This window comes from Chanos chanos, chromosome 5 (assembly GCF_902362185.1).
Source record: "Chanos chanos chromosome 5, fChaCha1.1, whole genome shotgun sequence".
NCBI classification, from domain to species: domain Eukaryota; kingdom Metazoa; phylum Chordata; class Actinopteri; order Gonorynchiformes; family Chanidae; genus Chanos; species Chanos chanos.
The window spans coordinates 45,076,781-45,362,368 of record NC_044499.1 but is presented as its reverse complement, the minus strand read 5'-3'; the positions used below and the strand labels follow the sequence as shown (position 1 = coordinate 45,362,368).

The following is a 285,588-nucleotide window of genomic DNA, read 5'->3' as shown; positions in this document are numbered from 1 at the left end:
AAAGTGGGTAGAAGAGGGCAAGAACGTTTTGAACATTTGTTGAATAGATCAAGAGTTCTGACTGAGCGGGGAGTAGTGAACTCAGCTGGCAGTGTGAAGGAAGGAAAGAGGAAAAGCCCTGGGTAAAGCCTGCCTAATGCACTCCCAACGGAGAACAGCTGTCAAAGGACTCAAACACCAAATGAGTGCCGGCTGGGACCAGATGTTGTGAATGAAGACTGGAACTATCACACACCCACACACACACGCAAACACACACACACACACACACTCAAACACACACACACACATCCAAACACACACACACATTAAAACACACACACACACACATACATATACACATGTACACACATACACACACGCGCGCGCACACATACACGTGTACACGCTACACACACACACATACGTGCAAGCTGTTTAACACACCAGGAAGAAAAAGGCCCACATCCACACACCACCTGTGCACATTAAGAACTTAAAGACCAATTTAATGGCATTCTCCTATGTGCTGGTTCACACAGGACAACCTTTGCAAGACACCTCTGCCCCACATGGGCCCTTTTACTGAGCCCTTTGCACCATTAAAACTGCACTGACGTTTGGACATCAGTGTTATGTTACTCTTGGAGCACAGTTCACAGCAGGTGCACCCCTAATAGTGTGCACTGACATACACTTTTTACTGGAGTATTGTCCTATCATTCCTTAGAGACAAACGTTTGATTTAAAACAGACACCACATTTCAGCACAGATAATTAATGAAATACTTTAACTATTACTGTAATCAATTTTATCTCTTGAATGAAAGGTAAAAGAAGTAAATATCTGGAACACAAATATAAATCATTCCACAGGGTTGTTAGAAATACATGAAAAGGAAATATATGCATTCGGAATTATACAGAAATTGGTCTTGACATTAACTCAATGAACTACTGTTTGGTATATATTGGTGAAACTGTTTTTTTAATCACCGCCAAAATAAAAAACCTCAGTTTTTATCAGTGTTTGTCTGTGGGCACAATGTCATCGAGAATTAAAATCTCATGTAAGAGCTTGTAAGGTTCCAACTGTTTCAGTCTAAACAAGGAGTCAGCCTAATTCTTAGCATAGATCCTGTTTGGTAAGAATAAGGTCTCTTATGTCCTCACTGAATTTTTTTCATGGACAGCACTTTTCTGCTTGACTTGACTTTTCATTCCTTTTTCTACCAGTCTGGCTCTCAATGCTGGAATCTCAGGGAACGTCACTGTTTTAGCCGCTGTTGGTGAGAGGAATGACTCGGAAGCAGCTGAATCATCCATGGCAACCGGAATGTGAGCTGAAGGAATGCATTAATTTAGTTAGAGATCCACTTATTTTTGAAGTGTGGATAGCAAAAAAGAGGAGGAGGATAGAAGTAGTTTGTGGGGGAGGAACTATGGAGTGGAAGAGAGCTCATTTCTTTTTTATGTACTCCTGCCATTGTCTTCAACCTCATCTAATTCACCGCTGCTTCTCTCACTGCATTTAAATTGCCAAATGAAGCTCCACACGGTTTTAGCACAGCATTTTTTTTGGAGGGGGGGGGGGGTTGTAATGTGCTCACCTAGTTTTAATAGGTTTCACAAAAATCACTCAACGGAACCCATTGCACCAAGCCCGTTAGACCTCTATCCAGACAGCACTGAACAGAGGCGCAAAGATGCATCACTATGATGAAGCAAAACAAGTCAGGGACCTGCACACTCCTGAAGCGTTTTGGTTCAACAGGCTAATTGGAAAATTACGCTTTTCAGTATGAGCATGTTTCTGACTCAGCTCAAGGGAGTGTAGCATCCTGAGGTAACCACATATGTTGCCTGTGGTCAAGATAGCCAGGAAAACCCCAGGTGTCCAAACGACACCTGGGGTTTTTCTCTCTTTCTCTTCTTTTCCTCTCTTTTATATTAATTTTTGAAGGATACGTGTCAGCACTGACTCTATATTTAATTAAAGTAAAGAACCTGGGACAGAGCTAGACTCTTATCTGGCCATAAAAAGACAAAATGAAAACATTTGTTCCGCTTTCTTGTTCAAGGCCAGAGGATTGCTTCAAGGATAAATTAGAAGATGAAAGCGGCTCTAAAATATGCCAATGACATCAACTCTTCATCTTCATTTATATATATATATGCATATTCGTAAAGAATATCTATGTATAGGCCTATTTATAAAGTGCTGAATTTTATTTTTCAGTATGTTTCAGGCACACTATGGACGTGTAGCATATTTCCCAGTAGTAAAATTCTAATTCACTAACCTACCTCATGAATATAACCCAGCAACGTTAAATGACTCCCACTGACCTGATATTAACTGTGCAAGGATCCAGCCATTTACGTCACTGGCAGTGAGAACACATATGTTCCTGAAGCACGCTGCATGTTAATCATGACAATGTTTTCTGTCTGTTTTTTAACCTTAGCAGTTGTGTGTAAATGATCCTTAAATTGAATATAGCTTTGGAATATAGCTTTGCACAACTAAGGCTAATATGACATGAGATAAGAGCCCCAGGGAACTTTGTGCTAAATTCACAATCAGCTGGGCATGTATCAAAACCTTGTGAAAAGTGACTGAAATGAAATGAGAATTTTGCAAAAACCTTTTCACCGTCTTTGGTGAGCAGATGTGTCATTTAGCTCACATGTCCTGGCTTGACTAAGACATACTGAGTTACCACAGTGTCATTTGGAAAAAGAGAGAGAGTGAGAGAGAGAGAGAGAGAGAGAGAGTGGAATTATCCCACTCAGAATGAGAGAGAGAGACAAGGAGGATCCTTGTGAAGGGAAAAAGCAGGCAAGAACAGACAGGTTTGTCAGGAGATTGTTGGTTGTGAACGTTTAATAATAAGAATTCATTTCTATGCTTTGCGGTGAGAACAACCTGTTTTTCACATATGTTACCCCTTAGGCTTGGTCTCTCACACTAACAACACATACCAGCATGTAAAAAAAAAGCCATTAGACTGTTGAAAATTCATTTTTATTTTCTGCTCCAAATCCAGGGCAATTCATATTCACCAAAAGTAGCCTTTTTTTTTCTCAGGAAACTGATGTTTGTCCCATTAACACTGCTGTGTATGAATTGTCCTGTATCATGTTATCTTGGAAATTCCATTATGTATTCATCACTTTTGTCTGATACATTTCTAATTTCACCGGCTGCATGACGAGGTGTTGCGCATAGCCGAGTGAGAGCCACAACAAAGGCTTCTCTCTTCTCAACGTCAAGCAGAACTATTGCTTTCTAATGTAAAGACCAGTAACAAAGACAAGGCTATTCTTGTTTTCTCAGGGCAAGGCTCATTACTGATTCCTTCACAGAAAAACCTCTAAATGTGCTTTTGAAGAGAGTAGGGTGGTCTGGATAAACTATTACATATTTGGATCAAGCAAATCTCTCCCCCATCCCACGCGCTTACGAGCAAGTACATGTTGTATGATTACGGGGCTATCCATTATCCATTTCATCGTGAAGGACTGAACAGAAAACTCTATTTGTCCATTTGTAAAAATGGTAGCTGTCGTTTGCAATGTGATTTGTGATACAAATTATACTACCACCACCGCCCCCCTCCCCCTCCCACCACCCCCAACCCCCCACCTTCCCTAGCTGGCCCCCTCATTTTGGCAAGCCAAGCCTCTACCTCTTCCCCCTCACACCCCCCGCCCCCCGCACTAATGAATGGTCATTTAATGATCTGAAAGAGACGTTCAATTGAGTAGAAAACATGCAGGACAGTGGAGCGCTGCTCCTCTTGTCCAAAGGAACAATGAAGTACTCTCCACTGCACTCTTTTCCCCTTCTCTCTCTCTCTCTCTCTCTCTCACTCTCTCTCTCCCTCTCGCTCTCTCTCTCTCTATCCCTCTCTCTCTCTCTCTCTCTCTCTCTCTCTCTCTCTCTCTCTCCCTCTCTCTCTCTCTCCCTCTCTCTCTCCCCCCCTCTCTCTCTCTCTCTCTCTCTCTCACTCTCTCTCTCCCTCTCTCTCTCTCTCTCTCTCTCTCCCTCTCTCTTTCTCTCCCCCCCCCTCTCTCTCTCTCTCTCTCGCTCTCTTTTTCTCTCTCTCCCCCTCTCCCCCCCCCCCCCTCTCTCTCTCTCTCTCTCTCTTCCTCTCTATTCCTTCCTCTCCCACAGTCTCTCTAGCATTTGTGCACACACAAAGTTCTGGAATCTTCTATGTAGTAGTTGTTGGATCATAATGCATTGGTTTATAAAGTCATGTGGTTTGATGTTTTGAAAACCAAAATTTCCAGTTAATGTTATTAGTACAATTTCCATGCATTATGTGGGAGCTATATCATCTGCATATACAAAACTGAATCATCCAGCAAGTATATTCCCGATAAACACAGACAGGGTAACGAAATGCCAAACATTTTTTCAGTTTTACAGTCTTCAAAAGTATGCAGCGTTTGTTTGTTTACTGCAGTTTTATTTGCAGGTCATACAAAGCCAGGTCATGAGCAATTACTTACCAGGCCCCATGAAGTCTATAGGGGGCCTTCTGAGACAATTTTATTAATCAAACAGGAAGGAAGGAGACTGGGCCTTTTAGTGTTCATCCCACTGACAGAGATGACAATACACACATCCAGAAACATCCATCCAACCTCCAGCTGACGCCTTGTAGTCAGCACACAGAAAACAGAGCTTAGGGAAGGTCCAGTAAATCAAACCAATTCGCCGTCAGCGTGACCGCCAGCCTTGTAGTAATGGCATGAAGGGGAGGACAGATGTTAGTTGCGGTGCCAAATACAGTAGGTTTATTTTCCCAAGCCAGGTACACCAGAAGAAAAGCGCCAATACAGGGGAAAACATTACTGAAATATACAGTCACTAAAGTGTGATGCCGAAAGTTACTAAATTTTGGCTAAATGAACATGGCAAGAAAGATAAACCTCAAATCAGACACCTAAATAACACTGACCAGTACTGGTGCACTGGTTTCAGCAGATGCTCCTGGCAGCTTACCTGGGGAAAAGGAAAAGAAAAAGAAAAGAAACTCGAGTGACCTGGGGGTTTTTAATACCCAAGGCAGAAAACATTTCTAACTGGCAAATATAAATCCTCTACAAAATATAATAATACAATAATTTACACATTAATAGACAGTACATATTTCACACATAATTTACAATCATAGATACGCACCATAATACTTATCTCAGTTGCACGTTTAACTATTATGTTAGAATATTGTTTGGTAAAGTTATGTGGTAACATCATAAAAATTCGCCATGCTCAGTTGGCCACCACAGAGTGCAAGAAAATTCATCAATCAGTTCATTTCTGCTTTATTTACAAACGCTGCCCTGGCGAGTCTGGGTTCGTCTCGGCCAGCCTCAGTTTGGCCACCTGTCCCTACGCAGCACAAATGATTTTTTTTTTTTTTTACTCTAACAAAACAGTGAGTCCATGATTCATTACAATTGAGAGCGGACGGTAGCTCTGTTACAGTTATTGAAGATGGGACTGGACATCTCAGAGCACTGCTGCTGTGTAATAAGGGACCAGAGAGAGAGAGCAACCTCCCCCTTTCCCCATCTAATAGCATCATTATTCTCTGGCCTATCTGCAGAATTACATTTACCCCTCATCACTGTGATGATACATCACCCTTACTGTCACAGTGGCCATCAGGCAAGTGACAAATAAGGGCGCTCGCTCTCTTTCTCTCCCCCTTCTCTCTGTGAAGATGATGTTATATAAAGATGTTGTTATACACGCCTGTCGATATACATGTAGAATTTTCCATGACACCTGAACCTCACCAAAACCGCACGGTTGAGGGAAATGTAGAGGTGACGGTGTCCAGAGATGGAGGAAATGTCAGTAATATGTTAAAAAGATCTGATGGAAGTATCAGGGGGAACGTAGTTCTGACAGGGGGCTCATCTTTCTCTTACTGAAGCGAGCATTATGAAAACATTATGAATAATTATGATTGTTTCTTTTATATCATTAGTGAAATGGTGTCATACGCTACGTTGTAATATTTAGTTGCCCACATCTGTTCACATGACCAACTTAAATGACAACAAGAGTCAACATCTCACAGAATTCTTTTTTTTTTATAATTAAGGAACAGATCAAGTTCATTTGTACCATTAAATTAAAATGAATGGAGTCATCACTAATATTCCCCAAGGTATAGAGCACTTAGATTCTATTGAATTATCCCAGCAAACATTTAATAATTTATTGATTAATGTTCATGTCCATGTTTGTGTTCAGTTCAAAGGTAATTAGTGGAGGCTATGAGAAATGTAAGAGAAACCTTAAAAGAAATCCATCAGACTTTAAAAAAAAAAAAAAACTTCCCTGCTGAGTACAAAAGATAGTTTCTTCGTCTTTTCTTTACCTTGAAAATTTACACACTGTAAAGTTTCTCATGTTTCTTTTTTTTTTTTTAGATGTTGCTTTGGAACAAAGATGCACAATCTTATCTGACAGGGTTTTCTTTTCTCACACGTTGTTATATTCTTCTACATTTGAAGGTCAAACATATCCACTGTTTTCATTAATACAAAAATGCTGTTTGAGGCTTGCATCTGGGACCTTGCAGTTCAGTTCACTCTCTGAACCCTGCTACGAGAAAACCAGGCTTCGGGCCAATTCTGACTCCTCCGGATGAACTTTTTAATGCGCAAGTTATCTATACGTTCCCTCTTCTAACTGAAACTGTGCCAAAATACCAAAGCAAGACAAATAAAAACAGAAAGTTAAACCAAACTACAGGGTACACAGGAAATGTCATTAATTAAAATAATACAGACGCTGATTTTTATTGAGTTTGAGGTAAGTCCTACTCTTTTAACAATATTATTCAGAAGAATCCTCACAACAAATCTTATACATATAAGCTCAACTCCAGCTTACTAGTCCTTCCCACAGATGTTAGAGATGATGGAGAAGCATGGGAACCATATTAAACCTGTATGATGTAATTTCCTCTCAGTGTCCTCATAATGCATATCACATTACAGGACCCTATGTCCGTCTCATGATATCTTAAACATACGTAGCGTGTATCGTGGGTTATGATATCGGCGGGAAGTCTTAGCAGTTGCAATGCAGTTGGGAATCCGTGGTCTGTGCCTTGTAAAATCATTCATAGTTCCTTAAAAGCACATAATAAAACCACCATCTGGGACATCTCATCTACGCTCAGCTCACATTATTTTAATTCATTAGAGAGTCTTTTTTATTTTATACCATCATTGATGCAATTTATGTTTTTTTAATAAAACAGGCTACTTCTGATCCAGAAAGATCCAGACAGACTTAACCTAAAGACAAAGGCTATTTATAACAATAACAAAAGTTATTGTCTAAACAGAGCATTATCTTATCTATGCCAAGCACTATGAGATATTAAGCTTTTTCGTTGCTTTGAACACCGTGTCATATGCAAGGTTGAAATATTCAGTTGTTCATATGTGTGCACACGTGCAGCTGAAATTACTCAGTTCTCAGAAAATGCTGTGAATCAGTGTTGAATGTGGTACAAGGTTAATAACAGACATGTTTAACCCTGTTCATATCTGTGCAATGACATGTCTAAATGTCTGCTGTGTAAATGAGACACTCCTATATTTCCCAATTCAGTTTCAGTGTTCAGTGTGCGTGTGCGTGTGCGTGTGTGTGTGTGTGTGTGTGTGTGTGTTTATTTGTGTGCATGTTACTGTATATATTTTAAAAAAAAGCTGTCCACATCAGTTTTTAAAAATGAGATATCTCTAATTTGCCAAAATGGTCACAAATAGTTAAACAGTAACCAGCATTTATTCACTGTAGCTTAATTTGTGCAGTAAGTCATTAGTTTTGAACTAAAGCAGCTGTTAGTAGCTTTAGCTGCAATATATGGATTTCTGACAGCTCCTAAAATAGCAGATAGAGACACAAAAGGTCATATCAGAGCTGGCAGCCATGTCAGGGTTTTAAAAGACCTCAGTGTCTTCCTCAGCAACAGCCATTTGGAAAGCACTGCACACATAGCAACTGTGATCTCCATGACAACAGCAGGCTTTGCCATCTAGGTGCAGAGTTACTGTCTGGGTGAATAGCTGGCAATGTACTCCTCTTTGGTTTTTAGACAGCATGAGTTTAGTCACCCCGGTGTAATCCCATGTTCATGGTTTGATTTGAATCTCATCCACTGACAGTCACTTTAGCTAACAAAATTATACAAACTAATGAAGTAGGAACATTCATTTAACCAAATGAATGTTAAGAAAAAAGTTTGTTGTTGGACAAATTTAATTTTATTTTTGCTTAACATGTTTCTATACGTTGATTTTTAAGTGGCCGCTAAATGTTGCTTTCCTTTTACAGCACCATTTCTCTGATGTTTACTTAGGGGTTCGTCCTTTCATTACCGCTGTCTGAGTGCACTTGTGAAGATTAAAAGTGTTTTGTTTGGGCAGTGGGTCCACAATGTGTTTACACCAACCGACAAGCTTAAAATGGATCTGTAACAGATAACCCTCAATGGCCTGGGGACAAGAGGATGGACCAGAAAGATCACCCATGAGGGGCAAAGGGCAGCTAAGCTATGGAGAACACTGTGCAGTCAGACAGCCCTTTACAATTCCATGGAAAACATGACCTCGAGTGCTTACTGAGTAACAATCACATCTCAGGTATTAGAGACTGCACAGGTGCAGACAAGACCTGCCCTTTGGGACATGGTTAGAGAGAAACCATGAAACCTCTAGTCTTTCAGTCTTCAGTCATGTCTGGGTGATGGGCATAGTCTTTACCGACATTTAGTCCATTCCAAAGATCTCTGTTTCTGATATTCCCATAACTGTTAATGCAGACTCGCAGTGTAACAAACTAATAGATACTGACTAAATATTAAAATATTCATTTTGCATACGTAAAATGTGGAATGAACGTCTGCTCAAGATGTGAAATGGATTCCAAAAGGTCAAAGGGAACACATTTTGAAGGGGGAAGGAAAGAGGGAGAGAGAGAGACAGAGAGAGAGACAGAGAGAGAGAGAGAAACTGAAGGTACAGTGCTGATTACATTTCAAGAGTAGGTTGTGGTTGAGGCTAGGGGTCTCTGGGGTGGAGTCAGTGGCGTTGGGGGCTTTTGTTCTTTATTGTACTGAGACTGGTGTACATTTACAGAGGGTCCGGGGAGCCCATGAAGGAGAGCTGGCCTATTGTTATCAGACTGTGCCTGACATAAATGGCACGAACAGACCAACAAAAGGGGAGCTAGAGAGCCATCATAATAAACTGTGTTAACAACATGAATGCATTCTAATAAGCTTGTTAAGTCTTAATCCCAGATGTGCACACAAGTAATACACATAATCTAGAGTAGAGATCTTACTTTGCTGAATTATGTTCATACACACTCTTCCACGATCTAAATGTATATACGCTGAAGTGCGCTTTGATAATTTTGGTAATCTATGAAAAAGATTGATGCTTGCTTTTCATATAGAAGGTAGACAGCAGAGCAGAATGTATCAGTTATCATATTGAAAAGATTCAATGGAGACTAGTGGTTGACGGTTCCGGGTGAAATATTTGATGTCACGTGATATCTGGCATTCATATGATGCAAAGTATCAGAAGCTTTAAAAGTGGAGATTGTTTTTTAGAACCCATATTTCGTGGAAAAGTAAAAAAAATTCAACGTCAGTATAGTCTGATTTTGCTAGTAGTTATCAATACTTAATAAAAAGAAAGCACAGCTTCATTTGTTCCTACTCGAAATTTAAAAATACGCGCGCGCACAGATAAATTAGAGTTATGCTGAGACTCAAACTGATTAGATCATCATTATCATAAACTCAAATCAAAATACTCTGATTAATTCTAAAATGTAGCTTTCCCATGAGCTGGGAACTCTCCTCATATTTCACCAAACGGAAGCTGCGACAGTGGGCTATTTGTCTGTGGAATGTGGGCTGTGATCTGCTATCTACAAAGCCATTATTTCATCTGAGAGTGGGGTGGATGTGGTCTGAAAAAAAGAAGCCCAGGACCCCTGAGATCTAAACCGAGTCAGAGCGGGAGTTTAAGGGAGTGTGAGGTGTCACTGACATAAGAGAGGAACCAGGGCTTTTTTCCTCTATCAGATTTATCAGAGGTATCAGATTTGAGACAGAAAGCATCCAGTTCGCGCGGAGATGGAGTTAGATCAGGTTTGGTGAGTTGGGTGCACCTTAGATGCAAAGCGACTGGTTTTATGTGCGTGTTTGCTTGTGTGTGTGTGTGTGTGTGTGTGTGTGTATGAGTGAGAGAGAAAGAAAGAGAGAGAGAGAGAAAGAGAGAGAGAGAGAGAGAGAGAGAGATGTATATTGAATGTCCCAAAAAGGCTGATGCTGAAAAAGTAAGGACCTTCATTCATTCCTGTCTACCCTCCCTTCTACGCCTCCCCTCCCACAGCATGCTGTAAGGGGCTTAAGAGTTTAATGAGCTGACTGTTGCGGGTCAGTACTTGATGGACTGACTGTGTGTGTGTGTGTGTGTGTGTGCATATGTGTGGAAGAGTAGGTGGTGGTTCTTATCAGGGCTCTCATGTGAGGGCAGTCCAGTGCCAATCAGTATGACTGTGGGAGTCAGGAGGCTATGTTCTCACGAAGCCCAAACAAATGTTTGTTATGAACAGTCCTGCAGCCTTTTGTATCACACAAAACATCAATCTCCTCCTCGACTCCACAAAATAATCATATCATTGGTCTGATTATCCAGTGTACTTGCTTGCATGGCGCCGATGCACTGTTGTTATTACTACATCGTCATTCACACTGTTATTCACACACAAAAAACACATGCTATATATATGTGTGTGAGTGTGTGTGTGTGTGTGTGTGTGTTTCACTCACATACACACAAACACACACACACAGATAAACACAATTGTTTATTTGCTGAAATCTCACAGGTATTTATTTTCTTAATGTTTTTCAAATGTTGTGAGGACAAAACAGGAGACAGCAGACAGCAGACAGCAGAAATCCAACAGGTGAGAGAAAGAGAGAGAGAGAAAGAAAGAGAGAGAGAGCGAGAGGCAGAGAGAGAGAGACAGAGAGAGAGAGAGTGCAGTGATGATTACATTACAACTGGACGTTGTAATTACGCTCGTCTCAGATTAACATTTGTATTAAATTTGTGTTAAAGTGCCATGTTCACCAGCCTGTTTTAGGAACAGTGAGTATTTCTCTGACACATAGCTTTCTCCCGCCCCGGAAGGACTGGGAAAACAATCGAGGGTCAGCAGGTTTAGGTTAGTAAACGCTGAACAGGGTGTGTAGAGCAAGAGAAGAAAACGAGCGAACACCTAGCACTCACCATGCTATAGCGAAGCGACTCTTTTCTATGGAGTACGTGTAATTTCAGCGTGTTTGCTTCGTTGGCTTTGATCGTGTAGCTGCTTGACTATTATTGAGATAGACAGAATGAACATGGCTCTTAATACACAGTGCTGCTGTATTTTGACGTTTTATTTAATTTATACGTGCTGCGGATTTAATATAGATGTGCGTTTCCCTGTCATAAAAGAAGGAAAGACCAAAGGAAGTTTCTTTGGATTTTCCGTTGCCATGCACCACCAGACCGAAGGGACGAAAAGATACCTGTAAGTAGCCTGCGTTACTTCTCGGATGCATTACAGACGGTAAAATAGTTTCTGTGAGTGGACCTGAACGCAACATATTATTTTCTCACTGTCAAGTGTTTTGTTTTACGAAAATTGTACAACATGATAAACAATTAAGGGAAAAAATACGCTATTCCTCTCTCTCGACCCATTCGCATTTTCCCAGGTTTGACACCATTATTTGTCAAGTGGTCTTAATGGGGTACGTAAATAAAGTTCCCGGCCAATGTTGTACAATATTCAGTTCGGCACCTGCTGTTGCAGGACTTTGTCACATTATCCTGTGTACTCAGTGTATAAGAGCCAAATGGGTCTGTGCCGAACGGGAGAAAAGCATTTGCCCTAAATTTGAATGACTATTCATTTTCAGTTCCGAGCTTTGAGATACTCTGAATTTACTCTCAGCACTGTTCTGTTGATGACTGTATTTCCGTTTACTGCATTGTTCAGGAGAGCAGCTGCGAATAAGTTAACTCTCTCCTGAAGTCAAATTTGCTATGCCAGTGATAAGCAATGTCAACACTGCTCTAAAAATATGACTTTTCATTTGCCTGTGAATAGTCACTTCCCCACGGAGATATGGGATCGCTCTTGAAGTGTGCTACCTCTTTATAGATCTCTTCCCTAAGTTATCCATGAAATCATACGCTGCTGGATAAGAAATGAGCGCTTCACCGCCCCTCCAAACACTTTGATCCACTGATACGGCGATGCTGCTAGTTATGCTATTACGGGTTTACGCATTTATCTTTTAAAAAGTTTTTCTGAAATCTCTTTCAAAAAGTGTGCGAGAAGCCGTGTAGTCGAGAGCTGAATGGAAACTGCTTACTAAACCTAGTTGTCTCAGAACGTAGTATACGAGCCGACCAAATCAAAATGGTTCTCAAAGTCTTTTGAAGGTTTCGTCAGTGCCAGTAGCTCCAGGTGTTACAGGTGGGCCTAGTTGAGTAGGTATAAGGTCATTAAATTTGCCTGTGATGTTCACTGTATAACATCCTCTTGAGAAAAAAAACGTTGCCTAAGGGTAAGAATTCACGTATAGATGTGGCCTTTCTCTTAAAACATGCACCTAATTTACCAACCAGTTGCTGCATGCGATAAGACTTATCAACTCAGGCAAATTTAGGCCTATATTATTTTAAAGAAACCAAGCCATCCTTACTGTTGAGTAACCTTTAGAAAATCTGCAAGTGAACATCAGAGGGACAAAACAGAGCTACAGATTTGTTGAAGAGTGAGGAAAGCCCTGAAAACTGTGATTATGTCAGAGGGAAATCTGAGCAACTTCATATGTGGTTTTTTTTCATCTTTTGAATCATATATTTACTACCATGGCTTCTGTTTTGTTGAGAAATATACACCAAATTTTATGTATTTAAACCTTTCACCTAAACATGTTTTATGTGTAAACATATTTTTTTTTAAAAAGCATGTAAAAATGTACAAAAAAGGTTAAATGTAAAAAGCATGTTTGAAACTGAGGACCATACTTGTCTTGACTGTTGGGTAGTTAGGATTCCCCCTTCCTCTCTCTCCTTATTAGGGATTTCCTGTTCAATTAAGACCAGCCTATCATCATGCTGCATCTGAGGCCACGGAGGGCAGTTTAGACGGATGTGCAATCCACTCTGACTGATGTTGTGTTCTTGTCTTTTCCTTAGAAGTAAATTCCATTGAGCTAATTACTGCATTAGGATCAGAAATGCTGAGGAAACAACAAACTTTGTCCGCTGTGGACGATGCGGAATTAATCAGAGAGCGAGCAATGAATACTCTGCTTTAAAGGGCCAGTATGTAAGATGCTTTGATTGCTGTTTAGGGGTCATCTAAAAATTGTAATTGCTTCATAAGAGCAGTTCAACTGCGCTCTCGTATAAGATCCCAAAATCTAAAGTTTCATTTCTACGTTTTAGTTTTTCGGCACATTACTTTTTAGTCTCTATCAAATGGCTTTGATGATGTGATACTTGTACTTCACCCCTGCTTTAATTTCCCTTCTTCATCTCTCTGGCTTTGTCCCTCTGTCTGGTACCACAAAGTGACAGTTCTGACCCATTTATATATAGCTCTTTTAAGAAGGAATGTGTTTTTAATAGGAACAAGTCTTCCGTACACTTTGGCTTTTCCAGCGCTAGTGTCTTTGAACTCTCTAATTGATGGGAAGCCGTTCAGGTTCTGGCCAGCGTTGTATGGATGGGCGCTTGAGACTTTGGATCAATGCACCATCCATGTGTAGAATCCAAGAGGGAGACTGTTGTTAGACAGACTCTGTAACATTAGAGGGAACCACATGGCCATGATGATGGGCTTTTGGCCTTGGGGACACTGGAATAGATACAACTCAGTCATTAATGAAAACTCATAAGTAGTGGGAGGACGGACAGATCTGGAGGAGGAGAAAAGTGGAGGGAGACCCAGCTGCTCCTTTAATCATTCCATCCAGCAGACAAGAGCTTTCTAAAATGTTTCAGATGATATTAAATTGCATATAGGCACCCGAGAGACACTCAGATGTCAGTGCAATGCAGACATGTATAATAGGCAGTGCACTTCGGGTAATGTGAAGTTTGATATGAAGAGGGCTAAAGCGCCGTTATTTTTACATAAGCTCTAATGAACATATAAATAATATACTACAGAAGTTTGAGAGCTGGATATGTTTTTACTTTGTGTGAAAGAAGTGAGTATAGATTAGATTTCTGTGAGGATCTGACCTTTATAAAAGAATACCTTGTAGGGAATTACAGAGAATCACAGTGACATTTGTCTACAGTGTATTATAGACGATGTTCATTTGCTATCCAGACGTCCTCTCCCCCTCCCTCATATCCTTGGAGACTGTCGAATGTGTAGCCACACTTAAAAAAAAAAAGAAAAAAGAAAGAACAGAGGGTTTGAGCCAAACTTTATGTGTCTCTCCTTGCGTGTGGATTTTATGGTGAATCCCAGTGTCTGCACAGTCTCACCACAGAGCTATGGGGTCTTGTGTGACTACATTTACCCATTATTTGAGTTCAAAAACCATGAGAATTCCAGAAATGTAGGACAGGGGCCATGATCTAGTCACAGCATGTATAAACATTCAGTAGAGAACAAACATAAAATTCGACAGACATGCAAACAAGGCTGTTCCTTGATTAGCTGTAAGATGGGGGAGGAGACTGAATTTAGATGTTTCTTTCAATCCTAACATTCCTAATGATATTGATACAAACCTATAGGTTCCTTATCCTTTCTTATCAAAAATATTTAAAAAAAAGTAGTGCCAGGGCAAGTATATTTCTGAGGTGAAAATGCAAACCTACAGAGCTGTGCACACGACACTTTGATACCCATCCGATATCTTAGCTTCACAACCATAAAAACATTTTTTACCCTGAAGGTCCAAGTAGATCTTTTTGGGGAGGTGCCGACTGTGATCTGGGCACTGATTGGTTCTTCTAGTCCCTTGACCCTTTGGAATTCTAGGAATGCTTCATCCCTCCCTTCACAGAAGACCTGCCAGGTTGCATGTTGGGACAGGAATGGGTGCAGGTGCTCCAAAACCTTTGTTGGGATTACTTGTCTGTTTGTCCCCTCCAAGCTCCCTGGTTGTGAACGGTCTCATTCACTGCTCTCACTTCTGAACACTCACTCTTCCATAGAGTGGGAGTTTATTGAAAGCAGCACTTTGTAGCTGTTGGGAAGCAACAGATCAATGGACTGACTCCTCTGAGTAAAACACATATTTCATTAAGTAGGAGATTCAGTTGCTGAGCCAGCTCTCAGCTGTCTGAAAACAATGTGGCCTGCAGCCACAATATTCAGCTGTTCAATTTGATAGGGCTTTTCTTTCTCTCGCTCTCTCACTTTCTCTCCCTCTCTCTTTCTCTCTCTCTCTCTCTCTCTCTCTCTCTCTCTCTCTCAGAATGGTTTGATGCCTTAGAGTATATTAGCCTCAACAAGTTCAAAACCACGTCACTGTTTTGCTGTATCTTTAATGGCCATGACTAAGTTCCATCAAAAATTATAAATATTCAAAGCTTTGCCGATGTTCACAACTACCTTCCACTGTAGGAAGAGTAAGCTTAAATCTTATGCAACTTATTGCTTTACTTCTTTGTGTTTCTGTAAACTTAAGGTTGTAAAGGTCCTTAATCCCCCCAAAATCATTGAGTATTCTTACACTAAAGTTATTTTGATTGGATTGGATTGGGCCAACAATCTAAAATGTTCTCTTTTTTAATGTTGGTAATAGCATAGTTGTGTTTGACTTAGGTAAACAGATGAATGAAATTAGTGCTGAGATAATGATTTGTGCCCCTGAATCTGTCCTTATTTAACAAGAGTATTTTATTTGAATGCAGCAGGCATGATATCATGGAGTGACTAGGATATCAGTACCAGCATAACGAGACAGACATAACAAAGTGTCGCAATCAGTCATCATGAAACTGTCATAGGAGGTATAAGCTAGTACCTAAATAGTGTCAAGCTATTATACAGTACACATGACTTATCACACAGCACACATGACTTGAGATGTCCCAGATGTCCCTTGAGTTGTCTTGTATGACCCAGTATTGTAATAAAACACAACACAAAGTCATTCACATCTTAAACTATCGTAAGTTGCTGACACCTGCTGTGGCATCTTTGATGCACTAGTATCTGAGATTTACGTATAATTTCTCTGGAGTGGAAACTAATCTTATCGTCGACATGAAGTCGTATTGATTTGTTCGATTGTTTTAGCTCAATGATTTCTGAGTCCATTATGAGAATATGAACAGATAGTTGTTGGCTGTACTTTTGCAAATTAAGTGTAGCTTAGTTACAATGACCTGATTTATCTTAACACTTTTCAAAATGCTGCAGTTCCCATAGCCGTTGTACGTGTAGGTTATTTGTTGATCCCTGTTTTTTGGTTTTTTGTTTTCTTTAAACAGCGTAATGCACTGTGCACTTCATTGTTTTTCCGTGTTTCTTTTCCTGTTCGTTGGGTCATGTCGGCTGAGTTCAGTGCTCTAGCTATGTCTTGATTGACTAAGGGGAGGCATAAACCAAATGTAAAGCTCGTAAATCCAGTAACAACAATTGAATCAACCATGTTTCCGCTCTCTGCAGAGTCACGGTCATCCTGACTGAGTGCAGAACCTATAACAGAACTCCAACACATTTTGTTTTCAGTATTTAACAGGTGTCCCAAACGTACCCCGTTGGGTTAGGTTACAGGCCATTTCTAAAATAATTGATCAGATGTTTGCATTGGATCATAAGTCTTGTGAAGTAGGAGGGACATTGTAATGAGTTACAGGCTATGGTAACATGATGAAATGAGACACAGTTGGTTTCAGAGGCCATTTTATATGTTGGGGTTTTTTTTTTTTTTGAGATGCACAGATCTGAGAGCTTTGACCTTCAAAAGGTACATGCTGAGAGCATTATAATGTCCCAGCTCTACTCAACAGGGATTGGCCTTTTGTGTCAGCGACTTGAACAGATTAACTGAAAACCTTCTGTGGTGCCTCGGGCCTGACAGAATATGACCGCCAGGGGAGAGTATCCCTCATCCTCCACACATCATTTTTCAACACTGAATGTAATGAGATACTAATGAGACGCTGTGATCCATTTTCAGGGAAAGGTAAATATGACCCCCAGAGTCTCCACTGGTGGAAAACACATGAAAGATGAATAGCAAGTGATTGTTCTTGTCTAGGTGCCAGGAATGTGTATGTTTCAGAATATATGTATTTTAAACAGAACAGAAGGAACCAATCAGAGCCAACCACCAGAACAGAATGAACCAGTCACATGTTAGAAATGCTCGTTAGTCAGTCTGTTTGTCTCACTAACATGATACAACTGACAGAGACTGTTGGTGAACCCAACATTAAACTCTTTGGGTCAGCTGTGGTAGGCCTAAAATCTGTTATTTATGACTTCCACAGTGGAAATGACGTGAGTCGTGGGTGCCAGGCCTGGGTTTCCTCAACCTGAGCCGCTTATTTGTGGCCTTGTATAGATTAGAGAGCCAGGGCCAAAGATCATGAGTTTGCACTGAGACACGCGTTCTTCATGAATCTGTCAATCAGAAAGGCCATTACACAGAGTCACGGTGTTAGAGAGCACGACTGCAGGGTTGATGGAGGACACAAATAACGTGCAGTGTCTGTCTTCACTTTAAATTTCCTGGGGGCTAATATAATGGTGTTGATAAAGGTTGAACAACTTGTGTAGTCTGCAGCTTAACAGAAGGTACAATAGATGTTCGAGGCTGTTTCAAGCTGTTGACTGATTTTTTTTTTTTTTTTTTTTGGTCTATTAAATTTCCATTGTTATCCTAGTGAGCAATAATGCGTTGTCTGTGTGTTTTCTCTGTATTGATGATGATCCCGTAGTGGAATACAGTGCAATTAGTATTTGGATGGTACCACATACTTGTTTTAGGATCACAAGACTTTTATTATGAATATGTATGATTTTTAAGACAGTCCTTGTGTAGTAAATGTGTAATTCAGACTTCAGATGGTAAATGTTTCATGCATGCAGAGATGTGGCCAGTTAAGCCTGTCTTTTTGGTTGAGCGAAACATTGGAGAGGTGGTCCTGTTCTCCTCTGGTTCTCTCTTGGTAACTGCAGATGGTACTTTCTTCAGGATTGTTTTCTGATACGGATTTCATTAATAGCTCTGATAAAAAAAAAAATACTCAGTAAAGTTAAGGGAAAATGAGTCAGGTTGTTTCTCCCATAAAGATATGCTAGTTGTTTCCTTTTTGAGAACATGAGGGTAGGAACTATTTTAGGAAGTGGTAAACCTCTATGTGATGTCCAAACCCAAACTGATAGATGCAGATGACTAGTTTCTTTTCCAAGTAAAAGAGTCTACCACAGATGAGCCCTACAGTTTACTTTACATGTACCTTAGCCATGTAGGATTTTTTTTGTCCTTGTCAAAGGTGTGTTACGCTGAGCTGTGCTGAGCAGTGTGTTGTGCTCTGCAGTGTGTATGAAACAAGTGACTAGGGAAGGTGAAAAAGGAGAAGTGTCTGGCAGTGTGAATAAAAGACTGTTTAACTTTGTACACAGTCTCTGTCTCATTTTTCTATACACCATTCTTAGTGGAAATTGTGCAGTTGATAGAGCAGTTTAATATTATTTCTGTGTTCCTGCACCTGACGTTTCTTCACATACATCTGTGAACAAACACATGGTATTTTCCTGAAGATTTTCTTTATTTTAAATTCAGAGCTTTACAGTCTATTTGAGTGCTGACTCAGGTTTGAGTACATTTTTTCTTCCAAGCACGTTTCAGAAGTGAGTACCTGTTATACAAGTAACTTTGGCCCATTTACTTAATCTCAAACATTCATCTTGTGATCACAGAGATACTTACATGAACTAAATTTAACAAGGGAGACTTTTCTTTTTTTCCTTTCTGTGGCCTCAAATGTATTCTTCTGTAGTTATACATATTTGTCCAGTAACTGCTCTAGTATATGATACTGCTTGAGGAAGTGTCTAACTGTGGTTAAAACCGCTATGTTGTATTTGTGTATTCAACCAGATGTCTGCTGAACAACAAATACCAAGAAATATGTTCTTTCGTAAGCAGAGTCCACTCACAAAAAAGAAATTTAAATTTGTGACAGAGGGTATCAGTAACCGAAAAAGAACTTTAAAAAGTTAAAGCTTCCTTTTCACAAAACTGTGTTACCTGGAAGTATTGGTCTACTGTTTGAGGACTTTAATTCAGTTGTACTTTCAGTAATATCCCTTTTACTGAATAGTAATTGAACTATTTACTAAGTGGTAAGTGGATTATAGTCCTTGTACTCTGCTTGTAATGGCAAATCCAATATCCCAAATTAGCTGATGCATTGTGGACGACTAGCCCATTTACTGTACTTACTGTACAGCTGTAATCTAGTCAAAACCATATCCAGTAACCCAAACATTTATATGTTGTATAATCTGCTTACTTGGGAATATCTTCATTGAAGTACTGGTAAAGAGCACGTAAGTGCATTACGTGCTGCAAAATTTGTCTGCTGTCACAAGTAAAGCAGCATGACGTCTTTCTTATCTGTTCAGGTAGAAGCTTTCCTGTCTTCCTAACTCGAACGCTCTTTAGAAGGCCCCCGTGCCACTCCTCACGGGAGGTGCATTCTAAAGATCCAGTCTGAACAAGGTTTGGGGAGAGTCAGAGTCTTTCGAGTATCACAGAGGGAAGGGCAGGATGCGGCAGGGTTTTCACCACACCTGCGCTGCATTTCTTGTCGGTGAAATGTTTAGACTAGACGAGACTGGGGGCTGTGTGGGTCAGATGGACACAGAGATTTTCAGCTGTAAAGACCAAGATCACTGATACTTGAACAGAGGCAGGTCTTATTTCACCCCAAAAGACAAGCTTGCAGAGAAAATGGCAGGCTTAGTTTAATTTGAATCAGGGAAAAGGTTATAGGCTTATTCATGCGTGTGTGTGTGTGTGTGTGTGTGTGTGTGTGTGTGTGTGTGTGTGTGTGCGTGTGTGTGTGTGTGTGTGTGTGTGTGTGTGTGTGTGTGTGTGTGCGTGCGTGTGTGTGCGTGCATGTGTGTGTGTGTGTATGTGCTATGTTCGTGTGGCTATGTGTGAACCAAATGTCTGACATGTATGGAAGAGGACTTAGTATGGAGGAAGTTTGATTCTGATTAAAGTTAATTACCCAAATCCAGTGCTCTAATGATTGAAGAAATACAGTAAACTTGGTGAGCTTTAAGATCAATTAGTGAAAATAATAATCCACAATCTTTTAGTAGAATCAAGAACAGCGGTCTTAAACTTTGAAAACAGCTGTATTCTGCAAATAAATGCATCAATATTTTGCTGCTTGTGCTTCCAAAGAATTCCAAAGGAATCTGCAGGATTTAATTTGCTTTCAAAACCTTCAAGCGTGACAGTCTGTGTGTGTGTGTGTGTGTGTGTGTGTGTGTGTGTGTGTGTGTGTGTGTTATGTGTGTGTGAATGAATGTAAGTGTGATTTTTGATCCCCACTTGAGAGCCCCCCCCCCCCAAAAAAAGAAAAACAAATATTGTTGTTACTATTAAAATTAAAAATGTTTATTTGGTTATAGATGCATGTATGTTATGTCGCTTCAGTGACAGTAAAATGCGGTTTCGTTGGAAGTCCCCACTAATGTCCAAAGGGTAAGATAACTGTTTGTGTGTGTGGGCGTGTTTTGGCCTGAGCTAGTTCACCTTAGGTCTGTTAGAGGTGAGCAGCTCTTGACTCAGCTTCCTCTCACTCCCCCTTCAAATTAATCTGAATTGAGTTCACCATTTGTCATACCAGTGTGGTTTTAAGATTAAGGAAAGTGGCTATTCACATGCCACCAGCCATCTTGACTCTACACCACTCCCTTTCAGAGAAATTCGTTTATAAGCAGGTCATTTATGGGTGTAATGGAGGTTACGATGAGCGGAGGAGTTTGGGCAATGACAAATTGAAATGGAAGGAAGCCTCTGTTGGGGTAGTTTCATTTATGAGAGAGTAGAAAATACCATATGAAATATTGCCAGAGGTTTTCCCAATTATGGTTATGTGGAGGATATCTTTTTTGGCTCAGTTTTGTGTGTGTGTGTGTGTGTGTGTGTGTGTTATGAAATCCCGAGCCTGGCTCAGCACATTGCACAAAAGTGAGTTTAATACAAATCAAACCATATTAATTTCCTCATTTCACCCGTTTTAAGATTCATTTTCTGATAGAGAGCATGTAATTCAAGTTGGCAGAATTTTGGTCTGACTGAAAAGAGAGACATGTTGTTGTTTTGGGGTTTTTTTACCTATCTGCATGTGCGTTTCTGTCCATTTTTCAGTCAACAACAAGTGTCAGGGTGACGTTATTGCCAAAATAAACAGAAATTGCCCTTTGTGAGTTACGCCAGTGAGACACTGGGGGTAATGAGAATTATTAGTAAGTGGGGAACCAGGTCAAACTGAGTCTGCGTTGCTTAGAGATCCTGCCACTGGTCTTCACTAAATTCCCCAGACCCCAGATTAGCACAGTGAGGAATGCCCTAATTTCACATGGTTTGGCAGGGCAATGATTCAGTTTGGTTCTGTGTTTTGTTTTCTGCCTACTTTTTCTCAGAGTACTGAGACAAAGTGTCGTGACTGTTAAGCAAAGTCCAGTTGGTATTGTTCTACTCACCTTTGCAGTGGTTAATAATAAGTCCACAGTGTCAGGCAGTTTGGAATTGATTATAATTACAAAAATAAACTCCCTTTTGTTTCTTACAATCAGAACATAATCAGAATAGAAAAAGTCAACATCGAAGAAAAAGTGGGTGAGACATCTCGTGTTTATTTTTTCAATCTTTATCTCTGCCACTGTGTCTCACAAATGTTTGTCCTGATCATCTTTGACTGCCTGCCCATTTTTTTTTTAATGTTGTTGCTTTCTAATGTCATTTTCTGAGTAGCTGGGACAGACAATGTAAAGAGACAGGAAAGTTCATCATTAATGGAGCTTGTTATGTCTTACGTTACAATAACGTGCAGTAGAAGGACGTTGAATGGGACAATCACTCTCTTTTTGTGAGACGAAGGTCTGCTTTAATCAGTAAGCCGAAAGTCGGTAAAGCTGAACGGTGGTGCGTTTCAGTCTTTTCTACGGGAAACACTGGCTCATCTCATCTCACGTTTTCTTGTTGAAGATTGAAGAGATATCCCTGAACCTGCTGTCTAGAGTACATACATTCACACTCACACACACACACACACACAAGCGCACACACACACTCCTCGGGACAGCCTTGATTCTCCTCATGTCTGTCTACGGCTCTGGTCTTTCCTGCGTCTGTGCAGTCTCAGATAAAGCTGCTACAGCATGATTTTAACAGGACCAAGGCTTCTCCCTCAGTGTGTGTGAAGCAGCATGGAGCATTATCCAGGAGCAAACTGTCCTCAGGGCTCACGGTCATTCTTGGCATTACTGTTAGTCATCACCTAGCTACGTAGGCAAGGCCGTTTGTTAATAATGAATGATAATGGAGAACAGGTAGAATATGGAACAGAGGGTAAATGTGTTCTTTTTTTTTTTTTTGCCTGCTTCATGCTCATGGGAAAACGTCTGTCTACTGCATACGCTGGGAAAGGAAAGAAGGGAAAGAACCGTCCCGCTTCAAAGCGTTGAGCACTATAAAGCAGTAGTTACCCAAATGTGCCTGCAAAATTTCACCTTTATGGTAAATGACTCTGAATAGCCCAGACTATATGCACTTATCTGGCCCTGTTACAGAGAGTCTACATGCCACAGAAGATCCTCCCCAACCCCTCCGTTCCAACAGTAAGGTGTATGTAAACATTAACATCAGCACTATATCACTGGCGCTAGTTAGAGCCTGGCACTCAAAGCTTTTCTTATATCAGGGCTGTATTAGAAAGGCAAACCATTTGTGTAGGTACTGAACTAAAATATCATTCATTACCAATAGCACAGATGGTTTAATGCTCTCACGAGCCAAAATATTCTAGTGTATGCATATGACAACAGAAACATCATTTTAATGAAGCATTTTTTCACTTGAGTTTGACAACCCAGTCTTATCTTCTCTTGCTAGTGTTTATATATTCAGTACTTCTGTCTTCAGACGACACACACACACACCCCTCTGACAGGGCTGGCCAACGCAGTCCAGACCACAATGATCCAGGGTCTGGAATGTAATGTCGGTCTTATCTGTGTCTGTCTCGATGGAACTTCTTAAACAGGGGTCTACTGGATCAGTTCAAACACCTTCACTTACCTGGCACTGGTAAATTCCAGAAAGTTATTTCACACCACTCTGCAATTTAAACAAACCCCCTTCTCAAACTGGTTTGTCAGTTCTTAAGTGGTTTTTTTTTTTTTTCTTAATGTTCATTTTTGTTTGTTTGTTCTTTTTACAGCATATTTTGATAAATGTTTTCTCCAAAAACAAGGGAAAAAAGAAATTCTCTGTGAACTTAGTGACAAATCCTCTGGTTTGTCCTCCTTATCAGTGAGGCGCGACTTTGGGATTTACAAGTCTGCAAGTCTGTGCACTCACTAGATGTCTGTGAAAGAGTGCATGTCCACAGGGCACAAAAAACACCTTGTCTCACTCCAGTGACACCATTCGCACCCTAGCACTGACGTGAACTCTCTGCTCTAAAGGCATGTATTTTGTGGCTAGAACTTAAAATGTAAAACTCTCACTTGTTTCACTTTGAAAATATCGACTTTTTTTTTTTTCCTTTGTTTCTGGACAGACTTTGCCAAGCATTTTTGTGCACTTTTCACTTTTTAGCCTCTGACTCATTTCTCGCACGTACTGTCTATATTAGCCATTACACCCAAAGCATCTGTATGAATGCTTCTCCTGGGTGAAATATTGTCTCTCCTCTGTCTGCCAGAGGTGCTGACTATATGGGGTGGGTATGGAAAAAGACAGATCCTGGCAGCCCCTCCTCGGCCGCGCAAGTCTGGACTCGCTGCTAGTTTCTGTACGCCGCTGCCTTTAATTCCACTGCTGACGCATGCAGACTGAGAGTCTTATGTGCTCTGCTGAATGTTTTAGGGTGTTTTTTTTCTTTTTTGTTTTATAGCTTAAATCAAGCAGCTAAGATCCGCATTGACTGGAACCCAGATTGAACAGAACAAATTAAAAGCCTTTTTTGCTTTTTTCGAATCGAGTTATAAGCCATTTAGAAAAGATGGATAATTATCTGTGAGAGCAATGACATTATTCGCCATAGGTTGACCTGTAACACATGCTTTTAGTTCTTCTCCATTCACTCCATGCGTGTCATCTGTTTTAAGATTAAATATGGGTCGAAAGTCAATACACTTACTTAGACACCTTGGCAAAGCTCTTCAGTTCTCACAAGCACTGTAATACTGTAATTTATACCCATGCAGCCAGCCTGTTGACTCTCTATTGTATTATCTAAGCTAGCAGGAAATGACAGTCACTCAGCCTTTGTTTGTCTGTCTGCAGGCTCCTGGCTGGGGCTCCCAAGGAGACAGCTCCTACTCTCCCCACAGTGAACGAAACAGGCGCTGTTTATGCCTGTCCCATCAGCACTGACCAGAACGACTGCACCAGGATGGACCTCGTCACTTCAAGTAGGTAACGAGGATTACCCACCCCCCCCCCAAAAAAATCAGCTTGTTGCATTAATCAGAGAGACGGGTGATACACTCTGTACAATCTGAGCTCTCGTGTTCAAATCACCATTTGATGTTTTGGGAGAACTGAGGTACAGTACAGTATAGAGAGTGACATAGCTATCACTATGATTATGATTGAGACATTAGTCTTTACCAAAAATGAATACCTTTTAGTTTTAAACATCACACGCTGAGACCCGACGTGCGAATATAACAAACCGGAAATAAAATGTGTCTGACGTGTCCGAAATACCTCACCTCGGGTTAGAAAACATTCAAGATATCAATTCCTCAAGACCTGTACTTGCCTGGAAGGTCCCACTGTCCCCTCCCCTCTGCAGTGTTCAGTGATTGGCTGGCCCTTGGCAGCAGGTATTAGCTGTTAACAGGGAGAGTATGTTCAGAGCAGGAAGAGCCTGAGTGCGAACCACTCTGTGCTGAAGTCGGTTCTCTTCGCATAGAAAACTACACCTTTGCCAAGCTTATTTTCAGGTCAGAAAAAGAATAGTACAACATCAGTTAAAGATGTATTCTCCTTGGTGGGCAACTCACACTAAATCACACAGTGTGATTTAGTCTTACAGTAATAATAATTTGTTGTTTTGGGGGGTTTTCAAAAGCTCAAAATGTAGGAGGAAATGAAGCATAAAATAGAAAATAAAAAAAAAAAAAACATAGGTAGATAGAGAGAGTACCACAACCTAGATAAATCCCCTTAATAATGACGGACAGGAGTGCATGCCAACTACACCTAAGGCAGTGTATAAATAAGGAAGGGATTATCACTTCGACTGAAAGGGTAACACTCGCAAAATTCAAAGCAAGTTTGCAAAATGGAGTTTTGAAAGGGTTTTTAAATGAAGGCCATGACTTAACTGTTCTGCTTTCACTAGGCTAACTGTTTGACCTTTATAAAAAAAGGCTTACAACTCAGTCAAACCCGACGATTTCTGAATTATATGTACGAATGTAGCACTAGGCGTATGTGTTTTTCTTTAACCCAGTGACTATCCATTCATCAGTTTCATCTGATGTTTGGTATTAGATAGATTTTTTTTTTCTCTCATTGGAAAACACAGGAGCAGATACAGAACACTCAACCTCAACACTCATACTCAAATAGCTGATACTGAAACACAAACCAGAGTTGTTGCTATGTCAACAGTTTCTGTTGAGTGAAAAACAGACATATCCACTAAACAGATGCACTGACACAGACATGTGCAGATTGTGTCAGACCACTCAAAGCTTAGCTTTTGTTTCTTAAATAAACATTTACATTCTCTTTATCTGTGGTACGTCCTGTGGTACTGTTGATTTTTGAATCACAAATGGCTGGAATGGTATTTACACCTGCTTAACTTTCCCCCATATCTTTTCATCACAGACTGACTGAATAAGGTACAAAGTAACAGAAGGTCATGGTTATTGTATTACTGTTTGACATGAATACATCATATATAAACAGGAACTGCCAAAGGTCACGTGGCTTTACTTTCTGTCTTTGGGCCCCAAAGCTAATAGTTAAGGATGTTAAAGTGACTCACTGTCAGACACAACAACCTCAAACAAGACTAGGAAAAGTTGTGTAGGACATTGCAGATGAACTGAACATGGCCAGTCAACTTTCACAACCGGAGTAACTGCTCTTTGGAATGCTTCACCTCATTTCATTTTCGACAAGTCACTGATTTTTATACATTTCACAGAGTTAAACACATGACAATCACGTTGCTGTTAGGTTTGTTCTGAGGGCACTGTTTTGCTGCTATGACTGTTTGCTGGATCAGTAGTACAATGCTCTATATTTTTTTAGATTGTGAACCATGCGGCACAAAATGCTCTGTGTATATTTTCACTTGTCTTTGCCTGTTTTTACTCTACAGTTTTATCACTGTTATCACTGGATGACTTTTAACTTAAAGCTAATTCTGAGACACTCAAGAAATTCTCCATTATCTATCCTGACAAAAAAGGAATAAACAAAACATCTTTTAAACTATTTCAAACAGCCGAGATTTTCTAATGTACATTAACCTGGTTCTTATCTTGTAGTGCTTTGTGCACTAACTGATCTCTGTCAAGTTTGCGTTAGTTTGCAGAGATTTGTGCAGTTTGACTCGACGGAAATTGTCACATGCTAACAGTGTTTCCTACCCTTTGCAGCGGACCCATCTGAGATGGTGGAGGGGATGTGGCTTGGTGTGACAGTTGCAAGTCAAAGAGAACAACCAAGCGGGCGAGTACTGGTAAGAGGCTTCTCATGTGTGAGATAAGATTTTGATCTCAGAAGAGAAGCAAACCACCCAAGTTCTGAGGCTTTTCATTTTTCTGGGGGGGGGGGGGGGGGGGGAGGCTAGACAGTGTTTGGTAGGTTTTTTAGTGCGTGAACAGCTGTATGATAGTTAATTCCGTAACACGAGTAAGCTGTCCCTGACTATCGATTACGACTACGATTTTTCGACTTTACAATGGTGCGAAAGCAATATGCATTCAGTAGAGACCATACTTCGAATTGTGAACAACCGGTACTCTACAGTGTACTGTGTTGCCAGCGTTTCTGAGCACATTTAAGGTAGGGCTAAGCAAAGTTATGATGCTGGGTAGGTTAGCTGCACAGTATTAAATGCATTTTCGATTTAAGATATTTTCAACGCACGATGGGTTTATGGGGACGTAACCCCATTGTAAGTCGAGAAGCACCTGGACATAATGCGCTAACTGGCCTAATGTATCGGACAGGCGTGTGGCCATCGCTATGTGAAGGTGATCCCTGGAGGAACTGAAGACCAGCGACGCATGGTGGGCAAATGTTATGTGCGCGGCAATGACCTGACCTTTGACGTCACCGACGACTGGCAGGCCCACACATATGAGGTGTGCAACCCCAATTTCGGCATGGAACTAGAGGGCATGTGTAACATGGGCATCTCAGGAGGCATGACAGAGACCGACGTCTACATTGGGGCGCCTGGCAGCTATGTTTGGCAAGGTGGGTACAAAGACGTCAGAAATAGGGAGGAGAAGCAATGAGGATGGATGAGTGAGAGAAAGTGTGAGAGACAGAACAGAAAGAAAAATGTGTCGTAGAAAGACATCATAGGGTTACCTCTGGGACATTCCTTTGCATTCTTCAGATCAGCGTCCCTCCAAGACATGGAGAACAGAACTGGTTAACCCTGATGCAATACGATAAGGGTGTGATTTTGTTTCACAGGCAACGTCCATGTAACATGGAGAGACCCTACACCAGGAAACTCCTGGGATTCCAACGACAAAGACTTCGGGGAGCTGGAAAAGCGATACAGTTACATGGGTGTGATTCTCTAATTATATATATATATATATATATATATATATTTTTTTTTTTTTATCTGGATTTTGTTTTGATATAAGTTATGAACAAATTGTACTTGATTTTCTTCAGTGCCAAATTTCATTCATTTCATCATAACATTTTTTTTTATTTTTTTTTTTAATTTAAATTTCAGGATACTCAGTATATGAAGACAAGATGATACTAAGCAGAGATGAGTATACAGTGGTGACAGGGTCTCCACGAGATAAAGCCAAAGGCTCGGTTACACTGGCGCAGAAACAGGACAAGAAACTTTTTACCATCCTGACAATCTACGGAGAGCAAGTGGGCTCCTACTTTGGCTGCAGCATTGCAGTGACTGACCTTAACAATGATGAGTATGTTACTAACCTCTTGCCTCTTTATACTTCTGTGTACCACTTGGATCTCTCTAGTCATACTTAATGATACCTTCACTGACACTTGAATGAGTGGGGAGTGGACATTTTAAGTTCATTTGCATGTGCAATATCTGATTGGACAAACCATGTTGTAAATAGATCATTCATCAAATATGTCTTTTCTAGCATTATTTGATTCTGAATAGCTTGCTTGTTACACATATTAGTCATTTACCTCATTATCCAGTTGGGGCAACTCTCTTTAGCACTTCAATGAGTCTGACAATGAACTGAAAAGAGGCTGTCCACAGTGACTCTCCCCACATATCTCACATTACATCACGTTCCAGGCATGCATGCACTTCAAACATGTGCACCCATTCATTCCACATGCATTTATCTACGTACCTCATCAACTCGTCAGCAGCTTGTATACTGAATGCTTCTCTTTCCCTCAGAGTGCATGTTTCTGTGCAAAAAAAAAAAAAAGTGATATATTTATGAAGAAAACGTGAAAACAAACTGAAGTCTAATTTGCACTGTTTGTTTGTGTGTCTTTTTTGTGATTGGATACTGTCATAGCTGGAAAGACCTGATAGTTGGTGCTCCGTTTTACTTTGACCGTCATAAAGACGAAGGCGGGGCAGTGTACATCTTCATGAATGAGAACGGATCTTTCCAGAAAAATGCCAGCATTGTCCTGAAGGGCTCTGGGGGTTCAGCGTTTGGCTTTGCTGTAGCTGCCATTGGAGATGTCAATCAAGATGGATTCCAAGGTAAAAAAAAAAAAAAAAAGAAAGAAAGAAAAGAAAAAGGAGATGAAAATGAACAAAAAGCTCTTTTGTTTGGAGTACTTTTCCTCTACAGTGTGTTGTTTACTAAGGATGTTTACCATGGGCTTTCAGGAGACTATGTTTTCAAATTACAGTGCAAGGAAGCAATGCTAAGACACTGTTCAAGGTCAAAAGCAAAGCACCTTTAGAAAGCTCACAGTGCAAAAGACAACCTTCACGTTTATATTTAAGTTATATTGTATTTAAGTTCAAAATGTAATACTGAAATAAATGTATGCCTACCAAAACATGTATTAGCTTACCAAAGTTTCACCAGGTCATGATATGAGTAGGCACATTTTTGCAATAACATGTACAAAAGTAGTTTTTTTGATGCATTATATCATTAACATATGCTGAATACATTTTTAATGCCTTTGTATTACAGCAATTTCATTTTTGACAAAACAGTTTATGATTTGTTGTGGAACTTTGCCGTGATTCTGCTGCCATCTAGAGGCAAACTAACACCTCACACATTTAAATAACTAAACTAGCAAAAAAAACCCCAAAAAACACGTTAATAGTTTTCAGTGTATTTACATTATTACTGAGAATTCATGATTCTTTGGCTCAGTGATCTCCATATCATTCGATTTTTGTTCATTTGGTCTTGTCAGATTTTGCTGTCGGAGCCCCATTCAGTGACCCCGGGAAGGTCTTCATATGGATGGGAAGCAAGGAGGGAATCATTGGAAATGCCAGTCAGGTATTTCCAGTTTGTCAAAGTTCAAAGAGAGGAATAGACTCACATTCAGTACATTCCTTTCTCTTATCTCAGGAGTCAGTCCTGGTTTTCAGATGTTCCGTTACATTCAGGTGGTGCGGAACTGTGGGACAGCTTTGTAATTGGCTCTCATTTTCCACTGTGATATGAAATTAGCCGAAATTAATTCGTCTTGGTATTAATGAAATGATGTCTTTGGCAGGTGATTGACGGAAAAGAGGTAGGCCCTCTTCCCTTGCGGACATTTGGTTACTCAATCAGCGGAGGCATGGATGTGGATGGGAACAAATACCCTGACATCCTAGTGGGCTCTCTGGATGACCGAATTGCTTTGCTGAGGTCGGTGCTCTAGAGGCAGTATCCCCAGGAAACGATGAAATTATCAGAAAATTGCATAGATTAATTTCATACCATGGTTTTCTGCATGCTGCGTCTGTTTTAAATTCATTGGTTTGGCAAAGGCCTGTAATCAAACTCTCCTCTAATATCTGAACAGATAGTGTTTATTTGCAGCCCAAATGCTGTTTTTACCACCGAGTTTCTAAAGCAAATTGACTGCATTGATGCGTGCGTGTTGTTAATGTTTTATGAAACTGCCATAATGCATCATATTGGTGTTTATTATTTTTTCCAGGAATAAGGAGGGTTTATGATGGTTAGCGGGTGTTCATCTCCCTGTTTCTTGTCTTTTATTCCTTTTCAGATCACGACCAGTAATTCACCTCTCAAAAAATTTCACTGTTGAACCCAAAGTTGTTGACCCTGCTAACTGTGTTGGTGCTTGGTAAGAAGGCCCCCCCCCCATTTCATTTTGTGCATTTGCTTTAACTCTCTTATGAATTCTGCATATTTAACACAATTTGTAACAGTTTCAAATGCAGTTGGGACATCTAACATATAGTTGAACTTACAGCTATGATCAGGAGGCGATTTGGTTTGGTTTCCTAACTGATTATTTTACTGGTCTAATTTGAGTGCAGATAGATTATTATGACTGCATTAACCTTATAAAATCAAATGTTTGTTTTGCAGTGTGAAGGTGAAAGTGTGTTTTGCATTCATCCTCAGCAACGGAAATAAAGACTTCAAAAGGAACATCAGTAAGTGACATTTCTTTTGTTCAAACTTAACTTATTTTAATCACCAAATACAGTTCGTTCACCTGCCTCTTCAAATCCTCTGTTTAGCTATTAAATATTCCATTGAGGCTGACCGCTATCGACGAAGCGCCCGTGTCCGTTTCCGTGGAAACCAGGACACTTATACAAACTCCATATCCTTTTCATCTTCCATATGCCAGGAGCATGAACTGAGTGTAGATGTAAGAGACAACCTGAACAACACACACAGACACGCACCTGCATCCACATACACACGTGTGTTTTCATGTCAGAAAATCGTTTTCCTAAAAGTGTCTTTTTAAGTTTTAACAAAGAAGCCTGTATGTCAGACCAACATTTTGGACCGTAAAAAACACCCTTTTTTATATTCTTGTATAGACACCAGTGCTGGATAAACTTCAACCAGTGGTTTTCGCTCTGAATGTGTCACTGCAAGAGCAGAAAGCAAAAGCCCGACGCTCGCTTCAAAACCTGGATGCTTTCCCTGTACTGAGTGGTGCACAGTACCTCACCGAAAGGGCCGAGGTACAGGAAAAGTTCTGACTGTCTCAACACAACAGCAGTCAGCGTATCTCTCTACACCACACTCACAGCACCTTTAAAGCACAAACGCATCTGAAATGGCTACTGAGGAAACATATCTGAGAACTCAGTAAAATAGAAAAGGTGTACAAAGTGTTTCTTTCTTTTTCTTTTTTTTTTTTAATTCCGTCAGATAAACTTTCAGAAGGAGTGCGGCCCTGACAATAGATGCAGCAGTAACCTGAAGCTGAAAGCATATTATGCCAATGAACAGCTGGACCGATTCCGAAGGTTAGTGCGGCCACAGAAAAGTAGAGATGTTACAGCAAGTATGGAAAGGTTTGGATGATTATTTGATGCAGATTTTTGAAATGGACTGAGATCAAGTGTTTTTCTGATCACAAATTGCTTCATGATGCTTAATGAACCCGTCCACACACACACGCGCGCGTGCGCACACACACCGCCCCACCCCCAGGTATTTATATTGTATTGGAATACACAAGTGACATATTGGTTAGCAGGAAATTTTTGGCTCAAATCCATTTCCATCAAATTGAATTAAAAAAAATTACTCAGTCACGAAAATAAAAATCATCAGTATTCCTCGTCAATGCGAATCCAACCGGATCATCCTTTAGCGGGTGTTGAAACATGTATGATTCGATGGACTCTTTTGTGCACAGGAAAAACAGCAGTCAGACCATGGAGTACAGCTATCACATGAAGAAGCTGGTTCTTAGGGTGGACGTGACCAACTTTTCAGAGCGAGACAGAGGCATAGAGGCGGAGGATGCTCACCAGGCAACACTCAACATCACCATTCCTCCCACTCTCAGTTACTCTGGAGTGCGTTTCCAGGTATGTCCACACGGTGATGCTGTTTCATACCGTTTGCTTTTTCACGGTGGCACTTTTTCAAGCGCCATTAATCTTCTTAAGAGTACCGAGTATTTGGAATTTTAACGTTCTTCATTAGATTGGGGTGACATAAGTTGAACCGTATTGAACTTCGATTCAGAAATTCATATCAACAAAGAGAAATATCTGTTGCTATGTTCTAAGAAATGAGAAATGTTGTGTCTCGGGTTCGATTCCCGGCCAGGCGGCCAGGGTCTTCTCTGTGTGGAGTTTGCATGTTCTCCCCTTGTTTGCATGGGTTCCTCAGGGAGCTCCGGTTTCCTCCCAAAGTCGAAAGACATGCAGGTTAGGCGAATTGGACACACTAAATTGCCACTAGGTATTAATGTGTGTGTGAGTGTGTTTGTCTGTGTGTGTGCCCTGCGATGGGCTGACGACCTGTCCAGGGTGTTTTCCCGCCTTTCGCCCATTGAACGCTGGGATAGGCTCCAGCACCCCCCCCAACTACCCTAATTAGGAGAAGCGGATTTGAAAATGAGTGAGTGAGTGAGAGAAATCTTGTTGGGTTTTTTTTTTTTTTCAGGAGCAGCAACACACAGACATTTCATGCAGCCCTGGGGACACTGTTATGTCTGTCATATGTGAATTGGGGAATCCATTAAAACCCAATACTGAGGTGAGCAGCTCAGCTTTCTGCAAACTTCCTTGACCCTAACAACTATGAATTTTATATTTGAGATCCTGTAATATGAAATTCCTCTTTCAACACCAGTCCTGGAGATGCACAGCATTACACAGTTTATTCAGTCCACATTTCATTTAAACCTGAAGCATTAAGTCAATTTCAGATAATCAGCTGACCACATTAAAACTAAAATGTGCTGTTTAGTTTGTCCCAGAGGTGAAAAGCCTGAATCAGCTGCGTGACTGAGATGTTTGCTGTTGTTTTGACCTCTAGGTAACCTTAAACCTGATCTTTGAAATGTCTGACATCACGCTGTACACAGAGCGGATTGTCACTCAGCTGCAGTTGTCAACGTAAGTGCCTGAAAGGTGAAAGGTCTCCAGGTGAAATCTGTGCAGAAGGTGTTCAGTGATGATATATCATCTGAGAAAAAGGAGCTCATGAAGTGAAATTCACTAAAAACTCATTTAAATGTTTGTGCAATTTTATTTCTGCCTGCAGTTTGAGTGAACAGAGTGATCTGCACCCAGTGCCTGTTATTCTTAACGTAGAGAACACCATCATCACCTCTTTCTTAATGTAAGTGTTTCTGAACCAAAGATTAGCATTTTTAAACATGAAGTCATTTAATAATTAATATTCCGCGACAAACCAACACTGTAATTGCTGCATGTGTGGATTCTCATTATGCTAAAACCATCTGCAACTTTTTTTTTTATCGTTTCCGTATTTGTTTTGTTACCGTGGTTACAGCAGAGCATAGATTTTCATAGTTCCTTAACTGTATGTGTATGTTTTGTTCCGGCCTTTGTCCCCTCACAGAGAGAGGCCTGTGGTGGACACATTCTTTAGTGGCACCGTAATGGGAGAGTCTGCCATGAACAGCACAAGTGATGTTGGCAGCCCAGTGGAATACGTGTTCCAGGCAAGATACCATAGCCTTCTTTATTCACTTATCTAAAAACCTCATAATTTTACACTGCCATTATCTTAACAGTCACTCTTGCTGAAAGATATATCAGTGTTATACATCTATAATATTAATGCAAGTCAATGTTGATTTTACATTTTTTTTGTTGTCGTTCATTTGTATTTTGTTAGTTTACAGTATTAACAAGTTACAAAGTTACACGTGGAACATTCTTTTCGAAGCGTTTTTCCAGCGTTGTAAAAGCGTTCAGAATGCATCGGTGACTGACTGACTGCATAAAAATGTATTATTCCATTTCTAAGCTGTCAGCATTTCTTCTGAGACAGTTCATTAAACATGTCTTATATACCCATGTGAATATCATCGGTCGTTTTGGAAGATTATTTTCATTAGGCAGCACAATGGCACAACTGTGTTCCTCCACCGCCCCTTACAGCACGTCTATTATCAATTCCTTTATTGCCTCTTCACTATTTTGTGCGATATGCAACATTGCTGGCCACCATGAGAAACAATGTGAAATTATTCATAGAGATGATGATGATGATGGTGATGATGTGTTGATGTGTTGATGATGATGGTGACGATGATGTGGTATCGTTTCACAGATTGAGGTGAGGGGGAAGCCCTTGGGTGAGCTTGGAACCCTGGTCGTGGATTTTGAGTGGCCTAATGAGGTGAAAAATGGAAAATGGCTTCTATATCTGACAGAAATCGTCACCAGGGTAGTGCACGGGTCAGAGGTTTATGATTCACCCTGTGTCCCACCAGGACCCCAGGTGGTCAACGAACTCAACCTTACTGTGAGTACAGATTGCTTGTATGACGGTACTTTGCATGCTTTTAATTCACCCTTAAAGTAAAACAGAAATGTGTTTAAATACAGGATTTCTATTGCAGTTTTCCAAAATTAATCAGCCGCGTTTGACTACATACATTTCTCTGTTCATTTATACAGTATGCTGTATAAACAGCTTTTATCTCCTTCAAGCTGATTAGGAACACAGAATAAACTAACTGTCTTCACATATGAATATTCTGCAAAATGTCAGCTTTAAACTCGAAGTATCTTTTTCTGTCTCCGTCTAGCTGTCTGACAGAGTTCCGAGACGACACAAGCGAGAGGTGGAATTTGGCCACACTGAGGCATCTGTCACTCTGCTCACAACGCGGAAAGAGACCCACCGGTTGGTGAGTTTCCGCTCGACTCGTATTCTCGGCCGTTAACCACAGAAAGAACAAAGAGGAATTTAAGGGTATATGTAATGTCACAGGAAAAGTTTCGAGAACTCATGCTGTCTGTCCGTTGTACAGGAATGCTCACTGGACACGGCCCGTTGTATAACTTTCTCGTGTCCCTTGCTTAATATGTCCACCAAAGCTGAACTCATAGTGAGATCAAGAGTTTGGAATAGCACGATGTTGGAGGTATGTTCACCATCCACTGCAGTATTTCCAACAATAATGCAATATCCTAACACTGGAACATGCCAGTCTTTACTTTGTGTATGTGTGGGGGTGTGTTTGTGTTTGTCTCTTAGGATTACCGTAATGCTCTCAGAGTCACGGTACGGGGTCACGCCACATTGAGACTGGAGACTGACAAACCCACCATCAAAATGAAAAGCAGAGACGTAGAGGTTAGAAAAATAACCACTGACTTAAGAGTGTACTGAGATCTACAGATTCTGTTTGAAACCTGAAACTCAAACAGTTTGCGTACTGACGCTAATGTTGGTACTCTCTCTTAAAATGTCTTTTAACGTCTCTTAAACTCTCTTCCGCCTCTCCTTTCCAGTTTACCGTTAACATTGACCCCGCTCTGGGTGAAGAGATTCCTTACCAAGTTCCTCTGTGGATTATCATCGTTGCTGCTGTAGCCGGGATCCTTTTACTTGGACTCATCAGCCTTATCTTGTGGAAGGTACGTTTATATGATGAACACAGGAGGTTCGCTTCCAGAACTTGATTCATTCCAAGTTGTGAAAACCACATTTGAAATGAAGTTGTAAGACCAAGGTCAAACATCCCGGTTGCATGTCACAGTTTAACTTCCTGTTGTGTTACGTTACGTTTCAAATTTTATTTTAATTCGCCGTCAACGAGTTTGTCAGAGAAGTGACGTTGGGCGTTTACCACTGACAGTGCAGACTGATTCTCAGTGTACTTGATCAACTTTGACTGTTTTGTTCGAATGTTAAATGACCGTGCGTTCCGTTCGACCCAACCTTCCTCCCCGCAGTGTGGCTTCTTCAGGCGTGCCAGTAGGAGGGAAATGTACGAGGCCAAGGCCCAAAAGGCAGAGATGAAGATTCAGCCCTCTGAGACAGAGCGGCTGACGGACGACTACTGAGAAACGCGGGCCCCCTGTTGGTCCCCAGTCATGCATTAGGGCTCCTCGGTAATACGGTCCCGTAGTAACAGCCTGCCTCAGTATACTGTGTCCCTCTTTGCTCTCTGAAGAGATTATAGGACGGTTTCAGTCTTTTAGATCCGCTGTTTCTCTCTCTCTCTAGTAATTTGTCTCTTTGTGGTTTTCAGCTTCTTCCTTCCTAAGAGTGGAGCTCTCTGCCCGACTCACGAATCGAACTGCTTTTAACTTCCACTAGTCTTCCTCCTCCCTCTTTTCTTCTTAGTTCTTACAAAAGTCTTTTCCAGCCAAGTTACTTTCTCTTTGAAATGATGCGCAAGGCGCTTGTTTATCCTCCTAATCCCTCTCTCTCTCTCTCTGTTTACCACAGAAATGTCAACTTGAATTTTTGGGGGAAACCTGTGCAATCTGTTTTACGGCTTTGCTTGTAGTAGCTCTTTAAACTGTACCTTTCTTCAATTAGTTGAGCTTTTGTAAATTTAGTAAAATATTTGTTCTTTTTTAACCACCTTGAAATAACAATAACATAAAACCAATTGTAAGTCGCTTTGGTAAAAAGCGTCTGCCAAATAACTAAATTGTAAAAAATTGTAAACTATAGAAATATTTGTCATCTAAATACGATATTATCTGTGCAGAGCTATGACAAGTATTTTGTACAGTGAATTGGTTTATGGTGTATTTATCAGATTTCATTCATTGATCTGTGCATTCATTTTGGCATTCAATCATTCATATTGTTAAGAACATGTAACGTACAACCACGTATTCATTCATTCATATTGTTAACATATAACCATCATAATTTGTTACATAAGATAAGGTAATAACATGTTTTATCCTGTTGACTTTTCTGTTTATATACATAATTTACTTATCTGCTGTGTCCTCTCTGCTTCTCATACAGTGTGGCTTTTTCAAGAGGGCTGTCTACTACAGGATAATGCCAAAGTACCATGGCGTGAGGATCGGAAAGGAGGAGCGCTACCAGTATAACATGGCTTTTCAGCCAGAGGAAATTAACAAGAAACTCTGGATGACTAGCTGGACGGAAATGGAATGTTACTACTACTGAATCCTGAACCTCTATTCACCAGCAAACCCTGAAAAATGTGGTGATTGGAGAACTTGCGTGAATTTCCTTGCTTTCATTAGACGGACAGCGCGCCTCGGCTTTGCGGCTTTGTCTCGCACACAGCATGACAATTCATGAACAGGTTCCATCATTTGCATAACAATAGATCAATGCCAATAAAATATATGTGGTCAAGTGCAATATCAAATCATCTTATCTGTTGCAGGTGTATCACCATATTCTTGTATTTTTATGAGATTAAGAGTGTTGTCAGTTGGAGAAGGTTAGCAAGCTAACCGTTTTTCACTTACTGAGATATCTTGGAATAAACTGTAGTAGCTGTAATAAATTTTTTATTTTTACGATGGCTCAAACTGTAAGTATTGAAACAATGCTTGTACATATTTTCCTGTAGTGGTTTATTTGCAAGTCGCTGCGTTCAAGTGCATTTTTTTTTTCATTTTGTTTTACATATGTTTGTAGGATATTATTTTTGAGGATTCGTGTAACGTTTTTTAAATGGCGTACTCCTCATGTCCTGCGGATACTGTTGGTTCTTTATAATGCAAGCGTCTGAAATTCTTTGCCATGAGATCAGTAGCAAAGACACGCTGTTTGGACCTTGACACCATAAAAGGGCTTAAAGTGAGAGTTTGGGAAATAGTTTTGTTTTTGTTTTGTTTTTTTGGTTGTTGTTGTTTGTTTATTTGTTTGTTTGTTTGTTTTTTCTGTAATCTGTGGGAGCTCAACAGAGATCAGGACTAATGTTAACTCCCAGGGTGAATTGCTCTCACACAATGGTGTGGCCAGTGCCTTAAATTCTATTGCACATCATTAGCACCGCAGAACAGGGTGGAGAATTTGATCTGCATGTCTAGTCAAGCGTGGAATGTTGCGTGATAAACCACAGTAAAGACAGCAAGGCTACGGCCTCTGACGTAGCCACACCTCTCTGTCAGTTGGGCCTCCAAAACATATTTTTTTCTAGTGATGAATATATCCTGTCCTCATCTAGTTGAATTTTGGGGTTTCTGAAAAACTGTTTATTTTGCTGAACTTTTGAGGAAACCAACATGGTGAAAACTCCCTTGTTTTTTCAGCGATTCAGAAGGATGTACCTCATTAAATTGTTATTTATTTCATGTTGTGTGATGTTGCCTGGTGCATTTAACCAGGAGAGTGAAAGAGCTTTTAAAAAGTCAATACACTGGAGGAAATACACATTTATTGTTAAGATTTCCCATCACTCCTGTTGTCCTGTATCTTATTGGACTGTGATCCATCTATTGGTGAACCTGTAACAGTGGATATTGGAGATTTGATGTATTTATGACATTTATGAATCTCATGATCCGCTACCTGGTGAGTGTAAACATCTTGAATTTTTTTTTTACTTCTTTTTTCTGTTACTTTTCCAATGTTTTTGGCACATGCTTCCATTATGCTGTCATTTTCGCATTCAGCTGTGTTGGACTATTGAAACCTAAACAATAGTTTAACCACTAATCTCCATAGCAGGACTTTTCGGTTGTCGTTCCAAAACATGTTTATTCTTCGGCCTCCTTTGCTTTACCTGAACCGGGCTATGGGAGCTTACCCACTTGTAAAAGAGAGATACTGATATTTCCACTGAGGACTGATTTTATACTGCACTGGCATTAAAATGTTTTTGAAACATGTTGGCCAATCCTGTCAATCATTACTAGAGTCTTTATGGACAGGAAATCTTTTATAGCTCATCATGAAGAAGTGAATCATTGCCCTCACATGTACCCTCGCAAGAACTTTTTGTCTTTTCATCACGCACAGAGAAGACAACTATAATGCACTGTACGGTCATTTATCTTTATTCTATAAAGTATTTACCAATAAAATTAATTCAAATTGCATACACAGTTTAGACTTTACAAACAAATAATCGACAGTCCCCACGCATACCCAACATTCGGAATTTTTTTTTACAAATAAATTATAAAACAAATACCTCTCTTTGCATAGTCAAACAAATTATTTAACAAATATACAAGACATTCTTAAAACATACAGGAAAACGTTCTCCGGAGACCGAAACGATGTGGACATGTGAGAAGTTTGGTCGGGGGAAGTTGTGGAAGAATCTTATTTGAGTTCCATCTCAGAGCAGGACTTGTTACGCAAGCGCTTGGATTTCCTATACTTGTAGGCAAGGAAGATGGTGGACAGCAGAAGAACGACGCCTAGTACCAGGAGAACCCACTGACCAGCGGTAGCAGCGGCTTCATCCACACTCATGCCCAGGAAATCTGTCTTCACCGCCTCATTACCTGTGGAGACTGAGTGATGGGGTGCAAAACCACCGGTCAGAGTTTTTTGCAGTATAGCGGCGAGGCCTACCGCTAACATAAATTTCATTGATCACAAAGGGTTTTGACCACAGATCTAATCCTCTTTACCAAAAGGGGTAGTAAAAAAAAAATAAATCTGACCGTGCGTCAAAAGTGAAAGAGCGTTTAATTGTTTGAGTTCGCAAGTCAAAATGTGTTGTTGCCTTGGAAACTTACTTGTTGATGGCGCCCAGTTGTACTCGGGCCATCCAAGCACCTCGTTGTTCTTTTTGTTCTCAGACTCCAGCCAATCAATGAGTGGTTTGAAGTATTCGATCAGAGGCAAGGCCGACATGTTGGGATGCCCAGTGATCATTGCCATTGCTTCAGGCCATGGTTTACTGAAGCCCAGTTTCATCACATCACTAAAGAGACAATCCATATGGAAGAAATAAGATCAACAGCTGTTAAATAGATGCCCCCCCCCCCAACACACACACACACACACACACACACATTACCTATACTTATACTCTTTTTCCTTCAGCATATTCTCGCTTCTGTGACTGGTCACCAAATCTGTATAGTCTGTTTTATGTATGGAAACAACAAAAGGCCTGTTCTGCTTTTTGCTCACCCAAGAAGTTTTCCAGCTTCTTTAGACTGGTAAATATCACAGCTGTGGAGAGGTGCTGGCTGGTTTGCAGCTTCACAAAGAGCCTTGTGGAACTGGAACTGGATGACAAAGCTGACGAAATACCTTGTGGGAAGAAAAACGAAATGCCATTTCAGACTGTGAAATAGCGAATGTGGTACACTAACTGTTTCCAGAGGTATATAAATCACTTCCAGATGCAGCATGAAGAACGATGCAGTCTAATGTAATTCAGCTTGCCATGTTTAAGATTATGTGTGGATGCCCAAAGAAGCCAATGACATTTTAAACATAAGTCAAATATCATGCTCGAGACAAAAAAAACCAAAAAAACCAAAAAACCATGAAAGATTTCATTCTAAGATTCTATTGTCCGATAATGTCTGAAAGAAAGATGGAAGATGTCACTTCCTCTGACAGGTACCTGACATATGGCACATTGGCTGGGATGTGGAATTTTGCGCCTGGGTCAAAGTCTTCCTCAGTGCGTGGCACGGGTGGACACAGTCCCTGGTACTTCAGTCTGAAACAAGCACAATTACAGTTTAGTCTGTGGAGATTTACCACAATCCACATTTTGATCTGATTTTCAGACTTCTTCTTTAATGTGTCAGACCACTAAATTCCTCGAACACTGTAAGTTTTATTGTTGCATTTTACTGCCTTTGCTACTTTGTTCTGCTGATTCTGGACTTTAAGACGGCTGTGAATGAAAACATGTATGATGTTTTTAATTCAGCACAGCTTCGCTCAATACGTGTAGCAATCCTGGAAGTTCACACTTCACTAGAGAGCAAGGTGTTGTGTAGTTGTCGTGTAGCTGAAGAGAGCAAGGAACAAGTAAGGTGGAGAATACCAGTTTGGTTTGTGCTCTTACTCCAGCCGTGTCAAAAGTCAATCACTTAAATCTGTTGTTGCAACGGTATATGTTTGTAAGTGCTCTGAGCAGTGCTTCACCTCAAGTTCCACCACTCCTTGTTGTACTCTGTGTCAGGTATCCGCCCATCAAACACCTTCCACCGCCATTGGTCCATCAGGTAGCCAAAGGGGAGGAAGGCAATTTTATCCAGGGCCATGCTCATCAGAAAGTTTATGGTGCTCTCTGTGGATCAGTGAAGGACAGTTACAGCAATGTTCAAAAAAGTCAGCCAATAGCTTTCAATAAAAATTTTATTTTGATTTGTTTGAAATGTTAACGCTATGAACCTCCACTTGAACATGACAAATGAGTATTTGGGGGGGGGGGGGTTACGATACTTATGTCAGCATAGAGGCATCGTTATATTCAAGAAAAGCATTACCATTAGACAAAATCAGTTACACATGTCTGTGAAAAGTTACTCAGTTTTATAAATATTTTCTCTTAGCTCACCGTAGTTATCTTCTACTTTATCCAGTAGTCCAATGCTTTGGAGATGTTTTGGCGTGGACACAGAGAGAGCTAGCACATCACCAATGGCCTCATGGAAACCAGGGTTAGCTCCATCGCGGAAGGAGACGGGCTGGTCCTTGTATTGTAGGAAATACTGAACGTGGCCCATCTCGTGGTGCACTGTAATAAGGTCATCCATGGTCACGACAGTGCATTGCTTAATCCTGGAAATGAAGGATGAAAGAGAGCAAATTAGCTTGGAGACATGAAAGGGTAAAAACTCATTAGCCTGGATGGAACAGTTGTTTTTTTGTTCCATAAAATTTTCCTGTAGGCAGAACTATGAGTCAAATGCAGAGGCTGAATTTCACTACTCACTGCCCCTAGTGTGTCTGTGACTAATAAAGTACCTCGACGTCTCTTCAACTTGTAACATCAATGGTTTGTCAGGATATTTTTGTCCTTAAATCATGCATTCAGTTTGCTGAGTCAATCAGTGTCGCAACCGTGTTAGAAAGAAACTGGCCTTATGTGCAAGCTTCAACTCTACCTGTCCGCCTGCTTGGGAAATGAGCTTAGTTGACAACTGATGTTTAATTCCAATTCAATTCTTGGAATTTGAGCTGGAGTTGGACTTGACATATCCACAGAAGGGAATTCAATTCAAGTTCAAAGTCCTTTTTTTTTTTTTCAGTTCAATTGTAATCAACGAACTCATTCGCAAATTGACCACAACCACAGAATAAAGCCTGCTCAGTTTGTTCTAAAGAGGTTTGACACCTAACTTTAAATGAGAGTCAGGTCATCAGATCATTATCCAATCAAATAGTTAGGAGGAAGTTACACTCGTGCTTCTTAAATAAATGTTTCATTAAAACCAGAGAAGTCCGGTGCCCTCATCTAACAGATGTTCTCAAGAGCAACCTCATCAGAAGAGTTAGACATTTATTGCATAATTGCTCCCTCTTAAAACAAACACAGCACACAAGAAAGGATTGTAATGGGTGCATGCTCTGCAAGGCATGCATATTTTCATATTTTATGATGCATGTGCTTTTCACAAAACTGAATACTTTTTTTTTTCACTTTAAAATGTGTCATTGTTTGTCGTATCCCGACTCAAACGATAAACACGCAAGAGATGCAGAGCGGTGGTTTCTTCCAGGTTTCTTTTTTTTTTTTTTTTTTTTAATTCTCCCAACCAGCTCTGCACCAACCAAACTGTTATCACTGAGACCAGATCACTTTTTCAACCCAAGCTCTCCAGACCACAAGGAGGACTGACACAGAGGGTGTGACTACATAAGACGGGGGGTGGGGGTAGCTTCCTGTCATACTGAACTTCCATCTGTGTCTCCTTTCTTTGTTACTATTTGTTACATTTAAGGACCAGAAATCAGAATGAGCTCTCTCTTTAAAGTACTGCTTTTTATATTCTCTTATGAATTGCTGCGAGTATTTTCTGGCTTCACCTCTATGATCATCACTGAGCTGTACCTGAAGTCTTTGCGGTTGTAGAAGTCCCAAGCTGAGGCATGGCAAACCACCTCTCGGCCATCTGTAGGTTTCTCTATCATGGACTTTTCCCAGAACTCAGGGGGCATAGGCAGCAGGCCCAGAGAGGTAAAGAACTTATCTGACTCCTCAAACATGCGCTTAGCATTCCAACCCTGAGAGAAACACAAATCAACAGTTATAGAGTATTATAGAGTATACCATCTGTCTTTATTCCACAACCATTCAGATATTCCCAATGTTCGAGGACATTTTCACAAATGGACTGTCAGCCAGCCATATGCACCAAACATAACAAATGGTTAGCTGGTTTGGAGAGTTCGAAAAGTTTTTGTCAAATTTATTTTGGAACAGGACTTCCTCGTGTTGTATATGTTCGATTTTCTTTCTTTCTTTCTTTCTTTCTTTCTTTCTTTCTTTCTTACCTGGGCTACCATGGCTGGTGTGGCATCCACTTGAGTAGCATCAGGATAAGGGATAGCCAGATCCATTATACCCGACCAGGTCTGTGCCCACATGTTTCCTAGGAGAAGAAAAAAATGAATTACTGACTTTGTAATTGGAGCACTACAGAGTGGCTGAAATAGCCTGATCCCCATCTTTTACCATTGACTGTGAGGTTAACCACTGGGATTGGAATTCTAAGCCATGAAATCTCAAGTCATGTGGAACTGCTTTGTGCACACACACACGCACGCGTGCGCACATACACACACACACACACACACGCACGCACACGCACACACTGTCACGCTTGATGGTTTTGAAAGCAAATTAAATCCTGCAGATTCCTTTGGAATATTTTGGAAGCACAACCAGCACAATATCGATGCATTCATTTTGGGAATACAACAATTTTCAAGGTTTAAGATCTCTGTTCTTGATTCTAGTAAAAGAATGTAGATTATTAATTTCATTGACAAACTGATCTTAAAGCTCACCATTGTCTACCGTATTTCTGCAATCAATTTAGCAATGGGTTTGGGTGATTTTATGTTTAAAACCTGCTCAGTTCCTTCTGTCAAAACCTTTCACTCAGGTTGATATTTCAGGCCACCTGCCTGCACATGTGTAGTTGCATGAATACCTGGAAAAGATGTAGTCATTATATAGCTATGGGATTTGTATGACTCATATGCTTTTACCTAACAGATGTGCAGGGATTGGTCCTTTCAGGTTGACGCGTTCGGGTCCATATTTCTCGTAGAGCTTTCTACGGACATAAGCGTGAACATTGAGATAGAGTGGCTCCAGCTCTTTCCACAGCCTCTCAAGATCTTGCTCAAAAGTGGGCGTCTCGTACAGGGAACGCCAGAAAGCCCCATTATCCGTGTGACCTGTTCCAGAGCAAGCAGTCAAATAGTTATGTGTCAGTTTACGGTATCATGTTCTTACTCACACACACACACTCACACACACACACACACGCAAAGACATACATTCACACACCCACACACACACAATACTACATACTGCACTCAAAAAGCAATGCAGCATGCTTTTTGTCCTTCCACTCATCCGTAATTATTGGATGGGATGAAAAATACGGCTCTAAACTTTGAAGAGCTTTTGACTTCCTGGGTTGATTCAGTATTTGCACCCTTGACTTCTCAGACCAGTTTACTAAAAGTTTATCATTTACAAACACAGTAGTACTATTAGCAGACATTTTTCATTGAAGAGGCTGTTATTCCGAAGTGCTCACCATTGATTCTGGCAGCCTCATTGGCAAGCTCCACATATCTCATGTAGTTCTGGCGCAGGGGTTTGCCAGCGGCATCCCGCCAGCCCTTCCAGGCAAACAGAAGCTCATCGTAGTCCCTGGACTCTGCCATGATCTTAGTGAGGTCTGTAAAAAAAAGAAACAGTAAGATCAGTATGCCTGCACGCCCAGCGGCGACTGTAAAGGCGCCCGCTGTCACTGTCACTGATCGTTGCTCTCTGTTCTCCAACATTTGCTTTCGCTTCACAATATAGTGTTGTTCTGATTTACCCTCTCAACCGTGCAACAACATGTTCCAGTTTTGTCGGTCCAAACGCTTGCTGTGTAACGGTTACTGTCTGTTCTTTTGATATAGAAATATGGGTAGACTTAATAAGAAGAACGTGGGAATCATGCTGTAGTGGTAGGAGGTAAGTCGCCAGACTTCGTATGCTGAAACTGCATTGATTTCGCGCATAACCCACCTGGGTCTAGCGGATGACATGTTCCATCCTCCCTGCAGACTTTAGCCACACTGTATATGGTTTCCATCGTTGCCAGAAGGTTGTTGTACTAAAAGAAAGAGGATCGGCGGCGTTATAATCGTTTATAGCCATTTTTATTCATCTTGTCATTTTAGTATTTTGCCATTGCTTGTATTTTTAACAACAACAACAACAACAACAAATACAAATGTTGTTTTTATCCCTGCTCTTCCTTTGCGATTTGTTTCAAAAGCCTGATAACTTACTTTTTTTTTTTTTTTTTTTTTTTAATTTAGTTACTTCATGATGTGTGTTCATGATCAGTGGAGGAAAATGAACAGCCAACTGGTCACCATCAAGAACTAAATGAACAAGTATAGAACTTGCAACTGAAACCTAATAATGCCTGAAGACCCCCCCCCCCATCCCCCCTCCCACGCCCCCTTAAAATAAGTGAGAAAAGAAATTTTTAAAAATTCATAGAACTGTTATTGGTATTGTTTTGTTTCTGTAATCATCCTCACCTCTTTAAGCTTCTCATCAGGCAGCGCTGCTCTCTCAATGTCACTGAGTTTTTTTAGGATCCTCTTCACTTGCTCGTCTTGAAAATCTGTAGTGTCGTACGTCCTGGCCATCTGGCCGTATTTCAGCGTGTGTTCGGCCATTTCCAGGTTCTTTTGCAGCTAAAGATGGAAAAAAAATTGGAATGTTCACAATTAAAAAAAATGTTTTCAGAAAAGTTTTAATGAGGACAAGTCAAACATTAGCTGTAAGGTGTTAGGAAGGTACTACTCTATGACACGCAACTGTAGGAAATAGCTTTTAGATTTTTCCGAGATGTGGATAATTTACTAATGTTAAAATCACCTCCTACAGAATATTTCCTGAGTGAGGGTTGTTTTTTTGTGAAATGTTGTGAGGAGGATGCTTACCATGATCTGTTTGTTTTCCTCATTAATGTTAGTATTGTAGGACCAAGATGCTTCAGTGTAAGCATTCCACACCTCCTCTGCAGTGCTGTTATACTCGGCCAGGAAGTCCTTAGCCTGTGTCTCATCTGCTATTTTGTCTGGGAATGAAGAGAGTGAAGAGGAAACATGAGGCTTCTTCTCAGATGAAATCATTATCCCATTTCTTTTATGCAGTAACAAATCCAGTTAAAAATTCTTTGTTTTGTATTGTTCTTTCTGTGGAGAACCTAATGAACTGGCTGTTATCTCACTCAGGGTTAAAAATCTTCTGATATGGACATTTCGTTTTCTAAATATACTGTTGTCAAAACTGCCTTGTTTCTTATGCTTGCTAATAGCTAGTGAGCCATTTTTGTCACGTTAGCAGTTTTCATAAGTCAACAACAGCATTTCCCCTCTAACAGTGGGCAGGCTAAGAAGAGAACAATGGAGAAATGGTTTTGTATAGTTCTATCTTCTCTCTGTAATCACACAATCTCTCTATCAATAAAAAGGAATGTCTTTGACTTCCCACAGCTACAATTCAGTCTTTCTCCACGCAGAGCAAACACATTCCAGAATAGCACAACATATCAGACCTAATAAAATATATTCCTTTGTTGTATTATATTTATTCGTATCATTAACTTCTTACCGATGTCCTCAGGGTAGCCCTCTGGAACCGGTGGGACCCAGTCAAAGTCAGGCCAGCCCAGGGTCTCGCCTTTGTTTTGCTCCTGCAGCCAAGTGGTAATGGGCTCAAAGTATTTCATCAAGGAGCTGGCGTCCATTTTGTTTGTGCCTATGGCTTCTTGTAACACTTCGGGCCAAGGTCTGGAGGAGCCCGCCTGCAACAGTTTCCTGCCAAAACATTCATAAATAAACTGAGCTATGCTCAATCTTTTACGCCAAAAAAAAAAGAACAAATTTAAAACAAACAGGAGAATGATCTACATTCTGTTTATCAGCCTTTGATAGAGTTTTCATTACTCGAGTTTCACCGTTCTACAGTGTGTTCAGTAGTGTTCCAGAGATATGAAAGAACCCAGGACCTCATTCCTAGCAAATCAGCCTTGAGTTACTGTTATTTGGTACATACGCTAAGATGGCCCCAGCCTCCTTGGATCTGTAAATGTCACACTTGTGCAAGGGTCCAGTATGACCAGCTGCTTGACATAGCCTCTCATGGAACTGGAATTGTAGGACGAAGCTCACAAAATATCTGTGGGGGGGAATCAAACAAAAAAAAAAGCATCACAGCAATGCTACATGTTGTTGGCTTCCTGTTTTATAATACTGGATATGCCGTATAGTCTATGGTTAACTAATGAGACGTGAGGTAAAGCATATAACATATGCAAGGTTTTGGTGTTTAATAATGATGACTTAACATGTGGAGGCAGCTGAAGGTCTCAGCGGAGAGAGATAAGAGTGTTACCTAATGTATGGAGTGTTTCCAGGAATATGGAATTTAGCCCCGGCATCAAAATGTTCTTCTGTGCGTCTGACTGGTGGACAGATTCCTTGGTATTTGGTCCTGTGAAACAAAATTAAAATTCAATAATGGTTATGAAAATAATCAATAGATGAAAACTTCAGTAATGTTTTTTTTTTTTTCTTTTACGATATCTGGATAACTAACCTGAGGTACCACCAGTCTGCATTGTAGCGATCTGTTGGCGTCTTTCCACTGAATACACCCCAGCGCCACTGATCAATCAGATAGCCAAATGGAAGGAAAGCAATCTTCTCCAAGGCCATCTTCAACAGGTAATTAATATCACTCTCTGAAACCAGTCATTGACAGAGAAACCAAACAAAGGTTATACAGCACTATATACACTTATGACTGTGGCAGTTTTATCTGTAGTCCATAATTACTGATTCCCACATTGCAAATACATCGGATACAGCAAAAATGGCAGCTCTATGGTCCGCTTCAGCCAGCAAGATCCACTCTGTATTACTTCATATAGAATACACCTTATGTTTATTTTCACTGTAATGTTATTACAGGAATTGTGCTGTTAAAGAAGAACCCTTCAAGTGTTTCCATGAATCTGTCTTTCATTACCAGGGTCATCAGTCAGCGTCTCAAGGAGGTTGATGGTGTGCAGGTGCTTGGGCGTAGAGACAGAGAGTGACAGCACATCCCCAACCGCCTCATGGAAACCAGGGTTAGCCCCACGGCGGTAGCTGACTGGCTGGTCTTTGTACTGCAGGTAATATTCCACGTGGCCCATCTCATGGTGGACAGTGAAGAGCTGCTCCATAGTCACTGTGGTGCACTGCTTAATCCTATCAGAAACATAACCATATAGAAATATTATTACCGTATATATATATATATACCCTTAGTGCTTGAGGCTCATGCATTGAAAATTGAGTGGTTGATAATGAAAATTAATAGTAGAACTCGTAGTGTCAGTTATACATTCTGTTAGAGGATATGAGCAACCAAACCTGAAGTCCTCTCTGTTGTAGAAGTCCCATGCCGAGGCATGGCACACCACTTCTCTGCCATCTGCAGGTTTCTCTAACATGGACTTTTCCCAGAATTTTGGCGGCATCTCAATCAAACCCAAGGAAGTGAAGAACTCCTCGGCCACCCGGAACATGTGAGTTGCGTTATAGTTCTGCAGAAATGAAATCCACTCGTTATGTTCTACAACACACTGGACACTCTGATCCTGTTTTTTTCACAAAACATTTTTTTTTTTTACTGAACAGCCTACCTGTGCCACCATGGCAGAAGTCACATCCACATTGGGTTTGCCAGGGAACGGGATCATCGTGTCATAGATGTTGTTCCAGGTTTGTGACCACATGTTTCCTAAAGGCATAAAACACACGTGCCACTGCATTAACACCATGCAGTGTGAGCTTGTAAATTAACTGGAATTGCACTAGAAGTGATCTCTTGCCAATTTACTGCCTAAGGGGTGCTACTCAATCTGCTGATTAATCTGTCATTAATCTATCATTTTACATTTTTCAAGACAGCTAAGGCAAGTGCACTGCGGATATATCCGTAGATGAGAGGTGACTGACCGAGCAGGTGAGCGGGAATGGGTCCTTTGAGGTTGATGTATTTAGGGCCATAGAAGTCGTACAGCTTGCGGCGTACGAAGGCGTGCAGGTTGAGGTAGAGGGGCTGCAGCTGTTGGAAGATTGTCTCCAGATCCGTCTCAAAAGTGGGAGACTCATACCAGGAGCGCCAGTACTCGCCAGTGTCCGCGAAACCTGTGCACAGTCAGACACCCTCATTTTAGTGTGTCAATCTCTCTGTCTAACCATGCAACATCTCTTTATTTTGTATCGTTCTCCCTCCTGTTCTCTTTTTCCCTGAGTCCTCCAGAACAACTGTCTTACATTTGCTCTCAACTCAGTTTGACCTTGTACAATACGGAATAGTATTCTAACCGTCCATCTGGGAGGCCTTGTTGCTGAGTTGGACAAACTCAGGGTAAAGTTTTTTGAGGGGCATTCCTGACTGATTGTGCCAGCCTTCCCAAGCATACAGCAACCTCTTGTAGCTCCGTGAATTGGCCATGATGTCTGTGAGTTCTGGAAAATACCAAAAGAGACAAGATAAGACACAGAACGTACAGCAATACATGTACAGCAACGGTAAATGAACATGACTGAGTAATCGCCGCCGTTTAATTTTGCTGAGAGATTCCAGATGCGTAAACATTATTTTGACGCTACTTTATCAGACTCAACAGCGCCCTTTGATTTCCCCACATGAAGAAAAAACAGTTCAATGCAATATATTTACACAGGCCTGAGACAGAAAATTAAGACAAGAGAAACAGAGACTGAACGCTTCTGTCAATATCTGGTTTTAACGTGGAAAGAAGCTATACATCAATAACTGTAGTGCATGTTTGCAGTGAAAGAGAGCTCTGTATTATCAGTGGGCACAGCCATGTAAGCGTGCATGACCTCTGCTCATCAACTTTTTTCTTTGGCCCTGCATGAAACGGAAAAACCAGCCAAGAGGGAAGTGCTCTGACTTTCTGACTGCGGGCAATGATACTGACAGAAACCAAAACAATGAACAGTTACTCAAACGACTAAAACTGTGTTTCCCCGATGTCTACGTTTTTCAAGTTTTAAATAAGGTCATAAAATAATATTTTTAAAGTTTAACATTTAGCTTGTCTGTCATTTAGTCTGTAAGCAGCTCATAGCATAATCTCCAAGCCAAACCAAATCAAAAGTAACATTTGAAATCAGTTAAAACACTGTAAATAGAAACAGCTTCCAATTCATCAGTGCAAAAAAAAAAACAGATAAAGTAAACCAGCTGTAGAAATGCTAACAACGCTGAAAGAGTACAATGAAGGAACGTCAATCTCGTGCTTCAAACTGTTGGTCTAATGCAGCAGAGAAATGGTCCATTTGTACTGTTTATGCCCAGCAGTTCAACATTGTTAAGTGCTGCTTTGGAAATGTAATTTCCCTCCATCCTGTTTCTCTTCCCTCCTAACGATCTTCCTGTCCTCATGGCTCTATTTGTTTTGGCTAGAGAGTCCACTACATGGACTTTCACTCTGTTTTTTCCTCCATAGAATGTATGTTCGTTTAACGTAGTACAAGTTTCACAAGCATTTCGCCGCCCTGTCCTACATTGAAATAACGCGCGTTAGGGTCTTAGAATCACAGAGTGGAAGGAAAAGTTTAGGTGTTTGATAGTGTGCATTTTTTTTTTTTTTTTGCTGCTGAATGTATAGTTATGAAGGATCATGGCTGTGAAATGTCAAGGCTTGGATTCAATAACGGAAGATTCAATTTTTTTTTACCGGGTTCCAGAGACCAGCATTCCTCAGGCTTGGGACACACCTTTGCCGTAGAGTAGATGCTGTCCATTTGGCTGAGAATGGAATTATACTGAAACGGAGAAATCAACAGAATTCAGTAATGAATATTGAATCTTGCGCTTATGAAATTTTATTTACCTAATTAACCCACCATTTTGAATCAATATGTCATATTTATTTATTTATTATCGGTGATATTACAGTCTTAAAACAAAGACTTTTCCTTCTCAACTGAGACACTATTTTGGACACATTAAAGCAACGGATATCATATAATGTGCTGCAAATGGACATCTGTCTTTTGCTAGAGTGTGCTTTGCAGACTGACCCGTTCTCTCTCAGTTTGGTCAAGATTGGCAGCTCCCAAAACATTAATCTTTTTGATGATTTTCTTCAGGTCAGGATCCGTGAAAGAGTCCAGCAGAGCATCAGTGAAAAGCTCCTTAGCCTTCTTTCCCCAAGCCTCTGTGAAGGCCTGCTCCTCCAAAGAGGCTTCGATCTGGACACAGATAGACAAACCCTTACTGTTTTATCCAGTCAAAAACGAAATATAATCTAAAAAAAAAAAAAACGTATGTCTGTCTAAAGGTGTGTTGCTGATGTCTTGGTTTGCAAATTCCTCATATGAGCGAAAACAGCCAAGCCATCACTGGATCATTTAATGGAGAATACCAAAATGGTCACTGACAATTATTCTAAACAGTTTTCATACCACTATAATCAAGGGCCTGATCTGGGCTCTGGCCAAACCATGACATTAAACTGGACACTACAAACCTGGCCTCTCTTAGAGGATGATGTCATCACTTTCATAAGTACTTCGGTGTAGAGTTTCTTTTTATTTTGGAAGAGGTTTCTCCAAACCTCTAATAAAAGCCACCCATTGAAGGTTTTGATTCAGTGTGTGTGTGTGTGTGTGTGTGTGTGTGTGTGTGTGCATGTTATAAAGCAGCCCAGGAACAACCCACCATTATTATTTTTCTTTTATTTGGAAATTCAGAGTTATTTCTAGAAGATCTTAGGGTGATCTTAAATAACCTGTATATTCAGCAAGTTAGTCATACCTCATTAGGGTGTCTCCACAAACTATTGTTTAGAGAATGTGGGCAGACATTTGTTTACGCTGCCCTATTTCTCTACTTGTCTCTCGACACTGCTCTCTAAATTGTTTTCCATTACAAACTTAAATAGATGACCGCATAATCTTTTGGACATAGAGCAAGGAGGGTCAATTTGGCATGCGACTCTATGATCACACATTCTTGATGGGTAACCTCTCCCATTTAAATGGTACAGGACCTCATAGTTTAAAATGAAAACCAGTGTGTGGTCTTAACGTGAGTCCCATCTGTCAGCCCAACGTCCTGCCTTTCCAGTCTGCTGAATGGGGATAAGCTGGTCACGCACCATTTAAGCACAACATTTACAACATTTTCCCATCTTTCCACCTCATACATAGGCAAAAATATAATAAAAGTACATTGCAGTATGCGGCATGTGTACAAATACATCAGTAGGTCTATGTTAAACCTATAGTCTGGGCAGAAGTGTTCCATCCGCCATGGGCCAACTGACATAACCAAACCTGACCACGTTATTGGTTCAGTTAAGGGTCACAAGCTGTACTGAGGGGAAAGAACTATGTCATAAAGAAAAACTATGAATTTCACACAATTGTCTGAGATGATAATGAATTTAGCTCAAGATAAACTTCATTGTCGTTTAGCCTGATAAAGGCCACCGGGACTAGGAAACATCCTGCTGGTACAAGGGAGTTGGACACTGGCTGTAATAAGTTGGAGCTCTGACGTCCTACAGGTCAAGCTTAGACAAACTTGAGTTAATGTAAGGCGGTCTTTTTTTTTTTTTTTCGGTTTTGGTGAGGGGCAGTTTATCTGCTCTGTGGAAACCGCCGCTGATTAACTGGGGCTGCGTGAGGAGATGGAAACAGAGCTTAAGCATAGACTGTGACCCCACTTTATCTCTTTATGCCTCTCTGTCGTATGACTCTTGGATCCACACCCTCAGTTAGAGTCATCTCTGAGACTGGACTGGACTTAAAGCTTTGCTCTCAGCACTATTTTTTTTCTTCACAGCATAACAGTAAAGATAAGGCTGTCAACTTCTTGTTTTTACATCTCCTCTTTCAAGGCCTTCACTGTCCTGTTGGTGTTATGCAAGTCTGGGAGTGGCATTCTTACGAGTCAAATCAGGGTCTAGGGTCGACTTGATCTGTCTTAGTCTCACGTGGAGCGAAAGTTAATCATTTAAAGGAGCAAAAAAAAGAAAAAAAAAAAAAAACGCCCCCGCATGTCCATAATCAGTTAAATGTTCATCCGTTTTCATCAAGCTTTGAGGTAAAACTGAATGTGTTGCCTTCACTCCAAGATCGCTCTCGGTTCAGATTAGCCTCTGATCTCATTTTCATCCTCTTCGCAGAAAGTACCTGTTATAAACAGCTCCTACAGACGTGTTCTCTGCAGACATCATAATGGGGGAAGCCTGTTAAGCTTACATGAAGCTTTTTTAGAAAAGTACGTGCTTCTTTTCTGCCCCATTGTGTCTTTTGAAGGAGAATACACATCGTCAGCATTTTACAAGACCCTGTAACTCACTACCACTGCAGCTCTCTGAAAGCTTTATTTTTAGGATTTAATTAAAAGCCCTCTTGACTGATTCAACCAGCTTCTGCTGTTTGATCTGATGCACTGCCTGACCCAGCCAACACCACTCTGTACAGAGATGAAATTATGGCCTCTGCGATCACTTGAATTCAGAGAGAGAGAGAGAGACAGATAGATAGACAGACAGAGAGACACAGATTGTATATAAGTATATGTTTGTGTGTGCGTGTGCGTGTGCGTGTGTGTGCGCGTGTGTGTGCGTGTGCGTGTGCGTGTGTGTGTGCGTGTGTGTGTGCGTGTGTGTCTGTGTCTGTGTCTGTGTCTGTGTGTGTCTGTGTGTGTGTGCTTGTGTGTGTCTGTGCATGCGAATGTGTTTGTGTGTTGTGCATATACTTGTCTGCCAGTTTTGCAGTTTGTGTTGTGTGACAACTGCACACAGTAAGCATGCACCATTCATGTCTTATGTAGTGTTGAGCCATGGGGAAGAGCCACCTCTTTCATTGTCACTATATACTGCTCCACCTGGCCCATTTAATGTGCACCTGCTAAATGACATATGAGTGCATTTGAGTGCACACACAACAGAGCAAGCCTTCACACCTGCACCACACAGTATGAGCAAATTCTGCAGACGGTTAGTTGCACATTGTGGATTAACACTGGTAACACAAGTACCTTCCGAGATTTAGTTTTTCGCGGATGGGGAATATTTATGCGATCCTTAATCAGCGTATCACTAGAAAATGAATGAGCACAGTGTGTTTAGACTTTGTATAGACGCAGCAGGTGTACGATGGAATGTATGCTAAAATACAGGGCTTTAGGCCAGTGTTAATACAGGCAGGGTACTGGCTGCTCAAAGCACAGTTTCCAGTCCGCCTGCCATCCCAAATCCTGCTGCTAGCCGCTGAGCCTCTTTGATCACATCTTTTGATGTGTCTGGAATAATAGACATCACAGCAGGCAACCTACAGGTTAGACTGTCCTCTCTCTTTCTTTTCTCTCTCTCTCTCTCTCTCTCTCTCTCTCTCTCACTCTCTCTCCCTCTCTCTCATTTACTCTTTCTCCCTCTCTCTCACTTACTCTTTCTGGTATTTTACCCATCTCTTGTACACAGTACTGGAGGGACCAAACGACACTCGTACAGGTTGACCTTCTGGACAACAGGGCAAAGTCAGAATGACAGTAAACTATTTGTGTTAAATATGTGCCTGGGCCTGTGTCCTTCTGCTAAACAGTGTTGAAACAGCTGCCTAAGACAAAATATCAACACAGTCAATTCCTGGTGTGTGTGTGTGTGTGTGTGTGTGTGTACGTGTGTGTGTATTCACTTTCCTAGTATAGCACTGACACTCACTAAGATACTGAAAATCCTTTTCATTTGCCTTTGTGCAGTCTGATTTTGAGGGAGGTCCTTCCTCACATAATCAGAGATAGGATATCATACGGTATTGAATGGCGATGACAGCTACTGACGCTGTTTTACAATGCCGCTGTGAAATGCAAATACAGGTTGCTTCCATGATTGGCACACTGTGGCAGCTTGCAAGGTGGCGTGCTTTTTATGTGTTTGTGCATGTGTGTGTTTGTGCATGTGTATACATGTTGTGTCATACGTGTGCTACTTTCGTAGGTTCTGATGTACGACACATTCACAAAGTCAGACACCGCAAATGCATCATGTGGTTTTTAGCAACGGGCCAGCTCTTTCACTGTATCTCTGTAGTGCCTCATTTGATATGCACCTGCTGGACGTGATAGGAGTGCATTTGAGTATATACATACCAAATTCAACTTCCACGACTGCAACTACACAGTATGAGCTACAAATGCATAGAGTAGCTGGAGCAGTGTGGATTTGCACAGGTACCACAAATTGTTGGTTTTTCTTTTTCCCGGTTAACGCTGGAAAGCCACAACACAAGCAAAAAAAACAAACAAGACAAGCTCACAAATGCAACAGCAACTGTGGAGTCCTCCTCCAGTACATTACAATATTCTTATTAGAGTGAGGTGTCAATACAAAAAACACTTTTTTTTTTCCTCCAACAGCACTAAAACTTATCTAAAGCCCTACAAAAAAAAATCAACTCTTTGGAACTGAAAATGAAGCCTTTAGACATTATATCAACTGACAAGAAATTCTGACTTGCTAGTACAACACGTGGTTTTATTGAAAGATTCTGCAGCATAACGGTTTAGACAAACATTACGGAAACTGGGAAACAAAGCAAAGTACAATATTGCGCAGTAACTGTTCCACGCTGTCCTAACCTGAACCCACAACAATGTTACCAGCCACAGGTGAGGACTTAAATATATATATGCATATATAAAGAGCTGAAATAAAAAACTTTGATGTCCTGTGGACCTTTCACTGTTACACACAGTAAGTAAGTAAGTTGTACCTGCTCCTGGGAGTTGTAGTCTGTCAGGTTGGTGTTGTAGTTCCAGCTGGCAGAGGTGCTGAAGTAGAAGACTTCTTCTGCCGTGGAGTTGTATGCGTTCACAAACTCTACGGCGCCCGCCTCAGTTGAAGGGTACGTTCCTGGCTGCCACTCAGGCTTCAGCGCAGAGATGAATGGCAGCAGTAGCACTGCCCAAAACATCTTGGTCTGTGGCTAATCTACTGCTACACTGACAAAGTGTAAAAAAAAATTCACACCGCAACAGAGTGAAGGGATCTTGGAAAAAAAATAAATAAAAAATGGTATTGCCGTTGCTGTGAGCACTCCTCCGCTGGATGTGATACCCCAAAGAAATGACTCACACTCAAACGTACAAAAGTGAGGCAACACCAGTGGATGCTCCCTTCTGGCGTATTTCACTCCCCTTCTCTCTCTCTCTCTCTCTCCCTCTCTCTTAATCTGCCAGTCTCCCCCTGTCTCTCAGTCTGTTACTCAGGCAGCGAACGGTCACAGTCGGCTCCTTTTAAGTGCCCGTTTAACCCAACCCACACTTTTCTGCAGCCTTCCCCTCTCAAGTCCATGGAGCAGCAACACACTGACACCGTCTCTCCCTCTCAATCTCAACCCTCTTCTATCTCTCTCACACACACGCTCTCTTCATTCCTCAACCCCCCTCTCTCTCTCTCTCTCTCTCTCTCTCTCTCTCTCTCTCTCTCTCTCTCCTTCTCTCTCTCTCTCTCTCTCTCTCTCTCTCTCTCTCTCCTCTCTCTCTCCTTCTCTCTCTCTCTCTCTCTCCTTCTCTCTCTCTCTCTCTCTCTCTCTCACTCCCTCTCTCTCCACTCTCTGTTAAGAGAGCAATGAGTAATTTCTCCGGTTGCTTCATCGAAGGTGGTCACCTATTTTTAATTTTATTTTTGTACTGTTGTTGTTTAAGACAGAAGTCAAGCTTTAAACACCATTGTTGCACTGTGCTTAGTCTTCAACCGCTGTCCTCTGGATTCGTCAAGCATTTCACTGTCTGATTCCCTCTCTCCAGCTCAGAGAAACAAAAGAAAAAAGAGAGAGAGAGAGAGAGAGTGAGAGAGAGAGAGAGAGAGAGAGAGAGAGAGAAGGGGGAATAAATGGAGGATTAAGGCAGATAGAGAGAGGTACAGAGAATGGCGGGGCCGAGATGGTGAAATAGCGATAGACAGGGGACAGATAAAAAAAAACCAAACAAAACTGAGGGCTGAGAGCAAATGAAACACAATGAGTTTATGAGAAAGTGTTGGGAGGGTGTAATGTCATTAAAGGAGAAATTTTCTCCCCTCAAAGTCGCTGCAGAGAGCATCATTATGTCCTCTCTCTCTCCCTCTTTTGTGTTCTGCGCTGAAGACATCAGCAGCCTATCTCCCAAATAAACAAGTCACACAAGGACAACTGTCTATCAGTTCACATTACATTTATCAGAAACTCTAGAGGTAAAAGATTTATTGATGAATTGCATAATCAAAATGCATGACTGGTCTATCTATTTTAATCGTGTATCTTTATATGTCACACTGAGCCATGATTGACCACAGCCTGTCACGCATTACATATTCAGGATAGATGGTGTGACGCTTTCTATTCACACTACTGTGTATTTTACACAAAAAAAAAAAAACCAGAATTGTTCATTTACAACAAAGAGACTTCCTTGAAACTGCTGCAGCAGTCAATGTACCCGTGAACCCCTATGGTGTTCGTACAATGAATGCACAAGCTCATGTTGCGTTCAATGAGATAGGAAAGAATCTGTTTCAACGATATGCTTTTCTTTCACACGGTGTGTTGGTTTAGACTAGTATGGAAACGAATATGGATCATCATGAGAATTACAAGGAGAATCACAGGGATCTAAACTACTCTCAGCTGTTCAGGATTAACTTTGATTGAACTGAAATTCACTGAGAAAGGGTGGACTTCAACTTAATCTTGCTCACATAACAACATTTGGGAAGATATCAGGTTTATGTCAGTTTCTTTACAATGAGGACAATCTTCGGAAAGGGAGAGTCCATCACAGAGCCGGTGGTCCATCAACTCATGTTAGAAAGAACTCTGGGATCCTCTGTATGGTCCATGGAAAGATTTCCACTGTCATGGGAACCCTGGACGTACATGGATTGGTATGGTGTAATTATAGAGCAGGCAGAGCAAATTCAAGAATTTTCTTTTAGTCTTTCAGCTCATAGGTATTGATGCCGTGAAATCTTCGTCTGCTCCTCAGGGCAAAGCTGGGGAAACTCCTCCCGAAAAAACATCCCATTTGTTTCATGTATTGTTTAAACTGAGTCATTTCCTTTTGTTTTCAGAAGAATGGCCCCTATAAAACCGTGGTGAAACAGTATAGACCTCAGGGGACCGAAAATATGTAGACTAAAATGCTGAAGCGTTTCTGACAGCGTGAAAAACAAAAACACAACAGTTAATCGAAAGAGGGTGATCCAAGTGCGTCTTTTTGTATTATGAGATGGACAGCATTCAAGACTCAAGGGAGACAGGAAAATTGCTATATATTCTTAAACAGTTTGGCATTGAGGTGACAGACGGTCCAGAGTAGGCGATATTTTTTTCAGATTACATATGAAATGTCGCTCATGTAACCAGTGGGCTGTATCGAACCAACCAAAGAACAGTCTCTGCTCTCTGCCAATTTAAATCTCTCTCTCTCTCTCTCTCTCTCTCTCTCTCTCTCTCTCTCTCTCTCTCTCTCTATCTCTCTTTCTCTCTCTCTCTGTCTGTCTGTCTGCCTGTCTCTCTCTCTCTCTCTCTTTCTCACACACACACACGCACATGCACACTCTGCACAACATTTCCTTCTTATTCAAATATTTATGATAATGACTGGAAAAAATATATAACAGCATATAGTGGGTTAGATGCTGTAATGGACAGATCACCCGACAGAAAGTTACATTTCCATTAGAGTCAAAGCTAGAATCGCATTCAAGTTTTCACCTGATTCAACTCTTGACCATTCAGGTAAGCAGAACTCTGTCCCTTTCTCCTGACCGATAAGATTAGTATCCAATTAGTGCAATTAAATCACTCTGGAGCTCGAATGATGTACAATAGCTGTTAATATTTGCGCTAATTGTCTGTAAATAGCCTACTAGCTTGATAATGTGACAAATGACATGTCTATATGCAATTAGATTCAAAATATGCCTCAGAACAAACCTTAAGACATTTTATGATTTGACCTGTTTCTGTCACTATGATTCTCCAAAAAATGTACATTTCTGCCACATGTTATGTAGTATGAAGTTGCTTTCAGGAGTGTCAGGTGGGAAAAACAGAGTGTAGCAAATGTGCTGACAAGAACCGCATAATCACTCCCAATGAAGATCATAAAATACTGCAAATCTGCTGACAGAACGAACTTTACTGATCACTGCCCAATCACACATACGCAGCATATTTTATAGACTGTTATCTGTTCCAAAGCATTGGCCGCCTCAGCTGGTGAAACAGTGGATACAAAGGTGAGGTCTCTGACAGTGACAGAGGTGTTAACTCTACTGAAAATAACCATTGACAAAACACAGCTGGACAATCTTGTTGATTGTTAACATCAGCAGGGAAATAAGACTGACTGCATGTGTAGTCAGAATGCTTTACATGGATGGAAACAATATCTATGAACGAGTTTAACACACCCAAAATAAGTATCTTTAATCTCTCCCGCCACTTATACTTTTCAAAACCAGGTTAAAAAATGAATATGCGAGAGGACTAAGAATAAACACAAAGCGTTGGGATATTTTAATTCTTTAATTCCCAACACTTCCTCGGAGTCGATCAAAAGTGGCAGTTCATACATCTGAGGGGGGGGAATACCTAACAGCTGCATTATCTGTGCTTTAGCGAAACCCTCCTACTTTAGTAACACTGTGTTTTCTACTTGCTGTTGTCAGCACAATCTGTGCGGACAGCTGTGCCTACAGGAGTATCTACAGATAGCGCTCACGTTTACCAGCGCATGCCGACACGCAGCCGATGTTAGGAGACACTAACTAATTAATCAGGCAATGCTTTGATAATTGCTGTGCTGGTTCTGTGCTATCCTATCTGGTTTAGCTTGATTATTATCACAGGTTATTGAGAGAGATCGTGTAATGACCGCATCTCAGAGGTACACAAAATGGATCGTGTGCCAGGAAAATTGAGATTGTTTTCTGTATCCCTGGCGATATTCTAACATACAATAACCTCCAGTCTGAACTCAGCCCGAAACGGACGATAGAATAAAATAACGGATTTAATATGACATGGCTGCAAAGCTGGGCTTCATGAATTTTCCCTTGGTATATTTCTGACTTGAAAAATATTCCTTCTCTGATTTTAACAGTGACTTCGATTAAAGTGTTCATACAAAAAGATCGACTGAGATTTTCAGTGTAAGCATTTTACTGCCTTATCCTCTTCTCATAAAATGCTTAGGTCGTCTTATTTCTGTCTCTTTGGCCCATTATATCCTTTGAGACAGTATTATCTAAACCTTATAAAATAAAACATAAGATATACCAGAGTAAGTCTGCAAAAAATGTTTTTGAATGTAACAATTAAAAGTTCAGTAAACCAAAAAATGGAAAAAAAAAAAACGCTGCATTTTTATGTTTAAAGTCAATACAAATACAGTACATGTCAGTCACATGGCTGGGTTACTGATAATGTATTGGACGTGGAACTGAGTAAAAAAATATATATATAACCTGGAATTCTCAGACAGCTAAACCAATGCATTGTAACAACCGCAAATGTAAGTGCATACACACACGTGCACATACACACACACACAAACTTGACTCCCAGTCAAACGGTTCTCAGCTTCATAATTTAATTCACAAGCTGTAATGGAACTCTGTGAAGTGTGGCAGGACTCTGATTGCACAGAGAAACCAATCTCCACTGACAAGGGGAAAGGCGGCTTAGAGCTACCCAACACTGAAAATGGGAAAGGGGAGTAAGAAAGAGGTTGATGGATGTCAAAAGGCATGTAAACTGCTTTGCTCATCATCCTCTATGCTTTGCCAGCCCTGGTATGTCTCAAGGTCTCCTTGATGTATTGCACTTCTTATATTATGCTTATATTATGCTTATAGTAACGTTATATTTCATGAGATTTTGAGGATTTTATATAAATCAATGCACATAAATGTTGCAACCCAATCTCTAACAGTACAACCTCGTGTTCATTGAGTCTTTTTAGCACAATAAGATCTACATGCCGCTTTGCCTGTTTTTGTAAATTATGATTTCCACTTTGGGAGCGAGGGCTGCTATGTGTTTACATCTATGTTTGTCCCCAGTGACATGAGCTATTTATGTGAAGTAATAAAGGAAGCTCAACTTTCTTGCTACTGGACTAACAACTGGTGCTACAGGTCAGGAATGTCATCACATGACCAAGTCTCGGTGGACTGGGCAGTGCTTTAAAAGAACCGGGAACAAAATGGGAACAGCTTGACTGACACCCCCCCCCCCCTTTTTTTTGACCCCACAGTTCTCTTGAGCGAAAACATAAGTGATCAGTTGTTAATTATCATGAATGTGCTATTCAAAGAGTTCTGTGTGCTAGGCGGTGCACACAGTTGCAGTTGTAAGACTGACCTGAGATAATCTTTTTACAGTTTGTGTATTTTCATTAAATGAATTTGTTTGGAAACAGTAGCTCGGGTTATGTCCATGAGGTTTTCAGACACGAAAAAAGAACAGGCCAAAGCCATGAAGCAAGTCCGGAAAATAAGTCAGTACTCCTGACTCTCCATATTCCTTGTCATAATGTAAACCTGGCAATGTGAACTCATCTTTTCTGCTTAGATCAGTTTTTTTTTTTTCAAACACAACACAAGACATATTCAAGGATACCGTGTAATGGAATACTAAAACAACTGGTATTTTTTTTCCTCATGATTATGAATCACCGTGTGAATGAGTGATTATTGAAAGCGATCATGAATCAGCATTGCACATTATGTTTGTAAAAAAAAATTATGTTTGTGGCGTGTGCATTCCAAAGTACATCTCTGGCACTAAAGTTGGCGTAGGAGATTTATGACTTAATGTAATGTACAATAAATAAACTTAAAGATAAAAAGGATGAAAGTTAATGTAAACATACTGCATCTTTTTCCTCTGAAAATCTCAAAGTTTACCCCACTGAGAGATAAGGTAGATGGTTACAAAAGCATTTGAGTAGCAGCATACATGGCCTCCATCCGATGTTGTAAAAACTTCATTACAACACAATTGTAATTCTTCACATTACTGACGTCTGAATGGGAGAAACTACTTTCCTTAATGGAAAGGTACATCACTTTAATATCGTCTTCTTTCCTCAAAACAGCTCGATAGATCAAGGTCTGACACGTTCCACTGACTTTGATAGCTGAGCGTCAAGACGCTAATTTGCTAACCACACAGCGGGCTCATTGGTGGAACCATGCTGCTACCTCATTGCTATAAACAATGCAAGCACATGATGCCAAGAAAGGCCTGAGATTTTAACAAGCCACAAACTGGTCTATTGTATGCTCCCATTGTTTCAGAAATTGGCAACATTTGATGCTTACTAACAACAATGAAGGAAAATTGGGTCTTAGTATTTTGGTTCAATTTAAACCAAAACAATTGGATAAGAGACAAACGGCAGCTGTAATTGTGTTAAAATTAATCCTTATTCACAATGAGATTTGTTCTATGTGGAAAAGGCTTTCCAAACCTGTTTCACCGCCCTGATGTATAGTATTACGTACATGCTGGTTTTCATTTTAAATGATCAATTAAGGTATACATCTTCACCATCAGGCCACAGCAATTTTCCCCAGTTATTAATGTTCTGTTGTAATATCTGTCTTTTGTCTCCATTTTGTTGCTTTTAGATTTTAACATTTCTGTACCACCCATTTCACATACACACCTATCATCTGCAAACCTCATCTGTCCTCAGGTATAGGAGACAAAATAAATACCTTGGAACAAGCAGCGTCCCATATTATATGAGAAGGATCAATCACTGTCAGAACCGAAGGACAGGAGGGCTTTGAGTGATTTATATCAGATTTGAGAAACAGAGGCGTCTAGATGGCTAAAAATAGAGAACAGATGCTGGTGAGCCACCATCCTGAACTAAATCCTTCATTTCTTAGTTCTTTCAGCATGAGGAAAGACAGACAAGTTACAGTTGGGGAGTGTGTGTGTGTGTGTGTGTGTGTGTGTGTGTGTGTGTGTGTTGGCGTGTGTGTGTGTGCATGTGTGTGTTGGGGTGCATGTGTGTGCTGGGGTGTGTGTGTGTCTTGGGGTGCTCACTATCAGAGGTGCTTCACCACAGCTTTTTAAGAAAAAAAATCGACATTATCCTATATTTAATTGATTTTCATCTTCTGAGCTACTTGCCCTGAAACTTAACGGTTAACCAAATTAACACGTACTGACACTGGTAAACTGACAAACTCACTCAAACCCATATTTAGACAGGTAAATGTTATTATTTTGAGTCGTATTTCAATAATGCTTATGAGCATGAAATCTTGACAAGATTCAACAAAAAATCTAAAGGCAGAAAGGGAGATAAATGCCATTCTACCCATCGGTAATAAAAGGAATTTGCCCCGCTAAGATTATATCTCTTAGCACAAGGGGCAAACCAAGGCACCCGTAATGTTTACCCGCATGTTATCATCAGTGAGACTATCACGAGACAAAGCTAATGATGAGGGCACATCAAGAGCAGTACAAGGGTGATGATCATGCCATTTAGTAAATGGCATTTATCTTATCATTACCTATTATTAAGCAGTAAAGATATCAGCTCATCGTCCACAATGGACGTGCACCGTATGCTGAGTTCACTGAAAGAAATTCACTCTCGATAACTGTTCCATGGTAGAACATAAAATATAATGAATATAAACGCAGCGAACAGTGCCCTGCAAAAGTTGATGGTTTCTACATGTAGCACGCAAATATGTCAAGAATTTATTTTCCGGCTCATTCCAGGAGGTCATTTCTACTGACTTTGACACAGAAAATAAAGACCATTAAAGGATGTTTAATCACAAAAGTACCAAATTAGTGAATCAGCTTACCGATGTATTTTGAAACTCCATTTTGTTTTATTTTATTTTGTTTTTCTGCATTTAGTTTTTCAGAAGGAATGAGCCAACTCAAATTAAAGTCCATTTAATGAATGAAGGCTAATGACAGGGAGTGTAGGAGCGGTGAGTGTTTCTGGTTTATGTGAAAGCCTGCCCTCTTGTGGTTAATTGCGAAAATTATAATATGATAAAAATCACAAAATTGGTGTTAACTGCTCAGTTTCATTGTGGCAGATTATGCTTTCATCCTTCAGAAGAATAATAACTACAACAACAACAAAAAATGCCTCTCTTTACAAATGTAGCCAGAAAGAAATAAAACAGCATTATTGCTTAAATTATTTGGGAGAGATTTAGCTACTTCCTAAAAGTCTATCTGGTAGACACAATATGTGAAAATAAGAGGTTTCATATTCCATTTATTCAAATGATGTATCTTAAACCTCATCTGCTTGAACTGACATTACCCTCTTTTATTACCAGAAAGAAGAAGAAGAAGAAGAAGAAGAAAAACAAGAAGAAGAACAAGAAGAAAGAATGACCATTACTATAGCTAAATCAAGCCGTAAGATGCTCTACCCAGTCAAAAGTCATGATTCTTCGACACAATCTGTAGACAGTACCACAGCATAATTGACCTCTTTTCAAATGGCGTAAAAAAAAAAACCCTGTTTTTAAAAAGCCTATAATTCAGTCTATAGGCTGTTTATGGACCTTTACTAACCACACGCTCTGGCCTCGGTCACAGAACAACAGAACATATTTTTCATTCTGTGTGTGACTCAGTTTTTCTTTTCTTTTCTTTTTTTTTGTGCTGAGGCTGAATGTTAATGCTGCTCCACTATTGGGCAGGTATGAGCTCTGTTGTTGACACATACCCCAACCATGTGCAAGTACGAGCAGGCCTTGATACTTCAGTGTCCCTACTATCGGCGTCAGTGCCTAATCTGTGGAGGTCGCGTGTAGTTGGACTTTCACTTTTTTGGTCAAGCAAAAGGCTCTGAAAGATTGCCGATCATGACGGACCAAAACTGTTTGGATATCATTCAGAAGATTTTTCAAGAGGCTCCAAGCGCCAGGAAAGCTCTCCTTGATAACCACAGCAACCTTCAGAAGGTGGCCGAATACTGTGAACACAATTATCTTCAGGTGAGAGTACTCTCGTTTATGCTTAATAACACTTAACGTGGTACTGTTGATAGGCCTTACTGTGTCACCTTATTCCTTGAAAAAAGAAAGAAAAAAAAAGAACTCGTCTTGCGCTAAACACACAAGCGAAGCGGTTTGTGGTCGCAACGGTTTAATACATTTTGAAGTATTCTTTCAGTTCAAAGATGAAACGCGTCAAGAGTCACTTTTTGAAAATGACCTTTTTAGATATTTCTTGGAAAAAAAAGTTGTAAAAAGCATTTTATGGCTCTGGTGACTCCTTGGCTGAATCATTTAATAGCATACTGCCTGCTCATCCAGTACTGCTTTGAATAAGTTCTTATGACTTTAAAATGTGATTTGTTAAGCTTTTGCAACCTTTGTTGTAAGACGCTATGTCTCCGCTCAGAGCTCTTGTGATTTCAGAGTACAAGTTCAAACAGAGCACAGACAAGAGAGAGGCAGTGTCTGCCTGGAGTGTGGTATTTCTCAGAAATTACTGTGGACCTGATCTTAACATGTTTATCTCGCTCTCTCTCTTTACCTTCCCAAAGGCACATTTTAGTGAGAACTACATGTTACGACATGTTACATTAGGATCCTCTCTCTTATAACCGTAAAACAGCATTTTAAAATCATTTTCTGCTAGTCAACTGCAGGAATGCAACTATTGTTAGTCAACTGTCTGGTGCCAAGAAAAGAAAACACTTCCCAAGTTTGTAATATGTGATTTAAGGTTTTGTGTGCTGTATAACTGCCCTGCATTTATTATTATCGCGATTGTGTGCGTGCTCAGTACCACCTTGTGCCAAACATCCAGGAATGTCTGTACTGCCGTCATAGTCGATAGGCTCCATTCAAAAGGCAACTTAGTCAAACTGTGTGTTAAAGCCCACGTCCACACCTCTAGGCAGAGGACCCAGGAAACGCAGTGGAGGAGTCAAAGGCTTTCACTAACCAGGCGCTGGCCAGCGTCACATACCAGATCAACACGCTGGCCACTTATGTACTGAGGCTACTGGATGCTCAGACCAATCAGATAAAAGACATGGAGTCCTCTGTCAACCTGCTGAGCATGGTGGGATTCTTTCTGTTTATTCTCATCACTTTTTAGGATCTGTGAAAATTTACTATTACTTTATATCATGCTTTAAACAAACAGGGCTGATTTAAATCTGGTTTAATGTGGAATTGTATTGGTTAAAATTCATTATGAAACACATATAATTACCAATGACAATCCTCAGCTGTATATAAGCCTTGTCCCATGCAGCCATATCTAAAGTTTATGCTATTGTTACACTCCAGTACTGTGACATTACTGAAAATAAGACCAATCCATGCTACCAAATACATTTCATTCTGCTCCTAACTGTGCGTAATGTATTTTATAGTCTCAACTGATCTTGTTCTCAGTAACATCACACTGTCTTGTGACGTATGAGAAAAGAAGATACAGAAGTTTTTTAACACTATACAGTGAACTGCCCATACACCCATGAAGGTGTAGCTTGACCAACGAATTCAAAAGGACCGGCATTGAATTGCATCTGAAATCTGGGAGGGTTTATGTAATTGTGACCCTTTCGTCCAGGCTGTAGCCATGCATCAGGAGAAAGTCGAAAGGAGACAGATTGGGCTGTTGACCACAGATTCAAAGGTACCGCGTGCTGCCAAAATGGCCCCCCCAGCAAACACCCAGGAGCCCGAGCCAGTGTATGTTCGCAAGCCCATTTCATACACAATCCTCGACACGCTAGGACATGGCTTTTGGGAGAGCAGAAAAACTGTAAGTTCATAGCAATTACATCTGCGTTCCTCTTTTCGATACCTTTATGTGGTGAGCCAAATTCTTAATCATGTATTATTTTTCAAAGGCACAGCGAACCCACCAGTCCAGTAGCTTAAAACATTTTTTCACTGGCATGTTTTAAACACTACATGAACTACTCAAGAATTTAAGTTTAAGCATAGGATCATCCCAAACAGTCCATGAGAAAATGAATATGTCCTTAAGTTTTCTAGATTAAGAACTGCAGTGTAGGGTACAATAGTGTAGGGTGACATGTAGGCTTGGCTTCATCTTATCTTTTTGATGTTTAGGTCGTCGCCGAGAAACAGCCTGAAAACACAGACACCAGCACTGAAAAACAAAGCGCACAAGAGACAGCCAGCTCATTTGGGTAGGTCCTCAAACTGCCACTAATATTATATGCTGACAGAGGGTTTTTTTTTTTTTTCTTTTAAACCTTACGGATTGTAAAATTATGTCTGACATACCGTATTATTCACTGTTCTGCATCATTCATTTTAAACCTTACAGATTGTAAAATTATGCCTGACATACCATATTATTCACTATCTAGCATTTCTTAGTTTAGTCTGACACGTTAAATATTGAACTACGATTAAATCATTTTTACTGCCTCGTTATTATTCTAGCACTCATCCATAACATCAGCTGTTAAATACCTATGCTATTTTATTTTGGGAGAGAGTGAGTAATGAAGTGAAATGTATTTGACTAAAATACAGTCACAGTAGTCACAATTTCCATCACTAATACACATAAGTCAGAATGACCTTTCATCCCATTGCAACTCCAACTCTCTCACCTCAGGTCCAGTACGGGCATTGCGGTACCCCCTCCAACAGTGCCAAACTGGGCTGGTACTAATCTCACAGCCTCTGCCGCTCCTCCGCCTCCAGAGACAATTGATTCTTCATTGCCTCCCCCTTTGGACACTTCAGTTCCACCTCCACCTCCTCTAAGCACCTCTGTGAATGCTGTTCCTCCCCCACCCCCTCCTCCAAATGCCTCTTTGAGTGATCTCTCTCCACCTCCACCTCCACCTCCACCTCCTCCAAATGCCTCCATGAGTGTTGTTCCTCCACCTCCGCTAGACCACTCCATGAGTGTTGCTCCTCCGCCTCCACCTTATGGAGGTGCCTTTCCCCCACCACCCGTACCTACACTAAATACTGGAGGGACTAACCTTTCACCTCCACCCCCACCCCCACCCCCACCTCCACCACCTATGAAATAGGTTTGAGTATGTGAAGTGGCCGTGTTAATCGCTCAGAATGCTAATTTTGTTAGATTTGCATTCAGTGGTGGTACACTGTCACTTAACTAGGTATAGAATGTTGTTTTAAAAGAGAAAATCTATGGGTATTTTTATACATATCTAAACCAGTACATTCAATGTATTCACATATAAATACAAAGGTTGACCTATTTTATTATTTATGCAGTATTCCCAGATGCTTCATATGAGCTAAGTAACATAAACAATAGCTGTATGCATCAAATGCTAAAAAGCTGCCTTCTCTGTTCCATTCTGTGTATCATTTTGCAGGTTTTTTTGTTTGTTTGTTTGTTTGCTTGTTTGTTTTTTGTTTGTTTGTTTTTTTACATTAGGTGAATAAACAGTATTTTCACGTGAGGAAAGAGTGTGATTGCTGATGTGATTTAAAATACATTCAAAGTTGACAGCGATTGTACTATTCCATTATATTATTTTCTGTAAATGTGCGTCGATCCAGATTGTGTTGGAAATCCACGGGGAGACATCCAATAATCAAAGGAAACCAGCAAGGAAAACGAGGGAACAAGGGAAACTAACCCAGCATACTAAAACCTACGCCAATTATCGGATGATTCTTGCTCATAAAAAAGAAAAAAAAAAGTCCTCAAAATACAATTATTGACATAGAGGCTATTTTAGATCACGCTTCTATTATTACTCAGGTATAGGCTAATTCAAGGGCCTTGGCGCTTTGAACACCCTAGATGGCAGCATCACGCTTTTAGGTAGTGTTAGACAGGCTGAGCTCGTTCTTGGCAGAACACGACGAACATCATACCGCGTGAAGGTGGGGCGAGGACAAATGACTGTAGCTAATGCAAATTATTTACAGCAGTAGCCTAAATATGTCACAAATTAATTTTACCGACATGAAACTGTATTTGGGGAGTTCATGCTGCAGAGGACCAGTACGTGTACTGGAATAGATAACAGGTTGAGTTGGTGTTGAGCGCGGACTATGGACTGAAGAGTAGACACTGCCTACCATTGCGTAACGTGAAGCATATTGACAGCTCTGTAGATTAGATAGGGAGACGCAGCGTGATCCATTTGTTTCCTTGATATGGTTGTAATATACAGCAGGTAACTGTGGAGAACTGGAGATCACTGCGGCCTCGATGTGAAAGCTCTGGGATCGTGCACATTCCTTATTATACATTGACAACTATCAGCCTTTTAAGGCGCACGGAGTCAATGTCTTCCCGACGGTTCTCGGGGGTCTCCGGCTTGGGTGGTGGCGCCGTATCCCCTGTAATGGAAACATCCGGGGCTGGAGAACCGAGCAGGGAGCTGTTCGAGGCCTGCAGGAACGGAGACGTAGAGCGGGTGAAGAAGCTCGTTAACGCAGAGAATGTAAACAGCAGGGACACAGCAGGCAGAAAATCGACTCCGCTGCATTTTGCTGCTGGTGAGGCAACTGAACACAAAAGCATAGAGGGTCGCGAAGAACGCCATATAGAGTACCTCCATGAAATATCATGTAGAGTCACTGAATAATTTAAGAGCTATGCGAGACAAAAGCGTCTTACCCTCCATTTATATGTCGGTCAATAATTATGACAGTCTTTGGTTGTATGCTGCTAAATGAACCGAATTCCTATGTATTATTATCTGACTGGTACATAATTATTATTTCAGTCAGAATCATTTAAAATTTATACAAAGTGGTGAGGCAATGATTGTCAATGGGACGAGGTGTCTGACACTTTATTCACTATGTAGTGCACGCCATGAAAAAATGGAGCAAGACGACTGATAAAGATAAGATATTAATTGGCTTTACATTATACAAACAACCTATGGCATTGAAAATCTTCTTCTATCAGCAGACCACAAATTATGTAATAATTCCATAGTTGTAAGTATCATTCTAATTTATTTTAATGCTGGTTGCATTTATCTTGAATGGTGTATGTCTCTTGATAAAAGCATCTATTAGATATAACCATAGTCTATGTGACAATGGTTACCTGCACAGACAACCCTGTAATAATATTATGTCATGTAAAAACACAGACATAAGCATTGGACAGAATTGGTTCGACATCAGTTACCACTGGCCCATCGTGTGAAATGTTCTCTCCTGTTTCTTTCAGGGTTTGGTCGCAGGGATGTTGTGGAGTATCTGCTTCAGCATGGTGCTAACGTACATGCCCGTGATGACGGGGGTCTCATCTCCCTTCATAATGCCTGTTCCTTCGGTCATGCCGAAGTCGTCAGCCTGCTCCTGCACCATGGGGCAGATGCCAATTCCAGAGACAACTGGAACTACACCCCACTTCATGAAGCTGCCATCAAGGGCAAGATTGATGTCTGCATCGGTAAATAATAAATGAGCATCCTCTCTCTCCGACCAAATAACAAACACGCTCATGTATAATATCCCTGAATGTTTACTCAGATGAGTTGGTAACTTGAAAAAAGGACTGTGTAAAATGTATGAAACAATAGAACTGTTAAGAGAACCTTTAGATGAACCTGTTGTATTTCTGGCGGATTTTGTTCTAAAGTGTCATTTCGCTATATATTAAAATGTCATATCGTAGTGCTGCTGCAGCATGGTGCTGAGCCAACTATCCGTAACACAGACGGAAGGACGCCACTGGACCTCGCTGAGCCCTCCACCAAGGCTGTGCTGACTGGTGAATAACCTCACACTTCACCTCCGCCTTGCATAATCCTTTCTATTCTTCCAAAGCAAGCTCCTCATAAAACCCACAGATATCTTCTCATCGGTCTACAGTACACAAAGCATTTCATAGCAAGACATGTCTTTTAGTCGCAAGATTTTTATTCAGAGAGCAAAAAAACGGGGGAACGGCAGATAATATCCAAACAGGAAAATGTTTTATTAAAACTATCATGAATAAAGACATACAGAGTGCAGTACGACTGGTTTGACATTTTTTACTTTGTATGTATTTTCTTTCCTCGATACAGGAGAATATCGGAAGGATGACCTTCTTGAAAGCGCAAGGTACTGCATCATTTAAAATTTTCGCTTTGTTAAGCTGGACGACGTTGTTTGAATTAGTATCACGTTGATGTTGTTTTTGTATTGAAATTGTTGTCTGGTGTCCAGGAGTGGCAATGAAGAAAAGCTGATGACCCTTCTCACTCCGCTAAATGTCAATTGCCATGCAAGTGATGGACGAAAGGTAATATCACGAGGGGTCATTTTAATACAGTGTTACATGTTTGGGGTAGTAATGTGGTTTTGTAAGCATCAGAACAAAAAGACAAAAAAGACAGAAGGTACCCATGTACTTGAAAGAGAAGTAAGAAAGGAATTGAAGAACATAATGTGCTGATACAGAGAGCAAAAAGCCTGGAAGGTTTTTTTTCAGTTACAAAAATAGTTGACAGTCAACCAGCCTGCTGCTCTTGTGATGTGATATCAGGATTAAATGTTTTTGTGTTATTTTGGGCTTTATAATGCTTTCAAATCTTTTTTTTTTTAAGCACATGGATTATATTCAGCATTTCAGTGTTTTAAATGTTATTCCTTTTTCGCCAAGTTACTTTAACTACATAAATGCAAGACTTCTTGTCAATTTCTTTCAAAATGGCTCTCGATGCAGGATAAGCGGCTTAGAGAATGAACAATTGAGTGAATGAATGAACAAATGAATGGCTCTCAATGCTCTGGATGTGCTGCCATAAAAATAAGTCTTTTTACTGTGCTCTAATTAAGTACTCATTTGTAATAATTTATTAATCATTTGTTATTTGTTCCAGTCAACTCCTCTTCATCTGGCTGCAGGCTATAATCGGGTGAAGACAGTACAGCTGTTGTTACAACATGGAGCTGACGTACATGCAAAAGACAAAGGGTAGGGCAGTACCATGTGTGTCTCTCACTTCTCCTTAGCCTTTGCGTCATTGGTATTTAATGCCTCTGTCTCTCTATCTCTGCCATTCTGCTCAACTAACTCTTTTTCCTGACCTTGTTTTTTTTCAGGGACCTAGTACCACTTCATAACGCCTGTTCGTATGGCCATTATGAAGTTACTGAGTTGCTTGTAAAGGTATGTCTATTATAATGAAGGTAAAGTTGATATAATTCATAAGTTTGTACGAGTTGTTTTTCCATAAGTGAAGTTTATTAAGGGCCATTCTTCGTTTCTGCATGGTGTCAGTCAAATGATCAAGTTGTGATTGTGTCTCTAGAGAGCATGTTTTATACTGATCTTGTTTTGGGTTTTTTTCTCCGATTTAGCACGGTGCCTGTGTTAATGCCATGGATCTGTGGCAGTTTACCCCTCTGCACGAAGCAGCCTCTAAAAACCGAGTGGAGGTGTGTTCCCTTCTGCTCAGCTATGGTGCTGATCCCAACTTTCCTGAACTGTCACAACAAGAGTGCTATTGACCTGGCCCCTACCGCCATGCTCAAAGAGCGCCTGGCATGTAAGAACTTTCCGCTGTTATCCGTGTCATACCTTTGACGTCTTTTGTTTACTCCAGATGCAAGGAAATTGTCGTGATTCATATGTAATGCTAACATGAAAAGGTAGACACCTCACATGAAAAAGTAGAAACGTCATAAAAAAAAAAACCCAGAAAGTGGTTCTGTGTGACACTGTGATGGTGGTGTTGTCTCTCGTAGATGAGTTCAGAGGCCACGCTTTGCTGCAGGCAGCACGAGAAGCTGACCTGGCCCGCGTCAAGAAATATCTGTCCCAGGACACCATCAACTTCAAACATCCTCAGACTCACGAAACCGCTCTGGTACAAAAAAAAAAAAAAATATATGAATGAATTCGCTATCCAGAAATACTTCACATATCTCTGTGTCTCATACGTGTTTCATTCAAAACCTGACTAACTCTGAGTTCTCTGCTTTTAACAGCACTGCGCTTCCACCTCACCCTATCCCAAGAGGAAACAAGTCTGTGAGCTCTTGCTCAGGAAAGGAGCCAGTGTGAATGAAAAGACTAAAGAGTGAGCATTTTGTGAAGTCGAGCAGATGTTTCCTGAGAATCCTATTATCTCTTTTAAACTCTTTTAAAATCGGTCGTGTGTTAAAGCCTACTAATGTGTAATTACTCCCATTTCTTTTGTTAAAGTTTCTTGACTCCCCTACACCTGACTGCTGAGAAATCTCATAATGATGTCTTAGAGGTGCTAATAAAGCATGAAGCTAAGGTAAGTACAGCTCTGTACAAACCGTTATACTCTGTGTATAGAACTACCACTGAAATGCTAATTGTCCAGAAATTAATTGCTCATTAAAGATTAATGAGCAATTTAAGTAACTAACACTAAAGAACCAATCAAACAAAGCTCTTGTTCCATCATTAAGGTCAATGCAGTTGATAGCCTAGGCCAGACGGCGCTACATCGTGCGGCCCACTGCGGCCACCTGCAGACCTGCCGCCTGCTCCTGAACGCGGGCTGTGATCCTCTCATCACGTCCCTGCAGGGCTTCTCTCCATCCCAACTGGGAAACGAGAGCGTGCAAGAGATACTGCAGGGTAAGCTCCAGAGACCAAAGTTTTAATTTGAGAAATGTAATCAGACGTTACTGTGATTCATATTTTTTTTTTGGTATCGTAACTTGTAGAACAGATGCTCAGTGACATGGTGTATTTGATATTTCTTTCCACCAGAGGGAGTTTTTATAGGCAACTCAGACACAGACAGGCAGTTACTGGAAGCCTCCAAATCCGGAGACTTGGATCTTGTAAAGGTGAGCAGAGGGACATGTTCCCCATAATTCCTCAGATATAGGGTAACTGAGAGGGGATGCATTGTATGAACAAACAATTGTGCTCTGTTGTTGATGGTAAAATTTAAAAGTGGATCAGTGGTTAAGTTACTCAAAGGTTTTATCACTGATCTGCATCCAGAGTGATTCATTTGTTTATTACGTTCTTAAAAACTGTGATTAACAAATGTCTCTTTGTTTGAGATAACTGGGCAGTTATTTTCATGCACAGATGGGATATGTATTGTTCAAATGAGAACATCCTATCCTCAGAGACTGACATGACTATGTGTTGTTGCCTGTGTGTGTGTGTGTGTGTGTGTGTGTGTGTCTGTGTATAGAAGCTCTGCACACTCCAGAATGTGAACTGCAGGGATGTGGAGGGGCGGCAGTCAACTCCTCTGCATTTTGCAGCTGGGTATAACCGTGTGGCAGTGGTGGAATACCTGCTACAGCACGGTGCAGACGTTCATGCAAAAGACAAGGGGTGAGAACTTAACCCACAAGAGAGCTTCCATACTCTTCTGACTTAACCCACAAGAATCCATACTCTTCTGCAACTTCCGTTTAAGCTCAGTTAAGCTGTCTCTTGATGTTAATTCACTGGTTCCGCCTCACGTTTTCATCTGACAGAAACAAAATCAAACACGTAATTTTGATCATTCCTTACATTTGATCCCTTACGTGAAAGCGACATGATCAGTAAGTGTCCTGTTTTTGTAATAAGTGTGTACCCTGTCACGCAGTGGCCTGGTTCCCTTGCACAATGCCTGCTCTTATGGGCACTATGAGGTTGCTGAGCTGTTGGTCATTCACGGTGCGGTGGTCAATGTGGCTGACCTGTGGAAGTTCACTCCACTGCATGAGGCAGCTGCCAAGGGCAAATACGAGATCTGCAAACTGCTGCTTCAGGTAGTTTATTAATTAATATGGGTACGGTTTTGGCTGCAGGGCGTCCCTGGTATTTGTGTGATTATATGTTTACAACAGTAACAAAGTTTTTTAAGGTTAAATTTCAAGCTTTATTTTTATGAATGAGTAATTACTTCGTACCATTGATACAATGCATGATTGTGTTCCAAAACAGAAATTCAGCTGTGATAAGTACAATGTAAATACTCAAGACAGGCAATTTTAGAGACTTTGTGTGTGTGAGCAAAGAAACCTTTTTTTTTTCTCACAAGTAAACTTAAGACATTCAGCATTCAGTACTAAAGCAGTGTTTCTCTTCAGCACGGTGCGGATCCGACCAAGAAAAACCGGGACGGGAACACTCCGCTGGACCTGGTTAAGGACGGAGACACAGACATCCAGGACCTTCTGAGGGGGGATGCCGCACTGCTGGATGCAGCTAAGAAGGGGTGCCTGGCCCGGGTGAAAAAGCTCTGCAGCCCTGAGAATGTCAACTGTAGAGATACACAGGGGCGTCACTCCACGCCACTACACCTAGCAGGTGAATGCCAAGGATTCTATTCAGCCTTTTTAGTCCATATTGCATTACCTGTAAACGGAACCCTTTTAACTGTGGAAGGTTTCGTGTTAAATTGCTGTGTCACGCCAGATGAATGGTGGAATTTGAAGAGTAGCGCTAAATGTACGTCGATATGTTCCACATTTTTTTCTGCAGTTGCGTTAATCTGTTTTTTTTTTGGTGTGTTGTGCTTGCTAGCTGGCTACAATAACCTGGAGGTGGCCGAATACTTGCTCCAGCATGGTGCTGAAGTTAATTCCCAGGACAAAGGTGGTCTTATCCCCCTCCACAATGCTGCCTCTTATGGAGTGAGTTTCTCTAACTACACCCAGATCAGCATGCTCAGATAGCCATGTGCACACACCTTTTGTGGTAAACACCATCTAACATTGAGTTAAGTTAGCATATTTCAGACAGAATGACATTCAGCTTTCTTATGTTTTCTCTATGATGAACATAAGTATTAATGACAAGTAAAAGAAGGGGTGGAAAAAAGCATTCTTTTTGAACTTGTGGGAAAACATTCACAGTCTTTGTGATAAAACAAGAGTTAAGCATTTTGATTGGATGAAAGAGTAGCACTTGTCTTACATAAGAATGTAAAAGAGTGTTGAGCATAAAGGGGTTTTTAGATTGCTTTGATCAGTATGTCTCCTCTGTGGATCATCCAGATCTGAAGAGCTAATCATACCACAGCACTCTCCCTTCTCTCTCCCCATCTCATGCCCACTTTTACTTAAGAGTAAAGCTTTCTCTCTGAACATGAGTTCTCTTTTGTAGAAGTTGTCATGTCTGTCATCAAATCACAGAGAAGCACAGTGTACCATTCATGCATATTTTAAGTAAAAAAAAAATGTTATATTTATCCAAAATGTTTGGTCTACACGACCCGAACGAATAATATGTGTACAGCAATGTTAGGTCGTCCGAGCTAATTCATTACCAATTCGCTCTAATGTTAGTTTGGTTAGAAATCCTTTCTGTCTTTACTGTAACCTTTTCCCTTTCCAGAAGTCAACATATCCACAAAATGTAACTTCATATCCTTATATTTTTCAGCATTACTTTAGACAGTGGGGCAGTGTTGACCTGGCCCATTTGGACAGCGACATTTTATTCATAGCAAAAGGGAGAGTGAAAGGGTGACATGACTCAAAGCAACCATGCGTGATCATGTTCATTAAAAAAAAAAAAAGAGAGAAATCAGTATCCAAAAGAAAAAGAGAGAGAGGAAACCCAAAAGCAAGCTCGGTCCGTGTGTTTCATTTGCAGCATGTGGATGTGGCAGCTTTGCTCATCAAGTACAACGCATGCGTCAACGCCACAGATAAGTGGGCATTCACCCCTTTGCACGAGGCTGCCCAGAAAGGGAGGACCCAGTTGTGCGCCCTGCTCCTAGCACATGGGGCTGACCCCACACTACGAAACCAGGAAGGCCAGTCGCCGCTGGACCTTGTCACGGTATCCATATGCCCCCTTCTCTGTGTGTTTTTCAACTCACCGGGAACCAGTGGTGAACACAAGGGGTCTATCCTTACCATTGAAGGATCAACCATCCTCTTAAACACTCCTCACTGTCTTTCTTGGTTACATTAAGCTTCACTGCAAATGACAAAGTTTAAAAGCAAATGGCTGTTGAATTGTTACTTTAAATCAACCTTAAATAAACCTTGGGAATGATTAAGATGAACTGCCAAAGTTTATTTTGTACAAGAAGAGGCTTAATGTATCTAGTCTCCATTCACATTCACATTCTGCCTGATGATCACTTTACCTAAGTCAGATTGCCAGAATTAAAAGAAAAGGCTTGCAGACGTTTTGATCAAGATGTGATGAAATGCCCGAAAGAGGTCTTACGTGCCTGGATGGATGCATGTTAGTAATCCATCTGTGTGAAAACATCAGTATTGCACCTATGGTATGCCCAGTGTGACCCCGAGTTGTTGTTCAGTTTGAATCAAAATCCATATTGAATTGCTCATAGTGGCTTGAGATTTCATGTGTGAATCAAACTGTCCCTCACATATGTGTTTTGACAGCTGTGGGAAAGAGGACATACACTTTGAAGTGTGTTGATCTAGAGTCGGAGCATGTTCCCACAGCGATTGCCTTGTTGTGTAAGCGTTGACGTCATCTTCTGCGGTATTTTTTTTTTGTGTTTTGTCGCCGTCTAGGCGGATGACGTCCGTGCCCTGCTCACGGCCGCCATGCCTCCCTCTGCCCTGCCTGCCTGCTATAAGCCGCAGGTTATTAGTGTATCAGCCTCTGTGGGCGTTGTGGCCTCCGCCCTGTCGTCCAACTCCACGCCACTGGCCTCCACCTCCAGTCTGGAGCCAACGTCAGCCACATTCCCAGAGCTGCCTGCCCTGTTGGGATCTTCTGGAGCCGAGGGGGCGGTGGGTGTGGAGAAGAAGGAAGAAGGTGAGTTCAAAGCACATGACATATGCTCTCTCATTTTAAAGAGCAAGCCAAATATTCTGTCCCTAGATTAAGCTGTTTTATATTTTGATGACATCTTCGTCTTGATCATTTTATTCTTAATCTCACGACGTTATAAAAAATGAGCAATGAAGCCAAATTAAAATGATAATGCACTTCATTTAACACTGAATGATGTAAATTGCACATGAAGAAAAAGATGAAGAAGAAACTAGGTCGAATGTAGGGCCCAAAAGTTGAGTTTATTATTGCCAAAAAGTTAAGCCTATTCAAACAACCATATAGTTGTCCTAGTATTCCAAGTTTACATAACTTTTCTTTACAAAATGTAAGTTCTGAAATAAACTTTGAAAAAGCCGTTTTCAGCTAGATAATTACTCTGAATCTGTCAGATCTTATCTGGAGAAGTGGGTGTGAGGAATTTTGCTTTTGAGACTTGAGACCCAGACTGAACACACTATAAGCAAAAATGTCATCTCTGCACTACTGATGGGAATAATGAGAGATTTTACCTGATTTACTGTAATTGTTTTCAGGTCTTGGAGTGGACCTGAGTATCAGTCAGTTTCTCCACAACCTGGGACTAGAGCATCTCCTGGAAATCTTTGAAAGAGAACAAGTAAGCTCAAGCTTGGTTTGAATGCATTGCCTCATTATTACATTCAGTTCAACCAAGTTACATGACAAAGAGATAAACCTTGAATGTGTTACAGATTATAATTTCTTCATCATAATTCAAGATGCTACAGTGATACAGATTACAGAGGTATTGCATCTCTGTAATCTGATCCAAATTGTTGGATTGTGCGACGTGACTGTTGTTTTTTATAGATAACTCTGGACGTTCTGGTGGAAATGGGCCACAAGGAACTGAAGGAGATTGGCATCAATGCCTATGGCCACCGACACAAAATCATCAAAGGAGTGGAGAGGCTTATTAGTGGACCTCAAAGTATGTGTTCACACTACCCAAAAGTCAGTATTGTTCATCAGTCGAAAGTGTTTTAAAGAAAATTTGAAAGTAGTCGGTCAGCGTCCAGGGATTTTTAACCCGCTTTGATCTCAACTGCAGCGTAAATGTTAATTAACCATGGAACCCAATTTTTTTTTTTCATTTGATAGACAGGAATGTGTCTGCACTTTTGAACTCTCTAGCACTGTAATTTGCATTCATTTTATTTAAACTCTTGATGCATTGCAGGCTTGAACCCCTACCTGACCTTGAACACTGCCAACAGCGGAACCATACTAATAGACTTAGCGTCGGATGACAAGGAATTTCAGTCTGTTGAAGAGGAGGTATTGCCTTCACAGATTTCCCACAGTCACTGTTTCACTATGTGCGACCTTCTGTCTTTGTGCTAAGCAGTCTGACTATTGTACCTGCTGAATACTCACCTGCATGCTGTGACCTCCTCATTTAAGTAGGAATAATAGTTTGTTAGCTACTCTTGTAAAGATTCTAATGTAATTTGTTAAAAAAAAAAAAAAACTGTTTTTTTAACCTTCTGCATGGTCAACTTCATCTCATGACATTCACATGTAGAAACAATATATTCTTATCTACTATTAAAATGATAGTGTTACTGTAGTGTTAACAAAAACTAGTGTTAACAAACTTTTTTTTTTTTGCTTTTTGCTTTTTATTTGTGTCGTGTGAAGTGACAGTCATATAGCTAACATTGGCGTGCATAATTATAGAAGCATAAATACATGACCGTAGCCTCTGTTGAACTCGGCGTTCCAGCTGATGCAGCTTCATCAGAGGCACACAGCACTTGTTATTCTGGGCAGAGCACTTCAATAAGTCAGGTTAGAGAAACGATATATAATTAAGAGTGACACTGAAGAAGTTGTTTCTCTTTTTGAACAGATGCAGAGTACCATTAGAGAGCACAGAGACGGCGGCCATGCTGGAGGTATTTTCAACAGATACAACATTGTGAAGGTGAGCTCATTTATTTGAATAAAGATTTATTTTAACAAAGATATATTGTTTGTGAATGTGAATATTTAGGGAGTGTTCGAAACAAATCTAACTTGCAGTTATGAAGCTGAACTTTTGGGTCTACCATGGGAGATTGGTGAAAGAACTAACGAAAAATCATCTCTTTCTGCTAAATACAGATCCAGAAAGTTTGCAACAAGAAATTGTGGGAGAGATACAGCCATCGCAGAAAGGAGGTATCAGAAGAGAACCACAACCATTCAAACGAACGGATGCTATTCCATGGTAAGAGTGTGTGCTCATGCTGAAGCATTTGTGTGATTGTAAACAGCGTTTCTAGCAGCCAGCTTCCAAAAAATCCTATCAAGCACCTCTCTGATAGATCAAAAGTGCCAGTGAGGCAGCACCGATGAATAATTCAGGACATTTTAAGTCGTTGCATTTTTTAGTGGTGGGAAATGCGTGCTTGTATAACAGGTTATAGTGGCCTTTCAATTGCAGAAGACACATATCTTAGTGTGACAATTTTGGTAAAAGAAAAATATATTTATATATGTATCTACATCTATTTATATATATCTTCTGCTTTTCTATTCACTGAAATCTTGTTTGGTAGGGTCGCCATTTGTGAATGCCATCATCCATAAGGGTTTTGACGAGAGGCACGCCTACATAGGCGGCATGTTCGGAGCGGGGATTTATTTCGCCGAGAACTCCTCAAAGAGCAACCAGTACGTGTACGGAATCGGAGGAGGCACCGGATGTCCGGTTCACAAAGACAGGTCATGCTACGTGTGTCAAAGGTGAGCTAAGTTTTCTGGTTTCGCGCAGTTAGCTCATCCCCCCCCCCCCCCCCCCCAAGCTTAAATTGCTTAGAAGACTTTGTGCTTTTGTATCACCGCGGTTCACCGGTAAAATGTACCGCCAGTGTGGATATCTGTGAGAGAGAAAGACAAAAAAAAAAAAAAACATTCCCTACAGATTCACACAACCACCTCCAGTTATCTACAGTTATACAGATATACTCACTAACAAGCACCCCACACACAGATCAGTGTCTTTTGATGTATTAGTGTGGGTGGCCTTGGTTTAATAGCTTTGCTTTTCAATGTTCCTCAGGCATTTGCTGTTCTGTCGGGTGACTCTGGGGAAATCCTTCCTGCAGTTCAGCGCCATGAAAATGGCTCACTCTCCACCAGGCCATCACTCCGTCACTGGCAGGCCCAGTGTGAACGGCCTCGCCCTGGCCGAATATGTCATCTACAGAGGAGAGCAGGTACCGGATGTACCCCAGTCCCTCGTTTATGTATAAATTGTTATTTTTTTAGATTTTTAGAAGGTTTTTGGGGTTTTGTTTTTTTTTTTTTTTTTTTTTTTTTTCTATTTCTAGGTTTCTCTTTTTCTAGAAGTTTTTTTTTTGTTTTTTTGGGGGTTTTTTTTTTTTTTTTGCAGAACACTCAGTTAACACTTTTTTTTTTCGTTAGCGGGCCTCGTGCGGTGGCTATATTTAATTTCCTATTGGAATACACAAAATGCTGTTGTTTTTACATATCTTTTCATGCTGGAGACTAATGATAAAATTTGCCCCTTTTTTTCTCTCCTCTAGGCTTATCCTGAATATTTGATAACGTATCAGATCATTAAACCAGATGGGACGACTGATTAACAGTTAACCCTGAGGAGGGCAAGCACAACCGAGCCCTGCTGTACAGACTCTGTTCCTCCTGTCTCTATGTGAAGGAGTGTGACTACTGTAACTGCTGCATGCTTTCCTTCACTCTGTGGATAAAAGACTTTCCTTTTTTTTTCTGACGACCTGTTCTTGTCTTCATTTGTAGCACTTCACTAACCTTTAAATGGGGCTGTGTACGTGCATTGTTTTGTTAAAACGTCACCTCAAGCCTCGAGTTTTTCCGTTTGTTCTGTCCTGACACTGTAAAATGAAAACTTTCAAGACTTTTATTGTTTTTGCATAACGTGGGAGCCCATCACAAAGCCAACGTATTTATTTTATGAAGGCGATTGTATATATATTTTGTACTGGCATGTTAATTTATTTATGTTTGTATTATAAGAGTTCTATATGTGAAGGTCATGTACCCATGCCATATACTGCATCTCTGAAATGGTGACCTACAGTCACCTTGGCAACAGGAAAAGTCAGACTGTTGGCAACCAACCCACCTATTGTTTGATTTAGAAACAAACCAACCACTACTGTAGCCATAAAACAAGCTCTCTGGTGTTCATTATGATGAAGTAAAAATGGAAAATAAACTGAAGAAGGTATATTGTTGGTATTGTCGGTATTCTTATTATTCCAAGATATTGGGTTTACAGGCTGTTGACTTAAAAAGTTTTAAAACTGGTTGACCTTTTTTTTTTTTTTAAGTTTCAGGCAACTTTCACCATTTCACATATTTTGAATCAAATGCTGGTCATGAAATTGAGAGTTAACCTTTCACTTGTACACAAAAATACATTTGTAAAAAAAAGAAAATTAGAGAGAGCAAAATATTATTTCATGTAACACTTCTTGTGCCCTCAATGTAATGAATGTGCTGTTTTAATTCTGTTTGTCATTAGAAATAATGTGAAGTACATAGACTCTACAATGCTGTTGACTTACAGTGTCTCTGGATCACTTGTCTGTTGTGCATGGTAGTTCTGGTTTACTCTTGTAATGTCATGTTTGGCAAATGTTTGCTTTGTGCTTCTTTAATATCCCAGTACTGCTTAAGGGCAGGCCAGTGTGCCTTAGACCCAAAGCAGCCAAATTGAAATAATAATAATAATCATTTTAAAAATGTCCGTCGCAGTTGTGACTTTATTTGAAACAAAGAAATGAGTGAATTGTGTAAGACCAAAGCAGTTGAAACTCAGTTTTGGTTCACTTATATCATTCGTCGTTTACCTGAGTGTGGCTAAAATAAGCCACAGAGGTGGTCAGGTTTGCGTGACTATTAAAACCAGGCTTAGTATAATCCAGTGGAGGGCACTATTAAGCCTTCCTAAGAGGCACTAATGAAAATAGCATGCGTATTATGTTAGCTATTGACATGAATTATGTCAAAAACAACCACTTGACCGAGGAGTCTGATTATTTTATTCGTGTTTTTTCGGAGCAACCTCAGCTGCATTCTTCAAAGCTCCCAGTGCAAAACAATGTATGATTTAAGTGCTTCATTAAATGGCTTGCTCTTTTTGGCCAAAGGCCAGATGCAGAAAATATATTATTTGAGCATCAAATTACATATCCAGGAGATACACTTTGAATCGAAAGCTCCCTCCAAACGATCAGTTTGCGGCATGCAATTTTTGATGAATTGCAGGAGCCTACTTTTTGATGGAAAATCGAGATTTGATTATGAAGGAATGTTTTCAAGAAAGAATTAGCCATGTATTATTCAATATTATTCAATTCAGTATTCCTCAAGTCATTCACGTCATAGTTAACTATGTTTATGCTCACAGCAACTCCTAACTTTGAAAATAACTGGTATAATTTTGCTAAGGATAACCCTTTACTTTGAATACATAAAACGGACAAGGCAAGCACCCTCTCTCCTTCCCTTGTTTAAAGATTGTCATGCACAGCATGTTACTGTATTGCTAAGCACTCCGGACTTATCAAAGACAAAGCGTGATCTGAATGGCAAATCACCAATAATGTTTCCCAAGCTATAATGGAAGAGTTTCTTTCGTGGACGTCCAGAGACATAAACTTTTATGAAAGATGGGCGTTTTACTTAGAGATAGTAATGAGGTGTTATGTTCAGATTGACTTGACAACCACATGTAGTGGTGTAATTCCAGACTCGCCATGTGTCGGACATATGTGTGCGTGACAAGCTGACAGTTATCACACAGAAAGGGTTGTGTAATGCTTCTGAAGGCGGTATAGCTTGATACCAGTGAATACCAGGCAATGGTATTCGCAGTTATCCATCTAACTGACACAGGCAGTTGATGAATGTTACAAGCCCTTAACAACTCTTGCCAATCAGTCTCCTAAACACATTTTTTTTTTCCTCAATCCTCCATCAAGGCAATGCATACAAGATTGTCTTCAGCTACCCGCCAGTTGCTGCAACACTTTGATAAACTATAGAGTGAATACATATACTAAACAACCGAAATAAGTAAGCAATTTTGAAATAACATAGTTTTGAAAAATGACACACAGCTCTCGGGGAAACAAGGTGTTTCAAACTGACTTTTAAAGATAGCACTAGAATGCATATAAAGCAAACAAGCTGCATTTTACCACATTCTTGACCTGATGTTTTACTTGTGGCTAAAAAGCAAACAAATACCCAGTAAACTGATTTCTTAGACAAAGCGTAACAAAGCAAAGCAGGACTAGGAGATGTTTTACCTTAGACAGCAAACTTGTCGAGTGTGCAAAAACATGTCCCTCCCAGAGTCCATTTAAGAGTGGTAAAATTGCTGTGCATAGCTTTCATACCAAAACCATCTTCAACCATTACTGTTCATTTACCTTTCCTTGCACTATAAATTTGGTAGTGGCTTGGTTGATTTTCTTGAAGACATCCTTGGCTGGAAGGGAGTCTTGAGACGATGATAAAACAATAGTCCTGATGGTTTAGTAATCAAGGACTTTTGCTTCACATCAAAATCATTCCCAATTGACCAACACAGGGTTAAATGACTTTTAAACAGAGGCATGCCGGTTATTGTTAATTTAATGGTCCATGTTAAAATTTAAGCATATGTATTCTTAGATACAATAAGACAAAGGTCATTACCCATTGGCATAATACTAACGTGTGTGTGTGTGTGTGTGTGTGTGTGTGTGTGTGTGTGTGTGTGTGTGTGTGTGTGTGTGTGTGTGTGCTTGTGTGTTTATGTGAGTGTGCACTGAACCAAAAATAATGTATAACTACCTCTTTTAACCATACTTTTTATTAGATGTGAATTAAGCGTATTATAGATGTTTAACGGGTCAACAATGGATTAGTCATCTTAAACAATTTTCAAAACATTTTATGACTACTTTGGAGAGCATCGTTTCAATAGCATGAATAGCAATTCTCATCTCCTACGGTGTAGATCCTGGACATGCTATGAAAATGCAAGCATTTTATAAGTTAAGGGACAGTTTACACTGAAGACACAGGACTCCAGGCTTTTTGTGGTTTGATGACCACCGGCAAGACGCATAATCGCCAACTGATTCACATTCCATATCAAATTGCCTCGCGCAAAACGTTCACGGTCTTATACATATGACAATGAAGGGTATGTCATTTTATTCTGGACTCCCACACATTTCACTGCAGCCAGGTTAAGTTATGTGATTTCAGCTGAGCCAGAGAGCAGAACATTAATGGGGTTTTGTCATCCATCTCTGGAGTTGGAAGATTAAGAGAAAAATATCGTGCTTCAAGGACACCAGTCTTTTTTTTTACGCTGCCAAGTTAGCTGATCTTTGGAGATGTTGAACATTGCTGTCATTTTGCTGTTAAACAATAAAACTGCCGCATCCAGCATATTTCCTCTTAAAAGGACTGTGAAGATGAACCACTTTATGTTAGCCATCTGCAATAATTTCTGCATAAAACTGTGAAAGGTCTGCCCTGCGTATATGCTGTTAACGTTTTTCTTTCTAATATCATATTTTATGATAGCAACGAGAAATGATGAAATTCTTTACATTTTTAGTAGTAAGTGGATTTGACCGTCAATGTGGCATCAGGGCAAGGTTCTTTCCTTAGTTAAGGTAAGTTTAAGAATCGCATGAGTCTGAGAGACATTTCAAGTTCAGTTTTTTTCAAAAAACTGATTGATAGTGTTGCAGTGTACCATCCTGTTTCTCAACTAATTCATTTAGATCCTTTCAGCGCACAGCCTCAGCAGAAAGAGCGGCTAATTAGCGCGGAGTGTATACTGTGACAGTATCGGAGATTGACTCGTCTGTCTGCTCTGATGCCCCACGGGAGACGGCTGTCTGCATGCACATCCTCATCACTGCCGTCTTCCAGTCCTCCCTCAGGAAAGCAGAGGGACACCACAAGGTGAATGTTTGTAGTCATGTTATTGTAATTCAAATGCAGTTTTCGTCGAGAACTGAAACTCATGAATGAGATTCTTTGATTAGTGAGCAGCGGATGAAGTTGTGTCTAGACTTGGTTTTGATGTTTCTAGATCTTTGTCATTATAATACAAAGGTTCACAGATTTTTTTTTGGTTTGTGTGTGTGTGTGCGTATGTGTGTGTGTGTGCGCGCGCGTGTGCGTGCGTGAGTGCGTGCGTGCATGCGTGTGTGTCCACTGCATCTCAAAAACAGACATCAAAACAGTCTACTCATTAACCGTTCAAGCGTACAATGCACATAAAGGGAAAAATCATTCATCATCCACCAAAGTGTTTTAACATAATCAAAGAACAAGGCACTTTGGTGACATTTCAGTATGATCTCATGGGTCTTCAGTAACACAGACACTGATAATGACAGCTATGTTGGTATCCTATACAATCAAGTCAGCTGCAACTTTTTGGAGGGATTTCAAATTGCTCTCCTCGAATCTGTCTGGGTTACTAAATAAACAATACTGTTTACCCTATGAAACCTCTTACACTTGTTATTATTTAAAATATGTAGAGCTTACAGTCCCTCAGGGGTGTTATGTTATATTAATAAAAGACGTGATATTTCCACTGGTCCAGAGCGATTTATATTCATATACTACATGTTTGAAAATGTACTTTCTCTCATTAATCCAGGAGGATTAAAGGATTAAAAGAAAATTACAAAAAAATGGACCCACACAATGCTTTTGAATATTAGTCAAAAGTATCAAACTATAAGAATAAACAGGGAACCTAATGAGGAACACATTTAATAGCATGCAAATCTAACAAGAGCTGAACAGATGGTATTTCGATACCATTTGCACCTTAATGAGTGTGTCCTGACAAATTCTTTATATCTCTGAACATTTTGATAAATTTAACTTTCCACTGATTTGTTTTTGCTATTTCGAATGAATAAGGCCGTTACAGGGACAAAGACTGATTCAGAAGAGTTTCCATTCTAAAACTTGATAATCAGTTCGGATATCAATAATGATCCATTAGATGACATTAGCATGACAAAACACAAAATAACTCACACTTTGTCATTTGCATTTGTTAGAAACAAAAGCTTTTTCAGATCCACATTAATCTCAACAATATCCACATTTGGAGTGAAAATGTCAAGCAGTCCATTGCTGATTTGTGCACTGAAAAGTACACCTGATGCCACTCTGTACAATACAGAGAAAGAGAGAGAGAGAGAGAGAGAGAGAGAGAGAGAGAGAGAGCATGAGAAAGATTACTCTCTGTGCTATCTCTGAGGCTGAATGAAGCAGGCCAAAGTGTTCTGTTGGTGGTTCTTCCTCAGCATCCACAGCAAATTGAAAACTTATACCTCCTATACCTCTGGGTGTCTTGTGGTCATGTCATTTTCACTTTGTAGCACCCCAACCTGCAGGACCCAAAATCCTTTTAATATTAGACTAGCATTTGAAGTAAAAGTGTACAAAGACTGAAGGAAAGAATGTCTGGTGTGCCTCTTTATTCCTAGAGATTTGTTTTCCCCTTGAAACAATGCTTTTCAGCCTTTTCACCCTGAAATATTTTGACAATTATTTAAAAAATGAACTAAAGAAAACTTGCAAATTGGCAGTATAAATGCAGATTCACATGAATCCCAAATTATTCAAAAGAATCTTTCTTGGATACTTGCAAATTTGAATGGTTCTTGCTTTTCTTTGAACAGTATTTGTTATTAAAAAAAGAAAAAGAAAGAAAGAAAGAAAGAAAGAAAGAAAGAAAGAAAGAAAGAAAAATAGACATCTTAACAAGCTCCTGGATTTGAGTGGATGGAACATAATTACAGCACTGGTAGTGAGTCATCTTTTAGACAATACTGATATAATAGCATAGCCTCCACATCCACATGGAAACTCAAAAGTTTATCTCACTGAAAGGAGTGAAGAAGAAATACTGAAGCAAAATAATATCATGATACATTATCTAAAGTGAAATCTATTTACTGGTTAAGAAAAATGCTATTATATTAAACATGTATTTTTGTGTATTTAATGTGTCACTGTAACTTCAGGATATTAATAAGAAGCAGTGACATAAAAGTCACAGAAAAATATAAACTTGGATCGTCCACTTAAAACCCCATTTTGGAAGAAAAAGAAAAATGGTGAATTCTTTTTCAGCCTGACACATGACAGATTGTTCCAAAAGAAGGTCTTTACATGCAATACAACAGAGTGCCTCAGGTAACCTGTGAAAGGGACATGTCTGACTTTCCCCGCTCCACAACACAATTACAGACACTCTTTGTTGAAAAGAAAGAAATCTGAGAGGTAAAAACATAGGTTTCCAGTGTAAAGGTGAGAGCTCCACGTTTTTCAATGGTCACTTTTCACTCGCTCTTGAAAAGAAACAAAAAGCTCCGCCATCCTGCTATTAAAACAAATGCAGGTACATTCACTAAAAGGAAACTCTGCAGAGTACACAACTACAAGAATCTTTCTTACTCCATCCAGTCCAGTCATCTGAGCGTTTTCCTGTAAATTGCTCCCTTTCTCCATTTTGATGTCAATACTTCACAGCCATTTTATCTGATTTACTCTGACCTCTCAGTCATTTCAGCCTCGCTGCAGGCGCACCAACCTAGAAACGCACGTTGGTAATATGAAGCTATTATAATCAGCTAGAAGTCTCAGAATGAGTACTTTCATCCCAAGATCGCTCCCTTTCCGCACTCTCCCGGAGAACGCTCTATAGAAAGAAATTAACCTCTCCTTAAAATGAAAGAGGAAGTGCATGTTAAGAAAGCAGCTAAACGTAAATGCATATGAATCTAAGAGCTTTTTTTTTTTTCTGTGTAAGAGCTTTTTTCTGCTTTTTTTTTTTTTGTTGTTGTTTTTTGGGTTTTTTTTTTTTTTTCGTTTTGCGCAGTAGCTCCAAGGTTCATTTAAGTTAAGTCAAAATATCCTGTGGTGATCCCCATCAGAAAATTCTTCTGTGCATTTAATCCTCCCTGGGTGCTTAGGAAGAGTGGACAGGGTGCTGTATAGTCATTAGAACAAAGTATTTTGATGCTAGGGTGAGAATGTCACTCGTGTAAACGGCATTAACTTAGTGATCTAGTTCCCAGAAACGCACATGGCATTTGAAACCTTTTAGTCATCCCTTCAATTTTCCAAATCACCTGGATTTTGCTTTTTTTTTTTCTACCTAGATTGATGCTGTATTGACCTAAAACATCCTTCCACCAACAAATTCATATAATTTGATCTCCACAATTTTCGTCTGAAAGGTTTCAGTGTATATTTTTTTCATAGGCCAAAAGAAAGCTGTGCTGTGTTTTCTGGGGGTTTCAAAACCTTAGCTCTGGCTCACAAAATGGACACCATTACTTCAATGACTTCAGCTTAATATGCATGTGCTTTTCAGATGAAACAGTAAAAGTGGCAAGATATCAAACATACACTTTTTCTTATACTGGTTTGCAGTTAAAATTCCAAACCTCAAAGCTCAGCTGTCTCTCTGCCCACTGTTTTCCCTGTGGTGAGAGTCGGTTTATGCAAATCCATTTGGTGAGGAGGATAAAACAAGATTGTATTACAATCTAAAAATAAATAACAAGCTTTTACAGTGGACAAAAATCTGGAACCGAACTACAGTTGCTTGCTCTGTGCCTATTTTTACTATGTGTCCACTACTTCTCAAATATTTTTTTCCCACTATTCTCTGAATGGGTGTTATCTTTGCCATGGCAATGTAGCCTTGAACCACTAACTTGTCAATTTGTAGTTTTACATTTAAATTCAAAAGCTTTGTCTCATCCTCGCTAGCAGTTTCATCTGGATTCACCTGTCAGCATTCATCCTCTCCCACCTATTGATTATTAAGATCACAGGACTTATATTAACAAATCATTACCCACTCCTGCCTGTTGTTTCCAGACCACATCATCTCTTGGTATTTATACTAATTGTTTTTTCTGCTCTGTCTTCATGAAATGTCTCACTGCCTTGAGTTTCTGAACTGCATCAAACCTGATCTGTAGTGTTGTGACCTCTGCCTGTTTTCACTTCTTTTTGTCTTGCTACGAAACTCATGTTACCCCTGGTTATTTTTTCACACCTTTCCGTGTGTTTTTGGATTACAACTCCGACTTGCTCACTATGCTCTGTTTATAGTTTTGCTTGGTGTAAAAACAACTGCTCAGCACATGTGTCTAGCCTCTTTGCCAATTCGTGACAAGCTTGCACAAAATCTCATGTGTCTGAACTTTCTATCAAAAGAGAGGGGTCTTTTTTTCTGTAGGTAGTTCATCTGCGTTCATACTGTCACTGTGAGTTTTATTGATTTAATTATCCAGATTTTCACCATCTGCAGTACATACATAAAGGAAACTGCCACCTGCATACCACATATCTTAATTGCTTTTGCAATTAAACCCACAATTATCTTTAATAACCCTACTTAGAATTTGCATTTAAACACAACAAAGACCCACTCTGAGTCCAGGCTGATGTTGATGATCTCCTCTACTCTCATTTTCAAACGCTATTATAAGACGCTGCGTAGTCTTTCATAACAGACAAATAATTCACGATATGCATATATAAAAACATGCTGACAAAATAATTGAAATTGTTTTCAGCCACCTATTGCACTCATACATGCATTCACTCAAACAGACACACACACACACACACACACGCACACACACAGAGGAGGAAAACTGTCTTGTGCATGGCTGTTTTTCAAGGAGAAGCCTGACAGAGAAACGTGTGGTATAGTTTTATTGTTTTGCTAGTATTTTACATCATATCCAATGCATGAGTTGTCAACACCTCCGCTGTCTTGTTTCAAGAACAAAGTGTATGTTACTGTCTAGACCATCTGTGCACCTGTAGAAGTACATCAGCATGCTTGGCAGACACCACAAATAACCTTGATGCATAATAAATAGTTCTTTGATACACGTGGATGTCATATATTTTGTACATAAAATCACAACTTACCATCTTGTATAAGAGCATAACTTAGGATGGCAATTAGAGGAGAAAAGCTAAATCTGTCAGTCAATTGTAGTTGGCAAGGCAGTTTCACCTAAGGTATATAACACCCATCTCATTTAAACAACTACTATACAAGGACAATATGTCCTCTAACTCAAATGGTGACTATACATTTAACCTCAGGTGAAATTAATTTAACAGACCTAACAAGTTTCAAATTTCTGATTCTAAACAGACACTTAATTATGTAGTTATGGCAACAAAGAATTTCTTTCCTAGTGCATATCAACTGGTCTCCTGTGTGAAACACCGAGTACATTAAAACAGTTTTTATGTTTTAAGTCACTGACAACCACAATGAAGTCCACATTTATTTTAGCGAGTATTTCCATCATTGTTGTTACTTCCACTATTATTTGAGGTGCATGTGGTATTAGTGGTGTTATTACTAGTATTATTTACAACAACAACAACAAAAACAACAACCATAATAATAATAATAATAATAATAATAATAATAATATGTAATTTGAATGTCAAAAAGTCACTGTGAACACATTAAATGCACATGATTCAGTGTTTTAAGTTATATGTCATAATAGTATGTTCCTACGGTAATCATTTTCTATCATTCAAATAAGATTGGCATCTGAGATGAGATATCTGAAGCTATTCGCCCACTTGACCTGGAATATCAAAACTTTCACTAAGCCTCGCGGACGTGTACGGCATCATATCCAGTGATATTTCTGCCTCGCACTCAAACTGAACAATTGTAGGCAGAAGGAAGTTTCTTTGGTTGTGCGAAGTAGTTGATATCACAGAAACTTTGTCAAAGGCCGAGTCCATATTCTCTCCATGGCTTGACACCAAGGCAAGACCCTGAGAACCAGCAACGACTTGTGCGTCTTTTTGGAGCGTGGTGTCGTGGTGGTATGAAACCAGCTCGTTGCTGAAATTCACAGTCTCGACCGTAGAACTAGCGCAATATTTGTTGCACCCAAGAATGGTCGTGAAGGCTTTTCTGAAATCAGCATTAAAAGCATAAATTACTGGATTCAGCGATGAGTTCGCCCACCCAAACCACACAAATATATTAAAAGTAGTGTTGCTTACGCATAGAGAATCACCAAGTGTGTCTAGGTTACAAAAAGGTACGATGCAATTAAGTACAAAAAATGGAAGCCAACAAAAAACAAATACTCCCATGATAACAGACAGTGTTTTCAGAACTTTTGTTTCCTTTTTAAATGAAGTTTTCAGAGCGTTCTCATTTGAATAGTCGTTAACATGCTGCTGATTCTGAGCGTGCTCAGCCGCTCTCTCCAGCGATGATATTCTTCTAATTTGAGTTTGCGCAATCCGATAGATTCGAGTGTACATGCCAATCATAATTATTACTGGAATATAAAAACTTATCAGTGATGACGCAATGGCATAAGTCCTATTCAAACTTGCATTGCAATCGTCGTCCTGTTTCGTGTTATTCTCCAGAGCGTAGACCTCATCCGTTTTATGCCAGTTCAGTTGTACGGGGATAAAAGAAATGAGAACCGAGAGAGTCCAGGCTACCCCGATCATTATAAAAGCAACTCTTTGGGTCATTTTACGCTCATAACGGAACGGGCTTGCAATGGCCCAATATCTGTCCACACTTATTATACAGAGGTTAAGAATAGACGCAGTGGAACACATGATATCAAAGGCTATCCACGTTTTGCAAAAGGCTCCAAAGAGCCAGCAACCAGCCACCTCGGAAACCGCTTTCCATGGCATGACCAGAACAGCGACAAAGAGGTCTGACACGGCAAGTGATATCACAAAAAAGTTGGTAACTTTTGATCGTAGATGTCGAAATTTGATAACAGCGGCGCACACCAGTGTGTTCCCCAACAAAGTGGAGACGGTTAAAACGAAAAGAACGCAGCCAGTGAACACACGCACGCTTACCTCGGCGCTGTCCGTTTCAACACCTTCAGCGTTAAAGTGGCTTTCATTAACACCGTTTTCCATTGATGGGGTAGTTTTACGCCCCAGGTGATACCTTCATTTCCGTTAAACGATTTCTTTTGTTACTGTCCCTCAAGTAGTAGTGCTGATCCAGCATTTTTCATCAGAAGTAAAACAATCCCCGTGCCTCTCAGTAGAACCTTTGTGCCCGGTACGTATAACCCACCTTCTCACCACTCTAAAACTGCAGTTTCCCTTAAAATACGTAATAAATATTTTTTAAAAAAATCTCTTTTTTCCCTCAGTGTCCCATCAGTTCAGTAATTTCCAAAATATTCTCGATGTCATCTGCTACATCGGAAAGACGTTTCTATGCAACGAACAGCTCATGTTTGTAGGCACGCGTTTAGTCTCAGATACCTTGGGTAGGCAACCGTTTCATGCGATTGCTTATGGCTAACTCCCCTTTCTGCTACTATGCTCTGAACTATGACTACGACTTACCACGATATTGGTTTTGATCATAGAACAACAACATGACTTCATCTGTGCTACATTATTCACTTCTGTAAGAGATTTTTTTTCAGTGTGGTAATTAGCAACCTTTATCACCGACCTAACGACTATATTATATTATATTATATTATATTATATGATATTATATTATATTATACAATGGTAGCATATTACTGAAAGCATCCATCAACTGTTGTAGTCTAGAAACACCATAAGGTCACAACACAACAATATTCCTTTATTTTTTTTCTCAGTGTTAGACTGTATTGCGCTGACCGGCAGTGGATGATTTTTCAATTTGATGTTTTTAGGCTATGTGACAACATTATCTGCGTCAGGCTACTGGTATGGATTTTCACACAATCAATAGTAAACACTCGGTTTACTAAAGTGCCATTCACTAATGATTGGTAGACACTTCCAGTTAAAAAGGTCACTGCCAAGGAAAACAAACTTCGTTGAAACTGTGGAACTGAGGTTGCCTATTTTATATATGAGCAAATGACCTGGAGTGCGTGTTTAGGACTCATAGTCTTGAAATGCACTGGGATATACATCCTCAAACTCTCTTCTCATCAGTCAAAAGCCTCCTCTCTTCTTTTCAATCTATTTTCATCGGTTTATTATGCAGGTCCAGGACTACAGGAAGAGAGGGATCCAAATGTAAAGGCGAACTTGTAACTCCTAACATTGAACAGCAGGGGTCGCTTTAACTCGTTTTTTTTTATTTGTCTGGCGAGTTCACCGATGACGTCATCAGAATTTCAAAATGGCTGCGGGTGATGGCTTGAGAGGTACAGGCAGCCGGTTTTTATTCCATAAACTGTTGTGTTTTGACTGACATTCCGCTCGTCTTTAGCGATCATATAAACGGCTCATTCAGTTGTGTTTCATGACGATGGAAATGTGTGAAACGATTACTACGATGATAATCAAAGGGCACAAGGGAACGAAGTGCTTGTCAGCGATACTGCTACAGTGGTCCTGTTATGGAAGTGAGCGAGGATTGTGAATGACATGGAAAAAGGAAGAGATGGAACAGTACAACTGGCTTCGTCGAATGATGTAAACGATAACACGGATCCAAACAGGCATTGCAACTTGCTGTCAGACGTAAGACTGAATGCATCGTCAAATGAATTTAACGTAAGCAATAAGCAAATCATTTCTGAAGTCAGTGAATTTAAGGGTTTGACAGAAGCGACCGCTGATAGTGTTAGCGACCGTTCTGCAGTTAAATCTACTGGGGGGAATGCGGTGCCACCTAACGTTGTTCGTGCTGGAAATTCAAATATGATTGATTTCGTTACACGTTGCCCGACTTGTTTATATCAGAATAGCTGTGTTACCTCAAACAACTGCGTGGAATCTAAGCTAAATGATTCTTCCGAGTTGTCGAAAGAGCTAATGGTTGAATCTAGCGGAGGAGACAGGGGTGCTGAGGAGGAGAGACCGCCTTACGGCGCTGATGTTATAGATACACCAGAGAAGATGAATGGGCTACACTCACAGGCAATTTCCCCACGAGACAAGAAAAGAGAATGCAGTCCAGTTAACGACGATGGGGGGCAAAATCATTCGTTCGGCTTGCTTTCTTGTGCAAAGAGTCCTTGTGGAGCGTCACTGGCAGAGTCATATGATGAACTACGGCATCAGCAGAACTGCCCAAGCCTGACAGTTCAGATCGATGCAATGACACTCCAAAACGGAAACGAAGGGGACATCTGCCAAGATTCGCTCGACGTTAAGCTTGACAGCAAGTTACATACAGTTGAATCCCGCACCACTGAAAAGGGGGGGAAATTCACGAATGGTAAACTGTTCAAAGGCCTTACCGAGGCCTCAGTGGACACTGACACAACATCAGCCTCTTTGACGACTGATGTTAACTCCGGTTCTCCCAAGCACCAGGTCCACCCCACCCCAACAGAAACACAGTTAGCTTCTGTCTCACATGACGGAGATGAGCCCAGCAGTGCTGGTTCACATCAGAGCTCTCAGGCTTCAATACTTAGCCCATCAGACAGACAAGCGGAGGATCACAGTCTTGGAGAGCAGGTTGAAACTAAAGGGCATCCCTCAGATAATGAGCGGGCTAGCAGGCCTCATTCCCTCAGGACTATTTCCAATAACAGCACCCACTTTCTCAGCTGTGACTCTACTCCATTAAGCCCAGATGATGAAGTGTCCTTCCCCAGAACAGGTTTGCAACAGGACTTAACATTTATGGATGTAAGCCTAAATTCCAGGAACACCTATGAGATTAGTAGACGCCAAAGTGCCCCAGACAACATCCCAGGAGTTCTGAGTGTTGTAGCCTCAGATCAGGCTTTGAGGCAAAAGAAACATGGGATTTCTGAACTCTTTGGCAGGTATGAATGTCTGATTCTTTTTTCAGTTTTTGTGGATTTTTTTTTTATGAAGTCTATGCAAAGTAATGTGTGGCCATGAATTAGTAACATCTTTACTATTTATAGGTGTCAGTTCAAATTTTTTTTATTTGTGAATAGTGTTCAGTATTTACGACCAACTCCAAGCTATCATAACAGGGAAGAGTTTGTGTTTTTTCAGACTAACATTCACACTTTTTTTTTCTTTTAGACCTAATTGCAGGATTGTGCAAACGTGTATTATAGTCTATCACATAGTCCATAAACAAAATTTCTTTAAAAAATAAAGTATGACCAAAGAATAGTTGTAACCAGATGCTGCAGCTTGATAATATGTATTACACTGTACATAGACCCTAGGCTCAAAACCATTGCACCCATGTTTAACAGATAAAATAACAGAACACTGAGCCTGATTCCTCATTCTCCTTTTTATAAACAGATACTTGTTTCTGTAGACTTTGTGGCTTTCAGCATTTCTTAGAGATTGCCATGTGTTCTCGGTGAATAAATGAATACACTCAGATGACTGAGAGAGTGACACAATCCTTAAATTCAATCATAGGATGCATTAAGTCCTAATCTGTGGTTTAAGATTTAATTTGTTATCTTAGTAGTTAATTACTTCAATGGTTTGGGGTTTTTAAATGTTGTTGTTGTTGTTGTTGTTGTTGTTGTTGTTGTTGTTTTCAGGCTAGTAAAACACTGAAGTATATGTGGCCTCTGACAGACGTACTGTGTCGTTGTGTCTTGTCAGGAGTTTGTTCTCCAGGAAGCAGAAGGACACAAGTATGCTTTCACAGAGTGCTCCAGGGTGGAAACTGTTTGGAAAAGTTCCACTGAGGGAAAATACTCCCAAAGACTCCAGAACAATTCAACAGGTTTGTTCTAGAAACATCTTTTTCATTTTACGAGAGTTAATCTCAGTGAACAGTAACATATTAGGAAGAACTTGTGTGAAGGTGTATTGCTGATATAACAAACGATGCTTTATGGTAAGAAAGGTGAGTGGTATGTTTTGTAGTATGTTGTTTGCGTGTTTAATCATAGTGTTGCAGTCAGTTTTGTATTTTGACTACCATGTTATGAATTCAGTTCTGTGTAGAGGGGTTGAGAGAGACAGACCTTTTTTTGTGATCTCATTGAAACAGACTTCTAACAAACAGACAAACTTCACCCTTGTACCAGAAATGCTCCACTAACCTACAGCTTTCAAGGAGTGAAATATGATGCCTCAACGAAGAACAATCTTGACACTCACCCTTTGTCATCCTTATCTCTTTAACAAGGAAATGAGTAAATAAACAAATAGCCTCTCAGATTCTTGTGAGGTCTTTGTCATGCTATTTTCATTTCCCCTTCTAACAGTGTAACAGGAAAGAGCAACATTAATAGATTGCTTGCCTCTGATAAAGTCACTGTGTCACTATGAACACATACAGTACCTGTTGTAGCCTTTGTGTTTGTCTGTGTATATGTGTAAAACAACAAGGTCAGGTCTTGGACGGCCGTCTGCTGCTGCAGCTGTTACTAGCCGAAGGTCCAGCTGGCGGTGTTCCTGGAATTCTCTGTGTGTATATTTGTGTGTGTTGAGTGTGTTTTCGTAAGAGTGTATTTCATTAGGTTGTGTTTAAGTGTTTTGTCCACCTGCTGAATGGAGAGAGGACTTGCACTGGCTTCCACAGTAGCAGCAGTGCTACATATTTTAGTATTGGACAATATGGCTCTTTCCTCTCTCTTAAATACAGGGCCGCTAGGCAATATAATATCCTATTAAGTTTACCAATGTGTGTTTTTGCTGAGGTGGAAGGATGGAGACATTTTTGCCAATTTAATTACTGTTTTGAAAAAAGGGGTGTGTGTGTGTGTGTGTGTGTGTGTGTGTGTGTGTGTGTGTGTGTTTGTGTATTTGCATTCGCAAAGGGATAGCCAATTAATTAGACAAACCACACAGTCTCCTTAAGGCATTTTGGGGCCAGCTGGTTGCCTACAGGAGACAGTAACTTGGTCCTTGGCTTAAGTGATCTCAGAGGCTTAGGGGATCTTGCTGTGCTTTTATTTAATGTGTTCTAGAAATTCATCTCAGCATGACGTCTTCCCTGCAGTCTCAGCAGAAATATGCCTGACTGCACACACGAGAGTGAATTAGGGCAATAAGTTGAGTTTACAGGAGTCAGCATGAAAGCAAACTACTTACCTTGTTTGATTTTCGTTCTCGTTTAGAAGTTGCTGTTTTGTTTTCAGCATTGTAAAAGCTGGGACTGTGTGTGTGTGTGTATGTGTGTGTGTGTGTGTGTGTGTGTGTGGGGGTTTTTTTTTTCCTTTTCTTTTTTTAACAGACACCGACTAATAATTACAAACTGAGTGCCAACTGTATTTTTTTGTTTTGTTTTGTCGTTGTTCTTTCATCAGGACAGTAACCAAGGCAATCTTACATCTGTATCTACACCCAATCTCTTAAGTACAGGGGTATGACATCTTTCACATTTGCTTCCTGGTTATCTTTTCAGTGTCTTCTGTGCATGAACAGCAGGGAACTCATCTCCATCTGTCATCTCAGCTACTGCATATCACTTCATGTCATTGCTTGCTTCACTGGAATATCCAAAAGCCGTGTACTGACACAGGAGGTTTAAAGGCTTGGAAAGAATAAGGGTTACTGACGGGGGGGGGGGGGGGGGGGGGGGGGGGGGGGAATTGCTTTTCATCTCAGGAAAGAGCATTTATGTATTTGACAGACATATGTAATGTGTCAGTTATGTCTGCTGTCTTACGATTCAGGTTCCGCCTTACGTAAATGTGTGCTACCCAGCGCTTCCGCGGTTTCACAGTAACTGTAGTGTGTTACGAGAACTGGACCGATACGCTATGTACCCGTGCTGGACTGACTGTTCTTTTCATGCGTTGCAGTTGGGCTGTAGACACATTGGCCGTAGCAATGAGTTAATATAGCGCAGCTGCAGGAACATGTTTGAAATATGAGTTAACTTTGTAGAACATGTTTTTTTTTTTTTTTTTAAATGACAAAGTCCACTGAAGTCCTGAAAGTGTTCTTTTACTTTGTGGCCTGTAAGTCATTTTTTTTTACCACCTCAGTGTTAGTTAGAGCTTCAGAAAGCAGGTGTCTGTTGTCGCATGTCACGTACTGTTTCACCCTCCTAGTCTGTATTGCCACACTCATTCTCTTCATTCTTCTTCTTCTTCTTCTTCTTCTTCTTCTTCTTCTCCTTCTTCTGAATCTTTGTCTTTTTCTTCTTTTTTATCATCTTCTTCTTCTTCCTTTCCACCACTGATTGCTCTCTTTGTAATTGCAGCCATATGTCTCGGGGAATCGTAGACAATGTAGCCATTGACTGCCATATTGGTGTACCGGCCTGTCAAATGGTATCTTTGTGCAATTTTGCCTCCAGAAATGATGTGTGGGTTGACAGTTATGCTTTGAATTGCATTTCCCAGAAAGTATTATTATTCAGACAGGTAATACGGAATTCTCAGCTGTTTTGTGTTATATGTGTGTGAGTAAGAGCAGATTCTGAGGACTATGCTAGCTTTTCAATGTATGTCCTGTCCGGCACCAAAAAAAAAAAAAAAAAAACGTACCCGACTTTCCTGCTTCCTCATGACCCCTCCCTCACCCTCCCACTCCCTCCTTCTGTCTTCTCATAGTTTTAAATCACACACAATGCCCTTTACTTTCCATGTCCTGCAGGCCCCAGCCTGAGCGAGCCTTGTGATCTTTACATGCTTGTCAGCTGTTTCGTTTGTTGTCGCTGCACACAAGTATCACGACTTTCTCACTCTATTTTTCTGTTTCCTTTTCTTTTTCTTTTTCTTTTTTTAAAGCGAGCGCTGTCCATTTAACTCAAAGTCAAAACCTTAAAGCCATTCCATGTTGCGCGCGCAGTTGTTTTTCGATTCTGACGGGTGTGATGCGTTTTGACAGGAGTATGAGGCCAAGACGGGAAAAGTTACGCAGCTCCCCTCTCAGTCCACTCAGGGACGGCGAAAAAATCTGGACTTTGAACCGCTGTCCACCACAGCCCTTATTTTGGAGGACCGCCCAGCGTGAGTGTCTCTGTCTTTCACCCTAGCCACTTCACTCACACAACAGGGCTGCAATTAAAAAAAAGACTATTGTATGTCTCTTAATCTGACTCAGGAGCCAACCTTTATTAAATTATATTGTTTTATAGTATTTTGTAGTGTAGCGTAATGTGGTTTAGTGTGGTGCAGCACAGTATAGCTTATTACATGTTGTGTCGTTTATTTATTTGGTCCTTGTTAATGAATGGATGGGAAGCTGGCCTGGATAGTAATGGATAGAAAAAAAAAAAAACTGGCTGGTTTTCAGTGGAGCACACTAGCCTTCAGGCTGTCGAATCAAGGACAGACGCTCATTAAGGAAACTTGGTGTGCTATTGCCAAGCCTCCTCCCAACAAGTGTTTAAGCATGTGATCTTCTCTGCGAATGTGCTTAGGATAGGTGTGTCACACAGTGTGTGCTGGGTCTGTTAAGTTTAGCATACCCTGAGGTGTTTGCTTCATGTCTATGAATAAAGTTTAACAGAACTCAGTGGTGTTGTTTTTCACTTTACGGGTCACTTCGGCTACCTCAGGCTGTCTGTCTCCTCCAAGGCCTGCAAATGCTTATTAAGAATGAATGATCAATGAAATTTGAGCCAGAACAGTGAGACACACACACACACACACACACACACACACAGTCTTGTATGAATTCACAAAAACAAAGTTAAATGTCTCACAGATTTAGTTAGAAACGTTTGTTCATGATGGGCATTACATGACGTGGTTTTTCATATTTAAAAATCAGATCGAGGATAATAGTTGTCATGACTACTAAGAGTGTTTACCTCCTCCTCAGGAACCTTCCTGCCAAGTCAGAGGAGGAGGCCCAGCGCCACCGCCAGGAGTATGACGAAATGGTCGCTGAGGCCAAGAAGAGAGGTACTGTACAGTTTGTCATTGTGTGTCTTATCGGCTTTGACGAAGATACGATTCTTTGGCAGTTCTATTTTCCTTGATTTGTGTCAGGAGGAACTTTTTCTCTGTGGGCTCTGTGCTTTTCTTTTATTTGTTTTTAGTTACTCAGTACCTTGCTGTGGGAATGTGTTCAGCACAAGGAAAAAACTTTTGCACACTGTGATGTAAACCTGGAACAAAAGAAATAGGTTTTCATGGTTAGTGTGGGTTTCGTTGGTGGTACGCGTGTGCTCCAAAAATGGGAATCTCTTGGTCTTCCTCAAAAATGAATCGGACAAGAAAATAAAAGTTTCTTTGGATATCATTGTAGAAACTCATTTTAAAGAAACGGAGCGAGTCTTGTAACAGCCAGAGGCATCGTGGCCATTTGGTTCGTTTAAAAAGTAAAGTGTTTTTCGAGGGAGTTGTTTAAATTTGATTTCCTCTTCCTTGAATGCAGGCCAAGGACGGCTCAAAAAGCTGACGTGCCCCATGTGCGCCCGTCGTCATAGCGACAGTGGGAAAATGTTTGACTTTATAAAGGATGCGTCCATTACGTTAGGCAGGGGGATTTTAACCTGACGTGATTAATGCAAAGAATCTCTCTGGGTACAGAACTGAAAGAGGCTCAGAAGAAGAAGAGGCAGATGAAGGAGAGGTTTAAACAAGAGGAAAGCATCGCAAATGCCATGGTGATCTGGAATAACGAGATCCTTCCAAACTGGGAGAGCATGTGAGTATCCCTGATCCATTAGCAGGATGACATGAAGTGAGTTTAATTAAAACAGCCAGCCCATAAAGATGTAACGATCAAACATTTCTCCTCTTTTTTCTGGGGTTAGGCGTGGCACCCGAAAGGTTCGAGAGCTGTGGTGGCAAGGCCTTCCTCCCAATGTTCGGGGAAAAGTCTGGAGCCTGGCCATCGGAAATGAGCTTAACATTACTCCCGGTAAGGGTTTTTTTCCCCTTTTGAAATGCAATTCAAGGCATCACATTATCTGTCCGAAGACTTTTTTGACACGTAAATTTGAGCAACAAAGTACCAGTGTTTTGGCAGAGTAGACTGCTACTGCTAAAGCAGCTGACTTGCCTTATGACAAGGAAGAACGCTGCACAGTCCAGTGAATTCTGGACGACACCAAAGAGAAATATTTGAGGTTTCCTTTTTAAAAAATACTGGCTTTAAGAAATGTGCTGAGTAGAATGCCTGGGATGACAGGCTAATCTTGCAAGAAGGCAGGAAGTAACTTTGTGGTTTATAGAGAAGAAAAAAAATCTTGGGGGGGAAAAAAAAAAAAGTTGTGAATTGCTGGTTTCCCTCAAAGAAAGACTCTGTGCTTCCACTCTTTCCCTCATCAGAGCTGTACGAGATCTTTCTCTCCAGAGCCAAGGAACGGTGGAGGAGTTTCCGAGATACAGGCTGTGAGACTGAAGCGGAGGGTATGTCAAAACCAGACTGGAGTTCCCCCCTCCTGGGAGACCGACTGGAACTGTTTAAACTGTGAAAACTCTGCTGCAGAGCAAGAAAAAGTATTAGATTTTTTTTTTTTTTCTGAGGCTGTGTTCGTTTTCGGAATAGTTTGAATCCCAAGTTGCCTTTATTCCGTTCATTTCCTCCCCGAGACGCCAGATATTTCCTGTCTGCTTTGCACTTCTGAAGGCCAGGGCTCCAATGGCAGGCTAATTTAACAGCCGTGTTTCCAGTCTTTTCCACAACGCATCCTCACGCGCACTGTTCGATGTTTCAGATCGTTTAGACTCGAGGCATCTGTTGCAGATGTCAGTATATAAAACCGATCATTCATACAGTATTTAGTGCCAGTTATAACAAATGCAGCGTTCTGACATCTGCTGTTTATCAAAATGGAATCATTGTTTTTGCCAACATTAGTCTTTCAAAACACAACGAAGAGAGCCTTTGCGTGCCTTGCAATTCGGTTTTAACACAACATGACACTCTGACCAAATTAACTTATAACCGGAACATTCCATAACAGTGATTACTATTTTACAAGTAAAATATTATTACATTGATATTACAAAAAATGAATGGTGAATCAAACTGTTTCAGAGCGTGAGGGCGCATTGGTTCTAGACATAAAAGTTTAATGCCACAGCGAACTTTTTTTAGGCCTCTGAGTGGGTCTCACATGTAGGGACTTCCTCAAAGTAGCCAGATTGGCATCCGATGCTTAGACTTGACAAGCGGTGAACTGTAACCGACTAGGCCTCTACCTTTCATACTCCGTGTATCATTAAATGTGCGCTTCATCTATACTTTACGCCTTCTACAAAGAACAAGATGGTCGTGCCACATTTACATATTTCTGATGTTTTTGTCTGGATGACCTGTATGCTAATGTTCGTCCTGTCATAGGAAGGAAGTGAACCAGTAAAACCAGCGCCACCCCTAACATGGAATCTGTATAATGATGTCGATGGGGTGTTTTTTTGTTTTGTTCTGTTTTTTTAAACTCGGATCAGTTCTTTGCTCACCATCTACACGTCAATGCTACACAGTTGTCATGTTTGCGTTTTATTTAATAACAGCTGTTTTAATAATTGGAATAATGTTCTTGGACTGATGTCGAAGATCATATTTGAAATTCGCCATGCCTGTAGTATGGTAAATGAGAGTGTTATATCAGTAATTTTGTTTTTATGTTCGTAGCGGACTCTGGGGCATCCTTGGCAGACAGAGAGTCCAGCCTGGACCTGATTAAGCTGGACATATCACGTACTTTCCCCTCTCTCTTCATTTTCCAGAAGGTACGCTCAAGAGCGCCGTCGTGCATCTGTATGTTTCCACTTCATCAGTCTCATTATAAAATTGAAATTCCCTCTGGATCAAAGTGCAGATCCAATATTAATGAGAGAATAAACATCGATTTTTTTTTTATAGCTTGTTTATGGAAATCAGTTCATGACTCTTGAAGCCTTTTTCTGTCAAGCTAAGAGCTTAACTGACAGTTTTGTCTGATGTACGCCTCACGTTGAGGGTTTTTTTTTTTTTTTACCTTTAAACCACTGTTTTCAGTGTACCGATTAAAAGTACTGATTCAATTTCACGAACGTTTTCTGCAGCGCATCTGCCACGACTCTTTTTGATATATATGTATATGTATGCGTATTCATATGGCTGTTTGCTTCATGGATCTCGTCCTGTCCTCCTCTCAGGGTGGGCCATATCATGATGTCCTGCACAGTGTGCTGGGAGCCTACACCTGTTACAGACCGGACGTGGGATATGTGAGTGTCGCCTTCTCAAAAAACTGACTCGTGTGTGTGTGTGTGTGTGTGTGTGTGTTTCAATTCAATTCTACACCACGTTCAGACTGAGATTTAACGAAAGCAGGGGTTAAGGACCTCGTTGTGCTCTAGAAAGAATAGAGATCGGCTGGTTTCTAATCCGGACCTCTACCTGTATCGAATGGCGTATGTTCGGATATGCTGGGATTATCCTCAGGTGAATCATACTCAAAAACAGCATTAATGATATGTGTGCTAAGTGCATCTTGATGTTCTTATTTCAGGTGCAGGGCATGTCTTTCATTGCTGCAGTATTGATCCTGAACCTTGAAGAGGCTGATGCATTCATTGCCTTTGCCAACCTCCTCAACAAACCCTGTCAGATGGCTTTCTTCAGAGTTGACCACGACCTGGTATGCACTGGTTTTTAAGTTTCCCATGGTTTCTAATCTTTATTCCAAAATGACCTCTCTCCCTGTCTTGATTACTCATGAAAAATGCTCCTACGGTTGAATACAGTGCGGCAGAATGCTTAGACAGACAGTATTTTAACTGACAGGATGTGAACACCAGGGTCGTTCTCAGTTCAGAGCGTCGTGTTTGATCCCCGTTCAAGTCATGAGTTTGAATTTGAATTGAATGGAAATGTCCTCATCCCACAGGATGTACAATTTGAATTGGAATTTGAATCGTGGCAGATGAATTTAGTTCAGCGTAAATCAAAGATGTTCCATCTAATCGGTTTGACAGGTCATCCACAGACAGACGATCAGACGGGACTGCGTTCAGTTATGCAGGGAACGTATTTAAAGCTAAAATCCTACTCTGTTGTGTGGTTAAAATTCTCATCTCTCTCCCTAGATGCTGAAGTACTTTGCAGCGTTTGAGGTGTTCTTTGAGGAGAACCTCCCTAGACTGTTTAAACACTTTCAAAGTTACAACCTAACCCCTGATCTTTATCTGATTGACTGGTGAGTAGAGAATACATATCATAGATAAGCTCTATCTTTCTTTTTTTGTTAAAGATGTTTCTGTGGTAACACAGCGTACCACTGTAAAGTACCTTGTATCACACATTCTCAGCCTTAATTAACAACATATTTCTGTGTGTGTGTGTGTGTGTGTAGGATCTTCACACTCTACAGTAAATCTTTGCCGTTGGACGTGGCGTGCCGCGTGTGGGACGTGTTCTGTCGGGACGGTGAAGAGTACCTTTTCCGGACCGGACTGGGAATTCTTCGGCTGTACGAGGAGGTCTTGCTTCAGATGGACTTCATCCACATCGCCCAGTTCCTCAGCCGGCTGCCCGACGACCTGGTCCCAGACCGGCTCTTCAGCAGCATCGCGGCGATACAGATGATCAGCGGTAATAGGAAGTGGTCACAGGTCAGTTCCTCCCTGTCATTCAATCTAACAATACCCTTTATTCTCTCAAGCAGAGAAGTGAGGAGTCATAAAAAGAGAAAGGTTTAACAGACTTGAATAAGTGCTGTAAATAAAACGGTACAGAGAAGCGTGCCAAAATCAAAATAATTCGCTAATTTTGAAGGAAGTCGTCTCATTTGTAGAGTCCTCTTATCCTAACCTATTGCCGAAACATAGCGTTTTCACATCCTGTGCAGATCTCTGCAAGAAGGAGACAGGCTCGTATGTTTTTCGAAGTATTGCCTAAAAGAACCAACTGATGTTTCAGTCTGTATTTATATTTCAGTCTGATGAAGAGCACCACCTGCAGACTCCCTGCATGTCTCATCAGTGTCAGTTATTGAACATGTTATTGCATTAGAATGATTGATTATTTCTGTCTACTTTATTCACTTATTTTTTGCCCGCTATGTTTTGCGTCTGTTCTAGGTGTTTAGCTCGCTAATAAAGGAAAAAGAAATGGACAAGAACAATAGCCCATCACTGAAAAGCTCCTGACTTCTCTCTTACTCTGCTGTGTTGAAGAGCAGTCATTCAGTGTGTGGACTAAGGGGGAAACATGGACCTTACTAAACACGAAAACTTGATTTCTCTTGAACCGATGCCAGTATTACAGAAGTGAAAAAAGACATTGTGGAAGTGTCCGTGAGATATAAACTGTGGTTCTCCTTTATGAAGTCATCCCGATGAAATTGTCAGTGCACATATGTACTCATGTGGGACTCGTAACCTTACGTGTGTACTATTCCACCAGCTTCCAATGTAATGTACTGCACTACAGATAAGACCAGCAAAGAGTACATTTGCAAAACTTTTGGCTTACTTAGCCCTCTCTATTTTCTCTCTTGATTAATAACATAAATCTATGAAACCTGTCATGTCAATAACCTTTGTAAGGTCATGTGTGGACCAATCAGAAAACAGTACATTTAACTGCGTTGTAATGTAATGCTGCTCTTTGATTCTGATGCATTTCATGTTTGTTGACTAACAGCGCACTTGAACCTGTGGTAAAATGGAAGGATCCTTATAGTTCTTTCACAAAACTCAAAAAAAAAAAACAAAAAACAGAGCATTAGAAAGAATTTTAAACTCTTTGTGAGAATGTTTAAGTAAAGAGATCTGTAAAAATTTGTTTTGTCTATAGACTCAATGTGTTAGAAGAATTATGGAGCAAGACTGTGATGAAGTGCAATAGAGATTTTTGGGTTACATGAATTCAGTTGCATTAACAGCTAAGCTTTGTATTTATGAAACAGTGATATATTTAGGCTTTCAAATTCTGTTGAGCTTTCTGGAAGACTGAAACACGTGCATGTTTCTTACATATATGTTCTGATTTGTGTCTTCCTTTAATTGCAGGGGCAACAGCTACATTTTACATGCTCATACAGCCACATGAGAGTTAAGCCACAAAATCAGATGATGAATATAATCAGTTTATGTATGTGTCTGTTCTTGTTGCAATTTGGGAAATTAATTGAAACGCTAAAGCTTATTTGATGAACAACCTTTCTCTATAATGCTACAAATTATTATTGCTTTTTTTTACAGTGTAATATTTTCTCTATATGTTTTACTTTGTTTGACCAAATATATTGTTTTTATCTAGGAATTTAACTATGACATACATTCTTCAGTGTAAAATGTTACAATTTGATCCTATAGTAGATCTCCTTGATGATAAATTATTTTAAATTGTATATTGTATTGGTAGTTATTTGTTTCTTTTCTACTCACTCTTTATTGTACAGTTTTCATACTTAATAATGGTGAAAATTGTAAATAGATTACTTTACTTGATAAAAGACCACTCAGTTCATTAGAGCAATATGTAAATAAATCTGCTCAGCTGAAATGTGGTTTATTTTGTACTTATTGTTTCTCAGAAAGAATATCAGAGTTATGTATGTATGTACCATATACATGTCATAGGACATTTAATTATTTTTCTTAATTTTAGTTTATATTTATACTTGCCCATGTTTTAATTATTAATGGTTGTGATGCTCTCACCAAAACCCGTTTCTTTCTTACGTATATTACGTTATTTCAATGTCACCTCCTAACCGCTAGATGGAGGTAAATGAAGCAAGCCTGGTTTGGTAGCTCTGTTTCTAGTGCTTCCGTTCATAGGAACACATGTGTGTGATAAAACTGAGGCTGAGTGGTGGACACCAACAAATATTGATGGGATACCAATACTTTTCAGTAACTGAGACAACATTTTTAGCATAGATCTTGATCCGTAAACAGTATGGCTCCGGTAAGTAATGACTGTCATTGCTCTACATGTTAACTGTATTATGGAAGCTCACTTTTAACAGCAATACTAGTAAGTAACGTTGCGGGAAACCCGTAACCCGTAATGGTAGCTACACATTGCTTAGGCAGGCATACAGTTCCATATTTTTCTACCTTCAGAATTAAAGTGCGTCTGGAGTTGGGCTGATTTCAGCTGTCGTAATAGCATTAAGTATGTTTATAATCGTTAAAGACTGGCACCTTTCACATTACAAGACGTGGACGGATTTCAGGTCCTACATTAATGCAGTCTTCGATCACTTGCCCAATGTTCTTTCTGATTAAGCGTTTAACTGCTTACATTGATTAACAATACAGGAAACATCTGTTAAAAAAAATTACTTACATTATTCTACAAAAAGTAGAGGAACAGGTGTTTCTTCCTTTTGACAGCCTTCTATAATCTGGTATGCACTGTAGTACTTTTAGTTTGATGTAGAATTGAACAGCAATCTTAAAAACCTTTTCTGCATGACCGGTCAGTTGATTATATTTTCCATAATTGCAGTCGAGGAAGAACAAAAAGAAGAAGCCAAGCTTCCGCAAGTTGCTGAAGACAAGCAACTTAAAACTTGAAAACAAGCTTAAGAATCGGCAATTTAAGCAGCAAAGCACCGCAAAGAAACACCGCAAAGAGCAGCGGAAGCTCCGACAGGCCCTTACCGATGCGTCGCATCCGACTCCAGCTCCTCTGGAGACGTGTAAGAAGAGGCCAGGTACACGAAACTTTATCTCCCTGGTCCTATTTTGAGTCTTATGGATAAAGTGGAGAGGAAGTCTGTTCATCCCTCCAGGCCTTTTTAGCATTTTATTTATTGTGTTATAATGTCTTTTTACAGAGGATGAGGAAGAAGAAGAGTTCATCGAATCTTTACCCATTGACATGATGGATGAAGATGATCTTGAACAGATCAAGGCACTGGCACAGAAAGCATCTTTCCTGACTCGAGACCTTTCCTCCTGGTAAGAGGATCGGTTTTCCTGTTGAAAGCACTTACTGTCTGTATCCTGATGAATATCTGCTGACGTTCTATCGAGCGTTTGGAATCACAACACTGAACTGATGTAGCCCAAGATTAATGAAATTGGAAATACTCTAAATCGATATTGAGCATCTTTCTGTGTTGTTTTGTACCCTTCATTTCAGTGCTCCTGCACATGCTAAGAAACGCAAGTCTGATCAACCAGTTGAGAAATATGAAAAAGTGCCCCGGAAGATGAAACAAGAAGAGGAAAAGGAAGTAATTCACTTGCTGCCAATCAAAGATAAGAGTGGCCTTATCCCTCAAACAATGGAGAAGCCAGGTACATGCAGATCATCTGCCCTTTGGGTCTCGTGTGAGTGACTCGTATTGTGAGAACACAGAGAAATGTCTCTTTGCTATAATCATGTGTGTCTGCGTCGATCGGTTGTGTTTTACAGCGGTACCAAAAGAGGAGGAGGGAGAGGAGCAAGTCGAGGACCAGAACGAGTCTGAAAAAGGTAAATGAGGAACATGCTGTCCGTAAATATTAAACCATATTGTTTATCAGAGAAATTTTGAATCCTTGAGCCCCATTGGTTGTTTGTTGTTTACAAGTGATTATAGTAATGTCATTAACAAATTCCGTGTTTGTCAACAGTTGAGGAACAAGAGATGGGTGTACCTTTGACCCCTCAGGAGCAGTTTGAGCTGCGTGCAGAGAAGCTGATGGAAAAGAGGCAACGCATTGCCAACCTGGCATCTGCTATCCTGGCAGACCCGTCTGCCAACGTGAGTTTAAGTAAATAATGTCATGTGGAAAGCATGACTAGAATTTATCTAGCTTCACCAAGCCACAGATTCTCATGCAGGCTTTATTGGAGTCATTACTGTGTCATAATAATATAAGTCAACTCAAGTTTTCTCCATACGGCTCTTAATGATACAAAGGGGCAGGTCTAGCGCATAAACGGGTTAGGGGAGGTCTAAATTGCTCTAAATGCCAAAAGTAATTTGTTCAGCGCAGTCTAGGCCAAGATGTGTGGAGACAAGTCGCAGACCGTATAAATGAGTAAATTCCATCAAGGATATTGGAAAGTACTTCGTAAATTAAGACCTCTCATAACTTATTAAACCAAAATGTTTTATGCTGAAGTAAACGCAACGAATGGCCAAGATGAGTTACCTCATGAATTACCGTTTCTTAGTAAGTGCACATTGTTATTCTTAAAGGTCTGTTGCTGTTGTGCTGTTGCCTTTTACATTATTACTCATCCTAAAAAAACAACCATACAAGCCTTGTGCACGTGGCCTAAAATGAAATAAAGTTTGGCTCCACATGGGCTATAGTCAGGGTTCTCTTTTTTTTTTTTCAAAAATGTCTAATCATAGTATAACCATAACCTTCCTCTTTAGGCAGTATCATTTTTTGCTCTTTCGACTGCTTATATTCATGTATGACATATTTTCTAAATTAACACACTGGATACACCTTGTTATGCAAAGTGTGCTGTTCTGCAGGATTTTCAAGAAGAGGTGATGGCAGGTTTCCTAAAGTTTGTATTGGTTAAGAGGTCTTACATGAGCCTGGAGAAGTTTGGTTCAGTGTAACCTAATCTGGATAAAGTCAAGCATAGAGTTGTCAGAGCAATATATTAAACCACAGTGACCACAGAGCTACCACAGTAACACAAATAATTCTGAGTTAGAGAATGAGCCACCATGTTAATCCCACTTCATAGTACTGCACTTTTCTTATAATTCCAGTTTTATTAAAGGGTTTATGTAATTATGTCTCTGATGCTCCTCCTCTCTGTTTCATGTTGAGTCTGGTTTTTTTTTTTATGTTATTGTGGGTGACACATACATTTATGATATCACTGTCTGTTGGCTTTACGGTGGAGAATCATGACTCTATTCTGTGTGTTTCAGATCAAGAAACTGAAGGAGCTAAGAACTATGCTGGTGGAGACAGACCCGTACGTGGCAGTTACAGTCAGGAAACTGGTCATGGTCTCTCTCCTGGAAGTCTTCAAGGACATTGTGCCGTCCTACAGAATCAGACCTCTCACTGAAGAAGAAAAGTCTGCAAGGGTATTTTGGCTTGGCCATTAAAAGTCTATTCAAACTAATGTATTCTGGCTAAATCAGTCATAAACTGAACTGGCAGAATGTTGAATTGCCAAAAAAAAAAATGGCCATTTAGCGAAAGCATTTTTCAGGATTTTGAAATATGTCATTTCGGGGGGACAAAAGTATTTTCTGTAGTTACTTGAAAAATTGCAGTTGAAGTAACCTTTTTTATTACGCTTTCTAAGCCTGAATGAGCCGACTCAAAGGAACTGTTTTCTGAATGTGTGACTTAGAGCCTGTGACAGAGTGTTTCAGTTGAACGTAGAATTAGCTGTCCTCTTTGTCCCCCCTTCGTTCTCATATGCATGTTACAGCTTTGAATGATGTTGGGAAACTTAATTTCTCCCATAGAGCGGGGTCAGACCAGTAGTCACATATTACACGAGTAGTATGACAGTGTTACATTGTTCACATTGTAATTGGAAAACGTTTTGTTTACAAATTATTCATCTCACTATTTCTGGTCAGAAATTTCCTTTATATAACTGAACGTTCTTGCTTTAGTTTTTGGAGCTGAAGACATTAGATATTATCATGTGAAAGTTAACTGTCTCCTCTTTTCACCCGTATGTAAATCTCAGCATGTGTCCTGGGGTCATATGTAACTGATTTTCTTTCATGTGTGTCATGACAAATGAGGCATGTAATTGAACTTGTTTCCTCGTTCTCTAAAGGTTAAAAAAGAAACCCAGCAACTACGAGAATTTGAAGAGGGTTTAGTGAGTCAGTATAAATTCTACTTGGAGAACCTGGAACAGACAGTCAAAGGTAACAACTTATTAGTTGTTATCAGCCGGGATGTCAGATTTAATTGGCTTTGTCGCACCAGTAACTCCGCACTCCTACCTTCTGTCTTGTACACTTTTCCTCTTGTTTGTGCGCAAATGGAAATGCTTGTCGCCTGCAGACTGGAAACAGAAGAAACAGAAGGGCAGTCAGGCGGTGTCCCTGCAGTCGTATAAAGGACTTGCTGAGGTCGCCATCAGATGCATCTGTGAACTGCTGGTGGCCCTCCCTCACTTCAACTTCCACAACAACATCGTCGTGGCTGTGGTGCCTTTAATGAACGACCCTTCCAAGAAGGTGAGTCTCACATCTCGGTGTAGTTTTAGTCAACTGGAACGAGTCTAAAATACTTTTTATAATGGAGTGGAATTTTAAAATGTTCAATATTGCCGCTACACGCAGTGTATTGATTTTGTTGTTGTTTTTGGTGATGTACTTTAAATATTTTTTATAATGGAGTGGAATTTTAAAATGTTCAATATTGCCGCTACACGCAGTGTATTGATTTTTTTGTTGTTGTTGTTTTTGGTGACGTACTTTTAATGTTGTCCCCCCCCCAGGTGTCAAACATGTGCTGTGAGGCTGTGGGAAAGATGCTAAAACACGATAAATTTGGCCAGGCCTCATTAGCACTGGCGAAGGTCGTATCTGGACTGGTGAAAAGCAGGAATTATGACGTCAGACCGGAGGTACAATGACAACACGCTTTGCGTCTGACGCAGCCAATCAGCAGAGGGTTACGATGCCATAGATAACATGTGTTTATTCTTCTTTAAATGGAAGGTGCTGAATACCCTGCTGTGTCTGAGGATAAAAGAGGTAGACGTTAAAAAGGACACGGAAGATACGGCCCCGAAGAAGAAGTTCATGACGTTTAAAGAGAAACAGAAGAATCTTTCCAGAATGCAACGGAAGGTAAGAGTGCCATTGAGTGCACTGAGTTGTGGTGATTTTTGTTTTTGTTTTTGTTTTGTAACGAATCAAATCATTTATCTCCCCAGTGGAAAAAAGCTGAAGAAAAACTACAAAAAGAACTAATGGAGGCTGAGGCATCTGAAAGTAAAGACAAGAAGCTCAAATTGGTGAGTGAAGAGAGACCATAATTACTGAAATATCGTGTGCCCAAATAGTCTCGTATATTTTTATTGCTACCAGTCCACACGTTAATTATCTTCCTCTGTTTTTGCACTCTCTTTTTTTTTTTTTTTATTAACAGCACACAGAGACGCTGAACATTGTGTTCCTGATCTACTTCAGAATACTGAAGAAAGCTCAGAAGTCTGTTTTGTTGCCCTCCGTTTTAGAGGGTTTAGCAAAGTAAGGACTTCCCAGAATTTTCATTTCATCTGTTTTGTTTGTTTTTTTTCTGAAATTCTTCAACTAAAATGCACAAAATCCTCTCCCAAGGTTTGCCCATCTGATAAACTTGGAGTTCTTTGATGATTTGTTGACGGTTCTCCATAACCTCATTTTGTCAGGCGTGAGTATCTAAACCTTCCGTATCATGTGTCTACAAAAACGTTGTGCAAAGTTCTAGACATACCAACCTCAGGCTTTTCTCTCTCTGAAGGATCTGACGTATCGCGAGAGTCTCCACTGCATACTGACGTCCTTCCATATCCTCTCAGGACAAGGTCAGAAGCGTTTAATCTCTTTCTCCATTTCATCACAATCCCGTATCAACGTCCTGAAAGTGTTCTCGTTCTGACAGAAATGCCTCATCGTTGTATTCTCTTTACCGTTAGGCGACGTCCTCAATGTCGACCCGCTGAAATTTTATACCCATCTTTACAAAACCCTGCTCACACTGCACGCAGGTAAGTCCAGCATCTGCTGTCCTGGACGCTGACTCACTGACTCAGGATTATTTAATATCCGTGCTTTTGGGCATTGATGCATTGACTGTTATGCCCCCTCCAAGGGAGGTCGAACGAGGACACTGGCATCGTGCTGCAGTGTTTGGACGTCATGCTGACCAAACGCAGGAAACAGGTCACCCTTCATCGGGCGCTGGCCTTCGTCAAGCGACTGAGCACGCTCAGTCTTCATGTGCTGCCAGACTCTAGCGTGGGCATCCTGGCAGCCAACAGATCGCTCATGCATGTAAGGCCGTTAATGTGAATATGAACGCAAACCTTCTCTGAATATTCTCTCGCGAGATCATTCAAAATATATAGATATATAACAGGCTTGGTGCAGTATATAAGCATGTAATAAACCATAACCCAGCAACACGTTGTAAGTACTTACTATTACGTACCCCATACTCATACAGCTTTAAGGATGATTTTCAGAAGAGAGATTAAGTGTAGGACAGGACTAAAATTTCAACAGAGAATAGCCATTAACAGTGAAACTAAGTCCATGACCAGTCTTAATCTGTGTGTGGGAATTTGTCTGTTTGACTGGTGTCTGGTGTAAATAATTAGAATTGTTTTGGCTGTTTCTCTGCAGGCTTTCCCCAAGTGTGACATCCTGTTGGATAATGAGATGCAGGGCAGTGGTGTGTATCTGCCTGAGCTGGATGAGCCAGAATACTGCAACCCCCAGAACACCTCACTCTGGGAGCTGCATGCTCTCAAGGTAACTGTACATGAACATTGCTGTATGTTAGGGTTTTATTTGTTCGTTTTTTGTTTTTTTTTTTGTCAGTGTTGGAAAGGCTTGTTTTCTGTCCTATAATCAACATCTTGTTGAAATTGATGTTTGTGATGGAAATTCCATTAAAAAAAATATGATTTTGTGAATGAATTGTTCAAAAGACAGCGATTTACAGATGTAATCTATACTATGCTGATACACACACACACACACACACACATATATATATAACACCGTACTGACCTGTAAGCACTGACTCTATTTACGATGTAGATCAATCTAGCACTTAATTGTGATACTCGACACGCAGTAGTTTATATAATTTTTAGTCCACTATTATATTCCTTTAACTTCCTTGCGTCTGTATCTAGCCTGATAATGCAACAGTCAATTCCTCAATGGTCATTTGTACTTTGCGTGTATTAGAGGTCGATTTGGATAAAACAGTCTGCAAAATAAGTACATGTAATAATCCCGGGAGAATGCTGTGCTTTTCATTACACGACTTCATTAAACACATTCTCCTCTACACGAAGATTTTAATTCAAAAAGGTGATGTCGCCCTCTGAAAGATTAGTTGTGTTCTGAGTTCAAGAGTTTTCCTCAAGGCTGTCTTGAACAAAAACACGATGACACGTAATTGCATTCTGAGTTTAGAGGCAGATTCTTAATTAGAATGGCAGTGCTCTCAGAATGTGCCGGATGAATGAAAACATCTAATAATATACTTACAGCTAAAATCTCCCCAGTTAGTGTGGTGCATTTCCAATCTACCCAGTAACTGCTGGCTGACATTCAAATCAAAAATATAAGGAGAATGAGGGCAGTGTTCAAGGGGCCTTTCCTTTGCGCATGCAAGTGCTTACATTGATCTGTCTTGTGTGCTGATTGTTATAGAATCACTACCACCCAATTGTGAGAAGACTGGCCACACATCTGATGGTTGGTGCCCCAAGTGAAGGCGCAGGAGCACTGAGCATGGAGCTGAGCAGAAAGTAAGAGTTTTCACAGCACACGTGTGAAATGGTTTTCATTAGTCCTTTGGTTACAAACTACCTCCCGTAAAATTGTTCTTAATCACTTAGAATGGAATTGAACAAGGAGAGTACGAAGGTTAAGTAGAGAAAATCTGATACATGCAGTAGCTTTGTACCTGCTTTGCCAAACTCATTTAAATTATTATCTTGTCTGTGAAGGTCTCCAATTGAGCTGTTTGAAGATTACAGCGTTAAGGAAATGACCTTTAACCCGCCGGTGGCAGCCCCTCCCTCGAAGAAAAAGGTAAATCACAAAGGTTTACTCAGCGACTGCCTCATCTGTTACTTTTTGTTTTAATTATCTTGGAGACTCCCAAGCCTCAACTGCTGTTCAAATCTGGGTTTTTTTGTTTTGTTTTTCAGGAGCAGTTCACCATTGGTCATGCCTTTTTGGACTCTGAATTAAAAGGACAGATTGACATTGCTGTTCAAGCAGAGAATGACCAAAAATCTCTAGACTTTGCTGCAAATCTCACACAGAATCAGAGTTAAATACGATGGTGTGGACAGGGGGTCTGGCTTCTGTTCTTTTTTTTCTGTTCTCTTTTTATTTTTATTTTTTTTTAAAACCTGTAAAATAAACCTCTATCTTGTATGTCGCATTTTTGTTCGGTTTGATTTTTGCTATGGATTCCGGTAGGGTTCCCAGTTTTCCCAAAAAGTTATCAGTCACTATTGTTAGTAGGGGTTTTTTTTAAAAAATACATTGATAGGGGACCAATAAAGTCCCCCAAAGATGCAGTAAATATGAAATCTTGTATCGTATACAAAATAATAATCAAATGTCTCCAGCAATATCAACATCACCACTATCCATAAGGTACGCGGCCTACCTTTCCCTTGCTAGACTTACATTACACCAGTAGAATTCATTGTTGGCACGCGTTGTTTAGATGCCTTTTTGGCCACATGAAGATTCACTTCCTACTGAACTAAGTATTTCCTTACATGTTAGATTAAGAAGCCCCTTTATCACTATGACTGATTTACATTTAAAGATGTTTTACTGAGAGTCAGCATTTTCATAATTACTTTGCATTACTCTGCATTGCAGCTCCATGGGCGCATAGGATAACTGAGATCTAAGGCAGTAATCATTGGCCAGAGGTTGGCCCATATCCTCATGCTGTCTTCCATGTGACCACCATTAGATTAAAAGGAAAATTCACTCATAAGGCTGTCAAATAGGAAATATAGACAGATCTCTACACAGTGGGGTTAAGAATAGGCGATAGGCTCAATTCTGCATAAAATCTATATTTGATAGATATTTGATAGATATTTGATTAACCAAAAAATGAAAATGCATCATTTATGAATTTTAAATGAAATCCAGCATGAGGTCAAAAGGGTGAAGAATGAGGGAGGAACATCATTTGCTCTTAAATTAGTTTTGATAATGTAAATTGAACAACCCACCCCAGAGATGTCAGTCTCCTACATGAAATAATGACTCAGTTTATTTCAGAATATATTTTTTTCAAGATTATACGACACTATTTATTGAACAAATACAGAACATTTGATATGTTTCAAGAAACCTAGGAGTAGTCAAATAACAGTCACAATATGGACATCACAATATTGATAATACATTCATAAAGGTATAAACAAGTGCTACAAACAGTCAGAACACAAAAGTTTGGACTGTCAGTAAGATTTATATTTATTACAAAGTGGCAGCAGTTCTAACTTGTCAGTTAATATACTGAAATGATAGTCATTAACTTGAAACACACAAAATGTTCTTCATTTAAAATTAAGACCAATACAATGGCATTGGCTGATTTCACTAGAAAGCATCTGAGAATGCTTTAGGGTAGAACAGAATTTAAAAACTCACTAACTAGAATTAACTTTTGGGAATCCAATTTTCTGTTGAAATTTTCCTCAAGATCATTTTTTAAGTTCAGCCATTAAAAAAAGTAAAAATTGTATACAGTACACACCAGTTGTGAGAGTATTCATACCCTCGAAAATAAATTAAAAACATATCATTGTCATTGAAAAGATATACACATAAACTGCACAAACACAGCCAACCTGGGCTATGATATTAAATAAATAGTACACAAACTGATTTACATTGCCAAGGGAAACATCACAAAGAAAGAAAGAAAGAAAGAAAGAAAGAAAAACATTGGACCTCTTCAGACACCTCTTTAAAAGTCAGTAGACATTTCAGTTTGGCAGCTGTAGAAAGGCAGGAACAGTAACTATGAACACAGTATAATACAGCTTTATCTATGCTTCATCATGAAAAGTTCCTGAACAAACTTTACACCTTTATAATTTTCCATCCTTTTCCCTTTTACTCAGAATTGTGGTGAATGTTTTTTATAAACACTCCACTGGGGAATCGCAGAGAAGTAGGCCAATTGTTTGGGAAAGAAGCCACATTTGAAGAAACTTCAGCTTTGTTTTAAAAAAAAAAATGTCCACATGATAAATTGGGAACTCAGAGGCAGACTTAGAATTAAAATTTTTCATGCGTTGTGTGCTCCAAATCATTTTTAAGCAGAAAACATAGCGGGTGCTTTTGTGACATAATATATATCATTTATGCAAACATGCCCTGAGCTGCTTCAACTTAAGTCATATTACCAGAATGTCGCAGAAAACACATTTAAGTAGAGATGTGAGCAATAAAGACACATAAAAATGTTAGTGTTTCTGGTCTCTAAAACAAATAAAATAATAAATTGACAATTTTTCAGACCATCAAAAAAAACAAAACGAAAACGTATGAATCAGAATCAGGGTCGAGAACAATGCAGGGGAGAGAAAACACAATAAAAGAGGCAACTCAAAAGATCCACCGGTGACTCATTTTTATGGGCATGAAAAAAAAAAAAAAGAATAAAATTGCACTGGGTATGCAAATATTTCGAAACAAATAAACGCTGAAATTCAGTAAAACGCTTTTTGAAATTTCGCCAAAATTTGAAATCCACTCCATACGTTGCCCAAGTTGGATAACTTGTTTACAGGGTCAGGCTTCTTGAAGTTCAACACTTTTTGAAATCTATTTTATTTGCTTATGTACTTTGAATGTAGCAATTGTCTAAAGTTTCCTTGTTCTCTCTCCTCATGTTGACTTGAGATTTTAATGCAATTGTGTCTGCCATTGAAACCACTCGGGAATACAGTCATGAATGACCACAAAACCATTCCAGTAACTGACTTCCCAGAAATGATTTTTTAGCAGTATCATTGGAATACTATGTCTGATTTAAAGTGTGTTCATTTTCTACATTGGAACTGCTTTAAACTGGCCCAGTAAGAACTGATGCCTGTGTCTTCTGTACTATCTAAATGGTTTCACAGGTAAATGTACTTACGATAAAAGGATTCTTACAGACAATTCCAGGCATCTTTGCTTCATATGTTTTACATGTTGAGTAATTAAGCACTGGATGCAGATGTCATGAGAGATTAACAAGTACTGTATCATGTGGTATTTACAAATGTATTTCAGATTTTGAATTCAGTGGCAGGCACAACTGGTACTAAAAGAGACTCAATTAATAAGGAGTAAAAGAGTTATTTAAAAAAAAAAAAAAACATAACGGGTACTCGATACATTCAGTAGTCAAATTAAATGAGGGTCTTAATAGGAGAGGGTGAAAAATCTACATTTCATGCAAGTTAAACTGGCTATTAAAGAGGTCTAAAACATACTTTTAAAATTCAATATTTTATATCTTCCAAGACACTAAAATATAAATTATGGCACATTTTTACAAAGTCAACAGAGACATTTCCATCGGTAACAGTGGAAATGATACTGGTAAAAGTAAACTGACATCAGTGCAAAAGAAAACAAACTGGCAAAGGACGCGGCCACTGACGGTGACGTTGTGTTGACGCTCAAGCGCTACAACGTGCCGAGACGCGTTAGACCGCCGCTTGTTTAGGCTACAGTGAAGAGAAATGTTAGGCAAGAGCAACAGGAGAAAAACAAAGTGATGTCAAACAGCTTTAAAAAAAAAAAAAAAAAAAAGCCAGACCTGATGCCAAAAGAAAATCGTCTAAACAACAAAGCAACAGTAATGTGCAACCCCCCCCCCCCCCCCAAAAAAATAATTTAATACGTGAAAATGCATATATTTGTCACTTACAGTACTGTGAAAAATAGGGCACGAAGGGGAAACAAACAAACAAACAAACAAGCTTGTTCGTAATTACCTCAATGCCATCTGACTTGCAGTTAGAGAGAGACAAATGAAAAACTGCAGCCAGATTCTTCGTTTTTAAAACTACCGTGTGCCACATTCGCTCATCAACGTATACAATCCTGCTGTTTAGTTGATGAGCGGACTTAGCCCTTTAGACACCTCTCCTCTTAAACAACAATGGCCACCACGGCCCCTTCATGACTCTGTCCCGTTAACACACCTTACGCTTTCCTCACTCGTGAACGTGTGGAAGGCCTAAGCTACGAGCCTACTCCATCTTAGCTGCAAGGCTAGGCTATACTACGGGAAATGCCCGGTCTGTCGTAAGCCAGCAAGCGGGATCCACTACAGCAGATCTGTGCTTCAAATGATTATGTTGTTCACTGGACTCCTGCTTGGGCCCTGGCCTCATTTGTGTAGCTTCCAGTTCCACAGAAGAGGGAAGGACCAGGTGGAGGAAGCCAGAGCGCTAGGACCATCACCACAGTAATGAGAACTGTCATTTCTCCTGAGTCTCTGTGAACCCAACCAGCCTTCCGTCAACCAGGCCCTCAGTCCTGCAGAGAGAAACCCCCCGCAGAGACAGAAAAGAAACAGAAAGGAAGAGAAATTGCGGTATAATGAAAAGCAGAAAAGTTTCCGCTGGAAAAAAAAGGCTATGGTAAAAACTTTGAGGGTTCAAAACATGACATGCATGTGTTGAAAGTTAAGATCATGCCATAAGTCACACCACAGTAAAGCACTTCCAGGGACGGTTAAATAGCATTCCCTCAATAGTCACTTAACCACGCAGCACAGCAAAAACACTCCCCTGTTCTCACTAACTCTAACCTAACTGTTAATAGTGATAGTTTTAGAAGGGATACGTCCAGGTAGCCGCAAGAATGATCAAACATAATGTTAATAAGAATTTATGTAAGAAATAATTTATACACGTTAAAAAACAGAGCGACAAGAGACGGAAAACAATGTTAATCAGTAATAACTTATAATAAGTTTGAATTTTTCAGCCCTAATTTAAAAGCCTGTAGGAACACACTGTGGATTAAAAATGACATGCAATGCACTTGTGACAAGGGTAGGTTTCTAATAATACAGACTACATCATTTTCTCCCTCACAGTGAACTAGGCTCCGAGGTCCCCGCTGTGGGTTTAGTTTGAGTTGGTATGTGAGGGGGGGGGGGGGGGGGGGGGAGGTTAGCAGCTGGTACCTGGCTGGATTCCATGCACTGCACACCAAGCACTGCGACCGCTCACTCTGAGGGCTCGGGCGTGGCCGGGGCGCATGCTGCCCGCTCATCCTTACTGTGGGTGGCGTCCTGGGCCTGAGCCCCGACGGGACTCGTCACGCTGCGGCTGCGAGCCGTCAGCTTCCGCAGCTCGCTGGCGAACGACAGGCCCTTCCGCTTATCCTCACGAGAGATCTGAGAGAGACAACACTCGTTCGGTCACACTCTCGGAGATGAAGAGAAATGTCCACCGGGATTACAATGAAGACTCGCATCTGCTAAACGTGAAATAATCGCTAAAGTATCTTATTTATAGTTCCATTTGGTGGCCACACGGTCGCTGGCTCACTTCAGTGTCCTCGATCTGGTTATCAAAGAGTAAAACAAGGTATGTGTTTTATCCAGTGAATAAAGAATTATAGTCACGTAATGTCATTTGTAAATACCTGCTCTTTGAGTTTGAGGATGAACTTCCCTGCTCCTCTCCAGCGGCTCTGGGCTTGGTAAACGCACTCGTGGTCCAGCAGCACCCGCTGGAAGGGCCTGACCGAGGAGGCCTTCTTACTGCTGGGCTCTTTGGTCATCTCCTCCACGAGGACATAATCGCTGGGGTTGGGGTTATTCAGGATACTCAGAGAGTATTTGGCTTTGCTTAGTGTCTGCGGATAGAACAAAAATGGTCAGGTCAGTGATGTAACATGTACCTGCTCACTGTATCTGATACGGGACCATCAAAATCAGAAAGATAAAAAGCTTCAATTTTAATGACATTTCACCGTCAGTCTGAACCGCAATGAAACTTGTCTCTGAGTCATTTGCGGTCTCCAAACAATTTTATTACAATTACAAACCAGTGCTCTTAAATAAGACACTGTGATGTGGCATTTTGTTACTATTTCCAGAGTCACACTTTCACAGCAAAGGTTCAATCACAGTCTCCTTTTATATATACATCAGCTAGATAAGACAAGCTCCTATATGGTAAAGGTTAAGTTGTGTTGCTGACCTGTTGAATGATGTCTTGAGCAGTGCTATAGCGTGGAGCTTTGATGACCGTGTGCGGTTGCTCTGGAGAAACGTCGTGGACCTGCACAAAAAACGTATCCTCCTCTGTCGTAGTGGTCACCTCCTCCACTCCCTCCATCACTGTGTTCTTCTCATTCAATTTCTGTCAAAAACACAAATTCTATTATGATGAGGACTTTTTCAGTTAGACACATACACTTCATTTACAGGCCACTAGATGGGGCACTGTACAAATAAAAAGCCTGAAAGCATAAAAAACAGTGACAGCCAATATCGCTAAAATGTTCTCCAGCTTAATGTTGAAGACTTTAGAAGAGCGACTAATGCACACTAGTAAAACTAGTAAAGTTTCCAGTACCTCCTCTTTAGTTCTTAGACATATTCTGCCTACATAGCCCTCCTCTGGCTGCCAGCTATGGAGAACTTTGAGGACCTCCTCTTCAGGCGCTAGGGGGCGCTGTTGACACACTCTTTTGTTGTCGCTCTTATCTTTTGATAGAGGCACTTTCTCCTCAGTCAGAAAGTAGTCAGTCGACGATGCAGTGGAGGAAAGTAACTGTTGAATAATAAATAACAAATCTGATGAGTATAATTAATGGCTGATGATCTTGACCTGTCAGTTTAAAGAGAAAATTAAGAGAGTGACAAAATAAACTCCAGTTACAAAGTAAAAGTAACTGCATGGAACATACCTTTTATTCCATCATTCTGTCATTACACGGAGAGCTTAAACCATTTGGCTCTTCCTGTTTTTCAAAGCCTGTCTCCTACCTCCTGCCATATCACTGAGAGAGGCTCAGAGCTCTAACTGAGCATAATCCAGATATATCTAAACCAGTTCAAACCTGTAGGAGCCAGGACTCACCATGTCCAGCAGCTGCTTGGCTGTGGTCTGTTCTGTGACACACACTACAGTGAAGGGTTCAGGGCCTGGGACCCCATGCACAGTCACTTTATGCTCCTGAGCCGCCCGTCTCTCGTCCGAACTGAACAGCTAAAAGAAAAGGCACGCCCGTAACGTAGAGGTAAATTAACCCCGTTTAAGCCGCAAAGACTTCATTACAAACATGTGTGGAATATTAAAGCCATATTATTCTGTGGCTTTGCTGAAATATTTAATTCCGATCGATGGGTTTGCTGTACATTATCCCTAACTTGTTCCATCTGTTGTTTTCTCAACAGAAGTGCATGACACCCAAGCGTTTAAGTGGCAACTTCAGGATGAGATTTGGATGATATAGCAGGCACAAATACACACTGTGACACCACATGGCTAACTGTGTAAATCCTAGTTGACTTCCTGTTTACGCTAAGAATTATACCAGGGTAATGGGGTTTTTTTTTTTGGGGGGGGGGGGGGGGGGAAACCCTGCATTCCTAAGTTCTAACAACACCAGAAATACATCTCGTGTTTTCTTCATCTTACTGCTTACTTCCCTTCCCGCTTCATACCGCACGATTTCTCTCTCGGCAAAGAAAATTATACTTCACTGACGCATAAACAAGACAACAAAACCAGGCCTTACATTAAACACGTTCCTGCACAAGGCTAATCCAGATTAAAAGTCTTCTTGAAATATAAAAGAGTGACCCAATTTTTTTGAAAATAGAAACGTTGTTTACTGATGAGCGATAAGGTTCCTGGCATGTATAAAGCGCTGAATAATGATTTGCGCTGGGTGGGGGTTAGAGGGTGGGAGAGATATCTCACCATAGCAGCAGGCAGAGCAGCTCCATTAGAGCTTTCCTCAGTCCTGCGGCTAAAGATGAACAGACTGCAAACCTCCAGAGGCTCGTTGTGCTGGTTCCTCAGCTGCAAGTGCCTGTACCCTAAGATTAAAAAATAAAAAATACATATGTATATATTAGATTAAATTAAATTTAAAGTAGACCAAATTGGTGACCTACGTCTGTGAAGACAACCTGGGAACTGAAGTAATTTCAAAAACCTATAAATGTCCATGTTATAAATTTCTATAAAATAAATTGCCTCCTTCCAATACCTGTATTTAGAAACATCTGGAATATACAAGTCATTTATCCAAATATGGGGTAAAAAAAAATCTTTTGGAACACTTCAATTACATTCCAAATATTACATTTGACTAACTATCACTGTTAATACTACTATTAGTGATAACGATAGCAATCTTCATTATAATTATAAAAAAAAAAAAATTCTTCATTAAAAAATTAGGCGAACAACACAAGCAAATTTTTCTCCGTGCATGCACTTCTTACCAGGCTTCAAGGCTCTTAGGGGCAGGATGCGGTGGGCCGTGACCTGGGAGCTGTTGTTCTCCACCACAGCAATCCTCAGAAATGCCATGTCCTCAAAGTGCACTGGCAGTAAGAAGTGTTCGTTCCACATGGGATTGAGTGTGTTCCGGTGGATGGGCTTGGTACGGAAGTGACAGTTGTCTACTGGCAGTCCCAGAACTTCCACTTCCACGCAGGGGCTGCCGCTAGTGTTTCCTGGACACACGTTCTGTCCTGACACAATCTGTTTGACAAAAGCCAGCCCAGAATTGTCAGAGACGTCCCTAGCAATGTAAACCTGCATCTGCACATTCAAAACATACGCTGGAATCTGCGGCTGTCTGAACGAGCGAGCTATGCACACTGACTAAATGTTAAGCAGAGCTATAGGACTGTCTCCCCCGGCTTTCAGGAGAGTAGTTCATCAGCTGAGAAACTGCGACACGGACCCATCTTCCCTTTTGTAACACACGACACAATGAAAAACTACATGTCAGTGGCCTCTAGTCATGGCAATGCCATTAGCTTAAGAGCAAACTAAACAAATCTTTATGAAAATATACACTGAATTTTAAACTATGGCTACCACTGATGGCCTTGTTGTCTCTGTTTAACGTTACTATAAGCTAAAGCTTCTTCTGTTTAAATGACTGTCTTGCGTGGCTCCCCTCACATTTCTGTAACTTTAGCATGTACACTTCAAAAGATCCAGTAGATACCTAGTTCTAAGTGTAGATCCCAGGCTGAAACTTGTTTAATTCTCTGCCTTAGTCCTTATTTTGCCTCATAATTCTTTTACTCCTACTACTACACACTAGCAAGCCAGCAAGTAATAACCCCATGGTGAGATTAAGCATTATCATCTCAATCAATGAACAGACATCAGTTTCAAACAGTGGTCATTCATATAAAAGCTTGGTGACGTGGACCAGGCTGTATGGAGTAACGTGTGTGATGGCTCTTACGGTGAGTGAGTACAGCGTGGGACTCATATGCTCCACGTCTCGCTCCAGAGGGCAGAACTGCTGGTACATGGGGCAACTGCGGTCCCAGAGCACGGGGGGCTTCAGAACATATCCACAGTGCCCGTTAGCCTCAAACAGAGCCGAATTCAGCTGCATGGGAAGGTCTGTGGAGGGACAGAACAAATGAACTCGCTAACAAATCTCAAGAACCAATTTCTAGGCCCTCTAATTACTGTATCAGTATTAGGGAAAAAAAAAAACAAGAAAAAGCATGTTTTGGACATTGAGATAAAGTAAAGTGTGATGATGGGAAGCAACTCGATGTATTATAGTCGTTAATTAAAAAAAATTAGTTCTAAAACTAAAAATAAGGGGTATGTCTTCTTTGGCATTATTTTATCCAACTCAACTATATATCCTCGATACTTAACCTACAGCAGAATAAGCATAAACCTCCAAGATTTTTTTAAAGATCTACATCGTCAGTTTCAACTGTTGACTATGCACCTCTTTGGTGATAAAACGTTTCGAATTGTTCCTCTGACTGATTCTTAGACTACACTGAAGCGGCAGGGGGAGGGGGAGGGGGAGGGGGCATTGTTTTACCGTCGGTTTGGTAGTTAAGGGCGACGAGCTGAACGCCGTGCAGCCAGAAGGTGAGGGGGTTAGGGTTGGCCGAGTCGATGCGCGTGGCTGCCGGGTAGGTGCGGAGCAGCTGGCAGGTGGTGTGCTGGATGAGTTTCTGCGAGTAGCGCCGACACAGGCGTTTGGCGGCGTTCTCGTTGACCGAGGAGATGTGGTAACACTTGGGCGTGCGGATAATGGCGCTCAAGGAGGTGCTGGGACTCAGGACAGGAGACGTCTGCTCCTCCCAACTCACGCGCATCCCCTCCAAACCGCCTACAGCAACTTCACAAGTTACAGAGATGAATGTAAAGGAGCTTATTTTTCAAGCGAAACAAGTAATGTATGCCAGATATGTCTAAAAAAACAAAACGCCAAAAAAATTTGTGTTCATGTATGGATCCATATAATATTATATTTAAATACATGGGGTTTTTTTTTAAGATACATTAAACATTAAATTAAATCTAAAATTGTCTCAAACTCCAGCAGCAGTGTAGTCATTAATACTTAATGAAGCTACTTCCGAGATACTGCATTAATCCCTGAGGGTGGTGAAAAGTATGCTTCATCATTAGACATCCTTACATTTGACCTGGGAAGCCCAATAAACGCTATACACGTATGACCTGATTTTTACTAGCATTACCAACATTTCCCTTGCATATTTATAAAGTCACATATTGGAAAAATGCCCTTTTACACGGTATTTTTATATGCTCATAAGCAACTTTTTAAGAATGGAAAAGTTAAGAGTGTGGTTCCCATGTGGGCTCTCTGTGGGTGTTCTGCTTCCTGTGTGCCCTGTGGACAGTTCAGGCGCAGGCCAAACCCCAGACCCAGCCTCGGCATACCTTTCCCTGGGGTTCGGGCGAGCATCACAGATTCCCCAGGGCTCCCGCGACCGGGACCGCTGCCAAATATGGACTTCCTGGTCTTTCTGTCTTTTCCTCTTCCAGACCCCGAAGGGGAGAGTGTGGAGAGGCCTGTTTCCCACACACACACACACACACACACACACACACACACACACACACCACACATACACAAACACACACAAACACACACAAACACACACACACACACACACACACACACACATACATACACACACACACAAACCCAGGAGCATAAGGTCATGGCTGTAGAGCAGAGTTTTCTCTTGCACTGACTTGATATTGCTTGTTTGTTCAGGCTCTTCTCTGGGGACACACATATTCCATTCCGTTCCAGGCACCTGATTTTCATTTACATTTACAGTTGGTCTTGCTTCTCTTGAGCTGTATTACATTAGCACAAAGTGCATACTAACATACTGATATGAAGGCTTTCACTTTTGATACATATCCAGTGTCTCTAAGGGCTGTTTATTAATAACGTAAGACGTGTATGATCTAATGTAATTCTCCAGACACTGTTAAGTCTTTTCGATGTAAATTATACTGAAACAGTATGGGCAGAGTTACTAGGTTTTAAGAGGAGGGGTCTCGAACCTGGGAACTTGACTGCTTGGCAGTAGATGATGAGATCTGAAAGCTCCTGTGCAATCTGTCTGTTCTCCTTTTCATTCTGGGGGAGATAAAATTCCTCCCCAAGTTCCATGTCAAACATCTGGAGACACACATCAGAGCAGTTCAGAGGATTCACATACAACTGCAGGTATATCCAAAGATAGTACAGTCCAAGCGTTTGAGCATAACGTACTGACATAAGAGGAGCAACACACCTTTCCTTTACTTTGAGTGGTACAGTCTGCTTTTTTAAGCCTCTTTGGCATTTCATCATTGGACTCATACTGTAGCTTATCACTTGATGATTTTCCCTCCGGTTTATCATCCAGTATGTTATCTGTGGAGGAAAACATAAAAAAAATATGACAAGACATGTCAGCTATTACTAAGGGTACCCCCCCAACACTGATGACACGGGCTCAAGACAAGCACTTCAAACAGGCAGAATTTGAAAACCGATCGTCAAGCAAAGTGAACAAAGATCATTTTGATTATTCAAAGACTATGGCAAGTCAACAAAAATGAACAAGTGAACGCATTTTCTTAGAAGAGCTCCCAAGCAATGAAGTTCATTGTTTGATTTTCACGACAGCGACAAGTACAATCAAATTCACTGAAAACATCAATGAGTCAGCAAACCAGCTGGGTCGATACAGACATTAAGTCTCCTATTACATATTGCAGCTTCATCCCTAGAGATTTCAGGATAGGAATGGGCAAAGGGAGCGTTTTTGTCATTTGCCTTTCAGCACGACGCATAGAGCCTGAGAAACCAGATGTCTTTGTTTGTTCTTTTTTTCCCTCTCTCCTTTTTTTCCCTTTCTCTAATGAAACAGCGCCACGAGCAAGGTCACCACATTTATCAAAATACTCCGAGAGAGAGAGAGAGAGAGAGAGAGAGAGAGAGAGAGAGAGAGAGAGAGAGAGAGAGGATGGGGCAGGCGGTGGTAACGTGTTTACACTGAGCTGCCCCCCTTTACCTACAACAACACGAATCTAAAACATCTCACCGCTACCAGAGTTCACGCCACCTTCAAGCAACTACGCGTAACACCTCCGCAAGCATCGTTACTGCACCACTGATATTACTCGAGCTGGAGGGGACACACACAAAAGCTTTTACGGTTCTATGCATTCAGCACACGTTCAACAAAGCACAGAAGCAGAGACGTGGGCTTACACACAGATACACACTATTTTTACCTTCCTGACCATAGGAGGCTGTGGATGCTGTGAGGACATCAGCTACGGAAAGAAAGGAGGGGAATGTGGGGGTGAAGATGATGATGATGATGATGATAAGACAGACCATCAGCATGCTTCAGATTAAAGATGATGACATTCAGTAGTCAGTTAGGTCAGAGAAAAGGAAAAAGTTAATAAACAGAGTCCCTGCGTGTAATAAAAGAGCTGCCCCAGCCCCTTTGGCTTTCACACAGAGCCAGACACCTACACGTACTGTTAGAATGGTATTCAGACTTTTGCAGTGGCAACCTCACATTTCAAAAAAACATTTTAAATCGCGCAAGTTTTTTTTATTCAGCTGCTGTTAGTTCAGGGAGACCCGCATCAGTTGAGGCAAATGGCATTTTAATCAAACACTATCTAAACATTTGTACTTTGAAAACTACAGACGCTTTATTTACCATCGGAAAGAGACTCGTAGTCATAGTCATATTCATCTTCCTCCTCTTCTTCTTCTTCGTTGTTGCCAAGGGAACTACTGCCTGGAGCGCCGTTGTTAGCTTGAGCTTGCATGTGTGCTAGTTGGTGCGCCTTTGAGAACACAGCAGGGAGTTAATGGGCAACACTACACCATGTCAGTGTGAAAAGAAAAAAAAAAAAACAGCGCGAAGAGACAGTCAAAAGTGCAAAAAAGTAACAAGTTCCAAAAACCAGTAACAAGACAAGGAAGTTTTTGTACATGCTACCAATTATAAAAGGCCCCTAGAGCTCCAATAAATGTGACCTCGAGGGATAGGCTAAAAACTGTTTGAACTGTAAACAACGATAAGAAAGTCTGTGAGCGATGTTTAGCAAATTCTTCACTGCAGCTCTTGAGAGACTGCTCCGTTGCACGCGCAAGTTTGTGTATCACTCACTTTCTGTTTCAAAATGTCAACAGGGGCTTGGTGAGCCTTTAGTTTCTTATTCTTCAGCAGGATCTTTCCTCTGAGCTGCAGAGGTGAGGGCAGCAGCGGGTCATCGGAGAAATCGCTCTCAAACAGGAACTTAGTCACCAGTTTCTCTCCAAACACCGTCTTCAAAGCAAAACAAGCAAATGATGTCATTTGAGAAGAACTGTGAAAAAAAAAAATCTTTCATCCGACCGGTCGGCAAAACATCAGAGGGTTCTTTACTGATAATAAAAAACATTAAGGAGGAGGAGACAAATCAAAGCTAGGAGATACCTTGAAGATTTCTGCCATTTTACGCTGTTGAGGCAAAGAACAATGGTTCTCAATGGACAGGATTACGGGCATCTCAGAGTTGACGAATGCTGTGCGGTTGATAGCCTCCACCACATCCTGAGTGAATAATAGATGTGTCAGATAAAAACAGCAAAACTGAAGAAAATCGTTTTTTTGTTTTTTGTTTTTTTTTTAAAAAAGGGGGCTTGAGGGGCCTTTCAAGCTCCGGGGCATGAACAGACCTTAAATGGGATCTTGGTCGTCAGGGTGTGTCCGTGGTAAATAATGGGCATGCCATCATCTCCATCCCAGCAATCCAACTCCACGCTCCTACAGCCCTGCAGCAGCACCTGAAGAGCAGTCCCGTCAAAGCCCACGTCGCATTTAAAATAGCAATTCATTTCACAACATTTATACAGAGGAAGGCTAACCAGTCTCAGGAGAGACCGTCCTGGCATGCAACATTACGACTGTTGAGAGAGCAACAATACTGACAGCTTAGCATTGTAGCAGTATGCAGCTTACAGAATCAGAGTCTGAGAGACAGATGCGTGTTCGGGGTCTTTGCTGTTCTCACCTGGCTGTATAGTTCCACTGAGGACTCTCCTTTGAGCTGGTGACCGGTGAGGTATGTGTTGTGTGAGGATTCAATGTAATAGTAAGACAGTGGGTACTGCAGATCTTCGAAGTTTACTTGAGATTCCTCATTCTTAGATGCAAAGTTATCTTTGTCCATCAGAAACCTTAAAGAGTAGGTTATGCTGGGTTTTAGTGTCATGCACATTTTACTTTCTCGATAAAGCCGAGTTATTTTAGCACCAATGCCAGTCAACAAGATCATCTTATTAATTGAATGCGTTGTTTGTCAAGAGTTTATAAGTTTACAAAACATGTTTACTGCAGTCTTGATTTTCATTCATCATGAGTGACTAACCTCGCAAATCCTTCAAAGGACATCCAGCCCATCTGACGCATGCTTACAGACGGTTCAAATTTCTGAAGGGAACATGAGAAATCGTTAAATTAACTTTGGAGACCTCCGTCGGCATATACATAACTGGAGATCACAAACTGATGAAAGAATGCAGTCCTATCTGTCAATCAGGCAGTGATATCACTGATCATAGCAGCATAAAGCGCATCAGGTCACTCACAAAGTGTAAAAAACTAATATCCTAACACTAACATTCCGTGGTCAAGCCTTTAGCAACAGCGCTGTAAATACTTAGGAGGTAAAAGCCAGGTTCTTGCCCAATTATCCATAATTTTCTATGTAAAAGTTTAAGTACCATATTAAACTAAAAGCTCTGGAGAGCAACATGAATGCGATCCTCTGGGAAATGTAGTCCTTTAACTCACTTGTATAATGCTGAGGATCTCATCATAAGTTAGGTGTTCCCGCTGGCAGTTAACCAGGAAATCATTAAGCTGAGGGATGGCTAAGCCCAGCACACCCAGGGAAACGTTCTCCACCCCAGTACCGTTGGTTACAATGCTCGCTGCTGCAATGGCGTCCGAGATCTGCTTTTGGTTGTCGGACATCTGCTGCCGAGTGCGGATGAAGAGACCAAGGTCAGATCCATTGCGCGTCAGTAGATCTGTTGACGAGAAATCATCGTTAAAATTCGACCAGCTGTCTCCAAGCTCATCGCTCTGTCTGCTCGTGCACTCCACAAGCTGCGCTTCGCCTGTCCGAAAACAACGCAAAACGCAACGAAAAGAAAGCACATTCGAAAGAGAGCAGAGAATAGAGCTCACCCAAATCGGGCTGAAGCCCAGTGACTTTATCATCAATTCTTAGGTTGGTGTACAGAGGAGCAGACTCAGGACTAGAGCGAACACAGGGCACAGCGTATGTGTCAAACAGCTCTTTAAGATCTTTACGACTCCGGATGCTGCAAAGCCACAGATAGACAGGGTAACATAAAAGAAAAATTAGTGATCTATGAAGCCATAGTACTCAGTTACATATTTGTTTAATTGTAAAACACCGTCCAAAACCAAAACTAAATATTTACTTCATGCAAATACTTTCGGTTACTTGTTATTAATGGCAATACCCTTAAAGGAATCTTTACTGTCAAGAGAGATTTAGAAGAACTGAATACCTGAAGGACTTAAACAGCTCCACAAACTCAATGAAACTCATGATGCTGTCTGAGATCATGAGGTTCTGAAACCCCTTGAAGCAGCCCTTCCCCCGCCCATGCCAGCTCCTGCTGCTCCACGCACTATGGAGACAGAGCAGAGAGCATAGGTTCTCTTTTTTCAAAGCGCTTACTCAGGCCACTTTGTAAGACATTCATTTCCGTTGGGAAAAAAAATACAGTAAATAAGATCTGACCCTAAAGGCCAAAAAAGCTAGCCATATCACTTGACCATTAAAATCATAATAACATGTGTCTCGTTCTACAGAAAGTAAGATGGACAGGCCTACCCTGACTGGGTTTTGGAGCTGTTTGGAGGAATGGGAGAGGAATGTGGCCGAGCAGGGGTGGAGGTGTTTATACTAGAGGAGGATGAGGAGAAGGAGGAGGTAGAAGAAGAGGTTCCCGGGAACTGATTTTTGGTTGATAGGGAGGAAGATCCAGGAAGGCTACATTCTTCTGCAGGCAACATGTAAACATCACACCAATAGTTTTACAATAAAAAGCAGATGCCGGTAACGACAATTGCATTTTAATATGAAAGAGGATGATTGCATCTGAAATCCGATATGAAAATGAAAATGAATAAAACAAATATAAAGATACTCTTTCATTCTCACTTGTCTCACCGGTTTCCTCCTGGTCCACAGCATCTAAAGGATCGGATTCCCTCCTTCCGAGGCTCTCCTTACAGCTCCTTGTCTTTCGCATGATCATTTCATCATCAGTACCGTCCCCACTGTCTCCCTACACAGAAGACGCAAAGGTCTTTTACTCATACAAATCGGCCACAGTGACGGAGCAGCTGTAAAAATAAAAATGTTTACTGTGCGTTCGAAAAAACCCGAGATGAATGCGTGTCTCCTAACCCTGATGAGGATTTTCTTTTTCTTCTTGGAGGTGGAGCTGATAGCCAGGGGACTGTTCCTCTGGGAACCGGCCTTTTCCGTGCTTCTACCCAGCGTCCCTGTGCTACCCGCACCCATGTTCCAACGTCTGCCCCCGAACAGCTCAATGGCCTGGGCCAACGTCGGACCCTCAAATTTACCATCCTCCTGCAGTACCAGACAATAACTTTAATCAACTTAGATCTTTAACAAGGCAAGGCTACAAATTAGCTTGATAATGCACACAACGTGACAACTAGCGTTCCAAGAGATTACTTGTGACATTAGAGTGCAGTCTCGGCTTACGGAAAACAGGCCAGTTACGAGCTGAGACCAGATCGCTATGTATCTTACGACAGACCATAAACTCAGGATTCAAAAGGCAAGGAGGTAAGCAACTACACTGAATCAAACGTCCTTCAATTTCAAATGCTCTTTATCCACAATGATAAACACATTTACGCTATGTGAATACATACACGTACAATAGTGTGCACGATACAATAGAGTTGCAGAATGTACATCTACCTGGTACAGGCTGACGTATTGCCTGCGAAGCCACTGCAGCCTCTGGTCGGGGAATTTTTTGATTTTCCTGATTGCACTGACCAGCTCTTGTAGGCCCTCATACAGCATGTTCGCCGTATGCTTGGGGGCCACAAAGTGTAGAAGACGGTTATCAGTAGTGTGGAGCCCATAGAGTAGTGTGATGCCATTCTCCTCCACATTCATATTACACAACTTATTTTGCAAACAGACGGAGTGAATGTCCAGTCCGTGGTGACCCATGAACACAGCCTTCACCAAGGTCAGGTCCAGAAGCCCTTCTGTAAGCCCGTTGAAAACAGCCTGGCCCAGGGGAAGGTTCTCTGGCCATGGGTGGCTTCCAACAAAGCCCTTGGCTTTCCAGACCAGGGGGCAGCTGCTCTGAGGTTTGGCCCACGTAAGGGAACAGTTATCGGGCTGCAGACGGAGGAAGCAACGGGCGGTAAGGTGGGTCTCCTGGTCGTAGTGGATTACGGTGGCGCCCTGCTGGAGAAAGTGGTGCACGTCGGGCTGTAAGGAGAGCACGTACCAGGGGATGAGCTCCGTGCCGTGACTGAAAGCTCCTTGCGTCTCCTCAGCTGTCTGGACATCTATATCCTTAGGAGTCAAATCCGCCAAATCTCCCTCAGAGTCCGAGAGCTCCCCCATTAAAAATCTGAGTATGAAAAAGAAAAAAAAAAGGATGGCTTAGATTTCACAAATGGCAACAAACCTGCACGCAAATGTCACCTCTTCACAGCCTCTTGCAGGTGACAAAGATAAATCAGATATGAAAACAGCAAGCTTGTTCAATTTCACCAGAACGTAAACAAAATGGTCAAACAAATGGTTCAACTACAACGCTCAGCATTCCGCTCTGCAGCTGACCATATCAGGGAACACAATTCACCAAGCATTTGTACCTGTGCTTAAGTGCAACTTGTATTAATGCACAGCATAATGTAATGAAGACAAATTTAGTAACAAAAGGTCAAACTCCTCAAACAGAGCAGGCCAGCAACTTACAGGACAGGGGCTGAATCAGGCGCTCTCCTGATAAGAAGTGAGTTAAAGAAAGAGGGACAGACGGGGAGGAGAGAAGAGAAAAGGCAGAGAAGCATTTCAGAGACTGTAAAAGTAAACAGCAATACTTCACTCTTCACCATCTGTCACAATCAGCGAGCAACTGTGTAATTATCAATACCACATTTAGGACACATTTAACAGAACGCGGATCACGTGACCCGCATCAGCAACTGAAGCGGTTCTGAAAAAAAAAACCCAAATTAAGACAAACAAAGAGGTGCCACACAGACCATAGACCGGCAGCACCGGAGCTGTTTCAGTAAGATTAAAACGGAGATTAAAACCATCTCCTACGAGATTAAAAACACTGGGGACAGTGACTCAACACAGGCATTGAGACTATCCAGAGGCGCCTTGTGACACAACATTAATAACCAGTGAGAATGCTTCCCCTCCTCCTGTCACACACTTGTTCAAAATGAGGACAAACAGAACCCACACGGCCGTTCTCTTCCTCCTCAGGAAGCAGGAGCGCACTGATCATCCACCGAGCTCCAGATTTCATCACTACATAACAGTCATAATATCAGCATGTACTGGGTCACTAATACGTTTAACAAATACATTTAATCATGATAGAATAATCTGTCAATAATTTTAAAAATCTGTCTCCACACCTGAAGAATAAACATCGTTCAAATATTCACGATTTACAATTTACTTCAAATTGTCAAGATACAAAAAAAAAAAAAAAGTAATTACCACACACACATTGAGAACCTACAAAACTGAGACAAAATAAACTCCATGTTGCTCTACTCTTTCAAGTAATTCATCCTTTTAAGTAATACTTTTTAAATTTCTGTGCGCTTCTTCAGTATATGTGCTTTCAACTCTTCGTCCACAATAGCAATTACCAGAAGCATAGAGCAGGGAGGTGAAGTGGTTGAGTGAATGTGTGTAGTATTTTGTGCACTGGAGGACAACAATAAAGAAATGCTGCTATAACCTGTAGAGCACACAAAGACCTCCACAAAAAGCTCCACAAAGCTGTGTCAGAACAGGCCGAGAATGATTCACAATAAATTACCTGCTAAAACCGATTCACTGATGTGGTCACATCAAGAATATGTTCTGATGGTACCTCATGAAATGGAGCATGAACTCTTGTTCTTGTTTCAAATGACAGCATTACCTTTGACATGTCCATGATTAATGATGTTTAAACAAACAACAATGAAGGAGCCAAAGCTCTCATTGAACCTCTCTGATACACGGAAGTAATACTTATCCAAAGTACGGGAAAGGAGAATTATTTTGAGGAAAGTGAGAGGAAAGTAGACCAATTCAAACTCTCAGAGAAAACAAATAACCACATGGCAAGAGTGCATAAGTTGAACAGAAGCAAATATACTTGTAACAATACAACAATGAACTGATCTTAGCATTCCACCCTGAAGATGTGAGGTGCACTTACTGGTTTCTGCTCTTGTCTTTGAGATAGTTGGCATAGAAGGTACCACCCTCACGGCCGCCCTCCTCAGACTCCTCAGCTTCTAGGCTACGGTTGCAGCTTCGGATGGTCTGCAGGATGTTGCTGACTGTGGCCTCTTTCTCTGAGCTGTGCAGGCCATCACTTCCTGCTCTCTGAAGAAAGTGCTGCTGGCCATCGTAGTCCGAGACAAACTGGACATAGGAGACGCACTCTCATTCAGGATCGCTCAGAGACAATTGATTTAAAAAAATTACTACTTAATTCTGCTCAGTTACTTAATTTAACGAAGACTACTATACCACTGGTGTGACTAAATTATACACGGATCAACCGCAAAGCAGCGATTTCGTCAAAATTATGAAGGTCACTCTTTTACTATACATGCAGGCCATAGGATAAAAACATCAATCTCACTGATTTGAACCTGAGAGAAATATCTGATTTTATCATTATAGATATGATTATAATATCTGACAATGAGAATAAGTCCGTGAGAATAGGTCATGACCAAACTATGACCATATTCTAGCCTTACCTCCATGGAGTCCTCACGAGAGTCCAAAGAAGGGCGTAAACCAATCAGACTAGCAGCACCATCAAGAGCATCACTGAGCTCCTTCAAGAACACACCGCAGAACGGCACCACCTTACAGCCAGGAATGTTAAGGGCCCGATTCACCACTTTCTTGTACTCTGATGAGGATTCGTGCTGGGCCATAGCATCTTTCAGGCTGCGCATGGTCTCAATGTCAGCCTGGTCCATGAACTGCCACATCTTAAGGACCTTTCGAGATCTGGGCCAGAGTGTCTAGTTAACATTCCAGCACCATCTCACTGTTACTAACATTCATGCCAAATGAAAGACCACACACAGATCTAAATAAACTCTGAAGAACACCCAAGACTAAAAACTTAATTCACTGAGTGAACCTTTCCTCCCCACCCCCACCCCAAAGACCTTTAGTGTGTCAAACCACGGGCTGTCAGCATGGATAGAAATCTCAAAACCCCCCAAGCGGCGTCAAGCATTCAAACATACCTGAGCCCTGCCAAGAACTCCATAACCGCATTGTAGTTGCCCATGTTCCAACAGCACTTTGCCACATGAACCAAGTTGGAGAATACCTCCCTCTTCTCTTCCATAGTGCCCGCAGTGAGGATCAGCCATGTCACCCAGGAGCTGACCTACAGACAGGACAAACAGTCATCCTGAAATAGGAACAAGAGCTGGAACAAACACCGTAACTAGACACCAATGCCTGGTGCTACTTTAGAATTTACATTTACCAATCAAAGGGATGTTTAAAAGAGATGGCAATGGCATACAAGCCTAAACCCCAGCGATACAAAGTCAGACAGCTCCTCTCAAGGCCCCCCTCACTGGCTTAAGACTTTTGGATGAGATTGTATTAAAGAGGGTGTGAGGTCCAGTAAGAATAACATAGACAGAATGAGCTCCTAGCAATGACATCAACTATTCTGAGCATTACCCCATTACAGGTAATGACAAAAGCTTATGAGGAAATATTATATCCATTTTCTGACCCTAAACTGAAATATTAGCTCCACCATTAGATACGCCAAAGAAACGTGCTTTGAAATAAGAGCCATTAATTTCCTGATTTAGTTTTCCGAAAGCCAGAGTAAAAAATAAATCCAGTTCAAGGAACAGCCTGTCTCATAGTTGAAGCTAATGTTGCACTCAGCACCATCTGTGGGACAGGACTAGCTTCAGAGTTGAAAAAGGTAAACACATCTATCTAGACTTAATTAAAATGAGCTCTGGTTTGATCAGCTCCTTTGTTCTTTCACAGGCAGCGCTTGAGAGTTTTAGTTTTTCTTAACGATTTTTCATTAAGATCAAATGGATTCTGCTCACTCTGTTCAAAGAAAAGCCTTCTCTATCCCAGTCTACAGCATTTCACTATAGTGACAGCTGTTACTCTAACTCACTGCTAGAAACTTCAGATTCAGCACTCGCGTTGCACAAATAAATACCACTTAATTAACTTTTAATGAATAAAAAGTGGTATCAAGGTCTTCTACACAGCAACATCTTCAATATTAACAAAAGAGTATATTCCATATGAATCTTGAATTTTGCTACCACTTAACATAACATAAAAGTCACAAAATTGATCTGATCATTTGCACACGGTGCTGGGCCATTTTGAAAGGAAGCCAGTATTGGGTACAAATATTTATGTGCCGGCGTGTTTCAGCTAAAAACATCTCACAGAAACAAAAGGTGGTTACATAAACAGTGCCACGGGGCCTTGACGGTCAAGAACGTTTAGTGCAAGGGGACACGCACTCTTAGGCTCATATCATCTTTCTGGCATTCCTCTCATCAACATGCTGCTCTGGAGTTACACCAGAGAATAACCAGCAGCTTTCGCACGCTCACACACACACACACACACACACAGACACACACACGCACGCAAAGACTACATCCCTAACACACTTACGTCAGAGCAAACTGAGCGGCAACCAAAGGACATCAAAAAGGCGCCGATCAGGCATCGGCGCTTTACACTATGACTGCTTATCGTCCAAAACCGCAGACAAATGATCGCAAAAAATCCCAATACATACATCTATGATCATTTTTGGCAGGGCTATAAAAAGGATTACGATGGGGGAAAAAAAATAGAAATACATAAACACATAGTTTTTATATGAATGAGTCCTGAATTTACATACTTGGCAAAGCAAGTGAAATTCCATCTAACTGGAATTTATTTGCCTGTTGGACAGTAGAGACTGGAACGAAAAGGAGGGGGATCAGTTATGTGATCTCTGGTGATCATACAATGACTCTCATTACATCATTTTGTCGACTATACTCAAGGACGCTGACATATATAGACAAATATAGATTTCTTTAGAAATCCCTGAGAGATATAATTGGGGAGACCTAGATTAAAACCTTATGTTCCCGGGAAATATCATAAATCTTTTCGTATTATGTGGACATCACTCACTTCTAAGCCTGCCCTCCCCACACGGCCTACAGTATAAAACTGTGAAGGTCACTTTCCTGAAATGCGCGTCTTACATAACCAAGGTTGACTGATAGAACAGTTTCAAACTCAATGCAGGCATACCTCAGTGTGTTTGACAGTGGTTTGACCAAAAATGGCATGGATGCCTGTTTGAGAAATAAAAGTCTCTCTTTCTGTCTCTATTTCTCTTCCTTGCTGCACTGTCTTCTAATGAAAACCTGCTGAAAGGGAGGCATGTAACTTCCATATGAGATCACCATTCTCCCTAAGTGTTCAAAAGCAGTAAAACATGCTTTTTCTGGTAGATTCAACATTAAAAACTACTGCAATAAACACTGTTTATATGGATGGGTGTTGATAAATGAACTACAAAAACTGAAAACATTGACATAAATCACTGACACACAAAACTAAGAACTCTACTAAAATCACTGCTCAATTCATCTTTACCTGACAGCAAACAAATGGTAATGAATAAAAATTCTGGTCAGGGTGCTTTAACCGTACATAGGCTATGATTGACAACATTGAGTTTTTAAATGTCTAACAAAACGGCCAGACCATTACATAATCTCACTTTGATGAACAGAATAGACATGAAGGAGCTCTTATCTACTCAACTTCACTCAGTTGGTGAAGATGAAGTGAAGAGCAAAAGTAAAACAAAGTCAAGACCTCACTTCAGTCTCTATGTCGCTTCAGGTCTCACCTCGTTGAAGCGTGTCACCAGATCCTCCACAGTGTTATAGTGGGTGTTCTGCGTGGGCATACTGGGAGCAGACAGAGACGCTTTGAGGTGCGGATGACGCTTCTGGCACTCTGGGCTACCCAGATCACGGGTGAGGAAACAGAGGTAGTCCAAAGGGAAAACGCGGCGATACAGCTGCTGCTCCTGTTCCGTTAGGACGTAGGCGATCTCTTCGGGGAACTGAATGAGGTGACGCAGGTCCGCCAGCTCCTTGCTGATGCCCGTCACGTTGGGCGACAGGGCACTGGCGCCAGCCATGGAGCCGCAGAGCTGCCGCTCTGAAAACCACACACGCACAAATAGACAAACGAGCAACATCAGAACAGCGAGACCTCAGAAGATTCCACACGCTCAATAAAGTGAAGTGATACCATCTACAAATGCGCCTCAAAAGTTACCTCCAGGGTAGAAATTCAAGGGGGTAACCAACATTTTATTCATTTAAAACATTTTTCATAATCTGAAAATGAAAAAGATATATCAGTCAAATGAACTACATTGAGCGGCGAGCTACTGGGAAAAGTATAGTATACTTCACTGATGTGTCTAAGGTTCGATCTGATGTTTTACAATTACCGTATTAACTCAGCTCTAACAGAGGACACAATGTTCTATATACCTATCTCGGCTTATAAAGATAGACCAGGATCTTGGTCCAATCGTGTTGGCGTGATTAGCAGGCCTGGGTAGACAAAGCACAATAAATACTCTAAATTAGATGCCTGTCTGGACATCTTCAGCTGTCAAAGGCTAAACTAGATGTTTCATTCGATGCTTCAGGGCACCACAGCCAACACCGGAACTGCTGTGGAAGGAGCTTTCTGCTGCATAATTTGTGTATCAAGTCATTATCTACCGTGGACATGAAAACATCGCTTGTGTGTAAATGTTTACAAATAATTTACTTGCAAAAATATTAAACCTCACAGTGTATTTTTGAAATATGTATATTTTTGTGAGGTTTAAGTGTAGAGCTCCAAATACAAAATCTTCTTTTGGTTGCTGATTTTTTATTTATTTATTTTTTTTTCTGATTTTTTCTGCTGGTTTTATTACCTTTCTTGGTGAGACAACATGAATGAAGCTATTGACAATGTTGTATCACATTGTAGTTTTAACTCATTGATAGACAATGTTCTGAAAGCAGTGTAAATAATGGCTTCCATCATTTAAATGGTTTGTGCATTTGCTATCATCAGACAACTGCTGTGGAAAGAAGAGGGCCAAAATATTCCTGTGTGGCTACTAAGACTGAAGCCTAAGGATTAAAAAAAAAACAAAAAAAAACCCCACATATTGACAAAGTATAATAAGGCGTTAGAAAGCAGATGTTCTATACCGAGGCTCACCAACATCGCGCTGCGATCTCCAGCGTTCGCTTATCATAACACATCACACGCAGCTGTGCACCCCCTCATTCTCACATGGGATCGTTTGATGTAAGACAAATAGACTGAAAATTAATAAGCAGTTCATTATGCCACAAAAGCCCTGAAATAAGTGTATGCCTGATCTTTATGTATGGCCCATTCAATACAGAGTTAAAAGCATGCGGATTTCAGGGTTCGCGCCCTGTTCGTTTCGGCATAGATCCTGCTTTTAAGAAACACAAAGCTGTCTAAGTGCACTTCCTGACAGCCTTACTCATCCTCTGCATTCATTCACAGTCCTGTCTCTCTTTGTCTTCTCAAATAACAAAGAAATAGGAGGTTTTTTTTCTTTTTTCTTAAATTAAATCTTTAAATATCAGTAGCTTGAAATGGATGGGCAGGTTTGACTTTGATTCATGGTTATGAATAAAGCACGCAATAAATGTCTCTTAATGATCATTCACATCATGCCATACAGAGACTTATTAATCCATAAGGACATTAGGCACATGAAAAACATAAAGAAGATGAATGAAACCATGAAAACACAAACATATCATTATTGTGATGCAGTACATCCAATATTGTCTAATGCCCAATGATCACATATGTACAGTAGAGTGGTTCATGTCAGAGAAAACTACAATGATAGTATTCTAGGAGGAAAAGTCCAAAGAACAGTCATCAACTTTCTACAAATCAGAAACAGCTATGACTTGCAAGCCTGTGGTAAGCAGTACAGCATGTGACAAAAAGATAAATGAAAATGCCAGAATTTCAAAAAAAAAAAAAAAAAAATTAGCAGGCTAAGAGCTTGATGAAAGGCCAACTTACATGCTGCACAAGAAGCAATTCAGGCTTCAGACTGAATCCATATCTGTGAAAGTTGGTTTGCAACCCTTGATGATACTGTCAGTGGATGATTTGCATGATGATAAAGATTGCAGGAGAGCTTTCGGCTCTTACATTTAAGGTAATTGATATATTGATACGCCTAGAGCAGTGTCAACTAAACCAAATGAATGACTTGTAAACCTGTTTTACAACATACAACACATGTGTTGTACAAGAGGGTATTAGTCCAACGTGTTATTAACCAACCAACAGCATTTAGTCTTTACACAACAATTGTCCTATGATTCGCACTGAACTCCAAGTGACTACACAGAAGTGTTTTGCAATTTCAGTGTAAAACACAAAACACAATGAATGTTTGATAGGACAGCACAACAACCAACCATGTCACATCATTTCCATAAATAGAAAAACACTTCTCCAATGAAATATGAATAATTCGACCTAATGAACTGCAACACTACATCCGGGCTCTTCAACCATACTGTTGTCTTCCTGCGTACCAAAAAAGAACTGCGAAACATAAATCCTTGACACCGAGCACACCGTACAAGAACAGCAGCGTTGGAACACTCACAAGAAGAGATGAAAATGATTGATTCAAATTCACATAAAGCCAACCTGCCACCCTTCTTACTCTAACACAGATGGCTGGAGCAGACACTTACTTATTAGTTTAAAATCCACCCTGTGAGAGTGCTTCATGGTGGTACCGGCCGGCGGCTCACAGGTTCTCTGCTTCACGCAGCACCGGCGAGAGACACTTATCCACATTTAAGCAGCCAGCAGCAGCTGTCCAACTCCTCAGTCTTCTGAGCAGACGTTCTGCATATCTCACGACCGGCAGCTAGTCCACTCCACCCCTCCACCCCTCCACCCCTCCCTCCCTCTCTCTCTCTCTCTCTCTCTCTCTCTCTCTCTCTCCCTCTCCCTCGTTCTCTCTCTCCCTCTCTCAGACACACATACACAAACACACAAGCCCTCATACCCTCCTTTAGCTACTCCAATCTGGGAGGTCAGGTTACTCACAGATGAAAGGAACACATAGTGTTACTCCAGAAAGAGGAAGTCAAGCATCTAAACATGTACTCTGAGCCATTCAGGAGCAATTCAAAACCTCATGTTCAGGTCTGTATGAAGGAAAACAGCTACAGAGATGATTGTTTAATTTGTTCCAACGACTTGGTAAGAACATTTGTTATTAAGTATGATCCCCCGGGAACTGTTCCTTACCTTTAACCTTGTTTTTTTTTTTTTTTTATCTTGTCTTCCTAAAACATTTGCTTGAGGTTAGCAGTTTCTCCAACTTTTTTCCATAAAACCAAATTTTAGACAAAACCGTCAGGACACACCAAAAATATAAAGTACCAAAACCAGCATTCCCACCAACAAAGTTTCACACACTGCTCCTATGGATAACATGGAATAGAGTCAACCACTGAGTAAGGTGAGCTGAAAAATGTACATACAAACTTTGAGAAATTATGCACAGTGGACATTCATGTCACAACACTGAAATGCAGGAGAACCTCCACTGCTTTCCCACACCTGCCAATTCTTCAAGCGGAGCATACGTGAGAGCGAGTGATCTGCCAGCGCTTCAGAGCACAGTGTTCCCGAACCCAGTATAAACAACATAAACATGGCCACATGACACAACCTGGGCAACACACAGTCTTTCTACCACTCACAAGGAGTTCGAAGGTTTGAAATTTTCCATGGAAAAAAAAGGGTTGAATTGTTCTTCATTGACAGCGCGTTGATCAATGCTTCTTTTCTCCTGCCCAGACCTTTCCAAAACTCTTCTTATTCCAATTATCTATCTCCTTGACCATGTATATGTGTGTTTTGGTATCGAAACTGTTCCACTTCAGAGATGCTGACTTCTTTTTCAGACATGTTCTATTGCGTAGACAGAGAGCGCTGTGTCCAAAACAACAACAACATCAACAACAACAACAACAACAACAACAACAACAACAACAACAACAACAACAAAAAAACACGATGCAAACTTCAGATGTCCCACACTGTGAGAAATGTTGTTTTATAAACTGATTAGAGAGCAAAAGGGAGAGATGGGAGATCTAATAAGAGGGTTAATAAAGATGCAGCAAACTAAAATGCATCACATTCTGAAATAACTAACGGATACTGCAAATGAAGGACATGCTTGGCTTGAGTGGACAATGTACAGCTCAATGTATACCGCCAGAAAAAAAATAATACCAACAAGAGAAAACAGAAATCCTGGGCTAAAGCAATAGCCCAATGGAGCCAGTAAAACACTGGTTGGTCAGTTCTTGGCTTAAAGCTAAATACCAAATTCTTACATGGTTTAAGCTAAGCAGGATTTGAATACCTTTCAGAAGGTTACAAACTGTTTGAAGTGAAATTTAAGCATAGCATTAAAAGAGGGAATAAAGTTCTGAAATTCAGACCACTTACAAATACATATATAATACAATAAAATATAATATAACATAATACAATACTATATATATATGTGTGTGTGTGTGTGTCTGTATGTATGTATACATACACACACACACACACACACATATATACAAAAGACTTCAACTATTCATCTACCTTTTCCTGAACAACTGGCGACTAAAACATTGAACAAAAATGTGACAATCTGAATTACATTAAGTTTTATGGCCATTAACACAAGTGCCCTTGATTTTACATCAGTAAAATGCAACTAATGTACATAACGACCTATATCAGACTGTATCTTGTCTAAAAGGAAGTTTCCTCCCGCAGGTCGTAAATGAATGAAAGAATGCTCCAGCAATTAGGCCAGTATTTGGAGGCCACAGATACCAGGGTGACTGACTCACCAAGTCAACTTTGATCATAGCCACCGTGTCACCTGGACCCGGTCCAGATAACTCTGTCGAGCCTTGAGAGGATCATCTTGCAAAAGTGTACAGGGGCGGCAGGCGGCTTGCCTCACAGGTTATACCACAGAGAAAGAGAGTGACTGCCACTGACTGCAGCCAGAATCAAATCAGCCAAAGACAATCAAGGGAAGAACACTATTACACATCAAAGGGGGGCTCAAGGATGTTTGAAGTGCACGCTGCATTAAAGTCTGTTGGCAGCATCACCGCAGAGAGATGGAAGAGCACAAGACTCACTCCTCTACAGCAATCATATAACACAGCACTTAGCTGCATAGTGGAGATGATTTTCATTAGTCCGCAATCCGTTTTTCCCTCATCTGTCAAAAAACCTCCTTGTACATCTTTCCCCTTGGCAAAGAACACACACACACACACACACACACACTCCAAAAAATCATTTACTGAAATTCTTCTGGGGAACGTTTTATAGTCCCCTAAGGAGAAAAGTCGAAGGGAAATATGAAAAAAAGTCTGGTGGAAAGATGAGCTGAAGTTCCATATGTGTGAGTAAGATGTATAAGCTACTACAGAAATAACCTCTGCGTTCATCCCCTCACAAATGTCCCACAGCAAATAACACCAGACATGTGGGAAAATTACAAAACAAAAAGTCTCTGTGGACTAGAGATCGCTACTCTACTCAAATCGAAACTGAACCATCCTTGGAAATAATGAAAGCAACGGTCTACAACACCCACAAATGAATAAATTGTTTATCCTTATCAGATGACATGTACCTTTAAAATGTTCACTGAAATTACTGCTCTCATGGGAACAGGAATCATGTCTGCGGCTTGCGCAATAGTTATGGCTAAGCTTTTCGTCTTTACGGCCAGGATGCGCAACAGCTCCAAACAGCTTCCCCGCTTACACCGACCACAAGTTCAACACTAAAACGATTCAAAAGGAGTAAATAAAAAACACTCTGATCCCACCCTTGGGATGATTATGAAAACAAAGCAAACTAATTAATCTTTAACCATATAGCAACTCTTACAAATCTTGTATACTGTCTCATTTTGTACCTCTGCCCACTTACCTTTTGGGGTGGCTTTGCTGGTGGAGCCAACAGCGACACTGGGTAACGAAGTCCGGGCTGCGAGGCCTGCAGTAGCCTCCAGCAAGGCTCCAGTGAGCTGAGTAGCAATGCTGGTCCTCAGAAAGCAGGCCCGGTAGTTAATCAACACTGGGGACGACAAGGGCCATGTCCCTACAGAGCAGTACCCTGGGTAAGAGGGCTGCACACAGGCCAGAAGTTTCCAGGAGGGGTGTAGGAAGTGGACCTCTGGAGTCAGGATAGGATCAGCTTGACCAACCTGCGAACACACAAACAACATAAAAGAAAAAATACATATATATTTTATCAAATAAAGATACGGCTGACGCCTAGTATTTGTGACGTTTCTGAGGAATACTTGAGGAAGATATTTCAGCTTTTCCCCTTTGTTTTCCATTCTGGTATGCAGTTCCTTTGACGCTTCACGAAATGTGTTTTCATGTGTGGTCATTTTCAAAGGAAGCGCACACATTTTAAATGAACACCTAGATGAAAAACATAAACTGAACTAGAGGTTTGCTTCGTAATTATACTGTCCCTCCATTTGAAGGAGGACTCAGATCTACTGCCAATTTACTTAAGGTTTCAGTTATGTCAAAAGCAAGAGAAGAGAGAGAACTTTGTGTTCTTAATGTGCATATTAAGAGAACTGCACCACAAGCTTACAAGAAACTTAACTCAAACCTCTCCTAAGATGGCCTGACTGTAGTTCATTTCAGTAGATTATGAGTTTATTTGGAGCATTCAAATATCCATGACAATTTTGGTTGAATAGCTCTGGTTTCACAAAAATTGGCTGAAAGGGAGCAAACTGTTTCAAAAACCTTAAAATTTAACATCTACATCAGCTGTAGGGAAGTATCCACTCACAGGCTTTAAGAAACAGTGTTTCCCATTTAGACTTGGCATAAAATTTTGACAAACAACATTCCAACTGCATCTAGTTTTGCGAAGCCTTAGACTATAATACACGTTGTTTACTTTCTTTGAGGTCACTGATGCAAGGGCTATGTGTTCAAAAATCTCACATCTTTGCTGTCCAATAAAAATAGCCAACAGAGCTGTCCAATAAAGAGCTGTACAGTACGGGGCATACAGGAAACCTTACATTGCAGATTCAGAGCAACTCAGCGAACTTGCATCTTCAAACCACTGACAAAAGTCTGAAACAGCATCTGAAAGCAATTTTAAAGGCTGTATTCACGGACGATATTGTCGGGTCTTCAAAACAAACCTATCCTGACTGATGAAGCACCAACACCATCATCTCCCTCTTCTCCTGGCACAGCTCAGCTCCGCTCACACTGCAGGGAATGGTGATTATTTCACCATTACTGACCCCAGACGGCAATTCTGCCACGTGTTTCTGAGAAAACCATTACTGCTGTTCTCTGTACCCTTCTTCAGAAGCTATTGACCCAGCTTCCTCATCCCAGCTCTCCGCTGCATACAGGTGCCTTGTGCCAAACATTAAAGCATTTTCATTGGATAAATCAATTCGGCACCGGTGCTGTGTGACAACGACTGGCTCGTGGGCCCCCCAGCGACTCCCTTGGAGGCTGTCACTGAAAGTAAGAGGGTGAAGTGGAGACGCAAGATTTTAGGGCAATTTTATCTAAAGGTCCATGTCTCTGACATCAACCCATCTTCAGCACTATATTGGAAAACAGTTTGCTCAGGGAAGTATAATCCATCAAAGCTGGTCCTTCAATTAAAAAATAAAGCTCTTGGTACAGTATATCAAAGTGATACTACACCAAAAAAAAAGATGCTGAAGTCATTTTTTTAACTCTCTGTTGTGTCAGCAAGTAAAAAAAAACAAAAACATTTTTGGCATCTGTGCATTTAAGGCTGGAACTTTTTCTTCTCTCCAGATGAACTGTACAGCTTTACAGCAGACATTTAATGAACAAATGATTTACTTGTAGTCCCTTGTCAATTACTGTTAAAAACCGGTTTCAGCAGACACACTGTTGAGTAAAAAAAAAATCATTTACAGCTTCATATTTGTTAAAATATCCTTTCAATAAATGAGCATTAATGGAACATTTCTGTTCTTGAGCTCCTCAGATCATTAGCTGGACGATGCCAAGTATCTAATGAGAACAGATAAAAAAAACATAAGCACAATGGTAATGTTTCTTGGGTGAAATGCAGGTCATGTCTCCAATTAGACAGGCAACGCACTGTGCTCAGCATCTGAGAATTGTCTTTGGACTGGAATTAAGTAGCTTATTGCCACAGCAACCAGGATAAAAGATTCTCAAAAGGGCTTAACAAGTCAATAGCCCAGGTCCTCATTTTTCTCATTTCATGGAGGTGCTACCAGAAAAAATTGCTTTGAGATGGCAGCTTATGTAACTAAACAATGTTGAAACCATTTTCAACATCAGCTCTAGCGAGAAACCGTGCTGTCAATTTCAACTGAATGATGTCAAGTATTTTAAATTAAAAAGGTACCTAGTAGCAAATTGCACAATGTTCAACACAAAGAGAACCAACGAACACAAGCAGGCAGTTATCATGACTTTGGAGAAAAAAAAAAAAAGATTCAGTTTCTAAGGAACACGCAATGAAATTGACGGGTTTTTTTAATGTCAGCATGCAAACCTTTTTTGAAACCTTAATTTATCAACAGCTATTAAAAAAAAAAAAAAAAAAAAAAAAGGTTTTACCATTCACCCCCTTGATGTTCGTTATGTTTCATAGAGTACAACAGTGTTCCTGTCAGCAATCAGAAATGCCGACCTGCAGTATGTGCAAGTTACAAAATCCCTCTCCATGCTGCAGAGTGGCTCCTTCCAAATGACTCTTTTAAGGGATGGGTTTCCTGTTCTAAAGATGATAAAATGTTACTTTGCCGTTGTCAGATCTTAAACCAGACCCCGGAGACTAAAATCATCCTGCCCGCACGTTCTGTGGCCACTTTTTTTTTTTTTTTTTGCCTGACCTCACCAGCTGTGGTGTTACAGAGCCCGCGCTGAAGTGGCATTACACAAGCAGCCCCGAAAGGACAAATCAACCCCACAGGCAGGTGGCTAAAAGCGTCCTCCTTTTATTGTTAATCTGCATTGTTGCCAGACAACCTTAGCTAAGTCAGAAGAGGAAAAATCCAAGCCAAGCCAATAAACAGATACCAACCTCACTAAACGTGATATTTAAACATGACCACAGACATGAGAGGATTCCACTGGTCGAAACAGAGGACAAACGCGTTTTAGTTACCAGTGACATTTTATCAGCAGGGGCCTGCACTGATTACAGGAAGGACCCTTCCAATCAGGATTAAGGGGAAGCAAAAACAGGCATAAAAACCTTCATCCAATCTGATATAGAACACTGGACTATATAGTAAGACTTCTTCTTCAGCGAAGTCCCCTGGCAACCACTGAATACACAGCTGCATAAACTGACTGTTGCTACCGGTGCAAATGTTGTTTAAAGTTATAAATTTCTAGTCTTGTCCCTAAATCTCACCAGTCTGGTTCTCATCAAGATTATTCATTTTAATCACAATTTTTTTCTGTGACATAGCACAGGGTCTTTAAATAAATAGACATCAAACTAACTATACATCTAGATATTATCTAACCAGACGTCTATCTGTTATCTAATCAACATGTCAACGACTTACTTTTCTGACACACACGCACACACTTTTTGGTTTCTTATTTTCTAATACAACGATTACGAGTATTTTACTCAGCTAAGATATCAGCAAACAAGCCAGGTTCAACATTGTGAGTTCAAGTTGACCACAAAGTCAGCAGGTGCGCTGGGATGTGAAGACAGTCTCTGGGCAGAGTTCCTATTGTGAGGTTGAAATTCTAGCTGGCTGCACTGGAGACTAAGTCAGACTAAAAGCCTGAAGACACACAAAGACGGCCGGAATGCCAAGCCTCTGTTAGGAGCACAGGAGCAGAGTGCAGTGACGAGCACACACAGTCCTAACCAACACAACACAACACAAAAAGACATTGGTCTTACACGCTGATGCGAAAAACAACATCTCTGAACGATGATCAAGCGGCGCAAACAAACGACTGAACAGCTGCTTTTAAGGGTTCCTTTACTTCTCACGGTGACTCGCAGGAAAGTTATTATATACATCCAAAATTGGACTGGTGACACTGTGTATTCAATTTTTATTTAATCTGCTGATGTAATTAACAGCTGAACAGACACCTTTCTTACTAAGCTGTGTCTTTAGTGGGCAAGATCTCTTGCCTGGCATTGATATTACTGACTGGAAATCAGACTTAAATAATCCTCTTCTCAGCATTAAGTAAAATGTGAAGCCTTTAGCACACTGACTCAGCATGGCCTTAACATGCCATTACAGGAGTGACCTACAGATCCTTCTAGCATTCAAACCCTTTGGGTCATGTGACCTAAACAGTATGCAGCTGTCACAAACATGCAGAGTGAAGACACAGGGTGGGATGGTTTTTGTGGAGAAGTGTCAAACACATGGTGGTCTAGTATTACCACAAGACGAACCAAATCTGGACCAAAGTTCAGTTCATCAATTGATGCTTCCAAAACCACTATTTACTTTCTACCACAAATTAAATTAAGATAAGACGAGCTTAAAAATGTTTTCAGATTTTTTTTTTTCCTGGTTATGAAGCTGCAGTAGAAATCACGATGAATATCACATAAACGAAATAAAATCTGATTGCGTGCTCTTGTAATCCTATGATACGGTAAAAAGATGAGTAATACACGAGTATAAAAAATGCTGATTTACAACATGCTGTCAGATAGTAGTTTACTGTCTCAATTTTATATTACTCCTCCATTGATTGTACAGTGTCAAGCTGGAGCAAAGATATAGGCTCTAAAAGACATCAGCCCACAGACTGTACAAACACAACTTTTCCCTCAATATGTCGGTCAAGTCCTCACTAAATGAATTCTAAAGACATAGCTCTCTCTACATCTTGGATGTGTCCTTGAATGTGTGCTATAAATCTGCACTCCTTTCAAAATCTAAACATCTGAATAGGGATATACTGACATTTGAGGGGGCATGAGTATTCACTGGCACGCTAAAAAAGACATTTTCATAAATGGAACTATTATAATATTATAATGGGGACAAATTTCATTTAAAATCATTTCTCTCCACGTACAGCTGTTTATGTCTGGCGTGTCTGTAAAGACTTGGCGGGGAACGCTAAACATTACCACCCTTGCACTCCTTTTGGCAAGAGAAACCTTTTGTCCAGGCAGAAATCCGGACCCTGTGTCTTTGCGAGCTGTTTCTTCCCCTCAGTTGCTGGATGTCTGGATTTTTTCAAAGCTGACTAAATATTTTGTGTCCATGCCAATGCTGTCTTCTTATCCAGACAATGCTGGCCTCAACCTATCAAACATCAATTAATTCTGTTTGGAAGAACAGATACTTGAATACCTTCCTTGATAAAGATGTTCTTATCAGGAGAGAGCTTGGGTTATGTAAAAGTAAGGTATGCATCAACTGTTCTGAAGTGGAAAAAAAGATTCAGCATTTCTCTGTTAATACCAAACTCAGACAGCCTCTTCCAAATGGAGTGAAACACCCCGTACATAATGAGCTGTGAACTTTGGGGGGGGGGGGGGGGGGATGTAAATACAGACATACAGTAATATGGGTGGACTGTTATGCATCAAAGTTGTAAAAATAAAATGTACCTGTCCTTGAAATTGTCACAGTCCATTACCTGACATAAATGACACAGGGGCCATTTCACACAGGAAACGGATGATAACCCTTGTAACATCTTGTGTCTTGTGTGTACATCATAATTTTTAAACTACTGCATGAACTATTGTAAGGAGATACATATGCATTCTAACATGACTGAGCTGTTAGCAGATTTACTCTTTTATATTTTTGTATTTGAAAATACATACTCTTCACACACTCTTTTTTTTCCTTTATGAATGAATCCAAATTCATCCATGCTATACCTGATCTTTGAGAGCTGCTGTAAGTACATTTCAAATCTCTCTTGCACAAGCGCTAAGAAAAAAAACAACAAACAAGTTTCATTCTCGATTTGCAATACATTGGCCACACCTGCACATTGAGGCAACTGAAATGTCAATCAATTGATCTACGGATGCAGTGTAATTGGCAACACAGCATAAAAAAACTGAGAGAACACATTCTCACAGGAGGTAGTGCATCCCCAGAGAATTTTCTCAATTGTCCAGCACTGTCTATTGTCAATTGCAGATCCATTATACTGACTCCCATGGGAGCTCCCATGAACCCTCCACGAAAGTCTACTTCTTAACCTCTGAGGTGGAATGCTTGGAATGAAATCCATTTAACCATACATCACAATAAACTTCATGCTCAGCACTGACATATAAAACAACAATGCACAAATTCTGCATATGACTGGGGCCCCCATGTCTTTAAGCTTGAATAACGCTTTCCCATTGTCATAGAGACCAGAGAGTGACCGCAAACAGGACTGATATGTTACTATGTGTGAGAATACGGGGGCTCATTCCCACAATTCATCTGAGCCACAAGGGAACCTTAAAACTGTTCTGCATTCTCAGAATGTACAATGATTGCTGACCGACTTCTTTTCTTCCTCAAAGTTCAACAGGAACCTATTACAGTCTCCTTCTGAATTGAGAACTTGACTCAGTGTGTAAAACACACAAATAAGAATTGAAAATATGTGCCTGGAATTGGTTCTGTTTCGTGCCATAGTTTGGCAATAATGATGTTAACAAGAGTTATCGTCAAAAAAAAAAAAAAAAAAAAAGCCCAAAATAAATCAAAAGGGCAAAATTGTGACGTTTTAGCGCATTGAGATTTACTTTTGCTGCAAACACAAATGATACACTTTGTTCATTCTCCATGCTCCATGAAGAGTGGACACTTTCAAATAAAATGACATCTTTTCACGTTGTAATGTTTACATCCTATGTTATCAGCAACACCCTGACTAGCCAACACTGATTCACTAATCAAAGTATAAAGTCTCCAGAGAGCAGGTTACATAGAGGACACTGTACCATGTTCCCAGTATTCAAAACACACAAAACAAAACCAATCTCCAACAAGTACAGAATGCAACACCAGGCAGTCATTCATCTTTAAAAACAACACGCCGAGAAAATCCAAATGAAGACTAACGAGCAGACCCTTACCCCGTCGAAAACGAGATCCCGATAGCTTTTATTACGAAAGAGTCACATGCAGGATTTAGGCAGGCCTACGTTACAGAGATCCTGTGTGTGTGTGTCTCAGAGCAGGTCCAGAAGTTGGCTGTCTGAGGCTGTAGTGAGAGCTGTGTGGATGTGATGCTCTCAGATTGCTCAGAGACAGTTTGGCACACAGCAAAGAGAAGGTGGGGCCCAACGCCAGTTCATGATCTCCTGCTGAATTTCACATGGGACCGTCTCAGCAATGTAACAGCTAATACCTCCCAGCACACACTCTCGAGCGGTTGCCTTTCACAACTCTCGGCTTACATGCCAATTTGTACGGGGACTCCGGACCAACGTTTGTGTGAAACAACCAAGAGATGCCACGAACGCGCGTAGGTTGTTTGTTTAATTTACTCTTTTGCTTTTATGTTACCACCCACAAAAGCCAAAAATGGGAAAACGGGCATGGGAAAACAAAACAAATGGAAGAGGGCAGAGAGCGCTGAAGAAGGGAAGAGAAAAGACAAACACTTAATGAGAAAACTGTTTGACTGGCCCACGTAGGGGTGGCTGCTCCCTGGGCATACAGCTCAAAGTGACAGACTGAACCTGGAACCTATTACCAACGAGAGAGAAATATAATGGCTCCCTGAAGGATCCTGTTATCACATCAACTTTCTCATGATGTCACACTGTAGCACTCTTTCTGCTGCTGTTAAAAAATAAATAAATTCCAGCTTTGCTAGTCCAAGATAGCATTTGGTAAGCTTGATGTGAGTATTGGCTTAATGGCCATTTTGCAAGATACAAAAAAACAGTGCCACTTCAGTGAAATAAAGTCTGCAGGAGTACAAGAGCAGAATTCTAATACAGAATAGTTGAGAACTTACAAATCTACAAAGGCATCAAAGGCACACAGTTTAGAACAACCACTAAAAGAATATATAGAGGAATATATAGAAAAACATGTAGAATCTACATAGAAAGAAGAAATGACGACTTAATGTTTAAAACAGTACGCACAATGTTGCAACAAAACAAAAAGAAGAAGAAGAAGCTGAAGAAGAAGAAAAAGAAAAGAAAGAAAGCAAAAGAAGAAAAAGAAAACAAACTCTACTCAGCCACTGAAAAGTAAATAAACAGCCAGTTGGGAAATGGAGGTGGATGGTGTGGGGTTTTTTTTCCCTGGTATGGGGAATAAAACAAGCCTAGAATAGAGTTAAGGGAGAGAACATTTATCGTCTGTTTGGGCAGGTCTGACTCACTTGACTACCAAGCAATTAGTCCATTATTGAAGGAAGGCAAAGAGAAAGATACCGCCTTACACAGGGTCAATTAAGGACGCTAACGGTTTGGATCTTGAAACTAAGCAATCCCATTAGACGGCATATATTAAACCCTGTTCAATCGAGCTGTTTTAAGTTAGGAGCACAATGATAAACACATGAAAAATTCATACAGCTGTCCTTTAACAACCCAGTGATCCATTGTGACAGGGGAAACAGGTCATATTTTATCAGGAGAATGCTAGAATATTTGATTCCTGTCATCAGTCAGCCTGCTCTGCTGTTACCATGAGAACAGCTTAAGAAGAGGTTTTCAGACTTTCCGCTGAGGCCAAGGCATATGCTATTATACTGTGTGTAAGAGTGATAAAGAAGACAGCAGGCATTGACCTGGCTCTACTTTCCATTTCTGAGCAGGTGATGAAAAATTAAAATCACAATAAACGTCTTGCATCTTACAATAGACATGCATTTGTCTGATCTTGATAAGCATCCACTGAAGGTAAACACAGCTGTTTTTTTGGGGGGGGTTTTGACTGCAGTTCTAATTGTGATGAAGAAAGATATCGATTCTTCAAAGAGAGACTAATTGAAGTCAGCCACTCAAGTAGGAAAAAAAAAAACACATCAAAGTAACTTTCACAACAGAGAAATCAAATTTGCTAACATAAATTCCATTTGATCTACTTAAAAGTATAAGAAGATATATCCACAGGAACAAAATCCATGAATGAATCAATGAAACAAGGTCCATAAGTGCATCATAATCTCAATTATATTTTGAAAGTCACTATGTCATCTTTTTCCCTATGCAGAAGGCTATTCAGTGTATACAGCAAGATGCTAAAGTGGCACAGCAGTGGCTTTCATGCAGTCACCACTGCCTCCTAGTGGTAAGACACTATACTACAGAAGGCAAAACTAAAAATGTTGAGACAAATACAGTTTACTTTCCACACTGACTTTCATTATCATCAGACAGATCTGTGAAAGTTGGCGACACATGCAGAATACAACCCTGTATGACCTACGTAAATACACCTGAGGACAGCAATGTGATGCCTTTGTGCGCTCGAGATCGTTTTTCATACGATTTGCCAAAATCCTGATCATATCTGTGCCAAACCAATGAGGGTGACTAATGCACTGAACATACACAGCAGCTCTGGTGAGGACTGAGGTGTCAGAAATCACGTAATCTGATTACACAATGTACCACGTTCAAATAAAGACTTCTTTGATAGATTATGTCCTGCAGTAGAGGCCAAAGTACTATGACACAGCCTACACAACTTCCGGACAGGTAATACACTGACAATCTTTGGCATGTCTTTATGTTCAACAAGTAGGATGTTTTAAATATCAAGCATGCTTACAAGGTTGTGAAAGTCTTAGGATTTTCATGTGTGACCACTAGGTGGCACAGTCAAGCAATCAAGAAACTCAGCAACACTGCTGGTACACTTCCTCCCTGGGACAATTAAGATTAAACTGGTAATATTGCACTGGAATAGCATGATTAGTCAAATATTTCCAATAACACTGTTTGTTATTGTGTAAGTGAAAGCATTCCCTTTTTTTGTCAGGTCACTTCATGGTCAGTTTTGGTCAATGAAGAACAAATGATTTTCAACTAGCACAGAAGTCTGTCCACGACCGCATTTGGGTAGGCTGAGGACATAAAATATGTGCGTGCAAAATTAAAAAAAAAAAAAAAGTTACACTTGTGGAAAAGAGAGACTGAGACTTTTAAATAAAAAGAAAGCATGCACAGCTGCACAAAATCTAGAGGAAAATTTAGAAAAGTACACAGTATAACATGCCTGTGGCCTCTAAGGGTGTTCGTTTTCCATGAAGCACAAACAGCAGTGTGACTACCACTGAGACCCCGAACTCTCCAGGGGGGAACGACAGACGGCGATGTTGACGTGAGCATTTTCCCAGAACTAAAGACGAGATGGCCCAACGCACTGATGACCCTCACTGACAAAACCAGTTATTTCAGATTAAACTTATGAAAAGCTACATAAGTTTTTTAATTGTCAAATGGAGATGACCCTTCATGCTGGTGTCAGAAAAGTAACTATAATCACCATCCATCCAGCCTTCACAGCTCCAGTCAAAAACAGAAAAAAAAAAAAAGAAGCAATCTATTCATTAAGTTACTATTCCCACTTGACTGTATTCCCTCATGAGTGAGGACAGCATTGAAAATGAGCTCTCTCTTTGTTAATAATAGGTCTTTGGGTTATTGTCCCTGATGCCTTTTTGTAGAGATGCGCATCTGCTTGAACAGCCTGTATCAGCATCCTAATCTATGCCTGTTTTCTAAGCTGCAGGGCCCGGTCGGGAGTGAAAGGAGCCTGCTATGCACATTCCACTCCGACGGCACTCACTCCTGGTCGACAGTGAGAGCATGGCCCCCCTCACACTAATGACACCCACACACATACACACACAAACAAATGCACGGACGCAAGCACACATTCTTAATGCAGACAGAGTGGCGACACTACCAAAATCATTAAGCAAATCTCTTCCCACAGACAACGACGATGGACATGTCAAATCACACTAAGGTGCAAATGTATTTTTTAGTTTGAAGATTATTTGGCAGTTATTCATTCATAAAGCCTTAGTAACCACTGCTTAGGCGTGCCAGGAATTTTCAATGGGTTACATCTTGGCCCTTTGAATCCATCTAGCGCATGTAGGTTTGGCAGTACGCCTGTAGTTGCCGTCTTGTTAAAACGCGAATCTTTGTCCTAGTTTTGGTTTTCTCTCACTGTAGCCAGAAGGTTTTCCTCAAAGACCTCTCTGTACTTTACTCTAGATATTTCCCCCTTTCTCAAAACAGCTTTATCTCTATCAGCCAATGAGAAGCATCCTCATCAAGACTCTTTCACCTTCACCCCTAGCACTGTCCAACAGTCGTACGCAACATTTTTCATTATTTGTTCAATTATATGTCAGACCTCAAAATGCTTTGGCATATGGCTACAGAATCTCCAGGGCTTTTTCTTCTGCGTACCCCAAACCCATTTTAATTTCATTTTGGACCCAGTGACTTTATGGGGTGATTGAACCATGAGTTGGAAAAAAAAAACAAAAAAAAACACTGTGTCTATGTACACCACCTGTCCAGAATAAGATCAGCCTCCCAAGAACTCATTTCAGAACCACCTGCTTCTCTGTTGACTCTTCCATCTGTTTTACGTTTTTCAGGAGCATTTTCCTGTTTTAATACACTGGGCCCTCTAGAAGGTAAACACTTTGACTTGTAAAATTTTCATCAAGGCCATTCTTCTTCCGGGACTCAAGAGTCTAAGAGTCGTCTCTCTGCAAACACATAAACTCCTAAAGAGACGTTTGATTAATTACAACTGTTTGTCCAACAAATTAAAAACTTTATTACCAGAGTGGCAGTGATTGGCTATATATTTCATGTTCATCTTCACAAGACTGACAAACACGTGCGGTCAAAGAGTCTTACCTTATTTCACCCAGCCGCACACGGCTATGTGAGCAGAACTCACCGGAACTCTGTTTATTTCTATCCATACCCTGTACTTTTTTCTTTTTAAATCAAGATAAATTCAATAAACAGGATGTGCCAACAAATTCACGCCTCTAAAAATGACCTGAATGCTGAAGTGAAAGTTGTCTGTGCGGTTTAATTCAAAGACCGGTCAGAGCGGGCGAAAACATGACAACATGAAACCACATACCATTTTTTTATATTTTCCTTAGGAAACTGTGGCACCAGACACTGTGACCAGCAACAGTTTCATTAACTGGACATAAATTCGCTGACCATCAACATGAACAAGGTGCATAATCTATGTGAGTGGCCAGCCGCAGTGGCCACGACTGACAGAAATCACATTCAGATTATGGGTATGACTACATTTCTACATGACTCCAAACAGAATAAAAACCGGGCTGGAGAGCAGTAATAAACTAAAGTTAAACAATGTTTGTACACCGACCTGACAAGTTTTATTGGGGAGCATGCCATGGGAGTCCGTTAAATGGCTTTAAGCAACGCTAAACCAACGTCTGGCCTGCACAAAGACCACTTTGTGTCCTGTGTCATGGCCTCTGTGTCCCCTCCCCCTGCTGTGCTGTGTTCTGGGTTTTGCCCGACGATTTCAAGTCTACTCAGAAGTGGTGGTGGACAAGGCTTCTTATCAGCTTCTGTCATTCCGTTCTCTGTGGTGTACAGAAAGGTCTCAGACAGGATGTGATCTAGCTCTACCAGGCCTGTTGTTACAGCCTGAGCACATATCTGAGTGAGGAGGACGGGTGAGAGCTTTTGCCAAACTTCTCTCTTTTTTTTTTTTTTTTTTTTGGATTTGTTTTTTTTTTTTTTTTTCCTTTGTTAAGTTAATCGCAATGCACTGCGGTATCTACGTCGTACGTTTTCTCCCGTGTTAGTCACAATTTTGGTACTTCCGCATCCCGGTCTTATTCTGCTGTTATTTCAACAAGAGCATCTGATAAAGGCTCATTGCTATGGTTATCAGTCATCACCTGTTTAGCAAATGCTGTCTTACACATCGGGCAGTGCTTGCCGAATCGCATACCAGCTTGCTCTTTCTGAGGTGTGTCTGGCGACAGCTATGAAAGTTATTTCCCCTTAATGAAACATAGAGTTGTATTCATCTTTTCCCAAGCTCAAGAGTTTCTCCCACATGGACGCAATATAAACAAAAGTGAGCCTTACGGCAACAAGCAAACTTCATGTATGATCTCTGGACTGGAAACTTGGGCCTTGACAAGCTGACCTTTTATAATATATCATGGCACCCAGAAAAAAAACATAATTCCACCTCAAACTAGTAGTGGGTTTCATCTCTCACCTCCTATATAAGCTTATTAAATGAGTACTGCACATAAAGTCTGTTTATAACATAAACTCCTCGTTGTCCACTGGGAGTACAGAGAGGGGGGGGTCAAGGTCAGGCAAGGTCACAGTTTGAACTCTTCTGTGTTTCCTTCCCACTGTTACTGGCAGTAATTAGAGGGGGGAAAAAAGCACTTTGGACATGCCTTTCAGCGAGTTTCCCATTAAACACAGTGTCTGAAGAAAGATGATGTTTGTTCTTACTATTAACATCTATCACCACAAAAAGTCAATTACTGAGTGAGTGAACTTCAGAGCAAACATGTGCAAACATGAGCAGTCACTACCACCTTAATTAGAGGAACTGGTTCAGAAAATTAGAGTTTCAAAACTGACTGTCAATAAAGAAGCACTTGTTTTAAAAGGGCCAGGTATGCATAAGAGGCAAATACAATCAGAGAGAAAGGAAACAAAGATGCCTCCATATTCCAGAACCTGTTCAAACAAAAAGCAGCTATATCATTCAGTAAATGTTTGAGTCCACAGCCAGAGGCTGCCATAAATTTAAGGTTATCAGGCATGAGAGTGTACTCTGTTTGCTAATTGCATTCAAACAACATAAGCCTTTAATTAAAAGCACGCCTCAATTCAACAAGGCACTTCTATGCAATGAGTTACAATAAAATGCAAATTTAAACACACACACACACACACACACTGAAATTGGCCCTAAAGAGACGCAGATGTCCTATTGTGTTGTATTAAGATGTATTATGGAAAAGGCTGCCTATATAATTTGACAGCCTTTAAATTATGTGAATTATTCTGCCTGGAAACAGTGAGGCTCCAGCTCAACGTAACCACTCTAAGCTCATGTGGAAAGAATGCCGCTTTCCCTGCACCTTCAGCATTGAACCTCAACTCTCCAGAGGTTTCAAATTGGCCTGATGGAGTAATATTGGACAGAGAATACAGAGCCGGTCTGTCCCTCTCCTCTCTCTCTCTCCCTCCATCTCCTTGTCTATTTTTTCAGTATTCGGTGCTCAGCTCTTCAGTTGTTTGCTTGCTTCCCAAATCAGACTCAAAAACCTATTCTGGCATATGTCGCTATAACACGCTAAATAACTTGGACACCCTTAAAACAAAGAAACAAGGAAAAAAAAATTATTTATTGTTTTATTGGCAGCCCGTTTAAAAAAAAAAGACCGCCTGTTTGGCCTCAAATGCAAATAGTAGGAAAACTGCAAGGCACAGCCAGATCATGACAGAGTTATCAAAATAATCATTATGATTTGATACATGAGCTTAGAGGTAAAGCAGGCCACAAAAGAGTAATAAAAGGTCTCTGACCAGCCCATGTTACAAACCCTCTAACAGAGAACTGCTCTGTTTGGGTCAGGACATTGAGAAACACTGAACAGAAAAACTAGTGGTTTGACAAGGTCAGAACTACAGTGTCTTCACTCATATTCTATAGGATACAGTACAGAAGAAAGTATACCTGAAAAATTCATTTAGCATTTACTTACCTTGGGAAGCTATCTATGAGTCTAACTATTGTCTAAATCGAACTTGAAATGTACGTTATTCTTCTTAGTTTTCAAGATGTTAGTGGCTGGAATATTTAAGACAAGTTCTTTTTGTTGTCTTTTACAAAACCACAGTGAAATTGATTATTGAATGTTCATTATGGGAAAAAGAGGCATAACAGTGCCCTTCAGCACATTTCTGCAACAACCGCACAAAAAAAACGTCACACAAAGAATCGAAACGATTCACAATATTTTGGAAGTCACTCGAACAACAAAAAAGAATCAGCTGAAAACAGAAAGAAAATTCACTGCACAGTCCCTCTGCAGACAACCTCTGTGCATATAAGAACAGCATTTCTGATATATTTGAAATGACCCACTGTATTTTTGGTAATGTTGTTTTTGTTTATCCAAAAATATATACAATTCGCTGGTTTATTGAAGTGTGTTGGACCAAAAGAATGTGTGTGGTGCTCAGTGTTTTTTTTTTTAAGGAGTTCTGTTTAAATGCACATGACTGAAACATGACTGAAAAGCAGAATTGTAAACTAAAAGGATCTTCCATACTTGAAGATTGTGTCTCTGTTGAAACTGTGCAGCAAAGTGCGAAAACAGATGCCATAACTCACTCATCAGACCAGAACGTAACACCCTGCTTAAGTCGGCTGACGACAGAGGAAGCTTTCACGACCGCTTGGAGCGTTTGTGCGAAGTGCAAATGATCTTACCTTTGTGAACCTGACCCCTGCGTAGGTGAGAAGAGCTTTGGAAACCTGCAGCAGTAGGGACAGAGGCACTCTGGTTTGTACACTGGCTGTCTGTAGGTGCCTCACAGCTGGGTGACAGGTCTTTCCACAAACAGACTCCCATGCCCTCTCTGAGATATGACCGGTGGGTAGCTTTCTCACAATCACTCTGGTGCCAGTGCAAACAGTCTTCTTGATCTTCTGGTTGTTTTTCAAATATCTTCTGACCAGGACAGTGGAGCGCTCCTTGCTCCGCGCGAACCTGCTATCCGACACGACGTCCTCAGCGTTACTTTGTTGGATGGCGGTAGACGATTTCAGAGCCATCGTTCCACGAAAAGGCCCCCTCAGACACTCTTGAACAGAGCACTTGGCTTTGGGTATCCTTGCGAGCCTCTCCAAGCTGGAGTAGATATCTTTAAAACAGCGACCACATCTGACAGCTGACCTATCCCGCGCTGCGGTTTCCCTCGCGTAGTGGGTTCCCGTTAGGGGGGGCGCGGGCAGGCTGCTTCTCCTCGTGCAGTGGCTACAGCACGTTCTCTCTTCCCTTCGTTTATCTGAGTCAGGATCCAGCTGGCACAGGGCAGTATCCGAACCGCTTAAATTTGGCGGCCTTTGAGTGAGGCGAGTCACGTCAGAAGAAAACCCCTCTGTTTCCGACTGAATGCTGCCCTGCTGAGACACTGTTCCCTCTCTTCCAGTACGAGAGCCACCCCCCTGGCAGCCGCTGAACGTTTCCACTGGATCATAGGTCCTACACAGCTGGCTGCAACACAATCCCTCTGCCCAATGACTCTCCCCTCGACTGGTGCACACCATGTCACTGTTTTCCGGCCCAAGGGAATCCAGGCTCTTAGATCTGGCCTCCAGTGACTTCCACGCTTTGCCGTTCTTACATATCTCAGCCGAAGCTGGATTTTGCCAGTCCTGGCTGCTGTCGAGTGGCGGATGATATGAACCTTCATCCTCAGACAACGCATACGCGTGCAGGTTATTTCTGATTTTAGTTATCTCTTTTCCCAGGCCCCTGGTTCCATTCAGAGCAGTGAGACTCTCAGATGCCATAGTGGTATTTGGGAGGCTGACGTCCTTCTGTCCTTCCACGGAAACCTTCATGTCAAACAGCAGTCTGTAATAGCCCTACTCACAGAGGTCCAGAACACACTTAAATTTCTCCAGCTGTAATTCCAAAGCAAGACGTATTGACCTTGAATAAGAGAAGATGTCTTGACTGGACTGTGCACGGACGAATCTTACATATCAGCGCTGTCGAAAAAGACACTGTTTACTTCACGCCAGCTCCTCCCTCTGTGACCTCCTGTATCATGATCATTCAAACTGAGAATAAGAAACAAGGAAAATAAACATTAGTGAATTAGCCCTCAGAGTCACAAACAAATCATCCTCCACTGTGTTATCCAAAATAAAATGAGTTCGTCCTTATAATAAAATGAAAGACAATAATGATTTTTCTTTTTTTTTTAGTAAGCCAACACAAGGATACAGTTAAACCAGAAAGTCCTTATCATGTCAAGTCATGTTGTGTCTCTCCTGATCCTATTTGGGTTTTTGCTTTTCATTTACTCATCACAAAGGGAAAATTACTGAAAAACTAAAGGCTTAAAAGACAGACAGGTTTGTCAGCATGCAAAGAAAATTCTCACATGTACTGTTGAAATAGTTCTTGCTGAGGAAATCAAACAGTTGTCCAAAACCTCACAAAGTTGTGGAACAGAAAAAAAAAATATCACACTGTTAAACTGCGTGGGTCGCTGGAATGTGAGGCCTCACTGGGGGAGACAGCCCAGAAAGACAGGGGGGGAAGGGGGGGGGGGGCATTTGTTGAATTGATTCAGGGGGAATCCAGCCAGCAAAAGTCCTTAAGTATGGTTCCCACACCCACACAGACAACTCCAAATCTATTACCCAGTAGAGTACGAGGGTCCTTTACATGGTCGAGCAGCATGACAAAAAACGGGAAAGTCTGGATAAAACCAAACAAGGGATAAACGTGAAAACAGAAGAGAGAAGGGAAGGAAGCAGGAAAGAAAGAAAGCAAGAAAGCAAGAAAGAAAGAAAGAAAGAAAGAAAGAAAGAAAGAAAGAAAGAAAAAAATAAGAAAGAAAAAAAAAACAGGAAAGAAAAAGAGAGCAAAAGTGCTTCAATATTTTATACTTGTATTCTTGGTCTTATGGAAGATGCCTTTACAAGAGAAAAATAAACAAATTGGACAGTAAGGCACCTGGCTTTCAGTAGAACATACTAGTGAAGGCGTTGCATCAGTACTCCGGCATGTGATCATGTGGTAAACAAAAAGGTACTCCCTTATCTTACAGTGTGTGCAAAACTGTGACACATAGTCACTGTATAACTATCTGTTTTGTTATGATGACAGCAGATGAAAATGCCTCCTTCCTTGAACAAATTGCTACAACACATTATGAGAAATTCATATGGCATCTAAACCTGAAGAAGTTCTCATATAAAAACAGTCCTTAATCTTTAAATAAATCCACGGAGGGGGAGGACCTTTATGGCCACAAATCTAATTTATAAATCAATGAATAGTCTCAAAGTTCAAAAGCCAGCACACTACCTGTACTCAGGACAACACATAGGAATACTTTACATTAAAACAACTTTATGCATCTGAGAAATAAAATAACGATAATTAATAAACAGAGAGGATAGGATTGTCAAACTGTGTTTGAATCTTACCTTTAGCAATGAAGACAGCTTTGTGTAGACACAGTGATTAAGGAACACCAGGTCTACTTGTCCACTGCACAAGACCTTATCCTAAAGAGAGACAGAGGCAGACTGGTAAACTCTACGGGACAAAACAATTCTAATGTAACAGTGGACTTCTATAAAATACTTGAGATATCACTGAGTAAACAGCTACATCCATGACAATCAACACATACAGTTCTAATCAAAGCTATATGTGTCAGGAGAAGGTCATAAAATTTGGACCTGTCAGCAATGCAATAATTGTTCTAGGCCACCGGTCAGTGCGATCCTCTATGCTACCATATAGTTTGAATATCACTAACTAGTGCTCCAGTCGGCAGTAACATTATGACTGCAATACCTTCAACAACATAGCTGATACTGACGCCTTGGAAGCATGAACTATTGAGCGTGATTATCCTCCAAGCTTTGTATCTCTGATTTTATGACACAGTGGGCGTGTTGTCTCCTCTCACTGAACAAGTTTCTTGTTAGGCCACATATAAGCAAGGTGTGTCAACCCAAAAGCAGCTCTCTGAAGCTGTAAACATTCAATCAAACATTCAAGAATTAGAACAAAGTAACCTACTTAGGCTAGTATAAGTTCTAACTCAAACAGTCACTTTTTCATTATGACAAATTAAGCTTGTAAAGTGCACAACATTCAAGCTACCGCTCGGCAAACAACTATTTTAACAAAGATTACTTTCGATAAACTGATGTTGTCAAAGTCTATAGGTGAGACTGACACTTAAAAACAGCTAAATCTCAGAAACACTGAGTTTTTCTTTCCATTTCACAGACTTACTACAAAGAAATCAGAGATAACTGAAATTTCTTGGATCAATCTGATTTCTCATTCAGATGAAAAGTCATAAGAGATCTGAGCGCTAACGTACTGGCCCTAGTCAACACAAGGGTTTACAATCCACTGTGTTGTGAAATTATATGTAGACACGCCTTGTTTTTATGTGGCATTTTTTTTCTCTGCCCTTTATAACGGACTTGGAATCTGACTGCCTTGACACAATTTTGTTCGCTGATGGCATATTACGACAGAGCCCCTGAGCTAAACCAGATAAACAGCCTCGCAATTAAATACGTCAAAGCATGATTTTCTGCCTATACTAATGAAAAGATATTACCTATGAAATAACTATAATAAAATTGAATCTTCTACCATGTGTTGTCAACATTGAGCGCACTGGCCTGCACTTTACAACGCAGCCACAAATCTTCCCATGGACTAATGAACCTAGCAAGTTACATGTTTTCAGCCAGTGCAGAATGAAACAGCAGGTCAAATTAAACTGACTTCATCCAAAGAAAACAGACAGGAGAGGCAAAGTTATGATGGGGGGCGGCGGAATGTACCTCACATTGACTCACCGTAGCCAACACAAGACAGTTTCGACATCGATTAGTTTGGCTAATGGATTCTTTAAATTGCTGGAATATTTCATTTTTTAAGTTGATGTCACGTAAAATGTTCTTTGGTGAACAATGCACATAGACTGTACTCAGGCGAGCAAAGCAGACTCGTGCTGCACAGCATTGTTAATCTGCATCTTGGCATACCACGGAATCATACACTTGTTACCTCCTTACGACCCATTAAGGTATGACTGGTGATGACAAACAGGACTGCATTCAGCTAAAAGGTTCATAGTTAAGAACTGCAGGTCATACTGATCAAGTTAACAGACAAGCTAATGAAAACAGCAGCTATAGATCGGTTTATTTCTGTTTGTTGTGGTATTCATAAACCGGAGCAGACCGTGAAAACACTACTCTCGACACATCTCGCCTTTACCTTCAGTTTAATTAAAGGGCATTGTGTTAAACTGAACCATAATCAGACGCATTAAAAACCAAACTAATAAAAAATGTTAAGTTGAAACGATATGAACGTTCAAATCAACACGTGTTAACACGCGCCAACCAGGGAAATCAAGAAACAAAGTACTTACTGCCACGGTTCCACAGTTGGGTAATCGACAGTTGTGGACAGCCTGGGACTTCTCCGAGACTTTTGAAAATGCCTACTTTGCGCTGCCATGCGAAAGAGAAAGTTGATAGTAAGAAATAAACGAGACCCTGCTGCGATACGTGGATAAAGATCAACGTAAACCTATGCAAGCATTTGCAGTTGGGCTTTGGTGCAGGACAATAGCTGCCGCTTGAACTAATGAGTGCAGTGTCACATCATTGGAATGTCTGAGAATCGTGTTCGTGAAATTCATCGTGGTCAAACCCACTTCAGCTCTCCTATTCTCTTGCTGAATGGCAGTTTTCCACTTCGCCTGTTTTCAAATGTTTTTTGTTTGTATTGCGGCTTTTTCATGTTATTTCGTTTTGTTTACGTCAGCCTACGAAAACTTTGAAAACTTTGTCTTGCTGAGCTTTTTGAATCGGTTTCATTTTCATAGGTTCTACAGTTTGTGGTTTTAACTCAGAAATTTTATTTGATTTTTGTACTCCCATACCCTTTTGTTTTGACTCTGCATTCCCCTCAATTAGTATGAATGCGACCAATTTATTATGTTTTGAATTGTTATTTTTCGCATTTTGCCCGCGCCACGCATCCTACTGTATTTATTGTAGTCGAAGTGCTTTTGTGTAGTATTTTATTCACTGTTTGTTTTGTCTCATTATAATAAATGAAGTTTGAATGTTATTTTACGACTGGACTCCGTGCAATCATGGTATAGTTTATAGACTACGACTAACCGAGTACGCCGCCTGTCTGCTTCACCTGAGTCATCCTTCTGCATTGAATTAACAGTACTTGTAATGGTTTCAGTGTTTTTATAGTAGGCTACTCCTCGTTTCTGGGAGGGAATTATGCCATCCAAAAAGAATGTTCAATGTCTTCCAAATTGTACGCAGTTCAATAAGGTAACCAGACCCGACCATACATAAGAAATTACTTAGCTGTATAGGGCACAAGGTAAATATGAATGGCTACTTGCTTGAGCTTGAGTTCAAACTGTATATTCAAGAATAATAATATATATTATAGTAATATAATGTAGTATGATACAGGCAAGAACAATTTAGTCTTATTTTATATAAGGCTGGCCTAGTTCGTGGTAACCAATTTACATGACGTTATAAATCAGTTTGTTAGAAGACGTATTTGTGTCAGTTTAAAAGTGACTGAAACTGTGTATAGCGAAAACATGTTCTTCCACCTCACAGACTTGGCTACTGAATTACGCAATTAACATTGCAGTTCGTCGGGTACTGGAGACAGAACTGATGGGTAACCGTGGTTGAGCAGTGGGGGAAATGTTATTTGGACAGATGAATTATCCTTCACGGAGTTGTCAGCGAATGGACAAGCGCACGTGTGCCAGCTTCTGACAAAATGTGCAGCCAACAACGGTTGGGGTTCTACCGGTTTTGAAATGGACTGCGGTGAACTTTCGTTGCCTACTTTTGTGCACTCGCCTCAGCAGCAAGTCACTACATTATGATTCTGACTCATCTTCGTCATCCAACGTTTCTGCAAAGCCCGCCTGGGGAAAGGAGAGGCGCCTTTCATGATGACAGTGCAGCCGTCCGCAGAGAAAACACCTTCATCTAATTTTCTCTTGGAAGACATACTACAGATAAGGCAAAATCATTAATCTTGAGTGTTTGTCAGTGAAAGCAGCAGGTCTGTGTGTAAGGCAGATGCTGAGATGCATTTCAGTTTAGAGTGCTATGTTCATTGTAGTCTCAAAAAAAGTAATTCTGTTTTCCTCATGTCATACAGCGAAAATCAGAACCACACGCTGACTTTTCTATGAGGACAAGCATCCCCTACAAAACAGAAACATTTGATCTTTATGCCCCCTACTGGATTTACACTGAACATCCTCTACTTGGTCCTAAATTCAATGTGTAATTTTAGCCAGACAGGTATTCCAGTCACTGTTGTTAGTAAGTGCACATCTACCATTGTTCATTGTGTTCAAACATCCAAAGTTCTTGAAGGAAGTGTACATACCCTCTTATCTACAAATTATGTAACGAGGAATCACTCAGTGTATTTTACTGTAGTCCCGCTTGTGGTGAACAGATTCTAACAGTGGTGATCTTTACGCACACTAAATGGCAGTGGGAACATGGGGTGGGGAATTATGTCATAAGGAGAACCAAATGGTTCTTTTACCTATCAAAGAAACTTTTTTACTCGTGTAAAAAGTACATGAAAGGAGTTTCTAACTGCAGCTCACAGTAAAGTCAATGAAATAATTAACATGAAAAATTATTTAAAGGTATGCTCTAGTACAGGGTTATCACCTTTAAATTAAACACAGTATGAGTTCTGAGATTCTGGTCCAAAATGTTTTGAAACCCCATCAACACTGAGGACCATATGAATCAGTTGCCCTGTGCAATGTTAAAAGGAAAGAAAAAAATATCCAGGTTACAAACAAGATGAACAACAGTGCTTTAATTCTTTCAAGTAATGTACAATAAACTGAATGTAATTAGTTTTCTAAAAAATAGTTTAAGAATAGACTGAAAAAGTTTGAATACTTGCTTTCTGTGAAATTACTAGTTGTGATTCCTGGACATGCAATTCAATTCTATAAAAGTGTAATTTAAAAATTCAGTATAATGAAATATTCATTTCGATTTATGACTCTAACCAAAAAATAATGTAGAAGATAATATTCAGACATAGTGGATTGTTCCAGCACAATATTAAGGCAGCACAGCCAAACTAACAAGTGCATTGACAGTTAAACATTTTTATAGATAATTATTTATGTTCTAACTAATCTCAAAGCCTGTTTAAAATAGATAAGTGAAGGTAAAGGAGGTGCAGGAAATTAATAAACTTAACATGGTCCTGCTTAACACTTCAAAGTCAGCATCTGATAAATAATGGTCAACACCGTGGTTTATGACTTCTGGTCTCGGTAACAGGCAACATGTCAAAGAAATCCAATTACTCAATGTTTGTCGTGCAAATATTTATGGGGCGGCATTACATAAGTTCATGATATGCCAGGAAAAAGTCCAACTCAAAGGTTCACAAATTTTGTGGCCGTACGAAAGAGCACTTGGTTTGCAGGGGATGACGTCAAGTAGAATCGCCCTGTAACGTGCCACACAATTTGGCTAAAAAAGACAAACACCGGGACGAATTTATGTTCAACGGATCCGTCATCACAATTCAGTAGTGGAGGAAACAATATCTTGTATCTGCTATGAAATTATTTTTGAAGCAGCAAATCATTTCAAGTCTCTACTTCAGATTTAATAAAATGCCATCTATATAACTAACAATGGAAATGTGCAAACTTCTGCTATTTGCATCAACATTGCACACACTCACTGACTCAGCGTCTACAACAAAATAAAATTCTGTCCAGCAGTAAACTATAATTAAGTTTTCTAAATAAAACGGATTCGCTTTATTGCAGTTATTAAAAAAAAATACAACTTTGGAGCCTTGGCTGGTAGGTCTTAGGTTGTAGAAGAACAGACTATGTAGACTCAGTCTGAAAAAGGCCAGTCGTCTATGGTGAAAAATTGTCAGTAACCTCATAAATATATACTTAATCTTTGGTAAACACACTTTACATTAAGAGGTCTAACCACTAATGTGCAACGATGTGTCTTTTCTGCAATACGCAGATGAATCTTTAACAATCAGCTGCTGTTTCTGGTACTATTGTACCACTTTCTTAGTGCAACTCCACTTGTGCTACTGACAACACACAATGCCCCACCAAGACTCCACCACGTTGGTTTTCGGTTAAGGAAGAGGAACTGAAGGATGAAGGCCAGCACTACATCCATAGTCCTCATTAGTGCAACAGGACCTGCTTTCTCAATCTGGAGTGCTTTGGTAAGGAATGTTTGACCACCTATGCCAAGGAGTCCGATGGCCATTAGATTAAACCTATCCCAGCCACAATTTGGAAGTGTCCACTCGTTGAGGATGAATAAAGTAATGACGCACTCGATTAGACCTATGACAGCATAGTACCACACAGAGAGAAAATAGTGAACGCTTTTCCCCAGTTTCCTTAGAACAACCATTGTGCACGCTGCCCCTACTGCCCCAGCAAACGCTGCAGCCGTGCCTTTGATGTGATTGCTGTAATCCCCCTCTATTCCTGAAACGTCATAACCAAAGAGGAACGGGGGCCTGGCAATTAATATGACACCTGTAAGTGTGAACATAGTGAAGAAAAGATCCCATATTGTACATCTTTCTTTGAGGAAAATCCAGGCCAGCAAAGCAGTGAAGACTGGATTGCTGAACATGATGACAGTAGCATCTGCCAAAGGCATCTGCAGCACAGCATAATATAAGAGGATCATCGCATTACATCCAAGGAATCCTCTCAGAAACAAATAGATGCGCAGTTCTCTTGGTCCCAAAAAACCAGTTCTGTAAAGCAGGCAGTACCAGTAATTAGAAGTTATACTTCACTGTGAAAGTATGTACAAACATCATATCATTATGTCTATACTGACACTTTCTATTGTTGAAGGTTTTTTTCAGCAACAACACTAATACCGGTTTAAAATGTACAGTTTTCATTACGAATACAATGGACTTACTTGTGGTATATCATTGCAGGCATAACAAAAAGAATCTGGAAAAAACATCTTATTGCACTGATTTCAATGGCATGGATACCCTCTACTTTCTTCACGAGTAGAGAGGCAGAGGAGAAAAATACACATGACAGCAGGGCATACATTAGGCCGAGTCCAGGACATGGAGGCCTCTTCTCCGCTGGTTAACAAAAACAGAGTAACTGGTCAGTCACGTATGCTAATATCATTTCTTAATTCTTTGTGAAGCATTAATCATCATCCTTGTGACACTTAACACGTGTTGAGCAATAAGCCAGGCTGTAGACAACTCGTCTTACGCACAGCTAGTAATAATGAAACTCAAGGTCACAGTAGAGTGTTTTGACTTTATGGAATGTGATCTGAATTCTGGTCAGGGAATGAAATGAAACAAGCGGCGGCGCAGCATGCAAACTCTAGTTTTGTGTTATTTGGACGACCTGCGTGTGTCATGAGATGTAGACCCCGGGGTTTGTGAGATATCAGTACGATATACAGTAAAATTTACTACCTGCTGACTGCCTTTTGTTCACTATGCCCACTCAGGTCAAGGTGAGGGTGCCAACATTGGATAAGTGCCAATTTGTATGACTGTCCCATTAAAACCAGGACTCACCTCACACAACATGGGGCCTGAAACACAAAATTTCCATTGATCAGGGCTTGATACATAATTAAAATACCAAGGTCATGATCAAATATTTTACCAAGAATGAGAGCCACAAAGCTTCCATTCAAGTTCATAGTCGTAACTCATGGTGACGGACGGTGACCAACTGTTTCTTTGAAGAAAGGAAATGCACTAGCTATCGTGAATTATACAGATTTCCTCTGTCTTTGTCTTCTCCATCTACCAAAGCTACAATCTCAACACTAACGTAGTTACAGCATCCATGTCCAGAGACAGACTAGTTTAAAAAATGCAATGTCATTCCGTACGTTGATAAAAATTAAATCGAATTTTATAATGGCTATAAACTATTACTGAATTACGGCTATTACTTAGAAGGGTCCGATGATGAAAATGCCTTTCATACAGTCTTGTCAACACAGGACATAAACTGGCAGAAACATTAATGTAACTACCATCCTACATATCGGACGGATATTACACCGCGAACTGGGGGGTCCGGCAGAGTAAATGGGATTAATTACGTAATGTTACCAGGAACACGAGGCTCTTGAGTGTATGAAGTTCAGACTCTGTTACCATTCTGAGAAATTAGAGCCATAAGATATATATGACAAATAAAATGTGTTCAAATAGACATCTGGAGAGCGTGAAAAGTGCTCATACAAGTTTACCTCTTTGTGGGGAATCTCCCCTTGCGTCACCCATCTCAATTTCTCCGTGTTCTTTTCCGCAACACAGACAACCTCGACCGAAGGTGCCTTTTCTCGTATTACTTGATTTTTGTGAAATCTTTGTTCCTTCACCATCGTCGTTGGGTACTTCAGAATTACTTTTCAACAGAATTAAGTCTTCTGTAGCGTCACCATCTTTGTCAACTTTATGAAATGCCACCGTGACGTCCTCCTCTCTAGTAGGCACAGCCGTTAAAACTGTATCATCATAACTTACTGAACCATTCTTGTCTCTAAAGTCACCCATGTTAAGATGTAACAGGTGTGCATACCTTAACGAAGTACTGTTCCACACTGTTCCCTGAGACAGTGGTACCACAAGTTAAATAATTAACCTTGACTCGAGTGACTACGGTTTACTCCTCCACTAGAGGGAGTGAATAGCACAGTAAAGTAAAGAGCGAATTGCAGAACAAATTCACCATTTATCCAATCCCCCCTAGAGCCTTCTGAAAGGGTTGAAAGCTTTATGTGGTGTCAGGAGCTATTAACAGTTTTTATACCCCATCCGATCTTTTACTTAAAAAAGGGCTTGGGGCAGAGCAGCTGGAATTCAGTTTTGCGCGTAGGGTGAATCAGATTAAAGAACATGTGAAATAGCTGGACGACTATAAAGCTTTCCGGAGGTTGCGATTTCCTGGAGTATTGTACGGCAAATGAGAAGGGAATAATTGGTCACATATAGCATCATTCTGAACCTTGAAGCATACACATGTTATTGCAAATATTATCATCAGAACATGAAAATAGCAAAATCATTCCCGTGCAGGAGGCAGAAGTACATGGAGTTTGGTAAACCATAAAAACAGATTATTTTAGGACGTAGCCAGTTTTAATTGTATTATTGTGGTTACTGTTGTTAATCATTTTGAAATTTAGTTTCTTTAAAAAAATCTTTAAATAAATTTCAGTCTCTGTTTTTATCCTAGGAAAATGTGAGCCATTCCAAATGACTTGTGGTATCAAATTTGATTTTTATTAGTGCTGTACACATGATACAAACAAGCTACAATAACAGTTTAAACACTTTCCCTCATTATTTGACACAAAACTAACAACTACATCAAAGTCTTAGTTTATTGCATTAGAGTAATAAGATCAAATTATCGTACAAAAATGTTATTTAAAAATTAAAAGCGCTCATATTCAAACTGTCTCGATGAAATGGTCACTCTCTTCTTCTAGAGAAGTTTCCTTGGAACACAACCTTCCAGATAACTGTAAAATGTAAACAGTTTATTTGGCAATTTGTGAGTCAGTTAATCTGGAGATTCTATCTTAATGTTTGTCCCTTTATTATACCCTGTCTGTAAACAATGTGCTAGCACTTGTTTTCAGGGCTTATAACTGCAAAGAATACATTAACAATGGCTTTTGTTTAGAAGAAAAGGGAAAAACTGAAAAGTGTAGAACAGATAATGACAACTGAGAAGGATACAAAGGATCTTTCTAGTGAGGCATTCTTCTGGAATTGTTATTAGCAGGCTAAATCATGCATGTGATCTCACAGTAAGTTAAATCACCATGAATGTCTGATGGTGTTTTCTGCATTTTCTCTCTGAACTTATTAATTACTCAAGTCAATCATTAGATGTTCATATATCTGGGTTTTTCCTTTAAAACTCGAAGCGAGTAAGAATTCTTTGTTGTCAATTGACACCAATGAAAATGCCCTTGGTGCCTGGATATTGAGCTCCTGGAAATGAACAAACTGACCTTTTTTCACGTCCCATTGATAGACCTGTGTAAGTGAGAAGTCACTGCCTAGAATGGCATATTGCCAGTTGCCAAAGGACACTGGCTGAAACACCATGGAACCCCGGGAGGGCATTGTTTGTGTCTCTGTGAACATGGAGCCATCCCACTTCATCACCTTGGAGTCTCCAATGAAGCGTGTCAAGCAGATATACAGCTCGCCCTTCACCTTGAAGTGCTTGACCGCATAAACATCCTCCATCTCTGGTATATCAGTGCGTCTGTCAAACTGCTTTTGGCTCTTACTCCACTGGTATATAACAGGGCACTGGGAACTGCTGGATAAGATGAGATGAGGCTTATTGCCAATATCCAGGTATTCTATGTCTGTGTCACGGTACCAGGGATGGAGTGACTGATGTGAGTAGAAACCGTTACCGTTCCACTTGTACACTGTTGTGGAGCCTGCTTTGGAACTGTCTGCTATCACAAAAAATGTTTCGCCATCCACACGAAAAGTTTCTATGTCATTGGGTTTTCTAATTTTTAAGATATCAATGTCCTGGATTTTAATAAACTTGTGGGCGGAGATGTCCCGCTTGTAAATGTGTGAGCCCCCAAACAGCTGGGCAACAATGACAAAAAGCTGATTATCGATGACCAGTGGTTTACATACAACAGTGGAAGTGCCTGTTAGGAAAAACAGAAAACAAAATGGGTTAAAATATAATGTTACATTCAGAAAAAGAAAAATGTTTTTGAAGCTTTATATTTCAAAAAACACATTTTTACAAATGTAATTATTTCCGAATCAATATATTTTTAAAATGGCATTCATGTTTTATTTGAGATTTATGTATTATTGTTAGTGTATACAATTTACCGTAAATGTTTTGCCACCTAATGATATGATGAAGAAACAAAAAAATTATAATTTGCCATAAAATAGAGTGTTTTCATCTCTCACTCTCAATACTGTCAAAGGTCCTGAAGTTCGTGTTGACGTGATCCCATTCTAAGAAGTTACATCTTCCCGTAAAGGGCTGGGCGAACACAATGTATTGATCATTCTGAAATGTGAAGGCCTCCACAGAAATGGATTCAAACTGCAGGGTCCTATGCAGGGCAAATTCTACAAAAGAATGGACAAACACCACCTTTACGATTTTAAGCGTGACATTACATGTTGCAGTATAAAGACTTAATTTGTGACTTTGTGATACTTTTTTTGCCATTACCTTTTAAGGTTTTTGAAGGTTTAAGACATTTAATGAATAATTCAAGTGTCAAGAGTGGTTTAAAAGAAGCAGTTTTGACTAAGAATACAGTTCTATTTTAAAGCACATATGAGCTGAAACTGAATGCAGCCCATCACCTGCTGTAATGCAGTCAAATGACTGTGGAACTAGGTCATTTATCTTCTTCCCCTGGTGAAGTGGTGGCCCACTGCAGTATATCTCATCTACAGTTGCATTGGTGTTATACATCCAATCAACCAACCACTTCAGTTTGCAGTCGCAGTTAAACATGTTTCCACGAAGATCTCTGTGAAATAAGTTGACCAGTTTAGCAGCCAGTAAATATGTGGATTTGTGTGTGTGTGTGTGTATGTATAATCAAGTGTAATCAAGCTTGTTCTGGAGTGTATCAGGAATACTTACACTTTTGTTAAGGCATCCATGCCTTTAAAAACATTTTTTGGTAATGTCTCCAAGTTGTTATAGGCTAAGCTTCTATTGGGCACAAAGAGAGAAAAAAAATAATGTGGCCCAATGTCACAAACACTTTAGCTCTAATAGCATGAATGCTCTTTGCCCTTAAACAGGTATGCTTCCCAAGTCAAGGAAAAGTGCAACCTAAGTATGCTACCTATGAAATGTTTATCTTGTTTTAGAGTCTCAGACATACATTTAATTACATTTAATTATATTATTTAATTATATATTTTTTGAGGCACAAGTATTGTATCTTGATAAGTCCACTGATTCACTTTTTGCATTTAATGTAATTAACCTTTTAAATGCATTGAAAATGACTCAGCAAATTTAGGCTATTGATTTGGAAATAGCAAACATTAAGACTTACAGGTGGATTAGAGACTTCAAACCACGGAATGCATGAGGGGATATTGATTCAATTTTGTTATTCTCAATAAACCTGAAACATAACAATAACAATAATTACGTTGAGTTTAGCAGCTTTTTATACTGAACAAACATTGGGCCAGGGTTAATAAAAGAAATACAACTCACAAATATTCCAGATGGGGTAGTCCCATGAAAGCATCTTCGTCTATAGAATCAAATGAATTAGCTGTGAACAAGCTGGGAGAAGAGAGGATGTACAAAATTGCTTTAATGGTCACTCTGGACAAGACATTTCAAGTACTTCACGCTGTGCATTGACATTACAAAACTACAACTAAGCACTTTCAGACGGCTGCATATACAAGGTCACCTAGGCCTAACGATACTTGATATGCGAGTTGTGCATAACAGTTTGTACCCAGTCAGTCTCGGCTCTTGTAGCACAAACATTCAAGAGACTCTAACTCATTCTTGAAAATGAAACAAATGGTCCTCCTTTGTGAGAGAAATCCAAGAGTCAGGTGTGGACCAGAGGAGAACCATATTCAGAGCAGAAAATGAAGACGAGGTGCATGACCAAATTCCTCATTCATATATTTAATTGGTGTTCCCAGTGTTTCAGCAGTTTGTGACTTCATCAGGGTCTTCTAAAAATTCTTCCAGAAGAAACCCCAAATTCTCCCCAGAAAACTCACAATGTAAAACAAGGAGCAAACTGAATGTAAGAGTCTCTATTACACTTTCAGCTGTGAATAAGGGTAACTGCCAAAGCTATCTTAGTCAAGGGTTTTTTGTTGTTGTTTGTTGTTTTTGCTCAAGAGAAATGTTTTATTTCCTAGATGGCTCCTGGGCAAAGACTGTTATCGTTGTAAGAACGCTCAGTACGATTCCATGAACAAACATGTGATAATATTTTTTCAATGTTTTTTTTTTTTAGATAAGCTGTAGACTCTGCCAACACAAATATTATCTCTAAACTGGTAGTGGCAGGTTATTACAGAATCATGTATGTGACATGGAAGCCCAATGCATATTGATACTAAGGACGTCCTTTGCAAGGAGAGCCTTCTGAGATTCTAAAATCTGTTAATTTACGGTTAAACCTATTAATTTAAGACTAAGATTGTTTAGATTTCTAAACTGGAATTAAATTACCGAATAGTGTTTGTGGGCCAGGAACAGACAATCTACTCATTTTCTCATCACCAGGACAAGGCCATGCCCTCCATTGAGCAAATGCATTGCATAAGTTTCACACCAATTTAGGCGCTATTTGAAATTGGACACGGGAAAGAATGTTTGGCTGAAGAAACAGCGCTCCCCTCTGCACAAGGAGCAGGCTGTAATTGGCCGGTACAAACACTCAAAACATGGCGATCACTCCCTTTATTATAAAGCGGAACACTCACTCTCAAAACAAAACAAACAGACTAGCAAAAAACATGAACTCACAGGAGCTGCAGGGCTGGCGTATGTAGAAAACTTCCCCCAGTAATTTCGGTGAATCCGGATTTTACAAATGATCTTTAAAAGAGAAGTAAACCAAAAAGGTATAATAATAATAATAATAATAATAATAATAATAATAATAACACTGGAAAACCCATTGTGTTTTAAAAGTTAAATTTCTCGTTTATCTTCTTTTAATCATACGTAATTAGCGAATTCACTTAATTTCTCCTCACATTCCATGATGAGGAATTGAACAAGAATGCAATTTTCCAGTGCACTTACAGCGATACGACATCAGGAGGGAAGCTGTGAGGAACAGATCTGATATTTTCACACAGAGCATTATCTTTAGTGCAGGTGCAGGATGAGGGGCATCGGGGTGGTCTCCCTCTTTTGCTTTCAACGAAAACCAGTAGGATGGCAATCCAAAGGAAAAATATGCATTTCCTTGAGAGTCTCCCAACATTTCCCATCCTGTCAGGTCGGTACACGCGCAGCCTGACAAATCAAATATTCCTGAGTTTCTCAGACAGAATTTCGCAGTTTGTAAATCCCTCGGTGACAAAATAACGGTGTTTTAATGTTCGCGCTGTAGTTATTTGCCTCCTATGAGTCCGTGTGATGAATGCAACTGAACGTGCTAGGTTTTAATCGCCAGGCACAACACCAAAGGATTCGTTATGCGCGGCGCAGCAATGAAATATCAAGCCGAGAAAAAAAAACATCCAGCATGAATACACAATAGCAGACTCTTCTCCAGGACCGTGCGTAAAAATCTGAAGATTTTTAATTGCTGCCAGAAAAATGAACTATTCAAATAAAAGAGCCCAAATCAAAGTATGACTTTGGCAAATAAAAGGGACAAAACAATAAACGGAAGACGGAGCTGTCATGCAAAGAAGGGGCATTATCTGAGGTGTGCGCGCGCTTCTGTCCAACGCTTTCAAGTAAATGCGCGTGGGCGCTAAGCATGAATTAGGGATGATTAGAATATTCATGAGGCATGGAGAGGTGCACCTGCGTCCCCCTCTTTACAAGGGAGTAAAAGAGGATGGGGGATGATTTGATTTCCAACACTGTTTTAATTCTTAATCGCATTCGAATTAACAATAACAATGGAAAAATTCATAAACATAATATTCATACTAATTTTTTTTATATTTTAAGTGTAAGCATCTCTTTTTTTCTGTAATTTCTGTAATGTTTTCCCATGTTACAGTTCTCAAGGGGAACACAACACAGTGCCATTGTAATTCACAACCAATTATCCCAAGGAAGTCCATATGCGACATAAACATCTTTGTTGCTGAGTTCAGTAGGGATCTTTCCAATGAAATGTGAGTACAGTAAAGTTTTTGTTCAGAAGTCTGGAAATGTTTCATCCCCGCCGCCCCTTCTTAAATGCGTTCATCTTCAGCTTTTAACACAGCATAAGAGAACTGTTGTTCTTGCTCAGAAAAAAATAGTATAGGGGTACTTGTGCTTGCATGAATCAAGCCTACACAAGACTCTGTTCATTAAAATCTGATCATACCAGACCTTTTCATGTGATGAAGGTTTTTAGCTTGTAATTCACTGACACAATTTTATAACGACAAAATATGGGGGCATTTAAATGCCCGAGTAAATTTGAAAATTAGTTCACTAGCTAAATGAAGAAACTTACAAAAAATTGCATTTTGTCTAAATAAATCATTTTAAGCTTCGCTTTTCTGCTTAAAGTTTTAAGCTATTGTCAGAAACACGAGATGGGCGGAGCAAAACAGTTTCGGCACGCTACGTATTTCGTCATCAGAACGCGCCGGAATCAAAACACTGGTGACAATAAACAGTTTGAGACATGAATCGAAGTGGTCTTGATCTTGTCAAGGTAATAATCATTTCTGTTTCATATGTTGCAGTTTCCCCATCGCCACTTCTGGGACATTGTATTAGCGTGTAACTAATATCTGTGCTTACTAAGTTTTATAATGTAATGTGCAGTCAGTTTGTTAGCAGGCTCGTTTATTCCTTAAGCAGGCTGTTGAACCTCTCTTTCGTGTTTTTTGAGTCTTGAATGAGGTAGCTGATAACAAATCTTTATTACGACGTTATGAGTGTTCTTCTCTTTACCTGCTGAATGGCAGCTCAACTGTGTTTGAATGAATGAGATAAAATAGCAACGTTCCGAGAAACGAGTGCTTGTCAGCTGGTTCGCATACCATATATAAAATTACAACAATATTAATCTGCAGGCCTTTGTAATCTGCCTGTCTGTACCTATCCAGAGGTAACAGCAAAACTGACTGCATCTCATTTATCTTACCTTGAAACTAGGAAGATAACAGTGTCACCAACAGGTTGGATGAGAAACATACAGTGCCTCTCGTGACTGATGATATTGCAAACAACGTTCGAATCATGGCAAAGAACAATTGCTTGTGTTCTCTACTCTGTGACTTCGTGGCTGACTTGTGCAGTGTGACATTTTTCTGCTCGACCTTCACGTTATTCCCTGTCAACATTTGACTGCGGCTTTAGACACTTGGTGTTCTGTTTCCCGTACTTTGCTGAAGTTGAGGTTTTTGAAGCTGATCTTGTATTATTTCAAAGATGACAAAGCACTGCTGTGCTTAGCTTTGTTAAACTATCTGGTAGTGCTCTTGTCCTGCTGGAGCTGTCCTCTTATGGTCTTTCATATGTTATGAACTTGTTATGAATGTGTAAAGAAGTCAAGATGGTTGCTTGAAAAAGATAGCGGCAGAATATTTTGTGAGGGTTTTACAAAAAGATGGGAAATTATATCGTTTAATGTTGACATTGTAGCAAATTAAGATTAACCATGGTTCTTACTGTGCATGAATCATCACTTCTCCTCCCCATTCATTGAAAATAGAATTTTTTTTTTAACTGTACTGATCTGCATTTGATGAGGTCCTTATACCCATTGATGCTATGCAGGTACATGGAGGTGGAGGCTATGACTCAGACTTCAGTGATGATGAAGGTGGGGGTGGAACATCAAGGGATGGAGAGAACAGGTAAGAGCCGTATATGAGTGCTGTTTGGATTCTCAGAGGGGAAAAATCACTCCGGCGGTCATGGATTCTGTAGTGAGCTGATGACAGAAACAAGCAATGTGAGCATATCGGGATGGCTTTGACACAAACTCACAGATAAACTTTTTCGTTTTTTGTTTTTGTTTCAAATGTTCAGAGCACGTGAAACTGAACTCCTTCAGAAGCCCTTCCAGAAAGGAAGACACACAAAGGTGGCCCACAAACATGTCGCTGCTCAGGAATGGGACAGGTAGCGCACGGCTTTTTCAGAAACGTCGAGCACTTAATATTCTCATCTAACCCATGACTTTACAAGCTTATGCGCTGACCTTCATGTACTTTATTCACGCAGAGAAGAGGCGAGAAACCGGCGACAGCACCTGATATCAATGAATGCCGTATCTTTTCAGTGCCAGTGTCTCAGAAAGAGAAGCCAGTACTTTCTGGACTGTAAATAATGTGCGAAAAAGGTCATTTCCACGGTGATTATATAGTACTGCTGTACTTTAAAAAAGTTCATCTGTGTCAAAGCACCTGTTAGTCAGCTTTAATAAAGGAAAGATGTTGGGAGGGATGTGCTTGAGAATATTATTTGTAAATCAACTTGTTTTTTACTTTGAAACAGAGTTTACATTCACCTTTTTATTATCCTTGACGATATATCATCAGTTTGACAGACACAAAAAGTTTGTCAGTGATTACATATTGTACTATGGAGGAAAGTTTGAGGACTTCAGACGATCCACGTAAGTAGTTTTAACTAAATCAGTCTTATAATGTTGACCGTTTCTTGCTGAGGAGTTTGGCACCTCCTGTCATTGACATTAGTGTAAAAATAAACCACCATCTCGCATCGCTGTGTCTTTAAACATGTTAACTTTTTGTGGATGAAATGACCACTTTGAACAAATGTAAGTCTGATATTTCTTTTTTTTTTTCTCTCCCCATTAGCACTAATGATAAGACAGACATGCACATAGTGCGGGAAAACCACCGATTCCTCTGGCGAGACGAGGATGAGGAGGATATGACATGGTGAAGGCTTTTCTGTATTTTTATGCAACTGAAATGTAGCTGGACTATTTTGTAATATTTTCAGAAAACCTGGACATTTTAAATTTGAGCATTTCTGTGTAGGGAGAAAGAACTTGCAAAGAAGTACTATGACAAGCTCTTCAAGGAATACTGTATCGCTGACCTCAGCAGATATAAAGAAAATAAGGTACGTGCCCTTTTTGGCTTTTCCTGTGTGTACGTCCAGTCCATAGTTTAGCAGAGCTGATTTATAGTCAAAAATACTCAGTAACTTTACTGCACATGTAATGTTCTGTTTTTTCCCCCCCTGAAGTTTGGATTTAGATGGCGTGTTGAAAATGAAGTTGTCTCTGGAAAAGGTATGTATGTGTCTGCTAGAATATACTGCTTTAGGAATCAAGCCCCCCCCCCCCCCCCCCAAAAAAAAACAAACAAAACAGATTCTGGCCATTCCAAAGGATAAAGTCACAGCAGTGGATAGTCATAGTAAACGGTAAATCATGTTCTACTTTGCCCACTAGATGGTGGTAGAGTTCTGGAGTTTCAGTGGTGTCACTGAAGCTGAGATTTCAGTATTGACTTTGTGACATGTTCAAGACTGTAGATCCTTGTTGCTAGGGAACTTTCAATCTGTGATTACCTGGTTATTGTAATGATTTTGGTCAATGAGAGCCGTAAATGCCATTTGTATGGTATGAGGGCATAATGATTTCATGTTTTTGTTTTTTGTTTTTTTGTTTTAAATTTGCCGGCTGGAAACAGTGGAAGATTTTGAACTGACTAATAGTATTGCTATTATTATTTTTTTTTTCGGATAATATTAAGTAAAAATAGTCTTAAGTGGGAAGTGTGCTTTAACAGGTGAGCTTACAATACAAAATCATGATTGAAATGTTATATAATGATCTGTCAGTGTCACATCATATAATGATATGTAATGTTATATGTTTATCTTATTGATCAGATGCTGGAGTGGCTAACACTCATTTGCAATATATGTACCTTGCTGTATGTGTGTTTGTTGGTAGAGCTGTCGCTGGTTATTTTGTAACAAAAATCAATTCAACTGATTAACAATGTTTCTAGGTCTTAGGTCATGTTTGTGTTCTTATACAATCAGTAAACACAGGCTAAGTGCTGTTTGGCTAACTTGTGCCTCAGCAAGTTTCACTGTTCTTTGGAGGAATCCTACAGGAAGTTTAAATTGAACAGACTGGTGTTGACACGACAGGGACTCATTGAGGTTTTCACATGGTCGTCCACCTCCTGTCAGCTGGCTTAACTCAGCCACTCTGTAGCTAATGAACTTAGTGAGCTATGTTGGCTTTGAGGTTGCTGTCATCGCGTGTATACCGGACAACGGTTTGTCCTCTTACTGTCTGAGCCGTGGTGTGTGTGTGTGTGTGTGTGTGTGTGTGTGTCCCATCTGCCTGTGCTTTGAGGTCAAGCTTCACAGGGACAGGCTGTTAGATCTGAGCTGGGCATGATACCACAGATCTGAGCAAAACACACATTCACTAAATAAAGCTCCTGAACCACAGCACACCCCCCCACCCCCACCACCACGCACACACAGACACACACACACACACACACACACACACTTGTCATTTCACTCCCAGTTTTAAACTCCTTTACATACAATATGTTCGATACCCCAAAAAATTCTCCTGCAAAGTTTTCTCTATCAAATAATCAAATGATGGTTTTGGAGCATATTTTAACATAGTTTTACTGAATTTAGGATGTTATTGGCTAGTTTCTTCTGCTTTTATGTGGTGACGATGCCTGTAACGCATTTATCTTTGCCTGGTAATGGGTAGAGGGGATAACTGCAGAGACTAACAGGGGTTTACCCAGACCCTGTATGTCATCTCCCTAAAGACGCCTTTTGCCAGATTCCCATCTTTAACAGATTGAATGTGACTCACGTGAGTTTAATTAAAGAGACCAGAGTCTGATGTACGTCATCAAGGAAACAGGATAACAGCGTAGTGCATTAATCCATCTGGGCAACGTGAGGATGTCGGGCAGCTAAGTCATTCTTTCTCTCAGGGTGCTTTAATTCGTGTTTTTTTTGGGGGGGGTTCAGATTTTATCAGTGACGATGCAGAACACAGGGGGATTTGTTGTTTTTTTTTTTATTTTTCTTCTTCAATGTGAGTTGGACTCTGTTTGATCAAAGGTCACAGAAATGTCAATAGTATGTTGAACAACTACTGCACAACAAGCGCATATAGAACTACATGACGTCATATTGCGTGACTTTTAGCAACAATGCTCTTTAATCTTTCCTCGCGTCGACTGCATTTTGGTAATATAAATTGCAACACTACATTTGGCTGAAGCCAGAACAAAAAAAAAAACAAAACACTGAAAACGTCCTCTAAGCCAAAAGCAATCAGTCAGTATCACTTCAGCTCTGCCAGAACATGCCTGCTTTTTTTTTTTATTTTCCTTTCATGAACAACCTATAACTGGAATACATTTTCTCAGAACTCTCAATACCATATTGCTGATTTAGGTCACACCTTGTCCTTATGTAATCCAACAAGTGCAAGGGTTTTTGATGTGAAATATAGGTGCATGAGAGTGAGTCTGGTTTCGATAGCACGCATATGTTGTTCCACGTGAAGCCCTGCGCTGCCAGCTGGTTGCGGCCCAAGCCGTGGCAGACGGTGGGATGTCAGGGTTGGGGGGAAGCCTGGCAGGAGAAATCTCTCTCATGACGCACTTCTCCTGAATCGCAAGCTGCGGAATCTCGATTAAGCCCGTGGGAGCTAAAACCAGCCCGGCGATAACTGAGGTCAAAGGCCACGGCCAAGGGGAGAAGTGAGAGGCTGGCTTTCTCTGCTAGAGCTTAAGCAGGCTTCATACAGCAGACACGCCATCGAGATTTCTGTACCTTTTTTTTCCCGGCCTCGCCTTTTAAAGCTGGTACACTTTTAAAAACCCCCCGCACCTTTCATCTTCCCCTCATGCATGACCGTAACGCTCTGATCTGAAGTGTTTCTCTCCAGATGTTGCTATTGTGAAACTACTTTTGTTTCTGTGGGTTTTTTTTGTTTTTGTTTTTGTTTTTTGTTTTTCATGGCGCATACGGTCTCTGCTTTGAGTGCGTTTGATGGTGTATTTTGATGATGTCTTTGTAGGCCAGTTCCAGTGTGGGAGCAAACGCTGTGAGAAACAGGAGGGCCTGAAGAGCTGGGAGGTGAATTTTGCCTACGTGGAACAGGGAGAGAAGAGGAATGCCCTGGTTAAACTCCGTAAGAGTGTTGACTCTGCATGTCTAAGCCCACGGCTATTAATCCTTCCACTGGACCTGGGTGGAGCTAATCTAATTAGTACGGACTTAAGGAAGACTGTATCTGTCTCCAACATGCGTGCTTCCACTTAGCTTTCACCGGACTTGTACCTTCCTCTACTCCAGTAGTTTTGATTGTAAGAGTGTATGGCATTTGGCTGCTTTTAAAAGCACAGTCAGTAAGGGTTTTTTTCTCGACGAAATTATTCAAACAATAACATGGCTGCAGACAGTGAAGGGTGGCGTCTTTTGTCATTTTCACGAACAGAGTCGTTATAAGGGCGCCTACAAGGAGGGAAACCACACATCCCCTAGAAGCCATTTTACAACAATTGAGTTATTCATTTCCACGTTTCAAAACGGCTTGTCCATCCTGCCAAACAGAAATGTACCATTCATGCAATAGTGATAAATGTGTGGTAAATAAGCAGGGGTAGACATAACAAACTAGAACTGGAATTGTCAATCCTGGCGTCGACCAGCTCAGCTGAGACCTGATCTTGGCCTCAAAGTAATCGTTTTAATCGATTCAATATGGAAGCTCCTTCAATTTTCTTTAAAGGGGTAAAAACCAAAGATTTAACAAACTCTCTTAACAAACAAAAATTTTTAGAAACAAATATTTTGAATTTTGATTACTGTCCTGATTTAATTTTATACTGATTGTATTGTGCAGGACTATGCCCTGAGTGCTCATTCAAGCTGAATTATCATCACAAGTAAGAGGAATACCCACGATATACACGTAACGTACAGGCTTTTCCAATTATTTTAATTGTTTAACATTGAACTTGATTTTGAAATGTTCTACAGGAGGAAGGAAGTGAAAGTTAAGAAAAAGCGACCGTCCGAAGAGAATGAGGATGAACCTCAGTCAAAGAGATCCAAATCGTCCCATTCCAAGAAACATAAACGCAAAGAAAAACACAAACACAACAAGAGGCATAAAGGTAAGACTCCGCCCGACTCCGGTAATGCTAGCTTTGTTCAGCTTGCACCCACAGGCTTATCCAAAAGCACATACGAACATGCCCCCATAATTTTTTTTTTTTTTTGTACTAGGAAACACTACTTGAACAGTTCTGAGAAAAGCATACCAGCACATGTCTTTGCAAAAGAGCAACATTTCTAAATGGTTGTGCCTCTAGTTTTAGTCTTGTGGATGGCTCCTTGTGTCTGTCTTTGTTCATGTACTTAAAATGCATATTCCACATACAAATGCCTTTATATTGACTGAGACACTGATTTTTAAATAAATATGTTTTTAGAGCTTGTGTGTACATGCACACATACACACGTGTGTGTGTGTGTGTGGGGGGGGGGGGGGGTGTATACACATGTTCAAAACACATATGTATTTAAAAATCAATTGTTCTGTCAACACATACACGTGTATGTGTATGTGTGTGTGTGTGTGTATATATATATACACACACACATACACATATGTGAGTGTACATACATACATACATACACATCTATAACATATGTGTGCATGTGTGTGTTTGTATACATGCACATAAGGCCTAGTTCCCTTTTAAATCCTTTAAATGAGCATATTCCTGTTGTTACATACATTTATGGTTCTATCTTAAACACAACATTGAATGGAAACCCATGTTTCTTATCTTCAACAGAACACTATTCTTCAAGTTCAGAGGACTCCCAAGAATCAGACAAAGGTAAGAGCTTGCCTTGACCCAGTGTTGACCATTCATTACTTCTCAAGCCTTTGGCTATGGTTGCACAAAGTGAACTTAAAGTACTTATCACTATGTCACGACATCACTCAAGCAGTCATAGGACCAAAACGGATCTGTAGCTTAGTTATAACTAATTCCTTGCCCCCCCCCCCCCCCCCCCCCCCCCCCCCCCCCCCCCCCCCCCCCCCCCCCCCCCCCCGTGTGGTCCATCAGACTTCTTTTGATTTGTCAAATTGTGTGATGTTGATAGGTTTTGTTGTGATTTTATTAACGATAGTGTTTATTAGTCGTATGGTAAGACCAGCTTTCTCCTGTTCTCTGCAGGCTCTGACGGAGAAGAAGAGAAAGAGGGTATCTCGGAGTCAGATCATTGGAAAGGCCCTGCCCCCACTGTGGAGGAAAGATCACGGTGAGCTTACTAACTGGACATTAGCTTAATACAGATTATGCCGGTCTCAGAGTTTCATGAGATGTTACTGCATGTATACAGGCCTGACTGGAGAACGTAGGTGCTTGAAACATTTTGAGGAGGAATGTGGAACTTAATGAGAATTGCACAGGAAAACCCCTTGTCTCTGCTTCTTTTCCAGGGAGGAGGAGTTTGATGAGTACTTTGAAGACATGTTTCTGTGAGCCTGGGGAATGTGTCTTGTCAGGGTGGTGTAAACCTGGAGTTCTTGCATTTGTTTACTATAGAATGAGTGATAAACAGAATGTATGTGCCCAGTTTGATTAAAATATTCTCAGTGTCCCAACATGCAGTCCTCTTTTATCTCTGTCTTTAAAGTGTTCTATTCACAGTTTATTTTGAAAAAAATAGATGATGGCAATCCTCAGTAATTTCCCTTACCTTTATGCAGTGTCAAAATTCGCCTATCTAGCCATGTCGTGAGGACGGCATATGCCGTGTGTCATAGTTGCGTGGAAGACCACTGCATCAGTGTCAAGGTTAATTGTTCGTGGTCTGTTTCGGCACTTGCGTGTCTTTTGCCTAAGGATTACATGTGCAGGCGGTAATCTCCTGTATACTTACTGTAGAACGGTCACAGTTAAATGTGCTTCAAGTCACACTTTTTGAAGTATTCAACACATCATGGCAGTCAAATTTGGACCAAACTGGTGTTTCCATAGCACAAGGGTGAGGTCTGTCAACCAGTCAATGGACAGAGTCAGTAACGTGATGGTGACATTAAGCTTGTTGTTTACTGGGTCTCTTCCTGTTGCCTTAATCAGCATATAAGCAGTTTAGATTCAGAGAATACATTCTGTTTCTCAGTCATGCTGGGTCAGGACCTCATTGACATCTGATCACGCTATCTGTACATCTACACGGTTTTCCAATTTATGAATTTTATTAGTAAAATATGAGGGGGAAAAAAGTGCACCGACCAAACCAAAGTGGCCAACGAGAACAACGGAGAGCTCTTGTGTGAAGAAGCGCCCTTCCTTGCCCTGAACGTGTAGATGAAAAGGTCATTTGTCTTGGCAGTCAGCCAATTACCTGAGCCTCTTTACCAAGAGCTAATCCAGCTTTATTGGGTAATCCCCTGCACAATAAAGAAGTCATGAGAAGGACCGTATCCTCTCCTCGCTATCCTTACTGTCCTCTACATAACCTGGACCCGGTCCTCCTGGTGGTCGTACTGTTCGTCGATAACGATGAAACTGATGAAAAGTTAAAACACAACTCATGATACACAAACAATTTCGCAAAGTCCATATAAATTTAAGGAATGCTTTTATTTGTTTTACATCATTTACATTAGGTTGTAAAGTACAGGCAGGGATTAAATGAGAACACGTTGATCATTCATTCTAAAAACTTTCAAGGATTGTAATAGCAATAGTAAACATTTATTTGCAGTGGCCTGAATATATGCACACATATGAGCATACATATTAGAACCTGAGCTGAGATTAACTCACTTTTCCCCTGGCTGTCTCTTCCGTCTGATCCCTTTTACGGGGAGCATTAACAGAGGTGTCACCCTAGCAGCTCTAGGAACCGTACTGTAGTAAAGTCATTTAAAATGTGGAGACTTCACAGTGGATTCTGTTATTGGATTAAAGCTCTTTATCGATTTTCCATCTTGTTAAAGTTTTGGGGGGGGGGGGTACATTACATAAGACTGAAGGTGGTTTCTCTGTATGTTGGTCAGTTAGAGATTACAGCACTGTTTTTAGAAAGGGAGAGGGGAACTGAGGGAATATCGTGTCACGACTCAAGGTTTGTGACCCATTTGGTTCAACGTCTGTACCAATTTAACGTTAAACGAAATAGATATGACAAAGTCCCAGAATGTTTATCGCGATCAACAGTTCTTTTGAATGTTTTTTTGGACATTAAATTGTTTCCTTGGGTTCATGTACACTGATTTAGTTCAAATAACATCAAGGGACTTTGACCTGACCGAAAAGTCATTTGTCTGTGACAAACATAAGGTTCCCTTTACAGAGTGGATTGGCAGCTTGATTTATACACGTGGGGGTATTAAAAGATTAAATCTGTGAATCCCAGAGCTGGCTCACAATAAAATCCAAGCCATCTAATCTTCTCATTGTGCCATATAAACTTTAACTGACTCTCTGTCTTTCTCACTGCCTCCCTAAAGTGAACTGAAGTCGTACGTTATATCTTCTCTTGTGCATTTTAGTTTACTTTTGTTTCCTCACCCACACCGTATAGGTTTAATTTTAATATCTGGTTAACATAATATGCTAGATTTAAAAAACAAAATGACATTCTACATCAAATAAACATTATGCATAATTCATTGAAATTAAATGACATATTTTAAAAACTATACTCCATAAGCATAAGTATCATTGAATATTTTCGATGAAACAGTCTGTTGTTTGGTCATATTCTTTAACAGTCAGGATATAATTTGGTTTGGTTTGCACCATCACCAAACGATAAATATAACCATCAGCAAAACATTCTTTCAGCCAATGGGATAACTCCTCACCATTTCTGAATCATTGTACTTAAAGAGAAAGTAGAAAAGTATTTTATCTCATAATTAATCAAAAATATATCTATATATATATATAAATATTTTACTCTGCAAATTGTATCTGTCATCAGTTTTGTGTCCACTAAACGCGATTAATTACATGTCTGTTGGAGGGTTCTGAAATTAAGTAACTGGCGCCATCTCTCCCTCAAAAAAACTGGGATTTTTGTTCTGGGCCATGAATTTAGTCTTTGTGAAAAAGTAACTGTGAGAAGCAGACATTGTTTAAAAGAAGTTTTGTTTCTGAGGGGTGCTGTTTATTTTTATTTTTGGACAGTCGTCATCATCGTTGTATTATAATTGTCTTGCCGAATCAAGTAGAACATTTGCACTCTCCAAGCATTACATCTAAAATAGATCATTATCTGCTGAGATATTTCACCAGCTATGAACATAACTGGAATCATTTTCTTGGCTTAAAATCCAAAACCATTTGAACTGATAGCATCTGAACTAAGTTTAGAGTCATAAATCTGTGGTGGTTCTGCTCTGATTGAGTGAGCACACAAGAATATAAGTACATTATGTTGTCTCTTTGGCCTGAGGCCAGATTGTCACGTGCCCTCAAGGTATCCTGACTCAACAAGTTTTTTCATAAAAAGCTAAGTGAATACATTGATTTAATTTAACAGTGCCATTCTTTGGTTATTACATGTTTCAGTCTTTTTTCACTCAATACAGCAAATAAAATGTACAGTAAAAAAAAATGGAGCTGTAGTTACTTTGCTGACTGCCAAATATCTTGGATCAAAATACCCCTATTGGTGAATAACCAAAGCCAAATCAAACCAACTATTTTTTTCAACCATCAAGATACTACAGTCCATAAAACATTTTTACGTGTGTGGATTTTCAACCACAGTGTTGTTTTATTTAAGCATATTGCTTCCATAACGATTTCAGTGTGCTGTTAACTATCTCATTGTCTCTGTTAAGCAGTTTACAAAACTACTGATACAATATCGTCAAGAGAAAAGAGACATGTGTCAAAAACATGACATCAAATTGTGCCTAATTATATTCAAGTGGTGCTGGTCTATTGCTGTTGTTCCTCTAACACTTTCCCATATTAAGTACAGGAGAGAAGGACAAGTCCTTCCACCCATAACCTGCGGTGAACTGTTCACTGTGAAAGTGTGAAAATGGGGGAGGGTGTTGGGATTTGATCAGGGTGTTGTAGCTCTGGTTTGGAGCGCCTCTCTCACCTCCTCCCAGGTGGATGCCAGCTGGCTGTTGCCTTGGGGTAGGCTGTCAGACTGCAGTTAAAATATGGTGCAGGTTTTGGATTTGCCTCCCTCCGTGGGCTCACCCTCTGCATACAGAAAGAGGGCAAAGGTCAACACAAAACAGCTTTTACAGGACTTTGTTCGCTTCAGTGTTGAGAGCCTACTACTGTATTTATAGGAAAGTTCACGGTACACTTTTGGGTAATACAGTTGGCTATTTGCTAAAAATGAATTAGGCCAACAGAGGAACTTGTACGATATCTTAACAAAACACCAACATGACACATTCATTAAAGAAGACTAACAGAACGAGACTTAGATACTGTTCGATACAAAGATACCTTTCTTTGTCTCTGCTTCCTCTAGCTTTTTCTTCTCATCCTCAATGGCCTTCATCTTAGCAGCATGAACATCTGCAAGCTCTTGCCAGTGGACTCTGTTGTTGTTCAGACCATCAAACATGGGGGTGATCTCCTTGTGAAACCTGGAGAATTCCTGTACACAAGAGGGGCCTCAGTTATGTCAAGTCCATACAAGCCCAGACTATCAGTGATGGTCAATCATTTTGAAGTATCGGAACATTCTTACAAACATTCCTTTGGGAGAGGTCAATAAGTGTCATGTTCTGCTCTGTTGCTTCCAACACAGACAATGCCTTGCCAATGGATCCAGTTACATTATGTGATAACACATTTCGAATGTTGTGATATGAGAGTTCGATCCTACCGTGACAAAAACTCAAGCTGAATGACTATAAGATTGTGTTGTAGCGTATGCATACAATCTAAAGCATGTGCTGCACTCTCAGTGATGTAATTACCTTGTATACAAATGAGCACACGAAATCAATGAAACCGCACTGCATCTTGGGAAGTTCATCTGCTTTGTTTCTGTCCATCATAGGCTACGGGGATGAAACATGAATCAGGTCTTACAACGTCTATTGTTGAAAATGTGATGAATTTGTCAAAAATGATCTACAAAATGAATACATTGAGCATAAAGATTCTGTGTTCAAATCATAGATCTAATGAGCTCATGATCTTACAATTATGAGTTAGTAAATTTTATATGAACGATATATTTGCTGTAATTTTCATGATGTAACTGCTAAGAGCAAAAATATTTTGAATATTTACAATAGGCTGTTGATCAAGCACTGTTCTCTCCAGGTCACCTTGTTCCCAGAATTCAGCTGCCACCATAAGAGCCACCTTAAAGAGAGATGTGAGTTCAAACTTAACAAATCTGTCTCAATGCTGTTTTCTCTGTGTTGACATTCTATCATGAGAAATCATCTCCAAAGACATTACAGAGTTCCTCAATAATGACACATCCTAAAGTCTCCCATAATGCAACACTCACCTTGCTTTGGACTTCCCATGGCTTTGTAATGGCAGACAAGTCACATCCTGTCATCATCATTGCCCTGTTTAGAACGAGGAAGCAGTGTTAACAAAAATGTAAAAAATCCTTTTTTAAACTGTACATAAAGCTCCATTAGAAATAAGAGAAAAAGGTGAAATAAAGCACATTTACATGACAATTTCCTTCCTAATGGGGTTATTGGCCACGTAGCCTGTTGCTTCTTTTTCATCTGTCATTCCTTCGGTAGCATCCACAATCTTCTGGAACATCGTTCTTTTTCTGTCAGGGGAAGTCGATATGAAAATCAGTACATTTTGTTTTAAAAGGATTCTTCAAAGGACTGATATACGGCCTGAGAGAACGAAACAATAAATCCTACTTGAAGTATAAGGCCAGATCAGTGGCGATAATGCAGACATCATGCAAGTGTTGCACAGTCTCAAACTGACGTTTCTGAAGGCTCTGGAAAATGTTCAGGTCCTGAAGGGGATAAAAGCAGAGTTTAAATAAACCACTCAAATGTAACCTGTAAGTTAATAACTGGATTAGCACCACAAACTGGTCTTTTAAAAAACTAGCTATAGTCTACAAACCTCCTCTCCCATGAGATTCTTGCTGTATTCAAGATGGTGCCTTTCCAGAATGGATGACCCATGAAGTTTAGCCAAAGGTGATGCGCTCCTACAGAGTGTATTTGGACAAGTAAATCATCAGAGAAGTACAAGAGCTTTTCAGGATGCTAATTTATTTTAATGAGCATGAAAGACACGATGAGAGTGATATCATTTTGGTTATGATGTTCTAATTACATAATGTCCATACTTTGTTTGGTACAGGTTGTTAGTCCCCCTGTGGTCAATATCATGGCAAAATGCAGCAGCCACCATTGCAAAGGCATCAAGATCAGAGTAGTATCTTCTCAGTTTCCCAGTCTAGCAAAAGCAAAGAGGAAAAAACTATACTGTACTGTTCATTCATCATTCATTAGCTATGCCTCCATATTTTCTTCATTGCTAACAATTTTAGCACACATTAAACTAAGTTCTCTTAACTTTCTACTTGCTGATAAAACACTGTGACTTTGACACTTTTGAATAGTCATGACTGTGAGGAGAATATTTTCATAAGAGGGTGGGGTGACATTGTTATATCTGAATCACAAAAAGTTCAGATTCACCTGCAATAGACAGAACATGGTCTGGCCCACATTGAAACCATGTCTCCAGTTGTGGTAAGTGATGTCTCGGTATCCTTTCCTGACCGTGTACATCCAACGAGTCAGGACCTGGTGTGAAGTAATGGAAAATATTGTCAAATAAAACTGATAATACATTATCATTAAACAATCTAAAGGCATAATATGAGATAGTTACTCTCTGCTCTGATGAAAAATACAACACTAAAACTAAATGAGACCAGGGAGAGTGAGGTGCAGTAGATCTTATTCATCAAAATTGCTTATTACTTGTTTCATCTCACCTCTGGGGGCACTTTAAACTTCTCCACCACACCAAGTTCAAAGAAGCAGCGAAGACCACACTTAATGAGATCAAACTCTGACAGAGGGAAGTCACTGAAGTGGAACTCCAAAAGTTCCACATCTTTGGCCTCAGGGATATTTGCTCGCTATAAAAAAAGGTGTATGAATAAGTGCATGAGAGGATGTAGACAAAGTAACCTTTAAAGATAATAATAGAGAAGTATCAAGCATCCATACAGTATGTAATCATAGCTGAAAGTACTACTCGGTCTAAGGATGAAAACCAAAATGGTCCAACACACTTCTCTAATGCTGACCAACACCATGTTCCTTCCTAAACAGCACACTGAGTCAAACCTTGTGAGGGAGCTACAGTGTTCCATTCTCAGGTTTATGTTTTATCAGATCACTATCTCTCTTCCAAGCTGAATCAGGTTTAGCTGTGTGTTCTGTAGCATTTTAACGTCATACCAAGAGTTTATACATCTCCTTCTGATCGCAGTCCTCCGGACCTTGGCCAAACTTCTCCTGTGTGTTCTGCAAGGGAAAAAAAAAGAATACACACAACATTATATATTGTTCCTTTAATAAATCCACATGCCTTCATCGAATCATGAATCATCATTCAGTGATCGCTCACCAGGATGCTTTGGACTTCAGCAGGGGTGGCTCTGGTTTGGTATATGACCATCTCCTGTGCTATTTCTTTCCTCCATTCCATCCTGTTCAGCTTGTCATATGTGTCACAATTCAGCACTGACCATCCCAGAAACTGTGTGAGGGCCTGTAATTATTCAGTAATGAGTATTGAAAAACTGAAGATGACACATAGATTGGAGAAGTAAATGGAAAAACAGCGCTGGAAGAGAACGGCTTTTTTTGGGGGTTTTTTCAGACTCACTTCAGTAATCTGTTCATCCGGCTCATCAAATGGTTTACCGTCTTTTCTGTTAAAGAAGGTGGCAACACCTACAATTTCTTCCTTTTTATTGACAATGGGAAGTGACAAGACGTTCTTGATTATGAAGCCAGTCTCATCAACAGCTTCTTTCTGTGAATGGTTAAAAAAAACTGCGTTAGTAATTTAAAGAATGAATGATACATCACAAACAGCCAAAAGATCTCAAGAATCTTATGAAGTTAGATATTTGTCACTCACTATGCAATTAAAAAATATTGTATAATCTCAACTAAAAACAATTTGTTCATGCTTTTGAATGCAATCACTTGTGTCCAGCTTACATCCTGAAGGACAGCAGGTTACATTATGGATGGTTTTTTTTATGTAAGTATAAATGAATGTCATTAATGACTACATCTCAGAAAATTAACCTGGAATGTGAAGTAGTCATCAGCAGCAACATTCATCATGTTACAAATCTGTTGGCAGAAAACAAACAAATTAGTCTTTGCTAGTTGTCAGTAAACAGAGAAGAATCTATTTATGAAGCATAAAATAATGCTAAGATATTATTAGACTGTCGTCATTCAGTGTGTACTTAATCACTCTTTAATTCTGTAGTCACAACCTACTGACAGAGTTTACAATGAGCTCACTATTTATTTACCATTTTAATCTGTTTGTTCCTAAATTAGTAGCAATCTATTTAAATGTCAGGAGGCCTATCCAAACTTCAGCTTCATTAAATCAGTTTAATTCATTTATCCAATCACTTACAAAGCCATTCTCGGCCACATAGGTCGGAAGACCGCTTACAAGGGCCCAGTGGTCTGCAGGTGGAGTCCTGTAAACAAATTACATACACACACAGGATGGGTACAAAAGCACTGCCTTTATTGCAAGCTCTAATTGAGCATTTTCAGTGATACTGCAGAATCAGGCTTTAGTGAGTGATACTCACGGTATGACTTTGATTTCCTCTTTGCCTTCTAAGAGATAATCAATGATTTTGTAAAAATTCACTTCCTACAAATAAAAAAAGAATCGTATGAATTTTACATGTGTTGATAGATAGATAGATAGATAGATAGATAGATAGATAGATAGATAGATAGATAGATAGATAGATAGATAGATAGATAGATAGATAGATAGACAGATAGATAGATTGGTTGGTTGGCTGGTTGATTGATTGATTGATTGTGGCCCATAACAACAAAGGAGGCTATTGCCCGCATGTATAAAATACAGCCACAATTGAGATTATGTAGGATTTAAATGTGCTTTAGGTTAACCCAAAGTTTGAAACGAAAAACGTTCCAATGATGAATCAGTCTGTCAGAGATGAAGAACCGCTCTGATAATATTAAATGTTTAACCTGATATGACATAATATTTTTTGCAATGTGTTGATTTAACAAAATACACACTCAAAACTATGTTGCAGATTGTTTGTTTTTTCCTACTAAATTTTGTCAATATTACAAAACATTTTACAGACTCACTAGAGTTTAGGTTCATTGGTATATTCCAATCTTATTTGTTATAAGGAAATGAAAATGGGTCGAGTTTCAAGACTGGGCGAATGGCTCAAGCAGGACATTGGAGCAGTAAATCAACTTACCCTCCCATCAGGTGTCTTGGGCCCCTTGTAGGGCTCAACTTCTCCCAGTTTAACTGGCCACTCATCGTAGAATTCCTAAGAAAGCAAGCAACAGAGAACAGCAATTAATCAAGAGTCACAGTATTCCCTAGACAATCCCCAAATACCACCCTGGTGTAGAAAGAGAGCCATTCAGAGAGGCAGACACGAACCTTCTCTTTGGTCATGTCCAAAAGCCCCACAGAGTATCTCTCACAGTTGAGGTAGATTCTCACTGTGTAAAGAGCTTTGTGAAACTGTCGCTCAATATCTGTAAGTTCTTCAAACACTTTGCTTGCTGACCACAGAAGAACCTACAGTAACAAATGAGAGAAAATTTTGTGTTTATATTCATAACCAACTTTTTGCTCAGAGTCAAACAGAACATAGTGGAAGGTCTGTTGTATAACACTGGGCTATTACCTGACTCCTTCTGGACTCTACATTCCACATGTATGAGGTGTGGTGTTGCAGTGCAATGACTGAAGCAAACGTGAGGTATTTGTTGAAGAGCTAAGGAGAAAACACAAACCTCTGGTTAAAGCTCATTGGTCTGAGTAATACATTTTAGGTAACACTATCTGTGAATGAGATGTCTCAAATGTCTATTAGATGTTATTGAAAATGAGTTATCATTTCATCACAGCTATCAAAAAAGGGCTTTCCCAAAGGTACTGACCACGGGGATATTTCTCAATACAGTGGATAAAGTCTAACAGTAAAGAAACAAATATATTTGATGACTTTTACACTGTCGAGACAGTCACTGGATGCAAAATAACACTGATTGAAAACACAGTGTTGAGTGATTAGATAACCATGCATCCAAACTTACATCCTCATCTTCTTTTGAGAATGAATCTGCCCCAACTTTGTTCAGTGCCATGATGATACCCAGAGGATCCTTCCCATTCATAATTGGAGCTGCTAACATGTTCTTTGTTGTGTACCCTGTCTGCTTATCAACAAAGTCACTGAAGCGGTTGTTCTAGAAAAAAAAAAAAAAAAGAGTGTACAGTTTACGAGTAAAGGTTAGAAGTGTAAGATAGAGAAGCACTGATAAAAACAGCGAGATTCCCACATGAAATCAGTCATTTATGGGTTTTTAAGCCAAACTGCAATTTGCAGCTGAAGTGACTATTTTGTTGCTGAAGTATAATTCGCATTTTTCCGTACCAAATGGTTCAAATTATAAGAGGTTGACACAGGAATCACAGAAATAAAACAAAACTTATATAATGAACCCTTTGCAAACATATGCTTATTCCTCTAATGTACTGTAGCTCATTTCCCAATTTAAGTAAACTTTCTCTTATAAAGACCACAGAAGAATCTATTACGGCTATTAAACAACAAGATACAAAAATCTGACTTGAAAACGTGATATGGGTGTATGCATTCTTTTATACCTTCTTGGTATTGAGCTCTAAAATTTGCCAGTTAGTTTTTTAATCTTTTCTTCTGGGGCTGTAGCAGGGGTTTTCTCTTAATCCTTGTTTCATTCAGAATGTTGAGCAGGTCACTGTGTTTTTAACGATTTTATGTACTGAGAGAGAAATTAAGCCTGAAACGTCTAGGCTTAGCCCAGAAAGAGCAGTAATATTTGAGGTGTTTAGTGGTTTTTGGTAAATGACACAGTCTTTGTTGGTCTCTTGCAACATATGTTGGCATAGAATGTGAGAGTTACCACCCAAGACTGATAACTCTTAAACTGGATTAAAAGCTGTTACTTTCAGATAGTCTACTCAAGCAAGCGATTGTCTTACTGTACACCATTATCAGTTATCAGTGATAGCATGATCAAAATTCAAGCATAACTAGAGTGAAAATATTCCAGCCACAAACATACATTAGAGACCTATAGAATTCAGTGCTGTCTCACAAAGTAGGATTGATACATTCACAGAGGCTCCATTTCACCGCTCACTGCTCAGTGTGTTTGTGACAAATAAAGTCAGTTTAGTTTAGTGGGTCTTTTTTAAGCATCTGCCATTTTAGCTTAATAGATTTTAGGAGTATTCCTGCTTGTTTATTTGTGATTTTTTTTTTAAAGCTGGTGATTATACTCTCAAAAAGTTAGCATATTAAAAGCTTGGTCGATATGTCCATCTAAACATTTACCATAAAAACAGCATAACAGATTTTAGGGGTGTAACCAACTGAGTCTGTGCATTTCTGTGGCACCCTATCAAGAGCTCATTGATCATGATGAACCTAAGATCTTTTCTAAGCTCTCAGTCAATTGGTCTAATCATGGACGAAGGTCATTTATCGCAATGAACCTAAGATCTTTTCTAAGCTGTCAGTCAGTTGACCTAATCATGGACAAAGGGTCTTCCTGTAGATCATTCTGACTGAATGTGGGTGCAGCTCTCATAATGGTACAGGTCTGAGCTAATCAGTGATCCACAGCTCCTCTCAGTGTTACCACACGACACAATTAAAGAGGTGTCAGTGGACTTAAAGAAATATATGTTTACAGGTAGTTAGACGTTTATGTAAGACGTGGCAATTTGGACTGTTTTTCATAATTCTCGCTGGAATACACAAAAGAGGAAATATCATTGAGTATACTTAAGTTCGCAGGTCAGACATGAGGTTTTGAAGATTTTGGAATCCTATCCACTTCTGGGGGTCTGTCCCTAATATGGTACAGGGCATGTTTTTGTCCATATGAAGAATTTGCTCCGTTAATTGCCCTAATTCAATTAATATTCAGTCCAAAAATCATGTGAATTTCATCTGCAGACATCTACTGTCTTTTCAATGACAAACCAAATTAAATTATATTTATTCATTTATTTTAAGTTTTGTTTGTTTGTTTTTAACATTTTTTAGCTATAGAGTCCTCACTCTATACATACAACAGTGGTCTTTTAATTTCTGCTTGGTGGAAATACCAGTATTTTTGGTATGTTTAATATACTGTACATATATTTCGATGCAAATAATTCACATAGAATAACAGTGCATCCAATTCGATGTCATGTCATATTCAGAAAAATGCAGTCAGAATTTTGAGTTACCACTGAAAATTGAAATTCAGATTTACTTAGGGGAGTTTATACCCTTTATTTCAAATACAAACTAATACGATCTCATTAGACAAATTACTATAACTATAAACATATAAACAACACACCGCAAAGATGTAACAAAGCTTACAGGTCATGGCACAGTGATACCAGGGTATCATCCTCTTATCAATACAATACCAAATTATTTAGGAAAGCATTACCTTATAGTTTATGTAAAGCTTAACCCTCCACAAAAAAAGATAATTAGGCTAACTACTTTGTATGGTACGTGAAAGAATTACCTGTCTACGTAAAAGAATTACCTGTCTATGTGAAACAACACTCATCTACAAGAAGTGCATGAAGATCACGTAAGGATCTAGCGATGGAAAACAAAACGGGAACAACAGAGATTTTACTGGATCCATATGCCACTCACCTGTTTAACATCCGGAACGTTAACTCCCTTTTTGCTGGTGGCAATTTGCCCAATTATGCCCATATCAGTTGGAAAAACAATCTCAGCTGATGGGTTGACCAGGTTTGACTCATATTTGGATGTAGGAGTGACATCAAAAAGACAAGTGGCCAACTCAGGGATGCCGTTTCTGGACCTTAACAAGAAGTAGCTGCACCGGTCGGCGTTCAAGAGGAGACATATTCTCTGTAGTACTTTGTGCATGGCCTTCTCCATAACGGTTTGTGATTGCATTTCCTTGACCATGTCAAAAATGATGGCAGACTCCTGGATCTGGGACACATCTTTGTAAGATGCTGTATCTTTGATCTCTAAATTTTCAGCAAAGGCAGCTGCAAGAACCTCAGCTCGCACTTTCTTGTCAAAATACTCTTTGGCGAATTGGGGATTATTCTCCAAGTATTTCTCCACGCTATCCTTGTCTGCCATTGTGTATTCGATGAGTTTTTCACGTTCCTCTCACAGATGCATTACTTGTAGAAAATTCAGACAAGAAGAGAATCACCTGGTGCTCAGTGGTCCTCTCTAGCACCCAGGTGCATCATCCACTCTTGTGCTGTACTCAACAATACTGAACACAGAAGGCTTTTGGTCTCCCCAACAAGCTGGCAGAATGCAGTGGCTTACAGGCTGAAGGGATCAGAGTGACCGCTAATTAAAGTGACGTCATGACATTAAACCCCTAAGCTTTCTTAACCCGCAAATCCTAACACTGATCATTTTATATTGGACAATCCAATCAAAGGTAAAGTCCCTTGTTTTCTCCTGTGTGAATACTGCACAGAAAGTGTCACAACATGACATAACATTTGACACATCAGTATGAGCAATTCTAAAGTGCAGAGAAGACTGCGAAAAAAAAAAACCCAAACCTTACTTTCAGCTGGAATCTGGATGCGCAGACACATTCATATGCCCTTGCCTTTGTCTTCTGTTATGTGTACTTCCTTGCGTTTTCCGGTGTCTTCTCACAACTGTGGCTTTCTACTTAAGTTTTGGAGCACTTTTCTTTTGACAATTTAATGTCTAAATAAGCACTCACACAAAGAAAAGATGAAGACATTTTTTGTTTCGTTCTGAAAATTCAAAATGACAATGAAATGTATAAACCTTCATTTATGTGTTTCCAAAGGTATCTTCTCTGAACCTACTAAAAGGTTCTATTGGATTAGACTTGTCCTCAAACAACTTGCAAATGAAATCATTGGTCCAGTCTGGCATTAAGCCCAGGATGACAAGGGAACTTCTGAGAAAAACAGCTATAATTATCTTTGTACACTGTCTATAGAGATGTGGGCACCCAAAATCTATTTTCATGAATAGGATTAGGACTAATTCAGTAGAACTAGATGTAAAATTGGTTGTTCAGACTTTTCTCTCTTTTCAAGAACAAAGGTCTGCACTAAAGTCAGACAGCGAGTTAAAATAAATTGCTTGGAACACTCGAAACTGATTACCTGGATGGCACTAATCGTGTCCGCTGTCCAAAAAGGAAAGGAGTGGGTACAATAGATTGGGCTTATGTTTTAAGCTCACTGGGCAAGTCTAACAAAAGAATGCTGCGTATAATAAAATAAATAAATAAATAAAAATCATGAGACAGGTCCAAGGCGTGGAGACACATCGCATTTTTATTTAAGTAATAAATCCTGAGCATAGCCTTCTTAAGCATCGCGAAAAGCATCATGAACCAAAGAGCAACAAGTTTCACATCTTCATTTAGAGATGAAAAGCCATTAAAGACCTTGCCAGGATGTATTTTGTGAGAGGATGGTCATTACGAAGATGTAGCTAGAAATACCTACAAGAATGTACTACTAGAGAACAGAGGGTATATCTGAGGTAATGTATAATTGTTCAGTTTTAAAAATGCTTTTGCTGATATCTCAGAGCTGGAGGAGAACTGACAATACCTCTGTATCTCTAGGGTGATTCTTGATTCTCTGAGCAGGAGCATGTGGTAAGCTCTGTCCTCACAGTACCTGTTGCCATGGCTGTCTTAGGATTCCATCATCATCATCTCCACGTAGGCATGAAAGGGCGGAGCTTGTTTAAGCTTGATCAGGCTTTCGTTGGCATCAAAGCCTTATGACACGTGTAATCTGTTTGGGATTTGCAGTGCATACTATGGTTTACAACTTTTGTTCTTTTAAATTGTATTCAATACATGTTTTTCCATTTGGAACGATAATGGAGTAACACTGACATACAGAAGAAAAGATCAAATTATCTACAAGGTTTACTTAGGAATTATATATACTGTCATAGGAAATGGAGTTTAACAATTACCCATTCCATCTCTGATCAACTGCATGAGTTCAAACAATAAACTCTCCACAAGCTTAAGATGACCTGCATCTCAGTAAATAAGAACAGATCTTTTAAGGAAAAAGGGGATCACGAGAATCACTGCAGCTACTACTAATTACTATTTTTGTACAAGCATTTTATTTTCTAAAGAAAAGAGCACTCGTAGCTTCATGAGTTTTAAGCCAAAAAAGAGAAAAGAATGTAAACATGTAAGTTTAATAAAATGTAAATGTAAAACACGTAATACATTAAAATTAATTGGAATGACAAAGACAAATAAATGTAATACAGATTAAAACAAAACAACAGTAAGAACACTGAAATGATCTAATTTAATAAAACATAATGAGCAAAAGCACAAAATAATGTTTAATAAAAGTTGGGTGTGAACATTTCAATAAAATACAAGACTAGAAAGTATATTTTGTGCAGTTTGTCAAGGTAGTTCATATAAATGACTTGAGGAATATGTGCTAAATATATGAATATGTCTAAGACTTCCAAATCTTGGATGCAAAAATACAGAGGGCTGTACTCCACATTTTGTGTGTTTGGCTTGGGGTACACTATACAATCCAGTGCTGCATGGTTTACGATTATAGTACACAGCATGGCACATAATCAGCCAGGCACTTGTGGTTTATTGGGGAAATGCTTGAAAAGCTTGAACATCTTTCTTCAGTTAAAAAAAAAAAAAAAAAGACTTTTTCTACTTGAAGCAAACATTCTCACAAAATTATTGACCAGAGTATGAATTGTAACCCAAAGACTTTTTTTGTTTTGATGTCAAGGAGAATTATATAAATTTCACCATTTTAGTGAGAGTGAGTGGCTTATTGTTGGTCCGCTGCAAAAACTAACATGAACCTCTTGCAGCTCCTGAGAAAAACCTAGGGATTTGCAAATTCAGTATGGTCTTCTACATACCTAGGAAGGTACAAAATAATGAAACAAAGTTGCCCCTTCCAAAACTCTGCATTTAAACACTTTGCATTGTTCCAGTCTGTTGACACATGCAGCCAGAGCAAATGTGATTAAACGTATGCTGACTTTCTAAGTTTGGAATTAGTTCACCTTTTCATTTAAACAACATCTAACCCAGACATGTTTGACTGAAGAGTATCGTTGTCTTCATTGCTCAATGATGAATTTGATGGCTCTCTCAAAAGTTGGTTTACTTTGAGGCATAAACTTTTAGTTTTTACTGACATACTCTCATGTACATGACAACGCATGATGGTGTAGCTCTTTCTGTAGCTCAGTATCCTCTTTTTTTTTTTTTTTTTTCCTCAGTGTTAAATAACACTCAAGCATCTACAAACTATATGTCATTCCAGGTGTTTTTTTGGCATTACAAAGACTCTTTCATAATCCAACTGCAACCTTAAGCAAAACACAGTCAGGGAGTCACTGAGGTCAAATCTGCAGAACACTCCTGGACACATGAGACCCTAGCATTATGTAAAATTCTTGTCCAATGGGAGAGATGCTGAAACGATCTGTTTGGCGTCTCTCTGGGGTGGGTTGCGAAATGTTGCATGGGGCAGGAGTATATATAAGCCCAACCTCAAAGTATGCAGCCTTAGCAAAGCAGTCATTTTTCAAAAGGAATCATCAAGGTATGCTTTCAGAGCAATGGAAAAGCAGTCTTGCAATTTTCTCAGACTACTTTACATTTTAAACTTTTTTTTTGGGGGGGGGGTGTAGATGAAAAGGAAAGAATGAAAATGGAAAAAAAATAACACTCTGAAATACATCCTTTTAATTGTATTTTATAGAAAGGTTGTTTTTTTGGGGGGGTTTTTTGTAGTTTTTTTTCTAATGATTTGTGATACTGTTTTACAGATCCACTGCAGACCGCAGCATGCTTCGGTTCTTTGTCGCGTTTTGTGTCCTGGCAACATGCTGGGCACAGGATTGTCTTGTGCAGAACATCCAAGTAAAACAGGATTTCGACAGAAACAGAGTAAGTGGGCAATTTTATTGAAGAATGCACTTACCGTCTTTCTCCTGTTTGAGTTCATTTGTGCTGTTACACTTAAGCTCTATTCTTATCTCACAGTACCAAGGAACATGGTATGCTGTAGCCAAAAAAGACCCTGTTGGACTCTTCCTTCTGGATAACATTGTTGCGAGTTTCAAAGTGGAGGATGATGGTAAAATGACTGCTACTGCTGTTGGTAGAGTAATCATCTTGAAGTAAGTTCAATATGAAGCTTAAAAATAAAAGATGACTTAATGTTACTTTTACAGTTGCAAACAAAACGTTTTGCTCCTAGTTTATAACACTTTCTCATCACCTTCTCCTTAGCAACTGGGAGACATGCGCTAACATGTTCGCCACTTTTGAGGAAACTCCAGATCCCGCAAAATTCAAAATGAGATACTGGGGTGCTGCCTCCTATCTGCAGACTGGATGTTAGTGAAAATTTTTACTTTATTATAACATACATACAATTAAAACATCATTTTAGCTTTGGTGAAACTTTGGACATTGAACTGAGAGAGAAAATAATCTCTGGTTTTAAAGGTACTGAAATTCTTTCACATTAGATAAGAGGTCTGTTAATGCCAAACCTTTGAGTCCACAATTTGCTCATCACATTGTCCTGTCGGTGACCCCCACACAGATGACGACCACTGGGTCATTGACACTGACTATGACAACTACGCCATCCACTACTCCTGCAGAGAGGTTGACCTTGACGGTACTTGTCTGGATGGCTACTCTTTCATCTTCTCCCGCCACCCAACCGGCCTGAGGCCCGAGGACCAGAAAATTGTGACCCAGAAGAAACAGGACATCTGCTTCCTTGGCAAATACAGACGTGTAGTACACAATGGTAAGATGTTATTTTTGCGTTGTAATGACACTAAAACTTTGATCACTGTCCAGGGCAAGCCACTTATAACAAAGGACACTTTGCAAGGTTCTGTACTTTTCAACTATTTCATTTCTGGACTATTCATTAAATTAGATTTTATTAAAGATATTAATGTAATCACTTTTGCAGAAATGGAAAGTAACTTGGTATTTTGCTTCAATTCTGCAGGGTTCTGTGATGCTTGAAGCTGCTCTACAGATTTCCAGAGGGTATAGAAGTTACCATGCAAAAATTTCTAACACATCTGTAAATAGAAATACACACACAGTTCAAAAACAACTCTATACCAGTAACACGGAGGGTACAAGCCTTTTTGTAAAGGTGTAATTAAAAATCTTCCCTGCAGCTAACTAAACAATGGGTAAATGACAATGAATGTATATTCACAATGTATCAAGCCTTCATTCTGTAATCACAGTCACTTTTAAATAAAATAAACTATTCTCATTAAACCACTGGTGAGCTCATTTTAATCATGTTTTGAGGAAGTCATGATGTTATGCTGATGACAAGTTGGTCACTAAATCAATCACTAAAATCAAAGTTTTTTTGTTGAGGACACGTTGACCCAACCACATCACTTAGGCTATTGTTGGCAGGACAGTTGATTGACTGTTTTAATTATTGTGAAACTCTGTAGAACAAACTCTGCAATCATGTCAACACTGATAACACATGTAGAAATGACATAGAAACAGGGGCAAGGGGACACAAATGATCAGATCACTAGAACGTTATCTATAAACTAGCTCACTATTCAGTTAAATCCCCCCAGGTACATTCCCTGAATCAAGATATCCTTCACTTCTTTCTCCCCTTGCCACCGAAGCTTTGCTAATCCTTTCGCTTTAAATAGCCTAATGCAAGGATTTACTCATGCAATCTAATTCAAGTCAGTTCTGCTTTGCACAGTCAGGACTTTCCAATGGAAGTAAACCTTTTCCCGCACACTTAACAATTCAAAACAGATGTGAGGATACAGCAGGAGGCAAAAAGTATGGACGCTATATTGAGAAACATGACATACATTTTTCATAATCATTTAATTCAAAATAAGCTCTTTGTGACAATGGAAAAAAAAAAAAAAAAAGTATTTATTCACCTGAGGAAAAGGAAATGAAAACAAATAACAAACCGAAGTTACATGTATCCCTAAATTAAAATATTTAAATATGAAAATTCAATCTCCACTTAAAAATATTCTGAAGAAAAAAAAATCGCTCTAAAATGAAAAAAAAAACAAAGACTTCTGAGTTACTTAAAAAAATCTATCACTGAGGAGGGAGATTGGAGTTTCCTTTGGAATGGTACACACTGTCCCTTTATTCAACATAAACATTTACAATTTGATAAAAATACAACGTAAACTTTAGTAATCAGCAGTAATGAGCGGAGTACAATAGCAGTACAGAGTACAAGCTCAAATACACCGTCAAAATGTCTGTAAAAGAGCAAAAAAATATATATATATATATAAAACACAAAAACAAACAGCAGACTTGATTAAATTAAAAGGGATCCTCTCTCTTCAGGGCGTTTTATTTTTTTTTTTAAGCAAAACAGTAGTCAATATGAGCCAGGAGCTCCCTGTGCTGGCTTGTGGGATAAGGGGCCCTGCACTTTGGACACTCCAGGAAACTCTCATCCAGCAGGTTAGGCGTTTTGGACGGGGATGTTGCAGGCAACATGACATCTGTAATTGTCATTCGCTCCGTCTCCAGCCTGTCATAGGAACTTGGCTCAGAGAACCGGGACTCTCGCTGCTGCCGCTGTGAGCAAACACAAAATCAGTCGCTCCGAATCATGAAGGCCAAGGCCATTAATCAGAAAAAGAAACTAAAAAAACAACAAAAAAAAAGAGAGAGATAAGCTTCATTATAAAAAAAAAAAAAAAAACAGATTTCCCACTTACTGTAGACTCCAGGCGCGTGATCTGATCTCTGGCCTTGCGAAGCTCCTTCAACACTTTATGCAGCTGCTGCTGTAAACTCTGACGGTCAAGCTTTTCGTTCTCAAAATCTTTGGCGGACAATTTGATCTGTGCAAAGAGGCAGACAGAAAGAAACAAAACTGCCTCACGATTCTGCTTGTTTGTTTCATCCGAGGGGGTTTATAACAGTAGGAGAGTGAATACCTGTTGCTCCAGTACAGCGATTCGTTTCTGCTCTTCGTGCTGGTTCAGTAGGGATTTTTGCAAGAGATTCACCTTTCAGGGCAAGACAACATACCCAGAAATTAGGCACACAATCAACCCACAACACAAAATAACTGACAAACACAAAGGCAGACCTCATCCACCAAACAGAAAGTAGATGGCCCTGGTTATAGAGGGTTCCCAGCTCTCATGTTTTAATCATTCACGAATTAATACATCATTCGTGCCAAAATCAACGCAGTTTCCAAAACACTGATACTAAGTATTTCACGATGACAACTAACAGGCGGGCCAACGGCATGACATTTAATTGCTTCCTTTAGTCAGAGCAGATGTAAAAAAAAAAAAAAAAACCAAAAACACAGAGGTTTGCAGGGGTCGCTGTTATACCTGCAACAGCAGCTCAGCAGTCCTCTTCCTCTCCTCCTCCAGCCTGTTGTCTGCGCTTTCCAGTTCGGCCTGGAGCCTCTGCGCCCGGTCGGACCCGCACTTCCTCTCCTCGCTCAGCGCCTGCCTGCTGTTCTGCCTCTCGGCCTGGAGCTGCCCCTGAGCTTCGGCCACCTCCCTGCAGCGCTCCTCCAGCTTGGCCCTCATCTCGGCCAGCTCTGCCTGCACCCGGCCCAACTGGGCCCGCTCCGCCTCCAGCTCCTTCTTGGCCGTCAGGAGAAGTTTGTCGTAGTGCTCCTGCGTGGCTACGGAGGACTTCTCTGCGATGATGACACATCAAAGACAAGAAGTTCCATGCATCACGTAACAAGACGTTATCGTTTTTCATCTGAGCGTTGCCATTGCGCATGGTCAATATCGGCACGCGCTCCAATTTCGCAGAACTGTTGGCAGTATAAGATCAAAGAATTTAGTTCTAAACAATTAATTACTGCAAATACAAATGTGAGATTGACACAGGCGACGTTGATGTGTGTCTGAGGGTAGTTTAAGAATTAATAACAGTAACGTTCTAGTGACAATGACTAAGGTATACATTTATAAAATGGATTCACAGCAGCATGAGCAAGCAAAATAAAATCACACTGTAAATAAAATCACTGTGTAAACAAAAGTAGTCTTCAAAGCAAAGGAGCATCATGAAACTTGATCAAACTCAGAAAACTCAAGTTCAATGAAGTCAGCAGGAAAGGGAATCGTACTGTTAACAAGTGATGTTTGCTTTTGCTGTTGTCTGGTTATATGCCTTTGCAACACAAATTCCTTTCAAATATTACTTATGCCTTTTATCATCAATCAAACCCGCGCACATCTGCAGCAGAAGACACAGTTTACATCACAGCAATTAGTCGACCGAATCAACGCTGCTGATTTTTGTTTTAGCCACTACACCAGTTAGCAGATACCAGATTGAATTTTGACTGTATGTTGGATTAAGTTAAAAAGCAATGTTTCCCCTTTATGTTCTTGCCAACAATACAATACAATGCAAATCATAGAGACAGACTTTAAGTGAATGATGATAAGTCCACTACCCCCCCCCCCCCCCCCCCCGCACTTCCCCAATTTCATCTTGTTGCGTACAAAACTTCTCAAGATTTTTTTTTTTTACCCTCTGAATTGCTTTCTTTGTGCTGTTTTTGGAGTGCTTGGTTGGCTTGGTTTAACTGCCTCTCCAGTTCCGCAGTTCTGGCCAGGATGCCCTTAACATAGGCCTCTCGCTGCTGGTCATAAACAAGCCAGTGCTGGTTCTTCTCCAGTGCCTTTGCATAACCACACAGGCGGAAAATACATGTCAGGAGAGTGCTTTTCAAAGAGGGGCTGGGAAACACAGCACACAGAGAAACAGGCTTCGTTCGCAGGAATTAACATAGGACGAATAAAATTTTTGACTCACATCTCGCAGTTGTTCCTGGACCACTGCAACATCGCCGGAGGGGACCTGGTTTTATTTAAAAAAAAGAAAAAAGAAAAAGAAAAGAAAAAAAAAAACACTAGTGCTAACACATGACTGCAAGCAGGAAAAACTTCATTTTTAAAATATCTAGAAATGAATTTACCAGTGTATACGTTGGGGTTTTTTTTTCAAATGCTGATGGCAAAAACAAAATACTTAATTGGATTTAACGGTAAGGCGCCTTTTATGATGTGGCGAAATATGGAGCGTGATATTTAAATGGCTTTAAAGGCCAAGACCACAAGGTTTCTCGTGCAATTAATGTCTTCAGGGTTTCAGCTAGTTACTGGGATCCAGATGAGTAGTAAATCATATTCGTCCCAGTTAACAGCGTCTGAGCCTGAAGTAGGGTCTTTGACCTATCCTTGCAAAGACCCAACCAACTCTTAATAATATCAACACGAGCCTAGGATGTCACCGTCTGATCCTTGGAAAGACCTGTCAAACTGATCATATCGGCCTAACAAAGTAGAAAGGAGAGTTGATCCATATTAAGACTTATTGATCTTCTCAGACGGTTAACTCCAACACAAGATGAACGGGCCTACCATCATAAGCCTGTCAACTGTCCCAGAAGGTTAACTCATAGCCTAATTGGTTAGAAACATTCTTAGCATAATTCTAAGCAAAGGATATGTTGGGCTGTTTTCCTCTGTAGGCAGAACTTCGGCTAACTGTAGTTAAGAGATGTATGGAAATGGAAGACAGTCCCTCTAATCTCTTGCCCTCAATTTCAATTTCATCGACATCGAAAGTCAAAATAGAACTTAAAAGCATCTGTTCATTCAGATTAATTCGCTGTTGAATCATGATAAAGACATAGAGATGCCACTGATCAAATTCATTAATGTTCCAGCTGTAAAAATGTATCTGAATTTTTGTTCTATCGAGACCTTTAAAGTGATCTTATCAATTAAAAAAATGGTACGAGGGCAGATGTACAGTTTTAGAATAGGTTTGGGATTTAGGTTTGGGATGTTTCTTAGTTTACACTTTTGTCCACGAAAACAATACAGACAGCAGAGCGTTTCCATAATACGCATATAAAGGGAAATTAGATTCTAATAACCTGATTATAAGAAACACCATACTTGCAAAATTCCACATTAGTTGAAAGAGCACAAATTAGCACTGGTGTACCTTTGTAAATGCTGCCATCTAGTGGACGAGCATAAAACTAATCCAAAGAATCAAAGCACAACTATGAGCAATTTTCATTCATAGCACACATTGATCATCTTCCATCTGCTTGTTGATCACTCTCTTACTTCCTTAAACTTTTCCTGCACTTGTATCTGTAATAATCCTGAATTTAGAGGTGGCGGTTACGCAGCGGACACCTCCTTAATGGCTACATGCTCGGTTTGTATTCTGCCCCTCTTGGAAATCGCCTTGGACAAAAGCGTCTGTTAAATTAATAAATTTAATGTAATGCAAAGCACCACTCTCTCTCTCTCTCTCTCTCACCTGTAACTTTGGGTCCCGTTTTTCAAGTGCTTGACATCTCTCAGTGACAGCAACCAACTTGTTTTTCAAGTTCTCCGTCTCCTGTGAGAGAGACTGAAACTGTTTCTCTCGCTGCTCTGCCTCCTTTCTCTTTTGATCCAGCTGAGACTGCAGTGAGGCGACCACCTCCCCTCCCGCTGCACGCACCTGCTGTCTCAGGGTGCCTATTTCCTGGTCCTTGGCCAGCAACTGCTGAGAATTTTTTTCCCTCAGTGTCTCTAGTGCCAGAATTCTCTGTGCCGAAAAAAAAGAGATGAATTGGTGAACTGTCAAATGAAAACGTGTTATGATAGGCTATATTAGACTTTGTGATCTTTTTTTTCTTTTGATGGATGAATGGCGGGTGACAGCTGTTTACCCCCTCCCTAATCCCCATGCCCTATGTATAGTAGAAGTAATTGATGTTCATGATTTTTTCCTGAATACAGAAAACAACCAGACTCTGACCCTACATCGTAAACATTACAGAAAATTCAAAAGTTCCGTAAGATAACTGTAGTTATTTTTGTTAATGGTTAACTAAACTATAGTCAATACCAACGTTTCCCAATTCAGTGAATTTATGAAATTCTGTGAAAATAAAGGTATAAAACAATTGCTCTTACCTCCAAAAGCTTAGCTTTGTCCGAATCTGGGTGTTTTCCGTTTCGCTTAGACATCTCATCCAATGATCTTTTCAAATGTGCATTCTCCTTTTTGAGTTTTTCAAGCTCCGCTTCAAGAGACTTAGAGCCATTGCTTTTAAAACCCAGCTTATTAACAATCGTTTCTTTGGTGCCTCTTGTTGCCATTTCTGGAGCGTCACTGGAGTGTTTCTGGAGAGGGAAAACAGCGAAATTTCATTCAATAAAACCTAAGTGAACTTACTGTACGACTTCGAACTATCGAAAACGATGTATCTGTCTCTTTCTAGTGTAAAAAAATTCTTATGAGTCTGAAACAATACTCACAATGGAAAAGAAATTGTTATTCCACTATATTTACTGCATGACGTGAGCACTTAGCGGCACGCCAACAATCTCAAACGGTCTTGGCCTGTTTCCGTGTTGAAAACAAGTTTGAATACGGCGCGTCTTACGTCATATCCGGGCGAAGAATTCAGAAGAAAAAAGTCTCCTTTTTTAAATTTTCTGCACTAATTACTTACTGCAAAATAAGTAAATAGATAAATAAATAAATGAATAAACAAATAAATAAATAAAATTTCCCAAGCCTCTCTCAATTTGAAGCGTTGGTAGCTTACTTTATGTACCCGTTGGGGATATTTATTTATTTACTTATTTATTCTTTAAATATTATTATCATTTGTGTTAGTGCAGGACTTTGTTACATTGTTACATTTTCTACTAAATAAAGAGGATTTTTGAAGTGGAAAACAGAAATCTCATTTTGCATAGGCTAGCACCCGAGAACTAAAAATACACCTGTTCCTCAGGGAAAAGTAAATCTCAGTTAAAAGTGAGGGCAAAAGGTCGTAGAATTGCAGCCCTCCAGGACGGAACTTGGTTAACCCGGGGCGGACAGACTAACGGGACATTTGGATCACTAGTCTAAATGACATTTTGCTGAAATTAAACTCATAGAAGCATGCTGTCAATGCAAGAATCATTTGCTATTTACGTGTGTTAATATCCACGCAGTTCGCTAATTTGCAGTATCTCATTATAACCACTAGATGGAGCCCGAGGGGTGGCAACCACTGGTACAGAGTGACCCCCTATCGTCAATACACCAATTCTACTATTAATTCTAACACTGGTATATACACTGATACTAATGCAGTCAATAATAAAAAGATGGTTACAAATCATAAATACCAGCTAATATTATAATGTTTTCTGAATTATGTATGAGAAAGAACCATAAAAATTAACTATGATTGGCGTGAAAGATATTTGTATTGCTGCATTCATATTTTAAACTATCAACGCCAAAGCCGAAATCATGCGCTCATGCACAGCGCTACTACATGGCAGCGAGATGTGTCCCTCCCACCATGAAACCTCCCTTTTCTTATTTTCCTGTATGAATCACTTCTACATTCCAATTGCAGTGACAGTGATAAGAGTAAAAGAACTGCAAGAATAAAACTCTCTGAGAAAAAGTGAGAGATATATTCTCTCGTGGTTGCGTCATGTTACGAGTTGAGGTTCAATCCGCCAACGGTCTCCCTAAGAAGAAACTTGGGAACCCGGACCCCATTACCTCTGTTGTTTTCAAAGGTAGGTTTAGCTAATCTGTAAATGACATGTATAGGTATTTAAATTAAACTACCGACTTTTTTCTACCGAATATTTGGTGCAGAAGCAGAAAAATAATACTGCAAATCTATGCAGGTCACAAGATTTTCTGTCGCTCAAAGACGTTGTTGAAATAGTCTACAACATGATTTATACTTCATTACTTGGTTGCACTCAGCGGAGCTGTTTTAATATCCTTCAATATTTCTGACGTGTTTCCAACGTCATATTCTATTGTAAGGTATTTTATAAGTCTGATCTTCAGCTGTTTGAAAGACTCTTTGCAAAGCAGCGGTGTCTTCATACATTTTGGGGATATTTGGGGGTTAAAGAAAGAAAGAAAGAAAGAAAGCAACAGCAGCATCTCATCCTTTAGCCTGCCAAGGTATGGGTTTTAGAAGCTTTTGTTGAAGTCCTCCTGTCAGAGGAGAAGATGTCTCATCTCAAAACTTAATTGCATATAAATTATGAGGTGAGAACAATCGGTATGTATGCTGTGTACTATGTTTAACTGATGTGATCAATAGAGTCATTCAATTAAGGGATAACCTGCTGAGTTAGTTATTTTCATTTGCAGGTGAAAAGAAGAAAACAAAACACATTAGCAATGAAGTCAACCCAGTGTGGAATGAAGTAAGGAATACTTAAACTCTGAATTTTGCTGTAACTGCATGTAGTTCATTTGGTGAGGTAGCAATGGAAGTCTTTATGATTCATTGTGTGAGAAGTCTGTTGACACAAACGTCTTATTACTTAAATATTATTTTTACTTTGTTTGCTGAAGGTGGGTGTCCTATTTCTAAGACTTTAGCTTTCATTTATGATATTAGAGAGAAGCGACATTCAACACGGTACAACATACACACATTTATCTGCCTGTTGGATTTTCTCCACGCATGAACTCTGTCCTGGTTTCTCAGTAATGTGGTTGTTTCATTTGCAGGTCCTTGATTTTGATTTAAAGGGCTCCCCCCTTGATTCAGCTTCTTTCATTGATGTGATTGTGAAAGACTATGAAACCTTAGGAAAAAACAAGTAGGTATACTTTTCAAATCTTGGCAGCGCCTGCGTACAAAAGGATATGCATGTGGCATGATTAAATAAATATGCAGACATTTTATAGCCAATTATAGTTAAATCTCTATTCTAAAAGGAATAAAGCATGACACTGAAGTCTAATAATATCACATGACTATGAAGCACTCTTCACACACACCCCTCACCAAAAAAAGGCAAAAACCAGCAATTTCTTATGTTGACCAAATCAGTTCAGTTTCATTACATTACATTTGTTGCTTTATTGCCCCCCTTTTTTAAAAGTCTTTTTAAAGAGTTGTGCTACTGAATCCCCAGACTGTTGTCATAAGCCCTAGGTTAAGATCAGATTTATGATCCATTACATTTCTTCAGCATTTATAGGAATTCACAGTTTCCTTTGAACTTTTTTTTTTTGAAGAGGGGCGGTGTTCCCATTTCATTCATTATTTATCTGCTGTTCTAAATGTGAGAGCAGTGTTTGCTATTTTCCACTTAGTCCAGAGTAATAAAAGAGGGTTATAGTATTATAAACCATAGAGTTTAGGAAATGGTATTTTAAAAACGCAGAAAATGCGGAGCCAAGTGTTATTGATTTCTTGACTCAATGGTGTGCTCTGTGCCGCTTTCACGCCCTGAAAAACCAAGCTCAGACTTGCTGCACTTTGATGAGTTTGAGAAAAGAATGAACAGATAATGGGCTGTATTCCACAAATGAATGTCGCCCTCTTGATGAACAGAACTGTACTTGCTGATCTAAGGCTAAACAGAATATTTCAAGGATGTTCCACTGGTTCTGTTACTTTTGTCACATAGCCTCATATGGTCACCAGAGCAAAAGGAGTATTTTTTAATGATTTCCCGCAAGCTGCCTTTTTACATATCCTGATTTTCCATGTATTTTGATGTCATTAATTCGTTCATTCGTTCATTCATTCATTCATTCATTCATTTTATAAGCCGCTTATCCTAATTAGGATCGCGGGGGTATTTTGATCTGATTTCCCCAATTTTTCATTCACATTCAGATTTAGAATTCACATTTAGAATTCACATTTATGAACATTTCTGTATGGTGTACTTTAACTAATTTGTTCTTATATATGCAGGATTCATCTGAAGCTATGTGTCCGTGCTCTGTGTGTTGATGCTATGTTTCGCAGAAAAGAGATAACTACTGTCATGTGCTCTCTCATTTGGATCTTGGCAGAAGAACCCATGTGAGAAACAAGAGTCAGAGTCAGGTTTTCCATTAGTGGATCTGAGACGTATTCAGATAATCTGTACAAGGCGTAAGACTGCTGTGTTTAGATGGTATTTTCAGTAACCATTTTGTAGCTTAGCAACAAGGAAACTGGATTTAAATTGGTTTCATTGGCAAAAAAAAGTGTACACAAACACATAGAGACTGGACAGCACGTGGAAGTCAGCTTCTTTTGGTTTTATTTGCACATGCTTCATTAACTTATAAAACTATTCCATTCTTGCATGTTGTTGCAACATATGGTATGATGCAGGTAGAAGTAGAACTTCTAGAAGGTTTTGCTGATCTCATTACCCCATTGGGCAAATCAACGTTTATGCAGAGGAAACCCAAATCAGGAAGTTATGGCTTTAATCCATTGTATAAAAAAATGGTGTTAAGCAAGCTTTTTACATTGCACAACCTCATGTAGTCAAGCACTAACTTTACAAGTAATAATATTTATTACAGTAGTTGTACGTGGAAGTGATAAGACATTTTAGCAAATCTAAATAGTAATCTGGTTGTTTTAGTGTGCCCCTAGGCAACCTGCTAAGACTATCCCATTTTGAAACTGGCATTTATGATCAGACCAACATCACCATTATCAAGAACACAGCATTGGTTTGTCACTGCCATTTTTGCCATAAATGAAACAGTAAGCTTTAACATACTCATTTGTTTGTCAGATGCTTAGCTGCTCAACAATTTCTCCTACATGCCGGGAAATCTAGGAATGAGCCTAGACTGTCTTACAGATTTAACCAAGCCCATACTCTACTAGGTCACCTCTAACCATTATCTGAAAACAGGTTTGAGTGCTGCTCTCTATGAAATTTCTCAACTCGGAAAAGAAAACACTGACAGTTGTTTTTTGTTTTTCTTAGAGCATATGTGGAATCACCTGCTCCTCGCCTCACTCTTATTTATTATTGGCTTTAGCTGAAGAGATGCAAGGACACAATGTGTTTGCGTTTGAGGGTGTAGCCAGGTGCTTGCTTTATTTGTCACGACACAGATGGGTGGCTGGAGAGAATGGGAACTTCAAGGAAAATGTAGTCACATTTGAATTTGCCTACCCAATGGCATTTAGCCTTTGGGTCACATATTTATAAGTTATACTTGCATGGCATTGTTTTGAAACTCCGAGCGAGACCTAGCATTGTCCTTCAAGTCTCGAGCTGAAATATGAATGCAGGAGAGTACATCACACGTTTTGATGTTAGGAACAAAGAAACTGAAGAAAAAAAAAAAACCCTCCAAAATGCTGGTCTTTGTTGAAATTTCGGCTTATTTGTATTTAACATTTGTCCCGACGAGCCCAGGCAATGATCTTGCATATCCATGTTCATGTTAGTGAGATGACATTGTTTGCCTGCATGACATTCAAGCACAACACACGGTATTTCAAGGTAAACATTCACCCCTCTACCGCAAATGTAAGGTGACGGTATTCTTTGAGACTGCTTCCTGACGGTTGCCTGGCTGTTATGGACTGGACTAGCAGCTGATGTTTGCCATGGGAGGAGGTCTCCCATGATTCATTGATGACATCACAAAGGACATAAAGGGATTTTCCTTCTGTGCTTTAACCCTCATTTCCTGCTTTATTAGTGTAGATAACTCTCCATACTGTGGGCCAACTGAATTGTTAAGGGCAGCTGAATATAATTCACTCCCCTCTGCCTTTCTCTCCAGATGTTTCAGCCGGTGCTTGGCGTTCCTGTATTGAAAAACAATGACATGGCTGCAATAAAATTCTGAATAAAGACACCGACATTTATACACTTAGTATCATCTGATCAAATTAAAACTCTTTTTTTTTTTGCTTTTTCCTCTATGTGAACTGATAGTATTGTGTCTTTGCTAGTCTTTTCACAGGGTAACAGAAGAGTTGACAAGAATTTCCCATTAACTGGAAATGATATTTAACCTTTTGTTCTAGGTTTCTTGGATCTGCAAAAGTACCGTTGAAAGACCTAGGAAGTGGTCAAGTGAAGGCTCTCCCATCAAAAAACCTGCCATTAGTCAATGAAAATGGCCAAGATATAGGAGTGAGTTTTTATTTTTGTCTTGTGTCTTATGCCTTGCATTTACTTCTGTGGCCGTGCAATTTGTTTCATATGTCGCAAACACAATCGTCTGCACTCAATGCTTTTGTCAAGTATGCGTCGTTGAGAGTGGATATCGTTTAACCGATCAGCATGTCTCACTGTTTTTGTGGACTGCACGAGATGTTCCCTCCCAACTGTGCATACTTTTTGGCAATAGCCTTTCAGTTAAGTTTGCTGGTGTTTGGTGTGCGTGTTTTGGACCTGAACAAAAGCAAGTCATTTTCTTTCGACATAGATCGTCTGCCTGATTTGCCGTTAAACACGATATGGCAGCATCATTCTACTGCAGATCAGGGTTGTGGCAGTGAACAATATGCAATATTTGCGCAATATTTGAGCAATATGCAATATTTGAGCAATATGTATTTCTTGAAATTAGCTACTCCTTCTGTCAAGCAGTTCTCTAAGATGTTTAGTACAGTACTGTTTCTGTCTAAACATTATGTTTAGTTGTTTTACAGACACACTTGTCCAAAGTGACTCACAAAAGAACATAGCAAATGGGCATCAGCACATCTCAGTGCACAAAAACTAGAGACAAGAACAGCTGTGAATGGTTGTAGTACTTTATTGAGTCAACTTTTATACACACAGACAGTTATAAAATATAAATCATACATCATACATCAATTATGAAATACATGCAAGTAAAATGAAGTTAGTAGTTCAGAGTTCAGAACGACTGGAGAGAGCTGAGTTTTGAGGTGGTTTTTCTTGTGTGTCGAGTGTGCGTGAGCTTCTGACGAAGAGAAGCAACACGTAACCGGTTTGAGAAGATTCAAGACTCGGACCTTAATTCAAGCCTTATTGGTACTGCTAGGCATCTTGCTGAAGCAGATCTGAGCATTCTTCCATTGGCATATCATTTGATTGCAGATGTAGACAGGACATGGATGTAGACAGTTGTGGTTTCATTGACCACTCTTATGGCCAAGGTAAACATCTTGAAGTGATGCAGATGGCAAGGGGCAGCTCATCCTGAATTTCTTCTCTTCTCTTTTCTTCACTCCTGAAAAGTTTAGGGGAAAGCTGGACACATCCTAGTCTTTAGTTTGGGGGTTAACCTTGAACAGCCTCCTTGAAACTTAAAGTAGTTAAGTTTTAACAAGTTCATGATTTACAGAAGGAGGCACCTTAGATGGGGTTTGCTTTTCTCCTTAAATAAACTGTGAGTCATAACCACCATGTTTTTGCATTTACTTGAGCTTAAATGACTGTCTGTTAGTTTTCAAAATGGAATTTAACTGGGATATATCAAAAAATTAACTGTTCAATTGTATTGCTTTGAAGGCCACCATTGATCTTTTAATTGGTTATGAGCCTCCAGCCAACGTACCTCCAAAACTAAATGACCAACAAGATGGAAGTGGGACAACTTTGGAAGCAGGTATGCATTAATATAGGCACTACTGGACAACAGATACCTGAGAACTCTACACTGAATTTAGAAGTATGTTTGAAATCATTTGTGTTCACTCTTTGAACAAGCTAAATAAGAATTTATAGGAACAAACCAAACATGACAAGCAATTTTGAGAAGTCTGAAATGTTGTCCAGACGTTATCTTGTTCTTGGTGGTCTGTTACCCAGGGACAGCTGACAACATTTAATGTTTGACAGCGCACATAATCTATGAAGAGCGTGCTCAGAGCCCAAAGTATCCTGATGTTCCACAGTAGTTTGTGTTATTTTAACATTGTCATGTCAGCATATTTTGATAAGTTTAAAAAACTTATTGGGGAATTCTAGTGTGTGACTTCCACTTATCCACTCTCTCACTCATTCATTATCTAAGCCGCTTATCCTGATTATGGTCACGGGGGTGCTGGAGCCTATCCCAGCGCTCATAGGGCAAGAGGCAGGGAAACATTCTGGACAGGTCGCCAGTCCATCACACGCCAGTCCATCACAGGGCAGACGCACTGACAAACACACTCACACACACATTCATACCTAGGGGCAATTTAGTGTCTCCAATTCACCTAACCTGCATGTCTTTGGACTGTGGGAGGAAACCGGAGCTCTCGGAGGAAACCCATGCAGACACGGGGAGAACATGCAAACTCCACACAGAAAGGACCCACAGAAAGGAATCGAACCCGAGACCTTCTTGCTGTGAGGCGACAGCACCACCCACTGCACCACCGTGCCACCCCTCCACTTATCCAGTCTTAAGATAATGACATGAAGCAGGAAGATTCAGATAGGGTTTTTAAAATTTACCTTTTAAATGGTGGTTGATACTTTGCAGGTGGAGGACAGGATGGGACTGAGGAGCTCACTGATGGAGGGCATTTGGGGGTTCCAGGGACCAGGTCACCCCTCGGGATGACCAAAGGCCGACGCCGGCCCCTAGCCAATAAACCTCAAGATTTTCAGGTGCATTAGTTTTCATTTGATGGACCATGCCCTTGCATGCACTGTGAATTTTAAGGTTCTGAATGTGTAGACATACTCTTCCTCTACATCATGAATCTCTGAGCTTAAATGTACAACTGGATGTCTATACTCACCATTAGCATTTTGCCTCATCTGGTTTGTTGTCCAGATCCGTGTTAGAGTCATAGAGGGCCGACAGTTGCCTGGAAACAACATCAAACCTGTTGTTAAGGTGAACGTTTGCGGGGAGACCCACAGAACAAGGATCAGAAAGGGAAACAATCCATTTTTTGATGAGGTGCCAGAATCTTATGTTTATTGTGCTGGGATCGCATTGGTGAAATTTCTGCATCATTTCCACTGCATCATTTTGGCTTAAAACAATGACTGTAATGTTGAGTGAAATGGTTGTACATAGTTTCTAAGATGCTGTTTAATTCCTTTTACAGATTTTCTTTTACAATGTCCATATGCTGCCATCGGATCTTTTCGATCAGTACATCAGCCTTCGAGTAAGTTGAAATGTGTGATTACTTTTATGTTGTCACGATATTCTTATGAGCAGTCTAATACTTAATGACGCTAACCTGTACTCCTGCTGTACTTCATCATAGATATAATATAATTGATTGATTTTTATGATTCAGTTGTTTCCTTAGTCTTTCCACAGCTACCGTTCTCTTTAGCCATCAATAGCATCAGATTACTCTGTGCTTCATTACCTTTATATACTATTGGAATAAAATGGATACGATACACTGTCACCTTCCAACCCACAGGTGTATAACTCTTCATCGCTCAGAGCTGACAGTCTCATGGGAGAATTTAAGGTGTCCCTCATTTCCTCTCTTACTTCATTCAATCAGTTTACACAAACATTAGGTCAGTTTATTTTCTTTATATCTCTGAGATAAGCCTGAGTGTACTCATTGGGTGATCTCTTGTTTCCTCTCTCAGATAGATGTTGGCTACGTCTACAACGAACCTGGTATATTTCTAACCCTGAGCTTAAATATGCTATCTATTTTCCATCTGTGCCGGATATCAGTAAGATTGATTGGTTGTTTCTGAATGTGTCTTGGATTGCAGCTCACACTATCATGAGGAAATGGGTGCTCCTGAATGACCCTGATGATTATAGTTCTGCAGCAAAGGGCTACCTGAAAGTCAGCATGTTCATAGTTGGGACAGGAGATGAGCCACCGGTAATTTCTTAACCATTTTCAACCATAAAGAGATTCAGAACAGATCAACTGAAAATCTACTTTTTTTTTTCCTTTGAGACCATAACTTCATTTAACACTGTGACTTCCTATGATCCTGAAGTATAAATAAGTTAAGCTTATAAATAAGTATTGCCCTGTGTTTGTGTGGCCAGGTGGAGATCAGAGAGCAAGACAGTGACAGAGATGACATAGAGAGTAACCTACTTCTGCCTGCCAGCGTCACACTTAGACGGGTTACCCTGAAACTCAAAGTATTCAGAGCCGAGGACATCCCCCAAAGTAGGTCAACAACTACAAAAAAATATATATATATTTCCATAGCAAACAATCCTGAAAATAGATTACTGGCATTTTCTGGAATATGTATTTATCTGAAGAAGGTAGTTTTTAATCTCCTAAATTGCTTTCTGTGGAATTCCTTTTGAGCAACAAGGGAGATGCAAAACACACAGAAGCAAGCAATTTATATGAAGATCAATGTTGTAATATAGAAGCATTATTTTTATTTCAGTGGATGAATCCCTTGCACAGTCAGTCAAGGAGATTTTTGGAGGTGAAAGCAACAAAAAGAATCTTGTGGATCCATTTCTGGAAGTTTGGTTTGCTGGTAAAAAGGTACACCAAACACTTAAATTTTCATACCCTACTTTTAAAATGGAATAAGTTCTCAGAACATATGTAAACATGAATATGTATCAAATATAAGACTTAAAATGTTGTTCTTGTTGTGTGATCAAAACTTCAGCTGCGCACCAAAACAATTGAGAAGAATGCGAATCCTGAGTGGAACCAATTGCTCAATCTCCAAATCAAGGTAAAATTGTTAAAACCACAGCTAGCCAAAACTATGTGAATTGCTGTATTTCTTGCAATATTTGCACATGTAAGACTTACTTACAAAATAACTTGTGGTTAACCATTTGATTTTGAATTGTAACTGGACTATGTTCATTGTACTGCAGTTCCCATCCATGTGTGAGCGGATTAAGCTGACTGTCTTTGACTGGTGAGTGTTAAACTCATCACACACATTTTCCATAACTGGAAATATTTACAAAGCGCCAGTGTGAGAGAGGACTAAACTTGAAATTCAGGCTGTTGTCTCATATACACTAGTCCTACTCAGTAACTCTAAAACTGCAAGATTAATTAATAAGGCCTTAAGCTGTTTTGCTGAAGTTTCATCTGCTGTGACCTTGTGAATGACTGGCTGCAGTAATGTCCTGAGGAATGTGAAATGGAAGTATGAGTGTGGTCAGTGTTGAGTCTGGGAGAAAGCCAGAAGTGTGAGTCACACTGACTGTCCCACCCTTTTCCACACTGCGTTCTCTCTCTCTCTCTCTCTCTTTCTCTGTCTCTCTCTCTCTCTCTCTCTCTCTCTCTCTCTGCATTTTCTTGGAAAATAATTTTTCCTCTATTCTCTTGGCAAATCTTGGCTGAAAGAATAGGGGAAATATGTGGCAGGTGAAGGTTACACTGAGAATCTCTTTGGCATACATGTTGAAACATTTCAATTTATTGTGTATCTCAATCTTTCCCTTCTCTTCAGGGATCGTCTGACGATGAATGATGCCATTGGCACCACATACCTGAATTTGACCAGAATAGCATCCTCTGGTGGGGAAGTTGAAGGTAGCATATGCAGACTTTGAACTACTTAAAAGATGCACAGAGAATATTGGTATTTGTGCCCATCAAATAAACTAACTTCAAATGAATAACTGGTAAATGTTTAGTCTGCTAATCTGGTCAAACACAAAAACACATGTTAAAAATGATCTTGGAATCGAAATCTTTTCACATCTTAAAATGAATAAGTACTCAAATATTTTTGCTAGGACTAAATTAGTAACTAATTAAGAATTCAGCCAACGAGTGAAACATCCATTTCATTTCTTCATTATATTTAATTATCTGCTGTGCACTCTTTTTTCTGTCTCTGATTAGATAAGAATATGGGATATGGGACCTCTGCAGGACGTAAAGGTTCAATGCGCTTTATGAATCTTCCACCTGAAACCCTTTGTATCTGAAGTCTGTTGTTTCAATATAAATCTGTAGCAGAATGAGGACTTGGTCTTTCAAAAGAGAAACAGTCGTCATTGGGTTGAGTTGTGATACTCAAAGTGTTTCAGTTATCAAACTCTAAGCCAAAACATGTGTTGGCTTAGAGTTGGATTTAAGGTGGCTTAATTTAGCCATTTATGTGAAACTTAATGCTTACCTACCCTGACTTGCTTGCTTAAAGCTTATCTAACCTGACTGCAATGATAATTGTAGTGTTCTTTACAAGTGATTTAGGGGCAGTCATTCTCGGCTGAATCGTAAATTTAACAGCCTTCGATTTTACCAGTGTTTTTTTGTGAATGGATGGCTGGTAATGTTTTTAGTGCAATACTATTGGCAGTATAACTAGCTGAATAATATTCTTGCATGAGGTATGAACAGCTAACTAAAATTCTTTTTGTTTGTGAGTGTTTCTATACTACAGCATAACCAGCGCTCTAAGTAAAATAAGAGGAATTGCTTCTCACTGTCATACCAGCTCTAATCAGTTTACTTCTCCATGCAGACCACTAATAGTACAGTGGCCTAATAATATATTAACAGGCCTATATTTGCCTTTCCTTATTACAGCAGTAGAGACAACTTCAAGCATGCGGATAAAAAACTGGTCTTTTGAACTGCATTGCCTTAGAAACAGCATGACATGTCTCCACTCCATTTTAGGTACTACAGGGGAGTCTGAGGTAGGTTTTCTGCCTGCATTTGGCCCTTGCTATGTAAACTTGTACGGGAGTCCCAGAGAGTTCACTGGATTACCAGACCCATACGAGGAGCTCAACCATGGGAAGGTGAGACCCACTCACTATTTATGATTTTTTTCGTTTTCATTTATTCTACTCTAAGAATTTGTTTGTGACCCGTAATGAGTTATGAAATTCACTACGGACAATTAACATGGCTGTCTTGAATTCTGGAAGGGTGAGGGAGTGGCATATCGAGGAAGAATTCTGGTTGAACTCTCCACTAAACTTGAGGGGAAAGCAGAAAAAACAGTGGAGAGTATACCAAGTGATGACATCTTAGTGACTCAAGTAAACGCATCTTTCTCATATTCAAAACTTTATAAAAAGTAAAACAAAAATGCTTTTTTTCTTTTTCAGTGATAGCGTTTTATATGACACTGTTTATTTGTCCTGAACAGAAATACCAGCGTAGGAGGAAATACTGTCTGTGTGCAGTGTTTCACAGTGCTACGATGATGCAGGAAGCCGGCGAGCCCGTTCAGTTTGAAGTGAGCATTGGCAACTATGGTAACAAATTGGACTCCACATGCAAACCGCTGGCTTCAACAACCCAGTATAGCTGTGCAGTGTTTGATGGTGAGGGTCTCGGAAATACCTCATTCAAATATATCCACTGTCTAGTATGTGCTGAAAGTGTTGGATAAATATACAAAAATTAAGGTCCAGTATATCAAAGGAAGTGGGTTGGTGGTGACTTGTTTAAACTGAATCATTTTGTAATTACAGGCAATCGTTATTATTACTTGCCCTGGGCTGGCACCAAGCCTGTTGTTGTCCTCACTTCCTTTTGGGAGGACATAAGTCATCGGTTAGATTCGGTCAATATCCTTCTCAACATTGCTAATAGGCTGGTGAGTGAATGCTGAGTGTGATAAAAAATGTTCGCAATGCCTGTGTGCACTATTGCCTTATGGTCCTACTCACCATGCACATCTTTTGAGAATAACTCTAATATTTTTTATTTCAGCAAACAAATATCACTGTGTTGAAAAATGCTATCCAGGCGAAAGTCTCAGATGCTCAACTTGCAGAAATCTGGCACAGGCTAGTCAACCAGTTGAAGGAGGACATCACAAGGTAAATGTACCTTTCAAACCTCTCTTTACAGCATTGTAAAGTTTGTATCCAGCTGTTTTTGTTTATGGCTGGGATGGGTTGAAGTGTGGTTGACAGCCATGAAGAAAGACAGGTGGCTTAACTAAACGCTGAACAGTTGATATGAGGCTGAAATGGCACGGACTAACAGAATTTTTGTAAAACTGAAATCAGTTTCAGATTGCCTGACCTTGTGGGAAAGCCCAACCTCACAGTTCTAGACGTGCAGATAAAGAAGCTTCGAGACAGTGGCTTAGAGGGCATCTTGGACGGGGCGAAGAGCTTGTCTGAAGAGGCCATTGACATCAAGGACACCCTGAGCATCATCGAAGGCTGGCTTGACAAACTACAACAACTGGCTGATGAGGTTTTAGAGTTTTCTTATATCTGTTCAAGGCCAAAAATTGAGATATTGTGACAATACGCTGTTGCTTTTAAATGGATGGGTGTTCCGAATGGGACAAAGCACCTGTTCTTGAACAGACAGGTTTAAGTCTTCAATGATTAAGTGCCCCATGTCGGGTTAGATGTTTGTGCTAGTTCGTAAGAGGCATAGTTGGTATTCACCTGCACTTTTTGTAACTTGTCTATATCCCCTTGTCTTTTTTCTCTCTTTTTCTCTCCAAAGCCCCAGAACAGCATGCCTGATGTGATCATCTGGATGCTGAAAGGGGAAAACCGGGTTGCCTACAGCCGCATTCCTGCTCATCAGGTGTTGTATTCAGCCTACAGTGAGCAGGCTTGCGGCCAGCATTGTGGGAAGACCCAGACCATTTTCATGCAGGTACATACAAATTAGGGTCTCATAGTTGGAGAGAAAAACGAAAGTGAAGCCCTATATTGTATAAATTGATACAGTTGAACTGTTTTGATGTTGTTGTTGTTGTTGTTGTTGTTGTTGTTGTTGTTGTTTTGGACAGCCATTGAATGTATTTTTCTTCCCTCTAACTCTTGTATTGAACAGATTTCTGCTTTTTATTGATCTGTCTCTTTTCACAGTACCCCATGGACAAAAGCAAGGGCGCAAAGGTTCCTGTCCAAATACGCATTAACGTGTGGCTTGGTTTATCATCAGATGAAGAGAAGTTCAACACTTTTGCAGAAGGAACATTCAGTGTCTTTGCAGAACTGGTAAACACGTTGTCACCCACATGTCTTTGTTTGTTTGTTTTTTTTAATTAAATCCAGAGCTTGTGGTGCATACGTTCCTTGAATTAACATGTAAACCTGCAAGCATACATTTCTATAGATCAGTCAGATCTCATCAATTAAGTTCTTTCAAACACAGCAAGGATGTTCAGACTTAATAACTGGGGTACTCTGTACTTATGTCTTTCCTAACTCGAGGAGCCTAATAACTGATGCTCTCTGTCCCTGATAGTATGAGAATCAGGCACAGATGCTTGGTAAGTGGGGCACTACAGGTCTGTTGGGCCGCAGCAAGTACTCTGACGTGACTGGGAATCTGAAGCTGAAGCGGGAGTACTTTATGCCCCCTAGAGGTTGGCAATGGGACCGCGACTGGTTTATAGATCCAGCGAAGAGGTGCGTGTAACTTGGTTTGACATGTATTCTATACCTGTATACCAGGCTCAAAATATGGATATGTTCTTTTAGAGCATCCTTTTATGTTTATGTTTACTTTTTTGTTTGTTGGGATTAGTCTGCTGACGGAGGCTGATGAAGGCCACACAGAATTTTTGGATGAAGTGTTTCAGAATGAGACTCGTTTCCCTGGAGGAGAGTGGAAGCCTGCAGCTGAGCCTTACACAGATGTGGTAAAAGCACCTAACGCATCACGGAAGTAACATTTCTCAATGTTCTTCCATGAGCAGTCGCGGAAAAAAAACAGTTGAAAACAATGCTGAGCACAAGGCTTATGTGCTTTAGTTTCCTTCTGCTTTCAGAACAGATATGTTCTAGAACTGACACTCAAAAGCCAGTGGAACAAAGCACCGAAATAATACTGAGTCACCGACTGTGGTTTCAGAATGGAGAGAAGAGACTGGGCCCTCAAGAGACTGAGTGCCCAGCTGGCTGGCAGTGGGAGGACGAGTGGAGTTTCGATGAGAACAGGGCAGTGGATGAGAAAGGTTGGCCTGCTTTTAATTAATGTTGAAGTTAAATCAAGAAATCACTATCTCTTTTGGACTAATGCTTACCGGTTCCCAATTTATCCAGTGATTAAGTATAATGAATGGGATTAAATTTAGGATGGGAGTATGGAGTCACCATTCCTCCTGATGATAAACCCAAATCCTGGGTGCCAGCTGAAAAGATGTACCATGTTCACCGTCGTAGGAGAATGATTAGACCTCGCAAGAGGGTAGCTACCAGCTCATCCACTGAGGTAAATTCTTCAGAGGTTTCAATTGCAAACAGAACCACATGTTAGGCTGTGTTTATGCTATTATGTTACTATCTTTTCATTTCCTTGAACTACCTGAACAATCCCTTTTTTTTCAAGTTCTACATTATTTAGGAAAATTTATATAGTCACCAAACACTCCTTTTGCTTCCATTGTTCTTTGGTCTGACAGAAAAAGGATACAGGTGATCCAGAGGGCTGGGAATACTCTTCTCTCATTGGTTGGAAGTTTCACAAGGTGGAGCGTTCCTCAGACACGTTCCGCCGCAGACGTTGGAGAAGAAGAATGGCTCCTGCTGATCGCCTTGGAGCCTCAGCCATCTTTAAACTGGAGGGAGCCCTGGTAAGTTCTTAGTAACTGAAAGCAAAAATCAGAGCAACTACAAAGTTCAGTTCAGATGATTTTTTTTTTGTGAAGTCATAAATCAACAAACAAAGGCTTAAGGAAGTCATGACATAATGGTATAGAGTCTTGCTCTGATATGAAGAGCGTTCAAATATACTTCACAGGGAATTGAGTCCAAAGGTGATGAGGATTCTGATACAGATGCCACCAAATTGTTTGGTGCTAATACTCCCACTGTCTCCTGCCAATTTGATCGTAAGATACCTTTGACCTTAAATAGAAGTAATATTCCATACAAGACATTCATTGCATTTTGTAGTAGGATATGTGGGTGAGTAATTATGGAACTACTTCCTCTGCAGGGACTTTCATGTACCACCTTCGGGTCTATGTTTACCAGGCCAGAGACCTCATGGCCTCAGACAAAGATAGCTTCTCAGGTAAGCCAATCACAATTTGACTTGTTGGCTCTTTTAGTAATTCCTAATATTCTCTTTTGGAGTGTTTTGTAAATGGCAAACCATTTATATAACACTATTTTTTTTGTTTCTGTTTGATTATAGATCCATACGTGCATGTGTCCTTCTTGCACATGAGCAAAACCACAGAGACCATTAAGTCCACCTTGAATCCTACATGGGACCAGACTCTCATTTTTGACAATGTTGAAATTTATGGAAATCCTCAAAATATTTCCGAAAATCCTCCCCAAGTGGTGATGGAGATCTTTGACAGTGACCAAGTGGTTGGTTAAAAATATTTTTTGAACATTCAAGATTTTTAAAATGATCTCAGCAAACATGTTTGACTTTACAATTATTAATAGATTTATTCATATTTACTTTAAAGTCTTAAAGTTAAAACACCTTGATTTTTGTATCATCTATTTTATACAATCAATTCCAGAGAGCAGTACATCAACTTACCCTGTCATTACAGTTTTCACAGTAATATCTGAAAATGGTTTTTAATGTCACAGGGTAAGGATGAGATGCTTGGCAGGGTTACATGCTTGCCCTTAGTGAAGCTAAACCCAGATGTGGACACTTCATCTAAACTCCTCTGGCATTCTGTCATCCAGAAGGGTGTATCTGCTGGAGAGTTACTGGTCTCTGCTGAGCTCATTCTGATGGATAAGGTACTGCTGTTGTGCGTGGTATAAATGTCAGGTGTAAATGTCATTCAACATTCCTTTGTATCTGTTGGCGCTACAACTACGAGGGAGGTAGAAGTTACATCCGGTTTCATGATCATGAGTTTTAAAAAAAAAAAATACAAATGATTATCTCATGATGAGCTTCAAATACTTGCACATCACAGTTGCAGTCGGTATTTTCTATGCTGTGTGTGGTAAGATTAATACGTTTTGACGTTGTCTTCTCTTCTCCACTTTAAATATTTCTAGGGCAGTGAAACTGACCTTCCTTTGGTTCCCCCCAAAAGAGGAGAGAAGCTTTACATGGTACCTCAGGGTATTCGGCCGATTGTCCAACTCACTGCCATAGAGGTACACCCAAATGCTTTGTGTGTCCCTCAATATAGACTTTGGACTGAGAAATATTACCACAGTATCTTTAAAAAATAACTATCTGAAGCCACTGGGGGAAGATGATGTCTGATGATTTCTTAATGAATGAAGTTGAGAATAACCTCTGTAGCCCGTGAATGACTGAGATGTCTCAAAAGTCACTGTTGTCTGTGTGGTTTACGATTCCAGATTTTAGCCTGGGGTTTACGAAACATGAAGACATACCATCTGGCTCCTGTGTCCTCCCCCAGTTTGGTGGTGGAATGTGGTGGGGAGATGGTACAGTCTGCTGTCATCAAGAACATGAAAAAGAGCCCCAATTTCCCTGGAAATGTTCTCCTTTTAAAAGTGGTAACGGCCCTTCTGTTAGTAGAGATTTTTCTCTGAGATGTCTCTACACTTTGACATAAATTAATTGACCTTCAGATTTAAATATTCAAAATTCAAATGTGGAACTTTTGAATGAATAGCATTTTTCTTCTAATCATCAATCTTTAAGCTTCTACCCAAAGAGGAGATGTACACCCCTCCTATTGTACTGAAAGTAATTGACCACAGGCCTTTTGGGAGAAAGCCAGTTGTGGGACAATGCACAATTGTCTCTTTGGGACAATTCCGCTGTGATCCATTTGTCACACAAGCTGAAGTGGCCGTGACATCCAAAGGTATAGAACTATTGTTTTTTCTCTTACTTCTAATATGCTATCGTATACCCATATATTTACAGTGAAGCATGTTGTGAAACTATTTTGTGAAGTGTTTTCTACACAAACATTTGTATGTGTGTAGCTATGGTTTCAAATTTGTAAAACAATGGGACCTGTAGTGACTTTCAGTATTGTCCCTGAGGTCTACCTGAAATCTTAGTGTATAAATAAGGCTAATGTCATGCCCTGCAGTGGCTTTGATGGCAGCTCCCCCTCAGGACCTATGCATAAACATGGAGGAGAGCAGAACTCACCTGGAGGCTCAGGTACTATGTGCACAGGTTCCACTGACCTTAACAATCATGGTGTTTATATAAAAGTGTATAGGCCTAATATACCACATTGGTTCAGGATTGGCATATGCAAGATTTAAATATACAGAATTCAGATGTGTGGCATATTTTATGAAACTGCTTCTATGTATAGTCCTGTCACACTGGCCAAATTCAATTTAATATCACTGGCAAATGCTGAAGAAACATGTAGCACTTATTAATTGTCATTTATTTTAATAGTGGAGGTATCAGGTAATGTTCCATTGAATAGTTTGTCATGTGGTAGATTTGGTGTTGATCTGTGTATGTTGGAATGATACACCCTGAATTGAGGGCTTTCTCCTCTACTGTGACTTCCAGTATATGTACGGCATGTCAACAGCTCTCAACAAAATGACTGTTAGTGTTCCACACATTGTATGTATGGTTCAGTTACATAAATTCTCATAAATCTGAATTCAAAATCATGAAATCAGCACAAAGGCAGTGTCTTCAATCCATTTCACTGCAGCAATTCATCAAAAAAAAAAATTGGGGTAGTAATCATGTGGGGCTAGTTTCAATCCATTTTTGAGCAGCATGGTTGAGCTGGTGCTTCATACATGGGAATTAAGACCAGGATACAGTCAGTATATTGTGTCTTAGCTGTCCTCTTTACCTTTGCTGAGAGATGGACATTGCCAAATAAGCCTTGAGTCAACAGAGCAAAATAGTATAGATGAGTTTTGTACTAGAGCACTGTAGCTGAATAGGATCCAATGCCTGATCACAAGTTAGCCTCATTACGCAGGGGTTAAACTGTTTCAGGTTGATGAACTGCTCAAAGATTTATTGGAATTTGCCCTTTAGGTCAACAGGTTTGATCAAGTGGGTCAAATACTGTAATTGGGGAAAACTGTAATGCTATTGAAAGAAAATATTCTAAATCAATATTCCAGATTCTTCCTTGATTAGAAGCAAGTGAAATAAGATAAGATTGCATTGACTGTTCTTGCAGTGAATGCACAGAATTCCACAGTGTCTGTGGGCATTCTTCTAAGAAGTTGTATTCTATGTATTGTAACAATAAACAAACTATCAGGGATGGTTGTTGATGTTTTTACTGTATAACCTGATGTCTTTTCTGTTTTTTCGGGGTTTTTTTCGATGACACCGACTTAATTTCAATAACAGCCTGCAGAGAAGGTATGAAAGCTGCACAGAAGTTTATAGATCTAGCTTGTTTCTGCTACTTTTTAAATAATCTAGCATGTTTCTTCTCATGTTCAAATAATTTCTCAGTATTTTTCTAAATCTGATAATGCACTCCTTTTAGGAGAAAGAGACAGTTGACTGGTGGAGTAAGTTTTATGCCTCCATTGGAGAGCATGAAAAGTGTCGTCCATACCTTCAAAAAGGATATGACACCTTGGAGGTGAGAGCTGCAAGTGTCACTGACTAAACCATTGGAACTAGACTATTTGACGGAGTGTTAATCTGTCCATCTCTGCACATGTCTAGGTGTATCCGACTGAACTAGAAAATGTCCCTGAGTTCACGGGACTCACTGATTTCTGTGACACCTTCAAACTGCAGCGTGGTAGGGATGAGGATGGTGATAATGACCCCTCCGTTGTTGGAGAATTCAAGGTAAAGCAACATATCACATGTATGTCTTTTACATAACACAACTAAACAACTAAATCACTTAATCAGGACCACTAAATCCATTTCACAAAGGATGGTTTGAAAAAATGTTTTTTGTTCCATTGTAATATCTATGAATTTCATGTTCCTGTGTTTTTCTCAGGGCTCTTTCAAGGTTTATCCATTGTCGGATGATCCTGGGGTCCCTCCTCCACCAAGGCAGTTTAGAGAGCTGCCTGACAGTGGGCCACAGGAGTGTGTGGTAAGAATATATATAGTCAGAGCCGTGGACCTGCAGCCGAAAGACAACAACGGCAAGGTAAGAGTCAGTCTTTTCATTTAAAACTTACTGTGTTTTAGACTATACTGAATAACTCTTATGATTTAAACACAGTTCTTTTATAATCGCAGTTATGATCAAATAAGCTGTACTGAAGTATCAGGGATGTATGTGATAGAAATACAAAGAAAAAAGATTGCCAACAAACTGAACTTTATAAACAATTAAAGCATGTGTGGAGCATTGTCAAAGTTCCATATTTTGATTATTTCTAGTGTGACCCTTACATCAAGATCTCTTTGGGAAAGAAATCCATTGATGATCGTGATAACTACATACCGAACACAATCAGCCCAGTGTTTGGAAGGTACTTTGCTGCATGATGAAATTTCAAACCCAGTTTGTGGCCAAGGATAGTTCTGATGATGATTCTACTCTCTGCTCCAACAGAATGTTTGAGCTGTCATGCTTCCTTCCACAAGACAAAGATTTGAAAATTTCCATCTATGACTATGATTTGCTGAGCCGTGATGAGAAAGTTGGAGAAACTGTGATTGACTTGGAGAACCGCTTTCTTTCCCGCTTTGGTTCTTACTGCGGTCTACCTCAGACGTACTGCATGTGAGGATAGCTTCGTCCACATTTTGTATCATAAGCAAAATGCAGTATCATGAAATTGATTTTAATCAGTTAACTGAATTATTCTGTAAACAGTTCTGGTTCGAACCAGTGGCGGGATCAACACAAACCAATGCAAATTCTACAGAATCATGCCCGTCTGAAGGGTTTATCTCCTCCCAAGACAGAGGACAATGGAAACACTTTGAGTTTTGGGGGACGTGTATATCAGCTCTCTGAATTTGGTAATTTGTTTTCTGTTTGTTTCGAGTTTTAAATAAAGGTCACGATTCTTGACCTGGTGAATGAGTGTTCCTTTTTCTCCTACTATGTGCATCATAGGACATATGGAATAAGTTAGAATTACACTGTTTTAGCTAAGGTACTTGTTTATCATAATGTCTTTGTCACCATTCTAGAGGCCGACAAAGAAATTCACAAACACTTGGGTCCCCCCAGTGAACGCATAGCTTTGCATGTACTCAGGACTCAAGGCCTGGTCCCTGAACACGTGGAAACTAGAACTTTATACAGCAGCTTTCAACCCACCCTCTCTCAGGTGTGTATCCCATCCTTAATTTTACTGTGAGAACGTACTCCGCTGTTCCAAATGTGCAGAGGAGACAAGCTGGATGCAAATACAGCAGCAACTATGTACAACTACACTGTGAAATGTGTAGAATACACATTAACCTATATAGGAAATAAAGTTTTCTAGACAGACCTCTATATCTATTTTAATCTTTTTGTTTTAATTCATTTTAATCTTATTTATCTTAATGCTTTATAGGGAAGTCTTCAAATGTGGGTGGACATTTTTCCCAAAAGTCTTGGATTCCCTGGGCCTCCCTTTGACATAACCCCACGCAAGCCCAAAAAGTGAGGAAAACTGCATGATGATTTTAATTAGTAGTGATGGACAGTTCATGCTGCCTGATGGGTCATTTTCTCTCCCAGACATGTTTTGCGCGCCATTATCTGGAACACCACCGAAGTGACTTTGGATGAAACTAGTATCACGGGGGAACAAATGAGTGACATCTATGTCAAAGGGTGAGCGAGCAGTTTTGTTTATTTGTTCACATATTATATTTACAGCTCCCAGTTTGGTATGAAAGAAAAACTCTGTGTGTGGACAAAAGCACTAGGTTTGTTTAACATAACGGGTCTCTAAACCTTTTAACAAATGCACAGTTTGCCAAACATTGTTAATCAGCTTTGTGAATTAATTCAGCTGTTCCAATGTAAAATGTGCTACAGCTTGCTAATTGGCTATCCTTCCTGTAATCGTCAGGTGGATGATGGGAATGGAGGAAGACAAGCAAAAAACCGACGTGCACTACAGATCCTTGGACGGGGATGGCAACTTCAACTGGAGATTTGTCTTTAAGTTTGACTACTTGCCTGCTGAGCAACTGTGCCTCATCTCTAAAAAGGTAAGGCTAGTTATACATTAAAATATTGCTATTTAAAAGTTCATTGTGAATATCTGTAAATGTTGTTTTTCTCTACAATTTCTATCTCTAAACCAACAACTACAGTGTAAATGAACATTTTTGTTATCTAATAGGAGCACTTCTGGAGTCTTGATAAGACTGAATTCAGGATCCCACCAAAGCTGGTGGTTCAGATATGGGACAATGACAAATTCTCTCCAGATGATTACCTGGGTAAGGCCTTTTTCTGATTATTTGTATGATGTGTGGCAGACATTGGGAGTGGTGATGTCATATTATTTGTGATGTGTTACAGGCAACATCGAACTTGATCTGCATAACCTCGTAAGCCCTGCCAAAGTGCCAGACAAATGCAGCTTGACCATGTTACCCTCTGGTTCTGAATCAGCTCCTACGAACTCAGACCTGACGAAGTCACTGTTTTCCCAAAAGTCAGTCAGAGGATGGTGGCCATGCGTTATCGAAAAAGACGGGAAGAGAGAGCTTGGCGTGAGTACAGCCAAAACACTGTTGAAAAGCTCTCAACAGACAAAGTAGGAGACATTCACTGTCCATAAAAGATGTTTATGACTGGCTCTTTCAGTTTTGATTCTACACGCCACTGGATGCACACGCTCTTTTGGCATATAATGACATTCTCTTCTCTGGTGCCTCCAATCATTTTGGAGTAGTGTACTTACAGAAAACTAATAAAGATGTGAGTGCAAGTTCAGTTTGATGTTTTGTGCTGCTTCCCAGATTGATACTTTTTTGTTGTTGTTGTTTAAAGGGAAAGGTGGAAATGACTCTGGAGGTTGTTGATGAAAAGGAAGAAGATGAGAGACCTGCTGGGAAAGGCAGGGATGAACCCAACATGAACCCAAAGCTGGATCCACCCAAGTAACAGTCTTTATTGTGCATGTTTATGTATGATGTGCTGAACTGAGATAAGCTAAAGGTTACATGGGAAAATATATACAATCATATTTTTACCCCAACTCCATGTAAAATTCTTATGTGAATTAATTTTCATTTTGAATTCTCACAGGCGACCTGAAGTGTCTTTCTTTTGGCTCACCAACCCATGCAAAACCTTAAAGTTCATTGTATGGCGGCGATTCAAATGGTTCTTCCTCGGGCTAATTCTGCTTATCTTAGTGCTGCTCTTTGTTGGAGTCTTACTTTACTCATTACCGGTAAGCACATGCTTGCAGATACTGGACAGTCTTAATCATTTCATACATGACAACTTTTTACCAAATAGAGGAGCTAATCTGGAAATGAAAGCAAATCCTTGTCCAAATATAGTGGTCATACTGTTACTCTTAAAATCCCCAGCCAAAAACAGGTGTACATTTTACTAGTAATGCACTTTAAAGGTGTTCAAATAAACATCTCTGTTTTCCTCCTCTCCAGAACTACATTTCAATGAAAATTGTGAAACCCTTCAAATAACATGGATTCTGCTTTACCTCTGTGAGAATGTCACTGGTCCAAACTGCAAGATCACATACTTTTTTAACTCAATGAATTATTTTATAAGATTATGTACAAGTCACCTGAAAAAGTGTTTCATGTTTAATTAACTTTTCAGGTATTAATTGTTAGTTTTAAGATTCTAATGCTAATCAGATGGCTTTGGTTTCATTTAACAAACAATGACCTTCAAGTTTGTAAGCAAAGATTGTCATAATTGGGGAAGGATATTTGCACTATTTGGCACATATATAATGATGTTTGTTCTCTATAGCATAATGACTTTTTTAAGTGTTATATGCAGTCTGATATATTGCAAATAATATAACTGTATACATTGTTCATCAGTTAATAAAACCATAAACAGCTTTTGCATACTCAAATGTAATTGATATCAGATGTTAAACTGTGTTTTCTTGTGCTAGACAGAGCTGCAGAGGAGTGGTACCTCTTATGACTGTTTATTAATGATAAAGATTTTACATCACTAACAGCTAATTTGAAGATTTTGCAGTTTATTCAATCAAGAGTAATTTTGCAGCAGGTCACCTGCAAATTGGAAGAGGCAGCAGATATGTGGACAAATACACAGGCAAATAATGTGACAGTAGCACTGTAAGAGTAAGATAGTAGTGTAAGATTACATTGTCATGCATAGCCATTTACATGCAGTGGGCCAATCAGTTCTACCATCACTGATGTGGATTAGTTTTGCAGCTTCATTGTTGCACAGCAATCTTATGCCTTCAATAAACTAGGTATTCTACACACATTTATATTTGATGAGGATGCCTCCACTAAGCCTTAAAGCAACATCCTGAAGGCCATCCTGCTCTGCCTCAAAGAATATGTTGCAGTACTATGATTGCTGTTGCTGCTGAGGAAGAAAAAAGACAATTAGGCCTTGATCTCAGTTGAAAAATCGGAAAGCATGCACATTTTAATATACACACTGAATATACATACGCAACATTACACTCAGAGTTATTTTCAATTTTCAGGTTTGTTTTAACTGTCCGCTGACGTCATCATAAGTAATCATTGTGAGTGTTCAGCTATTGCTTGCAAAGGATGTCAAACGTATTTTAACCGTTTCAGCGGGCTGTCGGGAGTCAGCCAACGGTGTCTGAGTTCATACTTGTAGAGAAGTTTTTATTTATTTTTTTATTTATTTTAATTAAAAAGGGATTTTCCTCTGCCATCTCAATATCAACGAGTTCCTGATCTGGTCGAACACTAAGGTGAGTGTGCATGTATTATCGCGGGTCAGCCAGCTAGCTGATGCACTAACTGAAGGTTATCGGTCCTAACCCTCGTCTTAAGAAGACACGACACTACTTTTGACTGTTTTGTCGGGTATGTCTTATTATTAAACAAACGCAGTCAGTATGAAATAATACAGTACATAACTTTGACCAGGTAGTCACTTTAACGAACCTTAAAGCTATTTACTATGTTTTTTCTCGAACATCTCACCAATTCATTTAGCTAGGCTAGCCTCCACTAACTATTAACTGCAACCCTATTACAGGCACAGAGTATCCATATCTGTGATTACAGGTGTTAAATCGTCAACTAAATTAGCTAAACTACGTAGCATGACGTTTGTGTGTCACATAAATCAGCCAGCGTTAGATATACGTACATGCATTTGAATAACATGTTCATATCTTTCCGTTGGAGTACTTCAAGGGGTCAACCAAATAACTGCCAACCGAGATTTTTCTTAAACAAATAAACAAATGAACCAGTCATGTGGCGTTAACCGAGCTAGTGTACAATAGTTTGGCAGAATTTTTTGTGTTTTCTCAAATGAGTGAAATCAAGCTTTGGATTCACAGTAGGTTACATCTCAGATATTGTAATTTAAAAAAAAAAAAAAAAACGTTTTTAACGTGACGGCATTCTGGTACACTTTTATGCTTTTCATTTAGTTTTTGCACTTGTCTTTGTACTCCATGGTTTAAAAAAGGGACATAATTTTTCGATATGTAGTAGCAAAATACATCGACTGGATTAATAGTCAGTCAGCTGAATAAGCTATTAAAGCTATTTACTATTTTCTGCTTGTTACTATTTAAACGCTCTGCAAGTGTTTAGGTCCCTACTGAGAAAAAAACTCCCTAATGTCATGCTAGAGTCAACATGCCTCTGACTAGTGATGTGCCGTTTTAGGGATGCTTTATTAGTAGAAAAAAGCCTGTGCCTTGAGGTGTGTGGGCTGTGATCCAATAAATAGTCGTGTTTTGTCTGAACTTATCTATGTGTGTATTTCCACCACCGCAGCTGGGTTGGGTCTACACAAAAACATAACATTTTGCATTTTGCACAAGTAGTGACACAAATTTTTTTTTACCCATCAAAATCATTTGCCAAAGGTCTACAGAACATATGCTTAATTCAAAAGAGATAAGAGAAAATCATTCCTGAGGAAGGACTTTTAGCAGACCTATCCCACAGGTCAGAATTGTGAAGCACATTGTCAGTTGTGGACACATGCAAACACATGTTACCTGTTCTGCAGTTCCATCAAAGTCATCATTGACCTCCTGGGCTTGCTTTGTCAAACAGTTTGGAAGAGTGGACAACTGTAGATAAAAAGCTAGTGGCACCACTTACTGTTCACCTCTTACTGCTCAACTTTGCTACTCCTATGGGAAGTTAGTGCCTGTATTTTTAGTGTGTTTTGGTATAGGCCATTCCACAACTTTTTCTGAAAGATCATTGCTGCTTATGTGTGGGTCTGCTTTCAGATGCAGTACACTGCTTAGAGATCATTTGGGTTTTGCTGAATAGATTCTGAAATCATATGAATGATTATAGTTTAGCATAGCTGAAGTATACTAGAATATAGGATTGGTATTTTCATTATAAGTGTATTTGACATCCATCTGAAACACCCTTTTCAGATTTTACAATGTCTTTAAAAATTCCCCCTGTTGCGGAACAGTAGTAGTAGTTCAGTGAAGAAACTGGTAGGATAAATTCAGTCAGTCCATTTTAAATCCAGGCGGGAGTGATATTTGAAAAGGGGTGTGGACTATCTTTCGTGATGATAGATATGCATTACAAACATGTTTAAATATCGGGTCGTCGCAGCTCTTATGTTTGTATTAAGATTAGTCAACAATATCTTTTTATTACTATTATTATTCTTACCTTAATCGATCCCACGTGGTGTTTAATTGCATAGTTGCCTGCAATTGAAGAAATGGGAGGAACAGCTCACGCTGTTCTTCGAGCTTTGTTGTCGAGTAGCCATTTTGGGATTCCGTATGCAAATGTTGTAAATGATACATCCCTGTGAACATTGTATTGTTTTTGGTCATAGAATCTGAGAGGATTTACTTTTAGGTGATTCCCTACCACGCCCACTTCTCTACACTGAATCAAACGTCAGATTACGGCGCGAAGACCTCGGGGATTTCTTCAGCGTTCCAACCTGTGGTTTTAGAGGACAAGTGGACTGTGCTTGTTATTCCCGACAGTTTTTCCGAACTGGATGTTTTTGCGTGTAACATACATTAGCACCAGACCGTACTGAGGTATGACAACCTTGTTTCTTTTTTAACATGATGAAATAACACTATACAGTTCACTGGGTCATCGCACGTGTGTTTGGCTAGTCGAGGGCTGAATTTATTTTGCTCTTGACCCTCGGTTTTTTGGATCCTTGACTATTTCGAATACTGGACTTATAGTTTCTTAACGTTATTATGGCGAAATATCATTTTCTTGAAGAGTTTCCCAGTCTTAAAATGATGTGTAAATGTTCACTTTTGAGCAGTCCTTTGTATCGCTCTCTAAACAGCGTGCTGTCGTTGTGTACAGTGTTTGTTTTGTCTAATGAAGCAAACATTCACTCTGTCTTTTTTATTCAACTTTTATACCAATTTCTATCTTAGCTTGTATGGTGGGAGATGAGCTTACAGTATGCAATTGCATACTTCAGTGTTCAGACACAGAATTTAGTACAAACTAAGTACAATCTGTACACTAGAATTGCCACATTGCAACAATATTTCAAATTTAGTTTACTCAAGATCTCATGCCAGCTGCAGCTGAATGATTTGAAGTATGGTACCTGAATGTTACTTGGCTTTATGCCAGAAGTAGTTTGCAACATCTTTTGATTACGTGACATTGGAAAAGGGACTTGTGTGACACTCTGCAGTTTGGCTGATAAGAATATTAAAAAGAGACAGCCATATTTTTAACAGGGGTCTGACAACCGAATGCTGACCCAGGTCTGGCTTTGATAGTATGCTGAAAGGCCAGCCTAGACACAAAGGACATTTTTGGATGGGCAGAAGTCAACAAGGTAGTAGGTGCCAGACTCAAATTCTTAGGGCTAATATTGCTGTTTTTGTTCACATGTGAGAGAAAATCCAAGAGACGCTGTAAAAAGCAAGAAAGATTACTGTGGTCTCAACTATTTTCTTTTAAGTTCTCTAGTCTGAACTGAGGGACGGCCATGGACGTTTCAAAAGCATATACATACACCACGCAACAGTGTGCACAAGAAAACACAGGCTATACCTACTCTTCCAGGTGAGCATGCAGTTTGCCTTGTCTCTGCCTGTATATGCTATTGCGCTAAGCTGTTTAATCATCTGGTTCTTTGTTTGAATTAATTGTTGGGGAAGAGATTGTAATTAAAAAAAAAACTGGCTCTTCATCAACCCCTCAAGGGAAGGGCTTTTATTTTATTTCACATCTGTTTTCATAATTGCCGGATGTCTGTCCAGTTGCTGGAGAATATCTCTTGCCACTTGTAATTAGAACACGTATGAAACTGTTTCATTTTCTTCAAAAGCAGTCCTTCATTTGAATTTTGTCAGTCGGCTACCTGTTAGTCGTTGTCTCTGATACATCAGCTTAATTGATACCAAGACTTAGAGTGACTTTGAGAGCTGTAAATGTAAAGATGTACCATCTGCAGAAGAGACTTTGCATATGTTATTTCTAAGCATAGCCTACACACAATCCAGAATTGGAGAAAAATGTGTGTGTGTGTTTGTGTGTGTGTGTTTGAGATAAAGAGAGGTGGGATTGGAATTTGAAAAGTTATTCAAACATAACATTTAAGTTGTGGCGTGGGTTCCTCTATAAGTTATAAAAGAAGAAGTTACTTTCACAATATCACATGGGCACTTGGCTGTGCATTTGAACAAGGGGTGTGTCCACCAGTTGTGGCTGACTAGGCATGCGTTGAACAGTTGCTCAGTGAAGCATTGAGTCACAGAGCCACACGACCTCTCGTTTTTACCGCATTTGTCATCTCAAGTCCACAAGTGTTCAGAAAATAATACATCTGTCAGAAGCTTAAAAAATATCTTTATGCTATAGCTTGGCACATGTTTATTGTTTCTCCTCTTCTCTTGCTGTGTCTTTCACTGTCAGTAATGCCAGTGATCAATGACTGGGGCCAAAGTCTAAATCAGTTATGCTTGAAATATCTGTGGGAGGGCAATGGGAAAGGGGTGAGAGAGTCTGTGACAGGAGGCCTTCCCTGTCTTTCCTTCTTGACCTCCACTATTGGAATGGAAGAATGGCTCTGATGTCCAAGGCGTATGACTCTGCACTATACACCAGTTTGTGTACATGCATGCACACCGATGTGGAAACACCTTCTAGAATGTGCTAAATGCATGCAGGGTTGCTTTGTGAGCTCAAAATCTTGAACAGTCCTGCCGTTTTTAATTTTGCACAGGAGCGAGATAGAATGACGTTTTTTGGAATATTTTGAAGATTTGGGCTTCCTGTCTTTCTTTTCCTTTGTGCTAATGCTGTGTTGCCTGGTAGATAATAAAAGCCCTGTTGACAAACTAATAAAGAGGAGATCTCACCGGTCATTCTTGACTTTACTGTGCTCTCTTATCTTTGTCTGATGAACTTTGACTTTCTTTCACTGGATGAATAGACAATAAACATAGAACAACATGACCTGCTCATGGCTTATCAGATGGTGTCTAGTTGTTGTACTTGTTAAACAGTTGACCCATTACACTTTGCCTGATCATTTAAGTTAATTATTTTACTCTTACTAATGAAGTACAACAGAAAACTGTCACAAACTCTGACACCACAGCATTTAGCCCTGCTATTTAGGATAACACACAATGTCAAAACTTAAAATGCCTTTGAGCTGTTTTAGTTTTTCTTTGTGTGATTATAAATAGAAAAAATGAAGTTGCTAACATGTTCCCTGCAGTGAAAGAGCAATTAATACAGAGAACAGGAGCCATACGGGAATGCACATGCATTTTGGTGAAAGTATGGCTTGTAAAAACACCTCAGTTTGCTGACAGGTGTAGCACTTTGTGAGGTTTTAATCACTGAGCTCTGAGAGCCTGCGGTGATAACTGGAAAGTGACAGTTAAAATGGAGGAAAAAATTTGTACAGGTCGTGTATTGGAGGAAAACGTGTGCGCCGAATTCAAACATAATAGAGAAGGATTTCCATTATAATCAGTTACAGTAGAGCTTAGTTATGGATACTGCTGTGTCACAGAGAGGCCAGAGTGAGTAATTAATACTGTACATTGCATGTTATTCAGCAGGCTTGGTTCTGTACGCTGGGTTTTGTTCAGTAGTCCTGGTACTGTACACTGGGTCTTGTTTATGCTGGGCCTTGTTTAGCTGGGTTGGCACTGTACGTCATGTCTTGTTTAGTTGAGTTGGTACTGTACTCTGGGCTTTGTTCCACGAGAACAGTGTCTGTGTCTAATATATGAGCCATTTATTACCTTGGCTGTCTTTGTTTTGTCTTTAGCCCTTCTAGGATGCCATTAAAATGACATTATGCTCCTGTTAGCATCAGCTCTCTGAGGTGCTCTGTTTTTTCTCATCCAGTGCTCACTGTTTAGAGATGGAGTAATTCAAAGTAGTCATCATTAAGGTCACTGAATGATGTCTGCAGCTCTGTACTCTATACCCTGCAGACGTCTGTGCCTTGACTGCTACTCTCAGCTTAGTTAATTACTCAGTCTTAAATAGTTAGCCTTTTTTGCTGGTGTCCCTCTGTGATAGAGAGCAACTGCCCCTTTTTTCTCTATTCCTTGACGCCACCATGCTAGCCTGAATGCGAGCCAAGAGAGAGAAACGGACATGTTTTAAGTGTAAACAGGAGCTAAGAGGCCTGCAGCCAAAGAGTGGGATCTTAAATGGAGCAGCAGGGAGGAATGAGCTGGGGATGATCAGCCTAATAGGCTCAGAGTGGCCCTGTAATCCCACAGGTTTAACACAGGGTGAGAGAGAGAGAGAGAATAAGACAGGGAAAGTCTTTATGTTCACTGAGGTCTACAGACTAATTTTCTCATGATTAGACTGTTTATTGTAGTACCTGGAGTGTTTCTACAGTGACAACATTGCACAGATCCATCTTCTCTATTCCTCCACGGTGATCTTGATGTATCCCATGTCAATCTTATTATACTCTTTGGTCAAAGTGCAGCCATGATGGGGTGTTTTTTTTTTGTCTCTGAGGGGAGGAGGGAGGGAAAGTGTTGAGTCACTGAGTGGCTCCTGTGTCGCCCGCAGGAAGTGAACACAGTAAGTCACGTTAAGTTGCCTGGCCTCTACTTATTTATTTATTTATTTTTCCTCGTTCTCTGCTGGAGATGTCCGTGCTCCGCAATGTACCGTCTGAGGGATTTTCCATAGGATGAATGCCGACGACTGTTGGTATCTGGAGAGCTGGGGTTGGACTCTACTGTGTGTATTATGTTCCTGGATTTTTTTTTTTTTTTTCCTCCCCACAAGTGTCCATGTAGCGTGTGTTTTGTAATTGCTTTGTTTGGACTGTGATCCCTATGCGTAGTCTGTGTGTGTGTGTGTGTTTGAGAGAGAAAGAGAGAGAGAGTGAAGGGTCTGCGCGGGCTGTAGCATAAGCTCATGGGTGCTGAAGTCTGTCCTGTTAAAACAAATACCATACCATGATTGCTGTGGTATTCTAGCAGACCCATTTGACTGCGTTACTGGAGGCTCCAACGTCGAGAATCATGAATGCTCTGATTGTTTCCAGCAAGACAGCAGTTGGTGTTTTTGTTTATTGTTTTTTTTTTTTTTTTTCCCCTCTTCCTCTTGGCACTGAATGGAAATACACAGTCCTCTAGAAAGCATAGCTGTGTCTTGGCACAGCACGTGGAAAATAAGCTTGTTCTAACTGACTGGTTGAGATTTATATCGAGACGTGTGTTACTGTGGGTCTGTGTTTAGAGCTTTAGAGCGTATTCCCCTGTTTTATGAGCTTTGGTCTTCCTCTGCTCTTTGTTTTTGGTCATCAGCTCTATCCTGTATCCTGTCGAACCAGACCCCTCTTTTTGTTCAGGACACGACACCTGCCTCCTGGATTCTCTGCTGGGAAGAATGTTTTGTTCTGTGCATTTTTGTGGATTTACAACTGAATATAGTGTTTGGAGAGTTTATGCAGAAAATAATGCTTAGCAACTCATCAGACTGTCATGATTTTTTTTTAAATATGAAAAGCCTTTGGTTAATTAATTCCACTTTTTTTTTATCCTCATAAAATAAAAAGAATAGCCGAATTAATTAGTCCTCAGTTTTATGTTTCGATCTGTGCACCTGGATTTAATGTAATTTCACGGGAAAGTTTCTCTTTTTGCAGCAGAATCACAGAAAATGTCATGTAAAATTAAAATTTTGATTCTTTGGAAACCATAATTTCAGATGTTAAGGGTTTCAGAAAATAATCTCGATCTGTTAAGGTGGGCCATGTTGACCGTGACTAATAATTCCGAATCTATGGGAATAACAATGTGCATGTAAGCCACCGGTGAGACAGTAGGTTAACAGGAACTGGATTGCCGTTTTCTTGTGTCTGCCCTGTTATCCCGTCCTCTGTTGACCTGTCTCTCTGTGTTCCTTAGTTCCAGCTATTCCTCAACAGCGCTGGACTTTGAGAGAGCGCACAGGATCACTCCCGTCTTTGACACCCCCAGGATGTCCCGACGCAGCCTGCGTCTGAACACTACCGGCGGTCACTATGGCGACAGCAGCCTGCTGGACTCTTCGCTCAATCATACTATATCCTACAGTGCTAGGGGGTCAGGCCCCGGAGAGAGCAGGTGAGATGATGTCTACTTATGTGGGCAGATGGCCAGCATCATGAACTGTATTTTCTCCCTCACCTCCTGTTCCTCAACTTTACCTCACCCCTGTTTTCCGACTGCTTTGCCTTGCTTTTGTGTCTTTTCATTTCTTTGACCCTCTGTCTCAGGACACTGAAGAGCAGGAGGTCTCATTACTCGGCATCTGGGTCAGCCTCAGTGCTCCAGACGCCGCATAAGAACCAGTCAGCGTCTGCCTCAGTGCTGCAGGCTCAGAACAGCAGCCTCCATAGCTGCGCAGCCAGCGACGCCTCGCTGCTCTCATCACTGCTTGATGAGTCTTGCATTCAGGAGCGCACGCTTGTCGACAGCTTCTGGGGTTAGTGTAACTCACTCATCTCTGTGTCGGCGTAACTGTTCAGATCAGGCCTGCCATTTGATCGCATTCACACAATGTGTTTTTGTTTGTCTGTTTGCTCTTTTAGGTTTAGATGAAGATGTTGATCACAAAGGTAAATTTCCTCCTGTTTCAGTATGATCAGAGCTTTAAGTATGTGTGCTTGCACTGATTCTATTATAACTTTCACACTTTTGTGTGTGTGTGTGTGTGTGTGTGTGTGTGTGTGTGTGCGCATGCGTACATGTGTGTTACACCCTTTTCACAGACCAAAGCAAAGTGCTGGCTAATGGTGACATCACCACGGCCCAGACTCAGACCTCTATGGTGAACAGCTACGCCTGTAAAGAGTGTAACCTCCACACAGACAGGAAAGATGAGCCAATGATGTATTCCTCCACCTCCAAGTTCTCCTCTTCCTCCTCATCCAACCAGTGGTGTTCCACAGGCGATGGAACCTCGATCGCAGCAGGCTCTCCACCCACGACAGTCTACCAGAGAGAGAAGAGTAGGAGGCAGAAGACTGGTAAGAGATCAGACGTCATTGGGCTTGGCTAGTGAAAAATGTTCTCTCTGAATTTTCAAAATACACGTGAAAGAAATCAGAATGCAAGTCAGTATCATGGTCAGCTGTTTTTTTTTTTTAATGACTTTGGGGGTTTTTAATCCATGTTTTTTATGTCGATTGGTTAAATGGAAGTATTCGTTGCAGTTGATGAAGGCTCTGGCGTCTCTGTAGGTGTCATTACAGCACTTTCTGCAGTCTGCTCGCGTTACCGCAGGGCACTGTCAGCTTCCATACTATACGTGTATACGCTGTTTGCCCAGAGCGTTCTACCAAGGATACGTAAAGAGGGTAAAGGTATCGGACTCACACCTACTGTGACTGCCAGCTCACTGTCTCTCTTCCCCTCTGGAGCAGATCTCTGCTCTCCACTCATCTGGTTTTCCTAATGAATCAAACACAAACAAACAGGTGGTTTCACTGGGGCTTTTGGCTCAGCACATTAATTCACACCTCAATTCTCTGTAAGCCTGCACTTTGAGAAGCTCTGTTTCGGCAGTTAAACTCATATCTGCACCGTGAGGCTATTCTTTCATATGTTGCAGTTGACCTTGCTCAGGTGTGCACGTGCACGTGGGAACAGATGCGTGAATATGTTTGGATCAAGACACGTGTGTGTGATTAGAAGCCCTTGCTGCTCTCTGCCTGCAGGTGTGCTGGGGTCAGCGTGGAGTAGCTGTGTACAAGCCTCGGAGGTGGTGGCTGAATCCACAGTCTCAGCTCTGAGGCTGATTGGGCAGTGTGCTGTGCTCTGGAGAGCCAGTAATACTAGTGCTGATGGAGGTAGTTTTCTGTCAATGAGCTCTCATTCTGTTTCTGGCCCTCCACTGGCTTTCTGTCAGAGCACGAATCCACAAGATACCACATTAAATACCAGTCAAACGTCAGCTACTGTTTTTCCAAAAGAACATGTGAAGAAAAGATCAGATGGGCCACTAAGGCTTGCAACACTGATCTGTGGTTTGTGTCTAGTTAATTACTTATTAGGACCATACTTAATATCTGCAGAAATGGCCAATAATTCAGCAGAAATGATGACTGAATTTTACAAAAGTTTCTTTTTTTTTTTTTTTTTTGTCTGTAACAGTCTTTTTTCTGTTTGTTTGACAATATGGAGGGTGACAATATGGAAGCAAACTGTTACAGTAGGGAGATTAGCACTTCAGAAACTATTAGCATTGCCAAGAACTTGACGCCAAAAGTCAAATTCTAGGTGACAACTTTTATTGTGTGTAGGTTATACAAATTGTTATTGTAATTCTTATTATAAAAGAATAGAGTAGGAAATGGAATAGGAAACCCTTATCACTGCACTGTCCTTTGTCAGCACTATTCCTTTCAGGTGGTGGCCTTGTGCACAGGTCTGTGTTTGTGTTAGCACTGAAAACAACACCCTTACTTTTCTTGAACGATTTCGAGGGGGTTGCCTTTGAACTAGTGGTGGTGAAGGTGACTGATCTCTGATAAGGCTGATCGTGTCGTCTGGTCGGTCTGAAGAGCAGCGATTAACAGAGACTAATTCCTGTTGTCAAGATCCCATCTGTCACTCTCCTGTCCTCCCCTTAAAAAAAAAAAAAGGGCTTTTTAGAAATGTCACATTCCAAGTCATCACGTCCACATTGCACATACTGTTTCACAGGTCTCCTCGTCCGGCGGTGTGGCATTGCTCGTTCTGAGTGTGCTCTCTTGTTTAACTCATAAACAAATGGGTTACCCCCGTCGTGAACATTACCTTGGTTACATGCAAATTCTTGCGCTCTCTCTCTCTCTCTCTTTCGTCATCTCTTCTCTTTGGGTCGGAGGTATTGTGTCTATCATACGTTAAAGCGGTGTGTAATTTTTCTGCCTCTCTGCTTTGTCGTAGCTCATTCAAGTTTTTGTGGAAGCGTGAATGTGAAAGGGCAGCTGATGCAAGAGGATCACATGGATCTGAATGGCGCTTTGTGTGAGTCGAATTTTCTCTCCTGTCTCCCGTATACGCGGCTGTGCTCAGACAGTTTTTGTGATGTTTTGTCTGACCTTACCTGTATTGGATTTTTGATTGCGTAACCCAGAATGATTCTTTTTTTTTTTTTTTGTCTTGTGCTATCTTGGTATGTATGATTAGGTTTTCACTGTTTGGTATAAGGGCTAGATCAGCGTAGCCATTAAGTCCGTTTCTCAGACACACAAACGTGAGCCATACGCACAGACTGATGAAAGCTCTCTTCTTACCGTAAACTGCTGTATAATCAGAGAATGACATTTCAGGATCTGGCCATTAACCCGATTTTACATCTACGTATTCCATCAGTGTGTTGACATTTGGGATCATAACATTTTAAGTTTGCTTTTCTTTTTGTATTCCCTGTTTTTGGCCCCTTTTCTCTCCTACTTCCCCTTTTGTGTCCTTATGACTGAATGTAACAGGTGATGACTGCAAAGAGAAGCAGAATTTGGATACACACACATTCCACACAGGGTCCTCCTGGGTACAGCACCTACTGGCAATCCTGTGGTGCCTCATAGCTAACACAGGTTATTTACACACACCTCCTAAACTGTCTCCTGAGATCCACACTTAACTGTACTAATCAGATGAAGAGCAGACACTGCATCATGACTCTGTTAAATTGATTCATTCATTGTCGACTGTCTCTCCCATTGATGATCCTTTAGGGTTTGGTTTGTTGAGGTTGGGACAGGGTGTTCTCTCAGCAGGCTGGATGGTCACACAGAAGACTCTTTCTGCTGTCTGGTCGGTCGCATTGTTTTCAGGTTGGCTCTGGTTGACTCCATTGTTTTCAGGCCCTCCCCGAAAAGCTTTTCTGTAACCGTCTTTTCCCTAGTCTTGTGTGTATCGACCTGGCTCTCCTGTCCAGACTTCAACTCTGCGAGCCCACGCTGTTCCATGTGCTCTCTGGTTGTTGTGTGTTTCTGTCACATCTGGATCAAGAGCAGAAATAATCCAGGCCTCGTCTCTCTGTGGCTGTATCAACTGAAAAGCACTGCATTTTCTGAACTTTATATTGGTTCTGTGATCAAATGACTAGATTTTAAATTTAAGCCTACTCTAAGAAATTGAGCAGTTCAATATATTGACTGTAGTGTTGTAGTGCTTTTCAGAAATTGGTGCTCATCCAGACATAGACTGAGGTTTTCATCCTCACATTATATGCGAGGCACATTTTGCTCTTTGTACCTTATTCCACTGCATGACAATGCATGTTTTTGTCCTAAGAGCATTTAAGACGTAGAGCTTAAATACATCAATTCAATACTAATACGTGTTTCGTTTCAGACAGACCAGAGCAAGTGTCAACACAAGTGTTATCTCTGTCTTTGCTTGTCTAACTAACCAAGTGGTTTGTTGTTGCAAATTGTCGGTTTCTCTTGTCATTTGAAGATTAACTCTCTAATCTTCATTTCTATGCTACTTACCCATTCCTCTGCTGAGTCCTCAGTAATCCTTAACCAGGCTGAATCTGAATGTGTCATCTGTCTGTGTCTGTTTTTGGGTGTGTGTGTGTGCGTGTGTGTGTCTGTCTCTCTCTGTCTTTGTGTGGCTGGCTGGCTGCAGGGAAAGCAGTGTCAGGAGCATTCTGGTGGCTTGGAACGGCATGGTACCAGCTGGTCAGCTTTATGTGTCTTCTGAATGTTCATGTTTTGGCACGGTGAGTTTGCAAAAGCTCCTACTCATACTACCTCCGTACTGTCTTACAAACGTGAGCGTATTTTGCAAGTTAAGAATGATGAAGCATTTATTGATATCTTTAGTGAATTTCCATTTCTTGTGTTTCTTCTCCAAGGTACTTTGGTAAACTACTTAAGTTTCTGTTGTGTCTGCTGCCTTTCATCCTGCCGCTCGGTGAGTGTTATATAAAGCAGATGACATCCTCTGTTTTCAGCATGAACGGAACTTTTGCATACTTAAAAACTGAAACAAGCCTTGATAACTGCTCATATATATTCATGACTGCATACTTAAACTTGTGCTGAATGCAGACGCGCAGTTTTGATAAAAAATTATGCTGTTTGCTAGCAGTCATGTTTAACATAGTCTTTCTCTCATGCCTGTGCCTGCAATCACCACAGCTCTATGGTATAGCGGGCCACGCTGTTTGTTGGCCTTCTTCCTTGGTGCCAACAATACCGAATGGCAAACAGACTCTATCCCGAGCTACGCACACGCACCTGTGGGCGACGCCCAGAGGGCACAGCCGCCCATGGCCCCAGCACTCTCTCACACATGGGTAACCCAGCCACCACACCCCCCCCACCCCCCCGGCCGTAATCCACATTACCATTTTAATGAATGTTGGAAGCATTTCATTGGCTTTCCCTCTGTGGCTCTCCCTGCAGGAACAGGGTTCTGCGCCGTTATCTGAGGTGGACTCTGAAAGGATGGAGAGGCTGGAGCAGAGACTGGTGGAGCTGTGGGAGCGGGTGGCTGGGGCAGGGGCCAGGCAGGAGCAGCAGCACGCTGAGGTGCTTGGCCTCTACGGCTCCCTGCGCGAGGAGTTTGATAGGAAAACAGACAAGAGCAGTATGGAGCCGTGGTTGAACGGCCTGCTGGAGGACGGGTTCGGCATGCTGAAGGCGCAGCTGGACAGAGAAGCAGAACGCACGCTGCGGGTGAGAATCCAACTGATGTTGTGGGAACTCTTTGATGGTGATCTATCTGCTCAGCTGGGCACCTGTGTAAATTAAAAACAGCCCGGAGTTGGCGGGGAATTACACAAACCCCTGAATTACGAAAATTGATCCTTTCAAATAACGTAGAACACATAGTAAAGTAGCCTAGCGGAACAAGACGACGTGAGGCACAGAAATCTTTCTTCTTCTCTCTGCAGCAACAGGACCACTATGCAGAGCAGCAACGCACTCAAGGGTCTCGGCTTTCTGAGATGGAAACCCTACTGCAGACCTTGGCTCTCCAAACTGAGGTACTTAACATTACACACTCTATGGATTACCCAGCTTCCTCCGTCTTTTGAAGCCATGCTCATTTCTCTGTTCTCTGTCTGTAGGAGATACAGAAAAGACAAGAGGTCGCTGAAACTGTCACTCCTGTTACTCTCAGGTATGTCTGTCCCTCTCTCTCTCAGTTCCTCGTCACATTAATATTTACCTCTAAGTAATCCAGATGTCCAGTAACATCCTCGTGTTTATGCGTAGGAGTGAAGGGGACGGCAGCTCTCATGCAGCTCTCCTGGCTGAGGTTCAGAGACTGGAAGAGGCTCTGAGCAGCATCAGAGCGGAGCTGCAGGGCCTGATGCCATGCCACGGAAGGTGTGCACATCTGGACTCTCTTCATGAAACAGTGAGTTACCTGGTACATTGTCTCTCCATCTGTCTCTGTCTCCTCCTTTACTTTTTCCTTTCACACATGAATGAATAAATAGTATCAGTTGGATATTTGCAATGTTTCTGTATCTGTATTGCAACTGTGGTGTGACAGCAGTCCCTGATTATCTTTGGAATAGACAAATGGTGTTGTGTTGTACTGCAAGAGGTGAAGTAAAGTCAGTGTGATGTGTGAGAGAGGCCGGAGCAGTTAACTCTGTCTCTCAATTTCTCGTTCTCTGAAGTAACAGAGATGGCTCTAAAGTTTCCACAAAATGACAATTGCTCTTCATTACCCACTGATGAATTAACTGTAATTTCAGCTTTATTCCATTCAAATGGGAGTTCTTCCAGCCTTGGCTGATGCTCTCCCTGTGTGTTGCGGTGTTAGGTGTCTTTGCAGGTGAGACAGGAGCTGCGTACTCTGTTTTTTGGTGGAGAGGAGGCAGAGTTTGCCGAGCTCCCAGACTCCCTGCTCCAGTGGCTGTCCACGCAGTTTATCCGTGGCTCTGACCTGCAGGCTTTGCTCGGTGCACTTGAGCAGAGCATTCTGGCGAACATCTCCCTTGAGACTGCGCAATCCCAGCAGCCCCCCTCTGCAGACGCCGTCACTCAGACTGTCCTGCAAACCATCAACGAAGCTGGATTATCAGAGGAGGTAAGCCCTGTCACCAGCCAAACATGGTGAAAAGTTTGTTTTTAGAGAATGGTGCGCAACAGTTCCGAGCAGAATGCGGTCCGTTAAATAGGAATTAAACAAATGTGTTGAAACAGTGCCTGTTTGGTTAAGCTGATTTTTTGACGTGTCTCGTTCCTCTCCGTTTCAGCATGTGCAAAAGATTGTAGAAAACGCTCTGCGACTTTACTCGCAAGACCGTATTGGCCTTGTGGACTATGCTCTGGAGTCTGGAGGTATGATCCAGTAGGATGCACTCATTTCCTTTGTAACTGGGTTGATAAAAGTTAATATTTAATGAGGTGTTACCTTCAAATAGGGAAATCACCCTCTGCACTGGTGTGAGCATCTATGATTTAGCCATAGCAAATGGCTACTTTTTTAACAGGTGCAATGAACAACTAAGGTTTTCTGCTTAATCAAGGAACAAGCTGTTTTCTTTGCAGTTGGTTATCAGTGTCGAGTGTCTGTGATCATCCCATGAGAACGGAGGTGGGACTCAGGCACAACACTGTGGACGCATAGCTCTGTTTCACATAGACATGAATGTGAATGCGTGTAAGAGATTGTCCAGGATGGCATCCCTGTCGTTTTAGCACTTTATGGAGTATATGTATGAACAATGCACTGCGGTTTTCTGAAACTGCTGGCCAATAGATAGTTGAACACTAGCAGCTATGTTCAGACTACCACTTCAGTGAGACAACACCACATGTCCAAAGTCTAGTGCTAGACAGCTAGCTATGAACAATTTTTGTTATCATTATTTTGTTTTTTCTCTTCTTGTTGAAGCACCAGCTAATGTGCTCGGGGGCATTCATTACAAAAACTCTGCGGTTTTGGCCTTCCCACCGGGGTTTTAACCACTACAGTGTTGGAACCTCTGGATATAAAGTTATAAAACTGCAAATGACTTGTTCTGTTTAAGATAAAATATTCTGTGAAGTATTAATGAAGCAGTGCTTTGCTTTTCTCTGTATTGTGTTATGTGCATGATTAAGGAAACTACTGCAAGATGTACACAATGTGTACACAAACCAGTGGAATTAATGGTGTATCGTGACTTTCTCTCTAGGTGGCAGCATTTTGAGCACACGTTGCTCAGAGACGTACGAGACTAAGACTGCACTGATGAGTCTTTTTGGTCTCCCACTCTGGTATTTCTCCCAGTCTCCGCGGGTTGTCATACAGGCCAGTAACACTCAGTGTATACCAAATTAGATGTTCATTAAATAAATTTGTTATGAGAATGTAGATTTGGATACATTTCAGGAAAAAAAACTTGACTCTAGTTATGAATGTGAGGAGTTATTGTTGAACAATTTGCCCCCCAAAAAGTTTCTTTTTTCTCTTTGGGTATTTTTTTTTTCCTAATGCAAAAACTTGACTTATTTAATTATAAGGAATGTGACAGCCATATCCAATGACTAACACCCTTAACAGCCTTCGCATATTAGCTCATTCTAATTTAACTGTTTCTCTTTCCGCTGGTCTCTTCAGCCAGACGTTCATCCTGGGAACTGCTGGGCCTTCAAGGGTTCCCATGGTTACCTTGTGATCCGCCTGTCAATGAAGATCTTGCCCACAGCGTTTTCTCTAGAGCACATCCCCAAAGCCCTGTCTCCAACCGGCAATATCAGCAGTGCGCCGCAGAACTTCACCGTCTATGTAAGGCTGGACTATGTGTCAGAAGGCTGTGGCCTTGCTGGGAGCGGTGTTTAATAATTATAATAGATCAGTCGCAGATGGAACAATAGAAGATATTTGTATTGATTTGGCGACATTTTAAGCACACGGCATGTGTCATAACACGGTTGTGTCTGCCACACTGTCCCAGTTCTGGCAAAATGTAAATTTATTCACCATTATTTTTACTGTTTTTCAACAGTCTAGTATTATTCTTCCGATAAGGAGATGGTGCGTCTGACCTTGACAGAGAGATTCTGACGGAGTGGGTGGAGGGTTGTGAGAGCAGGAGATGTAGGCTGTAATACCATCTTGTTTCTTGAAGGGTCTGGACGATGAGCAGCAGGAAGAGGGGCAGCTTCTCGGCCATTACACTTACAAGGAGGACGGGGATCCTCTACAGACGTACCCTGTCACGGTGAGAAAAAGCACCCGCTCGCAAACACACACACATACACGCATATGAAAAAACACCACAGGTGTCAATAAAGGAAATGATTTGGACTCTCCCCCCTTCTCCTGCTCTGTGCACTGTGGGCTGCTGTCTTTCAAATGAATCCAAATTATAATTCAGTCTGAAATAGCTTATTACGTCTCTGAAGGGTTGGGTACAGAGAAGGTTTTAGTTAACAGAAATATACCTTAGAGGCATCAGAGAAGTAATTTCCGTTGTGGGTTTGGGGTCATATAAAAAGTAATTATTTTTGAATACGGTATGCCCCTCTGCATTATAACTGCTAACTTCAGAGGATGAATCTGGGCTGTCCACGGGTGTATTAGTTGTGCAACAACAACAGCACAAAAATATATATATATGTATATGTTTGTGTGTGTGTGTGTGTGTGTGTGTGTGTGTGTGTGTGTATACATATATATATATATATATATATATATATATATATATATATATATATAAAATATATAATCAGTGTGTATATGATGGAGTTGATAGTTATCCTCAGAATCTCATGGTGATTCAGCTGCAGAAGAATGGACCAGTATGCACAAACAGCAGGCCTGTTTCTGATTCTTTGTCTTGTTTCTGTGTTAATTGTTTTGCCTTTTGCAGGAGAAGAACACCAAAGCTTTTCACGTCATTGAACTGCAAGTACTAAGCAACTGGGGCCACCCAGAATACACCTGCTTATACCGCTTCCGGGTCCACGGACAACCTTTGCCCCATTGATGTCTGAGCACTCTTTTCTATGTACCCAGTGACTGTTCCATGATCTATACACAACAGGACTTTCCTGCTGTATGCAGAGGAATTGCAGTTGGGCAGTCCACTTTGACTGACCAATATCATATCAAAATGAACAAATAATATACGAAATGCACTATGGGTTTTTTTGTTTGTCTGTTTGGGTTTTTTGTTTGTTTGGGGTTTTTTTTGTTTGTGTCTTTGTTTTTAACCACTCAAATATGCATTCAGCTCTTCATTCTCATTCTGCTAGCAAGCACTTCTGTAGCAGTCAGACATTGCCACCTCTATATCAGCTTTTTACTGGACAAAAATCTAGCTTTCCTTCCAGTAGCTTTTTTTCTTTTTTTCTCAAATTAACACTGAGCCAGGTATGACCCACTTATAGCCCCCTAAACATGAAGGATCTTCGGTAATCAAAGGTCTATCGACGCCACGCCGAGAAAATATATGTGTTTTTGCTTCAGAACAGCTCTTCTTTTTCTCATGAGCTAACGTCGTAAATCTGTCATGAACATAAACTAACTGTACATGTTGTTAATAGTTTATCTTTTATGTGCTATTAGTTTGCGTGTGTGTGTCTAGGTTTTTTCCTCCCTCTCTACCGTGACCCTGTTCAGCCGCCTACATGCTCCACTGTAAATGGCCATTGATCATCTTTATTTATTTTTGTCTGAGGTCGTTCAGAATAGGGAATCTGTATAATATATTTTTGTAAATGTTTTGAAGCAGTTTACAGGTTTGCTTTTATAAAATTGTTTTATTCTGTATTTTGCCCTATAACTCATTTTGAAACAAACTGTTTAAATAAAGAATTTGATTTTTATATAGTGTCTTGTTAAAAATGATTTATTTGAACTCATCATGGGAGCAGCTACGGTGCTGAATATGTGTTCTCTATTCCTGAGATGTGGCTCAGGTTCTTTTAAGATCAACAGCCATTACTGATCCCTTTGTTTAATGAAGGTATAAACTCTGTTCTTAAAAATAACAGAATTAGTGGGTGAGTGAACGTCTCGGCTCTGATCCTAGAACATTTTAGGACGTTTCATTCAAGCGCTCTTAAGCTGACTGCCACCCTTCACTTGTAATGAGGTATCCTTTGAAATGTAAGTAAGAGCATTTCTGAAAGTAGTCTTTTCTCTTTGGCTGCTTTGTACTGTTAAGTAACTGTTGATTTACTGTGTAGGTGAACTTGGGAACAGTGATGCGCACTTGAGAATTGCAGTGTTGGTTCATATATTATTGGATATTTTGTTCTGAAATTTGTTGAGGAGTATGTTCCTGTTATTCAAAGCTGTTTTAGTCTGAATGCTCGTGACAGTTTGTTAGCGGATGTGTCTGACCATAATCTCTGTCCTGCAGAGGAAGGGTTTATGTTTATCTGCCTTACAATGTAGTCTGTTGAGTGAGAGTAAAGGATTTTTTTGTTTCATATCCCCCTCTCAAGATAATCCCATTCTTGACATGTTTTGAAACCTGTAAATGGACCTCATACTCCCAGTATCAGGTGTCAAGCTGTCATACAAGTGAAGCTTGACTTCTCAGTGCTATGGTCACAAAATTACTCACTCTAGATGTACCTACTTTTTTTCCCCCCTAAATGTCATTGAACTCCTGGGAGATTTGACTCCAAACTGAAAAATTAAATCGATTGAATCGGGTCTGAATTTTTATGCTGGACCAAACAAATGTCATATATTCAAAGTCAGGCTAGGTGTTATTACACTGTAGCTGATCTTTTTTTTTCTTTTCTTTTCTTTTGTATGATCACCCTCAACCCACAAAATTATTGGCCCTTGTCCATTCTAGAGCTTCTATAATTGAACATTCAGAAAATCAATACCAATTGCAGGTACATTCTAAGGTACTGAAATTCAATTGGATCTGCAAAATTTGGATGGTTGTCTTAAATGACAAATTATATTTTTGCCTACAATACACAAAAAACATACATGGCCAGTGATAAAAAAAAAAAAAAGAAGTAGCACTGACTTTTAACATGTCTTCAGTAATCCGTCGTTTGTGAATACGCGTTTTCACAGGTCGACTTATCACTCTTTTATTTGAGCCTTCAAACCGTTGTTTGTTGACTGTGGAGCGATGTTGTTTTCACATCAATCGGTGTGGCAACAGGAGACAAATGGACACAGCTGATCCTGGGGGGGGCAGATCAATTCCAGAATTGACTACCGCAGTAGGGTAGTGGTCCCTACTACATTTTTTCCCCCTTGCCCCCCCTCCACATTTCATTCCATTTACTGCTCCCTGCATTGACTTGCCTCTCGGGTTCTGCCCACCATTTCACAAATTTGTTGTTGTTACCTTGAAGTAGCATTGTTAATCTAGTGACTGATGGGCAATTGACAAGTGGAATTAAGTTTTGTCAACCCCAAACAATGATAACCATGTGAATCAGCTTGGGAGGGGAGCGCTGAAATAAACAGAGGAGTGAGCTCTTAAAGGTTTTTGAAGATTCAAAAATGTTTGTGATCTATGTCTTTCGCTATTCACTTTTTTTTTTCCAAATATGGAGGTGTCTCCTGTTACTCAGAGAGTTTGCACAATTTAACTTCCAATTACTTAAGGAGCAATTACTGTTTGTTGATCTGGAGTTCATACTTACCACTTCTTTCCAAATATGAAAGCCCTTGCTTTTGTTGGACTGTTGCTTGATTTACCAATCACATAATGAACAATTAGAGTCAGTATTTTTTTTTTTTCTCCTATCCTTCGGACTTACTCTTCTCAGGACGATGTAATTGTTGCTTATTTGTGCTAGTATCCATTTTCACCTCCCCTACTCCTTTAGCTACACTGACTAATACAAAACTCTCTCTCAAAGAATGCCTTTTGAACCTAACAGTTTCTTTGTTTTGCTCTGCCTTCACCAAACTTGTGTTTGAGGGACATCTGAGGACAAATGGGTGGAGAATTTCAGAGAGTATGGAGCATATGAGCCAGAGCCAAAGCCAAAGCCCGTTGGAAAAAGCGGAAGAGAGTGGTCTTCCTAAATGTGTTTTCTCTGCACATATTCCATAACCATGTATAAAAATGCTTTATTTATAACCAGGGGTTTCACATTACTGAATATATATATAGAGAGAGAAAGAGATACACATACATAATGCATATAACAACTCTGCCTGGACTCAGATATGTTCATTACCTGATCAGAAGAAGGAAGATTTTTATTGATTGGAGATCAAGGAGCCCTTGAAAGGAGTCCCACAAGAAACCAGTTGTGCCAATAGGAGTCAGCTACCGTTCAGAGGGGTATGTGAGGTGGGAGCAGTAGCTGTCTTCTTTCGAGATGAATAGCCTCTCGGTGTCATTAACAAAGAGACAGTGTGTCTTGTAGCCTGAGGTAATTCTGTTCTGCCACACCACCACGGCTTTGTGATTTACACATGAAAGTGATGTGTGATCAGAATACAGAATGTGCCGCTGTGAAAGCGTATGCCAGTTGTTGTGGGTTTTTTTTTTTTTTAAGCAGTACGTATCTTCATGGAATTGTGCATCATATCTGCCTAAAGCAAGACCCTGGGGGGGAAAAGAAACAGATTTTATTCACAAATGCAAAAACAAAGCCTATAAACAAAAAGAACAGGATAAAACAACGCAATCATTGAAACAAATAGACCTCCACTTATGGCCACCTCTGGCATGAAAATGTTCAATTTTTCTACGGATATGTCTCTCTTTACAGAATGTCAATTGAGTGATTAAACAGATGGCAATCCTTCAGGCTGAAACGGTCAGAGAGAATAAATGTTCAATGCTTCCAATTTGTTTTTGGGCAGTATTTCCGGGTTTTGATTCAAAATTCATTAACTTGCTGGGCACCTTTTGCATTTTGTTTTTGTTTTGTTGTTTTGTTTGGTTTTGTTTTGTTTTACATTATTTTAATGAAGGATACTGGGTTGTGAATCACCATATGTTCTCCTTAGACTGTTTGGGACTCTGACCATTAACATGTTTCCTCTTTCTCACAACAGTGTTGGAATTATGCTAATATGAATTCTGTGAGACACGTTGCGGTAATCTTTCAGATGTAAGCTGTTTTTATGCAGACAGATGTTTTGTTAAGGCTTTGAAGATGATCGCTGAGAATCTTCAAAATAAATCAAAATAATCACTGAAAGCCTTCAAAATTAAGTCTGCTCCTCAAACATAAAGAGTTCTTTTTTCCAGACAGGTGTTTATCTAGATTGCAGCATCATTTTTGTACACACGCTCCGCCGCTCTTTATCTGAGATATTGTATGCTTTATCGTGTGCCTTACTCTATTCTTTTCTAGGCCTTGTTAGAATTTTGGAGAGTTCTCACTTCAGTTCAGCCAATTCATTGCAATTTTTATGGTATGAACAATGCAGAAGTATACCACCTTTGTCTCCAAAAATGTCTGACACATTTCAAGTATGAAACTCCTCTCTGATTAAAAAGCCTCTCTACCGTGAAGTTTGTGGCACGCATCTCTTCTTCAGAGGAACTCATATAATGGTGGTTTTATCATAAGGATACTGAAACCAAAATGAATTCTCTCCTCTTCTCTGTTAATAGTATGTTTGAAGAGCAAAAACAAACTACTACCAATTTACATGATATAGGATGAGAGAAGTGGAAGGTTACATGCAGGTGCATTATCAAAACCACAGAAACCTGTGCAAAAGTTAATAGGTTGATTTTAGATGAAGAAAGTCCAAACCTCTTTCATAGCTTCACCTAAATGTTTGAAATGAGCAAAGGATGGTAACGTGTGGTGAACCTATGCCTCATGCAACAGAGTGGAACTGAAAGGGGGAACTGAATTAATATGAGGAAATTAAAGAGCTCATTTGCAATGTGCAATCTCAATCAATCCAAGATGTCATTTGAATGCTGTGATTCTCAAAACTAATATGAACCCAAAGTGGTTGTTATGGCAATCCTGCATGCCAAGTATCCTGAATTTTGAAGATTTATTTGCCCGAGATGCCTCATGTTTCTACAAGTGTGGAATTTTGTTGGCAGCACTTAAGAACCACAAATCATATGTAAGGCGTCTTCAGCAGAACCATTAAGCCAATACTGAACCCTGGACTCTTCCTTGCCAACACTCTCTTTTTTTCTGTCCACGCCAGGTTTTGTGGTTAGTTGACTGTCACTTGCCGTGACTCATGACAGATAAAGTACCATCTGGAAGAGGGATCAAAACCAGAACTTCAGAGATGACTCGTGTCATTTTTAACTTTTTAAAATGAAATTTTCTTCTGGGTATTCACTTTTTTTTTGTTGTTTTTTTGGAGTAATAGAAAGCAAGCACATCATATTTCATTCATCTGTAAATATTACATCATCTTAGATTGCACTGTGTTTTTATTGCATGGTTATTGTTTCTTCCTACATTTTTCATTATAATCTAAATATTTCAACAATCTTCTTTGAACTCATTTGAGGAGGCTATTTGTAAAATTATAGAGTGTTTATATTCCAAAGCTCTTTGTATTTTCACTATTGCAAAAGCATTTGATTTAACCTGTCTTCACAAAACTGATTCATTAAATGTTCATCAGCAAGCTTCAACAATGATCCAAATGGCAATTTTAAAAGAGAATGATATCAAAATAATACCTGAGTTAAAAAAAACCCGATAAAAATAGAAACCAACCTTTGTACGTTTTGCTTCTCCTGTCTATCTTAAGAGTTTTAAACCTTAGGGAAAAAAAGACTCACATCAACTCAGAATTTTTTATTGAGATTGCTCAGTTCACATCTATGTTCTGCTCTTTCTTCAAATGAAAGGCAACTGTCAATTAATAATTATTCCATGAAATGTTTAAAACCTTTCAAACCAAAAACAGAGTGTAATTGTAAAAACTTTAATAAGTCAATGATACAATCGCACCATTTCGCTACTGAAGGAAATTAGAAGACTGAACAGATAACATGATCATGATCATGAACACAAAAAATAACTTACGGTAGATCTTAATGTTTGTGGTAATTCAGGTATTCTGTTTTTTCTTTTTCTTGTGACATCGGTATTTCCTATCGTAATGGTTTTATAGTAAACTTCTAAAGGTTTCACACGGGCTCTTTAGTCAAAGACTGTCTCACACACAGTTATAGCTGACAGGCTTTTGCTCTTGGTCAGTTTCTCACTAAAATACCCTTTCCATGCTCGTCTCTTCAAACCACATTTCTCGGATGACACGCGCTGGTACAAACGTTGTTTTTGTGACTTGTTCACTGAAGACTCTTGTAAAGGCGCGCTGAAGACAGAGGATACTTTCTCTCGATAGCTCTTGCGGAACCTTTTTGCAGATCTATACAGGTTTCCCACAAAACAGTAACAGAGGGGGTTGAGGGCCGAGTTGGTCAAGCCCAGCCACTGCGCAAATGGTCTCCCCTGTAGAATCCACTCATGTTTTACATGTCCTATGTCGTCTCGTTCTAAACTGCTTGGCATATTGAAGTCGATCCAGATGTCAACAACGTAAAGAGGTAACCAGGAGAAGGTGAAGAGTACAACAAGTGCGAGGACCATCTTGGCGATTTTTTTGCGCGCTTTCGATCGTGATACCGATTGGGTAAAGAGAAATTTGGTGGGCTCCGTAAGTTTGTCTCCTGCCCTCCATAATTTCCAACCGGTAAGAAAACAAATAACGAGGTTAAACAAAACAGGAAACCCATATAAAACACAGAAAAGTAAAAAGTTATACCCTTGACGCAATTTCACTTTGGGCCAACTCTCGACGCATACTCTCACAGTATGTAGCCCGTCTAGTAAAGACAGTGTTTTGACTTTGTTCATGAAAAGTAATGGCAAACACATTCCCGACGACACTGTCCAAACTACGGATATCATCCACAGAATTTTTCTCCCCGTGAAGAAAGACCTTGCATGAAGGGGATTGTGAACGCTGTAATATCTGTTGAGACTTATTACGGCAAGGCTCAAAACACTTGCAGATACAGACACAGCCTGAACAAATGGTACAACACGACACAAAAAGTCCCCGAACACCCATGCATTATAAACCTGATGCGCCAGATTCACAGGCATGCAGACGCACACAACCATCATGTCACAAACGGCTAAGTTTACTAATAGTCTTCTTGTGGCTGAGGCACCAGAGAGACGGTTCCTTTTCCGAGTAAGGACGAGAAGTGCCATAATATTGCCTCCAAGTCCAGTGAGAAATGAAATCAAATACATAACTACTAGCACAATAGTCCCTGGTTCGTGTCCCGAAAAAAGAAAGTCAACAGCGAATGGCATTGACTCCTGGAGACTCTTGTTGCCATTGAAATGTCCCCAGAAAGAAAAATTTGTTGAAAAAAGGTGCCCAAATTTTGAATAAATATTTGAAATATTCATATTTCTTCTGATTTTCACATGTCACTTAATCTAATACTCTCAACACTTGTCGACGTTCGCTGAGAAAGGCATGATAGCGATTATTTTGTTCATCCTCATGACTTCTGGTGTGAAGACCTTGTATTTAAGAGAGGTGTACAGAATCTGGCACACCTGTGATCGCTTAGCTACCGTTGTTGAAAATGCTCGCAGTCGACGAACGCGCCACAGCCTTGTAAAGTGTAATCAGAGATCACAGACATCACAGAGCATCCCCGTACCCTCTCAGGGAAAGAGGCGTCAGTGCGTCAATGAAGTCACTCCACAACATACTGTAAATTGTACTTTTTGGAATGTATCCTTTGACACTCATTGATATCACAGTTGGTCAACTGAACCGTATAGCGTGAAATAATTACCACAAGTTGTTCATCTTAAATGAAGTTTAAGTGGAGGCGTGGTATTGGTCTCTCTCTCTCTCTCTCTCTCTCTCTCTCTCTCTCTCTTTTTCTCTCAGCCTCTCTCTTTCTGTCTCTCTCATTCCGTCTCTCACTCTTACAGACACACACACTTCTCTCTCTCTCTCTCTCTCTCTCTCTGTCTCTCTCTGTCTCTCTCATTCTGTCTCTCTCTCTTACACACACACACACACACACACACACACACACACTTTTGCCCAATTACTAGCAAGACTTACTGTCCCAGTGTGTAATTTTCAAAAGCACTGTGGCATTAAATGGAAAATGCAAAATTCCCCAATAAATCTTATATATATATATATATATATATATATATCTATATACACATATACATACATATATATATATATATATATATATATATATATATATATATATATATATAAGTTACAGCTGAAAGTCTCATAGGAAATATAGTAAAATTAATTTCTATGTTTGAAGAAAGATCTAGTGGATGTGGTTATTGAATGCATTTATTTTTTATTCAGGGTCTCTGAGACAATCAAAAAAAGACTCTATTAATATGTCTTGACATTAACATACAGGTACAGAAAACTTCTGAAAAGCCCAGCCATCTCACCAGAATGCAAATGTGTCTCATTTAATATCAACCAGGGGCTCTTCAATTTCAGTTCAGTGGTTTTGCTGCAGTAAATCATATTAAAAGAATTCATCACTCAGATGGTTTCAACCAACTTGTGCTCCTGTTGAAATGTTTAAATATCTTTGGTAAGGATGTTCCCAGAGTTTGCACACATTTGACAGGAAAAATTAAATCAGCCAAAGCTACAGTGTGCCTTCTTATTTGTTTGTTTGTTTGTTGTGTTACAAAACAGTTGAGTTCTGCAATCTGCAGGTCAGTAATAGACTGGTAGAATGGACTGATATATTGCATAAGCAATTCAAACAGTTTAAATATCTCACACACAGAAACAGATTGCTAATGCAATGTATGAGAATTGAATGTGATGCAGTGTGCATTAAAGGTGGTAACTTCAATAATAAAAAACACTCTGCTCTCACACTTGTTTACCACATTGTACTTTTTTTTTTGGTTGGTCGATTCTCTGGGAACAAATACCATGATCCTAAATGATGTGGGTTTTGTGTAGCTGTAGACAATATGTGGAGAAATTATACAGTCCTTAATTACCTTCCAGACCTCAGACGCTAGGCCTAACGTAAATGGAGAAGGACAATGATGTTTCACCTCATTTGTATTGTTCCACATTAAGTGATTACCAGCTATTTACATTATATGATCAGAAATCTGAAGCATTATTGTCACCAAAGAACGTAAATTAAGAAGCAGTGATTTATGTGGTCGTCTGAACACTCAAATTAGGAGTCTAGAGGAGAGACCATGTAAGGGCCTATTAATTTCTTTTTAGATGGTGTTCAAAGGACCATTGTCTGGAATCCGAGCCTTTGTTTCTGAAACATTTAATCAACAGCCAGTCTCACCAGCTCATAACAACTGTTTATGAGTGTCTGTAAATTGTAACTTAACTTTATGTATGTTACAATTGGTCACAGCTGAAAAAAAGCACTCCAATTAACAACAGGACATTGACAAATCAGTTACTTTCAGATACACTCTGTCTTATTGGGAAGAAGTTCAGAAATAGTATATTTGTGAAATCTCATAACTTTTATGAGATTTTATGTGTTATTGTTGTAGAAAATGCATTTATTAAAATTAAATATGTCACACATGACAACAGTATAAAATATGAGATTTAAAATTATTTGTGTGTACGTAAACAAATTTAATTTAATGTTACATGTTTTACTTTAAATTCATTTATTATGTCAGACACTCCTCAAATACATGAAAAAATACAGTAAAATGTTACAAACGTGCTCTCTGCTGTTATGCGTCTGGGTTAGCGTGTGTACCAATTTAACTAACAAACGGATTCCTATGATCACGCACCTGCCAATGACACAGTGTGTTTCGGTGCATTGCTTCACAGCACAATGGAATGTTGCGACAAGATCTCCATACTGAGACTGACACTGCATATAATAGCCAGTTCAAGCTCAGGTGCATGGTATATATTAACTCATTTTACCTGAAACGTGTTGTATTAAATCCGAGTCTTTTTTATATGAGATATCTAGCATCTTCAGAGGACACACGTCGTTGAAAGCGGATATGATAGTAATAAGGCATCAGAGTTTGCAGCAATGTGCAATAATGGCATCTTAGGAAGATGATCAAAGAAGGTTCAATGACTAAAGACACCGTTACCCATTATTAGGCCAATATGTGAAAAGCGTAAAACCACTTGAGGATTGGTGCTTGGTGTGGACAAAAAGTATATCACACCCCACAGGTTGTGATGCAGATATCTTTGACAGATTACCAGAGACTAAACAGTCTAACAATAATCATAGTGGCTTTAGGGCGGTCAACAGAAATCAGTATCTGGAATGTCCTAAATAACTTTAAGACTTCACTGAAAGTTTGTGTTTTTAATTGGGAAGGGTAGCCACAGTCCAGGATGAAGAATCCATTAAGATTCTATGTTGGGGGGGGTGGGGGGGGGGAGTCTCTAGTGAATCTTACGTTCAAGAAGCAATCTCAAAAAGTATTATAGAGAAGACAGCTCAGCAGTGGTGTTTCTGCAATGAAGAGGTGCAAAAAAAAAAAAAAAAAAAATCGAAGCCAAAGCCACTGGAAGAGAACAAGCTGAACGTGGGCAGCACGCTGTCTGATAACGAGACTACAGACGATTTCATACGTGACGAGTGGATTTGATTGGATTTGATGTTTTGAGCGTGAGCAGTACATAAATGTGTGCTAGAGCAGGGGGTTACGTGCACAGAAATGTTTTTTTTCTGTTCGTTTGTCTTTTGGTGCTAGCTGTGTGCTATACCACACTCTGAAAAGAAAAAAAAAAAAAGGCAGTCACGTGTTCCTTTGAATTTCATCACTTATACATCAATCGGGGTTTTTTTTTTTGTTTTGTGATGGTTTAAAAAGAAAACCAACTAATAAACATGCTTAAAGGAGCAATCCCTCGTGACAGGATTCCTTTTCTTCCTCTCAAAATAAATGTTTCATGCCAAACGCTCATTGAGAAAATGTGATTTTTATGTTCCACATTCTTTCTGATGTGTTTGTTTTCATGACATGCTGTGGAAACTGATCTCGGATTGAATCTCGAGGTGGAACAGAAAGGGTGATTTTCCACGCCGCCAACACTCATCACTCAGGTGCAGACAATCAAAGTGATTTTTCTCTCCACACTCCCCAGCAGCAACTATATTTTAACAGCCACATCTGACGGCTCCATGTTTTATGACATCCAGAGCATCACAGTAGAATATATGTTCGGACCCAGAATAGGCATTATCACACATTGTGAATAATGATAATGTTTTGAAGATAAATTGCTTATGAACACGTAGTCATGTAAATGGTTCTGTGAATGCCTCAGAAATATAGAACCAACATCAAAGAAAATGACAACAACCAGTGAAGACATCTTGCTAATCATAAGTATAATGCACTCCAGTCAAGATTCAAGATTCCTTTTATAGACACCTCTCATTATGCAAGTATAAGAGAGTAAAATTCTTAGGTTTTGGCTCCTCGACAGTTCCATTGACAATAGTAATGAATAACAATAGAATAGCAGAAATAGTAAGCAAAACGTAATAAAAATAGTTTTTAGTGTGAACAAAATACAAGGAAAATAGTAGCAAAAATAGAAAGGAAAAGGTAATATAAATAGTGCTCAGTGTGTATAAAGTGCTGTGTGCATGTTGGTCCTGCCTTCGTGACTGTGCATGTGTGTATGTGGTAGTTTGTGTGCTTAAGTGTGTTTGTGTATGCACGGCGACAGCCATGTGTGTTTGTGTTGTGTTGTGTTATAAGTCTGGTTGCCTGGTGGAAGAAGCTGTCCTGGAGCCTGCTGGTCCGGGCCTTGAGGCTGCGGTACTGCTTGCCAGACGGCAGCAGCTACTGTACACATATACAGCAATTACTGAATGTGTGTTATGTCTCGCCCTCTTCTATAGATTGCAAAGCTAACACTGTATTACATTTGCTTTAACACTATATTTCTCTTAACTTCAGTCAAAAACAAACTCACTTTTTTGGTGCGTAAAAGTATTGGTCAACATGTGGGTGTTCGCAATATCATGAAAATGAATCTGCTGAACTGGTAGTAGTGACCAATTCAGAAGGTAATGGTGATAACTTTAGTGCACTGATGCTGAACAGTGTTGTGAGCAGGTTGGACTGTGAAAACAAACTTCACACTTTTTAGCCATGAAGGGTGATTAATGCCTCAAGGTAAAAGCCCTGAGCCGCCTGCCGTCTGTTCCACTTGAGGGCTCACACATCAGCATCCCTTATGGACTTGCAACACGGGAGATAATGGACAGAATCAGCGAGAAGGCGACTGGTTAAGCAACTAATAAAGCACATATGCCATTCGAAAGGGAAATATGAACTGTGCATTGGACTTTGCTACACACATCCATACATAATATCTTTATAGGGCCAGCAGCTATCATCGGAATGTAGAGGAGGCTATTTATCAAAATGCCAGTTTGAAAATTAAGAGCCTTCTGTGGCAACTCTAAATGCCAGTATGGAAATTAAAGAGAGCCTTCCATGGCGTCTCCGCTCGCTAAATCAGCTCGTACGGAACGGCAGAGTAACTCGCGATGAGATAAATGAGACTATGACAAACCTTCAGGAAGCCTCATCACTTCAGCGAGGGGAAGAGTAATCTCTGTCTGAAAAAAAAAAAAAAAAAAAAAAGCTGAAACCACAGGATCTTTAGTTTCAGAGCACTTCTGCAAAACTAGCGCATGCTCAAGTAAAAGAAAAAAAAGTACAGTAATATTACAGCAAAATACATCATTAACTGTCTGAGGAGTTATGTGAGATGACATAGCATTAATGGCTTTTTTTTTTTTTCAGTGGAGGGGTATCAGTTTCTCCCTTCATCAGTCTTCTCCCCTCTTGCCAGTAATACCTTGTTGAGTGATGGCTCGTTTTTTTTTTGCTAAGGCTCTGCAGAAGCCATCATTTTCAGTCTTGTCCTTCAACCGTAAATTTAATACAATTTGTTATTATGAGTTTATGAGATCAGCCCATTTTGAAAACTCTCTCAGGGTGATGCATTGAGACTGACTGGCAATAAAAGCTAAGAGTGGAAAGATGCAGAGTGCAAGACAAAAAGTTTGAGAGCAAAGTAAAAGAAAATTGAGGGAGACTTAAGACTTAAAATGTGGAGATGAAGTAGACGACAGCGACTGAAAACTCTAAATTGTTTTTTTTTCAGATATCGGTTTTGTGTTTCACAGGTAAACTGAAAAGCCTCTTAATATTCACAATAAAAACAGAGATTCGGAATTTAAAAATGGAACTTAAGGATTTCAGTGCTGCGCTATTTTTGAGAAACTATGTGTAAAATTTTCCAAATTAACCTTGGAACAGGACAGTTCAGTGTGTAGAGGCTCCTACTTTGTCAAAGGAGTGAGATTTAATCATGCACCACAATGCATTGCAAGAGTTCCAAGTCTGAGTGGAAATAAGTTCCCTCAAAAATTTCAGCAGTAGCTCAGAAGTGGCAAGTATCATTAATCTAAATGATTTAAGTGAATTCTCCATTAAAGGATATACAATATTCTTAATATGTTTTAAACATTTTTTGGAGAGTTATACAGGATTATGAAACAGTGGTGCATCATAAGTGTGGGGCAAAGACTTACCAAACCCTCGATTAACCTCGGAAAATTCACGACTGACCTTGGTCAGTGCCAACTACCCAGTCATCCCACACATCATCCATCAAATCAAATCTCTGCAGAGAAGAGCCGATCTCCAAAATCAATATGGTAACTGATGTATATGCCCCTTTATATCAGAGCTCATCTGTGATAAATATAAGGGCATCTTTGGGTTGACTCCTTTGAATCTGTAAATGCACAGTAAGCATTTAGAGGAGGAGCAAACCAAAGATACCATTGCTTGGACTGTCTGCACCCATATAACTGTCTACACCTACACAATAAGAACAAGTTTACCAATGTGTAAAAATGTAAATCTGTCAGTTACTGGTGATTTTAGCTTGGCTACACACAACTAATGGAGTTGAGGCCTACGGGAGTTGAGTTTTTGTCAACATGTTTCTCATGGTATTGATTTAATTGTTTCTGACATGCATACTGATCACAATAATCAATTATTATGACTAGAAATGACTGATAGATAAAGCACATGATAGTTAATTACCCCCTAATATGATAAGTGTACTCTCTGTATCATCATACAACATCACTACAGTTTCTGCTCCTGCTGAAGCACGTGCAAACCGCGTCTGAGTCAAGAATAGTCAACAGAACTAATTAGATCATGCTATTTCCTCTGACAAAGCAGATGTGGAAATATAGGAATACACCTAGGATAAGACAGAGCTCAGTTTGTAAGTAATAAATGAAGGACATCAGCAGTTGTGAAAGTGCACTCTTTTCCATTACTTTATTGTTAGGATGTCCTCACATTTTACAGAGAAAAATGGATGTGAACTCGGCACTGAATTTTATCTTGTACTTTTTCTCAGATAAGGGCCCTCTTCATTTTGCTAGCACTGTCTCCGTGTGTCTTGTTGAACCATGATGTAACATTTCAATTTAACATCATACTGACTTGCACCAGGCCATCAAGCTTTAACATAATCAGTAGCCTAGTCCCTGGAAATCTAATAATAGCTTTTCCTGACGTCTTCCGTGCTTCGTGGTGCCGAAGCCTCATTAGTCTTTAGCTGAAAGCCCAGATAACCTTTTAGAACTCCTTCATCACTTTGTGATTCAGTGCTAAACCACAGGACAGTGGCATCAGTATAATTGTCAGTGTCATTTTGATAAGTTGCAGATTTCCAGACATTAAGTCATACACTGTTGATTACTTTGTCATGGCCCTCAAAACAAACTATTGGGCAAGGGGCAACAAAAGCTTGAGACTGTGACATTTGACTGTTTAGAGCATGTGTTTCTCATTCTGATAGCTCTCCAGGCCCTCTGCATTTCTGTTTTAGAACAGTGCTTGCACACCTGATTTTTGCCATCATAAGTGATCATCAGTTTCGTGATAAATTGAGCCTGTATCGTATTTGTATTATTTCAACACTGTATCTGTGCTGAGCTCCCAGAAATGCATTTGAATACCTGTTTCAGCTGGGAAACGCTACTTCCAAAGACAGGAGCAGATAAAGAGCATTAATGTAATGAGGTCCACTTTGCTACTTAGCTACTCAGAGAGCAGAAAGGTGTTGGTAAAAATTGTTTGTTTTTCTGCTACACTGAAGTCCAAACGGAGCGTCTAACGTTTCAAATCACACTCCTTCACGATGGGTGGCGGTAATTCATTTCAAGCGCCTTACCAGTTGTCTCAAAAAACCGCTTATCGCTTGGTGGCTTTTATTTTGAAAAACAACTTTTATTTGGCGGCCATTTAGAATAAAATCTTTACGGTTGCTGTCTTCACCTTGTAGTTGAAGTGTTATTGGAGTAAAGGAGTGAAACTGTTGTTAGGCTCGGGGAAGCTAAGCTGTTGTTTCTTCACAGTAGCTTGCTACTGTGGTACGTATAAATGTGTCTCATGTAGGAATGCATTTCAGATGTAATGTAGAGGAAATAGACAACTCATTCTGCAAATTGTTTTGTCTGTTAGCAGGCCGTAACAACTAATGTCAGCGCTAACTAGCTAACGTCATGTACCGCAGACTGATGTATTTATAAATGCCAAGAATGAAACTCAAACTGGGAAAATTACGTTGACATGGTAAAGAATTGCACTGTAGACTTCATTGCACTGTAGACTTCAACTATTTCTTTGGGGCGAGGCTTTGGGTGTAGGTTTATACTGAGCAGTCTATCTAAGGCTGTGCTGTCATTGTAGCTTGACAACGGGAAACCATGAGTGAGTTCAGGATACACCACGATGTCAACGAATTACTCAGTGTTCTGCATGTACGAGGAGGCGATGGTGCAGAGGTATACATCGATCTACTACAGAAGAACAGAACTCCATATGTCACTACGACAGTATCTGCGCACAGTGCTAAGGTGAGCAATGAATGAGATATTGCAGTCCCCTTTGGATGAGCAGAGATTCAAGAATCATAATGATTGTCTCTTGCAGGTCAAAATTACTGAACACTCTAAAACACCAGAGGACTTCTTGAGGAAATATGATGAACTGAAGTCTAAAAACGCGCGCATCCTAGATCCACTAGTATATCTTCTTTCGAAGCTGACTGAAGACAAAGAGGTATTTGAACTTCTTGTGAGCAGATGTTATTTAAATTATTCTTCATTTATCTGACAGAAAATAGTATATGAGCCAGTATGAGTGATAATGAATTCTTTGTATTTCTCAGACGCTGAAATGTCTGCAGCAGAATGCCAAGGAGAGGTCGGAAATGTCAGCAAATGCGACATCAGCAACTGCTACATCTTTAAATATTCCCCCAACAAGCACAAAGATGACTATGCAGGAGCTGGAAGAGCTGCGGAAAAAACTTGGAAATGTCACTGCCAGCTCCAGTGTACCACAGGTATTTACTGGTTCATGAAAAAAGAGATGTTGAAAGAAATGTAATCGATTATAATATCGTGATTCTTCATAATGTTTCCTTTTTGCTGTTCTAATTCTCTGCTTATCTTTATACAGTCTGCAGAAGTCATTCGGAAGATGCTCAGGGACAGACATAACAAGAAGAACCCTGCACAGCCTATTCCAGTATTTCCAAACTGGGTGTATGATAGACCTGCTTTAATAGGAGATTTTATCACCAGCACTGCTCCGGTGGGAGATCCAGTGGTGGCCATTGGTAGGCTAAGAAATCTCTGTCTTTAGTACTTCGCCATGTGCACTACCCTCACGTGTTTGTTTGTTTTTCATAGCATTCATAATACGCAGAAATAGGATTGCGACATGTATTCTTTTGACACATCACTGAATGTGAATCCAGCATAAGACACAGTTAATGCATTACTAATTATGATCCACAGGTTTCATCATGCATTTTGATGAGCAGATTTCTTCATCAACGTGATTTGACTTGATGACATTTGATTTGTAGGAGCTAGCTTTATTTTATTGTTTGGATGTCTTTGACAGCGAGGATAATCATGTATGTTCACATCTTAAAGGGGTTAAGAGGTTTGATCCAAAGGTGTGAAATTACAGGAACGCTGCCTTTGGCTGCCCAAGAGCAGGCGCTGGTTGAAGATCTTCTCTTTGTGCTTATTGGTGTGGATGGAAGAGACATCATCGCCCAGCCTGTGCTTGGCAGACAGAGTCGCTCTTTCATCATTGATTCTTCTCTTGACATGTCAGTCAAAGAGCTTGTAAACCGGATATTGCCAGTTGCATCTAGTTACTCAACTATAACACGGTGAGTTGGTTTTTTTTTTAACGACCAGAGCTCCGAATTTGTTTAAAGTGAGGTTATATTTACAGAAAAATGAGTGTCAGCACATAGCAGTCTGAAATTTAATATTTTGGGGGTATTTTGGATATTCTGGTTTACAATACCCACTGACACTAGTGGGCATTAATTAAGTTTTTTAACTGGGTATTTATTATGAAGCCATCATTTAATATCTTTGTTGCTGTTGCAGCTTCATTGAAGAGAAGTCCTCATTTGAGTACGGCCAGGTGAACCATGCTCTCACGGCTGCGATGAGGACTTTAATGAAGGAGTATCTGATCCTGGTGACCCAGCTGGAACACTTACACAGACAGGGCATGCTGTCTCTGCAGAAACTGTGGTTTTACATCCAGCCCACCATGCGTACCATGGAAATACTCGCTTCTATCGGTAAGACCATGAAAACATACACTGTCATTAAAGCTATCCCTACGTTAACTGGAAACAGATGAGTGTCACCAACTTATGTGTCATTAGTGTTTGACTCATACTGGGGTCATATTACCGTCTGATGTTCATCATTAGGTGTATGTTGTCCTCTCTTCCGTGTTGTTCTATACAGCCACCTCAGTTGACAAGGGGGAGTGCATGGGAGGGTCGACACTGAGCCTGCTTCACGACCGCACCTTCAATTACACAGGAGATAGCCAGGCCCAAGAACTGTGCCTGTACCTCACCAAAGCAGCAAGTGTCCCTTATTTTGAAACTCTGGAGAAATGGATCTACAGGGGAATCATAAAAGACCCGTACAGGTTCATATCTCTTGAGACGAACACTGCATTTTTTTAGACTGTGTAATTACTATAACTTGATTGAAATTATTTGAAAAAATGTGTGAAGTTATTGAAGTGGCACAAGATTTATCTACGTAATTTAAAGTCTGAACTTAATGGTTTTCTTTTTATTATGTGTTACTGAATGAATACAAGTGAATTAAACATTATGTAGATCTTTCTATATTATTAACAATGAAAAGTTATTAAATAATGCAATAAATTAACTATATAATTCTATTTTAAAGTGAATTCATGGTTGAGGAACATGAACTACAGAAAGAGAAGATTCAAGAAGACTACAATGACAAGTACTGGGACCAGAGATACACTATCGTGCAACACAGGATCCCTTCCTTCCTTCAGAAAATGGCTGATAAAATTTTAAGCACAGGTGATAGGACTATTTGAGATCAAATTGAGATTTGTTAATATATTACATCACTGGATACGGGTAGTTTTTTTCACCGATTGAATTTTTTTTTTTGTTTGATACCGTTTTGTTTTGATACCGTTTCTTCCAGGGAAGTATCTAAATGTTGTGAGGGAGTGCGGTCGTGACGTGACCTGCCCAGATGCCAAAGAGGTTCTTTACACTCTGAAAGAGAGAGCATATGTGGAGCAGATTGAGAAAGCGTATTACTACGCCAGTAAAGTTCTCCTGGACTTCCTTATGGAGGAGAAGGAGCTGGTGTCACGGCTGAGGTAACGCTTCACCTTTTTGAGATGCGCCAAAACTGCCTCGTAATGTCCCTCATTCTTTCAGCTTTAAGGAATTTCCTTTGTTGAGTTCTGGCCTTGAAAGTTACTGTGGAACAAATGCATATCTTTTTTTTTTTTTTTTTTTTTATCTGTCTCTCAGGTCAATTAAACACTACTTTTTAATGGACAAAGGCGATTTCTTTGTCCACTTCATGGACCTGACTGAAGAGGAACTGAAGAAACCAGTTGATGACATCATCCCTCCCCGGCTGGAGGCGCTGTTGGAACTGGCTCTGAGGACAAGCACAGCTAATACAGACCCGTTCAAAGATGATTTAAAGGTGTGGCACCTCTGGCCACTGTCCTTTTTGATAAATGTTCTCATCACAAACACATATTGTTAACATTCATCTCTCATCCTGTATAACATCACCACCTAGTGGTCAGACGTGAGGAGGCAAGGACTTTCCCCTCACATGAAATTTTACATTTACAAACTTTAAAAATTTAAAACAACCATTAAAGTCTGATGTTCCACTGAATAATTCTTCTACATAATTTTATTTTCCCAGGTCTTACCTTATGTAACACTAAATATTAAAACTGAAGTGATATTTGGAACCAAAATAGGGACTGAGTTCTTAATAGTGACTTTTCTGTTGTTTTCCAGATTGACCTGATGCCTCATGATGTCATCACTCAGCTGTTGCGAGTTCTTGCCATCGAGACCAAGCAGGAGAAGGCCATCATCAACGCAGACCCCACAGATGTGGCTCTGAGCGGCCTGGAGGCTTTCTCCTTCGACTATATCGTCAAGTGGCCTTTGTCCCTTATAATTAACCGGTAGGAAAATGTGTTACTCACATCATCTTAGCAGTGTCAGATGCATTGCATTGTGAAGTGAATAGAATTTTGACCATGTATGAAGTTTGACTTGATGATCACCATGTTTTTTTGTTTTTTTTTTATTGCTGATAGGAAAGCACTGACCAGGTACCAAATGTTGTTCAGACACATGTTTTACTGCAAACATGTGGAGAGGCTGCTTTGCAATGTATGGATCAGCAACAAAGCAGCCAAACAGTATTCCCTGCACTCCGCTAAATGGTGAGTTTTCAATTCTGCTTGTAATAATTTACTTTAGACTGCTCTTTTTATTCATCTCAGTTAATTTATTGTTGTCTCTCCATCTGCTGTCTAGGTTTGCTGCAGCGTTTGCCCTGAGGCAGCGCATGCTGAATTTTGTGCAGAACATCCAGTATTACATGATGTTTGAGGTCATGGAACCAACATGGCACATTATGGAGAATAACCTGAAATCAGTGAGCATCAGACATTTCACATCCTATTCAGTGATCCTTACACGCATAATACACTGCTATCTGCATTTGTTTTCCCTTGTAGATGGAGATATCATTACTCTATAAAGAGGTATAGTTTTACCTGTTAGTACAAAACTGCACTGATTGGTTATTTGTTTCCTCTTCTCTCTCCTAGGCCTCAAACATTGATGATGTGCTGTGCCATCACACCAGTTTCCTTGACAACTGTCTGAAAGACTGTATGTTAACCAATCCAGAGCTCCTCAAGATCTTCTCCAAGCTCATGTCTGTCTGTGTCATGTTCACCAACTGTATGCAGGTGTGTAAGATGCAAGTTGAGCAGAACAAAAATTGCACGATTTGCCTGGTTCATTCACGTAGCTTCAAGTCGAACAGTGTTTCTTTGTATATGGTGTTAACTCATCAGCAATCACTCTAATAGGCCACAGCAGGATTACTTGTTAAATGGTTTTAAGCAAGCATGTTTTAGAGGAACATGTTATCGGTCTTTAAAGAAGGTTCCATTTTGTTCAATGGGTCGAACTTTGTTTCTAAGCGCTCTCAAACATTCTGTCCACCTTTTTAGAGTTTCTGCTGTGGTAGTTTAACTTTGAGGTGCCATTTCTGTCCATGTTACGGTTGATTTGAGCATCAGGGGCCCGGTTTTCTGTGTGTGTGTGTGTGTGTTGCAGAGATTTACTCAGAGCATGAGGATGGACAGTGAGATGAATCGCCTGACACTGGAGCATGGAACCATGGACGGTCCGCCAACTCAGAGTGAACGCTCGGAAGAGACGGAGAAGAAAAGACTGACCTCTAAGGTCAGTGTGTTACCACTTCCATAGAAACCCATAAAACGTTCAGCAGTCTCTGGAGCAGCGTTTCTCAAACTCCGGATCCGCGGAAGGGCGGGGTGAGGAAACCGCCAGCCCCCATGACCCATGAACTTGTTGCTTTGTTGTAACCGCCGGTCCACAGAGCACTGCCGCTGTGCCAGTCAAATCATGTTCGGTGCTTCTGTCGCTCGCCAGGTGTAAACGATAACATTTTATTCAAGACTCTAGAATGTTAAGCGTCCCCGCCCGCGAGAACTTGTGTAAAATGTTACTGTTTTCACCTGCCGAGTGACACACGCACCGAGCATAGTTTGAACGGCGCGGGGGGGGAGGGGGGGGTGTTTGCGGACCGGCGGTTTCCCGTCGCGGATCTGCGCGTCATAGTTTGAGAAACGCTGCTCTGGAGCGTAATGAGCATCGGGATGCAAAGTTAGTGTTTTCACCACAATGCTGTGTCATAAATACCTTAATGCATCTGATTTTTTTTTTCTTTTTTACTTTTTGATTAAATGTCATTACATGTTTCATATTTCACTGACATAACATAACATAACTATAGCAACATATTCATGCACTTCCTCATTAGCGTACTTGAGTCTGTGTTTAAACTAGAATAATCGAGGTAATACGGGCTCACTTTTTTTTTTTATTCTGTTGTGTTATTCTCCCTCAATTACAGTTTTTAGCTGAACATGTGGATGCCCTGCAGTCTGACTCAGGGTTTGAGGCCACGATCAGCAAGTTTGACAGTAACTTCAGTTCCCTCCTGTTGGATCTGCTGGACAAGCTTAGCATCTACAGCACCAACGACTGTGAGCACAGCATGATCAATATCATCTACAGGTGGGTTCATTCAGTGTCTTCACAAAAAAAACCCCCCAAAAAAACAGCCCTTTGACTGAACTGTTAAGCATGTTCTATCCAGATACACTGACGTTTACCGCTCTTGATTAATTCTTATGACTGTTTTAAAGGATGTTCTTTAGGGTTGTGTAAGCACACGTATGGTGAAAAGACTTCAGTCCATAACAGATTGCGTTAAGATTAATTGGTTTAAAATTCTCCATCATTTTTCCAGGCTTGACTTCAATGGGTTTTACACAGAGCGACTGGAGCGGATGGCCATTGAGAGGAGTCAGAAGGCTACTGCATAGCTCTGGAGGTTAAATTTGTGAAAAGTGCATGAACAGCAATAAGACCCCCTGACACAACCTGCTCTCTCATACCATTGACTAAGAAGACTTTGTGCTTATTATTAAAAGTGATACCTGTACAGATAGTGTGTATTATTATATGTAACCTTTTTTTTTACTGTATAGTGAATACAATTAGCGAACTGCTTGGTATTTATGCTTTTCCCTATTAATTCAGGAATATGGAGTATACATGTACTGTACAAGCTGTCGTATTGAAGAAAATAAAAAGCTGAACCAAGCTGTAAGAATTGTATTTGTGAATTTTTCTACTGTGTAATATACATTGTTTTGCTTGTTAATGAGCTATGTTGTGTTAACCTTGTTAATAACATTGCTTTGATCAGTCCAATAAAGCCTCTAAAAACTAGAACGTGTTATTCAATTATTCGTAATTTATGTCTGCTACCGGAACTGTTGCGTTCTTCCAATGAACCGTGTATCCATTTCCTTGAGTGTGATATGACGAATCGCCGTAGTTGCGTGGTTTACCGGACAGAATGACTTACACTCTTACGCTGCTCTTGTTTTGGGCGGAGCTCACTTTTGGTCTCGGAGTCGCCTTACCCGTGCTCGCCAGTATACCACAACTTGTAACTTGCGAGTAGTCGCGGAAAACCATGCGGTACATCCTAATCTCCATTGTGTTAAGTTTGACCTACTGCGGTAAGTAGAAGAAATCGTGGGCCACTGCGGGTACTACCAGATTTTGCCACATTTCTATTTTGCACGAAGCTTGATTAATAATTAGGGTGCAGCTTTTCGAATGGTTGGTAAATCATTAAAAATCGACGGTGTAAAAGTATCACATTGTAATTATTATCTAATTGTCATTCTAATAAGACAGGATGTCTTTGGCTTAAACGTTACTGTAATTTGACGTGCTCTGATTTTACACAAGATGCAATGTTAATTTGCATGTTAAATAATATTGAAGTTAGTTCGACCAAATTTAAAAGAGAGTTTTCGCCCACTTACAGGTGATCTTACTGCCAGCTCCCAGCCTCTTCCTCATGTCAAACATTACGATGTTGTCAGACCGCAGAGACTGAGTAGAAGTAGAAGGAGTGTTTCCGATAAGGTAGGCAGGGTGTTCTAACTTGAAAGTTTTATGTCAGTTTTACGGTTGTTATTTTTCATGAACAATTCGTAAGCACAATTTGTCACCACCGTTCACTGTCCAAAGAATATTTACGTAAAGTCCAACGACGCACGGTTAGCATATATGACAGCTCGGGTTTTCCTGTTGAACTGTAACAGCTAATTCTGATAAGCACTGTTTCCTTAGGGAACGGATGGTCCTGGGACACAATATCCAGCAGAAGTCCACTATGACTTGCACTTCAATGGCAAGACCCACACAATATTTCTCGAGAAAAACAGGTAACGGTTTCATGGCATATACTACAAACGGGGTGGTGTATTTGTTACGTCCATTCAAGGCTGTAATTTTGTGTTATTATGTTGTGCAGTTTGTAATTGTTTAAAACCAAAAACAAGATGCGCTTTGCTAATATTTTCTTTTAGGCTTCTCATTGGAGAAAACTACACTGAAACTTATTATAAAGAAAATGGGTCCAGAAAAATCACATCTCCAGATTTGAATGTAAGTCCACTAGTCCCTAACACAACAAAAATACCAAACGAGCTAGCAGAAATGTAGTACTATAACATGTTACTGTATGTCACAGATAACCTGTAAGATTTGTGTTGATAACTCTTCAAATAACAGATCGTCACAGAACTGCACATTTAGCCTATATATAAAATAATCCTAAAATCATGCACTGGAACTTTGTCATGGCCTGAAACCTTTTGGAAAAACAAAGGTTGTAGAAATAGTTCAATGGAATATAAAATAAATTTTGCTGTTTTCCAGGACCACTGTTATTATCATGGACATATTCAGGGAATAGAGGATTCATCAGTGAGTGTGGGAATCTGTGATGGGATTAGGTAAGAAACTACCTTTCCTTCACATAATTACCATTGGGTTGATGTTGACACATCAGTTGCATTTTGTTAATTCATGCTTGGTTTGAGCAATATAATGTAGTTTTCTACGAAGAGGTGGAAGTTTTGTAACAGGCATTACTTATGAGAACCAACAGTTACAAAAGTACCCTTTCGTATGGAAACTTACGGGGTTTAGCTACAGAAATGAAGGGAGTTCAGATCACCTATCAGTATACATGCTTGCCCAGAGGAATTTTACGAAAATTTCCGCTTCTCTTGTCCTGCAGAGGATTTATCAAGGCAGAGGATCAAGTCTATCTTATTGAGCCTCTGAATAATGCAAGTGATGGAGACCACGCCCTCTACAGACATGAGCACCTGAGAATGAAGAGGGCCTCCTGTGGTAACGTCAACGACACAGTTTTTGACAATGGCCCCAGAGTCGCCGGCCTGTTCAACCCTAAGGGCTGGGTACCTGCTGCTTATCTTAATTTTTTCCACAATAACATTATATGCATATATTTATATGTATATATGTATGTATGTATGTATGTACACACACACACACACACACATATATATACAGTATATATATATGTGTGTGTGTGTGTGCTATTTATGTATATATGTATGTATGTGTGTGTGTATATATATATATATATTTATATAAAGGTATTTATTTATATAGTAATTTATTTGTAAAGAATATATGCATAAAAGTTTACATCTTTACATTCACATCTAAAGAATTCAGTTCTCTTTTACCTTTTTAGAAAAGAAGGCCTGCTTCCCGTTCTCAGAGATATGTTGAGATGTATCTTGTAGTGGATAATGCTGAGGTAAGAATCCTTAACCCCTTATTGTGTGTGCCTGTGAAATCCTTAGGGTCATATTACTGTTTGTCAGATGCTTTAACTGTATTTAGTGAATAATCCCTCATCCTGTTGTTTGATATCTGTAGTATGGAATTGACTCATTCTCTTTCAGCCAGTCAAAAACAGGGCTAACCTTGTTATTTCCGTCTTAGTATGTAAACTACAGGAAAAGCCTGAAGGAAGTTAGGGCAAGGATGCTAGAAGTCGCAAATCATGTCGATAAGGTACTTTTTTCTATTATTTATTCCCACTTGTACAAGAATGCATATTTTTGATACCTGGTAAGATCAAAGTGAAATATAACTTCTTTGTTTTTGGGACCTCAGCTGTATCGTCCTTTAAACATCCGGATCATGCTGGTTGGTTTGGAGGTTTGGACTGTGACAGACCAGATCCTTGTTAGTCTTAGTCCTGATGATACACTGACCAGGTTTAATCAGTGGCGTCAGGACACTCTGGTCAAAAGAGTCAAGCATGACAATGCACAGTTTGTAACGTGAGTAACGGTCAATAATCCGTAACTTTTAAGAGATTTATGCAGTAGTCATATTTCACCTTATAGTAGCACTAGAACTGAAAAATTGATGGTGATGTTTATCACACTAATTTCCATCTGTACACTCTAGACAATATTCCATTTTGCTAAGTAATGCTGTGCTCCGTATTTCATTTGTCTCCTTTGCCCCTTTGTTTTGTTTTGTTTTGTTTTGTTTTGTTTTGTTTTGTTCTTCAGTGGAATTGATTTTCTGGGTGACACTGTTGGACTGGCAACCAAATTTGCAATGTGCACTGAAAATTCAGCAGCAGTCAATCAGGTAAACAGGTCTACATCAGTTAATTAGATGAAAAGAAAAGTTTCAGGTGTAGTTCTCAGGCCATTCTGAAGTATGCATGTACACTATGAATAAAATGTACACTGTTCTTCTATAGGACCACAATGAAAACGCCATTGGCTTAGCCTCCACCATTGCACACGAGATGGGTCACAATATGGGTATGTCCCATGATGATACATACTGTAGCTGTCCTGCATCAACATACAGTACCAACTGCATCATGTCTGGTCGTTTAGGGTAAGACTGTACTGACTTATATCCACTCCATCCCACAGAAATGTCTAGAACATCCTTTAACGACAGTTGGCAACACCATACACAGACTGATTGCCTTAAATAATTAAATCCTTTTGTCTTCATCTCTTAGTTCAGTCTTTCCAGAGCTCTTCAGTGATTGCAGCCAGGAGCAGTTGGGGGTGTTTTTGGACAATGTTAATCCCAGCTGCATCCTGGACACCCCTAGCTCAGACAGACTGTATGGGGGGCCTGTCTGTGGCAATGCTTTCCTAGACCCCGGAGAGGAGTGTGACTGTGGCACCATGGAGGTCAGGAACAAAACTCACTTCCTTATGTCAACTTTCCATATATCCACACGCTTTTGAGGTTAACTCACTCCCTTTTGGTGAAACAGAGACTTTTCTACACAACTCTGTGCGATGAATAATGCAGAACATCTGGTCTGATGATGATTACTCAGAATGAGTAATATCTTTTTTTCTTTTCTTTCTCTTTATTTATAACAGGAATGCAAGAACCCCTGCTGTAATGCCTTGACATGCAGGCTCGCTGAAGGATCTCAGTGTGCACAAGGAGAGTGCTGTGAGAACTGCCAGGTATAGCCCAGGGTTTAATCGTTCTGACTAACCTTTTTACAAACCTGAGATGTTAATCGCTGCCAGGGAGTAACTGATTTGTAGCTACTGAACTTAGCTGGGTGTCAATGTTTAGAATAAAACGGCCAAATAGGAGTTATCTGTAAGTCATAGCAGTAGGAAACAGATGGCACCACCAATGGCTGGTAAGGGAATACAACAAGACAAAAGAACAGGAATAGAAAGAGGAACATTCCGGTCATCAAGTGGGCACAAAATACATGAAAAACAAATTAGAAAAAAAAAAATGTTTGAATACAATGTTTCGCCATTACTTGACATGTCAAATTTGTTGAAGGACCCTTTCTTTATTCTGTTCTACTCGTCAGTTCAAACAAGCGGCAAGCTTGTGTAGGCCTACCGCAGGTGAATGCGATCTTCCAGAATACTGCACGGGACTTTCAGAGCAGTGTCCGAAGGATGTCTTTAAGATGAACGGGCTGGCTTGCAGCTCTGGTCAGGGGTACTGTTACAATGGCCAGTGCCCCACTCATCGACAGCACTGCAAAAGACTTTGGGGTCCAGGTACATGTGAATTTAAATTCGGAGCACAATACCATATACCAAACACTTTAGATCTTTAACTGAAGCTTAAACGGATACTGATGGTTTGGTATTGTGCTGACCTATAAAGCAGTTTTGATTGAAAAGCATGTATAACGACTCCCTCAATATAAAACTCATACTTTTGGCACTCCTATAGTTTACTCTCATTTTTTAAACGTATGTGTTCAATCATTTAAAATGTTGACTGAAAAATGTGTTTGCAGCAAAATACTCCGTAACATCATAACATATATTTAAGACAACTTCAGCATTTATATCACAACTATAGATTGAATTTTCTTATTCTAATTATATAAGTAACACAGTACAACTATTTGGATATATGAGAAAATGTTCTGGTTTTGTATCCTAGATGCACAAGAGGCTCCAGGCATCTGCTTTAATCGGAACACTCAAGGGGAAAGAGATTCTAACTGTGGAAAGACAGCTAATACCTACAAAAGATGCTCTGGAGAGTAGGTGTCAATCAGTTCCATTAGCACTGGATATTATCTAATCCTGCAATGTTCTGTTTTCTGTTTCCAAGCATGCTTAGATTCATTTCAAGGATGCAATTTGTATGAATGAATCATAGTTTCGAAAAACAACTTAATGAATCTTTGATTGCCTGGATCAAACTGAGAAATGCATTCCTGTTTTCTTTCAGAAATGTGCAATGTGGAACAATATTTTGCATAGGAGGAAATGAATACCCCATTACTGGTCAGAAAGCCATTGTACGTATAGGTCTGGCAATGTGTAACATAGCAGGAGAGCATTCTGGGTCAGAGGGCCTGAGTATGGTGCCCACTGGAGCAAAATGTGGGCTCAATAAGGTGAGAATATCAAAGTATTGTATTTATGAACTAATACAAAAGCGACTTCAGCCCCAGAAATGATAGAGAACTTGTATATATGTTTTAACAGGTATGCTACGACCACATTTGCCAAGACGTCAAAGTGTATGGCCTTGATGTGGATTGCTCACTGAAGTGCAATGGCCGTGGGGTGAGACCACCTGTGTTGTTTGTTTGTTTGTTTGTTTGTTTGTTTGTTTGTTTTTCAAAAGTCAGTAACGTTTTACTTTAATGATGGAATGTTTTTGGTTGTAATTACCAAGTGAAAGATCCCTCTCACTCTATGAATATGCCCTTGTTTTCTCATCCTTTCCCTTTTCATTCTCATCCTAACAACTCGCTCATTCCTTAAATGTGTATTTATTTATTTATTTATTTATTTTTCTATCTATATTGTTAGGTTTGTAATCACCTCAAAGAATGTAACTGTGAGCCAGGCTGGGCTCCACCCTACTGTGATGTCAAATATACTGACTTGCCTCAAAGTAAGTCTAACTGTTATCTCTACTCCCCCGTTCAATAATTGTGTCCTGGAACGTAAGCCTATTGAAAGGATACCCTTCCTTAAACTGTAATGTATTTAACCCACAGACAAGAAGACGGTGATAATCAGTGTCGTCACTGTATCAGCACTCCTGCTTCTATTTATTTTGTTGGTTGGAGGAGTGATATATTACAAAAAAGGAAAAAAACACTTCTTGAGAGGGTGAGTTAATGACATGAAAGCAGTAGTTTATTGAAGTTTTCATAGCTCTCAGTTTGTGACGGGCATCAGAGAAGGAAGAATGAATGAATGAATGAATCATTATCATGTCCTTCATGTGTTATTTATTGATGTGACCTTAAGACAATGTTCATCTGATTTTAACAGGAAGGTTAAGGTCCCGCTGGACACAGGCCGGATGAACCCTCTGTTTGAGAAGCGTAACTCAGATGACACTCACAGGACTCCTGTCCAGATCAGTGAACCCACTTTCGTAGATTCAAGTGCAACTCAAGCCTGCACTCCACTAGTGGCCAGGGCAGCCCCTGTCCGCCCGGCTCCTCAAGTGAGTGACAGTACCATATCTATGCAGTACCATCAGACATTGTTCATACATAATTAAAAATGTTATTTCAAAGAATATGAACCAATATGAAAAATGAATCAAAATGTAAATAATGTGAATGGTGCTAGTGCTAAGCTGCGGTTCATTTCTCAAGGACTTGTAAGTAATAGATAAATATATTTCTCCTAAAGTTTTTGACCAGGGATCAATACTTTTAAAACAATGAAGTAATTCAGTGTCCTCTGTATTAATTACGTCTGTGTTTAATGGTATATAAAGTATTTATGATCACAGACGGTAAAAGACATTTATTGCAGTAATTGTGTCTCCTTTTACAGCCACCTATGCCTCCAGTTCAGTCCAGTTCTGTGGAGGTAAGCTTTAGTCCAAACTAGCCATAACAGCAATTAGTTCATCCTACTTCAACCTCTGTTCAGCATTCTCTAAACATTATATATGTTTCACATATATTGAGATCCTTTCTTAGTAAGTAGCAGTGAAATTAATTTTCTGTTGACATTAGCCTTCACAATTTTGCTTTATTTTGTGAATAAACCTACTTACGAGTGCGAAATATAGTTTAAAATGCAGTTTAAACCAGGACTTGTTTTAATCATAACTTGATGTCCTGTAATTCTGAGAAAGACCCAAAAGTATAAAATAGTACAATAGTTGCTAAGGTCCTTTGTATGCAGCATCAGACTTACCCTGGGTTTTTTCCCCCAGATGAAGCCTCTACCTCCAACCAAGCCTCTGCCTCCACTTTATGTCAGACAAGTGAGTCCCTTCCCAGGCCCACCTAACCTAGAGCAATGGCACAGTCAAGTTATTATATGTTATTATATGCTTACTGTCTTGTCATGCTGCAATAATTTTCTTTATTTTGTCTGGATGTTCATAGGCAAGCAAGCCAGGTCCTCCCCCACTGCCTCCAGTGAAGCCAGCTGTAGTGAATGCGTCCTTGAATAAACAAGTCAGTTTTCAAAGTCACACCATTTCAGATTCTCCTTTGCTTTGTAGTTAAACAGTGCATTCAAGTTTATGGGTATATATTTATCATTACTGCACAGGAAAGGAAGCGTATAAAAACCTCGAAAGCAGAGGTAACTTAGATAAAGAAACTTTGTCCGAAAAGACTTGTGTATGTGGTTAGTGAGTGATTTGTAGTAACGTATTTATGTTTCTGAAGTGGGTTTATAGTTGTAAAGAAATCCCAATCAACTTCTGAGAAGAAACTGAATGTTCAAAGAGTGTCTGTTTTACAGCCTGCCGGAGGAGAGGGAAAGCTTGCACTGAGGCCTCCAACCATACCAAGAAGATGACTTAAAGAGGAATCATCCTGTGACTCATTTTAGTTAAATCCAAGGGGGTTTTGGATCAAGTTTCTGGAGCCAAAATGGCTGGATGACTAAACCCTCGCTGTACAGTTTCTTCAAGGGCGAGAAAACTGGGCCTTTGTGCAAATCGTGCTCTTCGTTCTTGTTCTCCAGCATATGGAGAACTGGTTTCAGTAATGCTTGAATTAAGGTTTACAGATTTTGCTGGCGTAAAGATGGTGCACTGAAAACAAATCCATCTTTTCATAGTTTTCATAGTTTTTAATTTGCATTTTTTAAAATTGATAAAACAAGCACTTTCAAGACAAAGCTTTTCAATGTGAGCGTTGTATTTGCTATAATGTTGGGAGCTGACTTTCAAGGCTATTTTTAAATGCATATTTTTAACATGATGTAATGCACTTTTTAAAATTAAGTCTTTGCTAACCTTTTTTGTTATTTATTAAAATGTACTTTAAATAATACAACCTTTCTTTGGGAGCTAAGTATTCATATTTAAAAAAAAAAATTGGAAAACTTGAGATCTTATTACTTATTTACAGTGACCAAATAAACAAAACAGGTAAAATTAGACACTGGGATCATCGAGCAATATGGCAATTTCAGTGATGTGAATTCAACATCAAAATCAGACCTTGTCTTACTTTTCCTGTCTGTTAGCCCTTTGTCAAAATTTTCCTGTCTGTAAGCCCTTTGAAGACCTCACCACTCACAACTTTAAAAATTTTGTCTTGTCAAATATCCTCAAAAAATAAAATCTCCAATTTTGATACACAAGCTTGTTCTGAATCTTGCCTGGTATTTTCACTGCCTTAGTTAATTTTGTAAGAGAAATTCTTTATTTTTTCTTTGTGTTCATTGCCATAAATTATCCATGTAATTCATCGTCAATCCTGCATCAATGGTTTGTTAAAAAAAAAAAAAAAAAACACTCGGTGTCAAAT

The 285,588-nt window shown here is 40.1% G+C and overlaps 18 protein-coding genes across 20 annotated transcripts; 11 read left to right on the top strand and 7 right to left on the bottom strand.

The window, feature by feature from the left end:
- The first annotated feature begins 11,371 nt into the window (after positions 1-11,371).
- itga3b (integrin, alpha 3b) lies at positions 11,372-38,279 on the top strand. Its single transcript, XM_030773870.1, has 25 exons — positions 11,372-11,626; positions 24,630-24,757; positions 26,969-27,051; positions 27,545-27,794; positions 28,020-28,118; positions 28,294-28,498; positions 29,084-29,277; positions 29,955-30,043; positions 30,264-30,400; positions 30,765-30,845; positions 31,094-31,161; positions 31,249-31,382; positions 31,561-31,707; positions 31,898-31,995; positions 32,391-32,565; positions 33,149-33,241; positions 33,524-33,603; positions 33,752-33,829; positions 34,073-34,175; positions 34,790-34,984; positions 35,271-35,372; positions 35,496-35,609; positions 35,723-35,821; positions 35,980-36,105; positions 37,460-38,279. Exons 1-25 carry the CDS (start codon positions 11,448-11,450, stop codon positions 37,625-37,627), a joined length of 3,225 nt encoding a protein of 1,074 aa, XP_030629730.1. The 5' UTR covers positions 11,372-11,447; the 3' UTR covers positions 37,628-38,279.
- A 1,179-nt stretch (positions 38,280-39,458) lies between these two features.
- Positions 39,459-56,902, bottom strand: ace (angiotensin I converting enzyme (peptidyl-dipeptidase A) 1). Of its 2 annotated transcripts, none has more exons than XM_030774007.1 (25): positions 56,468-56,902; positions 51,764-51,934; positions 51,418-51,505; positions 50,033-50,176; positions 49,661-49,852; positions 49,345-49,442; positions 49,073-49,245; positions 48,684-48,907; positions 48,252-48,396; positions 48,048-48,146; positions 47,709-47,831; positions 47,265-47,470; positions 46,592-46,728; positions 46,184-46,342; positions 45,660-45,747; positions 45,178-45,321; positions 44,618-44,809; positions 43,898-43,995; positions 43,455-43,627; positions 41,958-42,181; positions 41,543-41,687; positions 41,010-41,108; positions 40,568-40,690; positions 40,168-40,355; positions 39,459-39,939 (listed from the first exon to the last, which is right to left on the bottom strand). In XM_030774007.1, the coding sequence occupies exons 1-25, from the start codon at positions 56,666-56,668 to the stop codon at positions 39,746-39,748; spliced, it is 3,828 nt and encodes a 1,275-aa protein (XP_030629867.1). In that variant the 5' UTR covers positions 56,669-56,902; the 3' UTR covers positions 39,459-39,745. The 2 variants fall into 2 exon arrangements, with proteins under 2 accessions (XP_030629867.1, XP_030629868.1); XM_030774008.1 differs by having other exon boundaries at positions 39,459-39,930.
- An 8,705-nt stretch (positions 56,903-65,607) lies between these two features.
- On the top strand, positions 65,608-68,786 carry abi3b (ABI family, member 3b). Its single transcript, XM_030775094.1, has 5 exons — positions 65,608-65,739; positions 66,650-66,817; positions 67,334-67,528; positions 67,843-67,922; positions 68,360-68,786. Exons 1-5 carry the CDS (start codon positions 65,608-65,610, stop codon positions 68,784-68,786), a joined length of 1,002 nt encoding a protein of 333 aa, XP_030630954.1.
- A 1,000-nt stretch (positions 68,787-69,786) lies between these two features.
- Positions 69,787-82,360, top strand: LOC115811475 (poly [ADP-ribose] polymerase tankyrase-2-like). Its single transcript, XM_030773688.1, is given in 28 exon segments — positions 69,787-70,236; positions 70,925-71,149; positions 71,375-71,470; positions 71,769-71,805; positions 71,911-71,986; positions 72,567-72,661; positions 72,790-72,856; positions 73,048-73,158; positions 73,160-73,235; positions 73,435-73,556; positions 73,678-73,769; positions 73,895-73,973; positions 74,131-74,302; positions 74,438-74,517; positions 74,877-75,022; positions 75,282-75,447; positions 75,769-75,988; positions 76,205-76,314; positions 77,279-77,467; positions 78,181-78,427; positions 78,982-79,064; positions 79,277-79,397; positions 79,647-79,744; positions 80,319-80,393; positions 80,573-80,678; positions 81,010-81,196; positions 81,513-81,669; positions 82,000-82,360. Coding segments are annotated over 28 exon segments (3,507 nt in total). The 5' UTR covers positions 69,787-70,022; the 3' UTR covers positions 82,060-82,360.
- A 7,935-nt stretch (positions 82,361-90,295) lies between these two features.
- On the top strand, positions 90,296-106,618 carry tbc1d12b (TBC1 domain family, member 12b). Its single transcript, XM_030775093.1, has 15 exons — positions 90,296-90,305; positions 95,325-96,294; positions 97,070-97,193; positions 98,725-98,781; positions 100,256-100,377; positions 101,195-101,277; positions 101,908-102,025; positions 102,135-102,241; positions 102,652-102,732; positions 103,964-104,061; positions 104,470-104,541; positions 104,826-104,954; positions 105,403-105,512; positions 105,669-105,927; positions 106,396-106,618. The coding sequence occupies exons 2-15, from the start codon at positions 95,330-95,332 to the stop codon at positions 106,462-106,464; spliced, it is 2,394 nt and encodes a 797-aa protein (XP_030630953.1). The 5' UTR covers positions 90,296-90,305; positions 95,325-95,329; the 3' UTR covers positions 106,465-106,618.
- Positions 106,619-108,122: 1,504 nt separating this feature from the next.
- Positions 108,123-116,316, top strand: noc3l (NOC3-like DNA replication regulator). Its single transcript, XM_030774488.1, has 21 exons — positions 108,123-108,232; positions 108,779-109,009; positions 109,112-109,233; positions 109,418-109,581; positions 109,694-109,753; positions 109,906-110,024; positions 111,165-111,326; positions 112,040-112,133; positions 112,273-112,448; positions 112,712-112,840; positions 112,935-113,066; positions 113,153-113,233; positions 113,368-113,468; positions 113,559-113,631; positions 113,722-113,785; positions 113,897-113,968; positions 114,073-114,254; positions 114,606-114,734; positions 115,650-115,747; positions 115,949-116,033; positions 116,153-116,316. Exons 1-21 carry the CDS (start codon positions 108,224-108,226, stop codon positions 116,279-116,281), a joined length of 2,412 nt encoding a protein of 803 aa, XP_030630348.1. The 5' UTR covers positions 108,123-108,223; the 3' UTR covers positions 116,282-116,316.
- Positions 116,317-120,437: 4,121 nt separating this feature from the next.
- On the bottom strand, positions 120,438-162,659 carry plce1 (phospholipase C, epsilon 1). The gene is made up of 33 exons (XM_030775092.1): positions 161,574-162,659; positions 146,006-146,282; positions 139,791-140,107; positions 137,113-137,258; positions 136,609-136,867; positions 136,056-136,264; positions 133,556-134,228; positions 133,010-133,195; positions 132,761-132,887; positions 132,431-132,599; positions 132,102-132,224; positions 131,752-131,888; positions 131,353-131,591; positions 130,928-130,989; positions 130,571-130,736; positions 130,236-130,343; positions 129,994-130,110; positions 129,685-129,843; positions 129,229-129,358; positions 128,786-128,827; positions 127,798-127,919; positions 127,565-127,682; positions 126,926-127,057; positions 126,054-126,347; positions 125,448-125,611; positions 124,465-124,726; positions 123,935-124,053; positions 123,089-123,217; positions 122,582-122,779; positions 122,204-122,365; positions 121,644-121,856; positions 121,180-121,392; positions 120,438-120,524 (listed from the first exon to the last, which is right to left on the bottom strand). The coding sequence occupies exons 1-32, from the start codon at positions 162,657-162,659 to the stop codon at positions 121,222-121,224; spliced, it is 6,816 nt and encodes a 2,271-aa protein (XP_030630952.1). The 3' UTR covers positions 120,438-120,524; positions 121,180-121,221.
- Positions 162,660-169,282: 6,623 nt separating this feature from the next.
- On the bottom strand, positions 169,283-172,559 carry slc35g1 (solute carrier family 35 member G1). The gene is made up of 3 exons (XM_030774122.1): positions 172,224-172,559; positions 170,901-171,078; positions 169,283-170,727 (listed from the first exon to the last, which is right to left on the bottom strand). The coding sequence occupies exons 1-3, from the start codon at positions 172,528-172,530 to the stop codon at positions 169,980-169,982; spliced, it is 1,233 nt and encodes a 410-aa protein (XP_030629982.1). The 5' UTR covers positions 172,531-172,559; the 3' UTR covers positions 169,283-169,979.
- Positions 172,560-173,850: 1,291 nt separating this feature from the next.
- On the bottom strand, positions 173,851-177,990 carry lgi1b (leucine-rich, glioma inactivated 1b). Its single transcript, XM_030775091.1, has 8 exons — positions 177,800-177,990; positions 177,518-177,589; positions 176,231-176,302; positions 176,064-176,135; positions 175,640-175,711; positions 175,354-175,523; positions 174,946-175,110; positions 173,851-174,668 (listed from the first exon to the last, which is right to left on the bottom strand). The coding sequence occupies exons 1-8, from the start codon at positions 177,988-177,990 to the stop codon at positions 173,851-173,853; spliced, it is 1,632 nt and encodes a 543-aa protein (XP_030630951.1).
- A 1,346-nt stretch (positions 177,991-179,336) lies between these two features.
- fra10ac1 (FRA10A associated CGG repeat 1) lies at positions 179,337-187,344 on the top strand. 2 transcript variants are annotated; one of them, XM_030775527.1, is made up of 14 exons: positions 179,337-179,387; positions 180,458-180,537; positions 180,713-180,805; positions 180,908-180,953; positions 181,225-181,301; positions 181,507-181,590; positions 181,693-181,777; positions 181,904-181,949; positions 184,743-184,856; positions 185,571-185,613; positions 185,708-185,844; positions 186,532-186,576; positions 186,937-187,006; positions 187,188-187,344. In XM_030775527.1, the coding sequence occupies exons 1-14, from the start codon at positions 179,358-179,360 to the stop codon at positions 187,228-187,230; spliced, it is 993 nt and encodes a 330-aa protein (XP_030631387.1). In that variant the 5' UTR covers positions 179,337-179,357; the 3' UTR covers positions 187,231-187,344. The 2 variants fall into 2 exon arrangements, with proteins under 2 accessions (XP_030631387.1, XP_030631386.1); XM_030775526.1 differs by having other exon boundaries at positions 186,922-187,006.
- Positions 187,345-190,876: 3,532 nt separating this feature from the next.
- pde6c (phosphodiesterase 6C, cGMP-specific, cone, alpha prime) lies at positions 190,877-200,155 on the bottom strand. The gene is made up of 22 exons (XM_030775317.1): positions 199,688-200,155; positions 197,067-197,219; positions 196,655-196,744; positions 196,405-196,545; positions 196,214-196,288; positions 195,551-195,615; positions 195,367-195,433; positions 195,021-195,068; positions 194,590-194,739; positions 194,329-194,472; positions 194,160-194,225; positions 193,688-193,834; positions 193,386-193,493; positions 193,031-193,140; positions 192,802-192,889; positions 192,588-192,688; positions 192,380-192,487; positions 192,206-192,269; positions 191,980-192,054; positions 191,661-191,744; positions 191,182-191,335; positions 190,877-190,926 (listed from the first exon to the last, which is right to left on the bottom strand). The coding sequence occupies exons 1-22, from the start codon at positions 200,153-200,155 to the stop codon at positions 190,877-190,879; spliced, it is 2,556 nt and encodes an 851-aa protein (XP_030631177.1).
- A 3,429-nt stretch (positions 200,156-203,584) lies between these two features.
- Positions 203,585-205,376, top strand: rbp4 (retinol binding protein 4, plasma). The gene is made up of 6 exons (XM_030773089.1): positions 203,585-203,655; positions 203,882-204,002; positions 204,099-204,235; positions 204,348-204,454; positions 204,667-204,879; positions 205,090-205,376. Exons 2-6 carry the CDS (start codon positions 203,901-203,903, stop codon positions 205,104-205,106), a joined length of 576 nt encoding a protein of 191 aa, XP_030628949.1. The 5' UTR covers positions 203,585-203,655; positions 203,882-203,900; the 3' UTR covers positions 205,107-205,376.
- A 1,095-nt stretch (positions 205,377-206,471) lies between these two features.
- cep55l (centrosomal protein 55 like) lies at positions 206,472-211,276 on the bottom strand. The gene is made up of 8 exons (XM_030775948.1): positions 211,091-211,276; positions 210,447-210,719; positions 208,920-208,964; positions 208,635-208,785; positions 207,467-207,783; positions 207,056-207,127; positions 206,834-206,959; positions 206,472-206,690 (listed from the first exon to the last, which is right to left on the bottom strand). Exons 1-8 carry the CDS (start codon positions 211,274-211,276, stop codon positions 206,472-206,474), a joined length of 1,389 nt encoding a protein of 462 aa, XP_030631808.1.
- Positions 211,277-212,619: 1,343 nt separating this feature from the next.
- myof (myoferlin) lies at positions 212,620-235,266 on the top strand. Its single transcript, XM_030773236.1, has 52 exons — positions 212,620-212,707; positions 213,303-213,358; positions 213,669-213,760; positions 216,949-217,057; positions 218,408-218,483; positions 219,369-219,496; positions 219,666-219,794; positions 219,946-220,008; positions 220,276-220,326; positions 220,454-220,484; positions 220,586-220,701; positions 220,875-221,001; positions 221,234-221,337; positions 221,468-221,536; positions 221,685-221,728; positions 222,272-222,354; positions 223,453-223,577; positions 223,707-223,820; positions 223,931-224,108; positions 224,259-224,383; positions 224,500-224,609; positions 224,802-224,994; positions 225,256-225,411; positions 225,627-225,758; positions 226,009-226,172; positions 226,291-226,405; positions 226,618-226,720; positions 226,841-226,977; positions 227,168-227,338; positions 227,506-227,596; positions 227,704-227,781; positions 227,905-228,086; positions 228,321-228,479; positions 228,747-228,848; positions 229,059-229,220; positions 229,369-229,534; positions 229,769-229,842; positions 231,167-231,265; positions 231,352-231,480; positions 231,641-231,796; positions 232,033-232,124; positions 232,208-232,378; positions 232,472-232,620; positions 232,795-232,934; positions 233,166-233,254; positions 233,333-233,428; positions 233,670-233,811; positions 233,946-234,045; positions 234,128-234,321; positions 234,602-234,711; positions 234,860-235,007; positions 235,228-235,266. Exons 1-52 carry the CDS (start codon positions 212,620-212,622, stop codon positions 235,264-235,266), a joined length of 6,057 nt encoding a protein of 2,018 aa, XP_030629096.1.
- A 4,495-nt stretch (positions 235,267-239,761) lies between these two features.
- sun1a (Sad1 and UNC84 domain containing 1a) lies at positions 239,762-254,193 on the top strand. Its single transcript, XM_030775090.1, has 22 exons — positions 239,762-239,838; positions 244,179-244,376; positions 244,529-244,737; positions 244,844-244,870; positions 245,024-245,281; positions 245,495-245,617; positions 245,972-246,103; positions 247,185-247,265; positions 247,979-248,077; positions 248,880-248,973; positions 249,109-249,167; positions 249,395-249,552; positions 249,662-249,934; positions 250,153-250,245; positions 250,330-250,382; positions 250,478-250,622; positions 251,037-251,303; positions 251,473-251,557; positions 252,397-252,512; positions 252,822-252,989; positions 253,333-253,425; positions 254,077-254,193. Exons 1-22 carry the CDS (start codon positions 239,762-239,764, stop codon positions 254,191-254,193), a joined length of 2,925 nt encoding a protein of 974 aa, XP_030630950.1.
- A 6,094-nt stretch (positions 254,194-260,287) lies between these two features.
- On the bottom strand, positions 260,288-261,472 carry LOC115812604 (gastrin/cholecystokinin type B receptor). The gene has a single exon (XM_030775089.1). It carries the CDS (start codon positions 261,470-261,472, stop codon positions 260,288-260,290), a length of 1,185 nt encoding a protein of 394 aa, XP_030630949.1.
- Positions 261,473-269,571: 8,099 nt separating this feature from the next.
- tubgcp2 (tubulin gamma complex component 2) lies at positions 269,572-276,372 on the top strand. The gene is made up of 18 exons (XM_030775435.1): positions 269,572-269,634; positions 269,954-270,120; positions 270,197-270,325; positions 270,435-270,611; positions 270,728-270,887; positions 271,247-271,454; positions 271,681-271,880; positions 272,053-272,242; positions 272,512-272,657; positions 272,788-272,968; positions 273,126-273,306; positions 273,636-273,808; positions 273,944-274,072; positions 274,167-274,287; positions 274,463-274,606; positions 274,980-275,108; positions 275,803-275,966; positions 276,202-276,372. The coding sequence occupies exons 2-18, from the start codon at positions 269,971-269,973 to the stop codon at positions 276,275-276,277; spliced, it is 2,658 nt and encodes an 885-aa protein (XP_030631295.1). The 5' UTR covers positions 269,572-269,634; positions 269,954-269,970; the 3' UTR covers positions 276,278-276,372.
- A 564-nt stretch (positions 276,373-276,936) lies between these two features.
- adam8b (ADAM metallopeptidase domain 8b) lies at positions 276,937-284,652 on the top strand. The gene is given in 24 exon segments (XM_030775088.1): positions 276,937-276,982; positions 277,297-277,397; positions 277,605-277,699; positions 277,844-277,922; positions 278,196-278,272; positions 278,560-278,743; positions 279,046-279,111; positions 279,300-279,371; positions 279,474-279,643; positions 279,881-279,962; positions 280,078-280,205; positions 280,306-280,528; positions 280,727-280,816; positions 281,185-281,380; positions 281,775-281,877; positions 282,069-282,237; positions 282,329-282,409; positions 282,659-282,743; positions 282,850-282,964; positions 283,130-283,307; positions 283,646-283,681; positions 284,034-284,084; positions 284,209-284,280; positions 284,573-284,652. Coding segments are annotated over 24 exon segments (2,556 nt in total). The 3' UTR covers positions 284,630-284,652.
- Positions 284,653-285,588: the final 936 nt, after the last annotated feature.

Bases quoted from the DNA above. Each gene is read 5' to 3' on its own strand.
- itga3b (XM_030773870.1), top strand. From the start codon at position 11,448: ATGAACATGGCTCTTAATACACAGTGCTGCTGTATTTTGACGTTTTAT. The intron at 31,708-31,897 runs GTACAGGAAAAG...TAATTCCGTCAG, and splicing joins ACCTCACCGAAAGGGCCGAG to ATAAACTTTCAGAAGGAGTG. The intron at 36,106-37,459 runs GTACGTTTATAT...CTTCTCATACAG, and splicing joins TCAGCCTTATCTTGTGGAAG to TGTGGCTTTTTCAAGAGGGC.
- ace (XM_030774007.1), bottom strand. From the start codon at position 56,668: ATGTTTTGGGCAGTGCTACTGCTGCCATTCATCTCTGCGCTGAAGCCT. The intron at 50,177-51,417 runs GTAAAAAAAAAT...GGTATTTTCCAG, and splicing joins ATGCTGGTCTCTGGAACCCG to AACTCACAGACATCATGGCC. The intron at 39,940-40,167 runs GTAAGTTTCCAA...CCCATCACTCAG, and splicing joins CAACTGGGCGCCATCAACAA to TCTCCACAGGTAATGAGGCG.
- abi3b (XM_030775094.1), top strand. From the start codon at position 65,608: ATGACGGACCAAAACTGTTTGGATATCATTCAGAAGATTTTTCAAGAG. The intron at 65,740-66,649 runs GTGAGAGTACTC...CCACACCTCTAG, and splicing joins GTGAACACAATTATCTTCAG to GCAGAGGACCCAGGAAACGC. The intron at 67,529-67,842 runs GTAAGTTCATAG...TTTGATGTTTAG, and splicing joins TTTGGGAGAGCAGAAAAACT to GTCGTCGCCGAGAAACAGCC.
- tbc1d12b (XM_030775093.1), top strand. From the start codon at position 95,330: ATGGTTGAATCTAGCGGAGGAGACAGGGGTGCTGAGGAGGAGAGACCG. The intron at 102,026-102,134 runs GTGAGTATCCCT...TTCTGGGGTTAG, and splicing joins CTTCCAAACTGGGAGAGCAT to GCGTGGCACCCGAAAGGTTC. The intron at 105,928-106,395 runs GTCAGTTCCTCC...CGTCTGTTCTAG, and splicing joins GTAATAGGAAGTGGTCACAG to GTGTTTAGCTCGCTAATAAA.
- noc3l (XM_030774488.1), top strand. The intron at 109,010-109,111 runs GTCCTATTTTGA...CTTTTTACAGAG, and splicing joins CACGAAACTTTATCTCCCTG to GATGAGGAAGAAGAAGAGTT. The intron at 113,234-113,367 runs GTGAGTGAAGAG...TTTTATTAACAG, and splicing joins AAGACAAGAAGCTCAAATTG to CACACAGAGACGCTGAACAT.
- plce1 (XM_030775092.1), bottom strand. From the start codon at position 162,659: ATGGCATCTGAGAGTCTCACTGCTCTGAATGGAACCAGGGGCCTGGGA. The intron at 132,225-132,430 runs GTAGGCCTGTCC...CTGTCTCCATAG, and splicing joins AGCTCCAAAACCCAGTCAGG to TGCGTGGAGCAGCAGGAGCT. The intron at 126,348-126,925 runs GTATGCCGAGGC...AAGTTGCTGTAG, and splicing joins CGCCCGAACCCCAGGGAAAG to GCGGTTTGGAGGGGATGCGC.
- slc35g1 (XM_030774122.1), bottom strand. From the start codon at position 172,530: ATGGGTGACTTTAGAGACAAGAATGGTTCAGTAAGTTATGATGATACA. The intron at 171,079-172,223 runs GTAAACTTGTAT...TTTGTTAACCAG, and splicing joins GGGAGATTCCCCACAAAGAG to CGGAGAAGAGGCCTCCATGT. The intron at 170,728-170,900 runs GTAAGTCCATTG...CCTGCTTTACAG, and splicing joins CCTGCAATGATATACCACAA to AACTGGTTTTTTGGGACCAA.
- lgi1b (XM_030775091.1), bottom strand. From the start codon at position 177,990: ATGGGAAATGTTGGGAGACTCTCAAGGAAATGCATATTTTTCCTTTGG. The intron at 175,524-175,639 runs GTAAGTATTCCT...CTTATTTCACAG, and splicing joins ATGGATGCCTTAACAAAAGT to AGATCTTCGTGGAAACATGT. The intron at 174,669-174,945 runs GTGAGAGATGAA...TTTTCCTAACAG, and splicing joins GACCTTTGACAGTATTGAGA to GCACTTCCACTGTTGTATGT.
- fra10ac1 (XM_030775526.1), top strand. From the start codon at position 179,358: ATGAATCGAAGTGGTCTTGATCTTGTCAAG. The intron at 179,388-180,457 runs GTAATAATCATT...GATGCTATGCAG, and splicing joins GTGGTCTTGATCTTGTCAAG to GTACATGGAGGTGGAGGCTA. The intron at 181,950-184,742 runs GTATGTATGTGT...ATGTCTTTGTAG, and splicing joins TGAAGTTGTCTCTGGAAAAG to GCCAGTTCCAGTGTGGGAGC.
- pde6c (XM_030775317.1), bottom strand. From the start codon at position 200,155: ATGGCAGACAAGGATAGCGTGGAGAAATACTTGGAGAATAATCCCCAA. The intron at 194,226-194,328 runs GTGAGCGATCAC...TTTCCCTTGCAG, and splicing joins CTGAAGTCCAAAGCATCCTG to AACACACAGGAGAAGTTTGG. The intron at 193,835-194,159 runs GTATGACGTTAA...CTTTTTTTATAG, and splicing joins AGGAGATGTATAAACTCTTG to CGAGCAAATATCCCTGAGGC.
- rbp4 (XM_030773089.1), top strand. From the start codon at position 203,901: ATGCTTCGGTTCTTTGTCGCGTTTTGTGTCCTGGCAACATGCTGGGCA. The intron at 204,003-204,098 runs GTAAGTGGGCAA...CTTATCTCACAG, and splicing joins AGGATTTCGACAGAAACAGA to TACCAAGGAACATGGTATGC. The intron at 204,455-204,666 runs GTTAGTGAAAAT...ACCCCCACACAG, and splicing joins CTCCTATCTGCAGACTGGAT to ATGACGACCACTGGGTCATT.
- cep55l (XM_030775948.1), bottom strand. From the start codon at position 211,276: ATGGCAACAAGAGGCACCAAAGAAACGATTGTTAATAAGCTGGGTTTT. The intron at 210,720-211,090 runs GTAAGAGCAATT...TTTTCGGCACAG, and splicing joins ACAAAGCTAAGCTTTTGGAG to AGAATTCTGGCACTAGAGAC. The intron at 207,784-208,634 runs GTAAAAAAAAAA...TCATCATCGCAG, and splicing joins CAAAGAAAGCAATTCAGAGG to AGAAGTCCTCCGTAGCCACG.
- myof (XM_030773236.1), top strand. From the start codon at position 212,620: ATGTTACGAGTTGAGGTTCAATCCGCCAACGGTCTCCCTAAGAAGAAA. The intron at 226,978-227,167 runs GTAAATTCTTCA...TTGGTCTGACAG, and splicing joins CTACCAGCTCATCCACTGAG to AAAAAGGATACAGGTGATCC. The intron at 229,535-229,768 runs GTATAGAACTAT...CATGCCCTGCAG, and splicing joins AGTGGCCGTGACATCCAAAG to TGGCTTTGATGGCAGCTCCC.
- sun1a (XM_030775090.1), top strand. From the start codon at position 239,762: ATGGACGTTTCAAAAGCATATACATACACCACGCAACAGTGTGCACAA. The intron at 250,623-251,036 runs GTGAGTTACCTG...TTGCGGTGTTAG, and splicing joins TGGACTCTCTTCATGAAACA to GTGTCTTTGCAGGTGAGACA. The intron at 253,426-254,076 runs GTGAGAAAAAGC...TGCCTTTTGCAG, and splicing joins TACAGACGTACCCTGTCACG to GAGAAGAACACCAAAGCTTT.
- LOC115812604 (XM_030775089.1), bottom strand. From the start codon at position 261,472: ATGCCATTCGCTGTTGACTTTCTTTTTTCGGGACACGAACCAGGGACT.
- tubgcp2 (XM_030775435.1), top strand. From the start codon at position 269,971: ATGAGTGAGTTCAGGATACACCACGATGTCAACGAATTACTCAGTGTT. The intron at 271,455-271,680 runs GTGAGTTGGTTT...TTGCTGTTGCAG, and splicing joins AGTTACTCAACTATAACACG to CTTCATTGAAGAGAAGTCCT. The intron at 274,607-274,979 runs GTGTGTAAGATG...TGTGTGTTGCAG, and splicing joins TGTTCACCAACTGTATGCAG to AGATTTACTCAGAGCATGAG.